The following is a 251,774-nucleotide window of genomic DNA, read 5'->3' on the forward strand; positions in this document are numbered from 1 at the left end:
GCCTTTTGAAACAAAGGAGTTTTGGTGATTGGTTAAAAAAAAATAAGAAAAAGTTTATAAATGGCAATCCAGTTCTTTGTGGGCATCAACATCACTAGGGTCTGGGGCTGGAAAGCCAAGATAAACTACTAAACTTATTTCTTTATAATAAAAATTCACAGTCTGCATCTTAGAACCAGAAGGACCTGCTGGAGGAGATCCAGTCTTTTCTCATTCTCCTTATAGGGCTCTTTTCAGGGAATACTTAAAGAGCTCAGTTACTCGAGAAGAAAAAATCCTTTCTTAGTCATAGTACTTACTAAAGAAAAAAAACAAAATCTTTTAAAAGTCTTATTTCATTTATGCTTGTCCTTAGAAATGGCAAGGACACAATGATCTGTAGAATTCTCTAAATAATTATTTCTGCTTAACTGCTAAACTTCTCCTTTATATGGACCTATTGCTGCAGCTTCCAAGGGCAACCAGAGATATTATAGTCGCCAGAGCAAACGGGATTTTACAGCAAGAGTTTCAGACCAAACAGACTAAATCACTGACCTGAAAAAAAGACACAAAACTCCCAACTTTTCCTGGAAAATTTGGCAATGCATTGATGAATGTGTCCCCATTTGGGAGGCAAAATGGAGATCCACTCCACTGCATTTTATATTCTTTGGTACCAGAGCTGGAGCTCGGTGGTTTTTGGTTGCATCATGAATGCCACTTGCTGTGGCCTAGAGCATCTGGGCCCAGAACACTTAGTGCAAATGACATTTTCCAGGTCAGGATAGACCTCTACCCCCAACCCCCCACGCCCCGTCATCTTTTCATGTCCGCATTAGACTAGTTCTGCCCAAGATGCAAGGTGGTATTACATTCTGGGCAGGAGAACTTAATGTGGCCACAAATCTATTCTTTTCGCCTCCTTGCTGAATGGTGTCTTAATTTTGCATTAGATTTGATGAAACGCAGTGAGTACAAATTACCCTCAGGATGAAGGACTTCAGGAAACCAAAACTCCTGCTTTCAGAGGAGGAAGGTGCAAACAGAACCCCTACAAGTAATCCATCCTTCCTTCCTTCCTTCCTTCCTTCCTTATCTTTCTCTCTCTCTTTCTTTCTTTCTTCCTTGGAAGCTTTATACAGGTGGGGCTTGAACGAGTGGTACGATCTATTCACTGAGTTGGCCAGGCAGCCCCTCAAACAGAACCCCTGATGACCAAGTTTCAGAGATCAATTTAAAATACATAACTTTAATGATGCCTGGGTGGCTCAGTTGGTTAAGCAGCTGCCTTCTCCTCAGGCCATGATCCCAGGGTTCTAGGACTGAGTCCCACATCAGGCTTCTTGCTCAGCAGGGAGCCTGCTTCTTCCCGTGCCTGCCACTCCCCCTGCCTGTGCTCACGTGCGTGCACGCGCTCTCTCTCTCTCTCTCTGACAAATAAATAAAAATCTTTAAAAATAAAGCAAACCAACACATATCTTTTAATTTCTTCAGAGTTGATTGGGTAACGTATAATACTTTTCAAATGAAAGAATTTAAAGTCACATGCCTAGGGTCTTCTCATTTAGCGAGTCTCACTCCTGTTGACCATGTATCACCAAAAATAGCTTCTGAAAATATTCATGTTACTAGATCCTTTACTACTATCTTGGTTACATGTAAACAGGAACCTTCGTTTGAGTCATAATTAATCCCCAGATAATTAACTCTTGTTAACGAACTTGTGACTAAAAGTTTCCTTTGTTAATAGCCTTAGATTCTACTAAAGTAGAGGTCACAGAAAGGGAGGAGGAGGGGGAAATATTACCATTTGGCACATACTTCTTAGACCAGTTTAATCTGATTTTACTGTATATTTGAACCAGTTTAACTTGATTTTTACTCTGCTTTTTGATTGGTTAAGGGTAAGTAAAGAGACTTTACATGACTACTGTCTTAAATTGCTGGGCTGGAGAAGTTCCTTGATTTGTTACGTGGTTCCTTAAATAGTTTGTGTGAATTTAGCTCTTTTGACTTTCTCCATGAACATTCTCTCACCACTCAATAGTTAGTGGTGGCTGTTTTGGATCCAGCTAGTTTAAGAGGGAACAACTGAGAAGGAAGTTGGGCCATATTCTATGAGGTGAGATCAAAATAGGAGTTGATTATCAGCAAAAAGCCAAAACTAAATCAGGCACAAAGAAAATGTACAAGGTGGTTATGAAGTTTGCTTTAAATTAAATATAAATGTGCAGCTGGCTGTATCTCTTTCCAGGGTCAGCTCCAGGCCAGCTGGCAGTCTCTGTGGTCCCTCACAGGGTGACACATCCACGGAAGACTGAGTCTAGCTGTCTCCCCTCTTGATTCAAGTCATCCAAGGATCCTTTTCTTGAAAGTCATGAAACTAACACAATGGACTGTCAGCGTCAGCAGCAGCGGCAGGCACTTGCTCTGTTTTGTTTTAAATTTTAAAAAGCTTTTATTATGCTGGAACAAATGCGTATCTGAGGTTGCTGAAAGACTCACTGCCAAGCCAGTTTTGCATACAGTCTAAACTGGGAAAGGAGCCTTCGTTGGGATGATGGCCAAGGAGCTGGTCAGTTGTGGATGTAGCTTAAAAGGTCATTGGCTTACTCGCAAGAATGCTGGCAGCCTCAACATTTGCTACAAATTCCTCTCATTAGTCAATTGTTTTTGAATTTCTTTCCCACTGTTAAACCCAAGAATGTCTTTTGCCTGAGTGTACTATTCTCAGCTGATCTCTTTTCCCTGAGATGTTAGGAATGAGGCCTTGCAGCATCCTCTGTGAGTCACAGGTCAGGAGGCAAGAAGTCTTTCAAGTTCTTTGCATACAGCCTCTATCCTCCCTGTCTCAAAAGGGCATTGATAGCATTTCTGAGCCTTAGACCCAGAAGTATCAGAATTAGAAAGGATCTCAGCCTTCTGAGAGAGTAATGAACCATGCTGGTTTACCTGGTACTGAAAAGCTTGCTGGGACATAGAACTTTTCAGTGCTGAAACGGGGACTCCTAAGCAAACTGGGATACTTGGTCACACTACACTGGTTTTTGTTGTTGTTGTTGTTTGTTTACACTTAACTGTTCTGCAGAGAAGAAACTGCGGCCCAGGAGGCTGACTTGCCCAAGCTAACAAAATTAGTCAGTGGCAGATCTCGAATTAGAATCCAGATCCATGGGTGCTAGAATTCAGTGCCTTTTCTTTGCTGGTACTTCCTTATATTCAGTCACACAGTGCATTGCACACAATAGGTGCTTATGTTTTGGTTGTGGTTGTTTTCTGAGTTCAAGGGAAGTGCTTTTTGCAGATACGGTAATTCTTAATTAGCAATGATCTCACTCAAGGCCGTCATGAATCAATTGTGAAACCAGGTCTCTGGTTTCTAGACTCTGAACAGAACAGAGTGAACAAAGGGGAGGAAAGCTCAGTGAGGAATAAAAGTGGTTAAGAAAATGCAAGGCTTGTGCAAAGATGAAGAGGCCCATGTGTGCAGGTGTGCTGAGCAATACTGCAGCGGGGAACATAAAGGACATACAGAAATCAATCAGCAACAGTGTGGAGTGTAAACACTGAAGAGAAGGATGTATGCTTTCCTTGTCCTCAGAGAAAAGAGTATGGTAAAAAGAAAATCGTCATCATTCTCCTGATAAGGGAAGAAATGTAGCCACGGCCATACACACACACAGATCCATGTGGTAAAGACCATGTAATGAAAAACCTCCGTGACCTGACATTGATGGTTATGTTTTCCAAGGACAAAAGAACTAAGTCCCAGCACTGTTCTTTGTCCTACTAGGTCTGAGATCTGCTCTGTTCTTTTTTTTTTTTTTAAGATTTTATTTATTTATTTTGACAGATAGAGATCACAAGTAGGCAGAGAGGCAGGCAGAGAGAGAGAGGAAGGGAAGCAGGCTCCCTGCTGAGCAGAGAGCCCGATGTGGGGCTCGATCCCAGGACCCCAGGACCACAACCTGAGCTGAAGGTAGAGGGTTTAACCCACTGAGCCACCCAGGCGCCCCTGCTCTGTTCTTCTTGCCAGGTTTCTCCTCCTGGATACTGAGTTGTTTTGTGTGTTTTTTTTTAATTTTTTTTAAGATTTTTTGTTTATTTATTTGACAGACAGAGATCACAAGTAAGCATAGAGGCAGGCAGAGAGAGAGAGAGGAGGAAGCAGGCTCCCTGCTGAGCAGAGAGCCCGATGTGGGGCTTGATCCCAGGACCCTGGGATCATGACCCAAGGCGAAGGCAGAGGCTTTAACCCACTGAGCCACCCAGGCACCCTCTGGATACTGAGTTTTTAACAAAGTAGCATAAATACTAGGGATCATTAGCTGTTATACCTAGAACTTTATGATCGCTTACCTAAGCACTACAGTATCCCATTCAATGCAATGGCCTTTTTGCCTGCAAGAGGCACTATTGTTATCTGGGTGAGGGAATGAGAGAAAGCATTTGGGATGTGATGAGTTGAGGATAAAGACTAAAGAAATGACTACTGGAAACAAAGGTCTGTCTTCACCAACTCATATTGTGGGGTAGAACTTGGCACTTAATTTCTTTCATCTGAGATGGAGCCCAAGGAAGTGGGACATGGAAACGGAGCAGCATGAATAAAATGGAAGTGACTAAGGTGTTTTGACACTCATTAAGATGGGTGTTACTCTCAAGATGGAAGCCAGCTGCCTACTTTTCTATTCCACCACACCTTTTCCTGCTGGTGACCAGGGACAGAGTTACCTGGCTCTTCTGACTAATACCTAAAACCACAGGTGAAGAGAGACTGAACTGACCTACTTTGCAAATACGTGTCACAGCAAACTTACTGCAGGCCGTGGTCATGTGGCCTCACAGCTATTCTGCTTTAGGCTGAAGGCCAGACTGGGAGCCAACCTTCACTAGGGTGCACTTGCAAGAAATAAGTGCTAGGGGCGCCTGGGTGGCTCAGTGGGTTAAAGCCTCTGTCTTCGGCTCAGGTCATGATCCCACGGTCCTGGGATGGAGCCCTGCATCGGGCTCTCTGCTCAGCGGGGAGCCTGCTTCCTCCTCTCTCTCTCTGCCTGCTTCTCTGCCTACTTGTGATCTCTGTCAAATAAATAAATAAAATCTTTAAAAAAAACAAAGAAACAAGTGCTAGTTAAAAATGCAAATTATTGGGAACTTAACCCTGACATTCTGAATCAGATTTTTTTCTTTTTAAATAAACTTTTAAATTTAAAATAGATTAAAAAAAAAATAAAATAGTAGATTTACAGAGAAGTTGTTAAGATAAGACAGAGTTGGGGCACCTGGGTGGTTCAGTGGGTTAAGCCTCTACCTTCAGCTCAGGTCATGATCTCAGGGTCCTAGGATCGAGCCCGGCATCGGGCTTTCTGCTCAGCGGGGAGCCTGCTTCTCCCTCTCTGCCTGCCTCCCTGCCTACTTGTGATCTCTCTGTCAAATAAATAAATAAATAATCTTAAAAAAAAAAAAAAAAAGATAGGTTAGAGTTGCCATATGCCACGCATTTAGTTTTTAACTACTAACACAGTACATTAGTATGGTACATTTGTCACAAGTGGTGAGTCAATATACTTTATTAACTTAAGTTCATACTTACTTGAATTTCCTTAGTTTTTACCTAATACCCTTCTTCTGTTCTGAGATCCCATCCAGAATGGCACATTACATTTAGTCGTGTCTTCTTAGGTTCTTCTTGGTTGTTAGTTTTTCAGACTTTCCTTGTTTTTGATGACCTTGACAGTTTGGGAGTATATTGGCCAGGTGTTTTAAATAACGTCTGTCAATTTGGGTTTGTCTGATGTTTTTCTCATCATTAGACTGGTGTTATAGGTTTTTGGGAAGAAGACCACAGAGGTGAAGTGCTATTCTCATCACATATCAAGGGCACACACTATCAGCGTAACTTATTGATGTTAATCTTGATCACCTGACTTAAGTTGCATTTTAAGGGTTTTCCAGTGGAAAGTTCTTTCTTCCTCCCCTTTTCTTTGATAGGAAATCACTACGTGCCACCTACACTAAGGGGTGGGCAGTTAAGTTGCACCTCCCGAGGCTGGAATAGTTACACAAATTATTTGGAATTCTTCAACATAGGAGATTTTCTACTTTCTATCATTTATTCAGTTATTTACATCAGTATAGACAAATGGACATTTATTTTATACTTTGATATATCCCCATTGGTTTTTTTTGTTTTTAGTGGTTCATTACTTCCTGGCATTTATTTTTTGGGTAGGCACCTCTTTTTTTCAACAAGCTTTCCTGATGTTTCCAGGCATACTATACGTAAGTAGGTTTTTGTTTTTTTTTTAAGATTTTATTTATTTATTTGACACACAGAGACAGATCACAAGTAGGCAGAGCGGCAGGCAGAGAGAGAGGGGGGAAGCAGGCTCCCCGCCCAGCAGAGAGCCGGACTCGGGACTCGATCCCAGGACCCTGAGATCATGACCTGAGCCGAAGGCAGAGGCTTAACCCACTGAGCCACCCAGGCACCCCCGTAAGTAGGTTTTGACAGAGAACTTCCCATGTTTGTGAGATCCATGTGAGTCACACGGGCTGCAGTTAAAAATAAGTCTCAGGCCCCTCCTCTGATGATTCTGATGTAATAGTCCTAGGGTGAGTCCCAAGATCTGGATTTTATAACTATTTCCCAATGATTCTTATAATCAGACATGTAAACATGGCCTTGATGTAATTTTAATGAAGACTTTGGGGGTAAGGCTTAAATTAGATGGTTCCAAGTGTGTTTACATGCACTCCAATTTGATTCTCATTATCAAAATAAGGAGGAGGAAGAACATTTTGTAGATGAGAAGAGGGAAAACTTAGTAAGGTATCTTTCCTAAAATCAAACAGTTGGGTATACCACCATACCATGGCCAATAGGCAGAAAAGCAACAGAGAATCTGATGTGTTTGGGGAACTGAAATAGTACTATTAAGTACTATTAAGTAAGATATTAAGTACTTAATAGTACTATTAAGTAAGATAACTAAAAAGACATATTAGTCTGCTGGTTTTTAAGCAATTAAGAATTATACTCTATCGTAATAAAACTGATCTGCACAAAGCACTGTTCCCAGTACCCTTTCATCCCTTCAAAATAAACCAAATTCACTTTATATATTAAGCAACTACTATATGCCAAGTGTAGCCTAGTCTCTTAAATTCCTTGTAAGACTCCACTTTCCTTTTTTCTTCAAATTTTAACTTAAATTCTAGTTAACATATATGTAATACTGGTTTCAGAATTTAATGATTCATCACTTATATATAACACCCACTGCTTAACACAACAGGTGCCCTACTTTATACCCATCACTCACTTAGCCAAACCCCTACCTCCCTCCCCTCCAGCAACCCTGTTTATTTTCTCTAGTTAAGAGTCTCTTATGTTTTATTTCCATCTCCCTATGTTCATCTGTTTTATTTCTTAAATTCCACACAAGTGAAGTCATGATATTTGTCTCTTATTTTGCTTAGCATAATACACTCTAGCTCCATCCACCTGACTCCGTTTTTTTTTTTTTTTTTTTTTTTTTTTTTAAGATTTTACTTATTTATTTGTCAGAGAGAGAGAGCGCGTGTGTGAGCACAGGCAGAGAGCGTGGCAGGCAGAGACAGAGAGAGAAGCAGGCCCCCTGCCGAGCAAGGAGCTGGATGCGGGACTCGATCCCAAGACGCCAGGATCATGACCGGAGCCAAAGGCAGCCGCTTAACCAACTGAGCCACCTAGGCGTCCCTTCTGACTCCGTTTTTAAACTTGAGGAATAGGGGCACCTGGGTGGCTCAGTGGGTTAAGCCTCTGCCTTTGGCTCAGGTCATGAACTCAGGGTCCTGGGATCAAGTCCCCCATCGGGCTCTCTGCTCAGCCGGGAGCCTGCTTCCCTTTCTCCCCCTCTGCCTGCCTCTCTGCCTACTTGCGAACTCTGTCAAATAAATACAATCTTTAAAAAAAAAAAATTGAGAAATAAATCTGTATGAGTTTTCTGGCGCTACTGTAACAAAATATCACTACAATAGTTCCCCCTTATCTGTGGGGGATAAGTTCCAAGACTCCTAGTCAATGCCTAAGACCATGGATACTACAGATACTCTCCTTTTTCCTATACACATATACTATATGTGTATTATATTTCCTATATACATATATTTATGATAAAGTTAACTTATAAATTAGGCACAGCAAGAGATTAACAATAATAGTAAAATAGAACAATCATAATGATATACCGTAATAAAAATTATGCAAATGTGGTCTCTCTCTCAAAATATCTACACTTGATCTTAGCCAAAAGGCCGAGAAGTGATCTCAAAATATCTAATTGTACTGAACTTCATCTTCTTGTGATGACATGAGATGATAAAACGCCTATTTGATGGGATGAAGTGACATGGTCAATAACACAGGTGTTACGACACATCGTCAGACTCCTGTCAATCTTATGATTAGGAACATCATCTGCTGCTGGACCCTCGTTGACCTGCATTAACTGAAACACTGGAAAGTGACACTATGGATAAGAAGGAGAACAACAGAAACTTACTCTTCCACAGTTCTGAAGGCTAGAACCCAAAATCAAGGTGTTGGCAGGGCCATGCTTCCTCCAAAGCCTCTAGGGGAGGATCTTTCCTTGCTTCTTCAAGCTTCTAGTAAGGCCAGGCATTCCTTGGCCTCTATAACTCGTAATGCCTATCTCTGCCTCCATCTTCACAGGTCCGTCTTTCCTCTGTGTCTTCACACAGCATTCTCCTCTCCTACAATGACACTAGTCAAATTGGATTAAGGGCCTCCCTAACTTAATATGACAATTATTAACTATCTTAACCACTTACATTTGCCATGAGCCTATTTCCAAATAAGGTCCCATTCTGAGGTACTAGGGGTTAGGACTTCAACATCTTTTTGGGACATACAATTCAACCCATAACAGACTTGTGCCACACAATACACCCTTTTAAAGTGTACTATTCTGTGGGTTTTATTATATTCACAAGATTGTGGAGCCAGTATCACTACTTCAGGACCATTTTCTTCATTCCAAAAGGATAACCCCATACCCATTAGCACTCCCCAACCTCAACCCTCCCCAACTCCTGGCAACCACTAATCTACTTTCTGTCTGTACAGATTTGCCTATTCAGGGCACCTGGGTGGCTCAGTTGGTTAAGCATCTGCCTTGGGCTCAGGTCATGATCCCGGGGTCTTGGGATTAAGTCCTACATCGGGCTCCTTGCTTAGTGGGAAGCCTGCTTCTTCCTCTGCTGCAGCTGCCCCTGCTTGTGCTCTCTCTCTCTGACAAATAAATAAAATCTTGAAAAAAAAATTTGGCTATTCATAGGCATTTCGTGTAAATGGACATTGCATGTAAATGGAATCAGATAATCATAAGATTCAGCTACATTATAACATGTATCAGCACTTCATTCCTTTTTATGGCTGAATAATATCCAATTGTATGACTATATATATACATTTTGTTTATACATTCATCAGTTGATGGACACTTATTCCCACTTTTGGGTATTATCAATAATTATGCTATAAATATTCATGTACATTTTTAATGTAACTGTTTAAAAAAATTTTTTTAAGTTTAGCTCCATACCCATTGTAGGGCTTGAACTCACAACTCAAGAGATTAAGAGCTGCACACTCTACAGACTGAGCCAGCCAGGTGCCCCTGTGTGACTGTTTTTAATTTTTTCATACCTAGGACTGGAATTGCTGGATCATATCATAATTATAGTGAACTTTTTGAGAAATGGCCAAACTGTTGTCCAAAACAGATGTACTAATTCTCACTAGTAATGTACAAAGGTTCGGATTTCTGCACATCCTCTACAGCACTTATTATTGTCTTTTTTTTTTTTTAAGTAGGCTCAACGTCCTACTTAACTCAACGCCTTCTTTAAGTCTGGAGCTCAGTTTGGGGCTTGAACTCACGACCCTGAGATCAAGACCTGAGCTGAAATCATGAGTTGACACTTAGCCAACTGATCCACTCAGGTGCCCCTGTTGTTATCTTTTTGATCATAGCCATCCCAGTGGATATAAGTGGTATCTCACTGTGGCTCTGCATTTCCCTAATGACCAAAGATGTTGAATATCTTTTCATGTGTAGATCAGCCATTTATATATCTTCTTTGGAGAAAGGTATATTTAAATCCTTTGCCCAATTTTAAATTTTCTTTTCATTGTTGAGTTCAAAGAGTTCTTTATATATTCTGGATACTAGGATCCAGAGGATTTGCACAACTTTCCCTCCCATTCTGTGGATTATCTTTTCACTTTCTTGGTGGTTGCCTCTGAAGCATCAAATTTTTAGTTTTGATCAAGTCCAACCTACCTACATTTTATCTAGTGCTTTAGGTGTCATAGTGAAGAAACCACTGAAAAATGAGCTCTTTAAAATGATTATAGAAGATGATTATGAAACTAACATAATGAGATATGCTAGACAGGTTTTCAAGGAAGAACTTGGAAACTCCCAGACTTTTAAAATAGTTCCAAATTGTTGTAAATGATTTAGATGTGTGTTTGTTCAGAGACAGGTTCTAAGGTGATTTCTGGAAGTCCCAGTACATGTTAAGAGTATTAATCAAACAACTGAGGAAACATCTTCATATTGTAGACAATTCTACAACATTTTTGATACAACACTGAGAAATCAGAATGGGCACATTACTAGTGAAAAGAAAAAAAAACATCTGCAATGAAAAATGTAGCAAATGGCAGAGTACCCTGAGTGGAGAACGCACAGGACTGAAGAATAGGAAGTGCATTGTCTAACCACTTTTCATTTGATATTGACTTACAATAGGTCTGTTGACTGCTGAAACAAAAGCATTTCCATAACTTAGAAAATCTACTTTTAAGACATTTTTGTGTTCAAACAATTGCCTAGAAGATGTGTTTCTAATAACTGCCTGATACAAGGGAGAAAAGGTATGGGAAGACCAATCAGTGGAGAGCATTCCTCCAGCATTTGATTATAAAATATGAGGCCCAAAGCTTTGTTAAGATCAGAAACTGAGAGAAATACTGGGGTTTATAGGCCTTGTTGTTTATTAGCGAGCCTCTGTTTTGGCTGCGTATGCATTTCTTTTTTCTGAGGCCACTTCACTACCTCCAGTAATGGCACTAACAAAACTACTCTTGCGGTGTCACTGGCGTACTTTGAATTGCTTTAAAAAATATCACTTTTGGGGGCACCTGGGTGGCTCGGTGGGTTAAAGCCTCTGCCTTCGGCTCAGGTCATGATCTCAGGGTCCTGGGATCGAGCCCCGCATCGGGCTCTCTGCTCAGCGGGGAGCCTGCTTCCCTCTCTCTCTGCCTGCCTCTCTGCTTACTTATGATCTCTGTCTGTCAAATAAATAAATAAAATCTTAAAAAAAAATCACTTTTGTTCCTTCTTAGAATATTTTATTTTACAAAGCAATCCATTACTTCTAATACGGGCGGGTATGTACATATTTGCTCATCAAGTTATTTGTGCCTCTAGATATTTCTTCAGAAAAAAGTGATTAAATTCTGATCCCACTAAGCAAAACATTGTCAGTATTAGTTTTTAACTGGCAGCAGTGGCCTAATTTCTTTAAAAAATAGTTAGAATTTTTCAAAAAATAAGGTTTTTTTGGGATATATTACCTATTTAAAGAATGATATGTGAATAAATATGAAGAATGGCTATCAAGTAGTAAGAATTTTCCCCAAATAGCCTGTGGAATCATCATTTTTTTAAAAAAGATTATATTTATTTATTTGACACAGAGTAAGAGAGATTACAAGTAGGCAGAGAAGCAGGCAGAGGGGAAGGGGAAAGCAGCCTCCCCGCCGAGCAGAGAGCCGGACGCGGGGCTCCATCCCAGGACCCTGGGATCATAACCCAAGCCAAAGGCAGAGGCTTAACCCACTGAGCCACTCAGGTGCCCCAGGAATCATCATTTTATACTGCCTCAAAGAGAAAAGTAAGCAGGAGTCCTACCCAAACAGAAATGCAATGAAAGAAAGCTAGTTTCTTTAAATATATAGAACTTGGGATTGTATTTGTGTTCTGTACTGGATATCATCAAAACAACATAAAATTTCCCATTTCTTCAAAGTTAAAAGCACAGGAAGGCATTATTTAAACAGACTAGTAAACAGAAAAGTCGGGCACCTGGGTGGCTCAGTTGGTTGGCCGGCTGCCTTTGGCTTAGGTAGTGATTCTGGAGTCCTGCATTGAGTCCTGCATCAGGTTCCCTGCTTGGCGGGGAGTCTGCTTTCTCCTCTGACCCTCCCCCCTCTCATGCTCTCTCTCTCAAATAAATAAATAAAATCTTAAAAAAAAAAAAAGAAAAAAGAAGTCAACACAGACACAATTAATTAATTGGTGGGTGATTAGTGTCAGACAGCAAGGAGTTGGAGAATTGTATTTCTAGCAAACATAGAGGTAAAATTCTCCTGATAAATTAAGGTATTCCCAGGGTTAACAAGTTATTTGTAAAGAGGAAAGCATATTCAGCCGATGGAGAAAATGCAAGATATGTAATTACCTTGGTCCTAAAGTTATAATAAAAAGACAAAGGGAATTCTTTAGGATATGGCATAGAGGGAATTCTTTTCTAAATTATTGTTATGAAGAACCATTCAGGTTTTGCATTCCCTCAAGTAAGTACTATTTTCTAAGCCTGTATTTTATGATACTCCATGGATTAATTAAGTTCATCTTGGAAGCCTTGGTCGTCTTCTCTGGGCTCCCACAGCACTATGCTTATACCTTTTTTTTTAAAGTTCATTTATTTAAGTACTCTACACCCCACGTGGGCCTCAAACTTAAGAACCCCGAGATCAAGAGTTGCATGCTCTTCCAACTGAGCCAGACAGGTGCTCCTATACTTAAAAACTCTTTACAGGACTTACTGTATTTATTTACGTGCCTTGATGTTCCCTTTAAGGTTAATTTTGAAGTCTGTTTTATAGAAGTAATATTTTGCTTCAATGCTCTATTAATAGAAATCTGTTACATCCAATGTTATTTTTTAGGTCTTTCCTAAATAAGCTTTTAGGCATTAGATTAAAAAGAATGGGACTCAAATAGTAAATGTGTCTCTATTTCTTCCCTTAGAAATATAAAAGCTCAAGACAAACACACCACTTTGTTTCAGCCAAGTTACTAACCAAACTGGTTAAAGTACAACAGCTTTATCACAACTGGAAACTCTTTAAAATAAAAGCAGATGTAAGTTTTGATGTATTTTTCAGATTATTAACCTTTAAAACAAATCAAAACTTTAATCATCAATACCTAATCATATAGTCATTCCCATACAAACTGTGGAGGACACAATTTAAAACAAAAACAATAACAAAAACAACATTTTGCTTATTCATCAGAAAGCTTCTTGTGGCAATTTGGAGAAATACAACTGCAAACATCTTAGGTAAGGAGTGAGGAAGGCTCCTGAGCGAATTGGAACACTGGAAAAAGAGAAAAGCTACCCCTTGATGTAATCAGGACTGCCAGAGTACTTGTCTTGTTTCCAGCATGGACCCTGGATCTGAAAAATAGGTTCAAATACCAGCTATTAAGCCTTAATTTCCTTATCATTAAGAATATATTTACTAATTCAGTGTTGTTTTAAACAAGGTGATACTCTAAAAAAAAAAAAAAAAAAAGCCTATAAGATAGTGCCTAACTCAAAGTTCCTAATTCCATGACACTGGACATATTATTTCATAACTACTGACATTCATGTAATACCTCTAACCCAAACAATTCAGACAACTATATCACTAAATGATAAGTAGACATCTTAATGTTCAAGAACGAACTAAATGAAACAGACCAAAGAACTCAAAAATCAAATTAGTAAGTTCTACCCTGAGAATAACCCATTTGCCTTGACAAAGGATATTTCTGAGCTCAAATCCATCCTGCATCAGTGCAGTTCAACAGTGATTATTTAGTTGATGCCACAAAGGCAGTTACAAGACAAAATTCCTCCTTTGAGAAGGTGGTCTAACAGGGGGATATCAAAATGCAACGTGAGGTTCCATGCATAGAAGAATGTGTAAAGTACTCCAGGGACATAGGTGAGGAAGCAGTTAAATTTGATTGGTGTTAAGAGGAAGGTAAGAAGTTTTAAGGAGAGTTAACAAGGGGAACTGACATTTAAACCAGCTTAAAAGAAATGGGAGTTCGCCAGATACAATAGAGAGAAGGGCATTCAGATGAAGGAAACAGCAAGAAGTGTATACTCAAATTTGCAGAGACAATTAGGAAGATACAGAGTCCAAACCATTGCAAAGAATGCTCCAAAGAAAGGGCTCATCTGAGAAAAAGGCCAAGTTACAAAGAAGGTATGTTATTTGCTCCACAGAATTGATTTTCTAGAATCTGTGAGACTAACCAGCCATCTTTTGTGGGCAAAATAATCTCAAAATACAAGAATGATAAAGAAAATTAGCTTTATTTATGTAAATTAAAAAAATTGATTGTAGTGTTAGATTTGTCAAGTGTTTTCATTTTGAACAATTTACAAGAGTATTTATATACAAACATAATAAAATAGAGTATATCACATTGTTCCTGCTTGACTCAAAGTGTTTTCTCAATTCGGAACATGCCTCTATCACTCCAGTTTTTAATTTTTTAACAGGGAAATGCTATGTTGTGACATAGTGCTTGATTAATACATATAACACTGAAGTGGAAGGAGAGTCAGTGATTACCAACAGTTAAAAAATATTTTTTCAACCAATAAGACTCTACCATTAGATTTTTTCTGTATTAAAATATGTTTCACAATAAAAAAACATACTTGCATTTGGTGATGATCGAAATTTGTTGTTTTATGTAAACCCATAGTTGACCTAAATATAAATATGAATTAAACTCATTAGTATGAATGTCTGTCATAAATGAAAACAAAATTACCAGGAGCAGAGGTAACAGAAAATCCACGTGAGAAACTGAAGTGGAAATGTCCTATCCTATTTAAAATAAGTAAAATTTCCATTTTGTGAACCCAATACAAACCAAACCAAAAGGTGAAAAGCCATGATATTTATAGACACCAGATCTTAAGTCACACTGTAGAGCTGTAATTAACTTGTACTACTATTTATTGGATAATGCTAAACCAACTTCCTAAATATCTTTCCAATCATTATGTTGTTTGAGAAATACAAGAAAGTTTAATTACTGAATAAAGCAGAATTTTAAATTAGCAATTAGGATACAATATAAATGAAGATAATTTAGAATCAATCTCTATCTACCAAAGTATCAAGTACACCATGTCTGTATGGACTAAGTAAGCTCCTGGATTGTTAAGTAACTTTAATTTTTTAGCACTTTCTTGAAATTCCTGGCAAGAGCTCTGTGATTTTATTAAATTAAAAAAAAAAAACCATAAAAAATGTTAAGTTTGATATTACTTTGAAAAGTCACAGCTGTTTAAGACAATCAACCAGACCACCAAGTGCACTTGTGTCTAAAATGTCACTTTTGTCCCCAAAGAGAAGGAAATAATCAAGTATTTTATTAAGGTGCTTACTATTAAAACAGAGGAATCAGAGGAAATTGGTCTTTAATTGGATGCTTGCATTCTTTCCAGGGTTCTTAGTATGTTTAGATGTTGATATCTTGACTTTGACATTTTCCTGATTGCCCTTGATAGCAGCCTCAAGGCGGGCTTTCAGGGCTGGAGAAGAAGCCATTACATTTTTAAAAACTGATGAATACTGAGGCCCAATCTGCATGAGATTTTGCAAAGCAAAGTCATGTAAATTTTTCATTACAGAAGTTGCTGATCCCAGAGCATTATCATCCAAAAGGAAGGAAATGAGGATGGGCAGAAGACAGGCCACCAGCTGAGAACCTGTTAAGTAAATAAATGATTTTTAAGTCCTGGATTGAAGGCTGTAAGTGTTTAATATATACAGCTGTAAACTCACTTATCTGTACACATTTTTTCCCACTGAAGGGGAAAAAGGATCCTTCTAATCTCTCAAATTAACACTCGATAATATCAATACTTGCAATTAATAACACTTGCCTTTCAATGAATGTGGAAATACAATGTTAAGTGACTAACTGAAAATTTAACATTTAAAATAACATTAAATTTCCGATTTGGGACGGATTTTTATTTAGTATGAATTAAGTGCTGACACTTACGGTGCTGTTCTTCGGCAATGGCTACCAGTGCTTCCAAGACCTTTATGCCTTCTTGAAAGATCTGAAGCTCAGTAGTGTCTTCAGGCTTTCTCTTTTCTATTTCCTGCAGTTTTTCCACAATAGAGGATACTAAAGAGTAAATGTATGGGTAGGAAACAGCTGGATTTGGATACTGAAAAACGGAAAGTAGGAGTTGATAGGTCTTGATTTGTACCTAATTAGGTAAGAGACAAAAACAGTATAAACTATAAATACAAATTTATATTAACATGCAGACTGCAATGTAAACTAAAAAAAGGAAATAAAAATTGTGAATTAAAACCTTTTTTAAAAGAAGTCTCTAAAAAAGGCATTTAATTTCTAATTTATTTTTAATTGTGGAAATCCAAGTGCTAACAGTTGTTAAAAGAGGGACAAGAGGCCAAAAGGGAGTCACCTGGGCAAAGCCCAGGTTACCAAACCAGAACTCAATACCCAACTTAATTACAGTTTCAATCTCTCCTAGGACTAGAATCTTAAACCAGTCAATCTGCAATTACCTGGTCAGCACTAGTGAGGTGTTCTGCTAGACAGACCCCTGCTATCCCCCTAAGGAAGGCAGCTTTGCCTGAAACAATCCACTCTTCACTAGTAACTTCCTTGCCCTTCCTCTTTCTGTCTATAAATCTTTGATTTGGTACAGCTCTTCAGAGCTCCTCTCTATTTGGTATATGGGATGCTGCCCAATTCATGAAAAAAGCCAGTAAGATCTTTAAAATTTACTCAGTTGAATTTTGTTCCTTGACAGATTTGGTGGCAGTGATGGGATCTGAAGGAAACTTCTGAAGGCTTCGGGAGTTAAGGAGAAACACAGAAGTGGACTGGTGGTTCCATCAGCAGTTCTCCATTTGTGTGGAATCCCAGTCTCCAGTCCTTATTTGTTGGGGTCTGTTGGGTTCAGTTCTTTCCCCAGCCCCCACATCTACACTGGGACTTGCTGGTGTTGCACATAAGGCCTTCTACTGGCCAGACTGCAATAACATCTCTTTGGTCACTCCTGGTATGTGATGTGCACATGAAGTAAAAGCTACAGCAGATGGAAATCTAGGAAGCCAAAAAGCTGCAAAATTGGTGGGCACTGGTAGAGTAAGTACATAAAAACTGTCAGAGTGCTTGCTACCTGACCCTAAGACTCCTATCTAGGATAAGCTGGTCACAGAATGGGTTAGACTGACACAGATTACCCACCACCAACCTCAAGAAAATGTCCATGCAACAAAGCACACCATAAAACACCATGCAATCCCCAACCCAGTAGCACATCCCTCTTAGGTATTAGTTTGGCTCTGAGAGACCCAAAGAGTTAAAGAAATGGGATCCTTAAATTCCAAAAAGCTGAGCACTCCACCTTCTGGCACACCTGCTTATTTTATGTCTGAGCTATTAAGACCTAATAGAATGGCAAAATCTTACTAAAGGCAACTTAGAATTACAATGGCCATTATGGAGAAAGTGCCAATTAGACAAGGTCATTTATTTAAGAAGTATGCTTAAAAGCAAGGATTCCCAAATCAAAGAGAATGGGATACATATTTTAACTGTTATGCAGAAACTTCCAAAAGGCTTTAAGATACCAAAATAGCTTCACTGAAAGTTTCATTGCAAAAAGGGAATAAAAAATTAGACATAAAACAATACCTCTTGCACTGCAGCCCTCTGGGGGTGCATCATCAAAACACTGGCCCAGAAACTGGTATCTTATTTCTAATTAACTGGTATACTGGAAAAAAGATTGTTCTCAAAGGTTTTGCAAAAATCCTCCAACACCAATTCGAATGCCTCCATATCTACCTTGGAAGGAAGGTCCCATATGGGCCTCTCCCAGAGCAGACAAGAGTCTGAGGGAATTTCTGGTACATGGCTATTATTCTTTAAATAGACAAGGGAAACTAAAATTAAAATTAATGGAAAACCTCACCAAATTCTGGTAGATACTAGAGATACATTTTTTTTTTTTTTTTAAGATTTTATTTGACAGACAGAGATCACAAGTAGGCAGAGAGACAGGCAGAGAGATAGGAGGAAGCAGGCTCCCTGCTGAGCAGAGAGCCCAGGGGCTGGATCCCAGGACCCTGAGATCATGACCTGAGCCAAAGGCAGAGGCTTTAACCCAACTGAGCCACCCAGGCGCCCCTAGAGCTACATTTTCTACGTAAATCCTACTCAGGACTGCACATGTGATCCTGGGGAAACTGGAAGAAGCCAGCTAAGGATGATAATCCTTATCAGAGTCCACTCTCCCAGATCTCTGTCTGTAGTAACCAGTAGATCGAGAAAAATAAAACACCTTTTGCAATCTCTTTGAGGATGACTCTTGAGTTCAAGGGAACTCAAGTAACTCTATTTCCAAAGTGAGTCTATGGTCAAAATTTGGTCAAACTGGAAGCTGATTTTCAGAGCTTGATGGCAATTTTTTTTTTTTTTGGGAAGATTCCTTCCTTAAGCTAAAATGAAACTCTGTACCCACTAAAATATTCCAAGACATACAACTCTAAGTCAAAAACGGTAATCTTTTGATTTCCATCTTAGTTGATAATGTCTCAGATATAAAGAAAAAATTGGAGATAATGTAGTTATACAGGTAGGTCAACCTATGAAGTCTTTTTTTTTTTTTTTTTTTAAGATTTTATTTATTTACTTGACAAAGAGACAGAGAGAGAGCACAGAACGAGGGAGCGGCAGGCAGAGGGAAAAGCAGCAGCAGCTTCCCACTTGAGCAAGGAGATGCACTCAGGACTTTATCCCAGGGCTGTGATCATGACCTGAGCTGAAGGCAGATGCTCAATTGACTGAGCCACCCAGGTGCCCAACCTATGAAGTCTTTTAAACTGCAAACCAGGGGCGCCTGGGTGGCTCAGTGGGTTAAAGCCTCTGCCTTCAGCTCAGGTCATGATCTTGGGATTGAGCGCCCCCCTACCCCCGCCAAATCAGGCTCTCTGCTCAGCAGGAAGCCCGCGTCCTCCTCTCTCTCTGCCTGCTTCTCTGCCTACTTGTGATCTCTGTCTGTCAAATAAATAAAATCTTAAAAAAAAAAACAAACTGCAAATCAATTCTTGAGGAATTAAAGGCAAAAACAGAAATGAGGCTCCAGAAACAATTTGAAATGCACCAGTCCTTTTTAGCAATCCTAAAACCTTCACTTCTTATCTCAAAAGGCTTATAAGTATTGTTAAAAATTCAGGCCAATGGGAACAAAAGTCCTTGCTGGAGGAACTTGCATTCTGTTCTTTGCCTTTGAGATGTAAATATTTTACCAGGTTTTCTCTAGGAACTCTTATCCCTAATCCCAATTTTTTTTTTTTTAAGGGGGGGGTGGGGGCACCTGGGTGGTTCAGTTGGCTAAGCATCTGCCTTCAGATCAGGTCATGATCCCAGGGTCCTGGGATTGAGTCCTGCATTGGGCTCCTTGCTCAGCAGGGAGTCTGCTTCTCCTTCTGCCTGCCATTCCCTCTGCTTGGTGCTAATAAATAAATAAAAATAAGAATAAAAAAAGGGAGAGGTGCTTGGGTGGCTCAGCTGGTTAAGCATCTGACTTGATCTCAGCTTAGGTCTTGATCTCAAGAGTTGTGGGTTCAAGCCCTGCATTGGGCTCCATGCTGGGTGTGGAGCTCACTTTAAGAAAAAAATGAATTACTATACAGTAGAATATTATTAAGCCATAAAAAGGAATGAAGTCTTGCCATGGGTAGAGCTGCAGAGTATTATGCTGAGTGAAATATAAGAAACAAAACAAACAAGCAAAGGGAAAAAAAACAGGGAGGCAAACCAAGAAACAGACTCTTAACTATAAAGAACAAAATGATGGTTAACAGAGGGGAGGTGGATGGGAGGTTGGGTGAAATAGATGAAGGGAATTAAATAATACACTTGTCATGATGAGCACTGACTAATGTATAGAATTGTTGAGTCACTATATTGCACACCTGAAGCTAACATAACACTGTGTGTTAACTGGAATTTAAATAAATACTTTAGAAACACAATCTGGATCCAACTGCTCTTTAATCAACTTGTGAGTTTTCTATCATTATACCTATCTCATGGCTCAAACTTTAAAATGAAAGCTCATTGCTTGCAAACTTCTAAGGAGTGACCAGGCAGGGCCATCACAAATGTCATGAATGTTCTCTAAGAGCACTGATTCCAAAATTTTGATGCCAAGATCCGTGACTTGAGGGTCTAAGTAACTTAGGAAGACAGGTGAGCACTCAATCCTTGTTTGACCAGTTCCTGGATGTGTGAGACACATACAACAGACCACCATTCTCAGTAAAACTCCTGATCCCCTACAAAAATGAGACTCATGCTCCTTTTCCTTTTTCTCTTTTTTAAAAAAGATTTATGTATTTCAGACAGAGAGAGAGAGAGAGAGAGTACGTGCACAAGAGAGCATGAGTTAGGGGAAGGGGCAGACGGAGAAGCAGGCTCCCTGCTGAGGAGGGAGCCTGATTGAAGGCTCCATCCCAGGACCCTGGGATCATGACCTGAGCCAAAGGCAGGCGCCCAGTCAACACCCAGAGGCCCCTCCTTTTCCTTTCTGAGTCTCCCAGATGCTCTGTTTGTATCTGCTCTATGTCTTCAATAAATTCTGTTTGCTTTTCCTTTTTGCTTGTGTTTGATTTCTATTCTGTGAAAAGCCAAGGACACTTCTGAGGAGTCCTCAGACCTGGCCTGTCTGCATCTGTATGTTTACTTAAAAATAATTTCCATGGGGCGACTGGGTGGCTCAGTCGTTAGTCACCTGCCTTTGGCTCGGGTCATGATCCCAGGGTCCTGGGATTGAGCCCCGCATCGGGCTCCCTGCTTGGTGGGAAGCCTGCTTCTCCCTCTCCCACTCCCTCTGCTGTGTTCCCTCTCTCACTGTGTTTCTCTCTGTCAAATAAATAAAATCTTATTTAAAAAAAAATAGTTTCCAAAAATCTTTTTGGTAACTTAAAACCTTAAAATTATACTGAGATTAGTTGAAAGATAGATATTTATTGAATACCTGGATCATTTCCAATTAAAATAAAAAACTGAAACATTAATTACTAAACATAGGTTTATCTATTTTTGGTTTATTACCAAAAAACTTAAGATAGTTGGGTCTGTTAGTAAACATGTTTGGTTCGCCAGTGAAAAATATACTGAGACAGAATACATTTTTAGAAATTACAAAACGTATTCATAAATTTGTTAATCTCAAGAATGTTGGCATAACAGTTCACAGTTGTTTACTTAGTTTTCCATTAGAAATTAAGGTTTCTGGGGCACCTGGGTGGCACAGTGGGTGACATGACTCTTGGTTTCAGCTCAGTTCATGATCTCAGGGTCATGGGATTGAGTCCTGGGTGAGGCTCCATGCTTGATACATAGTCTGCTTGAGACTCTTTCTCCCTCTGCCCTATCCCCCGCAAAGCACGCACATGTTCTCTCTCTCTTTCTCAAATAAATAAATAAGGGGCTTCTGGGTGGTTCAGTTGGTTAAGTGTCTGCCTTTGGCTCGGGCTGTGATCCCAGGGCTCTGGGACTGAGCCCTGTGTGGGGCTCCCTACTCAGCCCTCCCTTGCTTTCTGCCCCCACCCCCTGCTCATGCTCTCTTTTTCAAATAAATAAATAAAACCTTAAGTAAACACATCTTAAAAAAAAGGTTTCTAAGGGTTAAAAATGTCCATGTATGTAATTAAACTACTAGAAGTCATTGTCAGCAAGTTCTCTAGCTCAAGCATAGGCCCCAAAAGTTAAGACCAGAAACAGACAAGATTGCTTAAACTCATGCCCTAATGGAAACCCACTGTTCTTATTTCTTATCATACTTTCTTGAGACATTGATGGAAGACATTTTGCAATGACCTGAACATTCCAACTACCAGGCCAGAAAAGGCCTGATATCAAAGAAATGCCTAGAAGACCACATCCCATACCCTTCCCTGTCCATGATCACTTGCTGAATACATATAGACTCTTTCCTATGATCAGTGCTGCCTGCTCTTGGCATGAATTCTCCGAACTTCTCCCTATAAAACTCTAGGTGTCCATTTGTTGGCAGAGAGGTCAGTTGTCAAGGCTTGAGCCACCTCCCCTGGCTGCTGGCCCCCAAAATAAAGCTCTCCAATTCTCTTTTCCAAACCCTTGTCTCTTGAGTGATTGGCTTCTCCTGCGATTAGTTTATCTGAGTTTGTTTGGTAACAGTGTTGGTAAACGCAGCCAGGAGCTATGCATTTCATTTGTTCAGCCCCCTTGGGATTCCTAGGAATGGTGCAGTTGGCCTCGGCAGCATGCCAGGGCTCAACCACTTGTTTCCTGAGTTAGTGGCTGTGATCCATTGATGGGTAACAGAACATCTTTGTATCCTGGCAAAGCGGGATGTATGTTTCAAGGGCGCCTGGGTAGCTCAGTGGGTTAAAGCCTCTGCCTTTGGCTCAGGTCATGATCCCAGGGTCCTGGGACTGAGCCCCACATCGGGCTCTCTGCCCGGCGGGGAGCCTGCGTCCTCCTCTCTCTCTGCCTGCCTCTCTGCTTACTTGTGATCTCTGTCAAATAAATAAATAAAATCTTTAAAAAAAAAAAAAAAAGGTGTGTGTTTCAGTAAGAGAAAGAATGAAAGAATGAGGGATTAGATGCAATTTTGTTGAGGGAAAAGGAAGTAATTTTGTCCTAAAGTGAGGTTGGTTATTTCATAATGGGAAAGGGGAAAAATAGACAACAAAATCCGGAAGTACAAAAAATAAAGTTGTAGGTTTGTGGAAAGGGATTTTGGGAAAGGAATTTTACTCATGGTCAAGCTACCTGAGAATAAATTTATGTAAGTAAAAAAAAGAAAATGAGCTTTAGTATCATAAATACACTGGTACAAAATTAGAATTTGGGGGCACCTGGGTGGCTCAGTGGGTTAAAGCCTCTGCCTTCGGCTAAGGTCATGATCCCCGGGTCCTGGGATCGAGCCCCGCGTCAGGCTCTCTGCTCAGCGAGGAGTCTGCTTCCCTTGCTCTCTCTCTCTGCCTGCCTCTCTGCCTACTTGTGATCTCTGTCAAATAAATAAATAAAATCTTTTTAAAAAAAAAATTAGAATTTGGTTTTCTCTCTGTTAAACAGACAAATTTTTCTTGGATTATTTGTCTCCTCTCGATAAAATATTATAAAAGGTTTTTCTTTGCCTTATTAAAATAATCTGCCTAGAAGACAAAGATTCTGAATATTATCAAAATAATTTCTCATGTTTCATATTGTCTTTATCAAGTCTTTGATTACTTAGGAAAACTGAATGTTCTCTATTAAAAGAACTAAGTTTTATTTGTTCTTTAAACTACATAACTTCCTGTATTGCCCATGAAATCTTTAACTGTCCTTCTGGCTAAATGGTAACTACGCATTTTTCACAACAACCTATATAGTCCTACTAGTATTTGATGAAATGTTTTATTTATTTTTTATTTTTTATAGATTTTATTTATTTATTTGACAGAGAGAAAGAGATCACAAGTAGGCAGAGAGGAAGACAGAGAAGGGGAAGCAGGCTTCCTGCTGAGCAGACAGCTCGATGCGGGGCTCCATCCCAGGACCCTGGGATCATGACCCGAGCTGAAGGCAGAGACTTTAACCCACTGAGCCACCCAGGCACCCCTGATGAAATGTTTTAAAACCTTTTGATATTATTGACCAATTTCCCCCAAATCTAATTGTAAATGAAGTCTTTCTGGCCTGGAACCAATTCATTCTGCAGTGCACAAAGGAATAGGAAGTTAATTTAGCAAGTGAAGGGGTCTTAAAGGAATGAGATTAACTTGTGTGCGCTGTTTTTGGGATGGGTACCATTATTTCATATCATATTCTTGAAGGCAGGTGAAGTCTTTCTTTTTTAGGAAATCCACTATAATAAGCTACAAAGTATCTTACTAAGGGGCACCTGGGTGGCTTAGTCAGTTGAATGCCCAATTCTTGATTTTGGCTCAGATCATGATCTCAGGGTGATAAAACTGAGTCCCATATCAGGCTCCACACTCAATGAGGAGTCTGCTTCTCCCTCTCCCTCCACTCCTTGCAAGCAGGCTCTCTCTCTAAAATAAATGAATGAATAAAATCTTTAAAAAAATGAAAATAAAAACAAGTTATCTTACTAAATGTCCCTTGTAAGTTCTAGACATACATCAATTTTAAGATGCCCTATTTCAAATTAAGGTTTTGTTTTGTTTTGTTTTAAATGTCCTTTATCTTTCTCCAACTATGTTCTATCCTTGGGGGCAAAGAGTAAGAACAGTATTATTTGGCTTTGTCACCCTAAGAACAAAAATTGCTCCAAACCTAAAAACAAAAAATTCAGTCTGGTACTTCTTGTTGGAGCCAATAAAATCACAAAGAAAAGTTGTACAAAAGCCTAAACATATTCCTATTACAAACATCTCTCTACTAAAGACACTTACCACAGGATCTTTTATCTTAAGAGTAGCCTTAAATTTCTCAATACAGCGCTTCTGAAGGCATGGGACGGTAGTAACTTCTGGACTGGTAGACAAAATAAATACTGTGATAGCAGTAAGCAGACTGATTTCATCAAGTTCTTGATGTGTTCCATCTACTAAAGAGAAATGATCTATGAGAAACATCCCAAGATTGCCGTATTGTTTAATGCATCTGTGTGAAGATACCTCTGGTTTGACAGCAACAATTTCTTTTGTGTACACAACAGTTACGGACAATAAACACTAATGGACTGATTTTAAGAATCCTGGCAAATGTTGTAGGTTTTAAAATGTAAGACTGTAAGTAATTCTAGAGCCAAAAATTACCAAAGTAATTACATTCTTTACAGGCGGACATCAGTAAATACATATGTATATTTACTAGGAATATACACTTACTAGTTGTATGACATTGAACACTGAACCCCAATTTTAGTTTTCACATTTATAAAATGGAAATATTAACAGTACTTGCATTTATAAAGTTATGAGGATTAAATGAGTTATTCATGTAAGGCATTTGAATAGCACGTTGAGCTCAACACGAGTTAGCTATTATAGTATCATTTTTGTTGTGGAACAAATCAGAAATGATTTTTCTTTGTTAAGATTAAGGTAAGATAAGGTATTCATATTTTGATAATACAAGTGTCAAGTGAAAATACCTTAGTGCTTTGCTATTTATACCATTTCTTAACAGTATAAAAAAAACCTGAAAATACTGCATGGGTCACAATCATCTGAAAGAATTTTCTGTTAGATACTTCTCCTTCATTTCCCCCCATATTTACCTTCATAATCTCATTCAATAATTTTAATGATCCTGCTGTGAAAACTTGATGTTACTTGAAAAGGAAAAGGGGTGGCAAATTCAACTCATGAAACTGTGTAAGACTGGATTACTACTTATGAAGAATTGGTATATAGGGGTCGAGATAACAGCTTTGCTAACATTCATTCAACAAATGTTTAGGAAACAGCGCTCTTTTTGGCAGTGAGTCTATAATTTACAGAAGATATATTGTATACCAGAAGTAAATAATTTGTTAGTCACAAGGTCTATGAATATAAAAAATACAATGAAAGATAAAAGTTGGGGCTCTTGGCTGGCTCAGCAGGTAGAGTGTGTAACACTTGATATCAGGGTCGTGAATTTGAGCCCCACGTTGGGTGCAGAGATTACTTTTATATAATAACTTTTTTTTTTTTTTTTTTTTAAAGTAGGCTCCATACCCAGCATGGAGCTCAATGTGGGAATTGAACTCACAACCCTGAGATAAAGACCTGAGCTAATAGAACAAGAGTCAGACACCTAACTGAGCCACCCAGGCACCCCAAATAAGTAAATTTTAAAAAAAGTCAGAAAATAAAAGAAAGTAACCCAGGAATTGCTACACGGGGTGGTCAGAGAAAGCCTTGAGGAGATTAATATCTTAACTGATGCTTGAGAGGTAATAATGAAACAATGACAGCAATGAAAGCAATATATTATGGATGAGTGGGATTTTATAAAAATAATTTGAATAATTTTAAAGTAAAAGGTATATGGATCAACATTTAAAATGATGACAACATTATTATGGGTACTTTGTATATATTAAATATTTAATCCATATAATAGCACCAGGAAATGGGTACTCTTATTTCTTCCATTTTATAGATGAGGAAAAGAAATTTAGTCATTTGCCCAAGTCACACAATTAGTAAGGCAGATAGTTTGATTATAGAGAGCATAATGTTAATCATGATGCTATACTGCTTCCTAAACAGTTGTTATTTTCAGTCATTCATGACAACTTGAAACACAGCTAGTCTGTTTAGTAAAAATGTCTTTTTATTTTCAGTAGGATAAAGCTCACCTGGGTTCCTCTTCCCATTTCTTCTCAAATTCCCTATTCCCCCATCCCTACCTAAACTCCCTTACTCCTATCTTCTTTTACCCAGCATAAATGCAAGTTTCTCTTAGCATTAGCCCCATGGAGAGGTCTCTGTGGTAAGGAAGCAAAGCTTCCTGCTAATAGCCAGCAAGAGACTGAAGACTCTCTTTCCAACAGCCATGAATGAGTCATCTTGGAAATGGATCTTCTAGCTGCAGCCCTGGCCAACATCTTAACAGTAACCGCATGAGTGAGAACCACCCACCTATGCTGCTCCAAATTCTTGACCCGTAAACTATCAGATAATAAATGTTTGTTGTTTTAAACCACTATGTTTTCAGGCAATTTGTTACACAGAAAATGGTTTACCTGTGATTATCAGCTCCTACTTTAATTTCTTTAGGTAGGTAATCTAAATCCTTACCGCCCTAACCTTATTCTCTGATAAACAACCAAAAACATATTTGTGGTGTGTGATGGAAGAGACAAGCTCTTTGCAACTCTCATCATAAAATCTTACACCTATTACTTCCCATCTCTAACCTCCTTTTCTTCCCTCCCACCGGCAAAGGTTCATCCTTCTAAATTGTACTGTGAATTTTATTTCTTCCTGCGTAGAAGGGCACATTGCTTCCCTCCCTAATATTTCCAACTCCAATCTCATATCTTTTATCCCCCATAAGCACAAATGCATGCTAAAATCTCATCTTAAAAAAAAATTCCTTGCCCCTATACTTTCCTTCAGCTTTCTTTTCTTCTTGTGAAGAGGAGTCTATACTCAATCCTTACTTTCCTTACCTTCCATTTACACTGTATTTACACTGTTGACCATGCTCTCACCATTAAAATTCTTTTCTTTGGCTTCTGTAACTGTATTCTCTCCTGAATCTCCTTCCATCTTGATCCATAAACTCAACTGGGGTGATTTTATCTATCCCATAGCTTACGCTGATAACTTTCCAATACACATACTCTAAAATCATCTTTAGCTCAGATTACTTTCCTGAAGTCCAGACCACTACATATTATGCTCCACTTGATTATCTGAAAGGAATTTCAAACTCAACTCATTACATTCCCCTGAAAATGTTCACTTTGGAATTTCTGTTAATGGCACTAGGAGTGCTCAATGAACCCTTTCTTTTTTTTATTTTTTTTTTTAAAGATTTTATTTATTTATTTGACAGAGAGACATCACAAGTAGGAAGAGAGGCAGGCAGAGAGAGAGGAGAAAGCAGGCTCTCCATGAAGCAGAGAGCCCGATGATGCGGGGCTCGATCCCAGGACCCTGGGATCATGACCCGAGCAGAAGGCAGAGGCTTTATCCCAATGAGCCACCCAGGCGCCCCTCAATGAACCCTTTCAATTCCTAAACCAAACTATCAATAAATTCTGTTAATACATGCTTAACATTTTATTTTTAACATTTTGTTCTTTATCCTTACACTACTATCTTACCTCCAAGAATCTTGTTTTCTTTTCTATAGCTGCCACAGTGATTCTTCAGAAATGCAAATCCTATCCCTTTACTCCTCTTCTTAAAACCCTTCAGTGATTCCACATGCATATTAAAAGCAGTCCAAATTACAAACCATGCAAATCCTCCATAATCTGACCCCATGCACCATCCAACTTCATCTTTTTAATAATTACTATTCATCACCCTCCTCCGCTTCTTCCTTTAACCCCACATTCTTTCATTATTCTACTTGCTGTCCCCAAATGTACCATACTATTTAGGTCTACAGGCATATGATCAAAATGTACCTAGAAACTGTTTCTATGATGTCCATGTGGAAAATGCTTCCTGATTCTCCAAGAAATCGACTTTTCTGAGAAGCCTCTTGTGGTAGATACAGAACTGTAACACTGAGATCCCCTTCATTGGAGAAGGTGCTGGCCAGCCTTGGGAAATATGGTCAGCTTAGTTCCCTTAGGGTTGGCCTCAGCTAGAGTTGCCTTGATTGAGATCACATCCTTCCTGGGTTAGCCCACATCTGAGGATAAAGTACAGGCCTTTTCTGTCCTATGTGAGGCATTCATATGGGCAATCTGCAGAACTCCCAACTGTTGGGGGCTTGTGCTGGAGTTCGGCTTCCTCTTTTGCCCAGTATTACTTTCCCCTACTCCCTTCACAGGTGTTGTTCCTTAATAAACCTCTTGCTCCCCAAACTTCATTTCAACAAGAGCTTCCAGAGAACCCTACCTATTACACTCTGCCTGATTCACTCAGAGTAGATTACTCTCATTTTTTAAATCAGTCTCTCTCTTTTTTTTTTTAACTATATTTAGAAATGCAGTGATAATTAAGACATTACTGTTGCCTTCAAGGAGTACTTTGTGATATTAAGCATATAACAATTTATAGATACCAGACTCCACCAGACTCTCAACTCTGGGCACAAAGTAGGTGGTCAATAAATGCTGAATTCCATTGAAACCTTTACACCATATGAAAGAGAATATGGTGAACTGTGACATTTATAAACAGAACAAGGAAGGCAGGGACAATCTATAATATGTCTAAGGACTTTTTACAATCACTGTGACATTATGCTGAAAATGAAAACTATACAACAATAATAAGAGCAAAAGAAATTTACATGGCCACTGAACATAATACTGGCTATCATTTACTGATATATATCAGATAATAAATGAGATGCTTTCCATGTATTATATTACTGCTCTAACAATTCCTGCAACACAATACCCTTATTTTGTTAATGAGAAAACTAAGGTTCAGAGAAGTTGAGCAACTTAGCTAGTCAGTTAGCTAGTAAGTAGTGGAATGAGGATATAAATCTGATCAATCTTATTTTAGATTTATAATGCATAACTTATGTACTTTTTGATACCCTGTGTGCATTAAAAGGTTTTGTCAGCTAGTTATGGATCATACTATATTCATAAATTAATACTAACATTTGGAGATCTCTGTCAACTTAATATATAGGCTGCCAGTCACTTAACTGCATTAAAGAGTAAAGATACTAAAATGAGAATATAGATGTTTTTATCTACTTAATACATATTCTCTGAACACAAAAGTGACTATGGGCCCCTCTAGGTAAGAATGCCAAATATGATCAATTAAATAGCTTATTCTCAAAGTCCCTCGTGCTTTTTACAACAAACTAAACAATTGCTTCTCAATTGCCTTAATTACCTGGATCCCAACAGTCAAGTATTGTTGTTAAAGCACTACGGAGGAGGTCAGTCCAAGCAGTGTGACTCTTTTCTGCTCTGGCCATGGGAGAAGACAATATTCCTTTCAGAGCCTGTAGGGAAGCTGCAACAGTTGAAGATAACTGGCCCCCAGGTAACTTCACAGCAGTTTCTCTGAGGACCCCAATTGTGAGGTACAATATAGTAGGGAGAATTGAGATGCTTCCTGTAAGACACATATTTAAAAACACTCTATGTTTCAGTCTATACATGTAGTTTCTAAAAAAGAAATCATCAATGAGGAAGACAATGTCAAAAATTTCTAGCTTTTAAGACATTTTTCATAAAGGATTATAACTATTAAGATAATTTAGGTAGTGTTAAGATTTTTAAGACTGCATTCAATTTTGGTTATAACTGAAAATGTTATTTAAATTGTGTCACAGTATTTTTGTATCTTGCTTATTTGGTAGCTGACAAATGATGAATTTATTTTTCTTTTTTAGTGTGATAAAATATAGACAAAATTTACAATTTTAACCATTTTAAAGTGTACAATTCAGTGGCATTAGGTACATTCACAATGTTGTACAACCATCACTACTATCCACATGAATTTATTTTATTTTTTAAAAAATACTTTATTTATTTATTTGACAGAGAGATCACAAGTAGGCAGAGAGGCAGGCAGAGAGAGAGAAGTAAGCAGGCTCCCCCCTGAGCAGAGAGCCTGATGCGGGGCTCCAACCGAAGACCCTGAGATCATGACCTGAGTCAAAGGCAGATGCCCAACCCACTGAGCCACCCAGGCTCCCCTTGAATTTATTTTATATCAAACTCTTTTTTCTAAGGAATTTGTAGCAATCCACTCAATAAAAATTATTAAAAATTTCATACCCACTAAAGAGTTGAAAAGTCACTGTTATGTTTAAACTGAGAGACTAAAACTAAAATAGTAAATTTAATGCTCCCAGAGGCTACTCAACAAAACTCTCAGTGTATTTTTATCCTAAAGCTTCTACTAGTCACTTTTTCTGCCATTCTTGTTGCAAAGCAGTATGTGAGAATAAGGAATATAGGTTTCAATTCATATCAAAGCTGAAAATCATGTTAAAAGATAGCACATATGTTGGTCAAGACATGTTTAAGCAAAAATATGCTTATTAGTTAAGAAATCTATTAAGCACGGAGTGCCTATTATCTACTAAATCTCCTAAAGGATACAGTATTTCATTGGAAATAAAACATATTTGTTTACATATAAGTTTATCTTTTTGGTATGTAATAACAAATTACAGATAATGCCTCTATATGATGTATAAAACCTATTCACATATGGAAGCAACATTATACACATAGATATATGCATACACACATGAAAAAACAAAACTCTTTATGAGCTAGAGTTTTTAGGGAAGCATTTACAGATAACATAGACCTGGAAATGAACTTCAAAGGAAGGCAAAATTTTATTTTATTTTTAAGGTTTTATTTATTTGACAGAGAGAGATCACAAGAGGGCAGGGAGAGAGGGGGAAGCAGGCTCCCGGCTGAGCTGGGAGCCCAATTCGGGGCTCCATCCCAGGACCCTGAGATCATAACCTGAGCTGAAGGCAGAGGCTTAACCCACTGAGCCACCCAGGTGCCCCAGAAGACAAAATTTTAAAAAGGAGAGAAGGAATGGGCCACTTCAGATCAAGAAGCACCATGGACAATAGGGATAAGCAAGAAGGCTCCTAGGTTAAAAATTCACACAGAAGGAATTAGGAGGAGGTAGTGACTCAGCAGAGCCCTATGGAGCCTTAATAGCTCTATTTTAAGTATGGACTCGATTCCAAACTGATGACAAACTTCTGTCATCACCAAGAAAGGGGAAGTCCATTAGGTATTTTATACCAAAAAATGCCCAAGAGCTAAATCACTGCCACTGATAGGTTAAAAATACTGTCAATCAAGAAAGAGCATTATCTGTTGATAGTACATAGTATCTACTTACCTTTACCCTTTCAAAAAACAAATTATTAGGATGCAATGTTAATCTTAAAGGATTAAAAACATTGCCCACCAAACCTCTGAGGCGTTAGTTTAATGAGAAAAGGATTGGCAACCATTATCTCCTTTATTTATTAAAATCATTTCTCTCCCTACTGGTCAAGTAAAGCAGTGAAATACCACAGCATACCTTCAGGAGAGCACACCGCAGGAAGTTCAGACAGGATAACTAAAGCAGCTGACACCAATCTACTTCCATCTTCCGAGAGCACCTGTGGCTTTGCAGCTTTTACTCCTGGGCTACCTGTCAATTTTGGATTTAGTTCTGGAAGCTGTCTAACTAGAATGCATACACACAATTCCAGTGTTGCAAAAACCAAAGATTTCCCAGGCACAAGTCCTCCTGTGTCCTTTCCCTCTCCAAACTCTGGCAGGGTTTCCTTTTCCGCAGCCCCATCATCAACTAAAAGACAGAAAAAACAGTGTTGAATAAACATTTCATGTTTGCTTTGCTTTGGGTAGATGCAATTTAGTCCATTTCTGTTGTAGGTAAAACCTTTAAATGGCTGAAGTCTTGGGTGTTAAAGACTGAAAGATAAAGTTATGGAGGTAAAAGGAGTTGTCTTTATTATGACTATCTATTACAGTAGATCAAAAGAAATCCTTGGTAACCCTCTCAGTTTTAAAATATTGTCTGGTTAACGCCTTGTTAAGAATGTGAACCTGAGGGGCACCTAGGTGGCTCAGTCGATTGGGTGTCTGTCAGCCTTTGGCTCAGGTCATGATCGAGCCCCATGTCGGGCCCCTTGTTCAGAGGGTAACCTGCTTCTGCCACTCCCTCTGTGCTCTCTCTCTCTCACAAATCTGATAGGTCCAGCTCCAATGCCTACCTTGTACTCTTAAGTACTGATAAGGGCAGGCAGAAAGATAAGAACCAAGGTCCCTGATGTTTTTTAAGAAACTGCCATGCCTGTTCAGGACTTCCTGTCTCTGGGGCATCTTTTAGATGACAGAACAAGTCCTTGTGTTTTAAATCCGCTGTCAGACTGACTTTTCTGTTATATGCAGCCAAATGTAATATTAGATGATACACTCATCAATACCAAATCAGACTTATAAGTAAGCAATTTAATCACTCTGCAAAACTTAAGTCATTAAAAATTGTCAGTAGTGGGATGCCTGGGTGGCTCAGGAGTTAAATGTCTGCCTTCTGCTCAGGTCATGATCCCAGGGAGCCCGCATCAGGCTCCCTGCTCAGTGGAGAGCCTGCTTCTCCCCCTCCCACTTCCCCTGCTTGTGTTTCCCCTCTCGCTGTATCTCTCTCTGTCAAATAAATTTTAAAAAATCTTAAAAAAAAAAGAGAGAGAAAGAAAAAAATTGTCAGTAGTTATGGGGTACTTGGTGGCTTCATTGGTGGAGCATAAAACTCCAGATTTCTGGGTTGCAAATTCAAGCCCCCAACACTGGGTGTAGAGATTACTTAAAGAAAACTTAAAAAAATTGTCAGTTGTTCTTCCATGTACACTGATAAACACTCATAGCTAAAGTAAATAGTCAACCAGTATAAGGGATTTTTTTCTCCCCTTCCAGGATTTTGTTAAAATTCTCATTTTCCCAAGGAAAACCTTAGCTACTAACAAAATCCAAGCTAACATGTAGAGGTGGATAAAAGGACTTAAAGCCATACCTAGAGAGGTTTCGTTTGTACTATACACAAAACATTATCAGAACAACATAGACATGTAAGAATACTTTTAAAAAGTAATGCTAATTAATTTGATTATAATAATATGATGAATTTTGTATTATAGGTTAACATTCACCTTCTGCACTTCGTCTTTTCTCCTTGACATGTTCCTGAGCTGCACAGATAATCTGTCTTACCACTTCAAGTGAAGCCAACTGAATAGAAGGTGATTCTCGGGTCAAAATTACTCGATGTAGTACATTCAACAACTCGATGCCCAAGTCCTATCGTAGAAAACATTTAGGAGAAACTGTATTGGAAATAACATACTTTCTTTTTAAAAAATACCAATATTAAATGCCATGGAAACATTAAAAAAGAGAATATTAACAAATTGATCACAAAAATTAAAGGTGTAGGTACAATAATGTTAGTAACACTTGTTCTACTTTAAATTGACTCCAGATAGGGGCGCCTGGGTGGCTCAGTGGGTTAAAGCCTCTGCCTTCGGCTCAGGTCATGATTCCAGGGTTCTGGGATCGAGCCCCGCATCGGGCTCTCTGCTCAGCAGGGAGCCTGCTTCCCTTCCTCTCTCTTTGCCTGCCTCTCTGCCTACTTATGATCTATCTCTCTGTCAAACAAATAAATAAAATCTTTATAAAATAAATAAATAAATAAATAAATAGACTCCAGATTGGTTTCTGTCCCATCCTGTAGGACATGGTATTATGACAAAAGACTGTTTTCACACAGGTCCTAAAATGGGAAAATGGAAAGGGAAACTTCTAAAGCAAGGTGAGAAATCTGGCTAGAAGAATACAAGCACCGTCGTGTAGACTTCCAGATCTGTATTGAGGTTTTCTCATAATAACAAAGAATGATAGAGAAGGAAAACATTAAAAAGTGGTAAGTTAATAAGCATAAAATGGATATCCCTCTAAAGGATAAAACACACTGGGGTGCTTCAGTGCCTCAGTCAGTTAAGCGTCTGCCTTGGGCTCAGGTTATGATCTCAGAGCCTGGGATCGAGCCCCATGTCAGGATCCTTGCTCAGTGGGGAGTCTGCTTGTCTCTCTCCCTCTGCCCCTCACCCCACTTGTGTGTGCTCAGTCACTTTCTCTCTCTCTCAAATAAATAAATTTAAAAATCTTAAAAAAATAAAAGAATAGGGGCGCCTGGGTGGCTCAGTGGGTTAAAGCCGCTGCCTTCGGCTCGGGTCATGATCCCAGCGTCCCGGGATCGAGCCCCGCATTGGGCTCTCTGCTCAGCAGGGAGCCTGCTTCCTCCCTTCTCTCTGTGCCTGCCTCTCTGCCTACTTGTAATCTGTCTGTCAAATAAATAAATAAAATCTTAAAAAAAAAATAAAAGAATAAAATGCACTGGACAAACAGTCTCTCATTTTCTGCTTTTCTAGTGCTTAATCTGGTAGCTTCCTTTCATCTCTGAAAATAACAGAGAAAATCCGTCATTATTGTGCTTGTTTTTTTTTTTTTTTTTAAATATTTTTATTCATTTATTTGACAGAGAAAGATCACAGTAGACAGAGAGTCAGGCAGAGAGAGAGAGAGGCAAGCAGGCTCCCTGCTGAGCAGAGAGCCCGATGCGGGACTCGATCCCAAGACCCTGAGATCATGACCTGAGCCAAAGGCAGCGGCTTAACCCACTGAGCCACCCAGGTGCCCCGTGCTTGTTTTAATATGCCAAATAAACAAGACAAAATGCTCAGAATTTATTCAAGTATAATCCAAGTCAGGGAAGATGCTCTTTAGTAATTTAAACCTAATAAACAAAAGTGTTAACAGGTTAAATTACAGTCTACCTAGAGAGAAAATCAGTAGTTCTTAGGAAAGAAGTTAAAGGAAATGCCATGCTTTCACAGTGATCCTATTATCACAGTCACGACTGGGTCAAGATATTAGTGTCTGACCATCTATAGGCTAGCCAGTAATGTCTTTAAAAACCAGGAAGGAGAACTCAACCAACAGGAATACTCTGTAATAGACATAACTACATAAACCAAGTAGATTCTCTCTTGGGGAAATGGAATAGAAGATACAGATATATACAAAGAACAGGGCGCACTGAAGCAGAAAAATACAAAGAAGGAATTCTACATTTAACTAGTAGCTACTCTTCTGGCCACTTCAATACAGTGCCTTCCCCTCATTGCTGAGAGTTCGACTGAAAAGCTGCTACACTGAGTGGTAGTTAGCAGCAGAAATCAGTGTGGCAGAAGCAGACACACAAAGTGGCAGTCAGAGGCATGACTGCTCCTGGGTCTGCCTGGTTGCTGACAGCATTCCAGTTCTGACAGATGAAGTCACACAGCAGTTTAGTTTTCTTTTTCTTCTCTGTGTTCATTTTCTGTTTGCTGTAGTAACCTGAACATGTTATTATTTCTGTTCCTTGAAAACCACAGAAGCCTAACAAAAAAACAAGAAATCACCTGATCACTGCCAATTTTAGACCTGGGCCAAGGAACATCTAGAAGGGCCTGTAATGCATGTAAACAAGCAGTAATGCTTTCCATGGTTGCATCTGAGCGTAAGGAACATAGAAATTCCACGCTGATTCCTGTGGAAAACAGAAAAAAAGGAGGCTTCTTTGAGATTCTTAGTTTATGAAGTAAGGAATTCATTTTATACTTAGAAAAGACATACAAATAAGCTTAGCAAAAAGGTAAAGTAAACCACATTGCATTTAAGACTAAACTATTAAGTAATAAAGCAAGTCTCTTAGTTGTTTTTAAAATCCGCATGTACATAGAGAATAATCTCAAACAGGTTTGAGCACTACTGCATAGGTGCTATGAAATAGTTCAAAAATGCAAAAAATTAGAAAAAATTGTATAGAGAACTTAATGTGGAGAGTTTTTTATTTAAAAAAAAATTTTTTTTTAAGGAGGACCCACGCAGGGCTTTAACTCATGACCCTGAGATTAAGAATCGCTCTACCAACTGAGCCAGCCAGGTGCCCCAACATGTAGAATTCTATAACTTTATTCTTACTAAAATTTATTGAGTGATTCTCATGGATCAAGCACTGTATCTTTACATATACCATTTCATTTCATTCTCACAATACTTGAGGAAGGAGGTATTTTTTTTTATATTTTTATTTTTAAGTAATCTTAACATCCAATATGGGGCTCGAACTTAACAACCCTGAGATCAAAAGTCCCATGCTCCATGGTATTATTAACCCTCTTTCTGAGAGGGAGATGAGCACATACAGCTTAAGTTATTTAATTTGCTCAAGCTCAGTTACAATGGTGTACTGCAAGAATTTGAACTGAGGTAGTCAAACTGCACAGCCTATGTTCATAGTAACTGCCATCCTTCATTCTGCAAGTTTGTTTTTAAAAAACTCTTGTCTCAAGGCAAATGGAAACAAAGTTTAATATACTCAAGGATATAGGAAATGTGGTCATGTCTGGCCTGAGAAGGAGTAATAACAGAAATTCTGTGAACCATAAACCTTACTTAATTTAATCATTTATCTTTGTAACGCTTACATTTCATTTAATCAATAATTTCTTCATAGATGATGATCTAATGGGTTGTTTTCCAAGAACTAGGTAAAATATGAAAAACACTTCTTTCATTTATTCTAGAAACTCTATTTTAGGAAGATTTTTCACTTTAAAAATGAAGTTCCAGGAAAGCCAAGGAATGGGTTAAACTTTGTAACCTAAAAATCTCATCTCCTTGACCTTAAATATTTTCTTGCAATTTTGTACCTTTGAGTATACTTTTCTGAACCTTGCAATCCTTGAGACGCAGGTAGGAGATTGGGGGGAGGGGCATGCAGGTGGACCTCATCTTCAGTATATTGGTATTTTTTAATATAGAGAGAAAGAAATCTAAAAAATTTATAGACATCACACGAATCTTCAAAAAACTGTGGAAAAAACTAGGATTGTCTCATAATTTCTATAATTCATTCAACATGATGTTGAAGCCAGCTTGTAATGGGATTCCAGAAATCTGCATTTTTGTAAAATGTATGTAAGTTTACTCAGTTATGTCAAGTTTATCACTAACACCTAACAAAGAAAGATGGGCAGTAAGGCATGACTCAAGAAAAACTCTGTAGGGTTAGGAGCTTGTTAGCTCTTTTACTGACCTAAAATAAGATGGAATCTATCAGTGCAGACATCCTCAGGGGACTTTACCCTTGCCCCAGATGATGAACCTTGACACATGGAAGTTGGTGTTACAGGTCTTGAGAGATGAGATGCTCCTTCATCCGGGTCAGCAACAACAAAGCCTGTGCTGGTAAGCCACAATGCTGTAGCATGCAGGATAAGTGCCCAGGAGTTGTAATAATGCAATTTTGCATTTTCACTAGTTTCTGCTGTGTAGAAAGCACCACCTACAAGAAAGTGGAAGCAGTTTCAGGAGGAATAAAAGAGATTAGCTCCAATTACATTTTCTCTCTTCTGTGTTACAAGATTAACAGACCATTCGCATCATCCCAGAAGTTCCTTTAAGGAATTGACGTGATGTGTGTTTGAAACAAACACTGATACCCACTAAGCCACCCAGGTGCCCCCATACCATTAATTCTTATCCCTCCTTCTGTAATCACTTTTCCTCAAGTTACTGTGACTCACTCCTACAACAGATGTTTGTATTCATAAATAATATGTGTTATTTTGTGTTTAAAGGCACCATATTGTATGTAACCTTTTTGAATTTGTTTTTTCACCTAACTTTATGTTTCTGAGAGTAACTTATGTTGATCTGTATTTGTTATTCACTAGTAGCTGACATACCATGCCAATAAATCAACTTATTTCCATTTTGATGCTACTGAAAGGTATTTTATTTATTTATTTATTTTTAAAGATTTTATTTATTTATTTATTTGACAGACACACATTGCAAGTAGGCAGAGAGGCAAGCAGAGAGAGAGAGAGGAGGAAGCAGGCTCCCCGCTGAGCAGACAGCCCGATGTGGGGCTCGATCCCAGGACCCTGAGATCATGACCTGAGCTGACGGCAGAGGCTTTAACCCACTGAGCCACCCAGGCACCCTACTGAAAGGTATTTTAGACACTCCTATCTCTCTCTGTATAATTCCAGTTAAAATTCTAATAGAAGCAGACAGGCTGACCTGAAATTCATATCAAAGAAAAAAAAAAAGCATTTTTGAATAACATGAATAAAAATGGCTATCCAAATATCCAATCCATAAAATGCAGATTAATAACTGACAACAAAATTAGATGCCTATCCCATTCCACACACACAAAATCTAGCTAAACTAAGCCCAAACTGTAAAGTATAAAACTGTAATGATTCTAGGTTTTTATGATCTTAAAAAAACAACAATAACAACAAAAAAAACCTTATCAGGTATTACACAAAACCACAAACCATAAACGAATGAGTACACTAATTTTAGAAAGATAAAAGTTATAAGCTATAGACTTGGGAGACACACAATCACAAAAGAAGAATACTGGGGCACCTGGGTGGCTCAGTGGGTTAAGCCTCTGCCTTCAGCTCAGATCATTATTTCAGGGTCCTGGGATCAAGCTCCGCATTGGGCTCTCTGCTCAGCGGGGAGCCTGCTTCTCCCTCCTCTCTCTGCCTGCCTCTCTGCCTACTTGTGATCTCTCTTTTAAATAAATAAAATCTTTTAAACAAAAAACAAAAAAGAATACTAAAATTAGATAAGGGATTAACAAATCAGTAAAATCATGACAAATACCAAGTAGAAAATGGACAAGGATTACGAGTAGGTGACTGATGGAAGAAACTTAGCCCATAAACCCAGGTAAAAAGGGTTTCAATCAACAAAATAACAAAATAAAACAATGAAAAACTATTTCATATCTACCTAATGGATAGAAATTATTAAGTACAACAACACATAATGGTAGAAAATCTAGTGAAACAGAAACATGCTGTTGGTGGGCATCTAAGTTGTTACAACTGCTTGGAGAACAATTTGGCAGTACCCTGTGAGGTAAGATGTGCATGTCTTATTACCTAGCAGGTAAACTTCAGGGTATTTACCCTGAAGCAATTCTCACATGCTTAATCTATAAATGGAAATTACTTGCAAAAACATAAATTTTGAAAAGTTAATGATTGTCACTCTAGGAATTATGTACATATTTTACAACTTCTTACCTTCAACAGGAAGTTGGGAAGCAAATTCTGAAGGCAACGTTAAGAGAGCAAAATCCTGAAGCGCAGCAAGCCAGAGCCTACTCAGTGTGCCCAGGTCTGCGTGGACTAAGTCAAGCAGGCCATCTGACGAATATGACTCATTTCTGACACTGTCTTCTGAATAAGTGGTAGTCTTCAAAGGCTGTCTGTGACTTTTATGTCTTTCTACAGCAATTATGTAGACCTGTTATAGGGATAATTTGTAAATAGGAAGATCTTGTACCCATTAATAAGGTGCTATATTTTTATCTTGCCGAGGAGATAGACTTCACCTTTGAGCATAATGGACTCCAAATGCACTCTGATACCAGGAAGGTTACATACCCATATAACCACACAGACAAACTGGGGCAGACAAACATAATGTATAATGAGATGCATTATGGAGAGTAAATACTTGACAAATATGCTGCCATTCTGCACTTTTATATCCCTTGACAGCAATAACTACATGATCACAACATTCTTCTCACTAAGCTTAGCTATAGCCCTATAATCCACCTCAACATATGGATTCAGGTGCCCACTTCTGAACTGCAGTAAGCTAAAATATGGAAACTATTTTCTTTCCAAGTTACTACCAAATCACTACAAAAAGTTTACATAAACAGATTGAACATGGACTGTTTATAGGACTATAGCATGTGAAAGTATTCAACACAGAATATAGCATGTACTACCCCTCTATCTACACTCTAATATCCAAAAAACACTGAAAAGTAATTATAATCTGGTGGCAAACTTGACTGAATTTATATGAGGCGTTTTATGTCTCTGTTCAACATAGTGTGAATATTCAAACATTTTACTACAGATATATTAATTACAGATTCTACAGTATTGCTGCAATTTCCTGGAAGGATACCTGGAATATGCACTGTATTACCTTTTTTTTTTTTTTTTAAGAGATTTTATTCATTCATTTGACAGAGAGAGAGAGACATCGAGAGAGGGACCACAACCACGGGGAGTGGGAGGGGGAGAAGCAGGCTTCCTGCTGAGCAGGGAGCCAGATGCAGGGCTCAATCCCAGGACTCTGAGATTACGACCTGAGTCAAAGGCAGATGCCTAACGACTGAGCCACCCAGGCGCCCCGAATATGTACTGTATTACTTTTCAAAAATTCCCCAAATTCTGAATTCCAAATAAATCTGGCTCTAAGGAATTTTAGAAAGCAGATTATGGACCTCAATTACACACAACCTGTTGGTCAGTCCTTTTTTTTTTTTTTTTTTTAAAGATTTTATTTATTTATTTGAAGACAGAGATCACAAGAAGGCAGAGAGGCAGGCAGAGAGAGGAGGAAGCAGGCTCCCCGCTGAGCAGAGAGCCCGATGTGGGGCTCGATCCCAGGACCCTGGGATCATGACCTGAGCCGAAGACAGAGGCTTTAACCCACTGAGCCACCCAGGCGCCCCGCTGTTGGTCAGTCTTAAGGAAGAGCCCAGAGATTCAAATGAAAAGAACACTATATAAGTAGAGAATTATTTACAAAATTGGTTACAGAGATTAGAAAATTTGTTTACTAAAAGCAAATGTTTAAAAGCATACAAAGTTGACTATTGAAGATCATTAGTTCCAGCTATTAAATCTAGGCAGAACTACTTCCTTTTTTTTTTTTTTTTAAAGATTCTATTTATTTGAGAGAGAGAGAGAAAATGAGAATGAGAGAGGGAGAGAGCACATGCGTGTGTGCGCATGAGAAAGGGGAGGGTCAGAGGGAGAAGCAGACTCGCCGCCAAGCAGGGAGCCCTATTCAGGACTTGATCCTGGGACTCCAGGATCATGACTCGAGCAAAAGGCAGTCGCTTAACCAACTGAGCCACCCAGGTGCCCCCAGAACTACTTTCTAACCAAGGTTGGTCAAACCCAAGTAGTGGCAAAAATAGACTCTAATCTTCAGGTTTTAATTTGCTTTAATGAAGGAAATGCTTTCTTACATATTGGTTAATTTTCTCAGTTGCAATTTGAGACTATATATCTTTATTAAAATGATATATGAACTGAGGGTGGCCAAGTGTGGGAACTGTCAAAGCCCCAAAGTGGGTATATATGAATGCATTATATTATTCTACTTTCATATATGTTTACATTCTCAAAGTAAACTTTTCCTGATTAGAAAAGTAGATAAAGTTAATCATTTCCCTATAATATTTCATTAATTTTGGAAAAGGAAATAACTATTATTTAACATTCAAAAGCCATTCTATGAAAGAACGCTGGAAAAAACACTCAAGTATGTATACAGAACTGAGAGAACATACAAGCAAACCCACATTTCCAAAATTCAGATTTCAATAAAAGTTGATTTCTGGTTAGTCTCTCTGGCTCATGGCTGCCCCTGCTTAAAGTAGCAGATAACAGACAGGAAAGAATATTATAGAATGCTTGGCTACAAAAAAAAAAAAAAAAAAAAAATCAGGGGGCGCTTGGGTGGCTCAGTGTTAAGTCGCTGCCTTCAGCTCAGGTCATGATCCCAGGGTCCTGGGATCAAGCCCCACATTGGGCTCCCTGCTCAGTGGAGAACCTGCTTCTCCCTCTCCCTCTGCCTGCTGCTCAGCCTACTAGTGCTTTCTCTCTCTATTGCTCTATCAAATAAATAAATAAATAAAATCTTAAAAAAAAAATCAATGAGCATACAAAGAAATCTCACATTGAAAGTCTTTTTGCTAACCTTAAAAACAGACTTAGTTCTGTTTTAAGTAGTTAATTTCAGTTTATAGCCTATGGTATTTATTAACAACTTCTAAAGTTCCAGGAGGGCCACCTGGGTGGCTCAGTGGGTTAAAGCCTCTGCCTTCGGCTTGGGTCATGATCCCAGGGTCCTGGGATTGAGCCCCGAATCAGGCTCTGCTCAGCGGAGGAGCCTGCTTCCTCCTCTCTCTCTCTCTGCCTGCCACTCTGCCTACTTGTGATCTCTGTCTGTCAAATAAATAAATAAAATCTCAAAAATAAAATAAAATAAAATAAAATAAAATTCCAGTTATAAATGGAGAAGCACTAACCTCTGCCCAGGCTTTCAGCACGGCTAAGATCTCCATAGTAGAAGCACTTTCATTATATAAGTGACTCAGAGCCTCTTTTCCAGCCTGTATTTTTGTTAATGATGAAACAAGCAACTGATGGACTCTCCGGAGATCATTAAGGTCACTGACAACTCCACTTGCTATCCAAGCACTGCAAACCTGGTTTTTAAGAACATCAAAAGTTACATCTAAAAATTATAGATACCTCCCCTTTGTGAGCTCAGCAGAGCTAACCATATCTCAGGAATCTAGACACTGAAATCATCTTCTTCTCAGGAAACCCAATAGATGCTCCTGATAATGCCAGTCAAAAGCCAGCATTTCAAAAGGGAATGAAGTCTACGGTTGAGCAAGGAAACCAGTGCTACTAAGTATAAAAATCAAAGAGTTTCAGATGTTATTAATACGGAGAAATGAAGCCATGAAAGGTACCACTTTCATAAATGTTTGGATTAATATTTGAATTAAATCTTCAATCTTATTTCATATTACTATTTTAAAAGCAGAGACTGTATGGTTAATTAGTTTGACTGTTGAAAGATAAAGAACTTAACATTTAAAACCCCAATGAAGAAAAAAAAAAAACCCCAATGAAGATTTTATTTTGAAAATAAGATATTGAAAGTATTTTAAAACAAAGCATCATTAATAATTCTCCAAAGCAAACAGTTTGCTAAATTATCGGAGGCTGTTTGGTTTTCTTGGATGTCACAGTATTTCTTTTTCTAGAGAAAATTAATTTTTCCTCTTCCTCTATTTATTCAGTTCCTGTCTCATTTCACAAGATTTTAATGTCTTAAAAGCAAGAACACAAATAATGAAGTGATAATAAATCAGAGATTCAGCACATTTATTTATTTATTTGAGAGAGAGAGCAAGAGAGAGTGCATGGGGGCGGGGAGAGGGAGAGAGAGTCTTAAGCAGACTCCATGCTGAGTGCAGCGGCTGAAGTATGGCTCAGTCTCATGACCCTGAATCATGAATCATGACTGGAGCCAAAACCAACAGCTGGATGCTTAACAAACTGTTCCACCCAGGTGCCTTAGGTACAACATTTAATACAGTTCTTTGAATATTCAAGGTACCAAACATATCCTAGATACAAGTGAATAAAATAAAGTTGAAAGAACAGACTAAATTTAGTTTATTCCATTATGTTTATAAATAATTCAATTCAAGCCAGTTCTGCTTTTAATTTTTGCAGGTCATTTAGGGTTGGATACTGAGTGCCTGACAATCAATCCTAAAAAAATAACTTTAAAATTATCTATTATAGTGGCTCTTATGGGCATCTGGGTGGCTCAGTGGGTTAAGCTTCTGACTCGGGTTCAGGTCATGATCTCAGTGTCCTGAGACTGACCCCATGTAGGGTTCACCACTAAGTGGGGAGTCTGCTTCTCCCTCTCCCTCTGCCCTCCCTTCCCCCTGCTCATGATCACTTGTGTTCTTTCTCTCAAATAAATAAAATCTTTAAAAACGGAACAATTAGATATTATAATGGCTTAGATACATGAAAAAATGCTCAGTCTTACTTGAAACATAAATCTAAAACTAAACTATTCGAAGATACCCTTTTCATCCCATCATATAGACAAACACCTAAAAGTTTGACAACTTACAGTGTTGTTAAGACTGTGGGACAACAGGTATTTGCATACAATGCTGGGAGGAGTTTAAATTGATAAACCCCAACAATATATTCTTTAAACCAGAAATTCAATCTTGCAGAATTTACCTCACAAATACACTTGTACCCAGTAAAGTGACCTGTACGGAAATTCATTTACTGCAGCAATCTTTCTAATAGCAAAAGATAAAAAAAAACCATACATCCATCACTGGTTAAATAAATTATGACATATCCAAAAATAGATTACCATGTAGCTACATGAAAGGAAGGGAAAATTCTCTAAATTTAAAAGTAAAGGAAAAGGAACAGCTGAGATTAATGGTTAGACAACTATAATGTAGAACACCTAGTATCAAATATTAACTGAAGAATTGCCTCCTAAGAGAGGGTTTTACTTTTTAAACTTTGTTTAATTAATTAATAAAGATTTTATTTATTAGAGAGATTGGAAAAGATTGAGCGAACAAGTGGGAGAAGGGGCAGAGGGAAATGCAGACTCCCTGTGGAGCAGGGAGCCTGACGCTACACTCGATCTCAGGACCCTGGGATCATGACCTGAGCTGAAGGCAGATACTTAAACGACTGAGCCACCCAGGCATCCAATCTTTGTCTTTTTAACCATTTACCTGACATGCTTTGGCAGTGACATCAGGTGGCGTCTCTGAAGTGAAGGCTGGCCTAAGTGCCGCTCCTACCTGGCAATAAATGATATGAAATATCAAGCATCAATAAGTAAGTTAGCACAAACTCTTTCTCTTTCGAGTATTATTTTAAAATTATTTGTTTATAATAGGTATTCCAGATCCCTGCTGTTTCTGCCTGTTCAATGTATCTTCTTTTAGATAGGAGCACCTCATTTTTCCTTTGGAGAACCTTCTCTTTCACCCACTTTTTGCCCATGTTGTTGTTAAGGAGCTGACAGCACTGCCTGACTCCAGGGACCCAAGGTCTCCTAAAGATGTCTGCTGGGAGTACCGGCACAGAAGTACCATCTCTTTTTAAGACTGGGTGCTAAGAGCCATCTTGATAATAGTTAGAGCAAACTCGAGAATAAAGCCAATGTAGAAAAGAAAGCAGAACCAACTGAAATTCTTTTTTTTTTTTTAAGATTTTTTTTTTTTAAATTTATTTGACAGACAGAGATCCCAAGTAGGCAAAGAGGCAGGCAGAGAGAGAGGAGGAAGCAGGCTCCCTTCAGAGCAGAGCCCGATGCAGGAGCTCGATCCCAGGACCCTGGGATCATGACCCGAGCCGAAGACAGAGGCTTAACCCACTGAGCCACCCAGGTACCCCACAACTGAGATTCTTGAAAACAACTCTCCTTTTCAGCTTAAGTGAGCTGTAATTATATTTCTATCATTTGCAATTTTTTTTTAAAGATTTTATTTATTTATTTGACAGGCAGAGATCACAAGGAGGCAGAGAGGCAGGCAGAGAGAGAGAGAGAGGTGGAAGCAGGCTCCCTGCTGAGCAGAGAGCCCAACGTGGGGCTCGATCCCAGGACCCTGGGATCATGACCTGAGCCGAAGACAGAGGTTTTAACCCACTGAGCCACCCAGGCGCCCCTCATTTGCAATTTTTTTAAAGAAAGTTCTACACCCAATGTAGGGCTTGAACTCAACCCTGAGATCAAGAGGCTCATGCTTTACCAGCTGAGTCAGGTAGGCACCCCTCATTTGCAATTTTACGAGGGCTAAAAATATAAGACAGCTGCCCTTAAGCTGAATTGTAATATTTCATTCTAATATGGTAGTTCTACGTAACTCCTATTCCTTCCTTTTGTTTTCTCCCAGAGCATACATGAACATTTCCCGCTAGGAAAATCTGATGGAGAAAGCTAACTAACCGGTGAACTCCTCCTGTCTCCCTAACTGCTAACTGACAGAAGCTGCCTCTGAATCATAAGGAGAGGTAGGAAAGGATGAATGATGCTGGAGGATTACATGTGATGATTCTGTTATCTTCCTTGTTCTTCCTACATTGCTCAATGCGCCAGTGAAACATCAGTTAAAAAGATTACAGAATCAGTAATAGGAGCCTGAATTCTTTTCTAAGCTGAGAAAAAAAAAGGTTACATTTATTCTAGGAGTGATGATTTTAAGATAAAACATGCACACAGCCTAAATGGAATATTAAGTAATGATTTTGTGTTATCTTAATATTCAGATATTTTGTAAAGATTTTAATTAGCAATGTTCTTTATCCCCAAATTACCAAGAAGGTTTTAATTATTAACCTGTAACCTTACAAAGGACCTGTTTTATGTACCACTTTGTTTTTACTTAAGATTTCTTCTTCAAACATAATTTTCTATAAACTGATTATATGGGTGATATATTAGCAGAGACATATACTCATTTACATTTTAAAAAGTGAATGCCAGTTAGTTTCACAGACTTTTATCCCGGGTGTTCTTTTTTGTTTTGTTTTGTTTTAATCCCAGGTGTTTAAAAATAAAATTCTCTAACAGAAAGTGCTTACATTGGCTTGATACTGTTCCAGAATCACATGACCTGGAAACTCTGGTTCTGGAATAGATGCAAATCGCCGAATAACAACTAACAGTGTTTCAAGGCCAGAAAGACGGAGCTGGTCACTGTGATCCGTGGCAGCCATAAAGGCCATGCGAATTAAGTCAGCAAGATGTAGCACCAAAAAGTCATCTACAAGATTAAACAAATCTAATCAAGAAAAAGCATACATTGAAACTAAGATTTACATTAAGTGATCATTTCTTTTCCTTATAATTTCAGACTTTTCTAGACTTTCTTAAATACCTCTGATTTGATTTACTATTTTGCTGTACTGTTTGTTAAATACAGACCTCAAAGCTGGATTTGCTGCACTACTGCAAATGATCACACACAAAAAACTCCCAAGGCAAACAATTACGCAGCTTTAAAAAACCAGACACAAAATTAGCATCCTTTAAAGGAGTGCTAACAGTACCTTCAATAAAAACTTTTTTCAGACTTTCTGATAAAAGCATGTTAGAAGGTATTTAGGAAACTTTGGGTTTTGATGAATTAGGCAGTAATTAAATGGCATAACAGTAATTATGTCAAGTTGAAGCTGAAAAGACTTAAATGTTCCTTTTGCAAAACATAGTTTTATGTGGTTCTTTATATGGACTAGATTATATTATTTCTGTATGTCTTAGTACACATACAAATGATAGGAATATAAAAAATATTTGTAGCTATAAAATTATAAATGAGAATTCCTTTCATTCCTACAATTCATTCTTTGGTATAATAATTCTACTGGGGAGAGACATAGGACAATCACTTAACAATATTCCAACAATAAAATGTTCAGGGGTACAACTAATCTTTACTTAAAATAAACCTGGGACTAGTTTTAATAAGAATGTTACAGATCACAATGAAGAAACCAACTCATCTTAGTGCCACTTACAATTTTAATTGGGAAGAAAGGAATCAGTAAGCATCCATGATATACTAATTTTTTACCCATCAGTATCTAGAATGGTGCTTATCACAAATAATGAGATTCAGTAAACACCTGCTTGAAAAATCATTAAAACAGAGATACCTAATTCATATTCCCACACTGGCAATAGCAACATTTTGCTACATAATCTTTTTGTTTGGTAAAAAATTTATCTATAGCATTTAGATACATGCACTGTGTCTTTGAATTTAATGTGCTTAAGTAAATTTTGAAAATTAGACATCAAGCCATAGCATGTACACATACCCCCTTTAGACACAAACAATAAAACTCAAGAATAAAAGGTCAAAATGGCCTTGCAAGCAGGTTTACTTTACATTGTGATAGGCTCTAATGTTTTCTGGGTAATATTCACAAAACTAAAATAATCTATAAGCAAAATTACTGTGAGTTGTGATTATACATGTACTACTCAAGAACATGATTATTTTCTATAAATTTAAGTCATGCACAAGTCAATTAAACAAATGTGAATGACAATTTAAGAAGCTAAATCACTGAAATGTGTATAAACATTAAAACTATGCTAGCTTTATAGCTTATACAAATATTATAGTCAAATTTCATAACTGATTTGGAAGAATACAAACTACTTTCTAGTTTTACTTCTTTAATTAATATTAAAAACATAAGCAGCATTTCTATGGATATCCTTTGGTCTTTTCATTTTTATGCTACTTACTTCTTGAATCCCTTTTTCTCATTTCTTGTGCTAAAGCAATGTCAAAATGTGCGCTGTGTGCATTCTCACACTGGTTAATTATCCTACAGACACATTCGGCAGCAAAGACTCTAGTAGCCCAACGGGGATTGGTAAATGGATATGATTTGTCGTCATTTCTGGTGGTCAGAACTGAGGCATCATCCCCTTTATCTCCTTCTTCTTCTTGCATTGTATCCACACAAGTTACAGTTGTAAAATCTTTTACCAAGGGAGAATACATGTAATTAAAATCAAATGTAAGATACATTTACAAAGGAACACAAATGACTTCAAATTCACACTATTTGTTGATCAATCATACATCTTTAACAATGTAAAATAATCACGTAAAATGTAAAATGATCACATCTAATACCTACAGACAACAGCGGTGTTTAAAGAAATGCTCTAAGAAACGTTCCAGGTCAAAATGACAAAGTTGTTCAATTATAGTCCCAGTGAAAAACCAAACATGATACTACAGACAAGATACTAAATACTAGGACAATTATCAGTCTGTTGTATGTAGAGAGTTATGCTTAAGGAAGCTCAACATTCTCTGGTATGGAGCATGGTAGACTGCACTAGGGAGGCTGTTTTTTTTTTTTTTTTTTAAAGATTTTATTTATTTACTTGACAGACAGAGATCACAAGGAGGCAGAGAGGCAGGCAGAGAGAGAGGGAAGCAGGCTCCCTGCTGAGCAGAGAGCCCGATTTGGGGCTCGATCCCAGGACCCTGGGATCATGACCTGAGCCAAAGGCAGAGGCTTAACCCACTGAGCCACCCAGGCTCCCCCTAGGGAGGCTGTTTTAACACTAGGATCTTGAACAGATTTAAGGTTCCTGAACCCATCTGAAAATGTCTGAAAATATTTTTCTTAGGATAGACCCATTGCTGTCATTTATAGTCTCATATTATTATAATGGCCAGAGACTGTGAGGAATGAATCATTATTATTCTTTTCTTAGAGAGAGTGAGAGAGAGAGTGTGTGCGTGTACACATGCAAGCATGGGGGAGGGACAGAAGGAAAGAGAGAATCCCAAGCAGGCTCTGTGCTCAGTCAGCAGCACAGAATCCAACGCAGGGCTGTATCTCAGGACCCTGAGACTCATGAACTGAACTGAAATCAAAAGTTGGATGCTCAACACACTGAGCTGTCCAGGTGCCCCATTTCCTATTTATATTAACTGTTAATTTATTAACTTTGTTTAGCTCGACTTAAAATGGAACTAACGCTTAAAAAAGCAACATTTTTTTCCTTAAATTATCTTGTATGTCAACATATTTTGAATCTGTTAGAGCAAAGATGTCACAAAATTATGGCAAAGTCTTAAGACGAAGTAAGCCAACAAAGCCTGAAATGCAAGTTTTCCTAAGAAGGGATGCAGCCAAACTAAAAAAGAAAAAGATCAAATGCTGAAATAAAATTGAGCAAGTAAGCTCAAGGAGTATGAATGTTTAAAAAAAAAAAAAAAGGTGAGACACCAGAAAAGTGTAATCAACCTATCTATCAAAGCACATACAGATTTTCTGTCAAAGGAGAAGTCCTTGTAAGTTCTCAAGGAGTGGGGATGGAAAACATGCAGAGCACAGTACTTAAAAGAGCAGATATAAATCACTGGAAGGGAACAGGACCAAGGTAGACAGTGAAGAATGTAAAAGAAAAAAAAATTCTTTTTTAAATATCTTTTTTCCTTTCACATAATTCAGACAACACATTAACTTATGAGGCTTGAGTAACTGAGTTTAAGAGCTACTGAAACACAAAGCTGGATTTTATTATTTCACTTTAAAGATTTTATTTATTTATTTGACAACAAGAGAGAGAAAATGAGCAGGGGGAAGAACAGAGGAAAGGATCAAGAAAAGTGTGCTGAGTACGGAGCCTAATGCAAGGTTTGATCTCACAACCCTGAGCTCATGACTTGAACAGAAATCAAGAGTGGGACACTTAACTGACTGAACCATGCAAGCATCCTGGAAGCTGGATTTTAAAGTCATGCAGGGAAAGGTCTGAATCCAACTGTGTGTGTCTTTGGATCAATTACCTAACCTTTCCAAGTCTTGTTTTCTCTTGTGTAAAATAGAATAATACTGCCTACTCATTGGATGGCTAAAGGATTAAATCAGACAAAGAATGTATAGCACCTGGAACAGAACTGATTTGTCTCCTTTCTTTATCTCATTTATCTTCTTACTCCACAGATAAAAATTTGAAAGATTCTAATATACTTTCTCACTAACAATTATCTTATACTGAGAAAGAAAATAGGGAAATAACACTGTTTTCTAACCCTGTTTGAAATCAGCATTATTGAATGTATAGAAACTTGCTTGCTCAAAATGTTGCAAATTCTGATAATTTTTCTATTAAGCTGATTTGATGCAGTCCTTCAAATATTATATATGTATGGGGGCACCTGGGTGGCTCAGTTGGTTAAGCATCTGCCTTCAGCTCAGGTCATGATCTTGGGGTCCTGGGATTGAGCCCCACATGGGGCTCCTTCTCCCTCTGCGGCTCCCCCTGCTTATTGCTCTGTCAAATAAATAAGATCTTTTAAAAAACTGTACATATGAAAACAAATGATGGGGCCACTCAAAGTCATGACATCACTTTCATGGTACAAACAACTGCTTTTTAGTTTGTTTTATACAGGGAAGTCATAAAAGATAATGAGAAGAATAAGAAAAACATAGGCTTAAGTGTTAGATATAAACACTAAAATCTTCACTTGAAAAAAGCAACAAGCAATTACAATACAAATATTCAGACAAAACTGATGAACTATCACCAGCAAATAATTATATAGAGAACATTTTCATTTTCAATTTTATTTTAAATGGTAACCACCAATACTTACCAGCTGATGCAGCAAGTACATCTTTACAAAGCTTTAACCAGAAGGAGAGCTTATCCACTGCCACAGATGTAAGCATATGATTTAAAGTCTCTTTGATATCATGACATAACTTCTGATCTGTCTCTTTATCTAGTAAGGTCAATAATGCCCCTTCAAGGCCCACTTCTCTGATGTTAGCATCTGACAAGAAGAAAATCGATGATCTAAGTAATACAGAAAACAAAACTGCAATATGAGAAGCACACATATTCAAAAGTTATTAAAATACTACATGCAAATATTCTCATTGCAATGTAATAAAGCACCTCAAAGGAGAAACATAAGCCTTGGTCTAGCAACTACTTCCTCTAATTCTGGAAATGCCAAAAGAACAAATACATTTTCTCTTGAAAATTTAGCTTATTTAGCATTTCTGAAAGCATTTAGATTCTGAAGATTATGCTACTACTACACTATTTTGAAAGAGAAATTATCTTTTAAAGACCATAAGGAGGCACTGCTGGGATAAAAGGTACAGCATAGGGACTATGTCAGTGGTATTCTAATGGCATGGTATGGTGACAGATGAGAACTACACTTGTGGTGAGCAAAGCGTAATATATAAACTTGTTGAATCATGATGCTGTACACCTGAAACAAATTAACACTGTGTGTCAACTATAATTCAATTAAAAAAAAAGATCAGAAGGGGGCAGCGGGAATGTTTCCGATTAGGGGTCTAAAGAGACAGAACAACCAATGTGTGAGTCATGGCTAGAACCTAAATTTGGGTGGTGGTAAGGGAGGGCAGGAAGGAGTTACAAGGGATATTTTTTGGATAACTGGGGAAATTTGTGTGAGAACTGCACATTTTATGATCGTTACTAAATCAGTGTTGATTTTATTAAGTGTGGAAATGATGTGTGGTCATGCAGGAGAATATTACGTATTAGAAGTGAGTTGTCATGATGTCTGCAGCTTGCTTTCAGATGGTTTGGCAAAAGGTTTGCATCTGTGTATATACATAAAGAGAGGAAGACATATAAAATGAGTGCCATAAAGGTAATAAGTAGGTGGATATATGTTTTCACTGCACATTACTTTATATTTTTCCATTAGTTTGAAAAATTATAAAATTTTAAAAAGGGAATTATATAACAAGTTCTTTAGTATATTTTACTCACATAGCTAATTCAAGAATTCTAGGAATATACACCATGTTTACACAATCAAAGTCAAAGCAAAAGATGCAGATAATTTCAGTGGTGAATATAAACTGAAGGTCACTTGGGCAGAATTATCTCATACAATTATAAGATTAAAATTTCTCTGGTTAAGGTAAATCATCAACAGTTTTCAAATGAGTTCTAAAACCTGTCTGATGACAACTATACCAGTTCAGCAATGCTGATTAACTCAAGTCAGAGTTAAAGTTTTAATGTAATAACAAACTAATTTAAGAAGCACAGCACAAGTGTAAAACACTGTTCTGAGAGCTTTAGATACTGGGAAGCTTGGAGACCTTCTAAAAGAAGCCTGAGACCTTCTAAAAGTGTGACACCACTTTGGAAACTATATACATAAAAGAGTAAGATATTACCATTACTCTTTTTGTAGCTTGTTTGAATTTGTATGCATATTTGCATTACCACATAATTTTAAAATAAAGAAATATATACTTAAGTCTTACCGGCTAAGAAATCCTTTAATTCAGCTCTAAAATAAAGAAGAGGCATAAAAATCCTCTAACCTGAAGAAGACTCTTCTATGGTAAGTTTTATTAAATGAGATTACAGGCATATATGGTAAATTACTTAAAGGCTAAATCCAACTTCAACTGTTTGTTGTGAAAAAAATTTCACTAAAATTTGAGAGGCTCTCAAATTCATTAACAGGGATTATAAAACATAGGTAACGGATTGCTGGACTCCACTCCCAGATTTCTGGTTAAGCAGATTTGTGATGGGGCCGAATCATTTGCATTTTTAACAAGTTCTCAGTGAGGTGGATATTGCTGGTTTGGGGGTCTAAGTTTGAAAACCGTTGCTCTAAACCAGTAACATCACCAGCTGGAATGACAGTAAGTGTTAGTGACTGTCTCTTGTAGCAGGTTTAAAACATTACATATTAACTTTTATATTTCATTTTAAAAACTCATGTTTGTATGAAAGATTTAAGATTAAAACTCAAATCATCTGAGCTGGAGATAATGCTGATAAAAAAGAATTACCTGGAGTCAACTCTTCTCTGCTATCCTTAGCAAGCGTAACAGCATGTTCTGAAACTTCAGCTGCTTCTCTCTGTACAAGCTGACGTAAACAAGCCAGTACAGCTCTTCTCAATAACAAATAGGGACTACAAAGATTCACCTGAAAAATACCATTTGGGAAATGAAAGAGCTGAAATTCTTGGTAGCATTCACACTAAGTCTAATAGATATTCACTGGATCCTTCCTGATTCTGTCCAGCCCATTACTGTGCTAGATGTAGTTTATTAAATAGACAGCAACTTCTTCAAACTATTCTAGTACGTATCTTTTACTCTAACTTAGACACAGTTAAAGGAGTAGCACATGTACTTGATTACACAAATACTCAAAAACAAATCCAAGCAGTAGTGTCTTGAGTGTTAGAAAACACAAAATTTATATGAGTAAAAATAGTTTTGAGATAAATACAATTGAGAATTTATCTGTAGCTCAGACGTTTGCGCTCATGCAACATTATAATGTTTTGTGATTCTCTAAGTAGAAATTTATATAAATCCATACAAGCAGTACAGCATACTGGTTAAAAGGGAAGCTCTTGAGTCAAACTGCCTCACTTATTAGACATGTGACCTTGGGCAAATTATTTAACCTCTCCATGCCTTAGTTTCCTTATTTGTAAAATGGAAATAACACTACCCCATGTCACAGGGCTGTTGCAAAATTAAAACAAAGACACATGCAAAAGGGCTGAGTACAGTACCTGGCAAATAGTAAGTGCTCAATAAATGTTGGTTATTATTAATTATTATTAACAGTCTCTATCAGTAGTATTTTATTCAGCTGTCATACAGAGTAAGTAAATGCATTTTCAAATAAAGGCAGAAAAGAGTTTTACTCAAAACATATTCACCAAAAACACTCTCTAGAGACATATTACAGACAACAAATTTTACATATATGTATATCAACTTACATATGGATATGCATATATGTACATAGACGTATACATTTCTTAGAGATACAGAATATTTTTGCTCATAATGACAAACTCAATACATATTCTATTTACTTAGAAGTATTTGAACAATGTGAATCTCACCAGGTTGTAGCTACTCAAGTAAATGATATGATTGTGATATACCTTAAATGAACAATTAAAACAAGTCAAAGGTTCTGGATACAAATTCCAACTCAGTGATTCATAAGTAGGATAAGTATAGAGTTTTTGAAATTTATTTTTTTCTAATTATGAAAGTAAAGGCCAGTTTAGTGTGGTTTATGACAATGAAAATGTGTGTTACGCTACTGATTTTCCGAGCAAAATGTGAGAAGTAACAACATAATTCTTATTGTGATCTTTATTTAGATCTAGTGTATGTGAGAAAAACAGGACTGAAGTAAGTGAGTTTGTTGAAAAGAGCAGAGGATAAATTCTGGGAAAAAGAGTGGGTGGTGACAGCTGGTTTTTGATATGTAAGAAACACATGCAAAGAAAGTGGAACCCTAAATTTTATCAGATGCCAAAAAACAGAAAAGATTTGTGAATGTATCATCAGTAAAACATATGAATGAGAACTGCTTTATAAATATATTCTATTATACCCTCAAGTCATATCATGAGCTCAAAAGTGGAAAAAGGAATGCCATTCACAAAGTCTGAAGTTAATGTCATTCAAGTCACGTTAAAGAACCATCGTTAGAAACTAATACATAGGAAAGAGGAGTTAAAATGTAAAAAGATTAAGTTTACTCATGCCCAAAATTATGGCTGCATTTCACAACAATGACAAAAAAAGCATTCTATGAGGCAATTTTAAAGAAAAGTTAATGAATCTACTAGTTATTTTCACTGGAGTTTTATAAACATATAATACAAGGCAGGTGTAGCATTTATTCAGGCTGGTCAAACACTCTTTTAGAGAAAGCATGCTTAAAAGTATTCTACTTGTTTGGTAGAAAAAAGATTGAAGGCAGTCAGTCACACAAAGCAAAATGGAACACTTAATATCAACATGTCATTCTCCAGCATTTATATCGGGAAGAGGAAAAGAATGAGTCAAGGCAAACAAACCAAGCAGGAAAAGTATAAAAACTAAGTCAAGCCATAATTACAATTCCTTTCTGAAATGAACATATAAATCAAAATGATGCAAAATTAAGTGCAAGGAGTGACTGCCCCAGCTGGAGAAGGTTAAGGAAGATTTGTTTACAGTGGTATTAAATAAACACCATGTAACATGCTACACATACTGGACTTGGCATTAATGGTTAGCTTAAACAAAGATGCAGGGGAAAACAAGAACATCTACAACCAAAAAAACGACACAAAGAAACAGCATTGCAAACCTCAAAAAAAGTTAGGAATTGAGGGTCAGGGACCTACCAACACAGAATTATCCAACAAGATCTCCTGCACAAAAACAAATGACAGACCGGTCATGACAAAACCAAAAGATAAATACTAGGATGACTCTGACAACAGTCAGCTAAGCATTAAAATACAAATATTGATAGAGCTATCATTCAAATTGGCTTAGCTTCAGCTTAAAAATATGCCATAATACTTCATTTTCCAACTTTAAAATGAGTTGAGCTAAGATCTTGGAAATACTCAACTCAAAATATAAAGCTATAAAATACACAATAACTTAAAAAATGTACACTTGTGTAATAAGGTTTTCCTTTGGAATCTCTCATTAAGCCTCAATAACAAAGCCAGATCAAGTACACATGAGTGTTAAAGGAACGATCTGGATTGCATTCACATGAGCAGGTGTCCAGCAAGGGACAAAGTTAATGGTGTACCTCATCACAAGTTAATTATAGATTTTTTTATTCTTGGAAGCCAACTTTTAAAACTGAGAGTACCCAGAATTGCTAGTGTAGCTAAGACCAAGTTCAGAATGGAAGTTAAACAGCATGCAGTTAGAAGAAAACTCTTTCCAGTAAGATTCTTTCTTAATGATGAAATGTATTCTGAATATTCAGGGAGTTTCAATTAATATGAAAACATTTCATGCTAAATAATTAAATTCTCTGTAAAAAAGAAAATCTGATCATAAAGATGTTAAAAAGGAAAGCAAAAGCAATTTTCTTACTATAATAAACTCAATCTAATAAATTCAGAATTAAACTTACTAAAAAATTAAGACATAAAATTAACTATAGTGACTGTAATTTTTAAATGATTTCTGTATAAGAAAAATCAATTTATAGCTTAAATAAGGGTCACATAAAGAAGATTTGTCAATTGTTAATTTTGATTTTCTCAATTGCTCTCACTGCTCCTAAAACAAAAATCTGATAGTGGTTCTCTATTCTTTTTTATATGTAACCTTTCTCAGTCTGGGGGGGGGGGGGAAGAGTAACAAATTTGATCAGATCGAATTCATCAAGAATTAGTAGTAAGTTTTGCTCTTTATTTCTCAATATACTTAGTAAATAAATTCACACATCAGTTAAACAAATTTCAAAAGGCTACCAATGGAAAATTTCTACTATAATTCAAGGGGGGAAAAAAAAGGTAGTATAAGAAGAGTGAAAGTCTGAACAACTTGCAAAGGAGTGGCTATTTTTCCGTAACTGGTTTTGGAATGGTTCTTGGAATAGAAAGAATAATTCCTAGGGAAAAGTCATTTAGTGGTAAAGGTAAAAACCAGTTAGCGCTATTTTCTCCAATACATGTTTAACCCAGACAGGAATCAAGTTTCTATCAAAAAAGTCAGTCGCATCCTCTTTATAAGAGTCTTATATAACTTTGTGAAAGTCACTACAAAGATTAATATATAAGTTATATGTTAAGAAAATAAAAATTACGATGTATTGAGTGGTTGGTTATTAAGTGCCTGGGACATGTGCCTTTACAGGTGGCATCCTGTGTAATCCTTATGCTCTACAAACAAGGTAGCTAAGGCTGGAAGAGGTTGTGGGACTTCCTAAGGCCACAAAACTAGGAGGTGGCAGAACTGAGATTAAGAGCTAACCATAAGTATGAAGTCAGTGAGAAATAAAGAAATGGGAACTAAATAAGTTGAGAAACCTGGATTCTAGACTTGACTTAGAACTACCACTATAACTAGATATGTTACCTTGGGCAAATTACTTGACTTTTTTGGTCCTTGATTTATCTTTTTTATTGGGAAGGTTGGTTTTAATGACATTTGAGGTTCTTTCAAGGTCTGAAATGCTGCACATCCTGCCTCAAGCCTGTAAATGAAAGGGCTGTCTAAAGTAATGATTCTCAACGGTCACGTTACTAATGGGAGTGTGTTGTGCCAGGGCAGAAAATGTTTAAAGGCAATGGTGTTCTTTTAATTCCAAATCTAACTCAATTTTTAAGACAAGTCCAAATAGACACTGGTGATACACAAGGTAAATCTTAAAACCGTTGACGATCATGAACCATTTCACCAGAACTTTAAGCATTCATCTTGTCATACTTATTAAACATGTTCTTAAAACCCAGATATTGATGATTATGCCACTAGAATATTAAGAGAAAATGTTATTTGCCCATCTGGGGTGGAAGGAACTTGATATGTAATTACGTGGAAAAAAGAAAAGGAAAAACAAAGACATCACAAATATTTCCATGTCCTATGGCATTTATACAGTACCTGACATATTTAAGCACCCTATATATGTTTGTTGACTAATGAATAAATATTCCAAATATTAAGTTCAACATTAAGAGAAGAAAAATGAATCAATATATGAGAGGTTTAAAATGTGATTACATAAAAGTTGGTCCACCCCCTAAAAAAGACTAGAATTAAGAGAAAGTATTAAGAGAAAATAGCTATTGTACACAGACCAGGGAATAATTAAAATAAACCTAAGTTTCCGATGGAAAAAAACTAAGACTCGCTAATAATTTTATACTCACACAGAGGCAGCTGACCAAGCTAGACAGGTTGACATGTCTTGGAGCAAACATATGAAGCTGCTGAAGGCAAGAAATGGCCTGAGCTTGAACAAGGCAGTCTGGGTTATCTTGCATCACTGCACAACCCAAAAGACAGGAAGTCCTTAAGGTGGAAATGGAAGTACTATTACCTAAAATGAAAGCAGAGAACTTTGAATAATTGGTTTATGAAATCATTCCTCTTTAAGCATATATTACTTGGTTTAAATTTTTTTTTTTAAGATTTTATTTATTTATTTGACAGACGGAGATCACAAGTAGGCAGAGAAGCAGGCAGAGAGAGGAGGAAGCAGGCTCCCTGCTGAGCAGAAGGCCCGATGTGGGGCTCGATCCCAGGACTCTGGGATCATGACCTGAGCTGAAGGCAGAGGCTTTAACCCACTGAACCACCCAGGCACCCCTAAATTTTTTTTTTAATACCAATTTTAAACTTAAGGATCTGTGAAGTAAATTTCTTCTAAAAAGCAGGGATAATCCAGATGACAGATTTTAAGGTTATGTAGTTATTCTTATTCTGAAAAAATTTATGTCAACATAGATCATTACAAGAACCTAAGACTAGGTTATATCAAATTATTTGAAAAGTAAAATTAGAAATGACTAATGAACTAGGCTCTGCTTGTATCAGTTGAGTTGCTTTCAAATATTAAAATCATAGACTTTACATTTAACAGATCAGATTATCTGAGCTTTGGGACTTAGTCACTTACTTTTTAGAGGAGGTGAGTTGTTTAAACTATTCCACTTGCTGTCTATCACCTTCATTGAAAGGGAAGCTTTAAAAAAAATCTATCTTTCTAAATATGGTACTCCTTGTCTTTTCAAGGTAAAAGAAATCACACTGAATGGCATTTCACAAAATATACGATCACCTACTATGTGTTAATCACAAAGCCTTTTCAATTTTTCCCTCATTTGATAGAGAAGGAAACCAAAGACCGAAGATTTTCCAAAGGTCATCCAATTAAGTAGTGCTGGAGCTTACATTAAGTTTTCTCGTTTCTACATTATATTCTACTATGTCAACATTCAGGAGTCAAAGTCTTCTTCCCAAGATGACTCTCATCATTCTGCCCATGGATTTGCATAGAACATTGTGCTAAACTACACTTCACTCACAAGTATTTGAGTCAGTAATAAGAAATGAATTCATTTTCTATGTACATTTTTAATGTAAAAATCACAAAATGAGCTATGCATACCCTGTAACTCCGGACCCAATGTAGTAATAAGGGCATTCAAACAGCGACCAAGACTTTGGTGAACTTCAGCATGAGTAGGAGGCACATTTAATAATAACATTATAATAAGAGAAAGGGTGGGTTCCACATGCATATTATAGAGTGGGCCAGCAGAATCAATTATCAATGATAGCGAATGTAGTGCCCAGGTCTGTGAAGACAGAGAAAAACAATTTAAAATGCTACAGCAGCATTAAGAAACATAAAACACAATGAATTGTCTTTGTTGAAGCAAGTGATAAAGTAACAGCAAAGTAATTTGTGTGCTATTACTAGCCTGGAAAGAGAAACAGAAAACATAAGTTTAAGAAAAGATTTCTCTTCAAATATTCAGTAAAAAACAATGAAAGACAATCATCTAATTTAGAATGGTAAACTGAAATCTCAGCGCCAAGAATTCCAAGACTTTGGTTCTTTAGCTAATAGCCTGAAGTGAATCTAGTTTATTGAAAATTGTTTATTGTTTAATCTATGTGAACAAAAATTCAAGTTTTTAAAAGATTCAAAATACATAAAAGATTCAACAAAATCTACAAATACATGCAGTAATATGGACAAATCTCTTGAACATAATGTTGGAAGAAAGCCAGACATAAAAGAGTACATACCATATGATTCCACTGATATAAAGTATAAAAGCAGGCAAAACTAATATATGATGTTGCAAATTAGGATAGTGGTTATCCTTGGTGGGACAGGTAGTAACTAGAAGAGAACATGAGGAGAGCGTTTGGGGTATTGATAATGTTCTATTTCTTGATCTAGGTGCTGGTCACATGGTATATTTAGTTTGTATACTTTATTCACAGAGATGCACACTTAAGACAAGTGCACTCTCATAAACATATAAAAATAAGTATATGTATAAAATAAGTCTATATTTATTTCTATTAAACAAATGAAATGCCTTTGAGTGAAATCTGACCTGTCATGTTTTTTATAAATAAAACTTCACTGAAACAGTTATGCTCATTTATTTACATATTTATGGCTGCTTTACTGTACAATGACAGAATTGTGTAGCCAACAGAGACTGCATGATGTATAGAGTGTACACAATTTACTATGTGGCTCTTAATAAAATACCTCTGTCAACTCTGGTTTAAATGAACAAGCCTCTCCCAATACCTCACAATGGGGCTGTCTTTGGAGACAGGGTCTTTGAAGGAGTTAAAATGAGGCTTTTAGGGTGGGCCCTAACCCAATGTGACTGGTGTCCTAAGAAGAGAAAATCTGGACAGAATGACACTAGCGATGCATAAGCACAGTGAAAAACCATGTGAAGACACAGTGAGGTGACCACCTGCAAGCCAAGCAAAGAGGGCTCAGAAGAAACCAAACTGAGTAACACTTTGATCTTGGACTTCATGCCCGTAGGACCATGAGAAAATAAAATTTCTGTTATTTAAGCCACCAACGAATTAATGAATGAATGAACAAATGAATGAGTGAATGAAACAAGACTGGCCATATACTAATAACCAATGCAGTCAGATTATGGGTATAATAGGGTCCTTATAGTATATTCTACTTCTATGTATGTTTTAAGTACATAAAAATGTCTCCATTTCGGAAACTGAGAAAATTTTATCCCTCTTACCAATGAATGTGTAGGAAAGCGTACCGTACTTTATTTTTTTTGAAAGCTTTTTAAATGCTACAAAAATAAACTGTTAAGTAAGATATTTCAGTAATTGAGAAGAGTCAGATTTGATGACACTAGAAGCCACTAAAAGTATTTAATCAACAAAAAAAGTATTTGATATAAAAGTATGTGCATTCACAACAGACTTTTTTTTTTTTTTTAAAGATTTTATTTATTTATTTGACAGACAGAGATCACAAGTAGGCAGAGAGAGAGAGAGAGAGGAGGAAGCAGGCTCCCCGCTGAGCAGAGAGCCCAATGTGGGGCTCGATCCCAGGACCCTGGGATCATGACCCGAGCCGAAGGCCAAGGCTTTAACCCACTGAGCCACCCAGGCGCCCCCACAACAGACTTCTTAAAGGGGAAGAAGAGAAATAAAATAAAAACAAAAAGTGTTATAATAAGGGAGGATGAAAGAATGGAACACCTTACAAGTTAACTCAGTCAACTACTGGACAATGAGGAGGAGGAGATGATTTGTAATATGGTAATTCAAAGAATGAGATCTAACTGTGGATTAGGGATGTTGAAATTTGACGGGAAGGTGGTTAAACTGGATCTCAGAATACTAGAAAATTTGGATTATCAGACAGGAATAGTAAGGGAAAAGAACAGGAAAACATAAATGCAAATATGAGAAAGGCACGTGTTAGATGAAAATAGGCAGGTCATCTATAAGAAAAGCAAGTACTTTCGGGTAGTAACAGGGTTCCTGGGTCAGTTGATAGGACTTGAATGAGGTGATTTAGGAAGCAATAAGCTGTTTCTCCAAATTTTTGGTAGAAAAGTGGCAAGATGAAAGTCTTTCAGGAAAATAAACGTGTCTTCACATCTCGGGGGACTTGCAAAGAACCGAAAAATACGACCATAGCAATTAGGAACACAAAAGGAAGGGAGAGAGAAGATAAGCGGAGAAAAAGAGCAGATAGAAAAACAGTCATTCAGGATTTGAGTAAGATATCAAGAGAATGAGGATTTTAACTGAAATGGGTAAGATGTGTACAACAATATGGTTAACTGGTTAAGAACATGGGTTTAGAGGTCATGACTTACATTCTTGAGCTGATTCCATGATTTATTGGCTTTCAGCTGTGAGTAAGATACTTCGCTTCTGTAAGTTCTAGTTTTTTTTTTGTATAAGGGGAATATACACCCTAGATTGCTGTGAGGCTTAAATATGTTAATGTTTTAGAAGAATATATAAAACAATCCCTGGTACCAATTAAGATCTCCAAAAGAGTAAATGTTATTATTAAGATGGAAGATCCATTTTCAGAAAAAGATAATGAATTTGGTTTTAGAAACTCTGAGTGTGAAGTAAAAATAGTAAGATTTGAATTTCAAAAACCAGTCAAGGTTAACAATGGTTTGGCTTTATTGGAGGGGAGATTATTTACAAACTAATGATCTATAAAAACAATCTGCATTATATACAAATCATGAATTTCAAGAAGGTATCACATGGGGTATTTACCTGCACATCAGGAGAAGTACTGTCCTGAGACAAAGTAAAAAGGATTCCAACACAAGAATTCAAATGTTGAGAAGAACTTATTCCTCCTAAATATCTATGTAGAGATCCCAAAGCCAATGAGTATCCTGTTCTGGTAACCACATCCCTTGCCGATTTCAGTCTATAATCATGGAAATAAATAATATCACTGAACAAAACTAATGCATGTACACTGTTAACTGGCAAAACATTTTATATGAATAGCTGCAAAATTTAAAAATATTATATGCTGTTAAGTGATTAAAAAATCTGAAATGAACTGAAAGGTATCTTGAAAAGGAAAACAATTTATATAAAAATGTCTTCACATTATTAATGAATAAGTATGAATAATTTCAATGTTTTTCAAAGATACACTAAATTTGTAAGACAAGTACACTATTACTTTATTTTTAAGTTACTTTTTATAAGTTGAAGTATAACCAACACACAATATCCTATTAGTTCCAGGCATATAGCATAGTGATTTGATATTTTTATACATTATGAAATGATCCCCACAATAAGTCTATTACCATCTGTTACTATACGAAGTTTCTGCAATATTATTGACTATATTCTATATGTTATACATTGCATCCCATGACATTTATTTTATAACTGGAAGTCTGGACCTCTTAATTCCCTTCACCTGTTTTGCACCCCCTCCCCTCTGGTAACCAACAGTTTATTTCTTGTATCTTTGAGTTTGTTCATTCATTTCTTTTCACAGATACGTGAAATCATATGCTATTTGTCTTTCTATCCTATTTCACTGAGCAGAATACCCTCTAGGTCCCTCCATGTTGTCATAAATGGCAAGATTTCCTACTTTTCATGGCTAAGCGATATTACACACATCTTCTTTATCTATTCATTTATTAGTAGACACAGTTGGTTCCATATTTTGGGTGTTGTAAATAATGTTGCAATGAACACAGGGGTGCATATATCTTTTTTTTTTTTTAAGATTTTATTTATTTATTTGACAGACAGGGATCACAAATAGGCAGAGAGGCAGGCAGAGAGAGAGAGAGGAGGAAGCAGGCTCCCCGCTGAGCAGAGAGCCCGATGCGGGACTCGATCCCAGGACCCTGGGATCATGACCCGAGCCGAAAGCAGAGGCTTTAACCCACTGAGCCACCCAGGTTCCCGCATATATCTCTTTTAATCAATGTTTTCATTTTCTTTGAATGAATATCCAGCAGTGGAATTGCTGGATTGTATTTTTAATTTTTTGAGGAACCGCCATACTATTTTCCATAGCAGCTGTGATTTATATTCCCCTCAACAGTGTATGTTCGCTTTTCTCCACATTCTACTCAACACCTGTTACTGTCTTTTGGATACTAGCCAATTAGACAAGTGTGAAGTGATGTCTCATTATGGTTTTGATTTGGATTTTCATGACGATTAATGGTGGGAGCAGCTCTTCACATGCTTGTTGGCCATCTGTATGTCGTCTTTGGAAAAATGTCTATTTGGTCCTCTGTGCATTTTAAAAAAATGTTTCGGACATTAAGTTGTATAAGTTCTTTTTATATTTTGGATACTAACCCCTTATTGAATATATGATTTGCAAATATCTTCCATCATTCACAGGTTGCCTTTTTATTTTGTTAATAGTTCCTTCATTGTACAAAAGCTTTTTAGTTTGATGTAATTCCATTTGTTTTAGCTTTCGTTGCCACTGCCTGAGGAGCAAGACCTCCTTCCCCCTAAATATTTCTAAGATTAATGTCAATGAGCTTATGCATATGTTTTCTTCTAGGAGTTTTATGGTTTCTGGTCTTACTTCAAGTTTTTCATCCACTCTGAATTTATTTTTGTATACAATATAAGAGAGTGGCCCAGTTATCTTTTCCATGTAACTGTCCTGTTTTCCTAACACCATTTATTAAACAGACTGTCCCCCCCCCTCAGTGTTTTGTTTTTAAAGTAAGCTCTATGACCAACGTGGGGCTTGAACTTATGGGCCCTAAATCAAGAGTTGCATGCTTTACTGACTGAGCCAGGCAGTAGCTTGTTTTTCCCTCATTATACATTCTTGACTCCCTTGTCAAATTAATTTGACTAGATATATGTGGATTTATTTCTGGGCTCTCTACTCTAACACACTGATCTGTGCTTGTTTTTATGCCAGTAACATACTATTTTAATTACTATCGTTTTGTAATATAGTTTGAAATCAGCATACCTCCAGCTTTGTTCTTCTTTATCAAGAGTGCTTTGGCTATTTGGGATCTTTTGTGATTCCACAAAAATCTCAGGACTTTTGTTTTATTCTAGCACTGTGAAAAATGTCATTGGTATTTTGGTGGGGATTACACTGAAACTGTAGATTTCTTTCAGCAGTATGGATATTTTAGCAATATTAAATCTTACAATCCATGAGCATAGTGTGTGTGTGTATTAAAATATGGAATACTTCAAGATTTTGTATGTCATCCTTGCGGAGCATGGCATATCTTTCCATTTATTTGTGTCATTTTCAATTTCTTTCAACAATGTCTTAACATTTTCAGCGTGCAGGTTTACTTCCTTTGTTAAATTGATTCTTACGTTTTTTTTTTTTTTTTTAAAGATTTTATTTATTTATTTGACAGAGAGAGAGAGAAAATCACAAGCAGGCAGAGAGGCAGGCAGAGAGAGAGGGGGAAGCAGGCTCCCTGCTGAGCAGAAAGCCTGAGGCTGGGCTTGATCCCAGGACCCCAGGATCATGACCTGAGCCCAAGGCAGAGGCTTTAACCCACTGAGCCACCCAGGTGCCCCACGTATTTTATTCTTATTGACAATCGTGTTTGGGATTGCTTCCTTAATTTCTCTGACAGCTTACAATTAATGTACAGAAACTGATTTCTGTATGTTAATTTCATATCCTGTGTGACTTTACTGAATTCATTTAATTCTAACAGTTTTTTGGTGGAGTCTTTAGGATTTCTAATTTTGTCTTATGTCATCTACAAATAGTTACAGTTTTGTCTCTTACTTTCTAATCTGGATGTCTTATATTTCTTTTTCTTGTCTAACTACATGGTTAAGACTTCCAAAACCAAGGTGAATAGAAGTGGAGAGAGTGGGTATCCTTTTTTTGTTCCTGATCTTAGAGGAAAAGCTTTTAGCTTTTCACCACCGAGTGTGATAGCTGTGGGCTGGTCATATATTGTCTTTTTAATGCTGAGGTATGTTCCTTCCATACCTATTTTGTTAAGAGCATAATTAAATTACATTTTAAAAACTCACACTGCTGAGATACTTTAATTCCACACAACTAGAGTTTCAACTCAAGAACTTTAGAAGTTTTCTTATGCATTCTGTGTTAATTTAAGTGTTGTACATTTAGTCCTTTAATCCTCCCAACCTTGAGATTCCTACTATTATCAGTTCCTTTTTACAGATGAGGAGAACAAAATGGTAGCCAAAATAACTCTTACAAAGTAACCAACTATTAAGTGGAAGAAAGGGATTTGAAACAAGTTTAGTAATCTGACTCCAGACTTCAAGCTCTCTTTTTTTAAAAAGTTTATTTATTTATAATCTCTGCACCCAGTGTGGGGCTTGAACTCACAACCCCGAGATCAAGAGTCGCATGCTCTACCAACTGAGCCAGCCAGGTACTCCCAGACTTCAAGTTCTTAACCAAATCAGTCACACATACTCAGTAAACTGGAAGGTCAAAGTGCTACTTGCATTACTACTACTACAAATACAACTTTATATACATATACTACTAATATAACCATGAACTTTTATTTGTGGTTGTTTTATTCTTTCATATTACTTTCATATTTATTATCTCATTTACCTTAACACTGTTCAGCATGCAGGGTAGTATTAACAACCTCCTATTTGAAATAAAGGATATTTACCCCAAAGATACAAATGTAGTGATCTGAAGGGGCACCTGCACCCCAATGTTTATAGCAGCAATGGCCACAATAGCCGAACTATGGAAAGAGCCCAGATGTCCATCAACAGGTGAGTGATAAAGAAGATGTGGTATACATATATATAGAAATCTTGCCATTAGACTGATGTGGATGGAACTAGAGGGTATTATGCTAAGCGAAATTAAGTCAATCAGGGAAAGACAATTATCGTATGATCTCACTGATATGTGGGATTTAAGAAACAAAACTGAGGATCATAGGAGAAGAGAGGAAAAATAAAACAAGACGAAACCAGAGAGGGAGACAAACCATAAAAGACTCATTAATCATAGGAAACAAACAGAGGTGCTGGAGGAGAGGGAAGTGGAGGGATGGGGTAACAGGGTGATGGCCATTAAGGAGGGCATGTGATGTAATGAGCACTGGGTATTGTATAAGACGGATGAGCCACAGACTTGTATCTCTGAAACCAATAATATACTATATGCTAATTAATTGAATTAAAATGAAAAAAATGTTTAAAAAAAAAAAGACACAGAGGAAAACTAGCTGAGAGGTTCACTCCCTGTTCATGATCTCAGAGTTGTCAAAAATGAAAACATAGTTTATGGTTCCTGATCCTAATAGCCTACAGCTTTTACTCTTTCTGATAGATTGTTATTACTACCTATTATCTATATTTTACATGATAAAACTCCATAAATGTCTTACTCCCAGAGTCCATTCCACTGATAGCCAATATATCATTCATGTTAGTAATCTTTCTCTTATTATGTAAAAATTAAAGCCGAAGTAGTAATAGTTCTATGTTCCAAGATGAGCAGACCCTTCATGTGAAAGAATGTGTTTAACAATTTTTTTCTGTTAACTCCAGAATGAAGTTTCACCAGTTCCAAAAAAATCAACAAGCCATATACCCAGTTTTGACACACAGTCTATGAGTATTAAATAAGAAATTCACTTACTTGTCAAAGCTAACTTGAGCTAATGCAGCAGTAAAAGCTCCATCATCAACCACTTGGGCTAATCTAGCCCATGCCTCTGCAGCTGCACATCTCAAGAGGGGGTTGGGACTTTCTAGGGCTCCCATCACCAACGCTAGGGCAGGTCTTCTCATTTCTTCTGGACCCAAATTTCCCTTGGAGCCAGCTAAATACTGAAACATGTAAAGAATAATCCAAACTTACAATTCTAGTTAATTTCCTTTTAAAAAAGAATGTATTTATTTTAGAGAAAAAGAGAGTATGAGAGTGAATGCAAGTGGGGTGAGGAGCAAAGGTAGAGGGAGAGAGAACCTCAAGGAAGCTCCCTGCTGAATGTGGAGCCAGACTCAGGGCTCAATGTCATAACCCTGAGATCACGACCTGAGCCGTAATCTAGACTCATATGCTTAACAGACTGAACCAACCAGTTGTTCCTGTAGTAAATTTTCTAAAACAGTTTGGAATGAATATTCTGGTTAAGCAAATGTGCTCATACTTGGATTACTACTTCAACACACACACACACACACACAAATAAATACTGAACACCCAAAAATAATTTGATTTTTCACAGAAAGTTCTTTAGAAGTTTAAACCTCCAAGCAAACAGTATGGTAATTAATTGTCACTACAGTATATATGTGTTCAGTAGAACATTAATAGGAATTTCCATAAAATAACCAATGAAGTGTATTATATTTTAGTTAGAAACAATAAGCCATAAATGCAACAATAAGCCAGATTTGGCCCATAGGCCATAGTCTACCAATCTCTGGTATAGGATATTAGGCTAAGTAGGTTAAAACATGGTCCTAAGTCAAGATTTTAGGTTTAATTTCTGACTAACAAGTTTTACATAGAGAAAAAGTAAAAGGGGAATTGCAAATCCCAAAATATTTTCATTAAGAGATTTTAAAAAAAGGGAAGAAAAAAAAGCAGCAATTCAGACCTTCCTCCAACCTACTTAACTGGCCATATATTAGGAAAAAAAGTTAATCAAACACTCAAATTAAAAAAAAAAATTACCTTCAAGAAACTAGAGAGTGAAGAAACAACATGTAACTGAACTATTTGTTGACGAGCTCCTTTTGTGTGCTTTATACTGTCCAAAAGCTGTTCCAGTATAAAAAGCCTAAAATCAGAAACAAGATTTAAAAGCAAATAGTAAAGCACTGAATTTGTTAATAAAGATAAAGTAAGCCAAAGAGCATTACTGAGTATATACTACTGTTTTGTTGCATTATTTTGTAGTAACTGCTAAAATGAAATAAACTATTGCTGAACATACTCTAACATTTTAGGAAAAGAAAGGACAAAAAATGCAAAAATATTTTAATTCTGTGTCATTTTGAGAGTGGGTGAGAAGCATTATTATGTGGGGGAAAAAAATCCCAAAAGTATAACTTCATAAATATTTACATAGACAAATACTATCTCAATTACTCTTTTCTAAACAAATGGTATCTTATTTTTTCTTTTCTTTCTTAAGTAAACTCTATGCCCAATGTGAGGTTCAAACTCACACCCCTGAGGTCAAGAGTCACACGTCCTACTGATGTAGCCAGCCAGGTACCTCTAATCAAAGGATATCTTAAGGGGCGCCTGGGTGGCTCAATGGGTTAAGCCTCTGCCTTCGCCTCAGGTCATGATCTCAGGGTCCTGGGATCGAGCCCCGCATCGGGCTCTCTGCTTGGTGAGAAGCCTGCTTCCCACCCCCCTGCCGCCCCTGCCTGCCTCTCTGCCTACTTGTGATCTCTGTCAAATAAATAACTAAAATCTTAAAAAAAAAAAAAAAAGATTATCTTAAAAGTTACTTGCATCAATTTTTTTGTTCTTAATAAGAGGACTTAATTGGATTCAAATATACTGCTTCATCTTTTTTTTTTTTTAAAGATTATTTATTTATTTATTTGACAGATAGAGATCACAAGTAGGCAGAGAGGCAGGCAGAGAGAGAGAGGAGGAAGCAGGCTCCCCGCTGAGCAGCAGAGAGCCCGATGTGGGGCTTGATCCTAGGACCCCGGGATCACGACCCGAGCCGAAGGCAGAGGCTTTAGCCCACTGAGCCACCCAGGCGCCCCTATACTGCTTCATCTTAAAGGTAGCGCCAACTTATGTCGTCTATAGTCAGTGAGAATCAGCACAGCTCTTTGAACTCCCAGCTATACTTTAAAATGTACTTAGGATCACACTATGTATTAACACAATTTTAAATCTTGTTTTTCTCATTTAACATTACCTCCTAAGCACCTTTCAAACCATTCTTATTCTTTGGTAACTTTCATGAAGCCAAATTTTACTGTGCACATGTATTACAATTTGTTCAATCATTCTACTGATGGAGACCAATTTTCTAATTTTCACAATTCTAACTATGATGGATATAAACATTATTTTTGGTCTGGGATTGAATGTGTTCACAAGCTATTTATGTCACTTCTGTGAATTGTTTTACATGTCCTTACAGCACTATGCTTTTCTTCTTGCTCCATCAGCCATTTTACAGCATTTAGCAGTGGTTCCCAACTTTGGCTGCATGTCAGAATTACCTAAGGAGTTTCTGAAAATTTCAATACCCAACATATATGTATACCATACTATTAAATCAGAATCTACATTTTAAAAAGTTGTCAAAGTAACTGCAATGTATTGTCAAGGGTAGAATCTTCAGGAGAACTAAGTAATTCATTCTTTGCATTTATGTATAAAATGCTTCAAAGTAAGCACAAATAACACATCCACAAGATCATAGTTCTTTTCTGCATAAAACTATCTCGACATTCTAGTACCTTAAACATTTTAGTACTTTAAAATTATCAATACAAAGTTTTCTTTTTTTATTTATTATTATTTTATTTTAAAGATTTTTATTTATTTGACAGAAATCACAAGTAAGCAGAGAGGCAGGCAGAGAAAGAGGGGGAAGCAGGCTCCCCACTGAGCAGAGAGTCCGATGTGGGGCTCCATCCCAGGACCCTTGGATCATGACCTGAGAAGGCAGGGGCTTTAATCCACTGAGTCACCCAGGCACCCCTACAAAGTTTTCTTATTTTTAGAATCCTATAGTCAAAACAGAAAAAAGCAAATGATTTAAAGATAATTTAATTTTGGGGGCGCCTAGGTGGCTCAGTGGGTGAAGCCTCTGCCTTCGGCTCAGGTCATGATTCCGTGGTCCTGGGATCGAGTCCCGCATCGGGCTCTCTACTCAGCAGGGAGCCTGCCTCCTCCTCTCTCTCTCTGCCTGCCTCTCTGCCTACTTGTGATCTCTGTCTGTCAAATAAATTAAATAAAATCTTAAAAAAAAATTTAATTTTTTAAAAACGATTTTATTTATTTATTTATCGAGCAGAGAGCCCGACGTGGGGCTCGATCCCAGGACCCTGAGATCATGAACTGAGCCGAAGGCAGAGGCTTTAACCCACTGAGCCACCCAGGCGCCCCGATAATTTAATTTTTAAGTGTATAAATAAAATATGAAAAACCGGGGCACCTGGGTGGCTCAGTGGGTTAAAGCCTCTGCTTTTGGCTCAGGTCATGATCCCAGGGTCCTGGGATCAAGCCCCACATCGGGCTCTCTGCTCAGCGGGAGCCTGCTTCCCTTCCCCTCTCTCTGCCTGCCTCTCTGCCTACTTGTGATCTCTGTCAAATAAATAAATAAAATCTTTTAAAAATATATATATATGAAAAACCCATTTCTTTCTTTCTTTTTTTTTTTTTTTTTGAAAAACCCATTTCTAATCTTAGGGCAGTCTCATGTTTTAAGAGTTTCTTTTAAGCTGTTTAAACACAAAGCTAAGCACAATGACAATGAAATGCTTTGAAATATTCAGTTGCTGTTGTAGAGACTTTGGTTAAAAACATTTTTTTCCTCTAGAAATGTAAAGACCCAAAAGAAAAAGCATTTGGCATCTTAAACAAGTATCATATTTGGGATAATAGGAAATTAGAAACTTAACTTTCCTATTTATATAGTTTCTCTTCTCTGGTCCTCTAAAGACACCCAGTGGAGACTACTGATAGCGGCTTATGACCCACTTTCTGTATCTGGGATCCTGCCAGACCATTTCCTTTAAAAATCCCCAAAGTACTAGCTACTATTTTTATTCAGTTAAAATCTAAACATAGTATGTTTTGCTTTTACCAGGTCTCAACATCTTTTAAAAATATATATTTTATTTATTTATTTGAGAGAGAGAGTGAGCATGAGAGGGGAGAGTTCAGAGGCAGAGGCAGACTCCCCGCCAAACAGGGAGCCGGATGTGGGACTTGATCCCATGACTCCAGGATCATGACCTGAGCCAACGGCAGTTACTTAACCAACTGAGCCACCCAGGTGCCCAAGGTCTCAACATTTTTATTAAAATAAATAAAACCTTTCCTCCCTGAAATATATATTCATTCTATATACTATTTTAGTCCAGGTGAGGTTAAAAAAAAAACTTAGCATACTTTAAAGCTAATTAAATTTTAGACAGAATAAAAAATATTTTTCCTAAAGAAAAAAAATACTTCTCTAAAAGAGCAATAAAATCAGTTTTTAAAAAGGAAAGCTTATAAGACATGTATTCTTTTCTTTTTCACTTTTTGTCTTAGACCTACCAAAAAGAGCTAGTGGAACCATTTAACAATATGCTTAATTTAAATCTTTTCCCCACAAGGCCATCCCTGTTTCATCACTGTAGTTACTGCTGTATTAATCCAAATTAATTATTTTAAATTGTATGCTGTATAAAATGGTTACAAACTGATTCACTGCCACCCTATCAATTCTTTTTTTCCTTAAATATGTATTTATTTTTAAGATTTTATTTATTTATTTGGCAGAGAGAGAGAACACAAGCAGGGGAAGCGGCAGGCAGAGGGTGAGGGAGACACAGACTCCCTACTGAGCAGGGAGCCTAAGGCAGGGCTTGATCCCAGGACCCTGGGATCATGACCGAAGCTCAGAGCAGACACTTAACTGACTGAACCACCCAGGTGCCCCAAGATTTATTTATTTGAGATTAAGAAAGGGGGAGAGAGAGAGAGAGAGCGCGCGCGCGAGTGCCCATGCATTAGCAGGGGAAGGGGCAGAAGGAGAGGGAGAATCTCAAGTAGACTCCCTGCTGAGCTCAGACTGGATCTCACCACCCATGAGATCACGTGCCCAGATGGAACCAAGACTGGGACACTCAACCAACTCAGCCATCCAGGCGTCCCTCTATCAATTATATTAGTTGTATGTTTTATTTTATATCTTATTTTATTTACCAGAGAGAGAGAACAAGCAGGGGAAGCAGCAGGAAGAGGGAGAAGCAGGCTCCCCTCTGAGCAGGGAGCCTGATGCAGAACTTGATTCCAGGACCCTGGGAACATGACCTGAGCAGAAGGCAGACACTTAACCAACTGAGCCACCCAGTCTTGTCGTCCCTCTATCAATGCTTCTTTGAATATTCCAGACTACTATGATTTTCCTCTCATCTTTTAGTGCTACAGCATTCATTTATAATTTGGTTATATATTGTCTTAAATATGTTATAACCACAACTTTATAGTTACAGTACACACAGGGAACTATGGGTTATAAATAAATTTAGGAAAAACATCATCTTTTAAAATTTAAGTTCTGAAAAGACATCTCAATGTGTGTGTGTGTCTGTGTATATCTTACAATACTGAGCAAATATTATCATCGTTTAAAATAAGATGACATGGGGCGCCTGGGTGGCTCAGTGGGTTAAGCCTCTGCCTTCCGCTCAGGTCATGATCTCAGGGTCCTGGGATTGAGCCACGCATTGGGCTCTCTGCTCAGCGGGGGGCCTGCTTCCCCCTCCCCCTCTGCCTGCCTCTCTGCCTACTTGTGATCTCTCTCTCTGTCAAATAAATAAGTAAAATCTTTAAAAATAAATAAATAAATAAAATAAAATGACATGAGGCTATTAAAAATCAACATAAAAAAACAACATAAGCTTTATTCACTTTTCTATCCAATGAAAGTAAACTATCCAAAGACATGCTTAAAAAATGTGTTCCTGGGGTGCCTGACTGGTAGCTGGTATAGTACACATAACTCCTGATCTTGGGATTTTTGAGTTCATGTTGGGCCTAGAGCTTACTTTAAAAAAGAAAGCAAATAACCCCCCCACCCACAAAATGTATTGCTGACAAGATTCAAATATTTTGGCAAGTCTTCATCAAAACAGACCAAGGTTAATTCCCTAACTGATATTCTCTGGAAAACATTACTAGATAAAATGATATAAAAGCTATGTATCTAGTTACATGTTATTTTTGGTTTAGCACACCAGAGGCAGATAAGAAGGAAGGAAGGGTAAGAGGGAGTGGGGAGGGAGGGAGAGAGAAAGAGGAAGTGAATGAGAGAGAGAGAGAAAGAAGAGAAAGGGAAGGAGAGAATATGAATAAATGAGGATAGTTACTAATTTATAAATTGTTAAACGGCAGAGCCTATAGGAGAAATTCACATTGCATTCAGTATCTCACATAAAAACAATTGTTTTACCTAAAAACAATAAGTAGTTTTTTGATCTCCAAGAAAGGTATTACCTCAGTTATCAATTATGAAACTAATTTTCAATAAGAAACCATTACTAGCCTTTGATATTTTAAAACTGAAGTCTACTTTGAATGGACTGAAATCTATCAAACTTAAGACTAATGAATTTAATCTAATTTTTGAAATCCACCAATCTAAAAACCTATAAATGGGTCCACAAAGCCTTGAAGTAAGAAAGCTTAAGAGACCTAATCTAAGCAGAAAAGCAGCATTCTTCTTTGTAACAATAGCTCATAAATCAAAATTCTAATATCACTGAATTTTTGTTGTTCTTTTTTTCACCACTCCATTTTTCTATTTGTATTTTCAGCTAGATGATAAGGTAATTGTGGGTAAAGTGTGGCATCCACAATAAAGCCTAGCAGCTTTCAGTTTAATTTAATCACTGAATTTAATCACTGACTTAATTACTTATTAAATATTTGCTAGATGAATAACTAAACAAGAGCCTTTATCACACCTACACCAGTCATCTGTAAGAACTCTTTTATACTAATAAGAACTTTCTGAGAGATAGAACCAGTGCAGGGTGGAGACAGGAAGAGACTCTCAAGCAGATGCTGTGCTGAGCCCAAGGCCTGGTGCAGGGCCCAGTCTCATGACCGAGATCACAACCTGAGAAACCGACAATTGGACGCTTAACTGACTGCCCCACCCAGGCACCACACTAATGAGAACTTCTGACATTTTTCTTATGCATCAGTTCTTTATTATGCATTTGCTGAACCAATAACCAATCCTTAAATATTGTATTTCAGGATATGTGAACTACTAAAGATGATTTACCTTTGAGCTTCTCCCACATGAGCACATACAACTCCAAAGAGCTTGACTGCAGAGCTAATAACTGATAGTACTGGAGGTAAGGGCTTAGGCACTGAATCTCCCTCTACATCTTTCTCATAAATAGAATAGGGGTCATATTCCAAGCTGCCACAAGCAATACCATTACCAAGCAGGAGCTAAAACAAAACAAAACAAATATATAAAGGTATTAAAATGACTGTTCACAGAATGAGTCAACCCAAGAGTTTATTGAAAAATGATTATACCTGCTCTTCAATAAATCTATGGTCAGTCTCTTGTAGCAAAGGACTTAATATCACAAGATCATCCTGATGACAGAGGGGTGGAAGTAAAAATGCAGATGCTGCCACCTGTATATCAGAGGCAGTCAAGTCAGCAGCCAGCTCTTTGAGGAGAGCACAAAGGTTTCCTGTTGAGTTACAGAAAACAGCAATTAGCAATTTATTAAAAACAGTTAACTGGTTAGAGTACAGGGTTAAAAAAACCCAGGCAGAACTTTAATCTAAACATCAGCTAACTTTAATCTATTACAGCCAAAGATTATATTTCAGCCTTAAAACATACGCTACAAATGGCTCAACTGATGTTACTGGTCACAAGACTAAGAACAGACACTGTAAAGACATCTCAAAATATGTGTGTGTATATACTTTATGATAATGAAGAAATATTACCATCATTTTAAATAAAATGACACGAAGGACAAAAACAGAATTTAAAAAAAGACAAATACAAAAGCAGATAAATACTTATTTAAAAAACCACAGCCTAAAAAAATTTACAGACATTTGACGTTTTTTATTTTTATTTGTTTATTTTTAAAAAATTTTTATTTTTATTTGTTTATTTTAAAAAAGATTTTATTTATTTATTTGACAGAGAAAGAGACAGCGAGAGAGGGAACACAAGCAGGGAGTGTGGGAGAGGGAGAGGCAGGCTTCCCACTGAGCAGGGAGCCTGATGCGGGGTTTGATCCCAGGATGCTCGGATCATGACCTGAGCCGAAGGCAGATGCTTAACAACTGAGCCAGCCAGGTGCCCAGACATGTTTTCTATTATGGAAAACTTCAAACATATACATAAGAAGACATAACTCTGTGCCACTTCAGCATACGACTGTCATGCAGCTTGACCTGCTGAATCAATTCTGTTTCACTGTACCTCCATCCACTATCTTACCACCTCCCATATTATTTTGAAGTAAACCCTAGAAGTCATATCATTTCATCTATAAGTATTTCCTTGTATCACTGAAAGCTAAGGACATTTTAAACAATTCTAATATCATATTTTAAAAAACACTAAATGTCAAACACCCATTCAGCGTTCAAATTTTCAATTGTCTCATAAATGCTTGTTTTTGTTTGCTTTTGTTGGAATCAAGATCTAAGTAAAGTCTACATGTTGTAACTAGTAGATATATTTTAAATCTCATTCAAGTTCTTCCCTGGGTGGCTTAGTCAGTTAAGCTTAAAAAAGTGCATCTGCTGGACAACCATAAAAAAAAAGTCATTTACATTCTTAAAAATAGGCCCCATATAACAAAAGCAATTTCTTATTCTGTCTTATAAACTTACTTTTTGACAATTTATTGTACCAACCAATATCATTAAAACTTTAAATTTGTTTCTTTACATAGCCATATTTTGAATTAATGAGATATATAACTTTAAAGACTATTTCATTTAGTGCTAAAAGACTTAGAAATTACTATAGGTTATTACTGTATGATGACGCATTATTTTAAATGTCAGTTCATATTTTAATGGTAAAGTTCTGTTATGCCCCCTACATATAAATCTATTAAAACAGAATGCCATTAAAAAAATTAAAAGTCTTTAAGGAAAAAAATCCTTAGTTTTATTTCTATAGTTTTAAAGATGGAAAAATGATAACCAAGAAATGGCAAATTATTATTTTTGGTTGAAACATAAAACTATTAATACCTCCATATTTTCACTTTTCCATGAACTAATTCTTCTGTAAGTAATGTTAGATAAATAGATACACTTGAAAAAGATAAAGAGGGTAAAAATAGATTCTATTTTTTAAGAAATTTAAAGTTCCTGACTTTGTCTCCCAGTGAACACTCTGGAACTGATTTAAAATCTATACACTTTACATTCATTATTCCTTTAGGACTTCTGACTGCATTCCCAAACTCCAATTCTGAGAAAAAAGTATGAGACTTTGTTTTTTTTCTTTAAGTCTTTTAAGGGCAGACTTACATTATCATTTATTAGAAGATACACTGAAGATCTTAAGTTGAAATTCTGGTATTCTATGTTTAATGAAGACATGAAAAAGAAATCAATTTTTTTTATCTGTAGCTTGAAAATAAACTCCAAAATATGGTATAATTGATATAAATGTCTAAAGGGAACTGTTTTTGCCAGAACCTGACAGCTATCGGAGGTATAGAACACAGAAATTATCTCTAGGGCTTTTTTATCTGGCAGGTAGCTCTTTTATACTAAGAGATAGTACATAGTGAGAAGGACCTATCACTAAACCTTTACTATTTGTTAAGTCTCTTGTAGGTTATCTGTAAATAGGTAGGCACCACAGCATGAAGCAGATCTATGATCCTGATTCCACTATTTACTGCATATCTGTTCTTGAGTTGTTTTTTTAACTTCTCTATGCCATTATCTGTCAAATAAGGAAAATGTAATCAGCTCACTCTATTATCCTAAGATAAACGAGATAATAATATATACAATTTCTACCACAGTGTCTAGCATACAGAAATGATTCTTTTGATACAATTACCCATTTTTTTCTAGTTCTTCTTATACTACATCTAGTGTCTTCTTATACTACATTTGTTACTTTGTAATAAATATTTTGCTAGGTACATTTGTGAACCAGGAAGAAAGGCAGTGGGAACAATATCACTCACATAATAATAAAGGCCAAAATAGAAGTTACAGGCTAATATTTTGAACGACTGTATTTATTACACTGCATTTGTCTGCAGAATAGATACAAGCCAATGAATGTATTTTTACAAGGAGCAAATTTGAAGTAATAATCAACTTAATATGTCTGGCTGAAAACTATTAAGACTAAAAAAATATGAAGTTCCCAATGGAGACCATTTACAACTTTCACCTCTTAAAACAAGCATCTTAGATAATTCAGCAGTAGCAATATATTTTCTTAAAACTGTGTTTTAAATTTACAAGAAAGTTTTTAGGACTAATTTTAAAACAGGGACAAGTTTATTTTACCAATCATAGTATACCAGTAACCTAAGGTCATTTTTTAACCCAATAAAGGCAAAACCTACTCTAAACTTTATAAAATCAATTATACCTTGGTAGTTCAGTATTAAACTTTTGTTTGGGCACAGCGAAGAATGGAACAGTGGAACAAAATGTGTGCATTAGATCATCAATGTAGAAGGAAACCAGAAATGGTCAAATGTCTAATAGACTTACATTACATATTCTGTACCAAACCCTAGAGTAGAATCAAGACCAATCTTTGCGACTCATTCTCTTCCACATGGTGGAACTCTAGGGACTTTTTTCCCCGGAGGAGAAAAGAAAGCAAGATGTTAAAAAGTAGGTTTTAAAAAAATTTACTTTATTTACTGTATAATGGTGAATATAATAGTTAAGATTGAACTCACTAAACCTCCTAGAAATAAGGTACTAATAAACATCGTATCATTCATTCATTCATCTGGGTTATTACTTTCCAGGCACTGTCCTAGCCACAAACAGTAAAATGTTTTGGTTTAAAATACATACCTTCATAGGTTTCAGGAGGTAATAAAATCAGTAATTCATAAAGCCTTTGTTTATAAACTACTGATGGTGTTTTCAAAGTGCTTCCATATGTTCTTAGCACTGAAGAAAGCCTTAAAATAAAAAAAAAAGGTGTATCTTAAATGTGTAAGTTATATAACATAAAAATACTGAATAGGTTGAAATATAAAACAGCTATATGTATTATTAGTAAACATTAGTGCTTTTATGTTTCCTTTTTTCCTTTAAAAAAAGTAACATGTGATGATAAGTTATGAGAGTTATTATAAAGTATCATACATGGAAATTATTCTACCATGTTTTCTATCACACTTTATACAACAAAACTGTACATTCAACTTCCATCTCTAAGGCCATCAATATTTTGTCTGAAAACAAACTTTTTTTTTTTTTTTAAGATTTATTTATTTATTTATTTGTCAGAGAGAGAGAGAGAGAGGAGCGAGAGTGAGCACAAGCAGACAGAGTGGCAGGCAGAGGGAGAAGCAGGCTCCCTGCCGAGCAAGGAGCCCGATGTGGGACTCGATCCCAGGACGCTGGGATCATGACCTGAGCCGAAGGCAGCTGCTTAACCAACTAAGCCACCCAGGCGTCCCTGAAAACAAACTTACTAAATTCCACAATTTACAACCTGGCATTCGTAAAAATAAATAAATAAATAAATAAATAAATAAAAGTCTATTATTTGGAAAAGGAATCATATATTGAAGGAAACAAACAGGAAAAATAAATATGCAGGTAAAATCCAAGTTTTTGTTTGAAATTTGATCTGGAATACCATCACCAAATAGGAAAAAAAGCATCAAAATATGCAAAGATCATAAAACAAATTCTCTCTTATTCTTTTTTAGTTTTTTAAAATATTATGTTTATTCATTTGAGAGAGAGAGAGAGAGCATGAGCAGGGGGAGAGGCAGAGGAGAAGCACGAGCAGGGGGAGGGGCAGAGAGAGAAGCAGACTCCACACTGAGCAGTGGAGCCTCATGTGGGACTCAATCCCAGGATCCTGAGATCATGACCCAAGCTGAGGGCAGATGCCTAACTGATTGAACTACCTAGGCACCCCAGATTCTCTTTTAATAAAGCACAAGCCAAGCCAGTGTTTCCCTAAAAGTTTCAATCACAAAATCTCTTATTTCCTTCACTTTCATGTACTTTTTATTTTTTTAAAAGATTTTATTTATTTATTTGACAGACGGAGATCATAAGTAGGCAGAGAAGCAGGCAGAGAGAGAGGAGGAAGCAGGCTTCCTGCTGAGCGGAGAGCAGGATGCAGGGCTTGATCCCAGGACCCTGCGGCCATGACCTGGGCCGAAGGCAGAGGCTTTAACCCACTGAGCCACCCAGGCGCCCCCATGTACTTTTTAATCTATTCATTTCCACTACTCGTATTAAGGTATCATTTTACTGATGTTCACTCTTCTAAAAAATATTTATTAGTGGATTACTGCTCTTTGCAAGGTACCATGTTATCAAATGGAGTATGGTCTCCATCTTTTTAGCAACACCAAAATACAATGGAATTACTTTTAGTGTGCCACTGGAATAAATCCACTAAATTGTTACAGCATGAGGTTTCCGGGTACTCTAAGAATTCTGGCAATGTTTATTCATTTGTATTTTTCTGGAAAACTGATACCTACTATTTCTAGTTTCTGGAAGAAATGAGTTAATTTCTGAGTTGTCACTGTATTTTTAAAAAGTTGGTACCAGTTTATATCATTAGTACAGTTAAGAACATAAAGAAGGGGCGCCTGGGTGGCTCAGTGGGTTAAAGCCTCTGCCTTCGCCTCAGGTCATAATCTCAGGGTCCTGGGATCCAGGCCCACATGGGGCTCTCTGCTTAGCAGGGAGCCTGGTTATCCCTCTCTCTCTGCCTGCCTCTCTGACTACTTGTGATCTCTCTGTGTCAAATAAATAAGTAAAATCTTAAAAAAAAAAAAAGGGGATTCAATAACTGGAACCTTAGTAGGAAATTTATAGTAGGAAATTCTCTATTAGGAGAATTAAGAGAAATACAGTGAGATTAGCATTAAAACTAAGGGGTTAGAAAAAGATAAGTATTTAAGAGAGCAAAAAGGAATAATAAATAATGACAAAAAAACTCAATATAAACTAAGTCATTCTTTTTTTTTTTTTAAGATTTTATTTATTTATTTGACAGATCACAAGTAGGCAGAGAGGTAAGCAGAGAGAGAAGGGAGGAAGCAGGCTCCCTGCTGAGCAGAGAGCCCGATGTGGGACTCGATCCCAGGACGCTGGGATCATGACCTGAGCTGAAGGCAGCGGCTTTAACCCACTCTGCCACCCAGGCGCCCCTAAGTCATTCTTTGTATAGATTAATAAAATAGATACACTACTCAAGAGATGGATCAGGAAAAACAAAACTGAAGGCACAGTGAAAACAATGGGAAGGGAGAAAGGGACATGACAGATATAGGCAGAGATTAAGAAGGTAAGAGAATACTATGAAGAACTTTATGCCAAAAAATTTGAAGATAAAGATACATTGTGAAAATCATTAGGAAAAAATCTAAATAATAAACAAGCAAAAAACCCCCTAAACCAGACCTTGAATAGTCAGAACAATTAAGAAAATGTAATATGTACTTTAAAAAAAAATTTCCCACAACAAAAATACCAGGTCCAGTCTATTTTTCAGACCTCTGAAGAAAGTTTTTTTATGATTTTATTTATTTATTTGAGAAAGAGAGAGAGCATGAATGGGGGGCGGGGAGGGAGAGGGGCAGAGAAGGAAGGAGCCCCCACAGTGAGCAGAGAGCCCAATGTAGGGCTCCATCCCAGGACCTTGAGATCGTGACCTGAGTTGAAGGCAGACGCTTAACTAACTGAGCCACCCAGATGTGCCTGAAAAAAGATGTTTTTTTAAACCAAAAAAGTATCAATAAATTTGACATTAAAGAATGTATGTTAATTCAAAACTATTTTACCTAAAAATAGGTAAAGATATGCATGAACAGGGAATTCCTAGAAGGGGAAATAATGAGAACTAATAAATATATAAAATGACAAATAATCAGGAATCAGTATATAAATTAAAATCACGAGATACCAATTTATACCTACTGGATGGGCCAGAAATGATGTCTGAGTGTTAGTGAAGAAGTGGATCAAAGGGCACTCATATATACTATCGACAGAAACATACAAAATTTTTTGAAAATATATATATATTTGGTTATATAATAAAAATATATAGTTGGATATTTCAATGACAGAAGTAGGTAAGTTGCTATATACACACCCAATTAAATACTATATAGCACCCAAAACAAATGAACAAACTTACTCATACATGAAGTTTACAAACAAGGAATGATGAGTAAAAAGTAAGTCTCAGAAACAATATACCATATACCTGACCAAAACCAAGTGAAACTATACAATGCATTCTTTAGGGAAACATATATATGTGATGCACTTTTAAAAATGCAAGGGAATGACAAAAATCAGGAGAGTGATCACCTTTAGAATAAAGTAGAAAGAATGGTATTAGACAGGAACTCACAGATCACTTCAATAGTATTATTAATGTTCTAGTTAAGTATAGCTAAATCCGACCCATTGTCTGTTCTTGTAAATCAAGTTTTACTGGAACATAGCCATATTCACTCATTTCCAGATTATTTATGACTGCTTTTGAGCTACAACAGAGCTGAGCAGATGTAATAGAGACTATATGGCTGCAAAGTCTATGATGTTTACAATCTGGTCCTTTACAGCAAACATTTGCTAACCTCTGCTCTAGTTGTGTTGGATGCACAGGTGTTCATTTTATTATACTATATAAGCTATATCTTTGATTTATTTTTCTGTAATATACTCAATTTTATATAATTACCTTTTAAAAACTATACATTAATTTGGAATTACAAATGCTCATGACATAAATTAGATTTTCTCTATGGTTTCTTAGCATGTAAGTCAAATTTATGAAATATAGAAACAACAAAAAACTAAAATTGTTAACAAGCATCTGGTTCTTACAAACACAGAACAACACTAACAAACCAATAACATGTATACCTGAAAAGGTTAACAGGCTTAATATCTAATTTCTTGGTTAAATCTCACTGTTTGGAAGATACAGTAACTATCAAGTAACTTTCCTTCCCCTTTAATATGCATTTTTTTCCCCAAGTTCCTAAACTAAAAAAAAAAAATCATGTAACTAAATGTTTGCCTTCGACTGCAATAGGAAAATCATTCACCAACCATAGAAACTTGGCCTTATTAATGTATTAAGCATATATTACATGATCAGAGGATACCTGATTGCTATTAAAAATTTTTTTTTATCAAATCTAAACAGAAGATTCTTACTGAATTAGCAAATCCACAGCACAATGAAGTGGTGGAAGAAGACGCTGAATTACTTCCTCAGTAAGGAGATCACCACAGTGGGAAACAAAACTCTTGATAGCTGAAAAACAGAACAGACTTTTACTTCGCAGAATGTAATGAACCATGAAAAAAGCACTCATTAATGGTACACCATTTGCATTTTTATTAGAGGAATAAAGAAATGTGCTAAAAACAAACAATCTTGAAACTCTAGCATAAAAAGGAGGCTAATGTTTTTTACGTCTAATCAAGGTAAAAAAACACAGTTTCTAGAATCCCTAAATCACTAAGAGACCAACAACCAAGTTAACAAAATGTTGCTTTTCTGGGGTTTTACTCAACCCCTGAGGCTCAGAAGTAGAAGAATAAATTATCTTAGAACCTCAAGTCTGCCAGTTCTACACTAATTCTGCAGAACCATGATGACATTTTAGCCAGCATCGTTAGGTTCTTACAGATGTTACCTGAAACACATAATTTTTTATAAGGAGTTATTTCACATGTAGAATAAAATGAGTATTTTAAAATTAGACTGAGTTTCAAGATTAATTTCAAATTTTTTTAAAGAGTAAAAATGCCATGAACAAATAAATAAAACCAAAATCAATGTTTCCATGTTTTTCCAGAAATACCACTTCCTTAGTTCAAATATTCACGGTAGATACTATTTTTTAATGGTTCATATACTATATAAGGGTGCAACTTTCATATATAAAAACTAAATGGAAACTATACTTAATGTTAATTAAATCCAAGTCTAGTATTTCTTGGATGCCTGCTTAAGACAAAATAATCTTGAGAGTTCTCAACTAGATTACATCTAAGAATCAGGATCAGGAATTCTAAAAGTTTGGTTTATCATGTATCTGTTATAATCACTAATTATGTCCAATTATAAAACCCACCATAAGTAGATATTTTTGCCATTAAAGATATAAATATGGGGAAAGTTAAAGAGTGGGAAAAAGCCAAAGGAAAGGGAGAAACAAAGACTAAACTATACTTACCACAGAGTGCACCAGCTCGTCCTTCCAAGGTTACCTGCCATGTAAATGAATCTCCTCGGCTCTTTTCTGTTTCTAGATCTTTACAAGACACTGGAAAGACACACTTCCACAATAGGAGAAGTCGAGCAAGGTGATGACTGACAACTGCAGGACCTGTAATTTATTCAACTTATCACTTATAAAAACCCCAAATGTTACTCTTAAAAACTCAGTAAGCAAGAACTTCCCTTGTAAAATAAACATATTTTAATCCACTATTGCAACTTTCTCTTTTTCTTACCTTCTGTTTACAACAAATGTACCACTACTGAATGAATTGTTACCTGAAGGCACTGTGGAGTACAGGGAGGAAAAACAAACAAAAAAATAACAAAAAAAAAAAAAGAAAAACAAGAACCGTAAAGAACTCTAGGGTCAGCTCGTCCAGTAGGGTTGTGACCTGAGATTCAGTTTTTCTTATCTTATCTAAGCTTGCACCACCTGCACTTCTTGTCTCCAAGGGTCTGTCAGGTCCAAATGATAGAGCATACTTTACCCTGAAAAACTATACTGTATCATGTAAATCCAAGGTACTATTGTTTCGGTAAAAAAGTATCATTGTATACTGAAAGTAATGTTAACTTTTGATAGCAACTTGTTCCAGACCAAAAATCAGATGTGGTACATCTGACTGGAATTTTTTTTTAAGAGTTAGGCCTCATATCCATGGTATGACTTTTTTTTCTTTTTAAGATTTATTTATTTATTTGAGAGGGGAGAGAGAGAGAGAATGTGCATGCATGAGCATGCAGAAGAGGCAGAGGGAGAAGTGAGGGAGAAGCAGACTCCCTTCTGAGCAGAGAGCCCAACAGGGCTTGATTGCAAGACCCCAAGATCATGACCTGAGCCAAAGGCAGATGCTTAACTGACTGAGCCACCCAGGTGCCCCTGAAATTTTTTTAAAAAACATTTCAGGTCAGTAACATTTATGAACTAAGAGATCATGAATATACAAACTCAGTAATGAAAGGCAATGTACAATGATAGTATTTTTATTTGGCAGTATTACCAATTAAGAAAAAAGAAAAACTAGGAAGTATAAAAAACTCGCAGCTTTTCTCCCAAAGTTTTTTTCATTACAAGTCTGGGATATCTTAAAATTCTCTTATAAGTACTCCTTATTCTAATTTCTATATTGTGCCAACTGTATGTTTTCCTTCTGTAGTAAAGCAACATGCATAGAACTAACTGCACTGGGTTCTGAAAGAAGACCACCTAGGTTAATACCCTGGTCTACCTATGTAAACTAGCTATGTAAACTTGAATAAGTTTCTTAACCTCTTTGTACCTTAATTTTGTCATCTATAAATGGAGATAATAATAGCATTTACCTCTTTAGACCCTTTCTGAAGTTTATATGTTTACATATCAGTGTTTGACATTATGCAATCATCATTCAAAATTTGTCCAATTTGCATACTATAGGATAAGGTAATGGCAAAATGAAAGGGCAATTGCAAACAAATCTTTTTTTATGCATGCAATTTATAGTAGATTAAAATAGAATTAATTTCTCCATTTTTCCTCTGACTTGCTTTTTTTTCTTCTGCTGGCTTGCTTTTTAAGAAGAGGCCATATGCTAACTCCTACAGCATAATTCAAAATAAGAGTAATTCAACGCTCTTTGCTCACTACTTCCTACTTCCTTTAAGGCAGTACTAATAAGACCCCTAGGGGTATCTGGGTGGGTCAGTCAGTTTAGCATTCCAACTCTGGTTTTGGCTCAGGTCCTGATCTCAAAGTGATGGGATTAAGCCCGATGTTGGGCTCCATGCTCAGCAGAGTCTGCTTGACGGTTATTTCCCTCTGCAGCTTCCCCAGCTCGTGCGTGTGCTCGTGCTCTCTCATTCTCTCTCTCAAATGGATAGATAAATCTTAAAAATATTAAATAAATAAACCCCTAGAGTTATAATAAATTAAGGAAATCATAATAAGGCCATTAAGAATAAGTGACCATAAGGTTTGTGTATGTGAGTGTGTATGTGCATGCACATACACATTCATATATACTGAATGGCTGTTGGGATAGAGGCAATTCTGAAAGGAAAATTTTGTCTGTTAAAAAAATGCAATCACTGAAAATATTCATAGTTAAGTTTCGTAAATATCTGCCATTAAACCCTTAAGATATCTCACTAATTCAACAGTGAACGGTATAGTAACTCTTTCCCACAAAGGATTAAGATGTCAAAATCAAGAGACATATATGAACTAACTTAAATAAAAATGTGTGTATAGTAATTACAGAGTTAAAACACAAATGAGAGTAAGTTTATTCACACCAGAAATAACATACCTAATAAAAACCATATGCTTTATGAGCCACCCACAAATCTGTAAGACATGTAGAGATATATAGGTAAATCCAAGTTGTTTCAGGTGGTATCAGATAAAGTGTGAAGTATAGCAAAAAAGGTTAAAGTGCGAAGTATAGCAAAAAAGGTTAAAAAATCTGAGGAATAGATTCAAATGTGGTCTGAGTTTATGTTAGTTCAGCACAGTGAATATATTTTAAATGATGGAAACTGTAAATGGTAAAGGAAATGGTGAAAATGCAAAAAAGCTTTTAAAACTCCAAGGCAGGGACGTCTGGGTGGCTCAGTTGGTTAAGCAGCTGCTCAGGTCATGATCCCAGGGTCTTGGGATGGAGTCCCACATCGGGCTCCTTGCTCAGCGGGGAGCCTGCTTCTCCCTCTGCCTCTGCCTGCCTCTCTGTCTGCCTGTGCTCACTCTCTCTGACAAATGAATAAATAAAATCTTTAAAAAACAAAACAAAACAAAACAAAACTCCAAGGCAAAAATTAATGAAGCACTCAGATTGTCATCTACATATTATTTCCCATAAAAAAGTATGAGGACTCCCTGGAAAAACACTGGTTGCAAGCCTAGGGTAGAAAATCTAAAGGTTGAGACATGTTATCATGCCAAAAAAAAAAAAAAAAAGTTATAAAAGAACACCAGATTCATGTTAAAAGAACACATGAACCAGCACTAAGGGACTTCTACTGATGAGACAACTTGAGGATCAAAAGGCATAATGACTGCAATGGACTGAAACACATAAATATATAAAAATCTATGAGTTCATAATGACACTTAAGACCAAAAACATCACAGATGCCCTTTGAAAGTTGCTAGGTTACTAGCAACATATTCTAAAATTTGATAATAAAGGGAAGTAATAACGCATAACAAGAGAATAAAGCCCATGAAGACAGAGCAAGTAAAAACATTTTAAGGGCACCAGGGTGGCTCAGTTGTTACGCTGATGATCTCAGGGTCCTGGGATAGAGCCCCACCTCAGGCTCCCTACTCAGTGGGGAGTCTGCTTCCTTCTCTCTGCCTGCCTCTTTACCTACTTGTGATCTCTGTGTCAAATAAATAAATACAATCTTAAAAAAATTTTTTAAAAATTTTTTAAGATTGTATTCATTTGAGAGAGAGAGAGTGAGTGAGTTAGTGAGAGAGAAAACACAAGTAGAAGCAGAAGAAACAAGTCCCCCACTGAGCAGAGAGCCCAATGTGGGGCTCAATCCCATGACCCCAGAATCATGACCTGACCTGAAGGCAGATACTTAACTGACTGAGCTACCCAGGTGCCCCAAAGCATTAATTAAAAACAAAAAAAAGATATTTTATTTATTTATTCCAGAGAAAGAGCGTGAATAAGTGGGGGGAGGAGCACGGGGAGAGGAACAAGCAGACTCCATGCTGAGCATGGAGCCTGAACGCAACACCAGGCTTGATCTCAGGACCTGAGCTGAAACCAAAAGTCAGATGCTTAACTGACTGAGCCACCCAGGTGCCCCAAAACATTTAATTTAAAATTTTAATCCTTTTTTGTACATTGATTATGAATATACAATAAAATATGCACTAATCTTCTTTTTTTTTTTTTCAAAGACTTTATTTTTTTGAAAGAGAGAAAGGGAGAGTGCCTGTATGGGCGGGGGGAGGGGCAGAGGGAGAGGGAGAAGCAGACTCCCCTCTGAGTGGGGAGCCTGATGCAGGACTCAATCCTAGGACCTTGAGATCATGACCTGAGCCAAAGTCAGACACTTAACCCACCGAGCCACCCAGGTGCCCCTAATCTCTTTCTTTAAAAGAGAAGGGATTCTTGTAGTCTTCTTCTGCTGGAATTAATTTGTTCTGAAAAATTTTATTCTTTGAAATACTGCATTTATTAAGTAGTTTATTTTCTCCTTTAATCAACCAAGATCATCAATATGGCAGGCATGACACACCCAGCCAAAAGCAAATAAAGACTTGACCATATTATTCCCATCACTTTGTGAAATGATAACCTATGCCAGGGTCCAAATTTTAAACTATTAAAAATGTAGAAACTCTTCTTAGCTTAGAGGCTGTATAAAAGAGATGGCAAGACAAATTTGGCTCACAGGCTGAACCCTAATACAGTCCAATAAACTTCTTTAATCATCTCAAGAACAATATTTAAAGTGGTTCTTCATTTATGACTGTTTATTTTAATTTAGCTCCTTTTAAACCAAATTACTTCAGAGGTGTGTGTCAAATGATTTACTGCTTAAAACTAGTCAGTTTTATATCTTGGCAATAAATGATACAATTATAAAATAGATTTCAAATATAACTTTCATAAAGCAATAAAAATGAGTTTCAAAGTTATAGGATATAAATATAGTAGTCATGACCATAAAATAATTACTGATTTTTAATAAACATAACTTAGTGAGCCCTATCTCATTCAACTACCTTATTGGCATTACCAGTTCTTAAAATAATCATAGAATTGGGAGTCACAGTCTCACAGTCTATGGTATGTTCTCCTGCCCACCCTTACATTGTGGAGATGTTTTTTTTCTGAGGATGGATGTCAATGGTTTTTGGAAAAGTCAAAGTCATTCAGAGTTAAACCTGAAAGGTGATCAAATTGGCTTACCCCACCTAAGGCTCATAAATTTTTTTTTTTTTTAGACTTTATTTATTTGACAGAGATCACAAGTAGGCAGAGAGGCAGGCAGAGAGAGAGAGGGGGAAGCAGGCTCCCCACTGAGCAGAGAGCCTGATGCGGGGCTTAATCCCAGGACCCTAGGATCATGACCCAAGGCAAAGGCAGAGGTTTTAACCCACTGAACCACCCAGGAGCCCCATAAATTGGTTTTGAAGAGACTTTCAAAAAAGGTGATCTGAAAACATCTTGAGGGATGGAGTAGGTATATGGCTTCCTAAGGTGATTGCTAACAGAAAAATGTTTGCGTGGATAGTTAAATTCTGGAACAAATCTAAAAATTAAGTCTCCACAAATCATGCATTATAGTATTTTACATTCAGAAAACACAAAGTACTTCATAGTAATGTAAACCTTCCACAAGACTGTTGTTACCTAATGTCATCAGGGCAGCAATCAACAGCCATCCAGATTGTGTGCGCTGAGCTGAAAGACGACTGTTTTGTACAGCTGAACACAGCAAATCCTCTGCTAATGTCATAATAATCTATTTATATATGGAAGAATAAGATAAAGAAGCATATCAATTTATAGGTTACTGGATAAAAGACAGCAATTAATAATCTCTTGAAAAATGAACTCTTACAGATAACAAATAAACGTGATAAAGGACTATCATTCATGTAGACTACATCATAGGACAACATCAGAGAAAACTATAAAAAAGTTAAGTTTCAAGGTTAAATACTGGCATACAGGGTTTATACAGTAGCCCCGTAATTCTCTGTAGAGCATATATGGTGACATTGTACAACTGTTCAAGTCAAGGTGCACAGAATTTGAATTTACTTTCAATTATAAACATTTATCTTAAATCTGTAATTACCAGAGAAAGTTTCCTTATAGGAATCTCCTCTTTAAATTTTTATTTATTTATTTTAAGATTTTATTTATTTATTTGTCAGAGAGAGAGAGAGAGAACACAAGCAGTGGAAGTGGTAGGCAGAGGGAGAAGCAGGCTCTCCACTGAGCAAGGAGTCCAATTTATAACTCAATCACAGGACTCCAGGTTTACAAGCCTAGCCAAAGGCAGATGCCTAACCAACTGAGCCACCCAGGCATCCCAGGAATTTCTCTTTTTAAAAATTTGCATTCCATTTTGATACTCGAATGTCTGATAATCTTTCTAGAGGCAGTATACTACAGATATTAAAAGTCCTTAAAATAGTTTCACATTGAAGTGAGTTTCACAGTAGAGTGGGACTCATGAAAGTATTATACTTTAAAAGTGTATGAAATAGGCAAAACAAAAGAGGAAAAACCAGATTATTTCATATGTTACGGATAATGCATGCTTATATAGTTCAGAGTCTAAGAGGCATCTACTATGTCTGGGAAAACATCTGTTACCAAACACCTCTAGAAAAGTAGCAAGTATTATGAGTTAGCACATAAATTTTCTGAACAGGAAGGCTAGTGTATTTTAAAACAGCCAACCAACTTACTACTAACTTAGGACAACTTGAAGCCAATATAATCAACGAATAACACTCAATAAAAACAAGGATAAAATAAGCCAATCCTTTCTGCCTAACAAGTATGATCTGAGGATATTAAATCTAATTAAATACATGCAATGGCAATTCTTCGCTTAGAAACATATGACAGAATATGTTAGTTGTCAATTACCTTACTCAAGTGACATTGGCAATACTCAAAAAGTAGTTCTACAGCTTCTGAAGTAATGGTACATTCTTCTGCAAAAGTTAAATGGCCTAGTATAATACTAACAATGATGTAGGAGTGATAGTGAGAAAACAAGGAATGGTGATTTAATTCTTTTTTTTTTTTTAAAGATTTTATTTATTTATTTATTTGACAGAGAGAGAGAGAGACCACAAGTAGGCAGACAGTCAGGCAGAGATAGAGGGGGAAGCAGACTCCTGGCTGAGCAGAGAGCCCAATGCGGGGCTCGATCCCAGGACCCTGAGATCATGACCTGAGCCGAAGGCAGCAGCTTAATCCACTGAGCCACCCAGGCGCCCCATGGTGATTTAATTCTTAAGAAGTACATATATGGGGGCGCCTGGGCGGCTCAGGTGGTTAAGTATCTGTGTTCAGCTCAAGGTGATCTCTGCTCCGTGGGGAGTCTGCTTCTTCCTCCCCCTCTGCCCCTTCCCTCGCTCATGCTCTCTCTTTCTCTCCCCCCCCCCACTTGCTCTCTCTAGAATAAATAAGTAAAACCTTAAAACAAAAGTACTTATATGTGTTTAAGGCCTAGGTTACAAAGGCTTTCACTGTCAAACATTCTCTGATAACTCACAATTCCTATTTATGCAATCCACTGTTGCCATTTTTCTTTTATTTTTTAATTTTTGATGTACACATTATCCCACTTTGGTCAGTGGGAGACCCTTAAGTTACTTTCTGTATGCTTTTAAAATGAACACAGGACGATGACTTCCTTATTCCCCGGCATGACAAGATATTTCAGGTTTACACTATGCCTTTCCTACCCCAGATCTGGAACCAGCCATTCCTTCATGGAGCCTTAATTCCCTTTTGCATAAAATGGTGTTTAGAGCCATAATGTGGGCATTAGGGCTTCCCTTCCTACTAAGTTGTCACTGCTTTAGGTCTTGTCACTGGACAGAATGGGGATTTAAGTACTTTTTTTGGGGGGGGGGGGGAACAGTTCATAGTGGTATTTTCCATTCAAATTTAACATATGGGGCTTTTACTTAACTTTCTTGATTTTAGAGCTATATAGCTCTTTGCAGCTCTGTCCTCTACAATGTTATTTTATTTTTTACAATGCAATTTTATTTATTAATTTATTCATTTTTTAAAGTAATCTGTACACCCAATGTGGGCTCAAACTCACAACCCCAGGAATAAATTCTGCTACTAAATGGAGATATTTCCAATAAAAAGCACAGAAACCATTCCTGTTTAAGTGTGGATAAGACATTTTTAACTATCCCTTTGTTTTTCACAGCAACCATTTGATAATATTTAAAAATTAAGTAATGTAGCTGATTTCTCAAAGTTGTCCTGCATGGTTTTGACTGGGTGATAAACACAAAGATGATGATGTTTTTCAGAAAAAAATTGAAATGTCACTATTGTATGTGAAGAATGAAATCTTTACCTTGCCCTTTCCATGAGGAATTCCTAAAGGACAGTGTTTCACTGCTCCCAACAAAGCTGCCACGGCAAAACTAAAGCCAGTCACTGCTTCAGGTGAAGACTTAAGTACAGTAAGCCGTTCCAGGCAACGGTCTAAAAGAGGTGTTAGGTAAGAAGGTAATGCCACAGCAATGCAGTGTAAACACCAAGCTGCTGCTAGTCGAACAGCAATGCTAGGGTGCTGAATAACTGAAATGACACTGTCAAGAAGACCTACAAGGACAGAAAAAAAAAGAGACTTAGCTCTACAGATAAAGTAACTTAGCCATAAAACAGTCAAAAGAATAAGCAAGCCACATGGATATAAAATATATTATCTTTATCAAAAGCCAAATCAGAATAGAAAAAAGACTTAAAAAGATATATAATTATAAGTGATTTTTTTTGGAGCCCAACACGGGGTTTGAACTCAGGACCCCGAGATCAAGATATGAACCAAAATCAAGAGTCAGCCGCTTAACAAACTGAGCCACCCAGGTGCCCCTAAATGATTTTTATATACAAGAATTACTTCTAATATGAAAACTGGTTTAATACACAAAAGAAAAATTTTATTTCCTAAATAAGCTACTGTTCTGCTTTTTTATCTTCAGACCATTATTCATTTGGTACTAGGAATTAAAAATTATCAATGCATAACAAAAACACCTTAAAAAGAAATGTCACACTGTGCTCCATCCTCTTCTTTTTACAAAAATCTCTTTTGACACATTTATCTACGTAATTAGTATGCTTCCTATGTACCATAACACTCTTGCCTGAGAACGAAATGTTGAACAAAACTGAGGCTTTGCTAGATCCTCAATGGGCTACTAACCAATTAAGAATACAGTGGAGTACCACTGCCAGTAAGAATAAAAGTCTACATTTGCTGTATACAACTTCATCGAAATATGTAACAGTTCATGTTGACTGCTAAATTATATGGGATAAAGAGCTTACAAACCAAGTATAATGTAAACTTCAGTCAGCAGGAAATACGTACCACAGTTAAAGGACAAAAGCCATCAAAACTGTATTTTTAAAATAATTAAATAAAAGACACATATTGTATGATTCCATTTATATGGAATGTCCATAATAGGCAAATCCATAGAGACAGGAAATACATTAGTAGTTATCAGGGGCTGGGGAAAGGGGAAATGGGAAGAGTAAACATTTTGGTATGTGTATTATCTCAAAGTGATAATTTTCCAAGAAAAAGAAAATGGAGACTGCTTGAAAGGACCTTTGAGGAAGTGAATTACTTATATCACATAGAAATTAATGTTTTCATTGCAGATGAGAGACAAGAGTTCAGGTTTGCTTTTCTTTTTTTCCATGTCATCTTAAATATTTTCGGAAAGGGAGGATTAGGTGTGACTTAGTGAACAACCTTTAATTATAAAAGAAAACACTCAAATATATACATATTCTTAATAATCCTGATTATATTTATTTCACAAAACATCTCTAACAAACTTATAGTGGAATCTATAATAAATGAGTTATATGAAAAATACTTGTTTCCTCAGAAAAAAGTTTCCTAGAATAAAAGTAAAAACAAGGTATTCAGACAAGTCGCAAACAACAGATACCTGCACTTGAATCCTGCAGTAAAGGTGCAGCTGTGGTGCCAAGACTGTATATGAGATTCCCAAGTTCTTGTAAAGAACACACCAGCATATGCTGGCTGGCCATTACATCTGTGGAGCCAACCCGGGTTTCCACATTACCCTCATTCATCACAGCATCTGAAAGAAGCATAAGATTTAACTATTTGTCAATGTTTTATTAAAATATATTATAGGGGGTGGGTGTTAGAAGCAGAAAATATAAAGGCAAAAATTAATACCACCTCTCTCTATACATGAAACCCTTAAGGCAGTTAACTGAAATACTACAATGGGGACTTGCACCAGTTCTGAGAAAAAACTGAACTAATATAACCAATCCAGTTCAAGCAACCTGACATTAATCCCTTAATTACTATTACACATGGCACTGAAAGTGAGAATGCATAGAAAACTAAAAAAATATTCCAACTTCACTGGTATACAAGATAAATAGAGTGGACTTAAAATAGTACAGGAACTGGGATGAACTGTTTTTCTCCTTTTTTTTTTTTAAGGGGGCGAGGGGTAGAGGAAAAGGGAGAGAGACAATCTTAAGCAGGCACCCCATACCCAGCCCAGTGAGGAGCCTGGGACAGAGCTTGATCTCACCACCGTGAGATCATGACCTGCACTGAAATCAAGAGTTGGATGCTTAACTGGCTGTGCCACCCAGGTGCCCCTGAGACTGAGACTAACTGATTGTTTTGAAAACATTTTATCAACCTCTAGAGGAAGACTATAAATTCTGAGGAATTATTATCACCAGCCTTTAAGAGAGATATATATATATATATATATATATACACACACACACACACATATACACATATATATGTATATACACATATATATGTGTATATATATATATATGATACTTATGTGTTAGTTTATGTCTCATCTATATATTGACAACTTTACCCTAAAACAACTGACATCTATCACGAAAGCTTTTTTATTCATTTAGTATATTATATACCAGTTTAGCTTTTCTAAAAGGTCAATTCCTTCAGCATTGTTAAAACAGAGTATCTTAGTAAATCCATACCCACAACTTTCTTTAACTTCCAGATAGCCTGGCATATGTCCTTGGCAGCAGCAATTTGAGCCTTTTCTCCAAGAAGACCTCCTATAGCAGCTCGAAGGATAAATGAAACACAACGACGACCGCAGACAGCATCAGTCTGAGTCTGGGTGGCTTTAGGGTGTGACTGTGACACAAGGCTTAGGACATGAGAAAGAAAGGCAGCAAAATTCTTCTCTAGCCATGTTCCTCCTAATGTTGAAACAAATACCACATAAGCCTAAAAAAAGAAAAGATTTTATCTTCAAAACGAAATAATTTTAATCCTATATTAATATTTTCTCTTCTACAAAGTACATAATTTTTTTTATTCTTTCCTCATTTATAGCTACTTTATATAACTATATAAATGTAATAGTATTCTTCTGTCTCTATTAAGCCCAAACTGAAGTACACAGTCTTTCAACTGGGATTTCATTTGTGCTGCATTTTTATTTTGGTCAGACTGGACCAAGTTTCAGAATAATCAGCATAGCCGGCTAATATGGAGACTGTGTCTATGGCTCCTCTGAACAAAGGATTCAAGCTCTTCAATATTCTGAACAAGCAAACCCAAATCGAACGTGAACACACTGTAAGAATTAAATATGTTCCAACACCGTAAATCTAAGGGAATTTAGTTCTAGAAATGTGAAAGGAAACTTCACAGTAATGAATCACTACTCTTTATTTCCATGAATGTTAATGATTGGTCTAACCCCAGAGATACAAAGACAGTAGTTTCCTTATGTAATCTGTTCTAGAAATACAGCTTATAGTTAACACTGGGACATCTTACGTTTTCAAGAAATCTAATATCTATAAAACATTTTGAGGACCTATGTGAATTTTTAAAAAGATACACATTTGCTTTGAACCACAATGGCATTTAGAAAATAATACAAAGTCCTCTGTGTTGTTTTATTCTAAGATACTTTTCCTAGGTTTGGCTTAGATTATATGCTATGATCTTTACTTAGGAGGTGATACCATACAAAATGGAAATACAGTATTTCCCATACTGAATAACATGTACCTAACATGTACCTTACATCTGAACTGTACAAGCACACAAAAGCACAAAGGAAAACACGTTAAACTGTAAGACACTTAAACGCACAAGGCCTAAAAACAAACATTTGTGTTTCAAAGGAAATAAACAAAAATTTCCCATTATTAGGAACTTAAAACACATGGTGAATAATGCCCTATTTCATTGGTTTTTGGGTAACTAAGGTTTTCTTACTTGTAATCTAGCTTTCAAAGAGTGGCCTTACCATCTCTGTTTTATGTGACAGCAAGAGTGACGACCTTGCACAGTATCACTTATGCCCAGAGTATTCAGATACTAAAATTCTCATTATAGGCCAGTGAGCATTACATGTAGATACTCATTTGTGATTCTAACCTGAGTAACTCCAACTCGAACATCCCTACTGACTGAACTGGTTCCTTTCAGCATATCTCCACTGGCTCGAAGAAATCCTGAACTTCCACGTAGAAACCCTGTTCCTAGTAATTCCAGAACCTCCTCCAGAGATAATCTGCGAATGCTTTGACGTGAGACTGCTATAACAAAGAACAAAACAAAACATGTGATTCTTACTTTACAGACTAAAATTTTAATGCAAGACCTTGATTTGCACGATCTTGGTAAACACGTTAATAGAAACAAAAATAAACTAAAAATCCAAACAAAATGCAAAATTGACAGGACATTACACACAATATACAAAAAGTTATACAAGGGTTCAGAGGTCAAATCATAGCAGACTCTGAAGTATGTCAATGACATCTTAAAGACTAAGCTACTTAGGAATTATGCTGTATTGCCCTCTTTTTTTTTTTTAAGATTTTATTTATTTATTCGACAGACAGAGAGCATAAGCAGGGGGAGAGGCAGGCAGAGGGAAAGGGAGAAGCAGGCTCCCTGCTGAGCAGGGAGCCCGACGACACAGGGCTTAATCCTAGGACCCCAGGATTATGACCTGAGCCAAATGGGGTGTTCCTATTGCCCTCTTTCCCACAAAGAAGTTAGAAGGCTAACCTTTTTAAAATTTTTTTTTATTTATTTGAGAGAGAGAGAGAGAGACAAAAGGAGAGAGCACAAGCAGGGGAAGGGACAGGGGGGAGGGAGAAGCACACTCTCGAGAACCCTGAGATCAGGACCTGAGCAGAAGACAGATGCTTAACCAAATGAGGCACCCAGGTGCCCCAGGATAACAGTCTTCTAAAACAAAAAACATTAACTGACCTTGCTCTCTACAAATGAAAATGCTTATAGCTTTAAAAGTCTAAAATGCTTTAAAAATTCTTTTTAAATACTAAAAAATGCTGAAATCATAACTTTGTATTTCCAAATGCTCTACAACTCTTAATGAAACTTATATAAAGTGACCATCACGTACTATTTTTTACAATTCTCAACTGCAGGTACAACTTTTGTTATATCCTTAGTCTTTGAAGAAACTGAAGCAAAATATTACTAAAATGATCAGTTGGCTCTCAGGCTACAATAATCAAGAGATCAGTTAGGGCAGAATGTGTCTTCAAGTTTGTTTGTAGTTTGACATAGCAGACTTTCTTCCTGTGAATATCTAGGGATCTCTTACACACATACATACACACCTCCCTCCCTTTCATTCTTGCAAATAATGATGGTCATGAGCTCTGACTCTCATTATTGGTTCAAGTCATACACAGTAGAGAAATAAACTTCCATTAATCAAAATGATGAGCAAAAACCCTACTCTTTAATGTAAAGAGGAAATAACCATCTGAAACAAATGAAAATCTATGTTGGCATTTGGGAGAAAAACAGCGAACAGTATAAAATCCATGCCCTCATGAATCATAAATTCTAGGAAGGAAAGAATAAACAACATAATAAATGACTAAGTATATAATATGCTAGACAATGATTAAAGTCATGCAAAAAACAGAGCAGCTCAGGCTCAGGAATACTGGGGGAAGTATTTGTGATTTTAAATAGGGTAGTCAAGGTAGGATTCATTGGAAAGGTGACATCTGAACAGTGAGGGAATCAGGCATGCAGATATCTGGAGAAAAAGTGTTCTAGGCAGAGGAAATACCCAGAGCAAAAAGGCCTTGGGTAAGGATATAATGCATACTGGGTTCAAGTAGAGCTATGTGAACAGAGCAATGGAGGAATCTAGTAGGGGACAGGCCAGAGTGTAAGCATGGAGAAAGAGAAGGCACTGGTCTTTGTAGATCATTATCATAGGGATGTGAAGTGAAGTGAGGTACCAGTGAAGGAGCCTAAGCACAGGAGTGAGATAATCTGTCACTTTGCTTAGGTGCAGAGAGAAGACTGTAGAAGAGGGCACAGGGAGAAGCAGGGAAACCCACTAGAAGCAATTTAGTAACTCAAGCAAGAGGTGATGATGGCTTAGATCAAGGTGGTTGCAGAAGAGCAGAGTCTGCCTAAACATGTATTTTTAAGTTTTACTTGAAAAAGTTTCAAAATCACATTACAAAAATAACTGCAGGAGTGCCTGGGTGGCTCAGTGGGTTGGGCCTCTGCCTTCAGCTCGGGTCACGATCTCAGGGTCCTGGGATCGAGCCCCACATCAGGCTCCCTGCTCGGCACGGAGCCTGCTTCCTCCTCTCTCTCTGCCTGCCTCTCTGCCTACTTGTGATCTCTGTCTGTCAAATAAATAAATAAAATCTTTAAAAACAACAACAAAAAACACAAAAAAGAACTGCAAGAATAGTAAAATAAACTCCCATGTACCCTTCACTTGGAGTCACAATATTCTCATCACTTTTTCCATTTTTGAAGAGTTTGTGCATGACTAGTTGTTTTATACAACAGTACTCAATTTGAGTCTGTCTAGTATTTCCTCAGAATTTTTGGCAGGAGAACTATGCAAGTAATTATAAGCCTTCTCAATGCGTAGCATTAGAACGCACTGTCAGCTTGGGATCAGTCTGTCCCTATGTTAGTGTTAGGATACTTGAACACTTGAATAAGGTTTGTCTGCCAGGTCTGTTCACTATAAAAATATCAACTTTCCTTTTATAATTACTATGTAACTTGTGTGGTGATACTTTAGGACAATAAAAATATGCTGTAACCCATCAAACTTTCATCCAACAATGCAATGAAGATTCCTACCTGCATAAATTATCACAATGGCTGCAATAAGGTCATTCGTTCTATCTTTATTAGTTGGCATTTTACTGTAAAAAAGAGCTTTCCCTTCTCCTTTATTTACTTACTTTAAGTATGCACTCATAGATTCCTTTTTAATTAATAGGTATAATCCATTTGTCATTATTAATTTTGCTTCTAATACTGTCTTCGATTTGACCAGCGGAATTATCTTCAAAGAGCTGGCCAGTGGGAGAACCTAATTTTTTTGACACAACAGTATGTTCCAAGGTCATCTTCAGACATTTCCTTCGCCAACCCCATAATTAGCCAATTCTCCAAGGGGTCCCAATTCTGGGTATGTTTTAAGATTGTCCAGTAGAGAAGCTATTGAGTGTGAGAGGTAAGAATCATGGGTAAACTTACAAATTTTGATTTGAACACCTGGAAGGACAGAGTTGGCATCAACAGAGATTAGCAAGCCTGCAAGTAGAACTGGTGTGTGTATGTTCTTGAGGAGGAGAGATCAGGTATACCCTTCAGGAAAAGTTAATTTGAAAAATCAAATAAACATCCAAAGAGATGTCAAATAGGCAGCTGGATACGAGCTTGGTGCCCAGGCTAAAGATATAGATCCAATAATCCCTGACATATAGATGGTATTAGATAGGATCACCAAGAGAATAAGCATACATATACTGCAAAAGAACAAGTATTAGGCAAGGGGCCTCTTCTATAAAGATAAGGAATCAACAAGGAAGATGAAACAGGAATTTCTAGTGAGGAAGAAGGAAAACAAAGAGAGAATGAAGTTATATAAGCACAGTGAAAAAAGACAAGGAAGATAATCAGCTGACTTAAATGCTGCTGAAACGTCTAATGAGACAACTGAGAACTGCCTACAGGCTTTAGGTGGCTGAGTACAAACATCACCTCAAAAAGGGCAGGGGTTTTTGTTTTGTTCAATAACATATCCCATGTGCTCAGAAAAGATCCCAAGTATAAACAAGTATTTATTGAATGAATAAATGAATGAATGAACACGGAGGTCTTTGATGACCTTAACCAAAACAGTTTGGGTGGAGTCAATGGGGGGGGAAATCCTAACTGAAGTGGGTTTGAAAGATATGACTGGAGGGAAACTAAAGACACTATCAAGAACTCTTCGGAGGAACTTTAATGCAAAGGGAAGAAAAATGGAGCTCCAACTGGTTGAGAAGATACAAGAATTTTTTTTTCTTTTAAAAATGGCAGTAACAGAAGGATGTTTTTGTAGGTAATAATCCAGTAGAGAGGTAAAAGCTGGTATAAGAGAGAGGAGACTTCCTAGAGCAATATCCTTGAACAAGTAAGAGAACGATATATACTAAATTATATATATTAAAAAAATCACATAAATTCCTGGCAACTTGTTCCAATGATAAGAAAGTGTCATACTCAATCCCTGCTTTTTAAAAAGTTTTATTATTTATTTGTTTATTTAAAGCACATGAGTAGAGGGAAGGAGAGTAGGAGAGGGAGAAACAGGCTCCCCACTGAGCAGTGAGCCTGACAATGGGCTCGATCCCAGGACCCTGGGATCATGACCTGAGCTGAATCAACTGAGCCACCCAGGTGCTCCTCAATCCACACTTTTTAAGTGCCTTGGAATAAGCTATCACCTGTCTGAAACATGTTAGTTTTACTAAGAAAATCATTTCAGTTCCATACTTCATAATCTTTTGTAGTTGAGTATGCTAACCTCCACTGCATTTGTTTTCTAAATTATTAAGAGTATGTTGTTATTAGTCCCTGACCGTAAAAAAATCTATTATGGTATCTAGATCACTTTTTAGTTGTACAAAAATAACTCAATTATTTGTAAGCTAAAACTTATAGAGGCAAGATGATAGAATTTTTAACAAAAGATTAGGCCAAGGATTTTTACTGTGGGTGAAGCTGATTCTTCACTTTGCTTAGTCTGATTACAAAAACGCTAGTTTAATTCAGAACTACCATCAAAGCATAGACATTTAAATATTTATTCATAACTTATGCTAGTCTACATTTTGCTTGTTTTTACTGAAACTGTGTGCTACTGCTAGTGGTTCATTTACAGAAATGAGCAATTTATATTTTTAAAAAGGATTTGATTGGGGCACCTGGGTGGCTCAGGTCATGATCCTGGGATCATGTTCAGCAGGCAGTCTGCTTCCCCCTCCCTCTACTGCTCCCCCTGCTTGTGGTCTCTCCCACTCTCTCTGTCAAATATATAAATAAAATTTTTGAAAAAAAATAAAATAAAAAGGATTTGATTAAACATTTCTTCCAATTTCAATTTCTTAGGTGGCTTAAGATTTAACCTCCTAGAAGTCCTGAAAACATTTTTCTGGTCTGGGTTCTTTTGGTGACTTCCTGACCTGTTCCCATTCACCTTTCCCCTACCTCCCAATAAATAAGAAAGTCTTACTAAATTATAAGATTAGAAAAAACCATAATAAAAATAAAAATTTCTTATAAATTTTATTTATAATCTCAATTTATGTAAGTTTGATAATGTTCCACAGATGACTGTGACATGCTGTACTTCCTGTCCTCTCCCATCTCTGGTTAAAAACATTAGCTTTAGGGAAAAAAAAAAATCTCCCTTTATATAACTATAAACAATTTCTACAGCGATGCTTCTTAAACTTTAATGTGCACATGAATTATCTGGAGATCTTGTTCAAATGAGAATCTGGATTTAGTAAATTGTGTGTGGCCTGAGTTTCTGCATTTCTAACAAGCTTCCAGGTGATGCTAATACTCCTGCTCGTAGATGTTTCAGTAGTTAAGTTTCTAAAGAACAAACACGTTTTCATTTGTGTGAGATTGTTTATTCTTTGGAGACAGAATGATAAAGCAAGTTTTCAGTTACTCATCAATGTTTTATATACACTGGTGATTAAACCCAGGCAAACTCTCTTGTTTTCAAAAATACCCCATCCTTCACTGCCTAGAAGCATAGAAATAAAAAGTAACACAAAGCAAATTGTCCAAGTACAGTGAATTTAAATTCAAACCTGTTGTTTGGATTATTTACATCACTGCTCCCTTATACCAACCTAGAAAATGGCAAGCCGAATATAGGTAATCAAATTCATGTTGCTTAAAAAAGAATCAAGATTTAGATCATACCTATTATTGGATAACAATTAACAATTGACTTAAAAAAACAAAAGTAAAGGCCATAATGTAAAGATGATGATTGAATAAAGTACATTTCTTCAAGGGTTTATTTTTTCCCTCAAATTTTTACTGACTTATTTGAAAATGAAATCTTGGACCTAACCAATGTTTATAAACTAAAATTGATTTATAAGATATCCTGCCTCTTTTAACAATGGGTAGTAGTAACTAACAATGGGTAGTAGTAATACTACATTAACAATTAACAATGGGTAGTAGTAATACTACATTATGTTTGTTTAAACCAATTGGGAATAAATTACAACAGACATTTTGAAAATAATTATATAATTTTACCTGATCCTGGATGTTTAGAAATTACAGCTTTAGCCAACACTGTGCCTAGCAGCTTTGAAACAGAAATCCGCACATCATAATTGGAACCTTCAAAGGACTTAAAACATAGTGTGGCCACACTATCCAAGTCTGTACTCCACATAAAGATGGCCTCTTTCTGAAGTTCAAGGAGACACTATTTAATTGAAAACAAAACAGAGCAAAACAAAAAAACAGACATTAATGAAAAATAAAATGTAAATGTCAGGTTCAGATCTATATAAGTTATAGAAACTATCAAGCTCTAACAAAAATTATATACAAATCCAAAGTATCTAAATAATGACTGCAGAGACAACAAATGAATACTTATTAAAAGTCATAAAAATTATACTATATAAAACAATGTGTCCACAGAGGATGGGAGGAGAACCCATTCTAAGTAGGTTAGGAAGGATGTCTGTGGAACCAATCTGTTGGCTATGAGCAGTTGTGAGAATAATTACAACATAAACAACTCTACTGTCCTATCTGACCAACTATATTAGGAAGCCCATTTTAATTCTGAAGATCACAAGACTTGGCCTAGATCTGCAGAGGACTAAACTGCCTTATTTTGCTTCTGTTTCCTAGCTTGCAAAAAGTGACATATTCAAAAGAAATTAAAATATCAAAATCTAAATCCCAGACTTAAAAAAAAAGAAAAAGGCAGCGTGACAAAAACAAATCACTCTCAAATAACATAAACTTTATGTGTAAACTTCAGGTTATAAAACTATAGAGAGGAAGCATAGTAGAGTGAAAGAAATACTCAGAGTCTGGTAACCTGAATTCCCCGCCCTCCAACAAGGTCCAAAGGACCTTAGGAAATTCATAGAACTCTATGGACCTCAGTTTCCTCCTATGCTAAAGTAAGATGAGCTAACTACCAAGATTATACTCTGAGATCATGTACCTATTAACAGGGATACTAATTTAATTTTCTTTATATTTATTTTGAGAAATTCTGCTTATTAGACCATACCTTACCTTTGCAGCAGCACAACGAACAGCCATGGATCTATCTGTTAAGCAGGATTTAGCAGCTTTATAAACATCCCTGTGGCAAGGTGTAGCAGCAGCTCCTAGTCCATTCAATATATTTTGCAGACTAAGCATAATCTCATATCGACCTTGAGACTACCAAAAAGAAAAAATTTAAGAAAAACATTTAACTGTGAAAAGTAGCATTAAGCATTAAAATTTCTCTCATATACTAGTGAAATACTTCAATATCTGTATATACTAACGAACCCATCTAACATCAAGAAACATTAACAGTTGTTATTTTATGAAGTGTTTAACCATTTGAAAAGTGGTATGTGTACATATTATAATATTTCAACACAATAAAAAGGGTTGATGCGAAGATTAAGTAAAATTGTATAAAAAAATCCTAGCACAAGGCTGGCATGTTGTTAAGCATTCAGTAAATGGTTGCTATTAATGAGGTAACATGGTAAGTGGTCAGCACCTGACAGCCAGGTGCCCTTGGGCAAAACCGTTTACCTTTTAAACGGACATATCCACCTCACAGGTTGCTGTGAAGATCAAACAAGTTACTATATGCAAAATGCTGAGAACAGGGCCCAACATACAGTAAATGCTCAATAGATTTTATAGCCATTAATATTTTAGCATTTATTGGGTTGAGTAGTTTAACTCAGAGAACAAAAGTCTGGGCTTTGGACTTAAAAAGACTTGGGGCTGAATCTTGGCTCTGATCCTTAGCACCTGTGTGACTTTAAGTTGTTCTGACTTATTTCTCCATCTATAAAATGAGAATAAGATGAACCCCACAGAGCCAGTGTGAGAAGTCAGTCAGTCCTTGTGGGGAAAACATTTACCGCAGTGCCTGGTACCTAGAAAAACTCAACAGTCACTGCTTATGCTACTGATATTTTAATAAATGCCCCAAATGATTTCTATGTCCCAGGAAATTAAGGCCACTAAAGATAACTAAAGTTGGGGGAAGACAAAGATCAACATCAAGTATCATTTTCATAGGAATGTTATTAATTTTCTTTGCCCATAGGAGCACAAAAATGAGTAATTAACAGGTGGACATAACCAACGGGGTCTCCAGGTGAAACTTCTGAACTTTTTTTTTATCCCAACTTTATGTTGTCTATTACTGAAGGGCACGAATCAAAGGTGGGAGCTCTTTGGTCATCTCCAACTTGTTGTAGTACCTGATCTACTAAGTCATATAGATAAAAAATAGCAGGAAATAAAATCCTCAGCAATAACTTGAAAATTTCTGAGACTTAATCCCATTAACCATGAGGCCTAAAGAGATTATAGCTTAACTAAGAGAGTTAAGTGGGAAAAAAAGTTTATTTATTTATTATTTGAGAGAGAGAGAGGACATGAGAGGAGAGAGGTCAGCGGGAGAAGCAGACTCCCTTTCAAGCAGGGAGTCAGGTGTGGGACCCGATCCAAGGACTCTAGGTTCATCAACTGAGCCAAAGGCAGTCGCTTAACCAATTGAGCCACCCAGGCACCCGGGGAAAAAAGTATAATGTGGCCATTCCTCAGCAGATAAAAGTTCTTACACATTTTCTTTTAAGTAAAACCCAATTTTACAATCTCTTTTGCTGAATCACTTTCTTCAGTTTTCTAGCAAAACACTGCTTAGAACTGACTGGATTTGATCACTAGTTTTTTGTTTGGACTTAACTTCTGAAAGATCTTGAATAAGCTACATTCTTTTTTTTAAATTTTTTTTCTTTTAAATAATCTCTAAACCCAGCATGGGGCTTGAACTCAAAACCAAGAGTTACATGCTCTACTGACTGAGCCAGCCAGGCACCCCAAATCAGTTACATTTTTCCCGAAATTTATCGTATTTTACATATGAACTTTCAAATTCAGGTCGTGATCTATCTCAGAGTCTCAAGATCAAGCTCTGTGTCAAGCTCTTTGCTCAGGATGAAATCTGCTTGGACTTTCTCTCTCCCTCTCCTTCTGCCCCACCCTACTGCACATACTTGTGCACAGAGGCGCACAAACGTTCTCTCTCTCTCCCCCTAAAATAAATAAATAGCTTTTTAAAAAAATGTGTGGGCAACTAGATGGCATTTTAAAAAATTATTTCAGAGCTGTTTTCTAGACTTCTTCTCTAGGTGAAGTTAGAACAAGAACTAGTATGGTTTTTTTTTTTAATTTATTTGACAGATCACAAGTAGGCAGAGAGGCAGGCAGAGAGAGAAGGGAGGAAGCAGGCTCCCTGCTGAGCAGAGAGCCGGATGCGGGGCTCGATCCCAGGAGGCTGGGATCATGACCTGAGCCAAAGGCAGTGGCCTTAACCCACTGAGCCACCCAGGTGCCCCTAGTTATGTTGTTTTTATATTTAGAGGTGCTGAGAGGCGCCTGGGTGGCTCAGTCATTAAGTGTCTGCCTTTGGCTTGGGTCATGATCCCAGGGTCTTGGGATTTAGTCCCACGTCAAGCTCCCTGCTTGGTGGGAAGCCTGCTTTGCCCTCTCCCACTCCCCCTGATTGTATTACCCTCCCTCGATGTCTCTGTCAAATAAATAAAAATAAAATCTTAAAAAAAAACAAAGGTGCTGAGTTATCCTTAAATATTAGGGATGACAGATTTAAAATTTTTGATAAACGCGTATACAAATGCTTTAATTTCAAAAATGATTGGTGAGGGGCACCTGGGTGGCTCAGGCAGTTAAACGTCTGCTTTCAACTCAGGTCATGATCCCAGAGTCCTGGATGGAGCCCCCCCACCAGTCCCTGCTCAGCAGGAAGCCTGCTTCTCCCTCTGCCTCCACCCTTCCCCCTGGTTGTACACGCTCTCTCTCTCACAAATAAATAATAAAATCTTAAAAAAAAAAAGATTAGTGAAATTATAATTGGCAAGAAATTACAGTATCTTGGAAGACAAATGAAGAGACAGTTACAAAAACAAAGGGTATTCCACAGTGGTAAATGATCACAAATCAGTAAGGCTAAGGCTGAGAATATATTCCTCTGACAACTAAAAGGTCAACCAGATCCTGGTCATACTTATATCCTCCATGCTCTTTCCCAACCTGATTGTATTCCTTACTCTTTTCTGTTCTAGTAGAATACGACTTCAACCATCAGGTACCCAGTAGTTACCAACTATGTACCTAGATCCTTGTTGACAAGCACTTGCTGTAGTACTAGTATTAGGGGAAAAGGTGATGTGAGAGGATAAAGCAGGGATGGGTCTGCCAGAGAAATACTTGAAGCTTTTGTCAATCTGGATTTATCCAAAATTGTAAATTGCATTACTGATTTTCTAATAAAGATTTAATATACAAAAGATATATGTACATCTCCTAGAAATATTTCTAGGAAATATTTATGGATATATTTATATACATACCTATGTATGCTTACCAGAGGTAAAGCACTTCTGTTGGCTCAAGAAACCATAAAACACAAAACCATAAAATACTTTTTATTCTTTTTCTTTTGATATAATAAAAATTATAGTTTATCTTTTTAATCTTTGGTTGAACTTGTGGTTACTCACCTCTGCACTCTTCATAGCTTTAAGAATATTCCCCACTGTATCAGTAAAGGTGTTAACCAGTACTCTACCCAACTTCCTGTACAAGGAACCCAAACATACCACAGCAGCACTGAAACAACATTTAGATGAGGAATTAATCATGAGTGAAAAAACAGGAATCAAAAAAATCTTAGATTATGTAAAAGTGACTATTTAATTTTACTTTTAAAGTATAAAATTGCCCAGAATCTATTCAATTATTAAATCCTAAGGTATGATGCATGCATGAATACCAAGTAATTACACTTCCCATAACAACAATTTTTTTAAAAAAATGGGTCTTCAAATAATCAAAACCTCAGCCCAAAGATTCAATTCCCCCAAATTTTCTTATAAAATAATTTTCCATGAAACTGACCTGCATATATTGGCTAATCAAAGATAATCTTAAAGATGCGAGGTAAGAAAAACAGGAAATAATATTCTTATCAAGTCTTAAGTCTGAAAACTTCATGGGAAAATACATACTGTTAGAAGCTAAAAATTAGATCAACAGAAATTTCTGTAAAATTACTATTGTGGAACCATACACGGCAAATGACTTTCTCTAAAATAACAGACGAAAAAATGAACTGAATCGTAGAGAAAGAAACTAAGCTGTTCTTTTTAGGAGCTTAGAAGAGTATGTTTCTATATGGTACTTAATTAACTTTTATTACTAAGAGCTAATAAATTAAAAGAAAACCCAAGAGGTGAAGAACTCAAAATACCTTTTTCTTTTTTTTTTTTTTTTAAAGATTTTATTTATTTATTTGACAGACAGAGATCACAAGTAGGTAGAGAGGCAGGCAGAGAGAAGCTTCCCTCAGAGGGAAGCAGGCTCCCTGCTGAGCAGAGAACCCGATGCGATGCGGGGCTCGATCCCAGGACCCTGATATCATGACCCAAGCTGAAGGCAGCGGCTTAACCCATTGAGCCACCCAGGCGCCCAAAATACCTTTTTCTTAAACACTCAACTGCTAAGACTTTTTTTGTATTTATCCTTAAAACACTTCTTTTTTAATAGCTGACATATGTTAGTTTCAGGTGTACAACATAGTGATTCAATAATTATAAACATTACAAAATGCTCACTACAGCAAGTGTAGTTACCATCTGTCATCATACAACGTTATTACAGTATTATTGACTATACTCCCTGTGCTATACTTTCCATCCCTATGACTTATTTGTTTTTATAACTAGAAGTTTGTACCTCTTAATCCCCTTCACCTTTTTCACTTAACTCCCTCCCTATCCCCCACTCTGGCAACCACCAGTTTGTGTTCTACATTTATGGGTTTCCAGCTACTACATTTTTAGTAAGACAGTTTTCATTCCTAAATCAAGACTTCAAATACGTCTAAAATATTTTTTAGAATAGTCTCTCAACCAATGGGAAAATGTTAGATTTTAAAAAAATAGATTTAAAAAATGAGCGAAACAATTTGTACTCAGTCTCAAAATAATTATCAAGTAGTTTGGTTTCTTTAGAAAAATGATTCAACAAGGAAACACTACTTTATATTTAGTTTTAATATTTAACTTACAGTTTCGTGGGAAGATAACTTGGAGAATCATCTTTGCTACGAATAAGATCATTACATTTATCGATTGTCTCGTAAACAGAGAATGTGTCACCAATACTATAAAGAACACCTAGATTTTTAGCAAGGAGTTTGCGGGTAGGAGGACCTGGGGAGCTATTCAACAAAGATAGGAGCTGTTCAACAAGAGTCTTCTGTTTCTCCTTCACATCACTCTAGAAAGGAAGGTAACAAAGAAGAATTCAAAGTCAATATAATTACATGTAATCTTTTAATATGATTTTTCTTTCATATATTTAAGAATTAAAAACTCCAGAAAAACACAAAATTATTTTGACTAAAAATTACAAGTAAGTTGGTGGTGTAGTCATTGTGCCACACAAGGTAGTTTGCTGCCCTGCAGATATCTCCAAAAATTAATTTCTGGGCCACAATATAGTGGAATCTCTGTGAAGAAAGATAAGGGTACTACTTCTTCTATATCTTTCTTCTTCTGTTGAAAGGTAGAGCAAATATGTACTTTAACCAGAGGCTCTTTGTTATTGTCTCTCCCCTATATATATCTGTATAAATAAGCAGCAACCTATAATCTATCATGAGTTGACCCTGAAATGAATGACTGTGTTACTCAGATCTTTTTCTAAGTTTAGTGCAATTTTCTTTTTGTAAACTTATGCATCTAAATGCCAGTAATGTTAATCCATTTTACTTGTCTACTTTCTGAAAAAGGAGTACACAATACCATTATAATAGTAAAGATATTCAGGTGCTCACTAAAGCATAAGCTTCCACAATGAACTATTTATTAGTATATAGATTTTTGTCTTGTTAAATTCCAAATTTCTCCATGAGTAGTGTCTCTGTACCATTTCTGCATTACATATGGTGTCACTTACTATGTAGAAGAATACCCTCATTTTTAGTAGGAGATGTATGCAGAAGTATTTAAGGTGCAATACCATCTCATATGGCTCAGTAAATCAGTCAATCAAATATGGTAAAATGTTAACTGCTGAATAGAGCTGAAAGTATGAGTGATTTGGGTTTTTTTTGGAAATTATTTCATAAGCCTAAGAGTTAATATGTTTACTAAAAGACTTTTAAATTCATATTCTCCTTAAAAAGCTCACAACTTTTTAAAAGTGAAACTCCCTTACAATATTTAGCAATATATTAGACAAGGGCTTCATGCATATGAAGGTGAAGAAGATAATGAAAATGAAATCTAATAGAATGTGGTTTATAGTTAGTTTTTATATTTTTGTATATATATATTTAAAGATTTTATTTGTTTATTAGAGAGAGCGATATCACAAGCAGGGGGAAAGGGTAGAGGGAGAAGCAGGCTCCCTGCTTGGGGAGCCTGATGTGGGGCTTGATCCCAGGACCCCGGGATCAGGACTTGAGCTGAAGGCAGATGCTTAGCCGACTAGGCCACCCAGGCTCCCCTTTCTATATATTTTTAAAGTAATATAAAAAACATTGACTGATTTCTTCCTGCTTTGAAAGAATAGACTTCTTGTAATTTTTCATTATAAACTTTTAAAAAAATTAACATATAATGTATTATTAGCCCCAGGGGTACATGTCTGTGAATTGTTAGGCTTACACACCTCACAGCACTCACCCCCTCCCCAATGTCCATAATCATTATAAACTCTTAACAAGGTCTAGCATTTGAAAGCTAATTTAGGTTATTCTGAATGAAATTAGAAAAGCAAACCAAATGACCTACACAACATCTGGCACTTAAAAAAAAGTTTTAAGAAGTTTTTGCAATTTTACCCACCCTGCTGGTTGCCAGCAAGAGCTTCTCCAAATAGCTCAACCAATCAAAAATAAACTCTGCCTTCTGAACTTCACCTAGTTGATTGTACACTTCTTCATTCAGCAATAAGCTATGAGCTAATTCCATTCCTTGACAAAAATTCTCCTAGCTGGTCACAATTCTTCTCATTAAACTTCAGTCAATATATCTAAGAAAAAAAAAAACCTGTAATAGAGGAAAAGAACATATTTTAAAAGGAAGGCAATTCTAATACTGGAAATTTCCACAGAAAGCACAAAGTATAATTAAATTGGGAGATAGTTTTTATAAATTATAAACTGGGTGAAACTGGGAAATCCCAATACTGAACTCTTAACAATGATACAAAATCTACCTTTGACTCAGTTTTTGGAGAGCAGACAGGCAAAGCAGAAAAGTATCACATATCATATTCATATGAAAAAAATTGCTAAACAGAAGAGACATTCCATTAAAATTCTAAAAATTTTTAGGTTAGGCTACTAAGAGTTAGATTTTTAATTTTCTTTGTAGGGTAAATATCCTTTTACTAAAATAAAATGGGTCACGGGTACATATCAATAAATGACCAAATATCCAGACCTCCTACTAAAATTCTATAAAGCTTGACCTCTGCCTGGGCACATATCCTGTCATTTACCTGGATTTTGAAATGGAAGGACTTATTCCTATTAGCATCTGTTCCCTCAACCTAATAAAGATACTGCATATAGCTTGAGGCTACTAAGAGTTTTAGCAAAAAGTCTCATCTCAACCAGAATAGTCCTATCTCTGTGAGCCTTGTGAAAGCAAAGTCCTTTTTTTGAAGGCACTTGGATGGATGTTGTCCAGGGACTGTAGCAATAAAGATCGTCTCTGCTCTGACCCAAATCCAAAGTAGCCTTCATTTCTGCTGTAGCAAATACTCAGAAAAAGACAGAGTAGATTCTACTTGGTTTTGTTTTTTTAAATTCATGAGTATGTCCTGGGCATATACCTTCCAGAACATAAATAACATATAAGTGTATACACCCACCCACCCCTACACCCATTTATAAGATGACATCTTGATTACGGAATTTTTTATTTTTAGAAGGATCATGTTCAAGTTTATAGCAACATGTCTACAACTCATTTTTGAATAATTAAGTGACTCAATCAGCCATAAAATATAGTAAATGTTAACAGCTATATGTAGACAGTGGGTATGTGAATGGTCATTTTACTATTCTTCACTTTTTCCGTATTTTTTAAAAGATCACAATAAAAAGTTGGAAAAAATTATTTAAGAAATTAAGAAACACACAAGCAGGGCGCCTGGGTAGCTTAGTGGTAGAGCATGAGATTCTTGATCTTGGGGTCCTGAGTTTTAGCCCCACGTAGAGTATAGGGTTTACTTAAAAAAAAATTAAGGAAAATTAGAAGGGAAAGTTTAAGACAAAAAACACACAAGCTGGCTTTAAAAAAAATCATCACTACTACTTACAAGAGAGACAACTATCATCAAGAACATTATACGGAGAAGGCACTACATACATAAAAGATGGGTACTCTTATTCACTAATATATCAAAAATAAAATTAATAAATTATAAAACTCCCAGCAAAACAGAAACAGGTAATTAGAATTGCATGGAAATACAAATAGAATGCTGCAGGTAATTAAACTATAAAAATGGCAGTGGGCGCGCCTGGGTGGCTCAGTGGTTTAAGCCTCTGCCTTCAGCTCGGGTCATGATCCCAGCGTCCTGGGATCGAGCCCCGCCTCGGGCTCTCTGCTCAGCGGGGAGCCTGCTTCCTCCCTTCTCTCTCTGCCTGCCTCTCTGCCTACTTGTGATCTATCTGTCAAATAAATAAATAAAAAATCTTAAAAAAACAAATTTAAAAATGACAGTGGCATGGTTTGTGCCAAATTCCAAAACAACCCTCCTGCTAAAGCCACTGGCCACAGAATCCATGTGACACTATATTCCTCAAGGATTTAAACTTAATGAAAAGTAAATAAATAAAGATGTACATTTGTTCTCTTGTAAAAAAAAAAAAAAAAGAGAGAGAGAGAGAAAGAAAGAAAAAGAAAAAAGAAAAAAATCAGATGGGAGATCTAGGAAAGGCTTTTCTTTTTTTTCATTCATTTTTTTCTCCCACAGAGTTAACTGGTATAAAACTGCCTCCAGTATCAGATCTTCATAATTAATATAAATGTAAGAAGAGTCTATTTTTTAAAAAAGATTTTATTTGTTTATTTGACAGAGAGATACAGTGAGAGAAGAAACACAAGAAGCAGGGGGAGTGGTGGAGGGAGAAGCAGGCTCCCCATTGATCCCTGGGATCAATGAGGGGCTTGATCCCAGGACCCTGGGATCATGACCTGAGCCGAAAGCAGATGCTTAAGGACTGAGCCACCCAGGCGCCCCAAGACTCTCCTTATAAGATAGTAGTCACAAACTGATACCCTGTTGGCCAAATTTAGCCTGCAACATATTGGGGGAAAATTACTTACTAACATTTCAACATAAGATTTTACATGAAAACCTACATCCATAACCCCATATGGTAACAAATGGCTGAATCTAAGAGAAGAACCCTCCAGCAGACCATAGCTGTCACCTGGCCTACCCCATTCATTTACATTATTTGCCAACTTCTCTGAAGAAGTTGGTATTTAAGTTTTTAACTCCTACTCTTTATCTTACTTGCATCCCTCTGGCTTGGCCCAATATTCCGGATTCTGACTACGATGCTGCCCCAGAGGCCAAAAGGCAGCTTTTACCAATCTACACTCACCAAGTCTGCATGCTGCTTTAGCTATGTGGGTTGTTCCCTTCCAGTAAGTCTCACCTATCTGCCCAATACCACCTATAACCTGGTACTGATAGTCCTTCAAAAACAACAACAACAACAACAACAAAACCACACTAGGATTTTCAGAAATGTCAATTTTTAAGGAACAAGAACATAAACAATAATGCTAACAAATTCACTTTTACAGAGCCAAATGAATTTTTAGATTCTTGTTTAAATCCTTTCTTAAATTATCGAAGCCAACTGACCAAAATATACACAATTAAGGAAAAAAAGTTAATAAATGCTAGAGAAACAGTTTCTGGAAGAAACATTCTAGCTATACAGAAGGAGAAAAGCAAGTGTACACTAAGTATCTATGATTGTCTAAAGGAAAAAAAATTACCTCACTATCATAGAGAAAATTTCTTATAACTGCTATGGCAAATCAAAAATCCTATCTTAAGAATCAAATTATCCTTTTTAGAGGTCATTAGGACTGCTGAAGAGACTTTTTTTTCCCTTAGGCAGCAGCAATATTGTGGTGTAAAATGATCTATCAAGAAGCAAAATAGCTAACACAATGCAATAATAAATAATTCAGTAAAAAGCTTGAGATCATAAGCAGGGCAGAGTTACCTCCAAAGTCCTCAATACATTCCTCATATAAATTACTACTAAAAGTAGACAATTCATATTAGTAATCCTACATTTAACCACCCAACTCTAAAATGCACCTGTAATCTCCACATATGCACTATCAATGGGATCAGCAAATGCTTTTTGCAAGTAACAGATGTTCCTGCTCTTACCTGAAGTTTCACTTTAGGAAGATGAATACAAATGGAGTCAATATACTGTTATGTTTTAATATAACCACACCCTACAACTCTATGTATCTGAAGACTGCTTATTTTTCTAATTTTCTCTTATTTTCCATTTTTATGTTTCTGTTGAGATCACAGAGTGATAAGTTTATTAAAAGTGAACATACATTACAACAGATTTTTCAAACTACGAATATGCTACTTGAAAAAAACATTTGTATAGCTACTTTAAAACTACCCACCGTAATGCCAGCCATTATTTTTGACAAAGCTAACACTTGGCCACTTACTATGAGTGCTTTATATTTTCTCAAAAAATTCACAAAGTTGTTAAAGAAACAGCCAGCTATTTTTAGATGAGGAAACTGACGCACAGAAAAACTAAGTAACAGTCCTAATGTCATGATGAATTTGGATGTATACTTAAGCAGTCTGACTCTAGATACATGTGCTTTAACCACCAGATACTCTACTGCCACTCTCATCCAATCAAGCCCTTCCAATACCTCAAAATCAGCCATTTTTAAAAAAAGCTTAAAACATGTAGAGAATTTGTGGATAATATGGAACAGATCACTGTACTATTTCCTAAAAAATGAACACCAGATTCCTTATTTTAATACATATGAGAATCTAGTAATACAACAAAAGTTACCAAAAGAATTCTCAGGGTATTCATAATATATACTATAAATTTCCATGAATGCAATGTAATCTGAATGCAATGTAATCAAAACATGGCACAACAGTCATTTCCAGACCTAAGTAAGCTGTCCCGTGGAGAAACGTTAACATGTACCTGTTATGGATACTAGTCCTGTATTTTAAAAAGGTACACAAGAATATTACTTTACAGGGATGCCTGGGTGGCTCAGTCGGTTAAGCATCTGCCTTCAGCTCAGGTCATGATCCCAGGGTCCTGGGATACAGTCCCACATTGGGAACCTGCTTCTCCCTCTGCCTCCTGCTCCCCCTGCTTGGGCTCTCTCTCTCTCTCTCTGACAAATAAATAAATTAAAGTCTTTAAGAAAAAAAAAAAGAATATTACTTTACAGTCAAATATCGTATATGCTTGCTAACACAAAGCCATTAGCTGAACTAAGCTTACAAACACCTTCAATGCTTTTTAGACCATAAATTTCTCTGAAGCACTGTTTGCTTCCTTTGTAATAACTGCTCATATTTTGTGTACGATAGATACTCCTAGTGACTCAATCATAATTTTCATCCCTGAAGTCTTGTATATTGAGAAAAGTAGGCACTGTGTGCTAGACCTAAGGTTCTAACGTACTGTCCTACTACATGACTCTCAAAGTGGGATACCCCTAGCAGTGTGCCCACAGAATACACATACTAGAGGATCAAAATTTACTTAACCATTTCCTCTCTGACATTAACTTAAAACATCATACTAAAATAAATACACATTTAATATGCACTAGAAGGCAAAATTAATAGTATTTCAAGATAAAACATGAACCTTCAGAAAAATTCGAAGCATGACAAGCCTTTGTAGACTTCTTTTAATAAAATCACCGCCCCCCACCCCCCTGCCCACCACAACCCCACCAAAATTCACTCCCCTCTGCTGGTAAGAATACTAGTTTAGTGGAAATGTTTAAGAACAACTAAGCTGCTAGTAAGCTGAACTATATGAACTGCCATTTTTATAGTTCAAAAAAGTGGATGAATATCAGCAAATTCACATGGTTCAATTTAAATATCATGTTCAGTCTTCAAAGACTTGGCATAGTATAAGAAAGGCTAATGTCTCCATTCTGCATAGTGTTCTTACACCAGTGACTTTATTATCCTGGAGTAATACATCTGTATAAATATTGTTGACTGCTGAGATAAAAAGGAAGTTAATCTTATTATCATGAAGGGCTAATTTTCCATCTGAAAATGAGTTCACATCAAATTTAGGTAGGCAAATTTATGTAAGAAGTGTAAGCACCTGCAAGAATTTTATTTTTTCACCTTCAACAATTTTATTCATTTAAAATATTTTTTAGGGGGGAGAGAAAAGTGAGAGAGACTCTTAAGCAAGCTCCATGCCCAGTTTGGATCCCGATGGGGTCTTGTTCTCACAACCCTGAGATCATGACCTGAGTTGAAATCAAGAGTCCGACTCAACTGACTGAGCCACCCAGGAGCCCCTAAAATATTTTATTTTTAAATAATCTCTACACCCAATGTGGGGCTTAAACTCACAAGCCCAAGATCAACAGTTGTATGCTCTACCAACTGAGCCAGCCAGGCACCCCTCACCTTCAACAACTTCAAAAATAACACAAAACAAAACAGCCTACAGATGCCAGTCCTGATAGTGTTAACATGATTTTCTCTATATACGGTTTAAAGATTTATTTTGGTAGAGACAGGAACATATTTAAAATATGGTTAAGATTTACGGGGAAAAAGAGTCTTCCTAATCAATCTTTTTGGTCACTTAGTTTCTTAAAATGATTCATTATATCATTGTGAAGAGGGAAAAGAGAAAAAATTGCAATAATCAAAAAGAACAACAAACAAACACAAAATAAGATGGATCTGCTGCTTTGTTTTTTCTTTCCAGAGCATGAAAAGACCAATTTGCAATATGAACAAACCATTACGCAGTAAGTGGAACTAATTCCAGAATGTATCAAGTGTGTGAAGTTTTGAAATATATCATATGTAAATTCAAATTACTTCCTTCAACTCTCACTTCTCTAAAAGTCATCACAACAGCTTCAATTCAGCCTTAGTTTTTAGTTTTCTCAGTTTTGTTCAAAAAGCATAAAGAAAACAACAATGACAAAAAACCCTCTCAAAAATCTCCCCCGCTTCAGGAAACATACATAATCTTGAAATCCAAACCTTTCCCAAAAAACAAAACAGTAATTAGAATTAATCTAGAAAGAAGCTGGAGCATATCTATCCTGACCTAATTTAAGATTCTCTTTGACCTGTGATTCAGGCTTTGCAAGATTATAGGTTACAAAATACCAACTCACAAGTTACAGAGAGCTTTAGGTCATGCTTAAAATGTTGCCTAAGGGAGCCTGCCCCGGTAAAGAAAAAGTGAGGTCTTTTTTTTTCTTTTTTTTTAATTGTACTTTAAGTATCTGTGCCTACAGTCCTAAAGTTGGTCTGCTGACACATTTATAATTTTGTAACTTATTTCAGAGTTCTTTAATAGAGTTTTATCTTCATAATTTTTAAATCTTGTATTTATTCCATCTTCAAATGGGAAATATCTTGCTTCTTTCTTTCTAAATAGACTCACTATCTTAAAATTTAGCTAGGGGTGCCAAAGTGACGTAGTCAGGTAAGCATCTGGTTTTGGCACAGGTTGTCATCTCAGGGTCTTGAGACTGAGCCTTGGTCGGGCTCTGCATTCAGCAAAGAGTCTGCTTTAGACTCTTCTCTGCCCCTCCCCCTGTGCACACACTTGCTCTCTAAAATAAATAAATCAATCTTAAAAAAATAGTAAAATTCAGCTAAAAGAACCACTTCCTTCAGGAAAGCTTTCATGACTAATTCTCCTATTCTTACACTGTTTTCTCTTGGTATAGCACTTCTTCCATTATATTTATGGTCTTTAAAATGTTTGGCTTCTCCAGTTATCACTTAAGATTGTGAGATTCTTCTGACATTTTTCCAAATCATGACTTAAAAATCTTAACATTAATTATTAGAGTAGTAGCATGGATAATGTTTTTTTCTCTATCTCCAAATTTTAGTGATTTTAAAGTTTTTAAAATGAAACCCTTAAAAACCAATAAACAAACTAAACTTCTGTTAGATTTCTAACTTTTAAAATTCACAGTACCATTTGTCGGCATCATCTCGGTAATATCACAAATGAGGAGGACACATGTATAGGCTGCTGTTGTAGTTTCTGGCTGTGCCTTTCACCTTCCTAGGAGACTCCCAAATCACAATGGCAATAGCACCTATTACTCACTGAGCCAGGAACTTTTTAGGTTCTTAACTTATACCATCTCTAATCATCACAAGGAAGAAAGCAAGGAAGATACTACTGGTCCTTATTTTATGGATAAAGAAACTAGTAAGATATTCTCTTTCCTCACTGCTAGGAAGCCTTTCCACAGGGGAGAGAAGGAAAAACAGAATTTTTACATGAAAATGTAAGGAACAAAATATGCAGAATAAATGGCATGGGGAGGGGAGAGGTCATTACTCTACATTTGGGCTCCTTCTCTATTTACCCTACATCTTTCAGTAAATCACAAAATTGGCTTCATCTTCTAACTCTTCCAAGGATAAGGAGTCCAAAGAATTAAAAAGGGAGTGTTCTGAAAATAGCAAGGGGAACAACACAAAGAAGATAGGTAAGTTCTTAAAATTAAAGGAAACTAAGTGTATCATGATAGCAGACCTGTAACAATGCAGACAAGTGGTTCATAATTCTAGCTGCTTTAAAAAAAAAAAAATACCAAAGCCAAGTCTAAAACAATCAAATCAGAATCTCTAAAGGTTGGGGTGCTGTAAATAAATGGATTTTTCATTTAACCACTACCATCAAATCCCCACTAACACTATTAATTTTTAGGTAAAAATACTCAGCCTAGATTATAATACGGATGATTTTAATAGCTGATTAACATCCACTACTCTCCTAAATTTCTTCTATTAAACTAGGTAAGAAAGATTTACCTTGATATTTTTAAATTTTTTTTTTTTAAATTTTTTTTTTTTTTTAAAGATTTTTTATTTATTTATTTGACAGACAGAGATCACAAGTAGGCAGAGAGGCAGGCAGAGAGAGAGAGGAAGAGAAGCAGGCCTCCCGCTGAGCAGGGAGCCCGATGCGGGGCTCGATCCCAGGACCCTGGGATCATGACCTGAGCCGAAAGCAGAGGCTTTAACCCACTGAGCCACCCAGGCGCCCCATACCTTGATATTTTTAGATAAGCTATAGCAACCGAAACTGCTTTAGAAAGCAGGAGAATGACAATGACATTCAAACCCATGATATTATTTGGGATGAACCTAACCTTAGTCTAATTCTTTATTAACAACCTTAAAAATAAAAATAAGTTATTATTAGTTAGTATTTTAAAATGTTGGGGCGCCTAGGTGGCTCAGTGGGTTAAGCCTCTGCCTTCGGCTCGGGTTGTGGTCTCAGGGTCCTGGGATCGAGCCCCACATTAGGCTCTCTGCTCAGCAGGGATCCTGCTTCCCTCTCTCTCTGCCTGCCTCTCTGCCTACTTGTGATCTATCAAATAAATAAATAAAATATTTTTAAAAATAAAAAATATATTTCAAAATCTTTAGTGTACAATGATTGAAGCCCAAAAAGAATTTAATTGAATGGCTCAAAATCACATGTACATTAAATCTAAATACGATAAGTACAAAAACTTTAAAAGCCAACACTAAGAATTTAGAAAACCTAATAGTTTCATAGTGACAGCACAAAGAGGTACTCTTTTGGAAAATATATCAGAAATCATAAAAATATCAAAGTTATCTGACAAAGGCATCCTGCTTTTGAAAATTCATGCTAAAGAAGGGGTGCCTGGGTGGCTCAGTTGGTTTAGCATTTGCCTTTGGCTCAGTTCATGACCCCGGGGTCCTAGAATCAAGCCATCCCCATTAGGCTCCCTGCTCAGCCCGGAGCTTGCTTCTCCCTTTCCTTCTGCCTGCCACTCCCCCTGTTTTCATTTGCTCTCTGTCAAATAAATAAATAAAATCTTAAAAAAAAAGAAAAAGAAAATTCATGTTAAAGAAAGATAAAGGAAAATATCAGAAGCATTAGTGTTGATTATAGCCGTATAAAGGTGGTAACTGGAAAATTCCAAGTCCAACATTAGAGAAATGGTTAAATAAATTTTGAAAGAAAAAATAAATTTTGGCATATTCAAATATTAGATTCCATTAAAAATTATAATTAAAGGGGCACCTGGCTGGCTCAGTCAGCAGATCATGTGACTCTTGATCTCAGGGTGGTAAGTTCGAGTTCCACATTATGGGGGGGGTAGAGTTTACTTAAAAAAATTATAATTATGAAAACTACAAGTGCAGAAGTTTACATATTAAGAGAGGGTCCTGTAGGTAAAGCAGTGTTTCCTGAAGTGTTTTTATAGAACAGTAGTACCAAAGAATGAAGATTTGTTGTGGGGGGGCAGGGAGGAGGTCTAATACCAAATACTTTTAGAAAATGCCAAATTGGCAGTTTCTTTCCTACACAGCGTCTCCATACATTGTAATATGGTAATGGGCACTATATTGTATATATATGTGTATGTATATATATATATATATACATATATATATGTGTGTATGTATATATATATATACACATATATATATATATACATGCCAGAAGGGCATGTATATATAGTACTCAGTGTTTTAACTACAGACATCTTCCGAAACTCTACCTCTTTCTTTCTCTCTCTCTTCCTCCCTCCCTCTCTTTTTCCCTAATAGGTTCCATGCCCAGTGTGAACCCAACATGGGGCTTGAACTCATGACCCTGAGATCAAGACCTGAGCCCACACCAAGAGTCGGATGCTTAACTGACTGAGCCACCCAAGCATCCCACTACCTTTTTCTTTTTTTCCCCCCAGCTGGGAATGTTGTGAAACTAGTGTTCTACAGAACACAATCTTCGAAATAACATCATTAAATACTATAAATCAATAAATTTAAATACTTCTTTTTATTCATACTATGATAGGATTTTTATTAGAAGACTATATAACAAATTAATATCACACCTACTTAAAAGTGGCCATTTCTGATTAGTATTTTCGATCAAATTATCTAACATTAAATATTCTAAATATAAACAGAATCTTCTCTTAGCTCCTCCTAAAATATGAATAAAAGAAAAGATGCTTTTAATTAACCTAGTATAAAAGTTCACATAAAAATGTGTGTTATTCCTACTTATAACTAAGTTTCACATCACACACCTTCCAAACTAAAAACAGCTTGTTGCGCCATAAATTAAACATTTTGGGGGGAATTCTGACTACAAATTCTCATAAAAATCAACTTAAGTCAAGTTTTTTGTCATTTCACACGAAGTCTAACTTGTAACATGCCCAGTCACTGCACTATCATATTTTAATATATAATGAAAAAACATCAAGTACAGCAAGATTCCAAGACTGTTTCCTGCAAACTTGGTAGGGATGGGGAGAATGCTGCTTATCACTGCATACAAACCAGCAGGAATGGCAGATGCACACAGCTCCAAGAACCAACGGAAAACACATCCTATGAGATACAGAAGTTAGGATGAAAAAGGAAAGAAATAGGAATTGCGGGGAAATTTATGAACTGGCGTAAGAAACACAAGCAGGGATGTGACTTACTTTGCCTTCCTCTTCTGTTTTTCTGAGGTACTGCAGATCACTATTAGGGATGAGAAAAATGAATTAACTGAAGGAGGCTGCCAACGGGAGCCCCACTGAAGTCCTACTGGTTCTGCCAATTCTCATTCCAGATTACAAAAGAGAAAATCCCTGAAGCGTAAAAGGAAGTGTTGTGGGGAAGCAAGGGGAACTCAGCAGTACAAACCAACTCTAAGGCAGTGATCTGAGAAGGAGCTAACATTTTTTGTGACAATTCACTTAAAAGTAGAAACTTTTAATCCTTCTAACACTGAAACTTGATTATTACCCTCATTTTATAGATGATGGTACACAAGAAACATGTCCAAGGTCAAGATGTTATTTAAAGCAGAATAAGATAATGCCTCCATCTGTCTGGTTTCAATGTTCATGTTCCTTCAACTACTTCATACAGCCTCTTCATAAGTGTCTCTAATCACTATTACTGACAGGTACTGCCATAGCCACTGAAGCATCTAATCATTATAACTTTATTATTCTTTTTCATCACTTCATTCTCCTCTTATGTCGGTACTTTGAGGCTTTTTGTTAAAGTGTGAGGTCTTCTAGAGACATCAACTTTCAAAGGACTCTTTCCATCTAGACAGTAAATCAATAAGTACCAACAGTGATAGTTCAGTCTTTGGATATTCTTGACAATTTTTATCACTCTTTGTTCCGCAAACCAACTCTTCCATCTCCCTCTAGGAAGAAAGATTTCATTCTGGGCATTGAGGAGTGCCAGAAGGCATATTTTAAGATAGAATATTTATCCTTCTTTTATCACCCACCTCACTCATCTGAAAGTAACTATCTAAACAACTTCACTACTTGGTACACCAAGTTACAACTCCAGTAAGAAGAAAAAAAAGTTTTTTGTTTTGCTTTGTTCTGTGTGTGTTTCTTAATTAATTAATTTATTTGACAGATACAGATCGCAAGCAGGCAGAGGCAGGCAGAGAGAGAGGGAAGCAGGCTCCCTGCTGAGCAGAGAGCCCGATGTGGGACTCGATCCCAGGACCCTGAGATCATGACCGAAGCCAAAGGCAGAGGCTCAACCCACGGAGCCACCCAGGAGCCCCTGTATTTTGGTTTTTTTAAAGGATATACAGTAATTAATTATTTCAAAGATCATGAACTTTCCTAATCTAAGTCTCTTGAGAGGTCTCTCACAGCCTATTCATTCTTAGTTTAGGCATAATTAATAATCCAGTTATCTGGATTCTAGCTAGGGTGGAAAAGAACACCATATTAAAAGTGAAAGAGCAAAGTCATTGAGATCAGGAGGAAGTTAAAGCAGGATGCTAATGGTGATGGAAGCAACCAAAATACTATTTAATAAAGCAGAGACATTTTAAAAAGTAGGGCAACATGAGACTACTAAATACTACTAAGCAAAGTGCACCAGATGCCATTATTCTTCCAGATCAGCAGAGGCCAGGAATCCTTGCCCAGTTTTCCAATAATCTATCCTTGTATTTGCTATTTGTGAAATCTGTCACTTAGGGCTTCTTGGTTTAGACCTTGCCTACCTTACAATATCCCCCTTCCTCCCCCTTCAAACTGTGACTTTTTTTTTTAAGATTTTATTTATTTATTTGACAGAGAGAGATCACAAGTAGGTAGAGAGGCAGGCAGAGAGAGAGGAGGAAGCAGGCTCCCTGTCGGACAGAGAGCCCGATGCGGGGCTCGATCCCAGGACCCTGAGATCATGACCCAAGCCGAAGGCAGAGGCTTTAACCCACTGAGCCACCCAGGTGCCCCCAAACTGTGACTCTTATATCAGCCTTAATCCACACTATGGTCTGACATCTTGGTTCTTCCTCAAGGCTCTCACTTCTAACTCACAGCAAACATATCCTATGGAATACCCAGCCTAGAACTTAGCTACATTTCTGACCTTCGTGGAGTCCTACTGAAGAGGTTTTATTGACAGACACTGCTTCTTACTATCTGCCAGATCCCCAGCTACACTCCTAACTTTGCAAGTAGAGCTCCCTGGAACAACTCCATTATTCCTCTGCCTTTTGGCAGCCACCCTTATGGCTGCACCCAAGTAATATACAGTGAACATACCATCTATTACCTCTAACCTCCCAAAACAGTCTGGGGCAACACTCTGGCAATCAAATTCACTGATATTTCAGCAGCAAAAGATAAAACATATTCACATAAGGTGGGATTAAATAATAACTATAAATAGCTTTATATCAGTTTGCATTATATTTTGCTGCCAAATGAGTTAAGAAAAAAACTTTCCAGAGCCTTCCCACACTGGAATTAAGATGAAGGGGCTCTGTACATATATGTCTTTCTTTCCATTTTTTCCTTTCCAGCTCTCCTCCCAAAATATTAAAGAAAAAAATTTTGGTGAAATTTGGTGTTTCAATAGGTAATTTCAACTTTCTGATAATTTTACTTAAGTAAAAAATGTACTAAATAAACGAGGTATATTTTGGGTATATACACAAAAACATGTATATATTCATCATACAGATATCATACAAAAGGATATAAACACACGCTGATATATTTACCCACAGAGAAGCAATATTCAGGCAACAAGTATAACTAAGTTACTGAAGAAGTAGACATATAAAACATTTTATTTAGTGCAATTAGAACCATACCAGGGTTTTAAGATTAGTGATACAGGATACAAGCTCCAAAAGAAGCCTTTTTTTTTTCTTTTCTTTTCTTCCAGGATTTAGAACAAAAGAATTTTAGAATAGTAAGGGGCCTAAACAAATCCAGTTTAACCTTTATTCTATTCATAAGATAATTAAGAAAGGCTAAAAAATAAGTTATAAATGGCCTCAATCCCCTTTCTGAAGGAAAGCTGGATGGAGGACAGATGCATTGCTTAAAAACAAAAGTACCTAAATTCAGGTCTCCTGACTGTCAGAAATCTTTTCCTATATTATAGCTCTCTATATAAAATAACTGCATTCTAAGACAAATCAAACGTCCAATACTTTTTTTTTTTAAAGATTTTATTTATTTATTTGACAGACAGAGATCACAAGTAGGCAGAGAGGCAGGCAGAGAGAGAGGAGGAAGCAGGCTCCCCGCGGAGCAGAAAGCCCGAGCCAAGCCGAAGGCAGAGGCTTAACCCACTGAGCCACCCAGGCGCCCCACGTTCAATACTTTTTTAATTGTCACTATTCTTATGTTATAAACCCTGTCTGCTTACCCATTAAGGGAAAAAAAAAAATCGATGGTATTAAAATGTAAGACAAGTCTCAGCTTCACTGTTGATCTAAAATGACTTTATTAAAGACACAATTTTTAAAACATGTGGAAATGAAACCAGATAAATTCTTCTCTCCCCATCCATCTAATGCTCAGCTCTAAGGAGACTTCTGCTTTCCTTACACTTTAATCTCGCTAGATTACTTTTTCCAAAAGTTCTTAACAGTACTTGTGGGTACATTCTCCCCGCTCCTTTCAGCATCTCTTCTAGGCTCCAAGTTCCCTCAGATTGCACAGCCTACACACAAAAGGTGCTGAATATCTGAATAAATAAACGCACATAAAAATAATGTATAATTATGATACTTAAGGAAGGAGCTCAAATAATCTGGCTTCTATTATCTGACTTGACAGTTATAAAAATCATCTTAACTTGCCAGAGGTATACATTACTGTGACCAGTAAATACCATAAAGCATTTTATAAAGTTCCTAAACACTTTATAATCACTCGAAATGACGCTTCGCTGCCTGAGAGTACGGTAAGAGGAAATGTTTCCTCACACTAAGCAAATGCTACTCCAGCAAAGGCTTTTTTTTTCTCGGAGATAACTGGAAGTTAGTCCTTGCGTAGAAGGCAATACCCACTCCCTTTTCCAGAGCAATTCTGGAAACCCGCCTTGAGGGTGAGGTGCGGGCGCTCAGAGAGCCCCGCTCCCGACGGACCTGGGGCGCAATGGGCGCCACTTGGGCGGGTCCCGCCAGTAGGGTTCCGACCTTCCGACCTTTCTCCACAGGCCAGGAGTGCCGGGCTCCCGCCGGCGGGCAGAGTCCACGCCTACCTGTTGTGCTCCGGTAAAACCACTTTCCCGGAGCCGGGGGACAGGAAGACTGACCGCACTGGCCATTCGGTCGTCCCCGCGCACCAGTCCCGTCCCTCCTCGGCGAGTTCTGACCCCTTCAGCACGACACCTAATCCCTCCACGCATTCCCGCACTCAGGTTCCCCGCTTCCTCCACCACTTCGCAGCCGCGACCACCCTGGGGACCCCCAAGCCGCCCAACTCCCAGGCAGGCCCGGGTGTGATGTCCCTCCCAGTGGACAGGCAGCTCGGGCACCGCCCCCCTCGCGGCCCGCAGCGTCTCCACTCCCAGGATCCCAGATTGCTCACCTTCTGGGGTCCCCCACGGCTCAGTGCCCTTCCCAGTCCTGCCACGTTACCGACTCCACAAAACAGCAGGGCAGCGCCGAGACTCGCCGGCAGCGGCGACTGCGAGGCAGTGCGGCGGGAGGGGCGCGCGAGGGGCGGAGCCGGAAAGCTCGGAGCCCGCGAGCGCGGCGGGAGCCAGCGATTGGGAACGCGCCCTGCGCCGCGCCGCCGATTCTAGGCGCCCTCAGCCGGTCGCCGAGCCATCGAGCACCCACTCTGGCAGGCGTGATTGCTCCACCGCCGAAAGAGCGATGGGGGAGGGTGCTGCCCAAGTTAATTGAGGCGGGGGCAGTGGCTATGCAGTCGGTAGATCTTGGCCACAACTATTTTTGTCTGTTGTCATCGCCAGCCAGAATCCTTAGGGGCTGCACTGGAGCATCTGAAGGCCAAGACGCACGGAGTCTGAAGAAATTCAGGCAGGAAGTGCTGTGGGTGTGGATGGTGTTACGTTAAACAGGGAAGGGACCCTAGAGAGCTTTGTGGAGCTACTCCTGGTTTTAGAGCAGAGACGCTGGGGCTTGACAAATCGCCTTACTCAGGGTCACACACTGAGTCAGTGGTGGAATTGGGATTCACAGCCACTTGGCTCCAAGTCAAGTGCGTTTTTCCAGTATACACAGCGTTCTGAATATAATTTTCAGTGTTTATTTTGAAACAGTCTCAAGGTTACAATAATGTTGCAACTATATGACAACGAACATTTTTCCTGAACCATTTGCTATTTAAGTTGCCGACATGATGCCGTATTATTCCTAAATACTTCAGTGTGTGTCTTACTAATAATCACCCTCAACTATGTAATCTCCATCTACCAAAATCAAAACATTTACATGATACATTACATTTAGCCAATTGTCCCAGTAATGTTTTTTATGGAAAAAAATTATTCAGTTTAGAATCAAGCATTGTTTTTACTTGTCATGCATCTTTAGTTGCTTTCAATCTGGAACACTTCCTCAGTCTTACCTTTACTTTCATATCCTTGACACTTTTGAAGATTCCCGGCCAATTATTTTGTAGAATGGCTTTCACTTTCCATCTGTCTGATGTATATTTATGATTAGAATCAGGCTAAGTGTTTATGACAGGACCATCACAAAAGTAATTCTGTGTTCTAATTCTGAGGCCAGATGCTTGGTTTCTCAAACTGTTTTGAAAGCAAAAGCAGAACTATAGTTGTATTAGTTGCATTATTAACTTAGCTGCACATATTATTTTGTTCCTTATGTTTTATGCACCTCTTTTTTTTTTTTAAGATTTCATTTATTTATTTAATTGACAGAGAGAGACAGTGAGAGAGGGAACACAAGCAGATGGAATGGGAGAGGGAGAAGCAGGCTTCGGCCAAGAAGGGAGCCTGATGTGGGACTTGAACCCAGGGGATCATGACCTAAGCGGAAGGCAAATGCTTAACGACTGAGCCACCCAGGCACCCCTGTTTTATGCACCTCTTACCAATCATTAACTTTGGCTTTTCTACTCCTACTCCCAGTTTACCCACTGATTTTAGAAACCTAATGGGGTCTCACCAATAACATTAGTCTTGAAATTATCTAACATACCTGATCTTACCAGGTCCCAAAGGATGCCTCATTATCCAGAAGAATGCACACCTCCAGGTTGTTTCAAGCTTCCCTCCCTTCAAGGTGTCAAGAAACCCCTCACCCTCCTCTCATATATTCACCTCTTTCCCCAAACATATATAAGCTGTCTCTAGGCTTAACAGGTTACAGCAATCTTTAGAATAATTCCTTGCCTTCTCCTTGGGATGCCCTTCTCACAGTAAAGCTTTCTTAGCTAGCTTCAAAACTCATGTCCAAGATGTTGGCTTACTGTGCATCAGGTGCATGGAGAAGTCTGAGTTTGGTAACAGTGGCATTCTATCAGATGCCAGGGTGGCTCAGTTGGTTAAGCATATGCCTTTGGCCCAGGTTACGATCCCAGGGTCCTGGTATTGAGTCCCCCATTAGGCTCTTTGCTCAGCAGGGTCCTTCTGCCTGCAGTTTCCCCAGCTTGTGTTCTTTCTCTGACATTTATTTATTAATACATAAAATATGTAAAAATAAATAAATAAATAAATTGCATCCTATCAAGTGGCACATTTTAATTAGTCTCATTATTGTTTGTTTTAATAAAGTAGCATCTACCAGGCTTCTGCACTATAAAGTTACTTATTTCCCCTTTGTAATTAATAAGTATTTTGTGGGGGGAGGGTCTTTGAAATTATGTATTTTCTCATCAAAATTTTAATTTATTTGTTTATATCTGTAAATTCAGAGTTTCCTATTAAATGGGTCATAATCTATTTCTATCATTGTTTATTTTGATGTTAAAATTATCCCAAGTTTGGTCTGGGGGAGCCCCATTCATGCTGGTTCCTGTGTCTTTGTGTGTTTTAAATTCTTTTGCAATATTTTTTATAAAACACTTTTAAAATACAGAAAAATTGAAAGAGTTTTATATGCCATATACACACTATCCATAGTCTACACTAATATTTCACTATTCTGTGCCCTTCTGACACACCTCCATCATTCTTTGAGCACTCCCTTATTTTCTGGCAGTGTAAGATGTTCTAAGATCTTCTTGCCCCAACCCTAGATGCAGCCATTTATCCAGGAGCCCTGGTTCTTTTAGTGGAGAATGGTATTTAGAAGCACTAGGTGTGCTCAGTGCTACTGGGGTATCACTGCTCAGGCTCTCAGTGGATGTGGCTAGTGAATATTTTTATACTCATAAAGTGCATCTATATAGATAACTCTCTCTCTCTCTCTCTCTATATATATATATATATCACACATTTACAACTATATTTCTTTATCCAACAATATATATTGAAAAACCATATTTCACAGTATTATCTCCAATCTAGCATCACACAGTGTATTCTATTTTTTGCCCATATTTGTAACTCCTTTCTCCTACAGAGAGAAACCTGGATCTTATTATCCTTGAGATATTTACTTGTTTGAATACCTCCTCTATATTTAAGAAATCACCCATAGCTGCCATCTCTCCCTTTGGAGGATGCTGTATTTACCCACTACGGTTCTGCAACTCCAAAATTAGCCATGACAAACCACCCTTCCAACTTTCTTCTTTTCTTACCCCTGCTTCCAAACCTTGTGCCAGTGCCCAGTCCCTAAGCTCTCATCACTCTGCTCACGCTCCATCTCTTGTCAAGCATTCCCCTAGGCATCCTATTTACTCCACTTGATATATACAGACACACACACAAACACAGACAGACACATACACAGACACATTGGGTACTATAAATTACCCTGAGAAAGGCAATAAAGTATTATAAATCCTGAAGGAGAGAGAAATGAAGTTCTATTGGGAGGCTCATGAAGGGTTTAAAGAAAAAGATGACATTTAAAATGTAGACTTTGGGGGTGCCTGGGTGGCTCAGGTGGTTAGGTGTCTAACTCTTGACTTCAGCTCAAGCCATGACCTCAGGGTCCAGAGACTGAGCCCCACGTTGGGCTCCAAGCTCCATGTGGAGTGTGCTTGGGATTCTGTCTCTCCCTCTCCCTCTGCCTTTCACCCTGCACTCTCTCTCTCGCTCCGTCTCTCAAAATAAATGAATAAATAAAATCTTTTTAGAAAGTTAAAAAAAGGACACCTACATGGGTCAGTCAGTTAAGTGTCTGACTTCGGCTCAGGTCATGATCTTGGGGGTCCCTGGGCTGAGCTCCATACTGGGCCCCATGCTCAGCGGGGAGTTGGCTTCTCCCTCTCCCTCTACTCCTCCTCATGCTCTCCCTCTCTCAAATAAATAAATAAAATCTTTAAAAAAAAATAAATAAAGTTTTAAAGATAACTAAATAAATAAAATGGGCTTTGAAGGATGCATAAGAATGAATGAGTAGGATGTATGTATTCTATTAGATACTAAAAAAACTCTGGAGGGCGCTTGGATGGCTCAGTCGTTAAGCTTCCACTTTCGGTTCCTGGCATGATCCCGGGATCCTGGGATCAAGTCCTGAATCAGGCTCCCTGCTCAATGAGGAGCCTGCTTCTCCCTCTCCCACTTCCCCTGCTTGCGTTCCCTCTCTGGCTGTCTCTCTCTGTTAAATGAATAAATAAAATCTTTAAAAAGAACAACCCTCTGGAAAATAATTTGAGCAGGCCCAAAGAAGAGAATGTAATTCATTTTAACTGAACGTGTAGTACAAAAATAACAACACTAGAATTTTTACACTAGAATTTTTAGAGCTGGAAGGGATATTATGTATCATTGAGTCCGACTACTAGTTTTACAGAAGATTCAAAGATGACTCCAAATTTTGAGCTTAAATGACTAAGAGAATTAAATGAGAAGGAGGAGTCAGTTTGGAGGGGTAAACAACACTTTTAATTGTAAACATGTCACATTTGAGTAGAGCATCCAGGGAGAAATGTGGGTCAGAACCAGAGATCTAGTTCAGAACTTTTCCATATGGAGCTGACAGCTGACACAATGAAAGAGGAAAAAAAAGAAAACATAGAACCCTGAAAAACAACCAGTTTAGTTTTAACCAAACAGAAATGTGTTCTACCTTTCAACTTCTATTTTACTTTGTTCAGTCCCATATTGGGATTTTGAGTCACGATATTATAATTAGCATTATTATAATAATAATTTTCTGCTAATTATAATTAGCAGAAAGAACACAGCTTTGGAATTAGGTCACTTGTGTTCAAATCCTAATTCCCCCACTTAGTAGGTATTACCTAGGGAACACCACTTTGTATCTTTGAAGCTCAGTTTCCTCCCTTTAAAATGAGAATAATGACTCCCTCTCTGAGGGGTAGCAAAAGATTCAAGATATAATGGAAATAACTAGCAGGTTGCTCATTGTCAAATAATAGCTAGCATTGTCAGGCACTTGCCTTATTTTTCTGTCCCAACTTATTCCAGCTTGTTAACTCAGTTGGTGTTCTGTTTGGCACACAGAAGCTTCCCATCTGGTATTGTTGAAGGGATGAAGAACTGTATATATTTTCTATTTTTTAATACTCAGCAGTAGAGTGCATTATACTACCTCTCCTTGGCTTTTTATAAAGGAACAACTTCCCTACCAATAAATGAAGCATTCTTAGAATTGTTGGTATTTAATGATATATGTAAAAATTACAGAGTAAACCAGTAGTTACCCATTTGACTGGCTATGTGATATCTTGTTTAATTTATTGTTTAAATACATCTGATATAATGACTCTAGGTTCCAAGCAGCCTACATTTGGGAAACTGAAGATGATAGATTACTTTTAAGATTGCCTCTACCCCTGAGATTATAAAATTCAATGACGGTAGAACAGTATTATCTAAACAACGGGACTACAGCTCTCCCATAGAACTCTAGTGTCCTGCTCTTGATTGTAATCCTTAAGAGGTTAATAGGTGTTCTTTTAAATAGGCATTCTTAAATAAATTTCACAAAGACTATATGTTAATATAGCCATCTTCTAGAGAATCATCATGGATAAGAATAAGCTGCATTTTATGTGGTGTCTCCCAAGCTTATTTGGCAATGGAATATAGTCTCTTTTTTAAAGGAATGCAACTCGTATCTTTGAGAACTAGTCTTCCTTCAGAGCAGACTTTGGGAAATACAGCTCTGGAAGTTTGTTATTAGTGATCCACTCAGTCTTAACAGGTTGCTCAGTGTTGATGAAACCATCAAGGAAACTGGAGCGTACATGTAGCAAGCTCATGTCACAAAACACATGGGTTGGGCACAGCTTCCACCCTGTCGATTTCAATACAATCTAAAGCCTGAAACCACATTGATACCCCAGTCCAACAAAAGATATGCTCACACTTTGTGATACAGCTTTCTACTTTTTGATCTATCAAGCATTATTTGTCAATGTACTGCTGAGTATGCTGTAATCTGTGACAGTTTTTTTTTTTTAAGATTTATTTATTTTTTGAGAGAGAGAGCGAAAGAGAGCACATGAGGTGGGGGAGGGGAAGGGACAGAGGGAGAGACAGAGAGAATCCCAAGTAAACTCCCCACTGAGCCTGAAGCCCAATGCAGGGCTTGATCCCAGGACCCTGAGATCATGACTTGAGCTGAAATCAAGAGTTGGCCATCTAACCAACTGAGCTACCTAGGCGCCCCTCTGTGATAGCTTTTAGCACTAGATTTCTTTTTTTGTTTAAGATTTATTTATTTATTTTTGTTTATTTGTGAGAGAGATAGAGAGATAGCGAGAAGGAGAGCACAAGCAGTGGGGGAGAGGGAGAAGCAGGCTCCTACTGAACAGGGTCAATCCCGGGACCTTGGGATCATGACCTGAGCTGAAGGCAGAACCTTAACAGACTGAGCCATCCAGGTGCCCCAAGATTTATTTATTTTAGAGAGAGAGAGAATGAAAGAGAGAATGTATGTGTGCTGGGGGAAGGGCAGAAGGAAAGGGAGAATGAGAGTTCTTGAGCAGACTCCACACTAAGCTCAGAGCTGACATTGAGTTTGATCTCACCACCCTGAGATCATCATCTGAGCTGAAATCAAGAGTCGGCAGCCCAACCGGCTTAGCCACCCAGGCACCCCTAGCACTAAATTTCTAATAAGAACTTTTGAGCCATGGGTAGGATTTTCTACAGTTGGTAAACTACTACTATAAATATTCAGCGAAGAAGTGACACTTACAACAGCATAGGTCTTGATCTATGATGGCAAGTAAGTAATAGTAGACCATCTAACCTTGAAAGAAGCACTTAAACTCAGGGCTAGTGTTTCTAAGCAGAAATATTGAGCAAATGTAGATTTGCAACTATGCATTTAATACTATATGCAAGAAATGATTGCAATTACGTTCATACTTGACTAGGACACCTAAAGTCCCTTCCAATTCATTTTTCTCCAATCAGATTAAGAAATACTGTGTTTTAGATGTGCATAAACTTTACGGTTTTGTTCCAGAGTTGCTGCCATATATTTTATAAGTCAGCTTTTTAATCTCTTTGGGCTTCAATTCCCTCCTCTGGAAAATGAGCATGCATATTAGGTTTCTAAGATATCTTCCAATTTTAAAAATTCAAGTATTCTACTATTATTCTTATAAAAACACCTTCAAAGTAAATAGAATAGCTATTATTTGGAAGAAATAGAAACCAAAGTTCAGAACAGCTAGGTGATTTGTCCATGTTTGGAACAAGATTCCAGAAGTAAGATTTAAGACTAAGCCTTCTGAATCCTTGTCTGATATCTTTTTCATATTATCATAGTACCATATATATTCAGAACTATACAAAATATGCTAAATAGAACAGTACTTTTAAAAGTTTTTCTTTTATATATATGTAGTGATATTTATTTTAAAATATTATTCACATTGCTTGAAAATACAAATTTTTAAAACGCAAGGAAACAAAAACATAATCCTACTACCTCCACATAACAATCATTTTCACTTATTTGATTTTCTTTCAACTGTTACTTACATGTCTAAGTAAAGCGATATGCATATGGCCTATCAAATTCATATTCATAGTCATTTCATTACACATAGACATCTAAACATCAGTTCCTGGTTATAGTACTGCTAGCATTTAGTTACCTGGACCTGAAGAGAGAGGAAAAAACTGCTCTCTCCTACTTACAGGTAGGTGTGATTGGCAAGGAGTGAAGAGGACCTTAAATGACTCTAGTTTACAATGGTAATCTTTTTAAACTAATTTCTGTCTTTAAAATCTCATGATTAGACTCATTTTTCTGGTTTTCATAAGATAAAGCAAGAGACTTCAGGAGGCTGATGTTGAGATGCTCTTACTTGGGGTGGGAGAGAAAATCCTGGAGATCTCCTGGCTTATTCCTTTAATATAGTTTCACCTTGGAAGACAGGGAAGATGTGACCCTGAAAGATTGAGCAGCGGGACAGGAAGGTTTCCATGGTAAGGGGGAGGACTAGGCAGCAACAAACCTTCAATAGCCAGGGAAAGAAGGTTCTGGATAGTGGGATCCATAGCAGATTCCAGGAAGAGGAGAGGAGGTGTCTGTGGGTAATCAATAAAAGTGGGGCTGAGAGGATTTAGATGAGAGTCCTTGGTCAGCTTGTCAATTTTTCCCTGCCAGAAAGTTCCTGATGGGAACCACAGGAAGCACCATCATAAGCCAAATTAATCATGTAGTTAATCTGTCAAGGTTAAGGAACAAAATTTAATATCATTAGCAGCTTCGTTCTAAACATGAGCCAAAACCCGAGGAACGGGATAGGTCAAGCAAGAACTAGGACTAAAGAGGAGGGCTGTGTTACTAAATATTTTTTAAATTAACATACAATGTATTATTTGTTTCAGGGGTACAGGTCTGTGATTCATCAGTCTTACACAATTCACAGCACTCACCATAACATATACCCTACCTGATGTATTACAAAAGCTGTCAACTTTAGCTGCAAGCTCTTTAGAAAGTAAATTATTTACCTGTAGACAGGTAACTTAAGAGAATAATTTAGTGCTTTCATTTAAGGATATTTTGTTCTTTATTTTTTTTTTTTTAATTTTTTTTTTTTTTTTTTTTTTATTTGTTAGAGAGAGAGCGAGCGAGCACAGGCAGACAGAGTGGTAGGCAGAGGCAGAGGGAGAAGCAGGCTCCCCGCGGAGCAAGGAGCCTGATGTGGGACTCGATCCCAGGAAGCTGGGATCATGACCTGAGCCGAAGGCAGCTGCTTAACCAACTGAGCCACCCAGGCGTCCCGGATATTTTGTTCTTTATAAATAGCATATAAGGCATCCCACCAAAGCCTTATTCATCTGACATTTGAATGTAAAAACTGAAGATGCATAATTATCTACTAAAAAATGAAATATATTGAAACAATAATTATACAAGATAACATGGTAATATTAAGACCCATAAAATTTGTTGTAAAATTCATAATCTAAGATTACTTGTCTAATTCAAGAAATTGAACTTCCCCAGTAAAAGGACAAAACTCTACCTGGTTGATTAATAGTATTCCTACTGAATTATCACATGTGAGGAGAAACTATATACAATATTATATGACATACTTATGAAAGTGTAATGTGTATATATATGTCTATTACTAACTTCTTTGGGACATGTTATTCTTGAAATAAATCTAATAAAAATTAGTTTATATGTCAAACTTCTTGCTTAGCTACAAACTTATAAGAGAGAATGTTATCTAGGGGCGCCTGGGTGGCTCAGTGGGTTAAAGCCTCTGCCTTCGGCTCAGGTCATGATCCCAGGGTTCTGGGATCGAGCCCCGCATCGGGCTCTCTGCTCACTGGAGAGCCTGCTTCCTCCTCTCTCTCTGCCTGCCTCTCTGCCTACTTGTGATCTCTGTCTGTCAAATAAATAAATAAAATTTAAAAAAAAAAAAAAGAGAGAATGTTATCTAGATGCAAATATTTAACTGACTAACATGAACAATAACTCAAATTAAATTAACCATATGGGGCATCTGGGTGGCTCAGTCGTTAAGCGCCTGACTTGGACTCAGGTCATGATCCTGGGGTCCTGGGATGGAGCCCCACATCTGGCTCCCTGCTCGGCAAGAAGCCTGCTTCTCCCTCTCTCTCTGCTGTTCCCCTGCTTGTGTTCCTTCTCTCGCTGTGTCTCTCTCTGTCAAATAAATAAATAAAATCTTTTTTAAAAAGCTGTATAATATGATTATGGTAATCAGTGGAGCTGGAGTCATAGATCAGGAAGAAAAAGAAAAACGTTAATAATATGGAATAGAATTATATACTCTTGAACTCAATTTGCCAACCTACAGGCATTCACAGACCAGAACACAAATCCATTTATAGACCATACTTGCTCATCTTAATAATATCTTATTGACTTACACATTTTCTCCTTTTGTCTGCTTCCTCTCCCTTATACTCCCTGAGATCAAAACTTAAAAAAAAAAACAAAACAGTTTCTTATATACTTAAAATAAAATATTAAGCCACAAAAAAGCAATAGCAAAATATAAATCCTTTTATACCTGAACTGTGTTAAAATATGTGTGTGGTTACGAACAAAGATTATAAGGGAATAAATAAAAATAAAATTATTGTATTTGAACAATGAGATTATAGGCCTTTTTATCTTTTTTGATATTTTTAATTGTTTATCTTGCTTTTACAAAAAAGAAAGAAAGAGAAAAAGAAAATTATTTTTAAAAGTTTTTTCTTTGCAATTTCCTGGTGCTATTTCTCCCCTTTTGAATAAGTACCCGACACATAGTAAGTGCTCAACATAAATTTGTTGAGTAGGTATACAAATGGCAACTACAACTGCTGGCAGATTTTCTTTAGGGAGAAGCCAAATGATAGCACTGGCTATGTTGAGGTAAGGATAAAATAAGTCAGCATTCACTTACCCACCTGCATAGGTGCTTCTAATTACCTATCCTTGAGATTGTTATTTGTAGATTGTCCATATAAATTGTTGTCTACCTGGACATTTTTGAGAATGAGAAGACTTGCTATTTATAAATATGCTGGGTTCTTAGATATGGCACGTAAAGAGTAAGCAACCAGAGAAAAAGATATGTTGGACTTCATCAAAATTAAAAACCTTTGTGACTCAAAGGACATTATCAAGTAAATAAAAAGATAACCCATAAATGGAAAAAAAATTTGCAAAGCATTTACTCACAAGGGTCTAGTATCCAGAATATATGAAGAAAACTTATAATCAACAATAAAAAGACAACCCAACTAAAAATTGGAAAAATAATTTAAAGGACATCTCTTCAAAGATGATATACAAAAGGGGAATCAGCACATGCAAATATGCTCAATGCTGGTTATAGGGAAATGCAAATAAAATCCAAAATGACGTACTGCTTCACAGTCACTAGGATGGCTATAAGAAAAAAACCTGAAAACAACAAGTGTTGGTGAGAAGGTAGAGAAACTGGAACCTTCATATACTGCTAGTGGGAATATAAAATGGCGCACCTACTTTGGAAAACAGTTTGGTAGTTTCCCAAAAAGTTACAGTTTCTGTACAACCCAGCAATTCCACTCCTAAACATACAATCAATACAAATGAAAATATATGTCCATACGAAAACTTGTACTTCAGTGTTTATAGCAGCATTATTCAAAATAGCTGAAAAGTGGAAACAAGCCAAATGTCTATCTATTACATAAGTGGATAAACAAAAATGTAGTACATCCATACAATGGAACACTACTTAGTCATAAAAAGAATAAAGTTCTGATACGTGCTACAACATGGTTGAGCCTTGAAAACTTTATGCTTAGTGAAAGACACCAGACATAATAGGTGCAATATTATATGAATCCATTTATATAAAATGTCCAGAATAGGAAAATCCAGAGACCAAGGGTTTGTGGTAGAGTGGAAGTGGGAAATGAATTTAATGGTATAAAACTTCATTTTAAAAGGAAAATATTCAGGGCGCCTGAGTGGTTCAGTCAGTTAAGTGTCTGACTTCTGATTTTAATTCAGGTCATGATCTCAGGGTTATGAGAGTGAGCCCTGCACTGGGCTGTGTGCTGGGCATGGAGTCTGCTTAAGATTCTCTCTCTCCTTTTCCCTCTGCCCCTCCCCCTCTCTAAAAGATAAATAAATGAAAATATTCATAAATAAATAAAATGAAAACATTTTGGAATTAAAGACTGGTGATATTGCAATATTGCACAATACAAGAATATTGAATAACCTTGTGAATATACTAAAAACCCTTGAATCAAACACTTTAAAATGGTGAGTGTTATGGCCTGTGAATTATACATCAGAGATAGATACTTTGATAGAGCGGGCAGGCTGGGATAATGGGGTGGACTGGAACTGAATTATGCTCATCATAGATCGGGCATTCAATGTATTTCCAATCCTGAAAGATAAATAAATACTTGGAAAAAGTTGGGGTTGGAGAAGATGCCTAGATGTTTTTTCCCAGAACAAACCATTTAAACCTGAAAACAAACTTTAAAAGAGATGCTATGCTAATATTAGATATCACACCTAGATCATCTCCATTTTGCTTCATCTCTCCTAAACAATATTCAGGCATAAGTAATGCTTTTGTTTTAACATCCCTTATCTCTCTCAATTTCTTTTGCTTCTTTTGCTTCATTTATGACAAACAATATTCAGCCAAAAGTTAGCATTATAATTGCATTCACATTTCTTCTCTCACCTCCCTGCAACTCTTGTGTCCTTCTTAATGCCTTGTCCCCTCATCCTAAGTCTGTCTAGTCACTTTTTCTTTTATCTGCTCTCTTTTCCTATGCAATGTAGTTTGCTTATTCTCCTACTAATCCCACTTTATCTTCTAAAATACCATCCTATTGCTAATAAACTTTCTTATATTGTTAACCTGTCCTTAACAATCTTTTGACCTCTTTGCTATAGTGGAAATCCAACTTCCTCCAGAACACACAATTCCCTTCAAGTGAAGGTGATTCCTATTTCAAGGCCAGGAAATGGAGCTGACATTTCCCAGGCTCTCCCAGAGGTTTCAGACTAGCTCTCTTGGGGTCCTCCTCTGAAATTCACATCCTCCTGGAACACTACTCTCTCTCCAACCCCAACTCTGCCTTTTGCTGACCTTCATTCTATATTCTCACAGTGGTTAAGCATTTGGGCACAGGATTATGGGTATTTCTATCTATTCTGAGTCTTATCATTCTGGGTTACCTTCATTATCCAGATGACATAGTCATCCAACCCATTACCTTTAATTTTTTTTTTTTAAAGATTGTATTTTATTTATTTATTTTAGAGGTAGAGAGAGTAAGAGACAGAGTGGTGGGGGGTGGGGGGTGGAGCAGAGAGAGGAACAAGCAGACTCCACACTGAGTGCAGAGCCCCATGTGGGCTCAATTCCATGACCCTGAAATTGTGACCTAGCTGAAATCCAGAGTCGACCACTTAACTGACTGAGCCAGCCAGATGCACCCTCACCCCCAACACACCACCTTGTAAATTCCTTGACACAACCACTGTAGCTACACAGTCTCATGGCCTCATCCCAGATCATGTTATGACTCATGATGGCTCTACCTCAGAGATTTCGTACTGTGCCCAGTCTCCAAGCCTTCCATAGCTCCCTCTCTTTGAACTTCCTCTGCTAACTTCTTCCCTTTCTAGTCTTCTTGACCTCTCTTGTCATCTAATCTGTTAGGTCCTAACTGCTTTTATTATTACTATTTTTAATCTTTTCTTTGTCCAGTTTGGTTTTCTGAGGTCAGGTGTTTCAACCATTTTCTTACTTGCACTCCTAATTCCTTCCACCCCATGTCCCCTGCCAATCCCTGAATGTGGATCAAGCCAACCATCTGCTTTTTCTGATCTGCTCTTGGACTGCCAAGAGAATTACATAACCTTGCTTTCTAATTTGCTGCATTATTTATGATTTCTAGCCTCAACTAGTTGGCTCACTTACCCAATTCCTAAAGTGGCTTTGTCACACATGCACTACTGTCCTTCAGCCCTACTCTGAGCCATCTTCCTCTCTCCCAGATGATCAAGTCATGTTTTATAGCAAAAGAAGAGGGCATGATGTCTGAACTCCATTAGAACTCTCCTTTTCATCCTACATCTAGCAATCTTTTCCTCATCTCAGAGGATACCTAAAGTTTTCCCAAAACATCTGTCTACTATGCCTTCGATATGGATTTTGCTCCATAAGCCCTTGGTTGTTTTTTTTTTTTTTTTGTTTTGTTTTTACCTTCAATTTCTCTCCCTACTTCCCCTTCCTTTAAAAACATGCTCAGATTTTTTGCATCTTAAAAAAATCCTTTAATATTGGCTTCATACAAAACTATACCTCTTTGATTCCCTTCATCCTCACCTTCCTTGAAAGAAATTTGGCTTATCTAATTCCAAGGAATCTGTATTCAGTAACATTCAGTGATCTTTAATTGTCAATTCCAACAGCTTTTTAAACATTCTTTCCTATTTGTCCTCTCTAGTAGACTGGATATCTTTCACTACAACCTCCTTGAATAGAACTTCTCCCTTCTCTTGAGTTCCATGACATTATACTCTTTTAATTTTTCTGCTCTTATACTCTTTATTTTTTCTACTGATTACTGTGTAACTTAGGATGAATGACTGTTGTAAGCTTAATGGTAGGTATCTTGCAATATACATATCTTTGCTTGTGATGTCAACTGCTGCCTTGCACATACTAAGTAGTAAGTATCTGGTTAATTAAATAATCTCAAATATTAATCAGATGGAGGGTATCAGTGGCTCAGTATTAAAATGCTTGCATGATTTCCTACTTCTAAATGAAAATGTCAAGGAAAAAAAGAGGAGAACATATGAGAATTAATATGCTATTACTATACTACACATTTTTTAGGATAAACACAAATATGTGGGCTATATACTGGATGGACTTTATTCTGATCACATGACCTCAGTGAGTAAGATCTGCCAATAACATTTTCAGAAAAGCTTAGCAAATAGCAAATTTGTAATACCACTGAAAAGAAAAAGATTAAAAACAACGTTGTTAAAGGATACGGGCACTCATCATTATTATTTATGAGATGGTAGCAAGAACACTGAGACACATTTAAAATAATATTCTGAAATCATCTTGAAAGTAAAATTAGGCCCAGATTTACAATGGAAAAAAAATCCTACCCAACATCAAGGTGACTGAGGGCACAAAATTTAATTGTTGCTCAAGACAATCAAATGTTTTTCTCTTTCCCTACTAAATATAGTTTTAAAACTTGCATTAACTTCTGCCAATTCAGAGCCCTGAGGAAATAAGTCACTTTCTTTATAGGAAAAAGGAGAAGGTTCTTATCAACAATGTAAAAGGAATGCAGAGTGGCCACAGCTCAGAGTGGACCTGGCAGACGATGGATGATGAACGCTGGAATCACCAAGGAAACGCGGAGCTATGAAAGGGCAAAAGACTGAGTGAAATAAATGCCTGAAGCTCATTCCAAGGTTCAGCTTTGAAAAAACCAAGTGAGAACTCATGAGATGCAACAATTTAGTTATTGTGATGGGTAACTAATGTGCTAGTTGAAAGAAAGGAAACAACTATGGCTCAAATGAATATAAGCCTAAAGATTTCTTTTCAGTTCATCTGATTAAAGTTTCACCAACAGCTTCTAATTCACGAGATTCAGTTTTAAGAGTTCCACAAAATGGTAGAGGTGAACAGAATCTTAGAATCAAGAGAACAAGAATCTCAGACCAAGTACAATTCCTTCCCCTTCAAGATATGTCCTAGAGGGATTGAGTTACCCTAGAGTAGGATAACACACACAGTCCATGGGAAAGCTGAGACTCCAAAAGAAGTCTTCTGACTCTCAGTTTGGAGCTATTGCTACTATACAAGCAATTCTTAGGTGCTAGTCCGTATCAGAGTTACAGGTGGGGAAACAATGACTGTTAAAATGCAGATTCCCAGGCCTCACATTAGGAATTCTGATTCAGTAGTTCCAGGGTGAGATGCAGGAATTTGCATTTTCACAGGTTTTTCTAGTAATTCCAATTAAGGTGGTCCTCAAACTGTCTTTTGATAAACTGCTAGAAAGCTAGACAGATCACGGAGCCATTTAGAAACTGCTTCTTCTCCATTCTCAGGTTCAGACTTCCAGGGAGAGCTAACTAAACTAACTTGAAGGGTGGGAATATTATTTCTCCCGTGAACCATCATTCGGGACCCTTCCTTTAAAGAAAAGGCACATGGAGTAGAGAGGTTTTCCCATAAAGAAAGTTTAGGGAATCTGGGCTTATCAGTGAAATGCAGCAGGCTCACAACAACCTGGGCTTCTGAGGGGAGAGGCTTGATCAATAGTGGCAAAAAGTGAGGACAGAAGAGGAATAAATTAAAACCCTTGGCAAAACAAAAAAGTCTCATTCTTGGAATGGACTGATAGATAGATAGGTATTAAAGCAAATATAACAAGATGCTAACTACAGAATCCAGGTTGTGGGTATATGGGTGTAAACTACATAATACTTTGAACTTTTCTTTCTTTCTTTCTTTCTTTTTTTTTAAGATTTTATTTATTCATTTGACAGAGAGAGAGATCACAAGTAGGTAGAGAGGCAGGCAGAGAGAGGTGGGGGAAGCAGGCTCCCTGCTGAGCAGAGCGCCTGGTGCGGGGGCTGATCCCAGGACCCCAGGACCATGACCCAAGCCGTAGGCAGAGGCTTTAACCCACTGAGCCACCCAGGCGCCCTATTCTTTGAACTTTTCTATATGTTTACAGCCACTTCCCCAATTCTTGAACTTAAATCCTTAAACTCCAGGATACCAGTGTTTCCATTTATTTGTTCCACTTTCTCCACCTATCTATATCTGTCTGATGTTTGTTTGTCAATTTTTCCTCTTCCGTCTGTTGCTTTAAATCTGGTTGAAAGTCAAGTGCTTTTTTGTTCACTCTATTCTCTCTTTCATATCTCTTTTTAAATTTTTTTGAAAACTTACTTGACAGAGAGAGAGAGCACAAGCAGAGGGAGAGGGAAAGGCAGGCTCCTGCCTCTGGGCTTGATCCCAGGATCCCGGAATCATGACCTGAGCAGAAGGCAGACACTTAACCGACTAAGCCACCCCAGCGCCCCTCTTATATCTCTTAATCTTCAAAATTATACTAAAATGTTAATGCTCTCCTAACTAGAAGAAATCTCCATCTCCAAATCTCCACAGTACTGTTTTTATCTCTCTTCTGGCATCTCCAGTTTCTCTGTGTTCCAGTTAACTGTCCTAACACACCAGTTGTTACAATCTCCAAGAGGACAGAAATCACCCTTTTTTTTCTTTAGTGTACTTATACTTACCAGAGTAGGCACTCAGTGAATATTGGATGATTAAATTTTGTCTATTTCTGGGGCTTCAACTATCACTTTCATAAATAAGACTTCCAAGTTTGTACTCTCTCTGTCCCAAGTAACAACTCCACTTGGCATTTCCACTTGGATAAACTTCAAGCTCAACGTATTAAAATCTGAATTCATCTTCCTTCAGTAACCCACACATGAGATTTTAATTTCTGATTCGTCCCTTTAGCCCCACCACAACGAGGCAGCTGCCTTGAATTGTACTTGTTTTCCAACGCCTTCCAGTATCTCCAGTTACATTTATTTCCATGTTCACAGACACTATCATGATCTAAGCCTTAACTTCCTTATGCCTGTACGGCCAAAAAAACCCCATCTTCCTGCTACCAGATTTTCTTCTCTTTGAAATCCTCATGTACCACTGCCAGGCCTATCCTCCTTAAAATTGTTTTAATTATGCCACTCTTCTCTTTAAAATCCTCCACTGACATCTTACTAATTAGCCCAACTAATAGAAATGCCTCTCTACCCCCTCCTTTGGGCCTATAGAAATTCTACCCATTCTTCAAGGAATAGCTCAAATTGCCATGCCTTTGTTAACAACAGGGATTCACCACTCCAGTATCTTCTCTATCTGCTGCTACTCTACAGTTCACTGATAGCATCAGCCAGATGTCACTGACCATATACTTGTGTCTATCGTGTTCCCTACTAGATGGTAATAAATTCCTTGAGATTAAGGATCGTATTTAAACAAAATGTATTTCACACAGCTCTCAGCTTGACTGCTGACCCGCAGATTCTAAAAAGACTACAAGCTTTAAATGGAGAGCAACTATCCATGATGCAGTGTGAAGCAAATGTTAAAAGAACATTTTCAGGATGCCTGGGTGGTTCAGTGGTTATGCATCTACCTTGGGCTCAGGTCATAATTCCAAGGTCTAGTCCTGCATCCGGCTCCCTGCTCAGTGGGGAACCTGCTTCTCCCTCTGCCTGCCACTCCCCCTGCTTGTGCTCTCTCTGACAAATAAATAAATAAAATCTTAAAAAAAAAAAAAACATTTTCAACATCTGGCTCAAAAAAGGCAAGCATGTATACTGTGAAAAGAAATCAAAGCCAAGGGGCGCCTGGGTGGCTCAGTGGGTTAAAGCCTCTGCCTTCGGCTCAGGTCATGATCCCAGGGTCCTGGGATCAAGCCCCGCATCAGGCTCTCTGCTCAGCAGGGAGCCTGCTTCCTCCTCTCTCTCTGTCTGCCTCTCTGTGATCTCCATCTGTCAAATAAATAAATAAAATCTTAAAAAAAAAAAAAAGAAATCAAAGCCATGAAGACTATCTGAAAGTAATGAGAAAATAAATTAATCCAGGCACTGAGCAAACTAAACTTTGAAAATGATCACATCTACTCATGAAGAGACTTCCTTGGGGCTGAAAAGTAGCTTAAAAGAATGCCTTGAGGGGCACCTAGGTGGCTCAGTTTTAAGCCTCAGACCCTTAATTTTGGCTCAGGTCATGAGGTCCTGACCTCAAGGTTTGTGGGACGTGTTGGGTGTGAAGCCTGCTTAAGATTTTCTCTCTTCCTCTGCTTCTCCCCCAGCTCTCTCTCCAGGAAAAAAAAAAAAAAAAAAAAGCCTGCGTAGAAAGTGTGCCTTAGGTTATCTATGTGAAAACAAAGCTAAGTAAACAATATCTCTAAGTTGGAGTCAAGGGTGGCATTTTTGCAGTCAGGTATTCCCTTAAAATCACTAACATTCTCCCTCCTCCCCAGAGTCCACAATTACTTTCCCAACCCCAACTGTTCATAGCTAATGGTTCTCAGATACTATTACATAGGGTGTGGTGCATTCTCTACATACATTTTTTCCCACATTCAGAAAAAAAGCTGATGTAATAGGTCAAATTTTATTAAGCTTCTTTAGAGAAAAAATGCTGGCTAACCCAGAGCAAAAAAATTTGTTCATATGGGAAAGTCTGGTAAAAAGAGGTAGGGTCATATTTGTCACAAAGTTGGCTATTTGTGATGCATCCCACAGAACTGCTTTATTTTGTAATCAAATATAGAAGGGTCTTATTACAGCTTGATGCTTTAAAATTCATATTTATAAATAAAACACTTTTTAAAGATTTATTTATTATTTATTTTTGTGAGGGGGTAGAGAGAGAGAAAGCATGGGGGGAAGGGGCAGAGGGAAAAACAGGCTCCCCACTGAGCAGGGAGCCTAATGTGGAACTCCATTCCAGGACCCTGGGATCGTGACCCCAGCGGAAAGCAGGCACTTAACCGACCAATCCATCCAGGCACCCATAAATAAAATACATTTTTATTTGGTTCACAATAAGTTTGTTTTATGAAGCACTCAAATATAGGTTTTTTAAATGAAGTAGTTTTCCCCTTCTGTATTTTTAGAATGGCTTGCTTATTTTACACCTTTTTTAAGTATGGGGCTATTGCGTAAGTACAGTTATACTATATATATAGAGAGAGTGAGACTTCAGAAAATGTAAAGTGACCACTCTGATGTAATAAAGTAATAAAACAGAAATAGCAATGCTCACAATTGTATTGAATCTCTACCTGTTTTAGTTTTCCTCAAACTTTTCTGGTGTCATCTACTGTATTTTTGAAGCAAGGTGTAGTTATATTAAACTTATTTCCTGTGCATTCCAAACTCTTTTTATTCCTCAGTAGCAAAGAAATCCATATATTAAATACTGGTTTTACTGTCAAAATCAAGAGTATTTTGGCCAACTGAAGATATTTCAAATATTTTTTAGAGATTTTATTTTTTTATTTGAGAGAGAGAAACAAAGACAGCACAAGCTGGGGGAGCAGCAGAGGGAGAGGGAGAAGCAGACTCCCTGCTGAGCAAGGAGCCTGATGCGGGGCTTGATCCCAGTACTCTGGGATCATGACCTGAGGTGAAGGCAGATGCTTAACTGACTGAGCCACCTAGATGCCTGACATATTTTCCTATTAATTCAGGTAATATTTATGGAGAATTATGAGCATAGACAATATGCACAGTGATGTCTAAGTACTGTGGGAGACTACAAAAAACATTATACTATGTTATGTATGCTCGCTATTATACTGTCTCTGCCCAATGTTATTTATACTCTTATAGTTAAGACACATAAAACATAAAAGATTTAAAGCCAATGTACTCAACCTCATAAGACCCATCACAAGTGTCAAGAGTGGGACAACTACAATTTGGAGGAGGGTAGAGGCAGAACAAATTAGTCTGGGATCAGAAGAGATTGATTTGAGCTAGATATTGAATCCTGAAGGATTTAGCAAAGCACAGGGTAACTCAGGCATGAACATTACTTAAGAAAAACAAGAGTTACAGGGGCACCTGGGTGGCTCAGTGGGTTAAGCCGCTGCCTTCGGCTCAGGTCATGATCTCGGGGTCCTGGGATCGAGTCCCGCATCGGGCTCTCTGCTCAGTGGGGAGCCTGCTTCCCTCTCTCTCTCTCTCTCTGCCTGCCTCTCTGCCTACTTGTGATCTCTCTCTGTCAAATAAATAAATAAAATCTTTAAAAAAAAAAAAAAAGAAAAACAAGAGTTACAGTGGAAAATTTCTATTGGAAGTAGTGGGAGAAAGGGTTAGAGTCAAGCTGGAGAGCACCTGGGTGGCTCAGTCAGTTAAGTGTCTGCCTTTGGCTCAGGTCATGATCTGAGGGTCCTGAGTTGGAGCCCCACACTGGGCTCCCTGCCCAACAAGGAGTGTGCTTCACCCTCTCTCTCTCTGCCCCTCCCCCGACTTGTGCACTTGCACAGGCTCTCTCTCTGTTTCTCAAATGAATAAACAAAATCTTAAAAAAAAAAAAAAAAGTCAAGCTGAAGCCAGTGTTTAAAACTTTGAAAGCAGCCTCAGAAGTCTGGGCTTCATTCAGAGGAACAGTGGTTCTAGGAGTCCAGTGTTTATGAGCATCATCTGGGGGACACTTGTAACTAGAAAGATTCTAAGTCTTGAGATTTTTTTAATTAAAATTTTAATTTTTTATTAGCATATATTATTTGCTTCAGGGGTACAGGTCTGTGAATCATCAGTCTTACACAATTCACAGCACTTACCATAGCACATACCCTCCCTCCCCAATGTCCAAAACCCAGCCACCCTATCCCTCTCCCTCTACCCCTCAGCAACCCTCAGTTTGTTTCCTGAGATTAAGAGTCTCTCTTATGTTTTGTCTCCCTCCTGATCCTATCTTGTTTTATTTTTCCCCTCCCTACCCTCCATGACCCCCTGCCCTGCCTCTCAAATTCCTCTTATCAGAGAGATAATATAATAATTGTCTTTCTCTGATTGATTTATTTTGCTTAGACTAATACCCTCTAGTTCCATCCACGTTGTTGCAAATGGCAAGATTTTGGTTTTTTGATGGTTCCATAGTATTCCATTGTATATATATATACACCATGTCTTTATCCATTCATCTGTTGATAGATATCTGGGTTCTTTCCAGTTTGGTTGTTGTGGACATTGCTGCATAAACATTTGGGTGCACATGCCCTTTCGGATCACTACATTTCTATCCTTAGGGTAAATACCCAGTAGTGCGATTGCTGGGTTGTAGGGTAGCTCTATTTTCAACTTTTTGAGGAACCTCCATACTGTCTTCCAGAGTGGCTGAACCAGCTTGCATTCCCACCAATAGTGTAGGAGGGTTCCCCTTTCTCCACATCTTCGGCAGCATCTGTTGTTCCCACACTTGTTAATTTTAGCCATTCTGACTGGTGTGAGGTGGTACCTCATTGATTTTGATTTGTATTTCCCTGATGTCAAGTGATGTTGAGCACTTTTTCATGTGTTTGTTGGCCATTTGGATGTCTTCTTTGTAGAAATGTCTGTTGATGTCTTCTGCCCATTTCTTGATTGGATTATTTGTTCTTTGGGTGTTGAGTTTGATAAGTTCTTTATAGATTGTTGATACTAGCCCTTTATCTGATATGTCATTTGCAAATATCTTCTCCCATAATGTCAGTTGTCTTTTTTTTAAAAAAATATTTTATTTATTTGATAGACAGAGATCACAAGTAGGCAGAAAGGCAGGCAGAGAGAGAGGGGGAAGCAGGCTCCCTGTGGAGCAGACAGCCCGATGTGGGGCTCGATCCCAGGGCCCTGGGATCATGACCTGAGCCGAAGGCAGAGGCTTTAACCCACTGAGCCACCCAGGCGCCCCTGTCTTTTGGTTTTGTTGGCTGTTTCCTTTGCTGTGCAAAAGCTTTTGATCTTGATGAAGTCCCAATGGTTCATTTTTGCCCTTGTTTCCCTTGCCTTTGGCGATGTTTCTAGGAAGAAGTTGCTGCAATTGAGGTTGAAGAGGTTTCTGCCTATATTCTCCTCAATGATTTTGATGGATTCCTATTTCACATTGAAATAATAATAATAATAATAAGTCTTTTTTTCCCAAAGGATTTTATTTTTTTTTAAAGATTTTTATTTACTTATTTGAGAGAAAGAATGAGAGAGAGAGAGAGTGCGCGGGAGAGCAAGCCCATGAAAGGGGGAAGGGCAGAGGGAGAGCAGGGAGCCTGATGTGGGGCTTGATCCCAGAACTCCAGGATCATGACCTGAGCAGAACGCAGCCACTCAACCAAGTGAACCACCCAGGTGCCCCTCACATTGAGGTCTTTCATCCATTTTGAGTCTATTTTCATGTGTTATGTAAGGAAATGGTCCAGTTTCATTTTTCTGCATGTGGCTGTCCAATTTTCCCAACACCATTTGCTAAAGAGACTGTCTTTTTCCCATTGGACATTCTTTCCCGCTTTGTTGAAGATTGGTTGTCCATAGAGTTGAGGGTCAATTTCTGGGCTCTCTATTCTGTTCCATTGATCTATGGGTCTGTTTTTGTGCCAGTACCATACTGTCTTGATGATTACAGCTTTGTAATAGAGCTTGAAGTCTGGAATTGTGATGCCGCCAAATTTTTGGTTATCTTTTTCAACATTCCTCTGGCTATTCAGAGTCTTCTCTGGCTCCAAATTTTAGGATTATTTGTTCCATTTCTTTGAAAAAAATTGGTATTTTGATAGGCATTGCATTAAATGTGTAGATTGCTTTAGGTAGAATAGACATTTTCAGAATATTTGTTCTTCCAATCCATAAGCATGGACTGTTTTTTTCCATTTCTTTGTGTCTTCCTCAATTTCTTTGATGACAACTTTATAGTTTTCTGAGTACAGATTCTTTGCCTCTTTGGTTAGGTTTATTCCTAGGTATCTTATGGTTTTGGGTGCAATTGTAAATGGGATGACTCCTTGATTTCTCTTTCTTTTGTCTTATTGTTGGGGTATAGAAATGTGACTGACTTCTGTGCATTGATTTATATTCTAACACTTTCAGTATTCAGTATTTCAGTGACACTTTCAGTATTCAGTGAAGTTCCTATATGAGTTCTAGCAGTTTTGGAGTGAAGTCTTTGGGTTTTCCACATAAAGTATCATATCATCGGCAAGGAGTGAGTTTGACTTCTTCTTTGATGATTCGGATGCCTTTAATTTCTTTTTTTTTTTTTTGGTCTGACTGCTGAGGCTAGGACTTCTAGTACTATGTTGAATCGCAGTGGTGATAGTGGACAGCCTTGCTGTGTTCCCGACCTTAGGGGAAAAGCTCTCCATTTTTCTCCATTGAGAATGATATTTGCTGTGGAATTTTCATAGATGGCTTTGATGACATTGAGGTATGTCCCCTCTATCCCTACACTGTGAAGAGTTTTGATCAAGAAAGGATACTTGTTTCTTGAGAAAGGCTTGTATTGCTGTACTTGGTCAAATGCTTTTTCAGCAGCTATTGAGAGTATCATATGGTTCTTGTTCTTTCTTTTATTAATGTATTCTTTTATTAATGTATTGTATCACATTGATTGATTTGCAGATATTGAACCAACCTTGCAGCCCAGGAATAAATCCCACTTGGTCATGGTGAATAATCCTTTTAATGTACATTGGATCCTATTGGCTAGTATTTTGGTGAGAACTTTCGCATCCATGTTCATCAAGGATATTGGTCTTTAATTCTCCTTTTTGATGGGGCCTTTGGTTTTGGGATCAAGGTAATGCTGGCCTCATAAAATGAGTTTGGAAGTTTTCTTTCCATTTCTACTTTTTGGAACAGCTTCAGGAGAATGGTATTAATTCTTCTTTAAATGTTTGGTAGAATTCCCCTGGGAAGCCATCTGGTCCTGGGCTCTTGTTTGTTGGGAGATTTTTGATGACTGCTTCAATCTCTTTACTGGTTATGGGTCTGTTCAGGCTTTTTATTTCTTCCTGGTTCAGTTTTGGTAGTTCTTGTCTCTAGGAGTGCATCCATTTCTTCCAGATTGTCCAATTTGCTGGTGTATAGTTGCTCATAATATGTTCTTATAATTGTTTGCATATTCTTTGGTGTTGGTTGTGATCTCTCCTCTTTCATTTATGATTTTATTAATTTGGGCCCTTTCTCTTTTCTTTTGATAAGTCTGGCCAGGAGTTTATCAATCTTATTAATTCTTTCAAAGAATCAGCTCCTAGTTTCATTGTTCTACTGTTCTTTTGGTTTCTATTTAGTTGATTTCTGCTCTTTATTATTTCTTTTCTGTTGGGTTTAGGCTTTATTTGCTGTTCTTTCTCCAGCTCCTTTAGGTGTAGGGTTAGGTTGTGTACTTGATACCTTTCTTGTTTCTTGAAAAAGGCTTGTATTGCTATAGACTTCTCTCTCAGGACTGCCTTTGCTGCATTCCAACGATTTTGAACAGTTGTGCTTTCATTTTCATTTGTTTCCATGAACTATTTCAATTCTTCTTTAATTTCCTGGTCAGCCCATTCATTCTTCAGTAGGATGCTCTTTAGCATTTTGCTCTCAGTTTTCTTGATTTTGCTCTCGGTAGCTTTTGTTCCCTGAACACTTTACATATAACTTTGGAGGACGGGAATGAAAATGGTGGCCTCCCAATCCTCGGCCTCAGAGTTGCTGAGAGCTCGGGGCCCCACTCTTCAGTGTGCCCTCAGAGAAAAGTAGTCAATCCCTCCCATCTCCCTGGTCTCCAGCTGTGCTCTGAGCTCACCCAGCCTGTGACCGAGTGTTTCTATCTCTAGTGCACGGCCCCGTTTGGAGTCTCCAAACCCAGCTGATTCCTGCAGCATGCTCCCACACCTGTCCTCCCAGCAGAGGTAGGAGGGGATCTCTCCAGATCTGCCACTTGTGGGGTGCCTGCTTGAAGAGCAGTGGTCCGACTGCACCTTGGATCACGGTTTAAGGTAATCCTGAGCTGAGAGCTCCCCCACTTGGCTCCATCTCTGCAGCTGGCTTCCCTCCTCTGATAACTGGGAGCTCTGCTGCACTCAGGCATCCCCGGTCTTCCTGTGACCCTGAGGGTCCTGAGACCACACTGTCCCCACAAGTGCTCCACTCCGGCTTAGCCTCTGAAGCGACATCCCTCAGTGGAGCAGACTTCTAAAAGTTCCGATTTTGTGCTCTGCTGCTCTACTGCTTGCTAGGAACTGGCACCTCCCCCCACTGTCCCTCTTCCTGTATATTGCCTTGGATTCACTTCTCCGCACGTCCTACCTTCCAGTAAGTGGTCGATTTTCTGTTCTTAGAATTGCTGCTCTTCTTCTCTTTGATCTCCTCTTGAGTTTGTAGGTGTTCAGAATGGTTTGATAACCATCTAGCTGAACTCCTGGGACCTGATGATGTTTAGTTCTCCTACTCCTCCGCCACCTTGCTCCTCCTACCTCAATCCCAAGATTCTAATACATTAAGTTTGGGATGGTCCTAAAAAAACGCATTTTGCTAAAATATTAGGCTCCAAGTGAATCCTGGTCCACTGGCACACTTTTGAGACACTCTGTCCAAGGACAAAAGATTAAGAATCTTTCTCTGCTTCTCCCAAGTCTTGTAAATTTAACTCTATTTTCCCAGAAGCTTGAAAATACCTAACTACTAGGCCTAGAGGTCTCTCCTCAGTCTTTGTGTTATTGTTTTTCTTGAATATGTGGCACTGACTTTGTCACTATTTACATCTTGAAAATTATCTTCTGTTAATACTGCTATTTTTGGATTCTCTCTGCACTTCTGATCTCTATAGTGTCCTCTGGCCTCTCATTTGTTTGCTCTTCCTTTATGTTTTCTCAAGATTCTGACTTTGGTCCTCACTACAGTTCTCCCTGCATGATTTTATTCACTTCTTAGGAGTATGGAGAACTTTCATTACAACTTCAGAAATTTAGACTTTGATCCATAGATAAAAGGTTATAAAAGTTTCTGAATGATAATGTAACACTATATGTTAACTATTCTAGGGTTAGAATAAATAACTTAATAAAGTTTCTGAACTGTGGAATATTATGGAGATAAGAATGTTCTAGGATCACTACCTTGGAGATTGTCTGCAAAAACGATTAGAGGTAGGAGTAATAGGATGAAGGGAGAATAATTAGGAGACTTATCAAACATTTAAAGTCATCACTATGGGGTGGTTTTGGAATGAAAATGTTACTTTTCTACAGATCTTCCCTTTCTGAAACCAGCATTATTTCAATAAATTAATAGGTAAGACACTTCTATTTTTTTTTTAAATTTCAGCAAGGTTGGGAATGATTAAACTTAGTAAAAAATACATTTAAAGATTTTATTTGAAAGCAAGAGAGAGAGAATGCTGGTGAATAGGAGGAGGGGCAGAGGAGAGGGAGGGGGAGAGGAGAGGGACAGGCAGAGAATCTCAGGTAGACTCCACACAGCATGAGGACCCTGATGGGGGCTTGATCTCACAACCCTGAGACCATGATCTGGGCCAAAACTATGAGTTGGACACTTAACCCACTGAGCTATCCAGGTGCACTATGTTTAAGTATAACAAGACAGGCCCTCTGCAATATTAACCATGGATAGTAAAAATAGGACATGTCACTGTCTTAAAATATCACTATGAATTCTTATTCTCCAAAACAAGTGGCATAGGACTCCACAGTATTTGATCTTTATACTTGATAAGTTGAGTTCTTTCATTATGGAGTCAATAAATCATCATTAATTCAGACATGATTCATTAGTGGTGGGCCTTTTTAAATTTGAACTAATGAAGGAATGGCGTTTGATTTTACTTTGTATGAATATATTCAAGATATTAAAACCACATTCATTGGTAATCTGTGTCTTAGAGTATTTTCTGTAATTGAACCCCTGTTGTTTCTAAGTGGGCATGTAAAATAATACTTAGAAATGAAATTCTAATTGAGACATTCTAGAATCTTAGAAAAACAGGGCAGAAGGCACATAAATTAGGTTCAACCCTGCTGCCACCTAACTCTGTAAGTAAACCAATTTATTATTGGCTGTCCTTTCTTAAGTGATCCACACTGGGAGATGCTAAGCCTTTACCAAGATCAATTTCAGTTTTTAACAATTCTCATTATAGGAAAAGTAGAAAGATGGATATTATTCCTCCCTATAATGTGATCCTGGGAAAATTATTTAAGCACTGTCTTACTTTCCACAGCACTATCCTCATTATATACTGGGAAGATAAAACGAGGGATCTCTTGAAAGCTCTTTGAGCACCGTGGGCCAGAAGAGCTATGGAAAGCCAAGGTGTAGTTACTCACATATCTGCTATTTTTCCTGTCTTAACTCTCTTGTCCTAGCTTCCTTGGAAATGAAAGGTGGCCATCACTTTCTGCTTAATAACCCTTCATGTAGGTGAAATTGCTATTCTCCACAAGTACTGCAAGCAAATTTTTAAAAAAAATTGCCTGAACTATAAAACAGTAATCTAGGGCTGTGAGTCAGCATTTCACCTACACACAAAATAAAAAATGATTTAAAATAGGTAACACATAATCTTTTCAAAAGACATATACACCTCCTCAGAGAAGCTTTGAGAAAATTGGAGTTCGAAAGTTTATGAATAGTTTATTACATTTCAATAAGTGTATCATGAATCAATAAAGCAAAAGGTAAGGACAATGAGCTCATTACCAAGCCAGTTATTGATTCTCAAGTTCCAAAATAGAATAGTACAGGAAGGATATAGAGTAATAGGATTTTTGTGATAACAAAAATTTTAAGTATCTTAGGAGGACAGACCTAAAGAAATTATGACACAAAGGAATTTTTAGCAGCTACTTAAGATGTTTATCCAAGTTAATTTCTTTATCTTTTGATAATTAGAAATATGATTTGGTGTTTACTCTTCAAAATATCTTTTCAAATAAAGTCAGAGGAGTTTTCAAAAACCGAGTATTATCTTTTATTGATTCATTAATTCTTTCAGTTTCTTATATATGTTCCTCTCTTGATTGTGAAAAATTTACCTTATTAGCTGTCTATCTTGTATCACTACCTTCATCAGCTCAGGTTGCCCTAACAAAATACCACAGAGTGGCTTGAAAAACAGAAATTTATTTTCTCAGCCTGGAGGCTGCAAGGTCAAGATCAAAGTGTCAACATGGTCAGTTTCTGACAAGGGTTCTCTTCCTAGCTTGTAAATAGCCCCCTTCTCACTGCATCCTTACATGGTGGTAGCAGAGAGAGTGAGCCAGCAAGGTCTCTGGTGACTCTTCTTCTAATCCCATCACGAGGGACCCATGCTTATGCTCTCATTTACCCTAATTACCTCCCAAAGTCCCAACTCCAAACACCACCAAGTTGGGGGATTTCAACATACGAATGGGGGCATGGCACAAACATTCACAAACAGAAAAAACACTGGCTTGAAATCGTCAGATAAATAATATGAAAAAGAACAAGTCAGCTTGTTTCCAAATAATTGCAGTAGAAAGCTTCCCTTTTTCTTTTTCTTCCTTTTATGACAAGCTAAGTAAGAAAGGACTTCCTAAAAAATGAACATTAATTTCACAAAGCAGTACCTTTTAAAAACCAAGGACAGAAAATGAGACATGCATTATTTTGGTAAAAAACTGAGAAATGCAAGTATTAATCAACTAATTGGTATATTAAATAAAAACAATTTTTAATCTTCATACCTTGTTCTTGTATCAACTAAAGATTTTTTAAAAAGATTTTATTTGCTTGACAGTGAGAGAAAAAGCAGAGAGACAGTGGGAGACACAGACTCCCTGCTGAGCAAAGCCTGATGTGGGACTCAGTCCGAGGGCTCTGAGATCAAGACCTGAGCTGAAGGCAGATGCTTAACCAAAGGAGCCACCCAGGTGCCCCTCAACTAAAGATTTTTTTTTTTTTTATTTAGTTGACAGACAGAGATCACAAGTAGGCAGAGAGGCAGGCAGAGAGAGAGGAGGAAGCAGGCTCCCTGCTGAGCCAAGAGCCCGATGCAGGGCTCGATCCCAGAACCCCGGAATCATGACCTGAGCAGAAGGCAGAGGCTTTAACCCACTGAGCCACTCAGGCACCCCAACTAAAGATTCTTAAAATGATTTAAAGCACTTGGATGCCCTGGATGTAATATAATGCACAATAACATTTCTAGATTATATTTTCACAGATATTATTAAAAGGAACAGTAAATAGCATATTGTTTTCACTCAGAATTTGGAAAACTAAAGTAGTAAAACAAAACTGACAAAACTGCAATTGGTTTGTGTGGGATTTCACCTAATTTTAATACAGTTATTTTTATTTCATACTTCATACATTTGAGGATATAAGAATATAAGGGTATATTAAGGGTATATAAGAATACAAGGGTATATTTTTCTTGATTGAACAAAATTCTTCATGCAAAAGTACTTAAATACAGCTCTCTAAGAGCATTTCCACAATGACTATAAAGTGAATAGAAAGCACTTTTCAAGTTTTCAAGTAGAAGTGTATGGGAAAGCAGGACAAAAGGTGGGGCTGAGATTCAGAGTTTGGTGACTTGGCAAGGCAAGGTCAGCCAATTAACAGGTTGCAGGGGTATGGATGGCACCCAAATTTTCTTGTTTAAAAATGCTGCAGATTAGTGTATTCAAGAAGAGGAAGAAAATCTAATTATAGTTGAGATCATTTTATACCAGAAAACAACTGCAGAAACTAACTTTTAATTTTTCAAAATTCAATTAGGTGTGTGTATGGTCCGTTGGTATCCAGCTGTAACACCTGCCTGTTCCCGTAAGTACCATGTTCCACCACAACCCCAGCTTCAGCACACTTGCTGTTGGCAGCCAGCTCTTTCTCACACAGAGTCACAAATTGGGAATAAAGTTCTAAGCCTTCTTCTTTTCCAGAGTTAGAGTGATACTGCATGTTTCTTCCTTTTACTCTCCCCCCAAGGGTGGCTTGAGGGATGATCAGAACATTGCCAGGTAGATCCAATATAGACACATGCTTGCCATTTTCTGTTTCACTTAACTTCACATTTAACAGTGTATTAACTGGGTGGGGAATAAAGGGAAAACATCTTGAAGTGAGAAACAAACATGAAGAAAATTAATAATCATCCAGACAGCTAATCTCACGTTTAAAATCTAGTTTGTTGGCTCATGCTTTTTACCTAAAATCTCTATTCAGATTTAAAGAACTGCTTCACTAAGCTAAATGATCTAAGCAAGAAAAATAAGGCAAGTTTCATGCAAAAAATGGCACGATGTTTTAAATCCACTGGGCAGTCAAGATTTCCTAACAATAAATTGATGAAGTAAAGGACTAAAAATTAACTGTATACCAAAAACCTCAAAATATTGTTGCCCCAGGGGGATACATTAGAAGATTCTGCCTCTGTTCCTTTTTATATTCTATAAGCAAACCTCATTGGAAAAAGGCCATGATGAATCCTCCTCACTCCAAATTCTGCTTTACAACAAAGAGTATTAAATAGAAATATTAAAGTAACTTAATTGCCTAGAGTTCTAAGCTGAAACAAAGTTTCCAGGTTTATTCTGATTATAAACCAGATAATTTTACAGTTTCATAATCTCAAAGGTACTATTTAACAAAGTCTAATCATATGACAAATGTAACCCAGGGAGAAGAGTAAAGGTGAAGCAAACATCATCAGAAGTTCACAGTTACAAACAAAAAAGTAAGTCAAAAGATATACTGGTATTATGTTCATATACACACAAGAAAACATGGTGTTATTATTTTTATGGCACTTATGAAATTATACTCGTAACTAGTAAGAACTGTCAAAAAAGCCATAAATATCTACGTACAGCTAAAGATTTAAACTTAGAAAACCTGTTTACATCTCAACATTAGTCATTTTCAAGACAATAAACAAAAGAAACACCTACTATGAAGAGCCTTAAGGTCTTCTTGGCTCTCTAAAGGGTATAAATACCTTCTGCTTATAAAGACTATTTCTCAGGGGTACCTAGGTGGCTTGTTGGTGAAGCATCCAACTCTTGATTTTGGCTCAGGTCAAGATCTCAGGGTGGTGAGATCAAGCCCCCTGTCGGGCTCCATGCACAGCATGGAGTCCGCTTGAGATTCTCTCTCTTCTCTTTCTCTGCCCCTCCCCATGCTTGCATACACATACACACTCTGTCTCTCAAATAAATAAAATCTTAAAAAACAAAAGGACTACTCCTCAGAGGACAAATGATAAACTATAGAGATCTCACACTCCTACCAGTAATTAAGCTTGAAAATGTATGCTTTCTAACAGGGTAGTCAATGGTTTCAAGTGCTGGAGGGTTTGTAGTAAATATTAGTAAGGACCCATTATGGTTGCCCCACTCTACAAATCACGGAATTAATCTGGTAGAAACCTGCCAAGATGAACACCCAAATGAATTTCTAAGATATGCATTAAGCACTATCAATTTTCAACTAATTTCTATTTTAAAATACCTCTAATTTTCTCTATGATGAATAGGACTTTGCTATATAGCCAGCAGTTGTTATTGATTGCTTCTAAGGAAACTATAAGTCTCCAGAGCACTTAGCTCCAAGGGAAATATCTACCCAGCTATCCAGGTTTCAGGCTAGTGACACACTAAGTAGACAATTTTGAAATAACAGGCAAGCGAGGTTAAGTACAATTTATTATACTTCCACACACCTCCCTCTACTGGCTATAACTGAGAATTCAATTAATGTTGTTAGTATACAAATAACAGTATGTGGAAATAAATATAATACAAATACAAATGTCAGGAAGTAGAATTAAAATGAGACAATGAATTAATGGCATGTTGAAAACACAAAGATCTTAAGACAGGTTATCAATTAGGTATCTCTAATGATGTGTATGGGAAGTTAAGCTTTGACAGGTCCCTGGATCTCAGTTCAATTATACTGAAGATGAATTGAGAAAGATTCTGCACATCTCTAGTTAGCCACATAACTTCAGACTTTAGGGATATAACTGGTTATGTTCCCAAGGGGTACATGATTTGATTAGAAAGATATGAATTCATTTAATAAGTATGAGGTAAAGTTTAAGAGAATCCCATCACACTGGCTTACTTTGCCTGGAACAGAGGGAAGTACAAGCTAATGGTATCAGTAATAGATGGTCTCTTTTTGTTTATAACTTACACCAGCAGAATGGGATAGAATCACAGTTCTTTACTGAGAATCATAATATATACAGTTTTATTTTAGACTGTCCACTAAAAGAATTAAGGTGGACCTCCTAGTTCATCACAATCTTAATGCATGTATTCAAAGTGAACTTACACACAGATGAAAACACACAGGATTTATTTAGTATAACACAAAATGTAGTTTGGATTTGGTTGGTTCATTTCATTTTATTATGCCTAAGAGTCACTTGAAGTCTAAAACAACTTTAGGAGTCAGTCTTAAGTCATAATGACGAAAATTTTCTTCCTGTTTTCACAGATTTCTACTATACTTTTTCTGGCCAATGAAGATTTAATTCAAGGCAAAATATTAACTTAGGAAAATGGATAGAATGTCCAATACCCAAGCAGTAAGTTTTGGCAAATCATCCTCTGTAATGGGAGTCCTCATTTCATTTGCTCTCTTTTTTAAAGTAATCTCTATAACCAACATGGGGCTTGAACTCATGATTTTGAGATCAAGAGTTGCATGCTCCACTGACTGAGCCAGCCAGGCGCCCCTCATTTACTCTTTAAACCCTGTAAAGCTCCCTATTGTCTTCCAGAATCAAATTTCAAACCATTGTTATTGGCTTTCCACCCTCACCTGTTGTAGTCCTTTACATCTAGTTTTCATCCCCTGACAAAGTTGCCAAACATGTTTAATGTCTTGGTATATAATTAACTCTAGGAGTTTATAGTCTTTTGCCCCAGAGATTCCTCACTGGGCTATTTCCCTTAGAGTTCCACTACTTGAAGCTCTTCTAGGTTAACTTCTGCATGTTGCAACTACCCATTTATATAATTTATATTTCTTATTAATGCAACTAATGGGTGCTGTCCTCTACTAATAAAGAGAATATAACCTGTCCCAACCTTAGGGATAGCTTCATTAATTCAGGTATTTTTGTACATAATTATTTTATCAAATACTATCTAGTACTTGATGTGGTGCATCTGAAACTATGCGATTATCACAATTGTGCAGTGCTATGTGCTATCAGGGACAGTGGAAAACTGCAGGCAGGTAAATTAGTGTTCAGGGGTAAGTGAACACTGACCCTGCTTTTCTGTCCCTGGAGGAGGTGTGGCTGTGAAGACAGTTTGTTCAAGATCGGGAGAACCTTATGTTTACAACACTTCTTATTTAAAAAAGGTGCATAACTAGTTAGTTAAAATGTTTCCATAATAACGATGTAAGACTTAGCTATCCAGATTTGATGGGACCCACATCTTGCACATAACATGTCACCTACACGCTCCTGTCAGGGACTGTGGGAGACAAGGAAACTATATTAAGAAATGAAGCATCTGCTTTCTTCCTATGTGGCCACCCTGCATCTAACCAGTTTCTGTTAGAAACATAGCTGAATCTCAAGTGTGTTGTCTGTGTGTGCACGTGTGTGTGTACACTCTTCTAAACCAATCTATAAGCCACGTGAAATGTGCAGACGTTTTGAAAGAATTCCACCACACTTGCTTACTTTAAACTTTAGAAAAGGCAAAAATAGCTAAAGCCAACACCCATAGTAGAGTTAATTCATTCAAAACTTACCAGTACAACTTAAGATTGTGGTTTATCTATCTATCTTCTGGTTCATCTATCTGTTGCTATTCATTTTTAACTTTTAAAAAGCAAACATCAAATACGTACCCATTTTGGGAAGAAGTTCTTTATTAGCTCCTTTGAAAAAACACACGTAGATTACTAATCCTCTCTGAACCTATGAGAAATCACCAGAGAAAACTCAGATTAGAAAAAACTACATAGAGATACAGAGGTAAATGAATAAAACTATGAAACTGTTAAATGGAGATTAAGCCCAAAAGAAGAGAAATATATTTTTATAACAGATTTGATTTCTTAAATATGTGAGAAAACAAAGTCTTTTCCAGTATTTAATCACCTCAATTATCATTTCTTGCAAAAATTAAGTTTAAGATATAACCAAGAGCAGGGGCACCTGGGTGGCTCGGTGGGTTAAGCCGCTGCCTTTGGCTCAGGTCATGTTCTCAGGGTCCTGGGATCGAGCCCTGCATTGGGCTCTTTGCTCAGCGGGGAGCCTGCTTCTCTCTCTCTCTCTGCCTGCCTCTTTGCCTACTTGTGATCTTTCTCTGTCAGATAAATAAATAAAATCTTAAAAAAAAAAAAAAAGATATAACCAAGAGAAGTGAAGACCACTAGTTGTACACTCAAACATTTACTTCTAGTCAGTCATTATGACTATGAACCAGCCTCCTCTCCCTTAAGTAAGGTGACACTCGGAAATGCTTAGTTTGCAGAGCCCCATTTATTCAACACCAAATGAATTCACATTATATAAGATATGGGTGATGTACAAGCAACAGCATGACTGATGTCTTTTGACATCATTACTCTTTATTCCTCCAAATCCATTTACTCGCAGGTTATAAAACTAAGGGTCTGACTCTACTTCAATAAATTCCAAGAAACTGCCCAATTATTTTTTGTTATTCTCAATGCTTCCAATCAACATAGTGATTAAGGTTTGATACTGCATTTATGATATTAAGTTCTACATCATGAGGTTGCCTGTTATCAGGAATGTAAGCTTTTTTTTTTTTTTTTTAAGAGAGAGTGCACTAAGGGGAGGAGGCAGAGATTCCCAGGCAGGCTCCACCTTCAGTACAGAGCCCACCTAAGTGGGGCTTGATCCCATGACTGAGATCATGACCTGAGTTGAAATTGAGTTGGACGCCCAAATGGCTGAACCACCCAGGTGCCTCAGGAATGTAAGCTTTTAAATATAATGACTTGGATATTTCTTTATTAGCTCTTGCAAGATATATACGGAAAAGAGAGAAATGATAAATGACTCTGATTTTGCCACTGAATCATTGAATTCTTATTTTGTAGATTAACTTGGTTGAGTCCAAGAGCTATTATAAAGATTAAATGAATTAATATTTGTAACGTGCTTAAAACAGTACCTAGTTCATAGTAAGAACTATATAAGTGTTTATTAAATTAGTATGTAAAAATAAATTTAAGGGCTAAAGTACAATTTATTTTACATTTTAATTCCCAAAGCACTTTACAGACATGATCGGGACTCAATTTATCTGTTGTTTGCATTTAAGGTCAACTGTATCTCATAGGCTCTATGTGTTACTTAAATATGTCTTCTATATAAACGTAACAGCAGCTTTGCACTCACAGTTGATTTACTGGAAAACAAACAACTTTTTAAGGAGTGCAAATGTGCTTCTGGAATAAGCAAAGGTCTCCAAAGCATACCCATAGTATGGAGCTGGCAGGATGAATGATACAGATATTTGCACCACTGTCACAGGCCACTCCATTGGAATTATTTTAGTACCAGCCCAAATCTCAAGCACATTCAGTCAAAACCTCAGGCATACTTGTATTTGGACACTTGAAATGTCAGAATTAACTATCTAATGATATGCAGAAAATAGACACGTGTTCTTTCCACCCACCATACTTCCTCCTCAGTAAGGTATTTTCTTTTAGTTTATTCTAGTAATAGATCTTAAGTTGTGACCTACAAATTCCCCTCTTCAGGTCAGAACCACTTTTCTTGTGGCTTCATTTGGTAGAAAACATTTTACATATATACGAAATCACATATAATTCCCACCATAGTTTTTTTTTTTTTTAATTTTAAAGATTTACTTATTTATTTTAGGAGCAGAGACAGAGAGCAAGCACATGCATTAGCACCAGGAGGGGTAGAGGGAGAGAATCTTCAAGCAGACTCCCTGCTGCAGGCAGAGTCCAATGCAGAGCTGGATCCCAGGACTCATGAGATCATGACTTCAAATGAAACCAAGAGTCAGACACTTAACCAACTAAGCCACTCAGACACCCCTCCCACTACAATTTTTAAAAAAGTTCACCTTCCGAAAGAAAATACAGCCCGTGACAGCAAAGGTCTAAATGAATAAAACTGAGACCACAAGTAACCTTCAAATCTTTTGACAAAACGGTATTTCCCTTAGAAAAAATTGTAACTTAGAATAGGGAAGAGCATGTCTGAGGAAGAAGAAAAAATTTACTTTCTCACTAATTGTCAGCTCTTTATATTAATTTAGATACCTGTGGGAGCGAAAGGGAAAGCTTTAAAATAGCTTTTAAAGTTTACCAACACAAACTGATAGTTTGGAAGGCTGCAATAAAATACCTGATTTTGCATAAGGAACTGTGGCATGAAGAATATAAAAAGATTTTTAAAATGGAAGAAATCTTAATGATTACTAGTTTGGAATTTATAGTCCCAAGAGTTAACTATAAAAATAGGCAATTCTTTGGATAGGATGACAAATAAATTCCACAGTAGGAAGAGAAATCAAGACCTCAAAGGGGGGGGGGGGTCATAACAAAAACAAACATGAATTTCTGAGAAAGAAATGGGTAGGGGGAGATATAGTAATACTTATGTTTATAAATATTCCTAAATTAGCAGAGAGTAATAGATTCTGATTTAAGAATAACCACCCACATATCATAGTTTATGGATAATATTTAACATAATGACTAGGGTTGTTAAGGAAAGCTAGATCTGGGACCGAATCCAGCAGATGAGTGAAGATGCTACTTCTACATTAAGTTTTCGAATAGCTCCCAAAGCCTTAATTATCAACTAATTTTTCTTCATTTTAACTTACTCCAAAAATAGGTCAGGGGCGTTAAAGAACATTGTTTTTGCATAAACTTGGGGCTGGCTCTCTTTAAAGGGCAAATCCTAAAGTAGAAGGAAGTCCTATCTCTGCAAAAGTTTTAAACTCTCCTGAGGAACTGTGTTCAACAACGCAACATTCTAGTAAAAGTTGTAGTCTTTGTTTCTAGTTGCAAATACGTAAAATTTTTAAGTTTCATGAAAAAAGGTTTCATGGGAAGTCTCATTTCTGTGCCTAGCTGCAGGCTACCTAAAAGGGAATTCCACGGGTTCTGCAGCACAGGTCGGAGCAGGTCTTGAACGTTTGCAACTAATCTAACCTACACGGTCGAACCAGACCAGCACTAAGGCGTGGAAAGGCCCTCGCTCGTCCGAAGCAAGAGATCTGAGACGATCAGGCCTCAGGTCCACCGAGCGCAGGTAGGCAGAAGGTGAGAGGAAGTTCAAATTCCCGCGGTCCTAAGCAGGGGACACACTCTTCCGCCTGAGGAACAGGTCCGACGGAGAAAGGCTGGGGCCGGCGCAGACCAGCCGAGCTGGCAAGCCTCTGCGGGAGGAGGTCCGCTGGCCGAGCGGAAGTTCGCACCGCCCACAGCACGTGTCAGCGCCACGCACGGCCCGCGCGGAAGGAGACGTGGAGTGGGGGCGGGGGGCCGCATTACCAAAAGAACGCGGGAAGACCCACCCCTGCACGCGGCACCGGGAGTGGCGGGGCTGACGTTACCTCCACCCACTGGCTCTCGGCGTCTTCCTCGGCTGGGCGTACTTGCAGCCTGGCGTGCAGGCACTGCTGCAACAGCGCCCGGGCCTGAGGTATCCGGCCACTCTCGGCCATGGTTCGAACCCTCGTGACAACCCGATACGTTCGAGGATCGCGCTGCGCAGGCTCCGCCTCCAGCGCTCCGGGAGGACTTGGCGGATCGTGGCGGCGGGGCGTTGTAATGGCGCGTGGCACCACCCGTAGGTGGGCGGGGCCGGTGCCTGGCTCTAGGGTGACCCGGATGTCTGGTCTTCAAAGACAATACACTTAATTCCTACCATGAAACTATCCAAATTTACAGAAAGCGCTAAGCGGTAAGCGTATACTTTCAACAGGTGGGAAGACTCATTGGATCGCTTTCCTACACACCATTTAAAGAAAGAGATTTCAGATTGGAAAGCTCAAGTTTCCAGACGTTGAGAAATTTTAAAATTTTAAGTCTTTACTATGCCCGTTATGAAGGTAGGTAAATAGAACGAATCAACTGAATCACAAAACAAGCAGAAATGGAACTAAAAGGTATAAATCTTTAAAAAATTTCCTTACTCCAATCAATAAAACAAGATACCTCCTCTATCAGGAATACTAGAAATCATTCTGATGCTGTAGTTTTGGAAAGATGTTGGTATGCTATGTGAATACACACTTGGAGTGAAGTTCTTTAGAGAATATCCTGGCTAAAAATATTCGTATCCAAGAAAGCGTGTCATTGTTGATAAAATTTTTATCGTGCTGCTAAGACAAAAATAAAACAACATGTTCTAATGAACATAATGATGCTAAATTTTGTGGAGTTTCCTGTAAGTAGATATTAGAAGGTAAAAAAGTTAGACAAAGCCTTGATCTTCTTTCCCACACAACCTATTCCTTGAACATGCATCAGATTAGCATTATTTTTCTATGGGCTTGGAGGGTTTAGATGAGGAATAATAGTGCTACCATGATTGCATTACTCAGGTCATTGATTTGGGCTCAGTTGACACAATATGCCTCTACATTCGGGTCTGTTGTTTTAGAAGATGACATCACTGACAGTGTTGTTACCCATATAAAGTAGCGTGATTGAAGAAAATAATCCATGCATATTCAACGGTCCTTTCTACACAAAATTGAAGCTGCGTGTTTGCTGGTTATCTTGCAGGCTGCTTTATATTTTTTGTAAAAACCAAAAAGCAAAATCTCACATTATCTCTGATTGCTGCATTGCAGGGTGTCCTGCATTTGTTGACATTTGTCTACAAAGCACAGACAAGCTGCATTGTTTGTGTCTTTATGTCATTATAAATATTGAATCTCTTTTCTTTTCACTCCCGGACTTAAGTTTTACAGGGCTATAAGGAACTTTGACATAAAGGAGTAAGAGAGGCCTATGATGTCCCTTTGTATATGAGTACAGAAGACAGTAAATTCTCTTAAAAATAGGATATATAGTTCCCAGAGATCTTTCCACAGCGAAGGGACTTTAGCAAATTGGGCAATCCTTCCTGTGAATAGGTGGGGTCTGGTTGGTAATGGCTAATCTCTCAAAAGTCACCAGTTGCGTTAAACCTTTCTGTTAGGTGAGAATGTTTTGGACGCTACTGCAGGTAGTGATAGGTTGTGACTCAATTATTCTCTCCTTCCACCTGCAGAGGGCAGTAGAGAGTAGGCACTGAGGTAGTCCTTGCTGTATTTTATTTTTTGACCTAATCTCTTTCCACAAAGAATTTAAGAAGGCAAGACATACATGCAATAAAACAGTAAAATGTGAATAAACATAAATCACTAGGAGTAGAGAAAATAGAATTTTATCAGTAAGTCCCAGTGGGAGAAATTGGAAACAAATAGATAAACAATGGTTCTTGCCTGGAGTGCTGAGATCATAAGAGTATGCAGCAGTCTTCACAGATATATCACTTTTGGTTATAAAAGTTATCCCTGGGGCGCCTGGGTGGCTCAGTCGTCTGCCTTTGGCTCAGGTCATGATCCCAGGATCCTGGGATCAAGCCCCACATCTGGCTCCCTGTTCAGTGGGAAGCCAGCTTCTCCCTCTCTTAAAATCTTAAAACAAAACAAAACCAAAACTCCTTAAAAAAAAAAAAAAAAGTTGCATCCATTGTCAATCAATCAAGAAGAGTCTGTAAAGTAACCAGGAGCACTTATTTTGGGGACTTAGGGATTACAATCCTGTACCCACAATCCTGGACTGAAATTGAAAGTGTGTTCAGAATTGAAAGCCCAAAGTGCAGACATATAAAGGTAAAGCCCAGGAGGTTATATGACTTTCTTCGATTGAATTGTGATTGGTGCTGACAGAGTTAAACTGACTAATAAACAATGAGCTATTTAGCTGAGAGAGGTTACATTATCTCTATTTCAGTCCAAAGTAGAAGGATGTGTTCTGGAAGGTGGTGGAGGTGCAACTGACAAAAATCAAAAGTCCAGGGTGTTCCAAAAATTGAAACAGAGGTCCATACGCCTTCTTCCATACTCCCCTGATCCTATTTTCGAATGACTCTCTTAGCAATGTTTACTTCACTTTGGAATTTTTTTTCATACATCATATGTAATGTTGAGGTGGTGCACATCATACAATTTCCTTCAATTTAAAAGTAAAAGGTGAGGGAGTGCCTGGGTGGCTCAGTGGGTTAAGCCTCTGCCTTTGGCTCAGGTCATGATCTCAGAGTTCTGGGATCGAGCCCCTCATCGGGCTCTCTGTTCAGCAGGGAGCCTCCTTCCCTCTTTCTCTCTGCCTGCCTCTCTGCCTCCTTGTGATCTTTCTCTGTCAAATAAATACATAAAATCTTTAAAAAAAATAAAAGTGAAATGTGAGAGACGATTGGGTGGCTCGGTTGGTTAAGCATCTACCTTAGGCTCAGATCATGATCCTGGGGTCCTGGGACCAAGCTCTTAAAAAAAAAAAACAAACAGTAAAATGTGAAGTGCATCATTAAGTTGGCTCTAGGGGAGGTTGGTGGTTGAACAGGAGCATAAGAGTATGCAAGAAATCACTGTCTGAGCAGGAATAGTTTTTGAACAGTTGTAGTGCTACGGATCATAGGGCTAGCAGGTAATGCAGGAATGCATTCTAGGCCCTCTGAGATGGTACAGTGATGGATTTAGAGTTTTGTGGGTTTTTTTTAAAGATTTTATTTATTTATTTGACAGAGAGAGAAAGGGAGAGAGCACAAGCAGGGGGAGTGGCAGGCAGAGGGAGAGGGAGAAGCAGGCTCCCTGCTGAACAGAGAGCTGGATGTGGGGCTTGATCAGAGAACCCTGGGATCATGACCTGAGCCAAAGGCAGACGCTTAACCAACTGAGCCACCTAGGGCCCCAAGATAGGTGTTTTAATCTTATAGAGGTTGGAAGAAATCTAGGCCCCCACTTGAAAGCTCTGAGATTTATTTTTTTCGGTGGTTAGCGAGGTGATCAGGTTCTGAGAAATTAGTTCACAATAACTATAATGCACACAAATTGGGGTAGAACCAGAATACTAATTTATTCATTTACAATAAGAAATACTGCTGTGACACAGAGTGGAAATTCTCACATAGGGCATGATCAACACCTTTGCCCTTGCGTTCAAGCATGTATACTATGTCATGTTCAAAAGTCTCCTAACTAATTTCTTATGAGAGATAGTCACTCTTCTACCAGAGCACAGGAAACTGAGGTTAGAAAGACCCTTGTGGATTCTGGCTTTAAGTTACTTGGCCACATGCATTAAGACTGTGAGGAAAGAGGAAGCAAACATATTTAAATAAGAGCCCGAAACAAAAAAGTCCAAAGGTAAATGCTCCAAACTGCAGGGCTATATTTTGTCAGGAAGCCTCTTCTTACACAGGCAGAAACTGAGGCCAGGAATGTTAATCCAGTCAAAACCCGCTGTGTGGAAATCCGAGGCCTGGGAAAATGACAGTTCCCCATCTAAGAGCTGAGTCTATCTTTTAACATGAATAGTTTGTACAACCAGGTAAAGGATGGGATTTGGAACTTGATATTGATTGTTCTTTTGTTCAATTTGCTTTTTAAAATTATTTTGTTACCACACCATTTGCTGGTGGGTTGCCTAGGTAACTTGATATTGCAAGTGCTTTTAACTCTAAGGCAGTGATGGATATCTGGCAGTCTGTAGGTTTTCCCCCTGGTAGGCTGATAAATTACCTCAATCTTTGGGTTATTTTTCAGTCCACAGTGTTGTGATAGCTTAGCAAAGCATTGCATAACCCTTTGAATATTTGTATAGTTGTGTTAGCCATTTTGTCAAGTTAGGCCAGCTGTTGTAAGGGCTTTTTGTTTTTTTTTTTAAGATTTATACATTTATTTTAGAGAGGGGGGAGGGGCAGAGAGAGAGGTAGAGGGAAATTCAAGCCAACTCCACACTGAGCAAGGAGCCCGATGTGGCACTCAATCTCAGGACCCTGAGCTCACAACCTGAGCTGAAACCAAGAGTCGGATGCTTAACCAACTGTGCCATCCAGGCACCCCCGTTTTATACTTTATGTTTTATAATTTGGACACCTGCATCCTTTGTAGGAAAAAAAAACAAACAAACCAAAACCATGGAAGATTTTGAACAGACAGAAGAGATTTCTAGATATCCTTTTTTTTTTTTTTTTAAGATTTTATTTATTTATTTGACAGACAGAGATCACAAGTAGGCAGAGAAGCAGACAGAGAGAGAGGAGGAATCAGGTTCCCCGAGGAGCAGAGAGCCCGATGCGGGACTCGATCCCAGGACTCTGGGATCATGACCCGAGCTGAAGGCAGCAGCCTAACCCACTGAGCCACCCAGGCGCCCCTAGATACCCTTTTAAGACAATGCTGGAGCCTCTGGAGATACCTTTGATCCTAAGCAGCTATTTAGGATTTGTCTTGACTAGGCTGTCTTATAACTCTTTAGAGATAGAAGTTAACTTGTTGAACACAAATTGTAAGCAAATTGTTCCTGTCCATAAAAATGTAAAATTTAATTATTACTCTGTGGATGCTGACTGGTTTTGTCCATTTTGCATCCCTTTGTAAATTCATTTCAGCATTCCTTTCCCAACCATACATGTGTAGCACCTTGAGTCTTCTCTGTCTTTTGCAAATAAACTTTAAATTTCATAGTAGATTTAGATTTGTAGAAAAGATGCAAAAATAGTATAGAGTTCTTATATACCCCTCACCCAATTCCCCCTTTATTAACATCTCAAATTACTATGGTATGTTTGTCACAACTAAGGAAACAGTGCTGGTATGTTAATTAAACTCTATCCTTTTTTCAGATTTCTTTAGTTTTTCCACTAAATCCTTTTTGTGGAATCCATCCAGGATACCACATTACATTTAGTTACATGTTTCCTCAGGCTGTGGCTGTTTCTCAGATTTTTCTTGTTTTTGATGACCTTGGCAGTTTTGGAGAACACTTGTCGGCTACATTGTAGGATGTCCCTTCCTCTATGGAAATTTGATATTTCTTCATGACTAGACCAAGGTTCTGGGTTTTTGAAGGAGGATTACAGAGGTGAAGTGCCATTCTTATTACGTCATATCAAGGGTACATGTTGACAACATGTGTTCTTTGCTGATGATATTAACCTTGATTAACCGGAATAAAGTTAAACCTTCCTTCCCCTTCCATAATACACTCTTTGGAAACAAATTCCTTAACACAGCCCATACTCAAGGGGTGTCACTATACACATTTTTGAGTGGGGGGTATCAGCAGAAATTATTTGAAATTCTTCATACAGGAGATTTGAGTCCTCTTTTGAATGATTTGAAATTCTTCATACAGGAGATTTGAGCCCTCTTTTGAGCCTTACTGGTTTTTTCCTTATTGAGTTAAATATTAATGAAATAAAAATCTTTGACACATGTTGATTTTATGTTTGTATGAGAGTTGCAAATTTATTCTTTTAAAACTTATCCTCTCATAGTCGCCTCCCAAAAAATGTTGTGGAAATTATCTTTTATATAGTTCTTTGACATCCATGAGTAAATGCCATACACATTATTTTGAAAAGAAGATACAAAATATTATTTATAGTCAAAGAAAAAAACAAGCTTTTTAAAATTAAAAGTATACTTTTTTTTTTTTTATCACACTAACTGTCAGTCAGAGTCCCATCAGGAATCGAATACATTCTAAATAGGATAACCTGGGAAGTATTATTTACAAAGGGACTATTTGCAAAGGTGTGGGTGTAGCAAAACCACAGGGGTAGTGTAGTAACCCAGGGCATGGTAGCAGCTGATATGTTTGTAACCCACCCCCTGGCCTGAAGGGAGAAAGGAAGGGAGTCTGGAATTAAGAGGTAGAGACTTACACAGACCCTTAAGAGAAGGAGTTGACTTTCTTCCAAGAAGCGCAGCCAACTCCAGTTGACCCTTTTGGAGACAGTTGGGGAAATAAATACCTGACCCCATTTTCCATCTTCCTTGCATTTCCTGCCAGAGCTCCCCATTGGCAAACCTCTACCAGAAGCTAGGAAGCAGGAGACCTGTTGCTGACCCAGGTTCTGGGACAGAAGGCAGGGTAGAGAATGCTTGAATGTGGATCTGGAAGGAAGCAAAAGGCCCCAAGCTCACTGACTGAGGAAGATGTTTTAAAGGCCACAATGGGGACTCTTTTGTCATCTTTTTGTTGGAAGAAGACAGCTAGGGAGACAGATATCTGAGTTAACATTTCTAATGGAGCTTCTTAATTTCTCTAAGAGTTGAGAGAAGTGAAGTTAGACTTTGTGAGTTATCAGTGTGAGATGAGCCAAGGTCCTTGCATTACAGCTCCCCCCACCTCCACTGCCACCCCTGTCCCTTTTTTCCAAGTCATTGGAGGTATGGCTAAGACCTCAGGGAAGAAATTTTTTTAAAAAAGATTTTCTTTATTTATTTGACAGGCAGAGATCACAAGTAGGCAGAGAGGCAGGCAGAGAGAGAGAGGAAGAGAAGCAGGCCTCCTGCTGAGCAGAGAGCTCGAGGCGGGGCTTGATCCCAGGACCCTGGGATCATGACCTGAGCCGAAAGCAGAGGCTTTAACCCACTGAGCCACCCAGGCGCCCCAAGAATTTTTTTTTAAAGGTTTTTTATTTATTTATTTGACAGACAGAGATCACAAGTAGGCAGAGAGGCAGGCAGAGAGAGAGGAAGGGAAGCAGGCTCCCTACTGAGCAGAGAGCCCACTGCGGGGCTCCATCCCAGGACCCTGGGATCATGACCTGAGCCGAAGGCAGAGTCTTTAACCCACTGAGCCACCCAGGTACTCCCAGCGAAGAAATTTTGCTGGGATCCTTGCCTTGGTGAAAATGCCATCTACACAGCCCAACTTGCATGGCAGAAAGAGATGGAGCTGCTGCTTCCAAGGGGTCTTACAGAATTGGATAAGAGGTATGTTATAGGAGACCATTAAAGAACCAAGTCCTTAGAGCTCTTCTGGAATCCTTTGCCCCTTGAGGGAAGGGACTTGGAATCAGATCTGATTTGATATAGAAAAAAATAAGGAACCATGTTTACTGTTTCTGAGTGTTGTAACTAAATAAAGTTGATACTGACTCCTACAGGAAGTGAATAATAATAGAAATTTCCACAAAGAATTGTTCATATATACCTAAATCTTCAATTGCATTTGCTTGAGATGGAAGAGGGAAAGCTAGTGTCCTCAGAGGCAGCTCCCTGTTTGTCTGTTCCTTTTGACAAGTGAAAGAAATACTATAGATTCTTAGTTTGCTTAAGGAAGAACATTCTAAAAACCTCACAAATAGAATTCTAACTCCAGAATTAATTTATAAGTGCATGCATGTATTTATCCAATTGTTTATAAGCATTTATCTATCATGTTAGATACCAAGTTAGGTGCTGGAAATACAGGAGGAATTAGATGAAGGTTTTACTCTCAGGGAACTCAGAATTTAGTAAAGTGACAAGGAAAATGATGGGGGAGCATTAGAAAAACCATTTCTCTTTCTACCAGTGTGTTCTTTCCCTCCCAATAGGGGAAAGACAGGACTTGGAAGGGAGACCACCTCCTGGAAACCCTGAGTTAAACTAAACTGGGGTGACTGGCCTTAACTGGAAGGAAGATAAGGTCTTCGACCCAAACAATTTGGCATAAACTGGATTTTCTGGGCCATATCACAACTAGGCAACTTTTTTCTTAGTCATCAATTGACTCTCTCTTCAGAATACCTTTCCCTATACAGGAATTATGCGAACTTCACTGTCTCCAAAGTACACTCCAGGCTTGACCTCCAACTCAGAAGTTTTCCTGCCTTTAGGCCACAATCCAAAGTCTAATACTCTTTTTTTTAAAAAAAATATTTTATTTATTTATTTGAGAGAGAGAGTTGTACTCAGGGAGGAGGAGGTGAGAGGGGACAGAGAGAGAAGCAGGCTTCCCACTGACCCAAGGAGCCCAATGTGGGGGATGTGGGATGTGGGGCTCCATCCCAGGATCCTGGGATCATGACCTGAGCTGAAGACAGAGACTTAACTGACTGAGACACCCAGCTGCCCCCCAAAGTCTAATATTCTAAGTACTGTGTTTAGGTGCACTCTGCTGGGTGTGAAGCTGATTAAACTAATTCCCATTTACTTGTGAATGAAGTGTAACCTTCTTAAAAGGTATATTTGCATTTTAATGGCAGTCCCTTAACACAAATTAATCTCTAATTAGTAGAATGTGTGAGAGTTACTTTTTTCGTGGGAAGAAGGTGGTGGAATTACTCCTTAATTCTCCAAGTTTTAAAGAGCTGCTACTCTCAGAGCCTTTGGATTCTCACCTCCCAGACGCCACTCAGCACGATGCAATTTTGTTTCTCTTCCTGAAGAGAATCATTTTGAAGAGCTTTTTTGGTTAATTTCAATGGACACCATCATCTTTTGAATAGCTTTTGTATTTGGGGAAATTGCTACATTATGAGCATCCTTTTCCCTCTCAGGTGGAAATCAGAACTCAGTTCCCCAGCCTGCATAGCAGCTAGGATGCAGGCATGCCAAATAGATACCTTCACGCAAGATTAAACTTGGAAGCGAGCAATGTGAATAAACAGGCTCTGCATAGGGATTCCCTGTTCCTCATGGTGGTGTTGGCAGAGCTCTTGGGCACAGGACAGTTCAAGACTTGCTGTAGATGTGGCATTGGTGTCAGCAACAGTTACAATAAAACCAAGTTGCTGGTGCTCAAAGCTGAGTGGGAGCAGTAGCAGAAGCTGCTGCTATTTACTGAAGTAGAGAACACCGGTAATCAGATGGCTGGGTGACTCAGTGGGTCAAGTGGCTGCCTTCAGCTCAGGTCATGATCCCAGGGTCCTGGGATCGAGTCCTCAGTTGGGCTCTCTGCTCAGTGGAGAGCCTGCTTCTCCCTCTGCCTACTACTCCCCCTGTTTGCACTCTCTCTCTCTCTCTGTCAAATAAGTAAGTAAAATGTTTTTAAAAAGATTTTACTTATTTGACAGAGAAACACACAGCGAGAGAGGCAACACAAGCAGGGGGAGTTGGAGAAGGAGAAGCAGGCTTTCCGCTAAGCAGGGAGCCCGATGCAGGGCTCGATCCCAGTGGGATCATGACCTGAGCTGAAGGCAGACATTTAATGACTGAGTCACCCAGGTGCTCCTAAATAAATAAAATCTTTAAAAAAGAAAGAAAAAGAGAACACCAGTGACAGATTCCTGATCTGGGTGATTCTGTGGTAAAGTTTTGGGCACTATTCCAGGAATCTTTGTCTTGAATGTTTCTCCAGCCACCCCAGTAATTCTGTGAACTACTTAATATCCATTAATAAATCAGTTTGTGGTCAAACCAGCAGAATGAAATCTACTGTTGACAAATAATTGATACAGGAGTCATCTTCAACTTTCTCCTCTCTTTTGACTTCTCAACCAACAGAATTTACAGGACAAGACTCTGCTTTTCTCCATCCCCACTCTTACTGTCTTAGTTCAGGCGACATCATCTGTTACTTGGATTACTCCAACACTGTCTAGTTCGATCACTCACCCCCAGTTTTGATCTCCTCATCAGAGCAGCCAGAGTGATCTTCCTAAAATGAAAACTGAATTCTATCACTCTTTGCCTGTAGATCCTGTCATGGTTCCCTAATGCCTGAGGATAAAGCCTAGGATCAAGTCCAGACTCCTTGGCAGGCTCTTAGGATGGTGGTCTAGTTGAATTTTCCTGCTCATCTTGGACATGCCTGCTTCTCACACCTATACTCCAGTCATACTCTTTTCTTGCTTGGAACCAGCAGTAATGGATCCCCTGGGATCCTGTTACAAATGCAGACTCTCAGGGTGCGTGGGTGGCTCAGTCAGTTAAGTATCTGCCATCGGCTCAGGTCATGATCCCAGCGTCCTAGGATGGAGCCCCACATGGGGCTCCTGCTCAGTAGGGAGTCTGCTTCCCCTTCTCCCTTCCTAGCCCCCCACACCTGCTCATGCTTGTGCTTTTCTCTCTCTCTCTCTCATGTTCTCTCTCTCAAATAAATAAATAAAATCTAAAACACACACACACACACACACACACACACACACACACACACACACACACAGAATCTCAGTCCTACTCCATACTCGGTGAAGCAGAAGCAGTGTTTAACATGATCATTAGGTGATTTGTGTGCATATTTGTGTTTGGAAAGTGCTGCTTTAGGGCCTCATGCTCTCTTTCCCTCTGGGGCTTTTATACATTCTTTTATACATTCTCCATTGTACTGCATACTACGGACTGTGTTTATGTGTTTAAAACTCTGTTCTCCAAGATTCGTCTCGGAAAACCCTGACTGGTCAAAGCTGGGTTGGGGGCTTTGTTTCCCCAAACATGGCACTTATTCCTTTGTACAATAATGCCCTTTTAACTCCTTTTTCTTTCCCACGAAACAGGGGTTTTCTGTTCTGGTTGTACTTTAGAGTCTGCCTGAGAACTTAAACAGAAGACAGATTCCTGGGTCCCACCACTAGAGATTTGGGTTTTAATTGATTTGAGTAAGGACTAGATACTGGTATTTTAAGAAGTGTTCCAGATGATGATAATGGAGAGCCAAATTCAGAACCAGCACACCAGACTTCAAGCTCCTTGGAGACAAGATTTTGTCTTTTCACTGTTGTATCCTCAGAGCACAGTCTCATTGGATAGTTACATAAACTCCACTGGTGAAGAGTTGGTGCCTCTAGTTTCTCAGAGCTACAGATCTGGCTTCTGTTGTTCATACCACACTACACCACAACCCCTCCTACATGTTCACAGCTGGCAGTCCATTCCTCTCATGAAACCAAGGAGCCATTTCTTGAGGAAAGAACTCGAGCTGGCATTTGAAACATGTCTCTAGTCATCTCTGTATTCTTTTCTTGAGCACATTTGATCCTGACGTAATGAAGCACGTTTATATAATTGGATGCTAATAGGCACATTGTTTTGAAAGACTATCTCCAAATATGAGTTTCAATAGCAAAACCACTAAATGGGTCCTGAGACCTCATAATAGTGAGGAGGTTGGTGTGATCAATACAGTTATAACAGACAGGTTTTCTCAAAGTTAACCATAGTTTTATGGGAAGTTAAAAAATACATTCTGGGAGAATTTTCCTAAGTTTCCATCCCATTTTCTTAAAATTTAAAGCGACAAGTTAAAAAAAAAAAAACCAACTCTCTTAATAATATATGGATGCAGTGTTTTATATTTTAGAGGTAAATTCATTTCCACAATCTCAATAAGGAATGTCCCCATATTATAGATGAGGAAGCTAAGGCCCAGAAAATTTGGATAATGCCTCATATAAAATACCAGATTAGAGGCAAAGCCAAAGACCACCCCGATCTCCTGATTATAAGCTCAATGTTATTTTTTAATTTTTACTTTGTGTGTGTATCCTGGTATTTTCTAGGCATTTGTTTGATTTTTGCAGCTGACTTCTGTTGAAATAAACAGACTAGGTAGATCTGGGCTCTAAGCCCAGCTTTGCTGCCTCCTCACAGTGACCTGAAGCAGTGAGTATAATGGTTAAGAGCATGGATCCTAGGACCAGGCTGCTGGAGCTTATCATACTGCCTCTTCTAATTACTAGTCTATGGCCCTGGGCAAACTCATCACTTTCATAGTCTGTAAAATAGGGATAACAGTGTGACCTAATTCATAGACTTGCTAGAGGATTAAGTGAGTTACTATTTGTAAAGGACACAGAATCATGCCTGCACACAAGGTAAGTGTGATGTAAATTTTTGTTAAATAAAAAACGGGCTCAATCTTATTATTTTATACCTAAGGTCATTTTTCAAATCACACATTGTGATGATAGATACCAATTATGTATAATATTATAGAAAAGGAAATAGTGGGGTGCCTGGGTGGCTCAGTGGGTTAAGCCTCTGCCTTTGGCTTAGGTCATGATCTCAGGGTCCTGGGATCAAGTGCCTCATCAGGCCCTCTGCTCAACGGGGAGCCTGCTTCCCCCTCTCTCTCTGCCTGCCTCTCTGCCTACTTGTGATCTCTCTGTCAAACAAATAAATAAAAATCTTAAAAAAAAAAAAAAAGAAAAGAAAAGGTAATAGTATGACCGATAGGCTTCTTCTGTCCTTGAGGAGTTTACAATCTACAGAGAGATGGAACAAAATATTTTTTAAAAAAACCAAGAAAGAGCCCTTCCTTGTTGGTTATTGTGGCAAGTTTGAGGAGGGAGAAAAAAGACCCTCTATATAGCTTCTTAGGTTTCCGACACTATTCTTGTTTCAAAGAATCATAGGTTCCATCCAATAACCTTCTCGAATCCCATGTCATAAACTTCAGTGGGCTTGTCAGGATACACAAGTGGGGGCACAGAAGAAGCTCTGCTTGCTGCAGGGACACTTGGAGCCACAGACTGGGCATCCGTCCTACTCCTTCTGCTCCAGGAAAACTGTTCTGGCTCCAAAAGCATGAAATAGGGGCCAACAATAAATAATACCCGAAGATTCTATTCAAAGGGAGAGAGACCAAGCCCCCAGATGCCAGGGAGACAGTGATGCTAGGTCTACCCGAAGATTCTATTCAAAGGGAGAGAGACCAAGCCCCCAGATGCCAGGGAGACAGTGATGCTAGGTCAGTTAGCAGCATTTCTAGGGCATCAAACTATCATTACTTCTCTTCAAAAAAAAAAAAAAAAGTTTAGTAATGAAGGTTAATTTTCCTTCCTTTCTGTAACCCCTTGTAATTAATATCACCCATTCTGGAGATTTCTGATTGGGATATATGCCTGTGTCTTGGAATGGGTTGTGCAAAGCCAGTTGGAATATTTAGGGACTGAGTGTGTGTTTTGGCTTAAATGTCTGCATTCTGTATCAGTTGAACCAGAGAGCTAGACCTATCTATTGATTAATATCTATTGACTGATACATAGAACTAATGAGCTAAATTATGAAATGTAATTATGTCAGTGATATTATATGATCCTACATAACTTAGATGCTACAAGGTATTGCAAGAACTTCAACTGAAACTTGAAACCAGGGAAGATAAATTAGTATTGTTATGGCTATTCTAAAATTAAATACATTATGACATTACCCAGGTAGATTCTTTTTTTCCTTTTTTTTAATTTAAAAAATTTTAAAAATTAACATATAATGTATTATTTGTTTCAGAGGTACAGATCTGTGAACCCAGCTAGATTTTTAAACATTTGTAATTATCTTAGTCACATATTTCTGAGACAGTTCAATCTATAGGTTTTGAAGAGACACATTTAAGATATCTTTACATTGAAAACATTATAGTATAAATTCTTTGTACTTTAACATAGATAGGAAAAAATCAGTGTTTTGTCATCCCCATGTTAAATTTTGTCCAAAGCAATTAAATCATTTAGGCGCTATGTAAATAAAAAGGGATCTTAGTCCAAATGTCTATTTGCTAGAAGATTTTGTGACAGAAAAGTCAGATCAGTAGATACTATTGCTATTTAGAAATTGATATTCCTGTAGCCTCAAAAATCAGAGGTTGAGAATCACATTTGCACCATTTCACACCAACTAGGATGGCTGTAATTGAAAAAAAAAAAAAAAGGAAAATAATGAGTGTGGGTAAGGGTGTGGAGAAAGTGGAAATTGTACATGCTGGTGAGAATGTAACATAGTACAACTGCTATGAAAAGTGTGGTTGGTTCCTCAAAAATTCAAACATAAAATTGCCATGTGACTCAGTAATTCAAAATAATTCAAAATAATTGAAAACAAAGACTCAAACACATGCTTGTGTATCAGGGTTCACAGTAGCATTATTCACAATAGTGGAAGGTAGAAACAACCCAAATATCCCTTAACAGAAGAATGGACAAACAAAACACACCGTGGAATAAACATACAATGGACTATTATTTAACCATAAAGAATAAAGTTCTGGTATGTGTTACATCATGGCTGAACCTTGAAAACGTCATGTTAAGTGAAGTAGGCCAGACACAAAATAAGAAATGTATGCATCCACTTACATGGAATATCTAGAATAGCAAATTCAGAGACTGAAAGTAGATTGGAAGTTATGAGGGGTTGTGGGGAGGGGGAAATGAGGAGTTATTAGTTAATCGCTGCAATGAACTAATCTCTTTGGGGTAATAAAAAATTTTGGAAATGGTAGTGGTTGCAAAACACTGTGAATGTAGTTAATGACACTGAAATGTACATTTTACAATGGTGAAAATGGCAAATTTTATGTTATATAGATTTTACCACAATAAAAACAGAGTAAGAATAATTATATTTGCAACATCACCCATTGCTTGCTTTCTTACAGTCCTTTTCATAGTCATAGATCTAGCCATGGTACAGCCTAGATGTCTCTCTAGTACAGGGATTATATTCTATAAAAGCAGAGGGTGTATCTCTGATGGTGTAATTGATTAAGGGTCCATTGTTTCCTCTGGGATGCAAAATTTAAACATAGGCTTCTGAATTTAGGTTTTGTGTCCTTTCTGCCAAAAATTCCTCACGGAATGTTGACTCAAACAGAGCAAGAATGGACTTCTTGAAAACATTTTTGAAGTTCTCCCCAGTAAACAGATAGAGTGTAGGAGAAAAGAGAGCATTGAAAGAAATGGTTATCACTGTAAGTAGCTGAGTCACCTGTAAAAGTACTGATTGATGCTCAGTGAGAAGTAAGCCCTGGTGTACATGGTAGGGCATCCAGCACACAAAGAAAGAGAGAATGGCAGTCACCATGACTTTAAATGGCTTATTAGATTTAAACAGGCTCCTCTCTTTCATCTTGTTGGCTACTCTTTTGTAACAAAGGGTGATGATAAAGAAAGGCAGAAGGAAGCCCAGCAAGAAGCGGCTGATGAAACAGGCTACGTGAATCCTTTTCCCTAATGTCTGCCTCTTATTGCTTTCCCAGTTAGGAGATGCAGCGTAGTTATTTTGGCAGGTCACTCTTCCTTTATGGTCATCCTGTGTCTCTCTGAAAACCAAATAGGGCATGGCAAGGGCAGTGGCGGACAGCCAGATTCCCAGGACGATGCCGGTAGCCCAGCGTGGGGTTCGGTGAAGCTGTGACCACACTGGGTGAAGAGTGAGAAGGTAACGGTCAATGCTGATAGCCGAGAGGAAGAAGATAGAGGCGAACATCCCTGCCGACAAAGTGGCATTGAAGACCTTGCACATGGCAGTTCCAAAGCTCCAGTGATTGTCCTGAAGGTAGGTGGTGGCTATAAATGGTAGAATCAATGTTGAAATAAAATAGGAGAGAATGAGATGAAAAAATAAGAGCGTATTGACAGTCTTTTTCATCTTGAATTTTAGCACCCACAGGTAGAGACTATTGGTGATGGTACCAATTATTACTGACGTGCACAGCAGAAAGGCAATGATCACATTCGAGGCAGGAACTGGAAAGTGAGTGCTGTTTCTTACTAAAGTAGAGACACTGAGCAAATCAGTAAAGTTGACCAGATCCATAATTACCTAAGAGAGAGAAAAAGAAAATGACCACAAAAAAGAAGCAAAAAAAAAAAAGTTAAATATAAAAATATAAACAATAATCTTTGCATAGTAAGGGTCAAAATGACACGATTTTTTAAAAGGGAAACATTGGGGGCCCTGGCTTAGTTGGTGGAACATGTGACTTTTGAATTCAGGATCTTGAGTTCAAGACCCACATTGGGTGTGGAGGCTCCTTAAAAAAAAATTATAAAATGACAAACATAATATTTCCACAATAATACAAATCAGATATTTTCCTGAGCTTTATATTTTTATTTTGTATGAAGAATTCAGATCAGATTAATTTGAACGTCCAAAATGGAAACACTACAGAGGAAATTAATGTGAAAGAAAAATAAAGTTTGGGATATTTTGACTTGAAGTAATGAGCTCAAGTAGCCAAACATCTTCTATTTAGAAATGAACCAAGTCTGACCCTCCTTCATAGTCATAACTTCTTGAATAAGGCAATGTAGGATTGGTTTTACCTGACTAAGTCTTGATCAGGGCAAATGTTGCTAATGAAATTGAGTAACAAAATTAACAACTGCTCCAAATCAGTAATCATTCAGAGCTATAATTAGTTTTCTCCCATAAGCTAATTATTATATGTAGTAAATGCTAGTATTTTAACGTCAGCATGTGATAAGAACTGATATTCATTTGGGAGCCCTGGGCTAGAGCACCATAAGAGGGTGACATGTTGGGGTGCCTGGGTGGCTCCATCAGTTAAGGATCTGACTCTTGATTTTGGCTCAGGTCATGATTCAGGGTCCTGAGATCAAGCCCCACCTCGGGCTCTACTCTGGGCGTGGAGAGGCTGCTTAAGATTCTCTCTCTCCCTCTGCCCCGTCCCCCCAAAAAAGATTGTAAAGTGCCTTGAAAATCATCAATCAAAGAGGAGCATGTGCTGTTGAGTATAGTGGTAGTTCTTACTTGGGGAAGGAAAAGAGGGAGAGAGGTCAAGGAATTGATATTTATCTAATACTTTTTATATGCCAAGAGCTTTATGAAAGAGTCATTTCTTTTTTTCCTCATAAAGACAAATATTTAAACAGAAGAGAAAGTGAGGCTTACAAGGGTTAAATTTCTAATTTATCAACATTTCCCACTGTCCCTCCATTTTTGTGGCAGGTGGGGAACCCCACCAGTGTTTTATGTGACTTCTTTGAAAACTGGTAATTCATGTGTAGTGTTTTAATAATGCTCCATGAATCAGAGTATTTGATGATCCAAGCTAGCCCATTTCTTGGAAAATGATTCCTATAGTATTGAAAATATGAACCTGAGAATGTTTTGGAAAATAGCTATTATATATAACAGTCATATCAACAAATTGGTTTTTGACAAATTGGATAAATTGCCTTAATGGAAATTGCTAATTTTTTTTCACTAAGCAAAAACATCTTAATATATGGAGAGAAGAAATAAAAGAATTGCTATTAAAGCCACAATTATTTTAAGTTAATTCTGCCTTCTAAGGAAGTTGCAAAATTTTTCTCCAAAGTAGAAAAATGGTCCTCTTGGGGCGCCTGCGTGGCTCAGTGGGTTAAAGCCTCTGCCTTCGGCTCAGATCCTGATCCCGGGGTCCTGGAATCGAGCCCCGCATTGGGCTCTCTGCTCAGCAGGGAGCCTGCTTCCTCCTCTCTCTCTGCCTGCTTCTCTGCCTACTTGTGATCTCTGTAAAATGAGTGAATAAAATCTTAAAAAGAAAAAAAAAGAAAAGAAAAATGGTCCTCTTTAGGAAAATACCTTAGTAGTCTGCTTTGAATAAAAAGCAAAGTCTAAGCACATGAAATGGGTGGCAATGGTAAGTGGAAGAGTGGGAACCTGCAAAAGAGGCTGTGTGAAGGCCCTGGAGCCGTGAGTAGAGGGAGGAAGGATTTGGTCTTCAGAGAGTGAGGTACAGGAAAAACACTGCGGGAGATTAGGAGGCTTGAGGAGGAGAAGAATTCAGTGAGATATTATGAGAAGCAGAAATGGCTCAGAGGATTTAAAATGAGGAATTGTCTAATACTCAATTTTAATCCATTTGCTATGCTTTGACATGGTATAATGTCCCTTCTCTTTAATCACAACTGTCTTGTATTGGTGGTTGCCTTGGGGAATCAAAGGAAAAGAGCTTGTGTTCCTGGTTTGGGATGCAGTGGGATGGAGAGAACAGACCAGCAGCAGGAGGTGAGATGTGAATGAGATGATGAATATGGTGGAAACCGGAGAGACATTGGAATATGAGTAGAGAAGGAGAAACAAAATCACATGGAGAATTTCTGATGCTGTGTGTGGATAGCCTTTGTGTGTCTGTCTGTGCATGTGTGTCTGTGTCTGTGTGATGTGTCTTTGGTTTGTCTCTATTTATGGTGTATTTGTCTGCTTGTATGGGGATATATAGTCTTGTGTGTGTCTCTGTGGTGTGTGTTTGAATCCGTGGGGTGTGCATGGAGGGGTGTGTGTGTGTGTGTGTGTTTGTGTGTATCTGTGTGTGGCCTCTGTGTGTACGGTGTACGATGCCTGTAGTCTGTGTGTATTTATCTGTGTAGTGTGTGTTTATGTGGTGTTTGTATATCTGCAGTGTGTGTATGCGCGTGCACGCGTGTGCGTGTGCATGTGCATGTGGTCTTTTGGTGTATGTGTGTATAAAACACTGGATACCTGAATTACAGGGAAGTGTTTTGTTTTGTTTTGCTTTGTTTGTAAACAGTTGTGTGGCTGAGCTGTAGAAAGGCATCTGAAAGTAATGTGGGGCTTGAACAAAAGCAACACACGGGTAGTGGTTCTGAATAGAATATAAAGTTTCCTAGGAGCTTTGATTAATTGCACAATAACCAGGAGATTTTTTCATTCTTAAAGAGCTTTTAACATGGTCTTAAAGTGCTTGAGTATAAATTAGTGGAGCAGAACCTGGGCTCTGAAGTCCCATAGACCTGGGTTTCCATTCTCTCTCTACCACTTACCAGTTCTGTGGACTCTAAACTCTGAGCCCCTTTCGCTTTCTAAAACCCAACGAGTGTTTATGAGGATGGAATGACACAGTGTATATGAAACACTTAGCTCTGTTCATGGCACACATTAAACACTCAATAACTTTTTACCTATTATTTTGCTCAACTTGTTATTTGAAGGCTAGCAAGTACTTCATTTTGCCCTTTTAGTACTGCAGGCCACCTGGCCACTGCAGTCCTTTCCTCCTCAAATCTCCCTGCTGAATCTCAGAGGACCAGCAGTAACTTCTGAAAAAAATCTTAATGTTCATCTACTGGGGCAGAAGTTCTCAGACTTGGAGTTATTTTGAGGCCTTGCTACAGTGATATCTTTGGCACAGAGTCTTTCAGGTAGACCCCTCCCCCACTCCTTGGGAACACTGTGCTCCACTGTGGGGGTGGGCAGAAGAACCTTGGGCAGCTGATCTGTGTTAATTTAGAAACTTCATTGCAATGTAGTAGTATAGTGGTATGTTCTTTTCTTCCTTTTTTTTTTTTTTAAGTATTTTATTTACTTACTTGACAGAGAGAGCGCACAAGCAGGGAGAGAGGCAGGCAGAGGGAGAGGGAGAAGCAGACTCCCCACTGAGCAAGGAGCCCAATGCAGGACTTGATCCCACAACCATGGGGTCATGACCTGAGCCGAAGGTAGATGCTGGACTGCCCGAGCCACCCAGATGCCCCTGTTCTTTCCCAGCTTTTCTACTAAAGCTCTAAAAACTTTCCCAAGAATTAAACAAATTCATTGAATGTTCTTCCAAACATTGTGTTCGTCATTAGCAATGACCTATCCCATTTAACGCAACAGCATTTAATTAAAAAAACAAAGCACTGGCCTTCCCCCAAATGATACTTTTCCCTTATAACGTTCAAATCTGAAGATTTCTGATACATATTGGAGGTCACAGGGTCTGTAGGCTCTGCATCTGGATTTCCTGTTGAGTTCGTTGCTGTGGTAGGTACAGGCTCCCCCTCACTGCCCACCACAGGGACTAGAAAATCGTACACTCATTTCCCCGAATTTCTCTGCAGCAAGTGATTCACTTTTAATCATCAAGGGTTTCATGTGGTTCAGTGAATCATAAGGCATTGCCACCTGTGCAGTTTCTGGGGTCGGAAAGCTGATCTGGAGTAAGCCTAGAGGGTTTATTCAGATGATAGCACCAGGATAAAGCCTGCTGGCCCAGGGAATCTTACCTTGGAGTTATATCTGCATGTCAGGTGGTCTTATGTGGGCCAGAGTGATTCTAGGACAGTAGTCTTCTCTCCAGGGACAGAAACAAAAATCAGGGACACCTTGACTTCATTTCATCTGCCTTTCTTCTTGCTGATCCTATTCCCCAACTTTGAGCCTACTATTTAAATATTCTGTGAGGTCTTCTGGCTCTTTCCCAGTTCCTTTTTCTGTGAAATGTATCTTAAGAGGGAGGTAGAGAAAGGACTACTTCTTCAAATCATTTCTCCATTTCGAGAAGAGATTTTTAAAATTCCATAAACAGGGGCGCCTGGGTGGCTCAGTCGTTAAGCGTCTGCCTTCAGCTCAGGTCATGATCCCAGGGTCCTGGGATCAAGCCCTACATCGGGCTCCCTGCTCAGCGGGAAGCCTGCTTCTCCTGCTCTCACTCCCGCTGGTTGTATTCCTTCTCTCTCTGTCTCTGTCAAATAAATAAATAAAATCTTTAAAAAAAATAAAATAAAATTCCATAAACAGAGTCATTCCATGTAAGGTTGATAAGCTTGTTGCAGGTGTTAAGACACTGATGAGAAATGACCTTCTCATATGTGGTCACCCCCCCAGGCACCCCCTCGGCCTTGAGTGGAGTGTGGTCATTAGCATATGGAGCATGGTGCTGGGTGCATAGGGAAGTGGTAAATATCTAGCATGGAAAAAAAAAAGTGAGTCTGGAAACGAGTTACCTAATTCTGCTGGAGTGAAATGGTCAGGAAGAGAAACAACCACTGAGTTTCACATTAAAATGAAATGTGTGAAGACAAGACAAAGATTAATATTATTTAGTTGAGAAAGATGCAGACTTTTATCTCTTGTTTGGACCTGTACAATTGTTGAGAATGGTTGGAAAGAACACAGAGTTGGGTACCGTATCATGGAAATCTCGTTATAAGGAAATCCTGCAGCACAGGTAGTATATTTATAAACCGAGTCCTGCATTTCTTGTTTTCGTCTCCCCAGTCCATCTTGACATTTTTTAGGATTAGCTTCTCTGCTGACCTCAGTGTCTTCATTTCTTTCCTGCTTAGTTTCCTTTTGATTTCTGCACTGCCAGTAGAGAAAAAGACATCAAAACCTCTGTATGGCTTCGGTGTTGAAGCTCAGGAATCAGTTATCTAGTTGGTGTTAGAATTTTAAAGCTTTCATGGCTACTGTAACCTTATTAGAAATAGGCTTAAATTTTAGTTCTTAATTCATTTGGGACTATGACCTTCATCCTAGGAACTGATCTTCTTTGCTTCAGGATAAGTTTTCAAACTTGCATTTTAAGAGTGAGTTTTGCTCAGTTTTCATGCCCTTTGGGTTAATTCACATATCTGGAAATGACCTCAGATATTATTTGGTTCAAAACAGCTAATTTTGAAGATTAGGAATTTGAGATGCAGAGTTAAGTGATTCACAGTTTTTTTTACTTTATTTAATTTATTTATTTGAGAGAGAGAGCATGAGAGAGCACAAGCAGGAGGAGCAACAGAGGGAGAGAGAGAAGCGCCCTCACCACGAGCAGGGAGCTGGATGCAGGGTTCGATTGCTGGACTCTGGGATCATGACCTGAGCCAAAGGCAGACATTTAACTGACTGAGCCACCCAGGCACCCCAACAGTAGTTTTCACCAACACAATAACAAGGGCTCCTTCCACTGCCCTATGCTGTTTTATTAATAAAAAAGATTGGAGGGGATGTGGGCTAAGTTTCTCCTCCTCTCTCTTTCACTCTGTATTTTCAAATTTTACAATTAGTAAAATTCATAAATAACAAATATATTAGGGACTAGTGTTTAACAACACCTCCACCCCCCCGCCGCCAAATGCACAGGAGCTAGTACTACCATTAGATAGCCTAAAATTTAACTCTTCTGTAACTGTCCTCAGAAATACTCTAATTAGTGAGCATTTTCTTTGAATAGGTAGTTAAACCAGTGACATTAACTTTGTTGGGAAATATGTGGACTGTGTTTGAGGAAGTCTCTTCTGTGGCTTTGGTGATGTGACTTCATTCATTTCACTTTTCATATTTCAAATTAAGTCAAGTGATTTCAAGGAAAGAAGTCATGGAAATGGAAACTGTTTTATGTTGTTTTGATATAAACACAGTATGAAATATGTAGAAAAGCAGAAGCAAATGATGTTGCAAAATTAAATTAAATAGGAACTTATATTTGCATATAGTTTTTAGAGCTGGAAGAGGCCACAGAATTAATTTCATCTAATTCCTGAATCTGTAGGTGAAGAGAGTAAGACTCATAGAGATATTTGAGAGCTTCTTTCCATTATTATTTAATAAATAACGGGGCAGAAATAATATACAATAAAAATACTGATGCACTACATTGATTGCACAAGACAATATAGGATAGGAAAAAAAACCACCCTAGATACAAATTTCAACTCTGTTACTTACATATGTGTAACTTCTCTGAATCTCTTTTCTCATTTGTAAGTGGAAAGAAAGAAAGAAAGAAAACACCTCTTCTGACGTATTATTTTGAGGAATTAATGAGATATTATAGGTAAGGACTTAGCATAGTTCCTAGCACATGGTAAGTGTGAAATAAATGATAGCTATTATTAACATGTAAGTTGTAACAAGCCCAGAGGGCTGGAGCAAATTTCTGAGCAGTATAATTCAAGGAACATTTATTGAGGGGCACCTGGGTGGCTCAGTGGGTTAAAACCTCTGCCTTTGTCTGGACATGATCCCAGGGTCCCGGGATCGAGCCCCGCATCGGGCTTTCCACTCATCGGGGAGCCTGCTTCCTCCTCTCTCTCTCTCTGCCTGCCTCTGCCTACTTGTGATCTCTGTCTGTCAAATTAAAAAATAAATAAATAAAAATAAAAGAAACCTTTATTGAGTATCTAATGTATCAAACATAATGTTTGAGACTGGGGAAACAAATAATTCAAAATAATTGTCTTTAGTGTTTATAGTTATTGAAGAAGATGGTTCTCGAACTGACTAGCTTAGGAAGGTTGAGGAGAGCATAACTAGATCTCGCAATCAGAATGGTTAAAGGTCTAGCAAAAGAGAACAATGCTTTGTTTGTTTGGCCTGGTTTTGCATTTTTCAAGATTACTTCCCAGCACCCTCTATGCCCCAGCATAGTTGGAATAACAAGGCTGGTATTAGCCTAGCAGTTTCTGTTCTGGCTGATGTCAAAATCACTTGGAGGTCTTTAAAAAAATGCAAAGTATCCCTGAGACTTGATTCATTTATCTAGTATTTATCAAATACTTAGTGTATTTGAAGGACTATTCTTGCCTTTGGGGATATAGAATAAACGAGAAGAGCTTTGTTCCCATGGGCCTTACATTCTAGTGCGGAGAAATGGACAAAATCCAGTTGATAAAGAAGTATTACCTAGCACTACAGTATTATGCAGGGTATAAAACATGGAGATGTGACGAGTAACCAATTGGCTATCTAGATAGGGCAGTTGGGGGAAACTTTCAGTAGATGACATTTGATGGGATTGGAATGATATGAAGGAGCCAATTGTGCAGTGATTAAGAGGGAAAGCAGGGGGGGGGGAGGTGAAATAAGTGAAAGAGATTAAGAGGTAAAAACTTCCAGTTATAAAATAAATAAGTCACGGAGATGAAAAGTGTAGCATATGGAATATAGTTAATAATATTGTAAAAGTTTATGGTGACAGATGGTGACAATAATTACGGTGAGCATTGAGAAATGTATAGAATTGTTGAATTGCTGTATGACACCTGAAACTAAAATAACATTGTATGTCAACAACACTTCAATAATAAAAAAAAATTTAGAAAAGTAATATATTTCATTTTATCCTTTATGTTCTCTAATGTCTAATTAAATGGATAACTTTTCTTTGTAATTACAACCATTTAGACCACCAGTTTATCATTAAAGTTATAAGAGACCTTCTCCTCAGAATACAGTTTTATTATAGACCTAAGTATTTTGGACTCTGTATTAAAACGTGAATTGTTTTATTATTTAAATAGGCAGATATATGTTATTACATAAGGTAACACTATCCTATTTTATTCCCATTTTATACAAACACAGCACCATTTGTTTAAGAAAAGTTACTTTTAATAGATTACTACTGGGGTGGTTTGTTTCTCTGTTAGAGAGATGCATACTGCATTTTCTTTTGTTGTACCTGTTGGCTTTTCAATGATGGTGATGGTGCTTTCAATGGTTTGCTTCTTTAAAAAATTAATTCTGGGTTTCAAATATTGAACCATCAAAAAGCATTAAAAATTACCATTCTAAAGAATACAAAAACACTAATTCAAAGAGATTCATACACCCTGGTATTTATAGTAGCATTATTTACAATAGCCAAGATATGGAAGCGGCTTAAGTGTCCATTGATTGTTGAATGGAAAAAGTAGTATATGTACGGGGTGGAATATTATTTAGCCATAAAAAGGAACGAAACCTTGCCATTTACAATGATGTGGTTGGAGCTAGAGTGTATAATGTTAAGCAAAATAAGTCAGTCAGAGAAAGATAATTATTATATAATTTCACCTCATATGTGACATTTAAGAAATAAATGAGCAAAGGGAAAAGAGAGAGAGGGAGAGACAAACCAAGAAATGGACTCTTAACTATAGAGAACAAACTGATGGTTACCAGAGGAGTTGGGTGGGGGATGGGTGAAACAGGTGATGGGGATTAAAGAGTACACTTATGATGAGCACTGGGTGATGTATGGAATTGTTAAATTACTATATTGTATACAATATAACACTGTATGTTAACTGGAATTTTTAAAAAAACTTAAATAAATTACCATTCCAAACCAAAAAAGAAAAAGAAAAAAGAGGAAGAGCATTATTACCTTGGACCTAACTTACATCTTGCTCCTTGTCATTTCTCTGTTGGCCCCTTTCTATTTCTTATCTGCTCTTTCTCTCTCTCTCTCTTTTTAAAAGATTTTCTTTATTTATTTGTCAGAGAGAGTGAGCACAGGCAGACAGAGTGGCAAGCAAAGGCAGAGGGAGAAGCAGGCTCCCCCCTGAGCAAGGAGCCCGATGAGGGACTTGATGCCGGGACGCTGGGATCATGACCTGAGCCAAAGGCAGCCACTTAACCAACTGAGCTACCCAGGTGTCCCTGCTCTTTCTCTCTTAATTGGGAATCTCCATTTATTGGAATCTTGGCTCATGACTTTTTAACTTTCTATGGTTTATGGCTTATATTCTCCTCCTTGGCAGGGTCCTTTTTATGACAGCATTCCTGGGAACGAGAACTGAGCTTTATTCAGGAGACTTCTGGGTTCTGCTCCCAGCCTTGTTAGATACCATTCACCTCGTCAGGATCCAGATCCTCTCCATGCTGGACTGCATTCCTGGAACTTGAGGTAGGGTGTAGCTGGAGAAGCTGAAAGTGAGGTTGGGAAGTTGGCCCAGATATTGATTATGAAAGGACCTGAATTCAGGTTCAATCTTGGGGGAGAAACATTTGGGGTTTGAAGCACAAGTGGAGAGGGAGGTTTTCTACAGGAGTGAAAGAGTTAAGATGTTGGATAGATTTGTAACCCTGCAAATTCAGCCCCAGCATAATCTGCTGAAATTGAACAGAGGAAGGATGTTGGGAAGTGATGAAGGTTTAGAATTTCCTATGAAAGTAATGAGATATATAAAAAATAATGAGTGGTGTTAAGGGTCTGTTTGAGGTTGGGGACCACTCATTTGTGGATCTAGGCTCCTGAGAAGAAATTACCTCATTGTGCACATTTTAAATTCTGAGCAGTAATTTACTGCTGTTACATTTACTTCCAGCCTGGGTACAGAAGCTGAGGCAGACTGTCAAAATATTCAGGTTTCCTCAAAATAGTCAGGGCCGGTGGTTTCTGCTGACACCACCAGCGGAGGAGGCCAGCGGGATTAACAGTGTTGATAAGAGAGCAGTGGAAGTGATGTTGCCAGGGGGTTAGTAGAATAGGGAGTGTGCAAAGCCATGATCAGTTTGATAGCTGGGAAGAAAGGATTGAAGAATTGAGGGCTGGTGGTGGCAGAGTAGTAGTGTTTGTATGAGGATAGAAGGTTATGGCCAGAGTGTGAGATACTGGAACTTTCCATTTCCAAGGTATAGCAGTTCTGTGTGATGGTAATATCTCTAATGTGGCAAAACTCAGGTAGCAAAGCAGTCAATGGAATTGACATCCAGAAACTTGAAACTAAGGTACTGGATGGTCTTTCTCCTAAGAGTGGTGGGAAGTTGAAAGGTTTTCGGTAAGCAGCGATATGGTCACAGTGGCAGTTTAAAAAGATAACCCGACTTTTGAGATGGAGAATGGATTGGTGAGAGGTGAGAGTGAAAGGAAGACCAATTCACTTAGTTTGAGTTCTGAAACAAGATTCTAGGGCAAGTAGTTTATTCACAAAACAATCCCAGGAAACTTGGGTAAAGGGAGGCAAAGAGAGATAGGGAAGGGCAGAGCAAATAAAAAGTGAATTACTAAACAAGATATACCTGTGGGTATCCTAACATACAAGCCCACCGTAGAACTCTTGTAAATGGTATAGAACACATAATGCTGGATTACCTCATCCAAGGACAAGGAGCTGCGGTATTTATATATTAACTCCCGTTAGTTATTGGTTGAAGATTCCTCTCGGGGGATGTTAATTTCTTGGTACTTTCTCTGCCACACATATAGGAACAGAGTGGGATCCTGTGGCCAGAGAAAGCTTTGGGGGAAAAAAAGTAGAAAGTAGATTTTGGCAGAAGGAAGTCTGACATGGGGCTCGATCTCATGACCCTGGGATCATGACCTGAGCAGAAGAGTTAGACACTTAAGGGACTGAGCCTCCCAGGCAACCCCCCTTTTTTTCAAGACAAAAATTATTAATGAAATAGTTCATAGTCTTGTTTTGTGCTAAGTCTTTAAAATCTGATGTGTATTTTACAGTTCATGCACACCTTAATTTGAACTGGCCACACTTCTGGCACTTAATTGTTGCTGTATTGGACAGTACAGGTCTAGGGTATGGGTTATTTAAGAAATGCATTCTTGGGCGCCTGGGTGGCTCAGTGGGTTAAAGCCTCTGCCTTCGGCTCAGGTCATGGAATCCCGGGGTCCTGGGATCGAGCCCCGCATCGGGCTCTCTGCTCAGCAGGGAGTCTGCTTCCCTTCCTCCCTCCCTCTCTCCCTGCCTCTGCCTACTTACAATCTCTGTCTGTCAAATAAATAAATAAAATCTTAAAAAAAAAAAAGAAATGCATCCTTTTTTTTTTTCTTCAAAGAGTTTATTTATTTGTCAGAGAGAGATAGAGGGTGAGAGAGAACACACAAGCAACAGGAGCTGCAGGCAGAGGGAGAAGGAGGCTCCCCACTGAGCAGGGAGCCCGATGTGGGGTTCTATCCCAGGACCCCAAGATCATGACCTGAGCCTAAGGTAGGCACTTAACTGACTGAGCCATCCAGGCTCCCTGGATAAATATTTCTTATAGTTTTCCAGTTGAACAGGAAGTCCCCTTTAAGTTTTTGACATCAGAATCAGCCTTTTTATAGCTCATGGTCCTTTCAGGTCTCTTAGGTCCTCTCTTCCTTTTCTTATTTCAAAACCCACAATTATCAGCAGGTAATATAAGGCTGGAATTCAGAGCTCATTGTCATATGAATCGTATTCATGCTCCTTTTCTTTCTCCATCTTCATGACGGGAATGGGAAATTGCTATTACCAGGTCAGTGAAATAACTTTAGGACAATATAAAATGGTCCTTGAATGAGATTATGACCTAATTATCAGAGGGCCAGAGATACTGAGATGAATAGGATGAAATATTTCAATATATTTACACGTATACAATTGGATCCTTTAGGATACTTTTATGACAGCCATGGTCAATGTGGTTCATTTATGTTTTTCTCCCAATTTGTTCATATAGGCAGTATAAAAATGAAGGCAACTCAGGCTAGAGTGGCTTAATTGACATTAGGAGTCATAATGTCTATACCTAATTTGGAGATGATAAGTTTACTAGTTATAAAAATCTCATTTTCATGAGCTCTTTAGGAAGTGTGTAGTATATTTCCTTATTTTATAAATGAAAAATTCCCCTCATAAGCCTGGGCCACCTTGTAAAGGGTGGCCAAAGAAGTAAACTAACAAAGTATAAAAAAAGCTTTGGATCTTTGGCTTCAGGTACACGTGGATCAAATCCTGGCTTTATTTTATTTATTTATTTTTTAAATATTTTATTTATTTATTTGACAGACAGAGATCACAAGTAGGCAGAGAGGCAGGCAGAGAGAGAGGAGGAAGCAGGCTCCCTGCTGAGCAGAAAGCCCAATGCTGGGCTCAATCCCAGGACCCTGGGATCATGACCTGAGCCAAAGGCAGAGGCTTTAACCCACTGAGCCATCCAGGTGCCCCAAATCCTGGCTTTATTATTACTATTTTTTTTTTTTTTAGATTTTTATTTATTTATTTATTTATTTGACAGAGAGAGATCACAAGTAGGCGGAGAGGCAGGCAGAGAGAGAGAGAGGAGGAAGCAGGCTCCCCGCTGAACAGAGAGCCTGATGCAGGGCTCGATCCCAGGACCCTGAGATCATGACCTGAGCCGAAGGCAGAGGCTTAACTCACTGAGCCACCCAGGCGCCCCTTACTATTTTTTTTAATAAGATATGGCCTCAGTTCTATTACTTAGGTTCTCTAAGTTTCAGAAGTTCCCAATATATCTTAAAGAGCTTTTTAAAAAGTGTATAACTCCCTAGTTATCACTTGTTGTTGTGATGTACACACCTAAGTATGTGGGCATATTTCTATAAAAAGGAGACCATATTGTGCATCCTGTTTGGTAATTTTTCCCGTTTAATAATATGTTATAGGGGTGTCTGGGTGGCTCAATGGGTTAAGCCTCTGCCTTCAGCTCAGGTCATGATCTCAGGGTCCTGGGATCCAGCCCCACATTGGGCTCTCTGCTCAGCGGGGAGCCTGCTTCCCCCTCTCTCTCTCTGCCTGCCTCTGTGCCTACTTGTGAGCTAGCTCTCTCTCTGTCAAATAAATAAATAAAATATTAAAAAATATGTCATAAATGTCTGCCATATCAATAAACTAGTATGCTGGGGCGCCTGGGTGGCTCAGTGGGTTAAATCCTCTGCCTTCGGCTCAGGTCATGATCCCAGGATCCTGGGATCGAGCCCCACATCGGGCTCTCTGCTCAGCAGGGACCCTGCTTCCCTCTCTCTCTCTGCCTGCTTCTCTGCCTACTTGTGATCTCTGTCTGTCAAATAAATAAATAAAATCTTTAAAAAAAAAAATAAACTAGTATGCTAATCAATATACGTCTATATCATCATACAGTGGTCCATCCCAAATTACTTTGAGGATTAAATGTGATAAAAATACATGAATATAACTGTTATATAGTAATTTAAGAACAACTACAGAATATACATGTTACTGAAATTTGGATGTCATCCGGTCAGCCTGGTGGTTGACCTTTGCTAGCTAGTCGCCATCCTACAGGTGGTCTCCAGCCACCTTAAAGCAAAAGCTCCATAAAAATTGCTTCCTGCATCAGAACCAGGATTCATGTGTTTCAGACATCATGTAGGCACCACAATGAAGGTGGCTCAGGGACCTGCACAGAAGATGTTTGTATGTCTGAAGGTAAATAATAGAATAATATCGAGCTCTTTAAAGGAAAAAAAAATATACTATAACTAGTTCAAGACATGGAAGGCCAGCAGACCCCCAGAGGTCTTCTCAGACATCGTTCCTCAGAGCAGGAAGTTAATTTTCATTTCTGTGAAGTCCTTTATTTCCATCACCCTGGAAGTGTTTTTTCCCTTCCTTATGGAACAAAGCTCAGTTAATGACCTTCCCACTTTAGCAAGATTATCAGAACATGAAGAACACTCCAGATTTCTGTTTGAAAATATGTGTTCCTCCTACTACATTTCTAGTTTTAAAATACCCTCTTTAACATTCCAAGAATTATTTTTGTAAATGATCTTGGCTGCAGTTCAAAACACTGTATGTAGCATTTGCTAGCCTAGTTCCTAGTCCTCCTCTGAGTACCATTTTATAGAAGCGCTCTCAGATGGTCTGGGATGGAGACAGATCCTGAGGCCTGAGCTCCATGATGTTTCCTAAGTCATATGGGGCTGGGTCTAAGAGAGGAACTTTGAGGTCTATTGTTAACCATTCCTCCTTTTAACTATGTCTCTTGAGGAGGATACTCTGAGCTATGAGTGCTGGTGAAAATAGAGCCTGAGGGAAGGAAGGGCTGCATATTTGGCATCTGATGGTACTGCCCCAATAGCTTCTCAACTAAGCCATTTGATATCTCAATTCCTCAACAGAGGTAGTTGTAAATACTGAAACAGAGAACCTGTCATATGGTCAACTAATATTTATGGAAGCCCCCCTATTTGTCAAGGACCATGCTGACACTGTAGATCGAGAAGTAAACAAGATGGGAATAGTTCGGTTCTTGTGGACCTTCTGAATTAGAGGGAAAAAAAGGAGACACGAGGCAAATAATAACAACTGTGTTTAGGGAAATTGCCCTAGATCAGATTCAAGGAGATTTCCCTGAGGAAGTGACCTTTGAACTGAGGCTTGAAATTAAGCGGGTAATGGGAGTGGGGGACTGGCACTTCCAGCAAAGGAAACACCTGTGAGAAGTCCCAGATGTGTATGAGAACTAAGGCTAGAGGGCAGAGAGCTAAGGAGAGGGATTAGGTGGGAGATATCCACAGGGCCAAATCATATAGGGCTTTATAGGCCCTGCATATTACACCCATTTTACGGGTAAGAGGAAGAGGGAAGATACCATATGTATTAGTTTGCTAGGGCTACTATAGCAAAATGCCACAGACTGGGTGGTTCAAACAACAGAAATTTATTTTCTCACAGCCCTGGAGGCTGGAAGTCCAAGATCAAGGTGTTGGCAGAATGAGTTTCTCTGAGGCCTCTCTCTTTAGTTTGCAGATGGCTGCTCTTCTGCTGCCTCTTCATATGGTATTTTCCCATGTGTGTATGCCCTGGGGTCTCTTTGTGTGTAGAAATTTCCTCTTCCTCTAAGAATACTGCTCAGATTGGTTTGGGGCTCACCATACTGCCGCATTTTAACTGAATTGCCTCCTTAAAGGTCTTATTCCTCAAAGCAGTCACATTCTGAGGTATTGGGGACTGGGGCTTCAACATGTGAATTTTGGAGGACATAATTCAGCCCATAATACTGTTAAGGAGCCTGTAGTGTGGAAAATAGGTTGGAGAGGGGCAGTAGGGAGACACATAGGAGATTACCGAGAAGAACGATAGTGGCTTGACCAGGATGTGTGCTGTGAAGATAGACCTGTGTCAGCAGGTCTGAGAAGCACTCTGTTGGAGGATTGATGGGATCTGAGGGTCAGAGAGAGGGAGGAGGCAAAAATGACCCCTACATTTCTGGCTTTTGCATCTGGCTAGATGATGATGCACTTTATTTAGATAAAGGACAGAGGGGAAATGGAAGAGTGGTTTGTGGGGAAGATGATGGGTTTGGTTCCGCTCATGTTGAATTTGACATGCTTATCATTCACCAAGTGGAGATGAAGAGTAGTTTGTTTACTGGAAAAGAAATGAACCTTTGTAACAGATAGAGCTGATTATTATATATACCAACATCTATAATAGACAAAATTGCTCTTACCTGGCTCTTATTTTATTTTCTGTGGAAAACACTGTAGCCTTTTTCAAAAAGGTGCTCTTGACATCCTTAGAAATTTGTTCTCAAAATTTGCTAGATTAAGGTTCTTATTAGTCAATGTTGTAGAATATTTCTTTAACCATTTTTCTTAGCTTGACTTGTGATTTAACGTACCTGAAGAAATTGCCTAATGTTTATACCTTTTTTTTGAGGATACAACAAATCTTTTTTCATTTCCTTCCCGCATGCCAAAGCTTAGTTAAGGATGAAATCTTACATTAAAAATGAAGTCCATGAAACTCTTTTTAAAAAAGATTTTATTCATTTGAGAGAGAGCATGCACCACAAAAGAAGAGGGAGGAGCAGACTCACTGCTGAGCAGGGAGCCCGACTTGGGACTTGATCCCAGGACCCCGGGATCATGACCTGAGCTGAAGGCAGAGGCTGAATTGACTGAGCCACCCAGGAGTCCCCGGAGTCCATAAAACTCTGATGTAGATGGTAGAACAGAGAGATTTTTTGTGGCAGCATTAAAGTCCCAAGCAGTACAGCTTGGTGGGGACTTGGAGGCCCCTCAGTGGAAGCAAGGGTGTTAGTGGTAGATGGGGAGCAGAAAGGCAGTGTCAACAGGTAGCATGGGCTTTGGCACCAGGGTCACAGATAGTGGTATCCTTGAAATGAAGGGTGAACTTTGGGGCAGCTGGAGGCAGACTGGAGCTAAATCAGCGGTTGGGGGAGAGCTGGGTCAGTCCTGGTAAAAGAGTTTTGTTGCATGCCCTTCCTCACATCACTTCAAGGGCCAAGGGGGAGGTACCACCTTGCTAAAAGGCAGCCGTAAGGAATTAGGGTGACCAACCTGCCTGGTTTGTCCAGGCTAGAGGGGTTTCTGAGGTGAGGGACTTTTGGTTTTAAAACTAGGAATGTCCTGGGAAGACTTCTAGAAAGATGGCTACCCAGTGAAAAGATTGGAATAGACCTAAGATCCTTGGTCCTTAAGTGGTCTTAGAAGGAAAAACTTTAGTGTACAGCAAATAAAGCTGCATGACTCACTCATCATAACCTTCTTATTAAAAGGACTGCTACAATTTGCTTTATGTTTTAATAAATCAAATAATTTATGTTTTTAAAAAATTTGAGATCATTAGGTTGACCTAATCCTAGTTTGCCTGGGATGATTCCAGTTTATGCCTGTTGTCTCATATTATTAATAGTGTCCTTTTCAGTCTCAAAGTGTCCTGATTTGAATGACAAATTATATACTCATTCTATCTTTAATAAAATGGTCTTTCTAATTCGTTAAGAGTACTGTTTTGTGAATCTTGGCAAAGCAGGCCAATTTTTATGTCATTATGTTTGACAGTGTTCCTTTTAAGATGATTCACTATTTATTACTCCTAATAAATTAAATTTTAAAAATTAAGTTTTTCTATTCAGAAGTACTTGACCATAGTTCTACCTCTGAAATCAGAATTTATTATACACTTATATGTTCTCTCTTCATCTCACTCATATTCTACCATCTCATTATTTCACAAAAGTATCATGAATTTTGGGGCACCTGGGTGGCGTTAAAGCCTCTGCCTTCGGCTCAGGTCATGATCTCAGGGTCCTGGCATCCAGCCCCACATTGGGCTCTCTGCTCAGCGGGGAGCCTGCTTCCTCCTTTCTCTCTGCCTGCCTCTCTGCCTGCTTGTGGTCTCTGTTAAATAAATAAATAAAATCTTAAAAAAAAAAGTATCATGAATTTTAAAATTTATTTCTAATTAAACAAATTTTTCATAACATCTTATAAACAAGAAATTAGAATTTGAAATGGAGAAGATACTAGTGAAAATTAAGCAAGGGAAGAGGGGGAAGTATTATCCTATTAAGGAAAAAAATTAAAATAATCTAGTGATGTGCTTATTGCTCAAATATATTAGATAATTTTGTTGAAAGTCACATTTTATGAATAGAAAATTAATTATACAGAATGTCTAAAAATGGTTACTGTGAAATAGAAATATTTTATTACTCAAAGAATATAGAGAATATCTGTGGATCTAAAGAAATTGTATCTCAAATAAACCTCTTTTCGGATTATGAGACAGATTTGAACACATTTCACATTTGTTTACAACAAAATTGAATGTTCATTTCTATCTTTTACCCACATCAAAGATCACCCTTGTTTGGGTTTCCATTTCAATGAATGTTATTGACCACTAGAGGGAGAAACAAGAAAAGCTTTGAAAATTTTGACAAATTGAGAGATTAGTTACAAGCCAGTGGTAAAATGTATTAATTGTGGTGAATAAGGATTCAAGGAAGGCATTGACAGATACTGTTGGTTGTTGGAGATCTGTCAGTTCTATGGGATTCTATAGAAATAATGTAACAGAAAGATGATGTGGTTCCTTTAAAGCATGAGGAAGAACATATTCTGTGGTTCCAGCTATATTATAGTTTTGTCCAATGTGTACCTTAATCCAAAGAGTAAGTGCCATAAATAAACATATCTAAGGATGAATGATAAGAGGATTAGCTGCTTCAGGCTTCACAGGTGGGGATAGTGGCAGTAAAGGAAAAATACTATTATAATCAAAACGATTTCCCTGTATTTTACATTAAGTGAATTTGACAATTAATACTTAAAATTATAGTTAGATATGTAGAACATAGTTGTCATAAAGTGCAGAAAATCTAATCAGCTAAAGGTGTGGTTATCTCAAACTATTCAGTACATGAATTTATCAAGAGATAATTTCTTAAACTCTTACTTCATTAGAAAATATCTTTGAATTAGTTGTTATCTAAGAAATTACTGACTCCTTAGTTATATGGAAAAGATATAAAATCTATTAATTTAACCAATATATGTTGAATATCTACTCAGTGTAAAATACTCACGAGATTCAAGACTGACTTGGACATGAACTCTTTTCTCAAGAAATCTATAGTATGAAAAATCTATTCATAAAAATCTGTAAAACAAGGTATACGTGGGACATGCCATTAGGGGAGCAGAGTCAGCACTATGAGTATTCGGAAGGAAGAGTTATTCCTAGTTTGATGTGTCTGTGGGGGGTAGTCAGACAGGAGGAATCAGAGAAAGCTTTCTTTTTTTTTTTTTAATTTTTATTATTTTTAAAATTAACATATAATGTATTATTAGCCCCAGGGGTACAGGTCTGTGAATCACCAGGTTTACACACTTCACAGCACTCACCATAGCACATACCTTCCCCAGTGTCCATAACCCCACCACCCTCTCCCTACCCCCCCACACCCCTGGCAATCCTGTTTGTTTTGTGAGATTAAGAGTCTCTTATGGTTTGTCTCCCTCCTGATCCCATCTTGTTTCATTTATTCTTTTCCTACCCCCCAAATCCCCACATTGCATCTCAACTTCCTCATATCAGGGAGATCATATGATAATTGTCAGAGAAAGCTTTCTAAAAGATGGGGTATTTGAGCAAGGCCTGAAAATATTTAGGATTTAGAAATGTGGCAACTACAGTGAAAACATTCTAGGTACATGGAACAGCATGAGCAAAGGCATGGAGTTAAAGTCCTGCTGAGAAAATGCAAAATTTTTAAGCACACTAAAACAGAGAAAAGGACAGATAATCTAAAAAGAGATAAATTCAGTCCAACATGTGAAATATTCTTGGTTTGAACAATAACTGTGATGGTTAATTTTATGTGTCAACTTGATTAGGTCATGGGGTGGCCAGATATTTGGTCAAAAATTCCGGGTACTTCTGGGAGGTTTTTTTGGAGGAGATTTAACTGATTTAACAGTTAAATCAGTAGACCGCCTAAAGCAGATTGCTCTCCATAATGTGGGTGGGTCTCATCCCATCAGTTGAAGACAAGTCTGACCCTACCTCAACGGAGAGTTATTTATTTATTTACTTATTTGACAGAGAGATCACAAGTAGGCAGAGCGGGAGGCAAAGAGAGGGGGAAACAGGCTCCTTGCTGAGCAGAGAGCCTGATGTGGGGCTTGATCCCGGGACCCTGAAATCATGACCTGAGCTGAAGGCAGAGGCTTAACCCACTGAGCCACTCAGGCACTCCTCAACTGAGAGTTCTGACTGGTGGCTTTTGGATTTGAACTGGGACATCAGCTCTGCAAACTTTGGATTTACCAGCCTCTATAACATGAGCCAATTCCTTATTTTTAAAGTTGTATTTATTTGAGAGAGAGAAAGAGGGAGAGAGTGCACAAGAGAGTGCACAAGGGAAGAGGGGCAGAGAGAGGGGGAGAAACAGATTTCCCACTTATCAGGTAGTCCAAAGTGGGGTTTGATCCCAGGACCCTGAGATTATGACCTAAGCCAAAGGCAGACACTTAACCAACTGAGCCACTCACACATCCCACTGATTCCTTATAATAAATCCTTTCCTTTTCTTTTTTCTTCTTTTTTAAGATTTTTGTTTATTTATTTGACAGAAGGAAAGAGAGCGAGCGCAAGCAGGGGGAGTGGCAGGCAGAGGGAGAGGAAGAAGCAGGCTTCCTGCCAAGCAAAGAGCCCGAGTTGGGGCTCAATCCCAGGACCCTAGGATCATGACCTGAGCAGAAGGTAGGTGCTTAACCAACTGAGCCACTCAGGCTCCCCAAGTCATATGATATTAAGTACAGATAGTTAAAAAATATAGTGAGTTCCCTTTTGGAAGCTAACCGAATTTACTTTCATATATTACTTTGTAAGAATGCTTCTTTAGCTATTACACTAGCATTCTGGCATTTATGGGTTGTTCCCCCAAACTCTCAATTACTGATAATAAGACAAAAGTACACTCATGATTTAAGCTTTAGATTAAGGCATAAAAGGAAAGGAAATTTTTTTTTTCCTTCAAGTAGCCTAGAGGATCTTTTGGTAAGCTATAAATACTTTATTCCTTTTTAAATTTACTAAATATTCTTTCAGTTGGTGTCTATGGCAGTCATTTCACATATTGTTATGGTCCACATGGGATCTTACGATTTGGGATAGCTGGGCAGTGGCTGTAGATTCTCTAATCCTTTCCTCCCAGGCTTTGACATAAGGGTAGCTCTAGGATATTGCATGAGGCAAAGGGGTGAGACAATAAGTCATCATCATGTGCAGGTTTGCTCACATAATCCCATCAAACTGAATACAGTAATTATCTATTCAAGTATAATTAACATACAGTGTTATATTAACTTTAGGTGTACAGTATAATGATTTAGCAATTCTATGCGTTACTTAATGCTCATCACAAGTACCCCTAATTCCCTTCACCTATATCACCCATCCATTTGAATTTAAATACCCGTCAAAAGAGGGACAATCAAGACACAAAAATAAGTGATACATTGGTGATACCATGTACTCAATATATGGAATCAGCTTGATTCTCCTCTTCTTCCAGAGAAAGGGCTGGTGATAATTGATGGAGTCTTTTCTGTGCCCTTCAAATCTGCTGCTGTGTCTATTTGCTCCAGACCAGCTACCACATGTTATGCTACTTGGGCTGAGAAAGCGCTTTTTAAAAGTCTTTCAGAGTACTTAAAAAATAACGGGTAAAAATATCTGAGACATAGTGATCTGACCATCGATATTAATTATATCAGGACTTGCATCAGAAAGGCTTATTAGGGAAGTTTGCAAACTTGCCATTTAGGCCGCTGTATTTTATCCAGAGCCCATAGCAATGACATTTAACTTCCAGCAGATATCCGGGGTCCTAGTTAGGGCTACATGCAGCTTGAAGCACCCTGATAGCCATGTGAGCTTATGCTTTTATACCTTTTTATGTTTTGTCTCTCTTGCCTGGAATTCTGTATTTTGTCCTCTGGGAGTTAGCATGAGTTTGTGTTCTCTTGTAAGTGCTTTCTGAGCACTCCCATTGCAGCATGAGTTAGGTGCCCCTTGTCTATACCCTCAGAACATCTCGTTCATAATCATGTCATTGAGCTCTGATGTAATTGATTTGCTTACCTGCCTGCCCCGCTGTAATTTCAGGCCTGGTTGCAACTGTGTCTTACTCATTTGTGGCCTAGCAAAATACCTGGCTCAGTAGACACTCAGAGAGTATTTGTTGAAAGGATGAAAGCCGTTGAAGTTTATCTTTGGAATCCTCTCATCTCCCTACTGGCTTCCCTTCTTTTCCTTTGTAGTGCCCCAGTTGCCTCACTCCATCTTACCATTTTTACGTCTTTTTTCATTCTTCTGACTTGATACTGGCTCCTATTACCAGCTCCCATCTGGGTTAGGAGAAAAGGTTACTTATGTCAGAAATTACAAACTGCTGGAAAATGGGAAAGTGTTGATCATCCATTCAAAAGCGTTGCATCCTTCAGTAATTAGCAGACTGATTTTCATGCATTAGGTGTTTATTTAGATTTAAAAATGTATTGCTTTTTTCCATTCATAAAAGTAATATAGTCATGTAGAGAATTTTTTAAAAATATGGATTATCATTAATAATAAAAATCACATCTCAGTCACCTTGTAGATAAGCACCATCAATACTTTGGTCCATTGAGAATTTTTTCCTATGCATATATACTCTTTTCCTTTTTTCTCTTTTTTTAAGATTTTATTTATTTGACAAGACAAGAGATCACAAGTAGGCAGAAAGGCAGGCGGTTCCGGTGGGGGGGAAGCAGGCTCCCTGCCAAGCAGAGAGCCCAGTTTGGGGCTTGGTCCCAGGACCCTGGCATCATGACCTGAGCCGAAGGCAGAGGCTTTAACCCACTGAGCCACCCAGGTGCCTCATGTTTTTCTTATTTCTGGGAATTCAGATCCAGTTTTTTCCTTTTATAGACAAGTCTGTGATGAAAATTCTGTGACAAATCTGAACATTTCCAATTATTTCCTTAAGGTAAATTAGAATTATTTGATTGGGGCACCTGGGTGGCTCAGTTGGTTAAGCATCTGACTCTTGATTTCAGGTCTTAATGTCACGATTGGGCTCTGAGGTGAGTCCTGGGTGTGAAGCCTGCTTCAGATTCTCCCTCTCTTTCTTCCTCTCCCTTTGCCCCTCCCCCCACTGAAAAAAAGAATTATTTGATCAATTTGTGTCAGCATCTTAAGGTCTTGATATTTATAGATAAATCAACTTCAAGAAATGTTGCATTATTTTATCATTTATTCACTCTCTTACATATTTAGCAAGCCTTTACTATGTGCTTGATATTGTGTAGGGGCTAGGATTTTAATGGAGGATAATGTATTCAGGGTCCTTGACCTTAAGCTCCTAGGGAGAGACAGATAAACAGGTAAATGAAAAAAGATAAAAGAATAAGATTGTTGGTAGTGCCCTGAAGGAAGCTCTGATATGATAGAGAAGAACTCTCCTTAGGTTAGAGTGCTGAGGGAGGGCTTTTATGAGAAATCTCTTTTAATTTGAAACCTGAAGCACTTAGAAGGCACTAGTCATGGAGGTGAGGGTGGGGGTCTGCTGGGAAGAAGAGAATGGCAAGTAATGAGGTTGAGAAGGTCAGTAGGGCCAAAGGGCCAAACCATGGTTCTCTGTTAGGTGATAGGGAGCTGCTTAAAAAAACTAAGCATGAAAATGTGTTTATAGGTATCAGCAGATTAATGCATTATCAGTTTTCCTGAATACATGCACTGTAACAGAAGATTCCGAGAGAAGTTTCCTTAACTCAAAGGAATGCCCCACTGATGGAATTTGGGATACTATAATAGGTGGCCTCTCAGATCACATTTTACATTGGGTGGCCTACATTTCCCACATTAGGGAGTTCTTTCCAGGTTGTATTTGCTTCCACCACTGTCTGGGAGTCTGCGGAGGTATCTTGGCATGGCTAGCAGCCATGCATGGACCATGGCTCATCTCTCCCCTTCAGTTAAGGTTAATAAAACTACCCAGTCATGACTTTCTTGGATTTATTGTATATGTCTACAGCAATGGAATTTGTTAAGATGCATTCTTAAATCTATAATTTAAATATGTTTGCCACAGTTGCACTCTTTGTCTCTATACAATAATACATATTATAATTTATTTATATATTTATATAGGATTATATATTCCATATAATTATTATATTCAATCTATATACAGGTAATGCATATTAGATAATAAGGATAATTTCTTATATAGAGAATTAGGAAATAATTAATTTCTAAAAATCTTATTATTGTATGTGAGATAGAGATTGAGATTCAGCAACAGGAGCTGTTTCAAATTCTAAATCCTTAGCTTTGATTAGTTTGTGTTTATATTAAGAGTCAGGCTCTGTATTCAGCTTTCAGATTTATTTTTAAGTATTGTGCATTGATGTTTACTGAGAACTTTCAGATTTATACATATTTATAAATGAAAAGCTTATTTATTTATTCTTTTTGTGTCTGGATTTTACTTATTTCTTACCCATCAAAAATAAAATGACCCTTTATCAGAATTCAGACTTTTTCGAGACCACTCCAAAATCAAACAAGATTATAGCCAGGAAAGCATTCTTTTGGTTCTTTGCCTAAAAAAGCAAGTCTAGACAATATATTCTGAGTGTTAACTTTGACAAGGTACATTATAAGCGATCAAAACAAAGCTGTCTTGCATAAAAAGCAAACGAAGTCAGCAAATGTTTACAGTTTATCAGGACCTGAGCAGTGACTGTGAGGGCAATGGAGTAGTGTATAATCTGTGCCCTATAAGAGCTAACATGCAGTTTAACAAGGGAGACAAACGTAAATGGAGTGGGGGGTGGGGCCTGGAACTGGGACACTGACATGTAGGAGTGTCTACTATGGCCTAGGAATTGTGCTAGTTGCTTCCATGTAAATTATCTCATGTATAACAGGATTCATTACCATACACCAAATTCTTTGGTATTTTCCCACTCTCCACCCATTCATCCATCTTTAGGTCATCCACAGTCCCCACTACCCTTGCTCCCCTCCCACATACAATCATCACTAAATTCTGTTCCTGGATGCTTCCAGTAGCCTCCTGTCTGGTCTCCTTCCTCTGTTCTTTTCTCTTATTAGCTCATCTTCCTTCCACATTGTGCACAGAGTGAACTATCTAAAAGACAAATATCATTAGATTAATTACAACTCTTTTGGGATGCAAGTAACAGAATTCATGTAAAATAACCTAAGCAGGGATGCCTGGGTGGCTTAGTTGTTTAAGCCTGTGCCTTTGGCTCAGGTCATGATCCCAAGGTCCTGGGTCTCTGCTCAGTGGAGAGCCTGCTTCTCCCTCTAACCTCTGCCTATTGCTCCACCTGCTTGTGTTCTCTCTCTGTCAAATAAATAAATAAAATCTTAAAAAGAATAAAAAATAACCTAAGCAAAGGAGTTAGTTTATTATTATGACTGCAGTAGTGTCTCTTGGGCCTCAAGGGCAGAATGCAGCTGGGTCAGAGGAATAGAATAGATGAAGACTAAAGTCCTTTCTATCTCTTGTCTTTGCTCCCCTTAACATATCTGCATCATTTCTTACTGCAGATCAGCTCTTTTTTCTTTCTGATCTATGTGGCAGAAAATGACAGCCAGACTGAGTCTAGACTATCTCAGTTTCCATTTTAAATTCCTCATTGGAACAGCTTGGGTCAGGTGTCTCCCTTGGATCAATCACAAGTGGTAATCAGGGTTACTTTGTAAGGACAAGGTAGAGTTCTTTCTCAGGTTGTGTGTGCTTTCGTCAGTCCCCAGGAGTCTGCGGAGGTATATTGGCCATGTATAGCAGCTGGAATGTTGTTGGAAAAAAGGAGAAACAGTTCTCAGAAAAAGGGTTTCTAGGTAGATAAATCAGTAGGTGTTTCTTGAGGAAACTGAGCATTTGAGTTGACGGGAGCATATGGTTGATTTAAGGATAAAAAGAAATAAGGTTTCAAAGATAATTTGGGGAGACAAAATTTTAAGAATCTTTATGTGAAGCTTAAGAGTTTAAACTTTATCCTATAGGCATTGGGTCACTATTGCAGTTTTTAAAAGGGAGTGACATGAATATTATTTAGGATAATCTAGAAGTAGATTTGATATATTTGAATTTGGAGAAACTGGATGGCAGCTCACTTAGGAAGAGGTTGCAGGAATCAAATATGATAATAATGCATTGGAAAGATGTGACTAAAAGTGTTAGGGAAGGCACAGATTACTTAGACATTGTGGTGGGCTTTTGTTTTTTAATCTTCATGAAATTTTTGTGATGAACATACTGCTATTAAAGGAAAAAAAGGGGCGCCTGGGTGGCTCAGTGGGTTAAAGCCTCTGCCTTCGGCTCAGGTCATGATCCCAGGGTCCTGGGATGGGTCCTGGGATGAGCCCCACATCGGGCTCTCTGCTCTACGGGGAGCCTGCTTCCTCCTCTCTCTGCCTGTGTCTCTGCCTACTTGTGATCTCTGTCTGTCAAATAAATAAATAAAATCTTAAAAAAAAAAGGAAAAAAGTCCCCAAAATAAAAAACCTAGATTATATATTTCATGGTTTATAATGCTGAATCCATGTACTTAAAAAACATATTCTGTTTATTTATTGACAGAGAGAGCAAGAGAGCACAAGCAAGGGGAGCAATAGTGGAAGAGGAAGAAGCAAGCTCCCTGCCGAGCAAGAAGCCCAACACTGGGCTCAATCCCAGGACCCTGGGATCATGACCTGAGCAGAAGGTAGATGCTTAACAAACTGAGCCACCCAGGTGCCCCTGAATGCATGGGTTTCCAACAACTCCATCACATTTCTTTTTTTTTTTTTAATAAATTAAAAAAAATTTTTTATTAACATATAGTGTATTATTAGCCCCAGGGGTACAGGTCTGTGAATTGCCAGGTCCATCACATTTCTGACAGTTTCAATTTTTTTTCCTTTGGGAGATAGGGGCCAGGGGTTCTTGTTGTTGTTTTGTTTTCTCCCCTTTCTCTCACCATTAGTACCCCAGCTTACCACATTGGGAGGATATTGCTAGAAATGATATGAAACCTCAAAACTCTAGGAACAAGTTAGGCGGAGAGAGTGACAAAATAGTGATGAATTGTTTAGAATTCAAGAGTGGAGCTCCTATAACAAGGAAAAAGGTAATATCATGAACCAAGAGCACTGGATAGTGAGTGATTTTTAAAGTTCTGTCATGTTTCCATAGCACCTTCTGTGTGAAGTTTATTTTAGCATTTATCACAGTTTATTTATTTAGCATTTATCACAGTTCATTCTATTTGTCTGTCCATGTGGCCACCTGCACATTGAGCTGTCAGCTTCCTTAAGGCAGAGACTCCTGCTTATTAATCTTTGTATCTATGGTGTTCGGCATATAGCATTTGATATATTTAGATGTCCAAAAAATGTTGAATATCCTCCACTGATTATAGGATTGTAAAGGTAGGGGGTGTGCTTCTTCATATAACCTATAAAGCACTTGGAAAGGATAACTGAACACAAATTACTGAAAAATGAACTAGGCCTTTTCTCTGTCCTTTTTTTTTTTTTGATTTTTTAAAGTAAGAATTGGGATCAAAAAAGGTGTGAAAGAAGAACCAGAGCACTAGGGTTGGATGAAAATTTTTCTGGGGGCATGTACAAAAGCAGCAAAAGACTACCTGGTATGTATGAGGACAGTGGATGAGAGAGAATACAGGGGATTTTAAGAAGTGAATTGTGAATTGTGTGTTCTTTTCTTGGTATTTGCAATTTTTTTTTAAAGATTTTTATTTATTCATTTGTCAGAGAGAGTGAACACAGGCAGACAGAAAGGCAGGCAGAGGCAGAGGGAGAAGCAGGCTCCCCGCTGAGCAAGGAGCCCGATGCGGGACTCGATCCCAAGACCCGAGCCCAAGATCATGACCCGAGCCGAAGGCAGCTGCTTAACCAACTGAGCCACCCAGGCGTCCCGGTATTTGCAATTTTTTAAAGGTCCATTTTGTTCTTGGGTTGTGTTCTTTTGATAACACCAGATAGAACTACATGGGTCACAGCTTTAAAATTTTTTATTTGTTTAATAAGGATCTGTGAAAGGAAGGAGAAGAAAAAAGATAGCCAGAAGAGAGGACAGTGAGGGTTAGAAGGAAAAAGGAGGGAATTTCAGGACACATTCATGTCAGAATGTACAGAGGAGATCCATGAATGTAAACCATACATCCTGATTTACATTTTGAAACCAGTATATTTCATTTGAATTATATATAATTTTTTCTCTGAAATTAGTGAGATTTTCACTCAGATATAAGAGCTTGAGTTTTAGTGAGAGTTGAAAGACTTAGGAGAAGTTCATTTGGCATTAAGAAATTGAGCCAATCTTTTATTCTAAATGAAATGAATACTGCATAGTAATTCTTATTAAAGAAAGGAAACTTTAACATTTTAAAAAAACCCTCTACTATTAGTTTTCAAAATGAATTATTTTATAGTAGAAACCAAAACTCCTTTTTTCCCCCAAAGAAATTTTCCTCTTAAAATTGAGTATTTTTATATAGAAGCATCATTTTGGGAATCAATAAAAATACTTTTTTTTCTCAATGACATATTTAGATATTGAGACTAATATAGTATAGTATATTAGACTATACCCTAAGGAACTTTAATATGCAACATCAAAAATATTCAAAAGGCAATAGAAATAAAATGAATTTCAAGAATGAATTCATTTTTAGGAACATGTGTAACTACTACAGTTATGTTATACAATCCCAAATGAATAAATTGTAAATATGCATAAACAAGCTAGAAGCTTATCTTAAAAGTTTCTTGAGGCTTGTTCACATTTTTAAAAGTCAGGCTATTGATTACAGAATCATAGAGTTTGAGAACAGAAAGGGACCTTTAAGATGATTTTGTTCAACTCTCTCATTTTATAGATGATTAAAATGTGCTAATTAGGTTGCAGCAAAACCGAAGTCTTCAATAATGGTTCTCTGTTGGGACAGCATTTACTTCAACCTAACCATTCCTTCACCAAATCACTGCAACACACACATGCTGAAACGTGGAAAGAACAAAAACAAGCTCAGAGTTCTCAGGCATTAATGATATCCCCTCATGCTGAGCCAACAAAACCTTGAAGCAGAAAGGAGGTTGTCTTTTTTTAATTGAGCTTGCCTCTGTGTTATAAGGGTGGATGTAGAGACAGTAGATGACTCCACTTGAATGGTTGTGGTGGCCAAAAGGAATCATTCTTTTTTTAATTTTTTTAATTTTTTTAATTTTTTTAAAGATTTTATTTATTTATTTGACAGAGAGAGATCACAGGTAGGCAGAGAGGCAGGTAGAGAGAGAGGAAGGGAAGCAGGCTCCCTGCTGAGCAGAGAGCCCGATGCGGGGCTCGATCCCAGGACCCTGGGATCATGACCTGAGCCGAAAGCAGAGGCTTTAACCCACTGAGCCACCCAGGTGCCCCCAAAAGGAATCATTCTTATCCTCATAGGATATGGTCCACATGGTTGTTACCAGATGGTTCTAGAGGGACTGCTTTTAGTGTTTTGTTGTCAAGTCAACCTCGAGTGGGAAGATCTACAGCAGAACAGGCTGGTGGGCTCCCACTGACCCATCTTACATTTAGAGATAAGATCCATGCTTCTGCCATGAAACAAATGAGTGAAGACAATTCTATGACCAAAGTGGCCTTCAAGTATCTGCTAAGGTGTGATTTTCCTACTTTCCAACCCCATCAAAGGAATTAATCCAGCAATATAGCAGTCTTTGGTTTACATGCCTTTCTAGATGACTGGAAATAAATACCTTGAGGATAGGGATAGTCTTCTTCCTCTTTGTATGTCAAACACCTGGCACCTGGCAGATATTACATAACATTTTTTTTTTAAGATTTTTAAAAATTTATTTGACAGACAGAGATCACAAGTAGGCAGAGGGGCAGGCAGAAAGAGAGAGAGGAGGAAGCAGACTCCCTGCTGAACAGAGAGCCCGATGTGGGGCTCGATCCCAGGACCCTGGGATCATGACCTGAGCCGAAGGCAGAGGCTTTAACCCACTGAGTCACCCAGGCGCCCCTTGCATAACATTTTTGAATTGAATATGTTGCTGTTGTTTTTTTGGTCTTGTAGGGTCTCATCACCTACATCTGGTCAAGGATATTTTAATTGAAATAATAATTGAATTGAATTTAATTGAAATAATAATAACAACGAAATAAACATTGAAAACATGCCTTTAATGCTCAAGGCTTTATAAAAGGTACAAAGGTGAATATGTCAAGGACTCTCCTTTGGAGGGGCTCATATAAACAAGGGAAGTTTATTCGCATGGTAGGTGCCATAATAAAATACTACAGACTGGGTGGCTCAAACAAAATAATTTCTTTGCTCACAGTTTAGCAGATTAAGAGTCTATCAAGGGGTTGGTGGGGTTGGGTTTCCTCTAAGGGCTCTCCCCTTGCCTTGGAGATGGTAGACTTCTCCCCCGTCAGACTGGATTAGGGCCTACCCTAAAGACCTCATTTTACTTAATCGCCTTTTTAAAGGTCCAGTCTTCAAATAAAGTCACATCCTAAGGTACTTGGGTTAAGGCTTCAACATATAAATTTTGGGGAATCACAGTTTAGCCCACAATAGGAAGAAAACAAAAACAAATAGCTTTAGAAATAAGTCAATCAGAGAAAGATAATCATCATATGATCTCTCTGATATGAGGAATTTGAGAGGGAGGGCAGAGGGTTGGGGGTTGGGTAGGGAAGGAAAAAATGAAACAAGATGGGACTGGAGAGGGAGACAAACCATAAGAGACACTTAGTCTCAGGAAACAAACTGAGGGTTGCTGGGGGGTAGGGAGGGAGGGATAGGGTAGCTGGATTATGGATATTTGGATGGTATGTGCTATGGTGAGTGCTGTGAATTTGTGTAAGACTGATGATTCACAGACCTGTTCCCCTGAAGCAAATAATACATTTTATGTTAACAAAAATTTTTTTAAAAACTCCAAAAAACAAATAGCTTTAATACCATTCAACTCTGATGAAAAGGATCTGGGAGAAGGAGTCTCTGACAGGACATCAGCAGGTAGAATGAAAGAGTATACTGATAATTAGATAGGACAGTCTCCTATTATTGGAGTCCAGAGTGATTTGGTTTCTGACACACCATTGTCACCTGATTCAGATTTTCCTTAAAAGAATTCGCCATCCTTTTGACTTGACCACTTGGTTAAGAGAGTTAAAATTACAGTGGTGCCAGATCAGACAGAGTTTTCATCTTTAAATTCAATAAACCTAACTGGTGCACAGATGTGTACCCACTGTTAGAAACAAATCTCATAAACTGTATTATAAATAATTGGCTCAGAACAGCAAGCTTTGCAGGAGAACTCTGAGAAGTTGAAGTCTTAAATGTTATCTAGAATAATCAAAACATTCTCTTGAAGTTATTTTATGAAAATCAGTATGAACTTTTGAAAATCTTATTTGGAAAACCATTGACTAACTGGATAAGATGACCTTGCATGAACGACACTCACTTTACATGTTACTTTTTTAAATTTAAATTTAAAATTTTTTAAAGACTTTGCTTTTTTGACAGAGAGAGAAACAGCCAGAGGGAACACAAGCAGGGGGAGTGGGAGAGGAAGAAGCAGGCTTCTCGCAGAGCAGGGAGCTGAATACAGGACTTGATCCCAGGATTCTGGGATCACGACCTGAGCCGAAGGCAAAAGCTTAATTACTGAGCCACCCAGGCAGCCCTACATGCTACTCTTTATGTTACAGTCTTTAACATACAGTGCAGTAGGTTCTTAGCAACAATTTGGGAGTTAGAGCTTCCTGGCTCTAGTCAGGTTCTCTCCTATGTTGCTTATTCTCAGGCAAATGGCTATTGTCAGTCTGTTTCCTTTGTTGTATGTAAAACGGGGGTTCATGCTTTACTTAACTTTGTGTTTTCTGGCAAGATACTTAACCATTTGATAACTCATTCATCTGTGGAGTAGAAATTGTAGTAATATCTACGTCATAAAAGTTCCTCTGAGGATTAAAAAATGAGTATAGGGAAAGCACTTAAAATAGTACCTGGCATTCAATAGGTATTAATCATCATTAGTATAGTACCAGCTTAGTTCTGCTTAATAAACATTTGTTACCTGAATGAATGATACTGATTATGTGTAGTAAGAAACTGGTGGCATTCCATAACTAGGCATACATCCAAATTTGTATGATGAAGGGCCACTGGTAGGGAACAGTGGCTTATACTAGTGATGTGCAAGTAAAGACATGGAAGAAAGTTTCTGATGACTTCCTGTAACATGAGGGGGGAAAATTCTCTGAAAAAAAAAAAAATCAGATAGTTCTGTAAAACTTTTGCTTTATTTTTGATTTGGCACAGAAGGAAGGGTACAGACCTCATTCTGAGCTGAAGGAACTTCAGGGAAAATTTCGTTTCATGTTTCTTTTTTGTCTTTGGTATATTGCAGGGTCAGCTAGTGCTCACCCAATATCCCTTCCTCCTTCTTCCTTGCCATTAGAGTCCTGATTTTGTTCTGGTATCCACTCCATACCCTCTTGACACAGGAAAATCCTGATTAGTCTAAATCGCTGAGAGTAAACCCCTCCCCACCATCCCAACAGCAAAAGTCTCATTTGGGGAGAGGCATGAGACAGGGTTCTGGCCAATGATAAAGGAGGGGAAATCTGCAATGGGGGTTTCTGGAAAATATTTCCTTACTCATAAAAAGACACACAGGACAAAGTACCCTCCTTTTCTGCTGCATATTGCCATGTTAAGGTGGAATATTTGGCATTGTGGCAGCCATCCTATAAGCTAGCTATTAAAATGTAAACAATTTTTCTGCTAGATCAATGAGATTCAATCTATAGCAGAAACTTAAGCCTTGGTGTAAATGGTGTAAATCTCTATGTCTCATATGAAGTTTGTGATTATCTGGTTATTACATTCTAGATTTTTATTTATTTATTTATTTAGAGATTTTATTTATTTATTTGAGAGAGAGAGAGCATGCAAGAGGTGGGGGGCAAAGGGAGAGAGAGAAGCAAAGTCGCCAGTGAGCAGGGAGCCCAATGTGGGACACAATTCCAGGACCCTGAGATTATTACCTGAGCTGAAGGAAGACACTTAACCAACTGAGCCACCCAGGCACCCCAACATTCTAGATTTTTAGACTCTTGATCCAGTGCATCTCAATATGTTGACAGTTTTTAGAATTTAAAAAAAAAGTGTTGTTTTAAATCTCTCACTTTTTTTTTTTTTTAAGATTTTATTTATTTATTTGAGAGAGGGAACACAAGCAGGGGAGTGGGAGAGGGAGAAGCAGGCTTGCTGCTGAGCAGGGAGCCCGATGCAGGGCTCCATCCCAGGACCCTGGGATCAGGACCTGAGCTGAAGGCAGACACTTAACCAACTGAGACACCCAGGCACCCTGCCCCTCTTCTTGATTACAGTCATCCCAGTGGGTGTGAAGTGGTAGCTCAGTACAGTTTTAATTTGCATTTCTCTGATATCTAATGATAACTGAATACCTTTCATATGCTTATTGGCCATTTATACATCTTCGGAGCGCTGTCTATTCAGATTTTGGTCATTTTTAAAAAAGTAGTAAATATTTTGAGCTGTGTATTTAGGTTTATAGAAAAAATGAGCAGAAAATACAGAGTTACCATATATTGCCTTATTCACTGACTCCCACCCCCATCCCAGTTTCCCAGTGTTATTAACATCTTGCATTACTGTGGTACATTTGTTATAAATGATGAGCCGCTATTGATATATTAATATTAACTGAAGTCCATAGTTTACATTGGGTTTCACTCTTTGTAATTTCTGTGAGTTTTGACAAATTTATAATGACATATATTCACCATTATGGTATCCTATAGAGTAGTTCCCACATCCCACTGTTTATCCTTCCTGTTTTCCCTTCCCCCAAACCTCTCGCAACCACAGATCTTTTTACTGTCTCCATAGTTTTGCCTTTTCCAAAATTTTATATAGTTGGAATCATACTGTATATAGACTTTACAAATAGACTTCATTCAGTTAACAATATGCATTTAAGGTTCTTCAATGTCTATTCATGGCTTAATAACCGATTTCTTTTTATTACTGAATATTAATCCATTATATGGATGTAGTACAATTTATCCATTTATCTATTAAGGGACATTATAGTTCTTCCAGGTTTTGGCCATTAGAAGTAAAGCGATGAGGCGCCTAGATGGCTCAATTAAGTGTCTCGCTTTTGATCTGGCTCAGGTCTTGATCTCAGGGTCGTCAGTTCAAGCCCCATGTTGGGCTCCATGCTGGGTGTGGAGCCTACTTAAATAAATAAATACTAAACAAACAAATAAAGTGGCTATAAACATTCATGTGCAGGGTTTTTTGTTTTTTTTTTTTTAAGATTTTATTTGTGTGAGAGAGAGAACACACAGAGGGAGAGGGAGGAGCAGACTCCCCGCTGAGCAGGGAGCCCGATGCAGGACTCAATCCTAGGACCTTGGGATCATGACCTGAGCTGAAGGCAGACGCTTAACCAACTGAGCCACTCAGGTCCCATTATGTGCAGATTTTTGTGTGGACATATATTTCAACTTATTTAGATAAATACCAAAGAGTACAATTGATGGATCATAGTTGTTTTATGTTTAGTTTTACAAGAATGACCGAGTTGTTTTCTAAATGGGCTGTACCATTCTGCATTCCCATCAGTAATGAATGAGAGTTCCTGTTTCTCCCTTTGTCCATTTTAAAATTGGACTGTTTTTTAAAACTATTGAGTTGTAAGTTTTCTTTTTTTTTTAAGAATGTTGATTTTATTTTTATTTTTTTGAAAGATTTTCTTTCTTTATTCGACAGACAGCCATCACAAGTAGGCAGAGAGGCAGACAGAGAGAGAGGGGGAACCAGCTCCCTGCAGAGCAGGGAGCCTAATGCAGGGCTCGATCTCAGGACCCTGGGATCATGACCTGAGCCGAAGGCAGATGCTTAATGGCTGAGCCACCCAGGCGCCCCTGTTTTCTTAATTTCAATTTGGGTTGTTTATTGCTAATGTAGAGAAATATAATTGATTTTTTGTATCCTGTAATCTTACGAGTTGTTTTATTATCTCTAATAGTTTTCAGTAGATTAATCAAGATTTTCTATATATGAGATCACATCATCAACAAATAGAGATAGGCTTACTTTTTCCTTTCCAATCTAGATGATTTGTATTTCATTTTCTTGGCTACTTGCCCTGGCTAGAAATTCCAGGACAATGTTGAGCAGAAGTGGCTAAAGTAGACATCTTTATCTGGCTCCTGACCTTAGGGAAAAAGCATTCTGTCTTTCACTATTCAGTATGATGTTAGCCGTGGGTTTTTCTTGAATGCCTTTTTTTGGGGTGCCTTGAAAGAGAAGAGATAGCAAGGAAACAATGGAAAAATAGATGTTGGTGGGTCTGACATTGACGGTCTTGTGCCCCGTCTTTTGGGCAAAGCCCTAAAGAGAGAGTAAAACTCATGACTATTTGAGGAATCCAAGAATAAATCCTGACTATGGTTCCATATGGATAGAAGTAGGATTTGAAATAAAAATGCAATTAAGGGGGCGCCTGGGTGGCTCAGTGGGTTAAAGCCTCTGCCTTCGGCTCAGGTCATGATCCCAGGGGCCTGGGATCGAGCCCCATATTGGGCTCTCTGCTCAGTGAGGGTCCTGCTTCCTCCTCTCTTTCTGCCTGCCTCTCTGCCTACTTGTGATCTCTGTCTGTCAAATAAATAAATAAACAAAATCTTAAAAAAAATTTTTTCTAAAAATGCATTTAAGTTGTGGAAAAACAAACCAAGTCATATTTCTTCCTCATTGAGATTGGAAACTGTCTCTAATCACTGTACTATTACTAATCATGGAATAGCTTTTATGTAAGGTGTTTTTTCACTCATAATTACTAGTAGGTAATATAATAATAATTTCAAGTAATGTACTCTTTTTGGATGCCAGTCCTGTTTGATATGAATCAATCTAGTGAATAAAATTAGTGAATAAAATTTTAAAATGCTAAAACATTTTTTTGGAATTAGTATTGATTTGTTAGGGCATCTCCTATGGATATAGTAGGGTATCTTTAATTGTTTTGGAGTCAGAGAATAATACACTTACAGAAAAGATAATTTCATTTTACACAGAAATCAATGACATTTTAGCATGTAAAGACTGTTGGAAACCTAACTGAAGATTTGAATCTTGACACGTTCCCTTTTACACATTCAAAGGAAATATTTATTCATCTGTATAAGATGAGAAATTATACTTTCTTATTTTGTAGGACTGTTGTGCAATCAGAAGCAGAGTTTCATGCAAAATGTGGACATACATTATGATTTTCCTAGCAAGTAATTACTACACTGCATTTTAATTAAAGGAAAAAAATCCATCTAAGTTCTTGAATTTGGCACTGGAATTCAAAACAAAAAAATACTTAAAATATTCTTTTCTCTACTTTTTCATTCATTTATTCATTTTAAGAAGCATACATTATTGTATCCATTTGAGTGTTTATTTCATTTCTCCATTTTGAAAATTTAGAAAAAGCACTGATATTGTTGCTATGTCTCTACCACATACTCACTCAATATCATTCTGTCCTCTGGCTTCAGATGCTACCACCTCACTGAAATTGCCCTGTTGGAGATGACTTCTTGTCTCTAAACCCAACAACTCACCTGTGTCTACTGCTGATCCTTTCCTCCATTCTTCCTTACTTCTGTGGCATAGTATCAAACTGCTTTTTCTCTTAAACTATTCCCGTTTCCTTTGCTAGTTTCATTTCTTCTTGTTTGTCCCCTAGGAGTAGACATATTTCATCATTGTGTTCTTGGCTCTCTTTTCTTGCCTATACATGCTCATGGTTTCACTTGCTTTCTTTCTGCATATATTTCCTGTAGTTGGTAGCAGTTATCATGATCAGATACTTATTCCCCCTCAATATCCATGGACTCATTAGGGTAGCAGGAGAGATAGATGTGGCTTGCAAAATCTTAGAAAACTTTATCATTTTCATGATTATTCCTGTTACTATAGGGGCTGGGGATGTGATGTAAATATCTAAGCAGATTCACAGGAATTAACTTTGACGATGGTTTATATTTCCTACCTCAATAAACGGCAAACCCCATGAGGAACTCTCTATTGTAACCCTAACATTTAGCAAAGTTCCTGGCACATAATCAGTACTAAAAAGATAGAAAGAAAGAAAGAAAGAAACAAAGAAAGAAATTGCACATCTTCAACATCAACACATTTTCAGCCACTTCTCAGTTCTGTCTCTCTTATACCATACTAAGTTTCATGCCACAATGAGTCGGGCGTGGGGGTGGGAAGAACCTCACTGTAGATGAAGATGTTTGTCCTGAGTGTTTTCTTGAACTCTCTTAGAATATTATAACATATAGCATCCACCCATGAACCTTGGAAAAGTTCCTTGATGGCTGCAGATACTTTAGAGATGAATCTATTGCTATTGCAATTTTCATCAAACTTCGAAATTCCATAAATCATAACAGTACTATCTAACTATGGTACAGTTCCAAAGGAACTATATATTTTTGTAATAAAAAGGAATGTAGGGGAGGTTCTGTAAGGAGCCTAGAAGAAAGGGAATCAATGGGTAAAACTTCAGTATCATGTCTGGGAAACAGCTGATAGGTCGCAAGGAAGAAGCATTATTACCTCTTGGCAAAAGTTTCTCTGTGGCTTAATGAATGCAAGAGGCTAGCACCATTCTTGACATTGTTCAGCTCATTCTCCTAGCTTTGATTCTGTGATAAGAAGGATTCAGATATTCTACCTACCCTACATAGATATGTCTACAGGTATTAACTAAATAATGCGAGCTCTACAATTGAGTCAGTAGTTTATGTTTTTCATTTTAAAAGTAAAATTCTGGCTTCCCATCAGTGTGTACTTTCAGCATGAGTAAGTTGTCCTGAATCCATTCATCTCTGGATACACTGACAAAATAGAATTTCTTTGACCTGAAAAACTGGAGGTCATACAGGGAAATGTAGTAGCTGCATCAAGAAGATATCACTCTATGAACAAAAAGCTGACCCCTTCGACAACATGTCTGGCTCTTCTATCTCTGACTCTGAAATCTCTATTTCATATCTCTTGCTCTAACTTTTGAGTTTCAGTCATCTGGACACCTCCATTTGGATATCTCAGGTCCATCTCAGACTAATTTCTAAATGCAAATTAATTATCTGAAACTCCTAGTCCAACATTTCTGCTTTGGATTTCTTCATATGACATCTAGTCTTCATAGCATTTACTTGTTTTACCTACTGTCTGTCCTCTTCCACCAGAATATAAGCTCCACAAAGGCGGGGTTTTTGTATTTTTGTTCACTGCTGTTTTCCCACAACCTACAAAAGTGCCAGGCATGAGGTGAATATTTAGTGAATATTTGTTGAATGAATCTTTATGCCAAATTTGCTCCTTTCTTGGACTGAAGTCCTTACAAGTATTCATAACACTACAATTTTCTAGTTTATTCAGACTCAGATCCTTGTGGTTGTTTTTGACTTTTCCCTATTCTCTTCCTATATCCATTTAGTAGACCAGTCCTTTCCATGTTGTTTCCAAATATCTTCTAAGTTAATATTATACTTTCTGTTCTCCTTGCCACCATTATAAGTTAGATACTTGAAAACTCTGACTGGGACTATGAAATAGAGATTTACTGAGTCTCATGTTCTCTAGGTTTTTGTTACCCTAATTAATCTTACGAATCACTGCCAGATCAATCTTACTTGGAGCTCAGCTCTCATTATGTCATTCCCTTACTTGAGGCTCGGCACTGTTTAAATACAGAATCCTCAGCCTAGCATTTGGAACTGCCACAATATGACCCCAATCTGTCGCTTCAATTTTATCTCCCACTTTCTTTACAGATTCCTTATGGCACAAACAAACTGGGCTACTTGTTCTTTGAATACTCTTTGAACTTTCCTATCTCTGTGCTTTCCTCATGCTACCTACTTCAGGAATGTTCATTACCAGTTGTTTCTTGTATTATTTGCTTTTGTAAAGCTAAATGATATCCATATACTACAATCTTTTTTTTAAAAAAGTTTTATTTATTTATGAGAGAGAGAGAGAGAGAGCAGGGGAAGGAGCAGAGGGAGAAGGAGAGAGAGAATTCTCAAGCAGACTCCCCAGTAAGCATGGAACCTAATGTGGGGCTCAATCCCAGGTCCCCAAGATCATGTCCTGAGCCCCAAATCAAGAGTCAGATGCTTAAGTGACTGAACCACCCAGGCATTCCTATAATCTTTTGATTCATAAATTTTAAAAACTGATTTACTGTGGTAGATGAAGATTTAGCGCTTTCACACTATCACACTCTCTGTGCCAGGTATCTCTTATTTGTCCCTCCAGTTCCACCGACCACATGCTCTCTCTCCTAGGAATCTCATCTGTATAGTGCTTTCACACTATCACACCTCTGTGCCAGGTATCTCTTTATTTGTCCCTCCAGTTCCACTGACCACATGTTCTCTCCCCTAGGAGTCTCATCCGTCTCATCTGTATAGACCACATATACTGGCTTCTTGTTGGGTTTGGTCAATAGAGGTCTGAGGGAAGGAAGAGAAAGAGGTTAGGGTATTTATTATCCAACTCCCTTCCAGTATCCCTCAAACAAAGATTGTTCAAAGTGGCCTCCTCCCCACACCCTTCTTCCTTTGGGTTTTGGTAATGGCTCCCTTCCTCCTTCCTTTGGGACTAGGGAGTCTAACCTTGTGATTCCTTTACATTCCACCCAGATCTGTGTGAATAATCCCTTTATACATATATCCTTCTGGTTTATCCCAATTTGTGTGTACCATTTTTTTTCCTGGTAGGATCTGACTGACAGATATACTCTCCTTGCATCCTCCCAATTTAAATAAAAATTTCTGGTTAAGTCAAAATTAATTGTTTATATTATGACATTACAAACATTAGTATATTTTCTTCCTGGCATAGCCTTTGTTTTTCCACAAGTTGGTTATTATCTCATTCACTTAGTTGTCTATGCAATTTTTGCTAATTCTTACCAGGAAGACATTGAATACATCAGACATTCTATAAATTCTATTTATTCCTGGAAACCTCCCTCCTGGGCCTTACCATCTTTCTGTTTAGTCATGCTTAGGAATTGTCTGAAGCTGTTATCAGTATCTCTAAAATGCTATGAATTTCTCTTTCTTGGTTTACTTTTTTGTCTTTCTGGAGCATGTGCTCTAGTAGCTTCCTAAGAAATGATAGATGGGAGATATTCCTAAGAAATGATAGATGGGAGGTATACTTTAAGAGGATTTGAATATCTAAAGAAGTCTTATAATTTGGTTGGGTATAAAATTCTTGGTTAAAAATGACTTTTCTCCCAGAATTTAGAAGGCATTGCTGTATTCTAATTTCTTGTGTTTTGTTGAGAAGTGCAGTGTCATTCTAATTTCCTACTTTTGAATGTGGCTTTATGAAGTATTTAGGAGATGTGTCTTTGCATTGGTCTTTAGATGTTTTGATTGCAGTTGGCCCTTGACATACTCTTTCACTCTGAAGATCTCTGTCCTTCAGTCCTGATATCTTCCCTGCATTACTATAGAAAACATTCTCAGCTGCCTGGTCATTGACGTTTCTACCTATATTCCTTACTAATAGTTCTGATTTTATTTAGGCAGCAATGTGCCCATCATTGCTGTATCCAGTCATGGTAATCCCATTCTTATTTGCCAGATAAAGTACTTGTTTTTCCAGTTTACCTTGTAACTAATGTTAGCTGTATATTGCTTTTCTGATCAATGAAATAAAAGAAGTCTGCTGGAGGGAGGGAAAGCTTCAGTGAATGGTTTTATTTTCTGATATGAGTCAGATGTATGGGAGAAGCTCATTGTATTATTTCTGTTTTCCTGCTTTGGATGTGATTATGGGGTCCTGGGGTCCTGGGATCAAGTCCCAGGTTGGACTCTGCTCAGTTGGGAGCCTGCTTCTCCCCTGAGTGCCATTCCCCCTGCTTGTGTGCTCTCTCTGTCTGTCTCTCTGTCTGACAAATAAATAAATTTAAAAAAAAATAATAAGAGCAGATGCTCTGCTCTTCTGGGTCAGTTACTGCTGTTCCTCTGCTTCCAATCTTCTAAGAAGATGTTGACATAACTTGTTATTATCTTCTCTCTCATTTTCTTTGTGCTTATGGGCTTACAGCTTTTTTACTTCCCCCTTTTTGGTGAGAGCAGATAAATAAATGTGTTCAATCAGGTTTGATTTTTTTTTTTTAATTGGAAGGGGAGCTCATAAGTATTACATTTAAAATTTGTTGAATTGAAAAGATTCTTGGATGCCTATGGTAGCAAATAAACTTTGTCAATTGATAGGACTTCACTAACCAATGATTTATTTTTTATTTTTTTAAAGATTTTATTTATTTATTTGGCAGGCAGAGATCACAAATAGGCAGAGAGGCAGGCAGAGAGAGAGAGAGAGAGGGAGAGAGAGAGAGAGAGAGAGAGAGAAGGAAGCAGGCTCCCTGCTGAGCAGAGGGCCCGATGCGGGGCTTGATCCCAGGACCCTGGGACCATGACCTGAGCCAAAGGCAGAGGCTTTAACCCACTGAGCCATCCAGGCACCCCTAACCAATGATTTATTTAATGTATTATTGTATTCTAGGTTATCAGATATCCACTTTGATTTTTCTTCTATGTTTTTTTAAAATAAATTTTAAATTTTAGAATAGTTTTAGATTTATGGAAAAGTTGTAAAATTGTACAGTGTTTATATATACTCCACACCCACTTTTCCTTATTATAAATATCTTACCTTTGTTCATTACACTTATCACAATTAATGAACCAATGTTGATACATCATTATTATTTAAAGATTTATTTATCTTAGATAGAGAGAGTGCATGCATGAGTGGAGACAGGGGCAAAGGGAGAGAGAAAGGAAGAGAAGTAGACTTCCCACTGAGTGTGGAGCCCAAAGTGGGGTTCAGTCCCACCACTCTGAGATCATGACCTGAGCTGAAACCAAGAGTTGGCTGATTTAACTAACTGAGCCAGCCAGGCACCATGTATTGATAGATTGTTTTTAAAGTCCATACTTTGTTCAGGATTCCTAAGTTTTTACCCAATATGCTTTTTCTGTTTCAGAATCCTATCCAGTCAATCCCATTTACAATTGTACCCAAAACCATAAGATACCTAGGAATAAACCTAACCAAAGAGGCAAAGAATCTATACTCAGAATCCTATCCAGGATATGACATTATATTTATATTTTGTTATTTATTTATTTATTTAAAAATATTTTATTTGTTTATTTGACAGAGAAAAAGAGAGAGGGAGGGAGAGAAAGAGAGCACAGAAGATGAGGGAGCAACAGGCAGAGGGAGAGGGCAAAGCAGGTTCCTCGCTGAGCAGGGAGTCTGATATGGGGCTTGATCCCAGGACCCTGAGATCATGACTTGAGCTAAAGGTAGACGCTTAACTGACTGAGCAACCCAGGAGCCCCTAATGACATTATATTTAATCATTATGTCTCCTTAGGCTCCTCTTGGCTATGACAGTTTCTCATACTTTTCTTGTTTTTGATGACTTTGACAATTTTAAGGAGTATAAATTAGCTGTTTGATAGAATGTCCCTCAGCTGGGATTTCTGTGATATTTTTCTCACAATTAGACTGGGATGATGGTTTTTGGGAGGAAGACCACGGAGATAAAGTGCCATTTTTATCACATCATATCAAGAGTATTGCAGTATTGCAATATAGTTCCAATGTTAACTACCTGGAGTTAGCACAGACTCCGGATTAATGGCACAGTCCCTAGCAAGAGTGGCTCACATAATTCAGGAGAGAGCTTACTTACTTAAGCATATACTTACAATTATAGTTTTATTATAAAGGATATAAAACACAGAGCTTTTATGCCTTTTTGCCATGGAATCAGGGTGTGTCACTCTTCTGGCACAGCATGTGTTCACTAACCAGGAAGATCCCCTGAGCTTTGGTGTTCAGAGTTTATACTGGGGTTTCCTTACATGGCCACAATTGACTGAAGCATTAGCCATGTGATTGATCTCAATCTCCGGTATACCTCCCCTCCATGGCAGAGGTTGCACTTGGCTTATCTTACCTGGTCTAAAGCCCCAATTCTCCAATTGGGTTGGTCGCTCTGGCATGGCCAACTTCCATCATAAGTCCTTTTGTTGGCATAAACTCAGGTGTGGTCCAAGGGGCTTAAAGATGACAAAGATACTACTACTTGGGAAATTCCAAGAACTTAAGAGTTTCCTCTCAGGAACCAGGGATGAAAATCAGTCAATTTTCTTTTTATTTCACAATTACATACTGTCAACATGACTTATCACATTTATGCTGAATTTAATCACCTGGCTGAGGTAGTGTTTGTCAGGTTTCTCTACTGTAGTTTCTTCCTCTCCACTCTTTTCCTAGTGTACTCTTTGGAAGAAAGTCACTTTGTGCACTTAAGGTATAGGGAGTTATTTATGCTCAACCTCTTTGAGAGGGAAGTATTTACATTAAATTATTTTGAATTCTTTGACAAGGGAGATTTCTTTCCCCACACTTAATTATTTATTCATGATTTATATCAGTACAGCTTTATGCATATTTTATACTTTCAATTATAATTTAACAGTACTTTGTTTACTTTATTGCTCAAGTTTTTTCAGCTTTGGCTATTGGGAGCTCTTTCAGTTGGATCCTTTGTCCCTTTGACGTGCCCCCATCACTATGTTATTTTTGTTTTTCTTCAAAAAGCACTTCCTTACTTTCTGGCACTACAATATGTTTCAATCTCATCTTGTATATTTCCTGTATCAGTCCAAGCATCAGCCATTTCTCCAAGGCTTAGTAGTTCCTTTTTATTGGAGAATGATGTTACCTACATTCTTTTAAACCATTTCCTTTTCTCCTGAGTCCTTGTTCTAACTTTATTTTTGGAAATAATATTACCAGTCAGTGCTCATTCCCATTTTGATTTGGATGAGATTACCAAGATCTGGAAACTCTAAATCAGAGCCTCTCCATTCTCTTGCACAGGAGAAAAAAACAGAGCTTTAAGTAAAAACTGCAGTTGTAAGGACACTGAATGTTTACTTTTTGGTAACATTCAGAATCCCTGAGGATGGAATTATCTCATATGAGATAGAGAAGTGAAGCTCAGGGAACTAAAGGATGAAACTATGGAAAAGAGCAAGAGAAAACATGGTTTGACTTTTTGATTTTTTGTCTTAATTTGTATTTTGGAAATATAACACTGGAATTCTCTCTGAAAGGCCTGGGATATCTTTTCTTCTCACCAACACTTTATTATGAAAAATTCAGACATATAGCAAGGTTGAAAGAATTTTAGAGTAAAATAATTTTACAGTGCAATCTATTCACACTACCTAGATTTTATTAACTTTTTATTCTATTGCTCTACCACATATCTGCCCATCTAGTCACCCCTTTTTTATCAGTCTTACTTTTTGATGCATTTTAAAGTAAATTGCAGACATCATTATACTTCTCCCTAAATACTTCAGCATATGTATCAACAACTAGAGTTTAATACAGTTGTTAAAATGTAAAATTTACATATAATAACATGTGTAAATCTTATGTGTATATTTGCTGAGTTTGAAACATACACATGGGTAAGGCAAACCACTATGATAATGTAGGACATTATTATTACTCCAGAAAATTCTCTCGTGCCCCTTTCCAGATAATCCCTGCCCCCACCTCCTCCAGAGGCAATAACTGTTATAATTTTTTCTCTACCATGGATTAGTTTTGTCTCTTCTAGAATCTCATATAAATGAAATCATACAGTATGTACTCTCATGTGTTAGGTTTCTTTCACTAGCATAATGTTTTTGAGATTTATCTATATTGTTTCACATTTGTTCCTTTTCTTGCCTTTATTTATAAATACACAATAATTTGAAAATCTTTTCTTCCATTGATGTACATCCAGGCTATTTCCAGTTTGAGGCCTTTATAAATGAAGCTGTTATGAGCACTTGCATTTGAGTTTTTGTGGGATATGTTTTCATTTCTCTTGGGTAAATGCCCAGGAGTAGAATTGCTGGCCATAGGGTAGGTGTATATTTAAGTCTTCTAATGTCAAACTATTTTTCCAAGTGGTTATATCATTTTAAATCTCCATCAGTAATGTAAGAAAATGCCTTGTCAGTGTTTGGTTCTGTCATTCCTTTAAATTTTAGACATTCCAGTGGGTATGTAGTGACTGATACATCACTGTAATTTTAATTTGCATTTCCCTATTGGTTAATTATGTTGAGTACATTTTTCATGTCCTTATTGGCTTACTGTATTTGTGTTCTTATTGTCCTTTTATGAAACATCTTTTCAAACCTTTGTTTATTTTCTATCAGATTGTCTCTTTATTGTGAGTAGTATTTCTTTATATTCTAAATGAGTGCTGTCCATTGGAATTTTCTGCATAATCCAGTATGTTTACTGTGAAAAGAGCCTAGTACAAATGAGGAAGTGTATTTTTTTTTAAAGATTTTATTTATTTATTTGAAAGAGGGAAGGAGAACATGAGAAGGAGGGTCAGAGGGAGAAGCAGACTCCATATCAAGCAGGGAGCCTGATGTGGAACTCAATCCAGGGACTCCAGGATCATGACCTGAGCTAAAGGCATTTGCTTAACCATCTTAGCCACCCAGGCACCCAAGGAAGTGTATTTTTAATTGTATTTAACTTTAATTAATTTAAATGGAAATAGCTACATTAACTAATGGCTACCATATTGGACAGTGCAGTTCTAGATATCAGTCCTTATCAGATATATGTTTTGTAACTATTTTCTCTCAGTCTGTGGCTTGGTTATCCATTTTTAAAAAAGATTTATTTATTTATTTTAGAGAGAGAGAGAGAGAGGGCACAGGAGCAGGAGGGGTAGAGGAAGAGGGAGAGAGAATCTCAAGCAGACTCCAGGCTGAGGGCAGAGCCTGACAGGGGGTTCAATCTCATGACTTTGAGATCATGACCTGACCCCAAACTGAGTTAGCTGGTTAACTCACTGTGTCATCCAGGTGCCCCTTGACTCTTCATTTTTTTAAATATCTTTTTTTTTTTTTAAAGATTTTATTTATTTGACAGAGAGAGAGAGACACAGCAAGAGAGGGAATACAAGCGTGGGGAGTGGGAGAGGGATAAGCAGGCTTCCCACCAAGCAGGGAGCCTGATGTGGGTCTTGATCCTAGGACCCTGAGATCATGAACTGAGCCAAAGGCAGACACTTAATAACTGAGCTACCCAGGCACCCCTCTTCATTTTTTTAAAATGGTATCTTTTGATGAGCAAAAGTTTCAAATTCAATCAAGATTAATTTTTCAGTTTTTTCTTTAATGGCTATTGCATTCTATGGCCCAGTTAAGAAACTTGTTATTACTCTTAAGTCAGTGGGTTTATGGTCAACCTTGATGATGTGGGATGAGAGTCACTGTTGTTTGAGTAACACTGTTGAAAAGATCTTTGTTACCTGATTGGAAAAGTGCTTTGGCACCTTTTTGAAGAACAAAAAAATTGTGTAAGTGTGGATCTATTTCTGTCCTGTTCTCTTGTATTAATCTATTTGTTGAGCTTCGTGCCATTACTACACTGTTTCGTTTACTGTAGTTTTAAGTCTTAAAGATAGAAGTGTGAGCCCTCTGATTTTGTTCTTTTTTCAAGATTGTTTTGAGTATTTTAGGTCCTTTGAATTTCCATAGAAATCTTAGAGTCAACTTGTTAATTTGGATTATGACTGGGATTTTGATGATTTAGATATAATGAAAGAAACATTTGATATATATATATATTTTAAAGATTTTATTTATTTATTTACTTGACAGAGAGATAGAGAGCACAAGTAGGTAGTGCGACAGGCAGAGGGAGAGGGAAAAGCAGGGTCTCCATTGAGCAGGGAGCCCGATGTGGGGCTCAATCCCAGGACCCTGGATCATGCCCTGAGCTGAAGGCAGTCGCTTAACTGACTGACCCACCCAGGTGTCCCTATTTTTGAAAATGGATATTTATATAGGTTTACATATTTTAATACTTTGTCAAGAAGGAAAACAAGGTCTGATCAGTCTTCTATGACCTAGGCCAGAAGAGAACCTATAATAATTTGTTTCTTCCATTTTGTATTGTTTACTTAGAAAGGACTTTGGACAATAATTTCTTTAGCAGAAACTGTGGTTAGAGTTGCAAACTCTCTGGAGCATGAGAAGTCAAAAATCTAGGTCCCAAGAAACGGAATAGAAACCACTTCAAAGATGAACTAGTGATTCTAAATGTGAAAACCCCCTATATAACTCTTTGATTTATGTCCTATTTAAGGAAGGCAATAAACTTTGTGCTTTTTTTGGTCTGCAGCATCTCTCAACTATTTTGCCTTGATTTTTCTCAAAATTATTTTGGGAAAGAGAAGTTACACAACCTTGTACTCTTCAGTATGAGCTTGGAAAGTAAATCTACAGATTGTTTAATCTTTTCATGTTGTATATGAAGAAATAGAGGGGTACATGATTTGTCCGAGATCAGATAGTTATTTAGTAGCAGGGTTCTGACAATATTCCAGGCTAATATTTCCACCATGTATTCTGTGATAATAGCTAACCAGTCACTAACCTCCACACCCCTGAATGTGCCTGGCAGGAGGCTATGTAAAGATGATATAGCTCTGGTCCTCAAATACCATAGAGTCCTGTGTAAGAGAAGTCACAATTAGAAAACAGTAAAAGGCAATATATAATAATGTTCCAAATTGGGTAGATTTTAAGATAAAGTGGTATGGATGCACATAGAAGCAATATTGTGCCTCATTTTAAATAAACATGGCTGTGTTATGGGAATATTGAACTGTAATTGAGAGCAGGTTGTATAAGGGAGACCTGAAATAGGCTTGCTTTGCTAACTTAAATGTATAAAATGAAAGCAATGAAATTTCACCTTAAATTCATGCTCTGTTAAACAAAATGTTAACAACTGTTAAGGAAGGTAAAGATTAATACTTGATGAAATTACCAGAGAAGTCTTAATGGAAGAAGTAGGGTTTGACAAAGAATTTCAAGGAATGATAAAATTATTAAGGGCAAAGGATTATAAGCTATTATAAATGGGACATGAATGATATTTTAATGAAAATTTGAATACCTTATAAATTAAAATGTTATTTCAATGTAGTCCAAGAGAAGGCCATTAAATATGTTTATGGGTCTCTGAAATAAATTATTTTATTTTTATTTTTTTTAAAGATTTTATTTATTTATTTGACAGACAAAGATCACAAGTAGGCAGAAAGACAGGCAGAGAGAGAGGAGGAAGCAGGCTCCCTGCTGAGCAGAGAGCCAGATGTGGGGCTCAATCCCAGAACCCTGGAATCATGACCTGAGCTGAAGGCAGAGGCTTTGACCCACTGAACCACCCAGGGCGCCCCTGAAATAAATTATTTTTAACTAAAGCTAGTGAAGCCCAAATTTGTCTGGGAAGCTTAGAGGTGGAAATGCCTACTGAATTAGTCAAGTAGGTATCTAGATTTCTTTTTGCAGAGGTGGTGCTATTTTGCCCAGGTGCTTCTCCTATGAGAGCTGGTCCACATGGAATTGTTATTTTATTTTTTATTTTTTTAGACAATGTTCCTGTAAAGGTAATGAGAGACCTGTTTTTCCATTTTGCTTTCAACAATTTGTCCTAAAATAAATAAACTAACATCTCCAATATCTCATTTCCTTATCTAGAGATGGGACCAATAATAACTTCCCTGCTGACCTCATAGCAGTTGTGAAACCTGAAAGGATAATATGTGTGAAAATGCTTTGAGAATCTTTCAGGTATAAGATTCAATAAATAACAATAATTGTACAGATATAGCTCAGTCGGGATTCTATAAATATTTTTAGGGATAAATTCTGCAGAATTCTCTGCAGTATTGACTTGGCTTGTCTCCAAAGACTCTAATGGGCATTATTATATTTTTCCTGGGGTGTAGATAACTGTATGAGTTATGTACAATATGATAAATTGAATGCTTCATATGTACTGAATCATCTTTCATCAAATTGGCAGATTTACAACTTTGCAGTGAGCTGTTATTTAGAATATCGTTGGAAAATTCTTGTTTGTATTATTTTTTTACTTATACATTAAGTACAAAAAATTGCTTTCTTTATACTTGTATCCAGATTAGTGCAATTATTTAAGAATGATGATGAACTGCTAATGCAGATAATGAAGCTGAAACTCGAATTTCTTACATAACTGAAGAGAAACTATTTTTTTTAAAGATTTTATTTATTTATTTGACAGAAAGAGAGACATCACAGGTAGACAGAGAGGCAGGCAGAGAGAGAGGGGAAAGCTGGCTCCATACTGAGTGGAGAGCCTGATGCGGGGCTCGATCCCAGGACCCTGAGATCATGACCTGAGCCGAAGGCAGAGGCTCAACCCACTGAACCACCCAGGCTCCCCGAAGAGAAACTATTTTGATCATTGAGAGAAGAGCAAAAAGAGTAGAACTGTAACACTAATTTTCCTTCACTAGAAAGTGAGTTCAATTGTTATCAAAAGTAGATTCAAGGGGAACCTGGGTGGCTCAGTTGGTAGAGCATGGGACTCTGGATCTCAGGGTCATGCATTCAAGTCCCATGTTGGGCATGGAGCCTACTTTAAAATAAAAGGTGTGCTCAATTGTTACTAAGAACTTGATTTGTGAAGCAAAGATAGTCTTCAATTCACTGCCTTCATGTGTCTATTCTTTAGTACCACATATTAAAATAATATTTTATGAGGTTTGATAATATAACGACTATTAATACTAAAATAATAACACTTAAAATTCTCAACATAGGTTCAAAATACACAAAGGATTTAATTTCTTAGCAAAATATGCATATTTTTATATGGCAAAAAAGAATTGCCATTATATGTCAATTATATCTCAATAATTAAAAAAAACTGCCTATAAGAAACCATACCTTGACTATATTATTACCAAAATCTGGGTTCCTGAATATTAGTTATCCATTGCTGCATAACTAATTACCATAAACTTGGCAGCTTAGACAACATACTTTTTTTTTAAACGAGATTTATTTATTTGAGTGAGAGTAAGCGAGAGAGAATACAGGGAGCAGGAAGGGGCAGAGGGAGAGAGAGAATCTCAAGCAGACTTAAAGCTGAGCTCGGAGCCCTATGTGGGGCCCTATCTCACTACCCTGAGATCATGACCTGAGCTGAAACGAAGAGTTGGACCAACTCCTAACCAACACCTTAACCAACTGTGCCACCCAGGTGCTCCAAAGAATACACATTTATTATCTTACAGTTTCTATGGATCAGGAATCTGGGTACAACTTAACTGAGTCCTTTGCTTCATGATCTTTCATAAGGCTACAAACATGGGGTCATCCAGGGCTGGAGTCTCATTTGAAAGCTCACCTGGGAAGTATCTACTTTCAATCTGGTTGTTGGCAAAATTTAATTCCTTGAAGACTGTTGGACTGAGGGCCTCAGTTCTTTGCTGGCTGTCACCTGCTCCTTGCCACATGGCCTTTTCCACAGGCAGTTTATAACATGGCAGTTTGCTTTGTCAAAGCCAGCCAGGAGGTGCCCTAGAAAGCCAGAAGTTACAGTCCTACATATTGTAATCACAGAAGTGACATTCTATCATTGTTGTTGTACATTCTATCTGTTGTTGTATTCTGTTGGTGAGAACCAATTTATAGGTCCTGGTCACACTTAAAGGGAGCGGATTACAAAAGGGTGTCAATACCAAGAGACAAGGATCATTTTGGGCCATCTTAGAGTCTGTTGGCAAAAAACTGATTCTTGTGACATATAACATAAGCTACAGAGAGGTGCCCACAAAGAGATCATTCTCAATTAATTCTATAATCCAGAAGGAATTAGTGAGATTGGCTTAAACAGATTTCCTGTTAACTATATAGCATCATAAACTAATAAGTGCCAACTAGTAAGCACATTATTTTCTTCTTCTACTATTCTGTTCTTTGTCCAGTACTGTCAATTATAATATGAGATAGCCCTATATCAGACCCTGGAAAAGTGGCAAATAGTACTTCAGGAAAGTATTAGAGAAAATATAATTATATGTGTATATATTTCATCAGCAAAGTGTACTGCATTAGCAAATGGTGTTTATTTTGTTATACTGGTAACATATCTATTAAAAATGTCATTCTCAACAGCACATTGCCAGCATGTTCCTTCACATTAATGGCCTTGGTTAAATAAAACCCTAATTCTTTTTTTTTAAATTTTTATTATTTATTCACTTGATAGACAGAGATCACGAGTAGGCAGAGAGGCAGGCAGAGAGAGAGAGGAGGAAGCAGGCTCCCCGCAGAGCAGAGAGCCCGATGTGGGGCTCGATCCCAGGACCCCAAGATCACAACCTGAGCCGAAGGCAGAGGCTTAACCCACTGAGCCACCCAGGTGCCCCTAAAACCCTAATTCTTGCACATAATTAGAAATTTGCAAAAGAGATTCAATGTGGCATTGATATAATAAAGTCTTTGACTTTGAGAAATTGACAGAACTTCTTTTGGTAATTAAAAGAACTCTTTGTATTCCTAATCAAATCAAAACACCAGTTTTTAAACTACTTAAAATAATTATGCCCCAAATGAGTATTTTCTATGCAAAAATATTTTTCTCTGTTTTAAAGACTAGCAAAGACTGGAAAAGCCTGAGATGGAAGAGATTAGTAATTATCACTTCAATAGTATTTAGACTGTTGTGTTATAGTCAGTAGATGGCCACTAATAAGAATGAAAGTAAATTTATTAGCCTGAATCATAGGTGGTCAGGAAAATCCTACTTTTTTTAAAAAAAGATTTTATTTATTTATTATTTTAAGAGAGAGAGGGAAAAGGGACAGAGCATGCTCAAGTTGGGGGGAGGGGCAGAGGGAGAGAGAGAATCTCAAGCAGACTCCATACTGAGCACAGAGTCCAATGCAGGGCTCCATCTCACAACCCTGAGATCATGACCTAAGCCGAAATCAAGAGTCAGATGCTTAATTGACTGGGCCACCGAGGCACCCCTGGGAAAATTCTATTTTAAGATGCAGTGAAAAATGGACCCAAATATTGCCTACAAGGTTGTTTGGTATGAATTGGAGCATTTTGAGCAGCTTAAGAGCTGTGTGGAAGGTTGAAGACAAAGATAAACTTCAGACTTTGAAGTCTGCCTGTTTACCCTAGATCAGATTGCTATTATAACCCTTAATGATGGTATTTCTACTTTATTGCTCTAAATCAGCATGCAGATGTATTTTGAGAGATTACAGTGGTTTGGTAGGAGCTCTTTACTTTTATAAATGGATGGAACAAATTTTTTGCCTGCATATTTATAACATATCATGTGTAATCCCTATATATATGGTTAATAAATCCTAAATAGAAAAGGTTATTAAATGAATTGACAAGATTTGGTATCAGAACACCAAGTAGACTAAGACATTATGTAAGCCAAATGATTATAGAGGACGTCCTCACATTTGGGGGGGCTGTGTACCACAGACAAAAATCTACATTATCCTCTTTTCCCTGAAGAAAATAGAACTTCACATTAGCTGATAGGGAGGTTTGGTATCTTGATGGGGCTCTGCTTTGTCATTGTCCTTGGTGTGTTCTCTAAAGTACACAGGAAAATTCTCTTCTGAATACAGAATGAAGTAAGGTTTTAGCAAAATCTTGTAGAGACTTACGTCTTCTAATCTCTAGGATAGAACTGGAGGGTAGGAAGGACTTGGCTGAATGAATACAGGCTTGGTACTTGGAGAAAATGAACTAAAAAAGCAAAAGCCTGAGAATACTAAGGCTCTGTGTGTAGCAAGTATTTGTCTTGGGTGACAATACTTTTTCTAAATTTTGAATGTGTGGCTTCTATTTCAGGATAGGATCTTCTCTGAAGCCTTAAACAGTAAATAGAGAATATATTCAGCTGTAACTCGAGCCCTGTGACCTTTGTCCAAGGATTCAGCTCAGTCTTATAAATCAGAAATTCAAATGTCAAATCACCCATGATTTATCCAGCTTTGAATACTGGCATTTAGAAACCCATCCTGTCTCATTCTAGAGGTAGATTTTTAGTCAGTGGGAGGTCTATTCTCAGAAGATTATCTAATCTAAGAATATACATACATTTGGTTTATGTAATTTTAAAAAATAAGACTGGGGAGTTTCTGTGACAGCACCTTAGTTAACTTGAGCTAAGGTACTAAAAAGTGTTTGATATGGGAAAACTTTCTAGACCAGGTTTCCTACAGAGATATTGACTCACTGAGAAGCTATTTACCTAAGCAGAAATATTTTGTATTTCAATGTGAAAATTTATATTAGATATAGGTAAGAAATAGTGTCATGTTGTCATGAACAGAAATATTTAGAAACAAATCACACCATAGGACAAAGTAGGGGCAATAAATGGGGCTGTCATTTAGACAGATCCATTGATGGGGTGAGGTTTTCATTTCAGCAAGCCCTCTGGACAGGATAAAAGGTTCAGTTGGGGACAACAACTTTAAACTGAAGGAACTGGCACAAGTTTCTAAGCTTTAGTTAGTATATTTAACAGACAGGAAACTGTAATACTCTCTTCTTCCTTAGTGAATTGAACAGAGGAATGAAGCATGTTCTCAGCTGAAAAGTGAGGCTTATGGACAGTGGATGAGGCAGGCGCTGCTTCTGTGTGGACATCCGAACTTTCCGGATGTCTGTGGTCACCTGAGTATCTTTTTGGGGGGGGCGGAGGGAGGGAATCTAGCAGATACAAATACATGCTTTCTAGGAAATAATAGAAAGTATTACTCTATTCATAGTTAGGAGACATTTAAAAGAATCCTCTTTGTTTTGGACAGTACTTATTTGTTCATTTCTCTTGGGTGGTAGAAACCAGGACTATGCCTATGTAGTATCCAGATGTCCACATGGTGATGTGACCTTTAATCTTCAAGGTCTTTATCTGTTTATACCAGCATTGATTGAGATGCCAGATCTTTAACCGTGCAGATTGTTGCCAAGTCTTCCCTTATTCTTGACCTTAAGTTCTCTTAAAGATCAGCTTTCTCTCGGCCACTCTTACAGGAGCTCTCTCAGACTGTCTGCCCACACACAACACTCAGCTGTTTTTATTCTGTGGTTCTGCCACTACATTGGTAATGGGGGCATGGATTCTATTGTTCTTATATCTCTTACCCTGATTTGGGGCTCGGATATTCCCCCTCTTTACTGAGATTCAATAGGAGAGAGGTAATCACAGTGTATCATGTTCTTTCTTTGACTCTGTAATAAGCAATAATTATTTTAACTTCAAATAACAAAAATCCTAATCAGCAGTGGTTAAAACAATTAATTATCTCACACAACAAGAGCTCTGGAGATTCAGTTCAGTACTGGCATAACAGCTTAACTATATGACTAAGAATTCATCTACCTGACATAATTCCACTTCATTACCCTTAGCTGTTGGCTTTTGTCATTGTATCTGTTATCACTGTGCTTCTCATGTTCACCAGATGACTGTCAAGCCTCCAGGTGTCACTTCCATGGTTAAGATGGGAAAAAGGAATAGCATCAGTTATGTTCTACCTTATAGCAAGTTTCTCAAAAGCTCCTCCAAAATTTCCCTTACACCATGTTGTCCAGAACTATACCATACATGCCAAGAATTATGTCTAGAATTAGCAAGTGAGACTAGGAAAGTAAGTATTTGGATTTCTATCCTCTATAGTTGTATGATGCAAGGAAATTGGGGGTTGAAAATGTTATCTGGCTTAAGGACTTGTGAATATCTAAGTTCTCACTTTTCTTCTGTCTTGATTCCCCATAATCCCACAAAATTTTATATAGTCTTTCTAGGACAGATATTGAGTTGGCTTATTCAATATCCATTTCCAATAATTTTTTCCATTGCTTTCCTCTAGGTTAAAGATATGTGTATGTTTGATTTCTCAGCTTCTTTTGCTTTTAGGGGTGGTAATATGAACTGGTTCTAGCCAGTTTGGTGTGTATATGGCTTCTTCCCCCACCCCCAAAGGGCAAATACTCACTAGAGAAAGCTTTTTATCTTTGTCATTCTCATCTTTTCCTGTGTGGAACATAGCCTTGATGCCTGGAGGTGCAGCCACAATCTTGGGGACAAAATAAGGGCAACAAGATGATGGAACCTATAGAATGAATTTGGCACGTAATAACACAGTGGAGCCACTGTATCAGACCTGAACAGTCTACCAGTGACCTTTTCTTTATGAGACTAATACATCCCTGCTTATTTAAGACAATGACAGAGTTTTCTGCTACTTGCAGCCAATGTAATCCTAACTTATATAGGTAAGAAACCATGTTTTTATATCACGTGTTTCTCCCAAAGGTATTGTCTTTGCCAGAGCTGTCTCTGTTCTCCTTAAAGGTCCCAATTTTGAAAACTGAAAACAAAGAAACAAATTTCTTTTCTCTAATATTTTTATGTATCATAAAATGATGCCACATAGTTTATCAAAATAGGGAAGGGCTATATAAGTAACAAGGAATTATAGGGGAAAAAGTCTTAATAAATACTACAAAACATATCTTACTATAGTTATAAGTACACAGAAACACGCCCAAATTAGGCCAGGCAGAAGAAAGAGAATTTATTAAATGGCTGTAGGTATGGCTTATGGATCTACGAATAGGAAGTATAGCTTGAACCTCACTATGGACTAGAACCAGGAATTGGAAAACTATTATGAATCAGTGCAGTTGTTCTCCCCTCCCTCTTTGAACACATGATCTCTTATGGTCTGCTTTATTCTTCTCTCTTGGCATTAGCTTTTTCTGCTTCTCTGTGCACAAAGAAGAAATTAGTCACTTCAGCCTTACCATTTCCAATGCAAACTAAGATTGAGTAACATCTGTTTTAAAGTTTTCTGGAGAAAGACTCTATTGGTCCAATTTTATTTTTGTGTCAATCTTTAACTCAGTTAGTGACCATGGGATGGGGTCAGATGGCTTAGAAATTCTTGGGAGCAGAGGGAGAATAGTTTTTTGAGAAGGGGCCATGGATGTGTGTGTGTGCGCGTGTGTGTACGCGTGCGCACGCACATGTATATTTGTGTTTGTGGCAGTGGTTGCTGGAGAAGAAATAATGGACATCTCTACAACTCATCTGATACTCTATTCTGCTGAAAGGTAAATCAAATTACTGATTTATTCATTCTACGAACACTGATATTACTTGTTCCTCCCTTTATGTTCTCTCTCAGAGAATGTCAGGACCATTTATCTAATTGTGCATGTCATAAACGTCTACATAACCAATAAGCAGCACAATAGCTAACATTTATTGAATATGTGTACTTTGTGATAGGTATTCTGCATGCATTATTTTATGTATGTATGTATGTATATATTTTCTACATGCATTATTTTAAATTTAACCTTACAACAACCCTACAAGTAGGTATTATCTATTTTATAAGCAAACATTTCTCTTGGATTACTTTAATAACCTCCTACCTCCTAACTCTGGTCACACCTCTCCCAACCATTTTTTAAAATCTGGTAATCCATAGTAATTTTAAAATAGATATCTAATTATGTTGTTTTCTCACTTAAAACCCTTCTGTGGTTCCCCTAGGATAAAGTCCAAATTCCTTTTAATGATATATAAAGTCTTTTATGATCTATGCACTCTTCATCTTTGCCAACTTCCATCTCTCTGCACCATCTTGTATCTCACACTCTATTTGCAAGCCTTGAAAATTATTGAAAGTTCTTACCAGTTCATTTCTTACCTCTGCACAGCAACCCTCTAGCTGTTCTCTCAGCTGAAGCCTACACATTACCCACATTAAGGATTCATCTTAGAGGTTACCCTATCCACAAGACTTCCCTGAATGATTTAGGTGCGCCTTCTTTGTAATTCTGTATCTCTCAGTGTTTTTTTCCTATACTTATTACACCATGCTGAACTGCTGGTTAACTTATTCTGTCTCTCACACTGATTGGTAAAGTCCTTGAGTGGAAGGACTTTATCTGGTTTTGTTGAAAATCCTATGATTAGGGTAGTACTTGGTCATAGTAAGTTGCTCAGTAAATATTTGTTAAATGAATCTATCTTCATAAGTCTAGAAGAAGTTGAAAAGCCATCTGGACAGAAACAGATATTCAGCATTTCTTGCTTACTGAATGGATTATTCTGACAGCCATTCTCTTTATTCTTATTGTTTGGGCTTATAATTTATAAAAATTGAGCAGATAAAAATTGATAAAATTAACTGAGAAAACATATTGCAAAATAAGAAAGTGATAAGCCAAAGGAAGCAGTAATGTGAGATTGGGGGAGAAAAGGCAAGGAACTGATTTTTTTTCAGAGCTTATTTAATCAAATGTACTTGTTAGTAAACCTAATCCTTACAATATTCTTTGAGACTGAAATGTTGTACCCGTAGTAAAGACAAGAATATTGAAGACCAAAGTAGAGCAAAACAAACTGAATGATTATACAACAAATTCTCTACAAATAAGAAGCAAACAACAGAAATTAAAATCAACCTTAGAAAATATGGAGCATATGCTAGAGTAAGCCAACCTACACCCTAACCTGACCCTTTTGCTGGGTCTGGGTTTCTGTATCAGCTTTCTAGCTTTTCTTGTACCTCTGTTTCCTTCACTCTCATCTGCTTTAGATGTAGGAATACTTCATTCCTCTATACAAAATAAATTCCACTTTTGCCCTCAAGTTTTGTCTCACTTAACTTTTTTTCATGAGTGAAACTTACTTTATTAGACCTGCTTTCTGATTTAACTAAACTTTTCTGAGCCCAGCAAAGCACCTGACTTCTCTTTCAGGGAATTGTAAGCAACACCGCAGTAAATATAAATATAAATATAAATATAAATATAAATATAAATATAAATATACATAAATATAAATACACATACATATATATACTATTATTGTAGATCACGCCGGATGGGGGGGGGAGGTAAAATCCTTAGGGGTGGGAATGTTTAAGTTACCATATTCTGCGCAGTGAGGATCTGGAGTCATTTTCAAGTTACACAATTTCCTACTTCTTCTCAGTCGGGTCAAGTCGCTAGACTTTGTTAAGTCTCATTTATTACTACTGAAAAGAGAATACCAATAAGAGGCTCCTATCTACCTACTCGAGGATTTCTGTTAAGGACCAAACAGATGAGTCATGTGAAAAACGCTTCACAAACATTTGGTTAAACTCCGTAAAACATTTGTACCTGGCTACGAACGAGACTGCATTAACTTGGGTTTCCCCGCTGAAGAAATTCAAAGACCTCTTGTTTCTAGGGAGAGGAAGCCGAGCGTTACTACGTGACGTCATCACCCCACGCCGGCAGCGACGGTTTCCGGGCTGGGCTTAAAGCCGTGTTCCACGCTATGGGGTTTGGGCGGCGTTTGTTGTGTTTTGGCTGGGTATCGCTTCGGGGTGGTGGCGGGGCAAGTGTCCCTCTTGGGGGAAGCCGAGTGTTGGTTTGTCGGCGCCAGGTTCGTGGTGCTGCTGGACAGGGGGAGGCGGGAGGGACGGAGATGCTTGGGCGGCAGGGCCGTAGGTGCCCTGGCATAACCTCTTGCGGAGGCCTCACCTCAGACCTTAACGGGTACCCGCCAACTAGGCGGCAAAGTGAGACCCCGGTTGGCTGGATGTCCCCAGTTTCCAAGCAGGCCCCCAGTAGGACCTGGCCGAGGAGTGGCGGAATATGAAACAATTCTTGAACATGGATGTGTGACTTGTGCATTGTTTTATCTGTTAGTTTATTTAGAAAATAGATTAAAGAAAAGTAAACACGTGGAGGACTTAACTCCGTAAAGAGACAGTTTATTTACTTTAAATTTTTAATGTCTGCGTATGCTGGCAGGTAAATTTCAGCTTAAACAGTGTATTTCCACGACTGTGATCAATAGTAGTAGGTAGATAGTACAAACGACCTAACAAATGGAGATCAAAATTAGCCTAGAAAGGAAGGCCCTCTAACAAACTCCGAATTTTTACTTTAACAGCATGATAATAGAGATGATTTATTTTAAAACTTTTTTTTTTTTTTTAAGTTATCTGGCGCTGACAGTGAGACCTTAGAACAAAGAAGAATGCAAATCATGTCCCGAGGACTTCCAAAGCAGAAACCAATAGAAGGTGTAAAGCAAGTTATAGTTGTGGCTTCTGGAAAAGGTGGAGTTGGAAAGTCTACCACAGCAGGTATTATAGGATATAGGATATTCTGATCTCAAGTAGGAATTTATGCCAACTGGCAAGTGCACAGCATTAAAATTAATAGTTTTGATTTTTAAAGAGTTTTTTGTGAAATTGCTAATAGCTGATTTTGGAGTATCAGAAGTTGGTAGTGATTAGGAAGTTAGATTAGCCGTTTCAAAAAGCTAGGTACATAGCCAGATCCTTGACTCCTTAACTGAGGAAAAGGTGGTCAGATTATTCATCAGATCTTCAGTTTACCTAACTGTAAAATGACAATGATAACCTTTTTCATAGGGTGGCTATGTAAATTAAATAAGCTAGCCACTTAGATCAGAGTCTCTTAGATAGTAAGTGCTCAATATTTGGTTGCTGTTATTATTTTTAAAACATTTAATAACTTTAATACTAAATTATTTCTGTTCTTTGATGTTCTCTTCCAGTCTATGAATGTACATATAGCTACAAAGTTGCAATGAGATTTTTAGATTATTAAGACCTTTTTTGTTTAACCATAATATAATTTTCAACATTTATAAAATAAGCATTGATCTAATATTTGGAAAAAAATTTTTTAAAAACATTTTATTTATTTATTTGACAGAGAGAGAGATCACAAGTAGGCGGAGAGGCAGGCAGAGAGAGAGAGGAGGAAGCAGGCTCCGCATTGAGCAGAGACCTGATGCAGGGCTTGATCCTAGGACCCTGGGATCATGACCTGAGCCGAAGGCAGAGGCTTTAACCCACTGAGCCACCCAGGCGCCCCTGAAAATGTTTGTAAAGGTTTAACATTGTTTTAATTGTTTAAAATACCATCTAATCTTTATATCTTTTCTATTAATAATACTGGAGCAGAAAATTTGTTTTTGATGGCTCTTTTTAATTGATTGTAGATTTCATGGTGACTGAAATGCTGTTTTCAGATTCATAGCAGAAATGTCACCAGAAATAGAAGAGTTACCATCCAAGACTAATAACTGGATATTCCCCAAAATTTTCAAAAGAAATTTTTAATTTTTTAAAAAGATTTATTTATTTGAGAGAGGGAGAGAACAAGCAGAGGGAGGGGCAGAGGAAGGAGAGAATATCCTTAAGCAGATTACCCGCTGAGCATGGAGCCTAATGCCAGGCTCTATCCCAGGGCCCTGAGATCATGCCCCAAGCCAAAATCAAGAGCTAACCAACTGAGCTACCCAGATGCCCCAGAATTTCTTATTTCCAAAATGATTATTTCAGTGTAATAATGTAAAAGGGTAATGATTTCCCTTCTTCCGGTCCTACAACACAACTTGTATTATTAATTTGGAGTCATAAGCCCCCCACTCCTTTTTTTAAAGATATGCTTATTTTAGAGACCGGGAGAGAGAGAGAGAGAGAGACAGGGCATGAACAGGAGGGGCAGAGGGAAAGGAGAGAATCTCAAGCAGACTCTGCACTGAGTGCAAAGCCTGACTCAGAGCTCAACCTCACAACCCCGAGATCAAAACGTGAGTTAAAATCAAGAGCGGGCCGCTTAACTGTCTGCACTACCAGGCGCTCCTGGAGTCATAAAACACTATTATCTTATTGTTGCCTTGTATTTTCAGTCATTAATATAGGAATGGCTGCTAATTCAAGTCTAATCCAGTCGATCTTTTTTTTGCAGGTAATTTTAAAAAAATGACTATTTTATTTTTTGATTTTGGTGTAGTTCCAGATTGTCAAGATCTTTTAAATTACAGTTTTTTTTTCCAGACTATTAACCTAAAATTGGGGAATATATGTACCTTAAAATTCTTCAGTTCCATTGAAATCAATGATATTTTGAAATAAGAAGGGCTAGTACGGAGTTTTTTGACTAACGATCTTATGTCTTCACTTAAAATGCCATTTTTAGTAATTTCCCAGTATAGCAGTTTTATGGTTGTACAACCAGCTACAAATCCAACTATATAGTTTATTAGCCAATTTTTTTCCTCATTTTTACCTGAAGGTAATTGTGAAAGAGTTTTTCAGATGTTTTGAAGAAAATAAGACTTACCAAGTATTATAGTTATAATAGACCTCTAATACTATTATTGTTTGATAGATACTTTGTATTACTATTTAAGAAAGATTAGTGATTGTTCCAGTGCTATATGCTACACATTTTTACTTTCTTTCCTAAGGGCCTACAATCCATCTATTTAATATTTTGTTTTTAAAATTTAGAAGCTTTTAGTCTTTGGTTCTAGAATCCACCTCTTCTTGTTTTTGAAAATTCAGAGTACATTTATTTGTTTTCAGTAAAGTGAATTCCTTTGGATGCTGTGTGATTACTTGGACTGGTTAAAGTTGGAAAATATTTTCATGATGATATCCCTAAGTTCTTTGAGTTTTATGCAATATAATTTGTTGGGTCTGTAGGCTAGTACTTGTTTAAAATATTGTTTTTGTTTTTGGTTAGCAGATCATCTATTGCCAAGGAATGTGACAGCATTTAAATAGGAAAATATATGAAAAAATATGCAGTTGTGACATATAGTAGTATTTCAGTAAATGCCCCTTCCTTGCTTTTTTTCTTTGTTAACATTAAACCATCTGTCCCAAAGAACTGGCCTTTACTTTTTTTCTAACAGCTCTGTCTGCATATATATACACACATATATATATGTTTGAAACTAAATATATGTTCCAAACTATCTCAGAATTTTTCCAATTTGAATATGTATGCTAGAGATTTTTTTCAGTTATAATGATGATACATGGTTAATACAAACATGCTCTGATTCCATTGTGTAAATGTGAGAGGATCCTAACAATGAAATGAAGTATTCTCTAAAAGTTTCTGCTTAATAGATTGTATAACCTGTAATATACCTGAAATTCAGAATTATTTGATAATTTATAAAAATTGATTTGTCAAGTGTCATGTCCTAGTCTTATGTTAGTATTTCATTTAATTCTCACAACAGTTATGAAAGAGGAATTATCCTCATTTTTTAGAGGAGGAAAATAAATTTAGGGGTAAAATATCCTACTCAAGGTTATGTAATAGAAGGTGGTAGAAGTAGGATTTGAACCAGGTCTGCCTTGAAAATTTATGCTCTTAACTACTTTAAAGGAAGTAATCTCAGCATCATTAATGACATTGTTCTGTTAAAGGTGGTTGATTCACAGTATGAAAGTCTACTTATTGTTCTTGGAATTTTGTTACCTTGGGATCTCTTCATCTCAGATGTAACATACCTCTGTTGCTGGGCTCAAGGTGGTTTGGGGACTACTTTCCTTCTTTATGTCTTTGGGATTCACTAGCAATAGGCAGTTTTGGGAACATGTTTTACTACCTTATCTTTGACCCTCTTCTCTTTCCTCTGCACAGTGGTCCAGCCTTTCATACAGAGGTATTTGTGAGTTAGGTACTTGGAATTCCTGCATTATCAGCATTTATGTTTAAAAGGCAAAGGGTCATATACATTTTTATTTGTTAAAAGGTATATACTTTTTTGGCAAAATGTTTTTGAAAATAATTGAACTATATATATCAGTAACATTGTTTTTTAAAAGCTAAGTAGATTATTTAAACAACATTATAACAGATTATAAAAATGAGTCATTTAAAATGTTAATTGTAGGGCAGGCATCTATTGCTTATGTTGGGATGTTACTGTCTTTTTGTCTTTTTTACTTTCTGTGTTCTCTCTCTGTCTTTATTTTTTATAATCAAAGGAGATATATTAAAAATTTCTGTGCTTTGGTTATTACATTGAAAATATTAGAAGGCAAATTGAATTTTAGTAGAAGGAAAGTTACTAAGTTTAATTACTTTTTTGTTTCTTACAGTGAACCTTGCACTTGCACTAGCAGCGAATGATTCGGTAGGTGTTTATTAATAAAAATATTAATTCATTAAAATGTTTTTTAAGGAAATGATAAAGAGTGTTTTTTTCATTTATTCTGTCAAGGGCTATATCGTGTAGCTGTAGTCCCTTGCTTTTCTTTAAGGAACTAAGAAATCTGCCATAAGTACTGAGTACATCTAATGGTAGTGATGAAAATGGAAAGGGTCAAAGAATTCAGGCAGCATTTGGAAGGTAGAGAAGGCAAGGAAATGGATTCTTCCTTAGAGCTTCCAAAAGATATGTGATTCTGCCAACACCTTAATTTAGCTCTTTGAAACCCATTTTGGACTTCTGTGATAATTTCTCACAGTAGAAGTAGGAAATAAATACAGACAGGAAATCATTTTTCTTAGTTCTTAAATTTCCAAAGATGTCTTTATTTTGCCTTTGTATTTGATTTGACTTTGATTTGCCTAGATGTAGAATTCCAGGTTCAAAATAATTGCATCTCTGTACCTTGTAAACAACATTCCTTTTTCTTCTGTCATGCTAATGAAATATCTGATGCTAGTCTGATTCATATTGCTCTGTAATAACCTATGTTTTTCCCCTCAAAGCTTTTAGAGTTTTCTTTATGTCTTTTAAGTTTAGAAATGTCACAAGTATGCATCCACTTGTTGACTTCAAAATTTTTTACCTGGCTGGAAATTAGCCAGGCAGTTATCAAGTTTTGAAATTTCTTCCTTGATTACTTTAAGTGGTGTGTTTATTCTGTCTCCAGAAATCTATTAGATAGGTATTAATCCTTTATGCGTGTTAATTTTTTTTTTTTTTAAGATTTTATTTATTTAACAGACAGAGATCACAAGTAGGCAGAGAGGCAGGCAGAGAGAGAGAGCGGGGAAGCAGGCTCCCTGCCGAGCAGAGATTTGGGGCTCTATCCAAGGACCCTGGGATCATGACCTGAGCCGAAGGCAGAGGCTTAACTGACTGAGCCACCCAGGTGCCCCTGCATGTTAATTTTTCTCTCATATTCTCCATCTCTGTCTTTTGTTGTATGTTTTGGAAGATAGACTATTTTCCACATACTTTGTTGGGTTTTGGTTGTTATTTAGGCCTTCTGATTTTTATTTTTAAATTCCAGAATTGTATTTTTTCCAGGTTTCCAGAACTCTTTCTTATATTACAAATACTGAGAAACAATGCGTCTATCATTCATTTGAATCTCTCTGAGGATGCTAATTAAAACTAATTAAAAAATTCTTCCTTTTAGTGATCTCTACTTACTTAGCATGGTGGTTCTTATAATGTGGTCCTCAGACCAGCAGAATCATTATCATCTGGGAACTTGTTGGACATGCAAAATCTTGAGCCCATCCTAAACCTAATGAATCAGAATCCATGAAGGTAGAATTCTGCAGTCTCTCTGTGTGTTTTCTCTACAGCCTATTTTTAATTTGATTTAATTTAATCTAATTTTTTTATAGAAGTGGATTCAACTTACAGTGTTCTATTAGCTGGAATCTATGTTTTAATCAGTCCCCTAGATGATTTTGATGCATGCTAATGTTTGAGAATCATGGATCTAGAGTTTGTGAAAACTCTTGTCTGCTGATGGCATCCTTTTTTGCTTTCTAGTGTGGTTATGTTTTTTATTTGGTTTTAAACCATTTTTTCTCTTGTTGTTTCAATGGGAATTTGGAAAAAAGAGAGATAATCATGTGTTTTTAGGCAGCCTTATTGAAGTAAGAGCCAGTAATATATTTTTAAAAATAATTTCTCTTAGGGGACTTAGTTACCCCGGAGAAGAGACACCATTTTCCTTAAGGAAGGAGACAGGGAAGAGTCAATAGATGGGAAGGTAGATAATTTGTAGATGTGGGGATTTTTTTTTTTTAAAGATTTTATTTATTTGAAAGACACAGCAAAAGAGGGAGCACAAGCAGGGGGAGTGGGAGAGGGAGAAGCAGGCCTCCTGATGAGCAGGCTCTAGCAGGGGCTAGGCTCTATCCCAGGACCCTGGGATCATGACCCAAGCCAAAGGTAGATGCCTAATGACTGAGCCATCCAGGCATCCCAGTGTGGGGATCTTTTAAGTTGGTTATCATTTTAGTCAAAGCCTTGAGTCTTAAGTCAGTGTGAAGCAGCTATGTATTAGGGATCAAAGGATGAAAAGAATAGTTAAAAAGGGGTTGATTCCTTCATGTTAAATATTGCTAATCTTTTTTTTTTTTTTTTAAGATGTTTTAAATTTATCTGATAGAGCACACAAGCAGGTGGAGCAGCAGGCAGAGGGAGAGGAAGAAGCAGGCTTTTTGCTGAGCAGAGCCCGACCTGGGGCTTGATCCCAGGACTCTGGGATCATGACCTGACCTGAAGGCAGATGCTTAACTGACTCAGCCACCCAGATGCCCCAGATATTGCTAGTCTTGATGAGATGGTAGTTCAGAAAATTTTTTTTTTGTTTCTGTGTTTTTGGTTTTTTCCTTTTCTCTTCTTTCAGGGAGCAGGGTTGAAGACAGATTCATCTTTAGTGCTTTATATGTGTGACAGGGAAATTGGCAACAAGAAAGGTAAAGCAGTAACACTTTACCTGGCTCATTTAGTAACCTTTAGGATCCTTAAGTGTTTTTAATGTTTGTAAAATCTTCCTTAGGAAGGTCTTTAGTATTCTGTGATCCTAATGAAGGTGTTTTTTGTTTTTCATTTCTTGATTTTTTTTTTTTTTTTTAAGCAAAGTTAGTGTTTTTGATTCGGGACAGCATGTTTAATTTAAACTGTGCTCTGCCCGAGGACAGCTTGCATACAGAAGAGAAGAGCTATATCTGTTCTATATGATTTATATGTATCTGGCATAGTTTTTTACTCTTTTATTTCCCAATTTAAGATTTTATTAATATTACACTTATTTGGAGGACATGTTTTGTCCTTAGGGGAAGCTCATGGTTCCTCCCAGCTCTTCTGTTTGCCTGAGTTGATATCGATGGCCAGAATATGTCTCTTTATGGGGTTAAAAACTCCAGTTAGGATGGTGTCTTTGGAGCCTCTCCAGTAATTCATTCCCAGGGAGGCTTAATTCTGTGGAGTTCGAATTATAAAAGGGGTCTCTGATTTTCTTTTCTATAGGCCATTTTTGTTTAAGACCTTGCTAACTTTTACCTCCTTTCTTTTCCATGGGTTGTACTTGCCCTTTTTCAGCATTGGAATAGAAGATCTAGGTCCAGGAAAGGGATATAGGATCAGGAAGCTATTCATTTTACTTTTGATATTGACCTTAGTAGTCTCTGAACAAGATTGTGTAAACCCCAGAGGTGTGTGTAAGATAGTCCATTGGGATGTAGGAAGGAAATTTTTCTTTTCTATTTGTATTAATTTTTATCTTTTAAAATTTATGTTTTTTTGTGTATGCTTTATAATTTATACTATGTTAGTATATATAATATATATGGTAGTTGCAATGTAATTTATAAACAAATATATTAACATATACTAAGGGTATATGCTTAAACATTTTTTACTGTTTGGAGTGCATGATCAGAAAATTTCAGATGTCACTAGCCTAGGCAAAAGGAATTTCTGGGCTGGATCAGATGTCCAGTTTATAAGAAGGCTACTTTATAGATTGAGGTAAAGGCCTTAATGGATATAGGGTGCGGCTTTTCCTTTTCCCTTGTCTTTTGTACTTTCATTTGGGGGATGTAGAAGGTAGTATTGCAGAGCAGAGTTTGAGATCATATGTGCTATGCATCTAAATAATGCATCCAGTGATTTGTTGGAGCTGGCTCATGCTTGTTTGTGAGGGCCAATTGTTAAATTTTCAGGAGTTTGGGAACTAGTTGATACCATGTTGTTACCATGAAATAAGCCATTGTGGGAATATTTAAACCATGGAAGCTGGCAAATATTGAAAATCAGAACCCCACCCCATCTTGAGCCACTTGTTAAACATTTCCTGGCACACCACAGATCATATATATTGACAATCATTTTTTTGATTTTTCTTTTTTTCAATCTTTTTTATTTTATTTGTGTGTGTGTGTTTGTGTTCCAAAATTCATTGTTTATGCCCCTCACCCAGTGCTCCATGCAATACATGCCCTCCTTAATACCCACCACCAGGCTCACCCAGCCCCCACCCCCACCCCTCCAAAACCCTCAGTTTGTTTCTCAGAGTCCACAGTTTTTCAGGGTTCATCTACTCCTCTGATTTTCCAATCATTTTTTTTTTAAGAGAGGGAGAGAGGGGCAGGGCTTGGGGAGGGGCAGAGAGAGAATCTTAAACAGGCTCCACACCCAATGCAGAGCCTGAATGCAGGGCATGGTCTCACAATGCTGAGATCATGACCTGAGCCAAAATCAAGAGTCTGGTGCTTAACTGACTGAGCCACCCAGGTGTCCCCTTTTTTCCATCTTCTTAACCATGTTATGGGTCTCATTCTTTTATAGTATAAATTTAATAAACAGTGAGAAGGGCACTGAGACTGGGAGAGGGAAACATAAAGACTACCAGATACCATTGATAAGCTCTGTGAGAATCCTGTCAGTTCAGTTCATTTTAGTCCAACAAATATTTGAGTACCTATAACACTTGTTGCCAGATACCCTGGGGATATAAAGAAAAGTAAATGTGCTTGGGAGTTCACAGCCTAAGACTATATTCACAAAACAGTGTTGTGTATGTGTATATGTGTTTGTTTAGGTGTGTATATATTTCTGTGTACCTGTGTGTATGTGTATATTTTGGTGGTGTATAGATAAATTCGGTTCAGTAATCATTTGTGAGTGAGAAAGTGCTAATTAAGACAACAGTAAGGTTTTATTGTGCTTCATAAGAGTAGACATGTTGTGTACTCTTAAAGGTTTTATGATCCTGTGAACACAAAAGGAAGATAAAAGTCTTAAAATGACGAGATATATTCAAGGTCAAATAAAGTAGTGTATCCTTCTAGGATGAGTAGCTTTTCTTCCAGAGAAAAGCGATCTTTTTTTTTTTTTCATAGAGCATTTTCATGCATATAATTGTATTTGGTTCCCACAGAAACCTGTAATGCAATGTCATAGTATTTATCAGTTTTACAGTCTTTATTGATTCTGCCCTATCCTTGCCACATTTCATCAGTCAGCAAATACCCTTGTTTCTATCCCTGCGATGTTTTTCCAATATGTATTTTTCTATTGTCATTATTCCCACTCTAACTAAGACTCACATTACTGTTTGGCTCTTTTATTCATTTCATACTTCAGTTTTTGAGTGCCTCTTCTATCCTAAGCACTTTGTTTGGAGGATACAGAAAGGAACGAGACACCTGGTCTCTGCCTTTGAGGAACTCAGACTAGAAGACCACTGCAGTGGTCCAATCTATTACCTGCTTATGCTCAAATCCATTCAGTACATAATGCCTAATTACTCTTACTAAAGCATTATTGGAATTGCATCACTCCTGCTTAGTGTCACTACTGAATGCCTTTGTTCGTATTCAAGATCTTCAACGATCTGTCTTCCATCTGCCTTCATAGGTTTGTGTTCAGCCTATCATCTAAATGGTCTTTGTGCTCTGCCAATCTGGGTTACTTGAAGTTTCTTGCCAATTTGAGCTTGGATGTACTATGTTCTTGCTAGTGTACAGCCCTTCTTGTATATTTCTACTGGAGTATTCTCTTCACCTTTCTTCAGCTTACATGCCCTATCTTCCAGACTACCATTTATGGCTGTGCTGGATATATCATGCATAAGGGCATTTGTCAAGGAGGTTGAGTATGATAGAAATTCAGACTACCCTCTTCTTGTACAACTGTAGGCTGCATTTTGTTTTGTTTTATTTTTTTATTTTTTAAGTAAGCTCTAGACCTAGCTTGGGGCTTGAACTGACAACCCATTAAGAGTCACATGTTGTACCTACTGAACCAGCCAGGCACCCCTGCAGGCTGCATTCTGATTCACACAGAGGCACTGTATGAGCCAGCTTTGCCCTGAGGGGCAGCTTAGTAAAGTGCTCCCTGAATTCCTTTCTTTCTCTGTCTTGGGAAATCCAGTAGCACTATTTATTTGTATGATTATTGTTCCCATGCAACCATTCTGGTAATTTTTATAATGACAAATGATATAACTAACATTTATTGAGCATTTATTTTATGTCAAGCACTTTCCCTCGTGACAGATTCTTAACTCATTTATGTTTCATAGCAACCATATGGGAATAGATACTATTATGATCCCTTTTGTAGCTAGAAAGCAGAAGTATCTGGAGGTTGAGTATTTTGCCCAGGGTCACTGAAGAAGTAAATGGCAGAGCCAAAATTTGAATGCTAACCTAGATCCTGTGCTTTTAACCTACTTGCTCAAATGCTCCTATCTTAGGTAGATTTTTATAGTTAAAGATTGTGTTGTCTTCATCCTTGGCTATCCCTAGCAACTAGCACAGTGCTTTATGATTTTGGAAATGCACAATAAATGTTTGCTGCACGGATGAATTAAGTATATAGAATGGTTTCATAGTATGTCAAGTGCCAAGTTTGGTTTTGTTTTGTTTTTTGAGAGGTGGTGTGGGATGAGAGGACTTTTTATGGCTTAGTGGGCTATTCACTGTTTTTTTCTTGCTTCTTAAAACATGGTGCATTCTATGATTCCACTTAACCCTTTTCTCATTTTATACTCTGTATCTGCTAATCTCATTTTTTCAAATCCCTGCTCCAGCTACTACTGATATGCCCTTGGTTCCAAATTCGTTACCAGCCTGGATCTCTCTCCTGGGTACCAGACCTGTCTATCTAGTTGTCTCTGTAGACATCTACTGGAGTGGCATCCAAGCTCAGTGTGTGTAAAACCAAACCCTTTTCCCCTATAACTTTCTTTGTCCTATGGGATCATTTGGTTCCTGCCCACCTTCAAATTAGTCACCCATCCCTGCTGCTTCTACCACTTAAAATTCTCTATATTGTGTCCTCTCCTTTCATTCCTTAATGCTGCTGCTTTATTCAGACTCTTAACTGTGTATCTTCCGTGAGGTGATCCCTGCTGTCTATTTCTTTGCTATGATGTTTTGAGGAAAGGACTAACACTTAACCATATTATTTTAGAAGAGTTTACTTTTTTATCTCCTATGCTAATCTGTGAACCTTTTAGAGTAAATAGTTTTGGTGTTATTCCTCTTTTTTTTAAATCCTCAGTGCTTAGTCCAGTGATGATATATAGTAGATTTTTGGTAAATGTTGGTAATGACTGTGGGACATATTAAATGAAGAGTGGTTGTGAATATATATACACACATACATATATATTTCATTTCTATGGCATATTCTAACTGTTGAATAAGTTGTTCACTGCTAAATTATGCTTTTTTTTCCCTGCGGAAATGAAATAATTAAAATTTAAATGGGATAATGTATGTGAAGAGCTTAGCACACCGGCTGATACGTAGTAAGTTCTAAATCACTTTTTGGTATGGGTGGCTAAATAAAAGCTTTTTGTAAGTAGTATTTCAAAGTAAAAGCTGATACGTGTTTTACTTACTTGACTGTTTACGTAAAACTTATTTTAGGTTTTTACTTATTTTCCATTGCTAGAATGAATCATTAATTAGAATTTTAATTGAACTTAAAGATGGAAAATGAAGCAGTATTATCTTCAAAGAGTTTGGGTCTTTTTGGTTTTTTTTTCCCCATTGATGTTTATCTTAAAATATTTTTTTCCCATGATCTCATAATGTCTTTACACTTAATCTTTCCAGACATACTTCTCTTCTTCACAAATTATCACTAGTGGTTATTTAAATGTAATTAAGATTATCTTAAGCCTGTGAAGTTTTGTGATCATGTTATGAAAAATTAGGAAGTTTTAGTTCAAGATTTACTTCAAGATTTAGTTTTGGTCTTTGAAAAGTTCAGCGATCTTGGAATATGTTATGTACCACCACTTAAAACACTGTAATTTTCTTCATTAATAGTTATATGTATAGTAGTTAATAGTTACATGTATAGCAGTTAATAGTTATAGCTTTTTAGTATACAGAACTGGGCTTGATTCTGGTTCTGCCTCTTGGAAGCTGTATGACTTTGGCCTGTACCTATCTCCTAAGGTTTTAAGTATTAAAGGAGGTAATGTATGTAAAGCATGAAGCACAGTGTCTGGCACATAATAAATGCTAATAAGAGCTATACTTATTAGCTATTGTAGTACTCCACATGCCAACCTGGACATGTTATTTTTTTTTTTTTAAGATTTTATTTATTTATTTGAGTGAAAGAATGAGAGAGAGAACACGAGAAGGGGTCAGAGGGAGAAGCAGACTTCCTGCTGAGCAGGGAGTCCGATGGGGGACTTGATCCTGGGACTCCAGGATCATGACCTGAGGCAAAGGCAGTCGCTTAACCAACTGACCCACCCAGGTGCCCCTGGACATGTTATTATAATCTGGATTATTAGTTATGATGTGAATTTGGGTTAAATATGTATGAAACTGTGTTTCTTACAAATACCTATGTGAAATCCTGATGTATACTACATAGTTCAAATTTGTAAGGTTGGGCTTCATTTTTTCTTTAATGCCAGTGTTGTGAGGGGATTGCACTATTTTCAAATTGACCTGTTCTTAATGTTTTTTTAAAAAAAAATTACTGTTTTGTGGTATATGTAACATACATTTCTTATAAAAAATGTTTTGTTTCAATATTATGGTTAGCTATTTTGGAGAAAGGGTACACTATTAGTGTTTGAAGTATAATAACTTTAAAGTTAAAGGGAAACTGGGGCAAGAGATCCAGATGGAACATTTGCAAAACTGTAATTTTTTTCTTTTTGTTCTTCAATTCAAAGGTAATTCTTGGTAAGAACTGTGTTTTATAAGTGCATTTGAATTCATAAATTTTGACTTTTACCAAGGAGAAAAAGTCTCTGAAAATATATTTGTAATTAGAGCAAAAGTCTCTACTAAAACTAAGATTTCTTTTGGTGCAAATGGAACTGTTTGTAATAATTGATGACTTTTCTTGCAAATATTTGAAAATTGTGATATGTACACATATTCATACATACTTGGGGGATTATCACTTTATAATCAGTGGGAAAAAATAGATTTTGAATGAATTACTTTTTCGTATTCATACATAGATTTGTTCATTCATTCATTCATTCATTCATCAACTATCCATTTGAAGGCCTATTATCTAGGTGCTCTGCTTAGCGTGGGAATACAGAATTGAAAAAACCCTGTGTCTGTCCTCATCTTAGTTAATTTACAGCCTGAGTGACTGGGGGATTGTCATTTCCATTCAGAGCAGGGATCTCTGTATGACTTGATGACTTGTTTCCTGTCTTTTTTCTTTCCCATTTACCACAGATGGCTTTTTCTACTCTTTAGCCTTCTGTACTGTTCCAGTTTCTTCGCTCCCATTCCACGTGACTTTTCATTGGTAATGTATTTACTGTTTTCTTCCTCTATCTAGTATATTTTTATATAGTCATCATGATCTTCATTTCTTTCTGCCTCAGAGAAAGAGATATCACACCTGGTATCTTTATATGGACTCTTCATCCTTCACTTCCTACCTTTTCTAAGACTTTGATTCATTAATTCCTTCTGGTTATCTTCAGTTTCTCTTTACTAATTCCTTCCTTTTGATCTATTGATCTACTCATTTTACTCATACACCCTGAAAAATATAAATGTGCATTTTTTGTGTTAGTGAATG

The 251,774-nt window shown here is 37.7% G+C and overlaps 4 protein-coding genes across 5 annotated transcripts in view; 1 reads left to right on the forward strand and 3 right to left on the reverse strand.

Annotated features, from left to right (window-relative positions):
- Nucleotides 1-14,417: 14,417 nt before the first annotated feature.
- On the reverse strand, nt 14,418-125,858 carry HEATR5A (HEAT repeat containing 5A). The gene is made up of 37 exons (XM_080809056.1): nt 125,737-125,858; nt 110,416-110,619; nt 108,630-108,841; nt 107,062-107,170; nt 103,538-103,687; nt 102,530-102,704; nt 96,320-96,480; nt 94,897-95,152; nt 93,834-93,989; nt 92,219-92,469; nt 89,503-89,614; nt 84,099-84,251; nt 83,071-83,170; nt 78,709-78,818; nt 75,196-75,359; nt 74,930-75,105; nt 68,617-68,722; nt 67,573-67,763; nt 62,700-62,859; nt 59,542-59,731; nt 58,301-58,470; nt 55,799-55,825; nt 53,436-53,574; nt 51,227-51,406; nt 48,343-48,582; nt 46,668-46,849; nt 44,813-44,881; nt 42,536-42,715; nt 39,492-39,714; nt 37,475-37,723; nt 35,796-35,923; nt 33,486-33,633; nt 31,853-32,125; nt 29,672-29,896; nt 24,587-24,741; nt 16,149-16,362; nt 14,418-15,849 (listed from the first exon to the last, which is right to left on the reverse strand). Exons 2-37 carry the CDS (start codon nt 110,539-110,541, stop codon nt 15,542-15,544), a joined length of 6,168 nt encoding a protein of 2,055 aa, XP_080665182.1. The 5' UTR covers nt 110,542-110,619; nt 125,737-125,858; the 3' UTR covers nt 14,418-15,541.
- A 27,540-nt stretch (nt 125,859-153,398) lies between these two features.
- Nucleotides 153,399-163,601, reverse strand: DTD2 (D-aminoacyl-tRNA deacylase 2). Of its 2 annotated transcripts, none has more exons than XM_080809065.1 (3): nt 163,367-163,601; nt 159,636-159,705; nt 153,399-155,845 (listed from the first exon to the last, which is right to left on the reverse strand). In XM_080809065.1, exons 1-3 carry the CDS (start codon nt 163,475-163,477, stop codon nt 155,520-155,522), a joined length of 507 nt encoding a protein of 168 aa, XP_080665191.1. In that variant the 5' UTR covers nt 163,478-163,601; the 3' UTR covers nt 153,399-155,519. The 2 variants fall into 2 exon arrangements, with proteins under 2 accessions (XP_080665191.1, XP_080665190.1); XM_080809064.1 differs by having other exon boundaries at nt 163,328-163,559.
- A 14,660-nt stretch (nt 163,602-178,261) lies between these two features.
- On the reverse strand, nt 178,262-179,281 carry GPR33 (G protein-coupled receptor 33; the record flags this gene model as incomplete). The annotated part of the gene is made up of 1 exon (XM_080809738.1): nt 178,262-179,281. One exon carries the CDS (start codon nt 179,279-179,281, stop codon nt 178,262-178,264), a length of 1,020 nt encoding a protein of 339 aa, XP_080665864.1.
- Nucleotides 179,282-237,431: 58,150 nt separating this feature from the next.
- Nucleotides 237,432-251,774, forward strand: part of NUBPL (NUBP iron-sulfur cluster assembly factor, mitochondrial) — a 200,773-nt gene continuing 186,430 nt past the window's right edge. The window contains exons 1-3 of the mRNA XM_080808849.1: nt 237,432-237,584; nt 238,146-238,293; nt 242,089-242,123. Coding sequence (XP_080664975.1) covers nt 237,477-237,584; nt 238,146-238,293; nt 242,089-242,123 — 291 coding nt within the window. The 5' untranslated portion in view covers nt 237,432-237,476. The remainder of the gene's footprint in view (nt 237,585-238,145; nt 238,294-242,088; nt 242,124-251,774) is intronic.

This window comes from Martes martes (genome assembly GCF_963455335.1).
Source record: "Martes martes genome assembly, chromosome: 7".
In the NCBI taxonomy this organism is placed as follows: domain Eukaryota; kingdom Metazoa; phylum Chordata; class Mammalia; order Carnivora; family Mustelidae; genus Martes; species Martes martes.

Excerpts from the sequence above, each read along its gene's own strand:
- HEATR5A (XM_080809056.1), bottom strand. The coding sequence starts at position 110,541 with ATGGAATTAGCTCATAGCTTATTGCTGAATGAAGAAGTGTACAATCAA. Across the intron at positions 102,705-103,537 it reads TTCGTTGTGCTGCTGCAAAG|TGTCTCCTTGAACTTCAGAA; the intron begins GTAAGGTATGGT and ends TCAATTAAATAG. Across the intron at positions 29,897-31,852 it reads TGCGGTGTGCTCTCCTGAAG|GAAGCATCTCAATTCTCCCT; the intron begins GTATGCTGTGGT and ends TGTGTCTTACAG.
- DTD2 (XM_080809064.1), bottom strand. The coding sequence starts at position 163,477 with ATGGCCGAGAGTGGCCGGATACCTCAGGCCCGGGCGCTGTTGCAGCAG. Across the intron at positions 159,706-163,327 it reads TCCCGGTGCCGCGTGCAGGG|GTTCAGAGAGGATTAGTAAT; the intron begins GTGGGTCTTCCC and ends GATTTCTCATAG. Across the intron at positions 155,846-159,635 it reads AGAACTTCTTCCCAAAATGG|TTAATACACTGTTAAATGTG; the intron begins GTACGTATTTGA and ends TTCCCCACCCAG.